This window comes from Copadichromis virginalis, linkage group LG12 (assembly GCF_057382275.1).
Source record: "Copadichromis virginalis isolate Kocher_CV1m ecotype Utaka linkage group LG12, C_Virginalis_male_GT1.1, whole genome shotgun sequence".
Taxonomy (NCBI): domain Eukaryota; kingdom Metazoa; phylum Chordata; class Actinopteri; order Cichliformes; family Cichlidae; genus Copadichromis; species Copadichromis virginalis.
The window spans coordinates 16,073,527-16,361,884 of record NC_140629.1 but is presented as its reverse complement, the minus strand read 5'-3'; the positions used below and the strand labels follow the sequence as shown (position 1 = coordinate 16,361,884).

General features: G+C 42.3%; 4 protein-coding genes across 7 annotated transcripts; 1 reads left to right on the top strand and 3 right to left on the bottom strand.

The window, feature by feature from the left end:
* Positions 1 to 39,262: 39,262 nt before the first annotated feature.
* mn1b (MN1 proto-oncogene, transcriptional regulator b) lies at positions 39,263 to 55,040 on the bottom strand. 2 transcript variants are annotated; one of them, XM_085474984.1, is made up of 3 exons: positions 54,976 to 55,040; positions 51,255 to 54,860; positions 39,263 to 40,760 (listed from the first exon to the last, which is right to left on the bottom strand). In XM_085474984.1, the coding sequence occupies exons 2-3, from the start codon at positions 54,790 to 54,792 to the stop codon at positions 40,549 to 40,551; spliced, it is 3,750 nt and encodes a 1,249-aa protein (XP_085331110.1). In that variant the 5' UTR covers positions 54,793 to 54,860; positions 54,976 to 55,040; the 3' UTR covers positions 39,263 to 40,548. The 2 variants fall into 2 exon arrangements, with proteins under 2 accessions (XP_085331110.1, XP_085331111.1); XM_085474985.1 differs by lacking the exon at positions 54,976 to 55,040 and having other exon boundaries at positions 51,255 to 54,969.
* Positions 55,041 to 60,281: 5,241 nt separating this feature from the next.
* On the bottom strand, positions 60,282 to 78,704 carry LOC146696727 (phosphatidylinositol transfer protein beta isoform). The gene is made up of 11 exons (XM_085474983.1): positions 78,641 to 78,704; positions 76,469 to 76,499; positions 75,002 to 75,147; positions 74,676 to 74,767; positions 74,546 to 74,553; positions 74,366 to 74,440; positions 74,203 to 74,286; positions 70,276 to 70,353; positions 66,979 to 67,089; positions 66,457 to 66,579; positions 60,282 to 63,338 (listed from the first exon to the last, which is right to left on the bottom strand). Exons 1-11 carry the CDS (start codon positions 78,658 to 78,660, stop codon positions 63,291 to 63,293), a joined length of 816 nt encoding a protein of 271 aa, XP_085331109.1. The 5' UTR covers positions 78,661 to 78,704; the 3' UTR covers positions 60,282 to 63,290.
* A 1,600-nt stretch (positions 78,705 to 80,304) lies between these two features.
* LOC146696726 (tetratricopeptide repeat protein 28-like) lies at positions 80,305 to 281,427 on the bottom strand. 3 transcript variants are annotated; one of them, XM_085474980.1, is made up of 25 exons: positions 281,101 to 281,427; positions 278,292 to 278,588; positions 160,256 to 160,403; positions 150,454 to 150,726; positions 148,586 to 148,716; positions 121,384 to 121,891; positions 108,749 to 109,545; positions 108,065 to 108,609; positions 106,283 to 106,806; positions 100,689 to 100,798; positions 97,455 to 97,584; positions 97,104 to 97,322; positions 95,309 to 95,468; positions 92,019 to 92,159; positions 88,574 to 88,718; positions 88,239 to 88,418; positions 87,574 to 88,118; positions 87,060 to 87,307; positions 86,825 to 86,949; positions 86,505 to 86,736; positions 84,646 to 84,722; positions 83,908 to 83,931; positions 83,055 to 83,184; positions 82,850 to 82,957; positions 80,305 to 82,669 (listed from the first exon to the last, which is right to left on the bottom strand). In XM_085474980.1, the coding sequence occupies exons 1-25, from the start codon at positions 281,128 to 281,130 to the stop codon at positions 81,057 to 81,059; spliced, it is 7,440 nt and encodes a 2,479-aa protein (XP_085331106.1). In that variant the 5' UTR covers positions 281,131 to 281,427; the 3' UTR covers positions 80,305 to 81,056. The 3 variants fall into 3 exon arrangements, with proteins under 3 accessions (XP_085331106.1, XP_085331107.1, XP_085331108.1); XM_085474981.1 differs by lacking the exon at positions 83,908 to 83,931; XM_085474982.1 differs by lacking the exons at positions 278,292 to 278,588; positions 281,101 to 281,427 and adding an exon at positions 223,023 to 223,986.
* Positions 281,428 to 282,946: 1,519 nt separating this feature from the next.
* On the top strand, positions 282,947 to 287,812 carry LOC146696725 (uncharacterized). Its single transcript, XM_085474979.1, has 6 exons — positions 282,947 to 283,194; positions 283,826 to 284,735; positions 285,004 to 285,100; positions 285,474 to 285,584; positions 286,033 to 286,199; positions 286,532 to 287,812. The coding sequence occupies exons 2-6, from the start codon at positions 283,828 to 283,830 to the stop codon at positions 286,959 to 286,961; spliced, it is 1,713 nt and encodes a 570-aa protein (XP_085331105.1). The 5' UTR covers positions 282,947 to 283,194; positions 283,826 to 283,827; the 3' UTR covers positions 286,962 to 287,812.
* The last annotated feature ends 546 nt before the right edge of the window (positions 287,813 to 288,358 follow it).

Here is a 288,358-nt window from a genome sequence, read left to right as displayed (position 1 = left end):
AAGTGGTTGAGCCTAGGGTTGATCAAAGGTTAACAGCGCTTCACCTCTAAGACAGGTCCCATTAGCAGTTATATTGGGCTAATGCCAGAGTGTGTACATTGCCTTACAAATGTGTGTGTTGGTGTGTGGAGCACGCCAAAATGAAGCTGCGTCCACACAGGGAGCGATGTGCTCACTGTGCATCACTTTGAAAGTGAAGGTTGGTCACTAGCAGACATCACAGGCTCCGGTTGCCTAGGTAACCCTCTAATGTATTCACTACCCTGTCATGTGTCAATTACCGGTATAAGGCACTCTCACTGGTAGTTGCTTCAGTCGTTCGCATTGAAGTTGAGAAAAGTTTATCTCGGGGCCTAGACAGTGTGCTTTTTAACCAGAAAATCAGTTGAAGTCGCTAAATTTCATCAATATTCTGTGGTCTCTGGCAGGCGTGTTAAATTGCTTTCTGTGTCCTTGCAGCTTTAGAGGACAATTTAGACAAAAAAGTGACTGTCAATGCATTTTATAATTACTGCAGGATCTTTACCATACAATATTAAGTGATTGTTGTGATCACACCATAGTTTGAAATTGATATTGCTTAAAAAGATTACACATTTATTTATTAAAGCTAAAAGAACAAATTTAATCTTCTGCTACATGAAAACACAATCGTTATAAAGAATATTTTAATAAAAATCATGTGTTTACTCGTTTAAAATAAGAGGAGAAGAGCTGAATAAACTAGTTACAGTTGATTGTTGATGACATCAATGTAATGGTGGTAATCACTGCAAATGTTAGCTACAGTAACTATTGTATGCAACTCTTATGGTCAAGAACAAACATTAACTGGCCACTTTATTAGGTATACCTTGCTAGTACTACGTTGCAACCTCTATCTGGTCGTTAAGCTATGACGTGACGAATCCTACTTCCGGGCCTAAAGTAGTCTGCGTTTAATATGGCTTTTGTGTTGTTAACATGTTTAAAGTTATATATTTTCTTCTATTTAATCTCAAAAAGCTCCTAAAACAGTCAGTGATCACTGTTGACCTCCCTCGGCTTTTATTACCGCTAATCATTTATTTAAGCTCAGTTTTTAAAACCTTAGGATGTAACTACAGCCCAGCCCATGCAGCAGTATATGAATGACTAACCTCGTATTGTGGATGGATTATCTCAGTTGTTCTCCTGAAGTTTGGTCCTTTTACAGCATCCCGCCATGCGATTACATTTGTTCCTGACCACCGAGAACACTCATGTTAACTTTTATCGAGTGGAAAAAAAGTTAGCTTGTTTATATTATGCTAACATAGCTGTGTCGCTAGCGGTCACGTAGCACATCCTTATATACCAGCTAGCCAAACTTCAGTAAGCCTACAAACGTCACTGCTGTTTAGTTTTCTGTCTTCATTTATGTTGTAAGTGATAACAGAGCTGTACGTTTGAATTTGTTTCCAAAACCCCGCAGTCAGGACATGCTATATTGTATTTAGATAGAAGCTAGTGAGCTAACTTCCTGCTAACTTCTAACTTCGTTAAATGTCATAAATTCCGTTTTCATGGATGCCTGGATGTTAAACTCAATTGTTACACCTGGTAGAGCAGAACGCTGATCATTTTATTAAAGATGAAAGACTTTAGACAGTTTTTCAACTCTCAGTAATGCCATAGTGATCGTTTGATATATGGACCTGCAGCGGAGTTTAGGCCCAAACACGGCTAGTGACGTCAGACTTAACGACCGGATTGTCTTCAGAGCTATCTTACTTGTACACAATAAACAAGGTGCTAGAAACATTTTTCTGAGGTTTTGGTCCACACTAACATGATAGCATGACACAGCTGCTGCACATTTGTTGGCTGCCCATTCATGATTCAAATCTCCCATATGACCACATCACAATGGTATTCTTAGATTGAAATCTGGTGGAGACCATTTTAATACAGTGAGTGTGTGGTATCCTTCTGCAAGCAGCCATCAGAAGATGAGTACACTGTGGTCAGAAAGTGATGAACATGATCAACAGCAATACAGATAAAACAGTCAGGACATTTTTCCAATCTTCTGTAGTTCAATTTTGGTGAACCAGTGCAAACTGTAGCAACTGCGATGAAGCTGAAAACCAACCCAAAAACGCTTTGAAGCAATCCCCACAGCAATTCTACTGTAGCAACCTGTACAGGTATAAATGACGGCTGCAGTGCTCCAAGCCTGACTCCCCATCACTGCCTTTGTTACCTGTTAAAGATCAGGGTCTAGCTGCTGGGCTTAAGTCTGCATATACTCAATCTGGCCTCTTCGCTAGCTTTGTGTTAGCATGCCATCTCTGCAGATGCATGCAAAGAGCCAATGCCGTGTTAGCGGTGTAATCCAATTGTTTCTGTCTTAAACGAAGTTTACACTTCACACCACCATTGGCGGTTTGTTTTGTTTTTAAAGCCCATATCCCCACTCCTCAAAAGCTATAGACCACGCCACATTTTCATCATCCTTGTAAATGAACTGCAATCAGCTGACTGCAGGTGGAAAAATCCACGTTTGACATTTTTTTTCCCTTTCCATCTGCCCATCATGGAGAAACTGAAGTACATTTGTAACGCAAGTAATGTCATAACTGCAAATTTAATGTGATTACTAGATTTAATACAGTAATGAGTAACAAGTTATTTTGCAGTGTGTTACACTCAATACTGCACACCGCTCTTGGTGACAGCACAAATCTGCATCATCTAGACCAGGGATATGAACCATAAGGCCCGGGGAACAGAATCAGCCCGGCAAAGACTTCACTCTAGTTCACTGGATGACTTTGGAAAATATGAAGTAAGGCATAAATCTGAACTTATGTTTTTATGGTTTTTCCCACAAATAAAGACCTCCCCCCATGTCATTCATTCTACACCATAGTAAATGAGGAACAGATGAACAGAAGAGAAGATCCTGTTTTTCACTATCTACAATAGACATTTCTATTAAACAAAAAAAGACCAAATGCGCATTATGATAACAGAACTATTTCTGTAATTTGAGATTTATTTCTTGTAATTTATGCCCAAAGCGTCATGCTGGCAGATTTCTTCTATTTTCTGCAGCAGCATTTCTTTATCATGCAGAACAACTGGGATGAATTTTTGAAATTGCACTTCTTATTCTTATATTAAAATATATCAGGGTTTAAATGTGTAATAAACTTCTTTACACTGACAGAAAGGGGACTTTCACTGGTCCGGGCCACTTAAGTGGGCTCACCATGTAAAATGAGTTTGGCATCCCTGATCTACATATGGGGTGCAAAGTTCTGAGTAGGACCAGCGCACAATCATATCGGTCCCTGCAGCATGAAGACAGGCTTGTGTGTCGTTAACACCCACAGACAGGCCACAGCCAGGAACTGTCAGTCAAACCCAATCAGTCTATCACTGTCTACTAACCAGCCTGCAGTCAGAGTCGCTGTGCTAAATGGCATTTTTACACATTAATGCATTTGATTACACTGAGAGATGCAGAGACTGCTATGGCAGCTACAAAACATGATGTATCCTCCCAACAACATGCAACATACCCGAAACACGCACCGCGATAATAGCCCTGCCTTTGACATTTGAAGTAACATTATTATAGGGCTCATTTGGAGCACAGAAGCCCCAGGCATGAGGCTCTGTTCATCAGGTAGGCAAGGGCAGCTGGAAACTGGGGGGGGGGGGGTCAGGTAGGGTGTTAGAGCCTCTGGGTTTTGACATTCACAGCACAACAGACAGCAGAGATGGATGCTGGGTAGTATTCCATCTATGCATGCATGACAGAGCCACTCCCTGAACACAGCCACATTCAATCCCACACATGACCTTTCAAGAAAACTGGGGTCAACTTCAGGCGTTTTATTTTATTTTATTTTATCACTGTGCTCCTTTGGCTCTACCCTGGATACGCTGGTCTTGACAGTAGGAGCAGTAGGCATGCTGTCTGGATTAATGCCAAGCTGAACACTATTACTAGGGGATCTAAAAACTGGCAACAAGCTGGGTTTTCAGATCGGGATCAAGTTAATCACCTGAATGCGGCTCCCCATGATCCATTCCCAGTCTTTAGCCTTTGGACAGAGGTGTGAATACATATGATACATTACTGTGTTGTATGGCTGCACAGGTTCTGAGAGTTCATGTGTATGCAAAAGTATGTCTTTTGTGTGTTTCCTCGTGCAGGTGCTTGTGTGTGCACGCAGGTTAGATGGGGCCCACAGGGTCAGGAGATGCTGCAGGGCTCTGCTGACGGCTGCAGGAAACCAATCAACCTTGTCTGTGTATTCCACGACCCGTCGTTTTCTTAATGACCAGCCCTGACAGGCCTGCTGCAGCCCCGGCCAAAACCTCCCCACACCGCTCAATGGATGACCGGCCCCCATCAGCAACATGCTAATGACCCAAGAAGAGGCAGAAAGGAGGCGGCAACGATAGAGGAAAGAGAGCAAAAGGAGGCATAGAGGTAGAGAAACAAAGATAAACAGAAAGATAATTAAAGGATGGGGTCACTAACAGAACAGATGTTTTCCTCTTTTATAAACAATTGAGACACAGCTGGAGGTCACAAAGGCAATGTCTACATGACCTATATAATATATGTGATAAGGAGAACTTCACTTATGAACCATTACATGTGTAACTTGGGTTTTAGCAACCCAGGAATGTTACATTACAATAAAGATCTTTTTTTTGTTGTATTGTTTGAAACCAGTATCAGTATCAAGCTCCCTGAGGGATGCAAAACAGTAAAATCATAATGCAGCACAGCCTTCTGAACTACAAGATGGCAGTGTTGTGATTTACATCTTTGATAGCATTCTTTTTTTCAATCTTACAAAGGCTAACAATATGAATGGCAAAGTAAGGGGCTCATCCATTTTATTAAACGGCTCATCACAAGAACCTGAACAAAAACAGCATTTTCTCTTTAAAGGACACGTGCAGCAGTTCAGCTGTCTTCTTGGACCATTGTGAGCTTTCACGTACCTTCACATTAGGTTTAGGCATCCAAGCACCTTGGTAAGCGTCAGGAAAAGATTATGTTTTTAGCAAAAAAATAATAATAATTTTACATTATTAAATGCATGTTAGAAAGCCATGTTATGAAGGTGCCGAGGTTTACAGAGTTAATGATGTCACTGTATCTTATAGCCCACTTAAAAGCTTGCATGATCGACCTTTTTCAGTCGACTATAGCCCAGACAAGTTTAATGGTGGTGTTCGTTCTGCAAGCAAAACTTCATTTCTTCTAAGTTGTGTGAGCCTCACATTTACAATATGTTGCCCAGAAGACATGCAATAAATACTTCTTCCATTCTAATCATGCCCAAAATGAGAATGAGTTTCAGGTTTTGTTTCACATGTAATTTCAGAACAGTTAGGATTGGATAAAAAAGAAGGTCTGTGTTCCTATCACAACATCTTACTGAGAAAGAACCAAGGTTACAGAATCTTCATTAAGGCCTGCAATTACATTGATGTAGCTGTGCTGTCATTTACAGCCATAGTCAATGCTGTATATGTTTAAGGAGTTTTATATATTTTAATTAATGTCTTTCTCAAAGCTGCCTGAATGACCGTATCACCTATTAGGATCAAAATAGGGAGCAAATTTAGAAAAGCATCTTTAATCATTGTGATCAGCACATAGCAAAGAGAAAATACATCACGTAGATGAACCTTGTTGCACTCCAGCTGTAAATGTAATTATAGCAAAGCCCAAAGTACTCACTGACATTATGCATGAACATCAAGGTCTTCACCATAATGTAACCACAGCTCATACTTTTCAAACATGTTATATTTGCCCTCGATGCACGGCCGCCTTAAAAGCTCTCTTTGCTTTGTATATTTGAATTTGTTCTGAAACAATTAACTGAATGTCACGATATGTAGAGTGCAGCATCTCTCAGACTGATTTGTTCTCAGCAAGTTTTAATCTAACACAAAACTCTGTTGTTTAAAATGCAATGCCACAATATTTACTGCACTCTGTGAGAAAAAAGTCCTTCCTTAATGTTATTAATATAAACAGAATTATTGCGCATAAAGATTTAACTGTTATCTTTTCCATTTTAGCTTTTTTGTTGCTTATTTTTTTTAAAACAAGTATTTTACTTGCTTTTATTGAGACTACCGACATAATAACACGATGAATAGTGTCCTGATATACGCTACCTCTGAACCTTCGACAGCTCCGACCCTTAACTTGATAAGCAGTTAAGCAAATGGATGGATAACTATTATTAATAAAAGCACATTGAAAGTCAATTAACTTTTAATTATTGGTTTTGCACCAAAAATTGTAAAACTTCGTAAATAGTTAATAAATACTGTTTTTCAGCCTCCAGAAACACTGACTGGATGTCCTTTCTGAAATTGTAACTGATGTTTATTGTTTTGGGGTTTGTTTGTTTTTGTCAGAATAATAGTAATATGTTTTTAAACACACAACACACTGATACACAAGCTGACAGAAGGGGTGTGGTGGCGTGACTGTGGTGTGAATTACAGTGTAAAAGACACTCTTTAGTGTCACTCTCTGTTTTGCTTTCACTCTTCATTTACTTTTGCTTTTACTGGCTTTTTGTTTTGGTTCAGACCGAATGATTTGCATACAAGCAAAAAGTACTTTTTTGTGAAAAACTGTAAATAGTTTGTTTGCATGTGTCAGTTACAGTGATTCATTTCTATGTGCCCATAATTGTCATGACGTTTCCACATTCTGATGGCGTAAGGTTAGTCTCATTACTGATGATGACTTAGACGTCAGAGAGTTAACAAACCGCCAAAGACATAAGACGAGATATAGTATGTATTATGTATTATTATAGTCCCTTATCTATGCTATAATACAATACATAATGTAATATATTTATAAAAGTATTTAATGACAAATTTCAATTGTTTCCAATGTTTTTTCACCCAGGATGACCTGACAATACCTATTTTTGCCAATTCTAATTTGACTAACAGAGTAATACCTAAACATATAGAGAGCATATATAAAGAAAAAACAACTTTTCTTCAATGCAAAATATTATTTTTTATTTACAATTTCCCCCAAACTGTAATAAGTTACAGGATCGTGTTTCACTTTAAGAACTGACAGATTCACTTCAATTAACTTCAATTTTATTTATACAGCACCAAATTACAACAGTCGTCTTTATATTGTAAGGCAGACCCTACAATAATACAACCAAGAAGACCCCAACAATCATGTGATCCCTATGACCAAGGACTTTGGTGACAGTGGGAAGGAAAAACTCCCTTTAATAGGAAGAAACCTCCAGCAAAACCAGGCTCAGGGAAGGGCAGCCATCTGCCACGACTGGTTGGGGTGAGACGAGGAGGACATGACATGCTGTGGAAGAGAGCATGTACAGGAACAGGAAAGAGGTACAAATTTAAACAAATGAGTTGCTGTACACCCACTTTTACCTGTATTTGACCTTTTCCAACAAAAGCAGGTGCAACCGATTTATAGGACAAAACATATCAGTAACATCATTTTCCAGTCTGTTTATAATCAAATAAGAGGATGTCAACCCTTGTCCCTTAATATCATTATTATAATGTACAAATTAAAAAAGAAAACACTTAAAATGCTTATTATTTATTTCAGAAGTATGTTTTATACAAACCAAGGCATTTTCCCCCTATATTGCAAAGCTATGACATCACAAGAATGTGACTAGTCAATCAGGATGTTGATCCTGGGCAAACATTATTATGATGATGTAGGAACGACACTGACACAGGGATATCAGATACATCAAGACATATTCTGATCGTACTTTTATGGATTGAAGTTGTGCTCCCTTATTATTCAACAATATTACAATAGCAAGAGGAACATAAGATTATGTCTACAAATTACTCATATTGTTAATCCAGTAATCTAACTGATGCTCTTTTAACAATCCTGCATACATTTTTTTGTTAAATGGTTTTTGCAATAGCGGTAAAACCCACCAATTATCTACCAGATAGTTCCCCCCGATCCCCAATACCAGGCATCTATTTAGCCAACCAGCATACCAACGACACTGGTGTTCATTTCTCCACTTTCCGTACCTGCTTTCTGCTGCTGTCTGGTCATTTAGGTCATTGACCTGAAATCTGATAGCAGTCAATGAGTTTACCAAATGAGATACCCAATATCTGAATCCTGCTCCAAGCACAGACACTCTCAATAAGGCTGTGTGGATTAATAGCATTAACACAGAGAGGAGGAGTAAGGGCAGCAGGGGGGAAACGGGAGAGAAGCAGCAAACTGAGGATGAAAGAAAATAAGAAAGCCTTATCTACCACTGAACGCCGAGATGTTTTTTTCCTGTTGTATGAGACACAGCTGCACATGTGATTCATCATCTGTTATTTAGAGAATGTACGGAGGCCCATAAAGCCAGATGAATTATATCTCTTGAATAAATTGCGAATATTCTGTGTTTTCTGTCTATGATAGAACTGTATTTCAATCCCTGTCATTGTGATGCTGCCAGAATCCCCTGCCAGACACAGGGAGGTTTGGGACTTTTAAGCTGTTTGTTTCATCTCAGGTATATTAACCCCAATTTTATACTACGCAGTGAGATAATCATGGTTTCAAGCTGTTCGCGTTTTCTTCACTTACCAAATCTGCACACTTTTAATCCCTGGAAACTAATTAAGATTTATATAATTATCATTTTCGCCAGTTTAGTTAAGTCACTTTGTGTTCGCCTGGATTTTTGTGCCTGTGTGTGTGTGTGTGTGTGTGTGTGTGTGTGTGTGTGTGTGTGTGTGTGTGTGTGTGTGTGTGTGTGTGTCTGTCAAGCAAAAAAAAAAGAAGAAAATGGAGAAAAGGATGTGGAAAGCAAATGTATGTATGTAAGAGGAAAAAGAATGAAGTTAGAGTGTTAGACAAGGCTTTCTTTATGTGTGTTGGGAGGCATCATGCTGCTGCAGTGCTTTGACTGGGCACTGACTGACCACCCTCCTGAACCGTTCACCACACACACACACACACACACACACACACACACACACACACACAGGAAAATATCTCACATTCCTTCCACTTCTCTGACTGCTTTACAGCCAAGCAGAGATAACAAAGGAATGGGCAGGCATTGAATACTAGCCTGCAGTGTGTGGATTTAGAAAGCACTTTTTTTTCCTTGCTGAAATTCATGGACACCAAACTTTATCTTGCCTATCCCATAAAGAGAGGTCTGACTGTTCTGCTAATGAGATGGGGTGCTCTGTTCATCTAAATAAGCAACCCGCTTGGCTCACCTGTTAATCCCACTGAAGTGAAACCTCATCCTACTGTCTCAGCAGCGTGCTGGCTCGTCCTTGTACCTGGGCCGTGTCTCATACCCTGGCCGACTCCAGCCCTACCACTCTCCCCTGGGATGCAGTTTTCTCTTTCTCTTGGGCTCAAGTTGCCAGCTCAGGTATCCTAAATTCCCTGGGTCTCTCGCTTCTTGTTTCACCTCCTGTAACAAGCCTCCTTTCCTTTTGCCATGCTCAGGTCATCTATACTATTCACCCCATGAGTGTTCATCGGAATGACAAAAAGAGATGGCTAACAGATGCACTGCTACTCATTGACTTGAATGTTTTGGTCCACTGATGCACAATCAAGATCAACGAGATGATATTGCTTGAACAAGAGACAGAAGATAGGTTTCCAGGGCCGGTTCATTACAGTGTAAGAGTAGAGCTTCACAGTCAGGTGATGTTCCAGCTGATGTCTCTCAAACCTTCAGCTGTATGTTGGCCAGAAAATAGCATGCTTCCCTACTAGAGTGGCAGGTGGAAGTATAATGTGATTCAACCATCACTTCCAAGCTGAAACTTTCTCTCTCTCTTCACACTCTACCACTCCATGACAGCTGCCTAGCCGTACACTAGTGATAATAAACTGCCAAAAGGTGTTGCTATTATCCAGTTTATGTTAGTATAAGACCAAATTTAAGTTTATAAGGTTATTAGAAATCAAAATATTGTTTTCTACCATCAGAAAAACAATTTCATATATGTCCCTGTATGGAGAATCTAAGCTACTATGACATTAAAAAACCCACAAATATACAATCGAAAATACCCATATCGCTAACAGTTTATGAATACACTTTTAAAATGATCAGAAAAACCCTTCTTTCAGCAGACAACTCGCCATACATCCCCAAGGCTGTAATCTATATCTATACCTATAATTTCAACAATTGACTCAAAGCTAACCTTTCTAACAAACAGTCAATCACTGCCAGTTCGCAGGACCTATGTTTATGCTTCCTCAATCACATATAAATGTAGCATCTGACAGCTTTAAAAGACTTCACTAGGAGGGACAGCGACATCAGCAGAAGCCAGTCCAGTGCTGGAGAAGAAGAGCCAGTCAAGGTGCAGATAACAAACACAAACATGTGATCATGTTTAATAATCATGCTTTATATTGGACGTGAAAAAGAGTTAGTGTATTACAAAAAGGGAAACAACTATTAGTGTAATGGGTCAGTGCAATATCAGGACAGTCAGGGCATGTGCAATACTGGGGTTTGTGCAATATAATTGATGTGTTTCCGTTATTGTTATCTATATTGTCCTCTGTTGTCCACTCTTCTTGTCATTGTTTCTTCTAGTATAATGTGATCACTGTTTTTGTCCTTGTCACATGACCTGTAAATAGTGTCTCTGTGTGTTTTTACTAACTTGTGTTTAACACCAACCTGCCAGAGGGTCTGCAGATGGAAATTAGTCCAAGGCTATAATCTGGCATATTTACATTTGTTAAAATGTTCATTAATATGTATTGGCCCTCTTTCTAAATAAAATAAAATAAATAAAAATAAATAAATAAAGACGAGCCATGGAAAAAGAAACAGTCCCACTTCTGCGCACTTTGGCTTCAGTGAATGCAATAATGGAAAACAAAAGTTAAACAGCCTTTTACTATAAAGGCGTCTGACTGCTACTGTCCTCTTAGAGACCTCCAAGTAGTTTTGGTGCCCATAAACTAGTCCAAAAAAGCAACTTCGGTGAAAACGAAATCTGCAAATGGACACAAATGAGACGCAAACTACAGTTTTCTGTCAAATGTCAGACATGACCATCCTACTAATGCTAGATTTGTGGAAGCGGAAACACTCTTGAGAAGGTAAGAACAACCAACCAACAGGATATGCAGTGCCTGTAATATGCTACATGGCTGTGCATGCAGCTTTTTCACCCCTAAATATCTGTAACGTTTTACACACGTGTGAACCAGTGAATAAGAAACAAAGTTAATAAAGGATTCAATGATTAGAATATTTACGACATTTTTATTTATTTTGCAGTTGAATACACTAGCTTAATCATGGATTATGTGCAAAATGGTTATAAATTAATCACCAGATTTCTCATTACCAACCTAAGTGGGAAAGTTAATTCCGAGAATGTTTTTAGGTTAAAAACGTCCTGTTAGGAACTATTGATAATAGTGTAACAGCCTCCATTCCTACCCGAGTCAACCAGCCTACCCAAATGTTTACATGTTAAGAATCCCACGATAAGGCTAACAAGAATACATATCTCATCCATTTAGTGCTCTTTCCCCATAGGGTATAGTTAATATAATTTTAGGTCTTGATTCTTAACTGTGTGTTTCAAAACAGATTTTACATTTTTGCTGTCTTCTTTTGATGCATTTAAATTACATTACATCTTATAAGCTAGATTTACATTGCACTGTTGCCCTGTCCTTTTTTAAGGACATTACCCAGAGAAACTTTATTTTATAATGCAAAAGTCTGAAACAGTCGGGCCAGACATCAAACTGACTTTGCTGTTCCTATCTTGAACACAAAGTCTGTGTTATGTCCGAGTGAACCCATGTGTGAATACAGCAGGCAACTGTCCAGAGCATTCATAGCAAGCAAGTTTGGAACTGCTCATGATGTTTCGATTATGCCTTCTGAATGCTGTAGCCCCATAATACATGAATAAAAACAGAGGAACTTCACGTGTGAACTTTGGCCTTGATTCTCAAGAAATGGTCCGAAGTTTATGTGTGAAAGCAGTCTATGCTGACGTCATGCGACACTAAATGCGGCCTAATATCCTCAGGTAAAGGTGATCGGTAATTCCAAGACTTAAAACCTGAGAAGACTGAGCCTCTTTGTTCTTGAAATGACCTGCCAGAGAAGTCAATGCAGACTTCTTCTCTTTAATACTATTAAAAACACTATTTCAATGTCATTTTAGAGTACCATTATTTTTTTTAGAGATTATGCAAAAAAAAAAAAAAAAAAAAAAAGCAACGGATGACGTGATCATTTTCTTTGCATATTAGAAACTCGTGATGAGAGGTAGACAATAATACGTTTAAAACATGGCATCCAAAGAAAATTATGTTGAGGAAATAAAGTACACACACTGTAAAATACGCAAGCATTTTCTTTGTGACCATGAAATTGACATTATTCATGACCTCGACCACGAAAGATTTGAGGAGACAGACAGAGAGGAGGAGACGCTCAGATTTGGGTGAATTTTGGTGGCATAAGAAGAAACTGGGAGGGGTTAGCATACTGGGTGGGGGCTGAGCTGTGAGACCAAGTCCACCCTTGGGAAAGGTTTCCAAGCATGGCACACCCCAGGGCAAGACAAGCAGACGGAGCCCCATAGGGTTAACGTGACAGTAACGTTGGTCGGCATCAGCCTTGCCTTCTCTCATCGCCATATCCTTGCAGAAATGCCAGACGCTTGGGTGGGGTGGGATTGTTTTTTGGGAGGCAGTGGGTGGGCAGTATGGCACTAACGTGGTCGAGTGGTAATCCCAAATGGCACATGAAAAGCCCCAGGTAGTGTCATAGAAGAGCAGTGGCGACTCTGCGCTATGAAAAGCCCGGGCTAATGTGTCAGCTGGGTGTTTCCCCAAATCAGCCTCGTACTCCACCAGGACAGCCCTCAAACGATATGGACTACTGAAGATGACATATGCTGAAGGCAGAGACTGACTATGTGTGCTTGTGTAATTTATGTCACTTCACACGCGCACAATCTTTTTCTCATAAACATCGACATGTATTCAAATGGGTGTGTGTGTGTGAATAAGCATCTGACTGCTTTTCTGTCAGAATACATCGTAGTGTATACAGTGCATATGTATAACCTGTGCGTACAGCGTGGATTCAGACTTGTGGTGGGTCCAGACATCTTTATTTAAACCTGATGTGGTTAAAGTAGCCCGTTAAGCCGCCCTTTCCGGGGCTTCTGTGGTCTAAGCTAGTGTGAAGAGGTGTGCTAATCGCTCTGCCATTTCTGTGTGCGAGGTGAGCAGGAATGTTCCCTGTAGCCCAGCAATTTGATCACAGCTGATTAGAGAACGCGCCCACTGCCCACAAGGCGAACGGGTAGACGGGAGATTAGCACTGAAAAGTACCGTATATAGGAACAGAGATTTTGTTGTTAGCTCAGAAGCAGCAAAGTATCTTAAAAGATACCTTTAAGTGGAAACCTGAGCCACACATAGAGCTTGGGTTTTGGACTGTAGAGAGGAGAAACAGCAGCTCCTTCCCCTGCTCTCCTGCTTCTCCCCTGACAGAGCCGCTGCTGCTGATCGCGCTGCCTCAGGCCTGTTGTAGCTGGATGCTGCCGTCCAAGCCTACATGTCAGTGTGAGACAGGCTCTATCTGACCTCTCTAGCGCTGGGGGTCTTCCAGCCCCAAGGAGCGGCCCCCCGCTCCATCACATCCCTTCCAATTACTGACATCCTGCCGCTTTTGAACACACAGGAATCATAGTGAAGAATAGCAGAGGTCAGACTGCAGATGGAGAGGGGTGGAAACTGCAGGGCCTAAGTAAGAGGGAAAGAAAGAGAAAAAAGGGGGAGGAAGAAGAGTGAAAAGCTATTTGTGTCATTGATGCCTCTGTAGCCCCTCCACACTTTTTTCAAGTCTTATGACTCAACCATAATCAGGAGCAACTGTTTCAACACCAAAGATGGAGGGGCGGTGAGACTTAAAAATGCCCTCCCTTTTAGTAAAAACAGAGAAAACAAAGCACATCCCCCTGTGACTCCCAAAAGAGAGCAGTTTGAGTTTATACTGTTAACAAGTTTTTTTATCCATGATTTAGTATTTAAATCTGGGAAAAACTTGAGGATTTGATTAACATGGAAAGAAAATTTACAGAGTAATAGGCAATCATGGGCTGAATGAGTGAGAGATTTAAGTAAATAAGCAGCATTGAGGGTGACAGGAGACTCACAAGCTAAGAATGATTTCAGTGCAGTGTATTTCACTGCTGAACGAACTGATGTTCTCAGGGAATGGTCCTTGGGTGGGGGCAGGGTTGAAGGCTGGTTGCATGCTTGTGCATGTGTGCATGTAGGCTGTGGCCATCATATAATAAATGGCATATGAGATTGGTTGGTGTGCCTGGCAAGGGCCCAGTGCCCTTAAACGCAAATTAGCCTTTCCAAACCCATATCCCCCTGGCACAATGAAAAATCACACACACACACACGTATGAGCACACACACTCGCAAATACAAAACCACACTCATACATGCACACTCACACATTTATTTAAAAAAAAAAACAAACACACACACACCGGTGACCTCACTCTCCCAAACTATGCTGAACACTGCCAGGCCAGAAATCCCTCTAAGGCCTCCCTTTCAGACTCTAAGCACTGTGCTGCTGAGTAGCCATATCATGGGTCAAAATGGGGTCATCACAGGCCGCTATTAGACTCCAGCAATCCCTGCATTTCAAGCATGTAAAATGAGCATCACATTTGCAGGAATACTATTTCATCAAATTAGTTTTGACGTGTTTATTGTTGTGTGGAAAGTATAAAAATAGTTTCCCTTTATTAAATAAACTTACCTCACGCTCTATGATTTTTGTTGGTATTTTAGCCCAAGCGAAGTAATTCTGCGAGCTCTCAGTGTGTGTGTGTGTGTGTGTGTGTGTGTGTGTGTGTGTGTGTGTGTGAGAGAAAGTAGAGTTTAAAGGGTGTTGAAAACTATTAGCCCGCTGCAGAGAGGCACTGTGCAGAGAATGAGTGATGAATTATTGAAGTGGCTCTTTAGTGTGAATGAAGTGTTGAAAATGTCCATTGCCACGGACCACTCCGACGTTCCTGCACAAGCCTCTCAGTTGCACTTGTTAAAATGCACGTGTTGGTTCAGATGGCTACTGTTCCACGCCTATTTCTCTGGAAACATTGAGAAAACAGCGGAAAATGGGCAGATATCGTTTTCTTGTTTCATGAATCTGAACATCCTGCTCTTCGCAAAAAATTTCACCTCTAACTGTCACTCCTCTTGCAACTTTTTCTTTTTTTTCCCCTCCTCCAACGAGCACTTCAGAATTTTCTCTTGTTATATCACATTCACTGATCAGTCTCTGTGATTCCTCTCTTTCAAGTCTTCCCCTTTTTCAAAAAGCAGTTTCCACTGGGGGTACAGCAAACAGGAATCTGAACCCAATGCGTTTTGACAGCGGGGCTGCTGCTGTATGTTACACCCCAGTAGCACCAGCGGAGGAGGCTGGCAGGGGGAGCTGCAAAAGAAGAGGAGGAGGGCTCTCAAACGCACATCACACATGAAAGTCACCGCACTCCAACCGGGTAAAATCACGGGTCCTGACGGAAAGGTAACAGCCAGCCGCAGGCACTCGGTGAGTTGCTAGGAGACAGGGAAGCACTGTATGGTCGATGGGTTGAGTGAATGGCTGGTGTATTCGCTCAGATGGAGCTCACTGACACATACAGACGTACTGACAGCATACCGCTAAGCATAAATAAATTGAAGCTTCAAATATAAAACAAGCCATGATTACTGCGCATAATTACGATATGTCAGGAAACAACCAGAATTTCACAATCCACAGTTTGCACAAAATAAAAACAGTGTTGCATTTAATTCAGTGGCACCGGTGCAACCTGGTTGCCCATATTATCCCAAACCTCTTGAAGTTGAGCACAAAGCGTTGATCAGCACTGTCCCCAGAGCTGCATGGATGCACACATACAGTTGTCTTTCATATACTAAGGTGTTTTATGGTTGTGGGTAATAAGATGGCTGCCTTTGTCTCTCCTTGACCCATTGCTGAACCTGCCATAGTTGACACCACCACAACAGAAGAGACGGGAGATGACGAGAACCAAGCAGCTACACCTTACTGTGTTCAGTCAACAAGAAAAGCTTCACTCCCGGCTCATCCAACCTCTTAATTTCAGTCTCTTCCCTTCACCAGATTTTCCTCCCCATCACGCATACATTCCTACGAGGAGAACATCCAGGGCATCATGTATGCCATGAATGTGTTTCCAGTGATTTAGGTTTCTCACTACGCGGTGAGAGATGCTCTATGGAATGAGCCAGGCTGCCCACAGATAGCCTCCCCACTGCTCCGTCCAAAACCTCCTAACTCGCCTTATCTAAAGTATTTGAAGGGGAGGACACAGGCGCCCTCTCTCCCATTATATCATTATGTAAACACAGGACTTTTCCACAGGTTGACAGACAGTATTTCATAAATCAGCAGAGAACAAGTCCACGTTGATTATAGCTTGCTTACATCATTGTGAGAAATCAATCTGTTTAATTGGTCAGCTTTTGTCAAATATATTAGATTAAGACCTGCGCGAGACCATCATACTGAAGAGTGTAAATGAATAAGCTTTCAGCTGTTAGGAGTCAGGGCTTGTTGTTATGATTTAATGTGCTTACTAAACATGTTTTTCCTCACTTGACCACACTGGGGGCTGATGAAAGAAGAAAAGATAAGGCCAAAGAGATGTAGGACCAATGCAACTCATCTTTAAAGTGGCTCATTTTATGATTGCAGTCACAATGATATTAATAATGAATTGACTCAAGTTTGGCAACACTAGCTGAAGCGCATATAAAATGATTGGGGGGGGGGGAGGGGGGAGCCATTTGATAATGCCGAGGAAGACTATCACCTGTGTTTGACACATATACCTGGCCCATTTTGCATATGATTTTTTTTTTCCCATCAAAGCAGGCTCGGTTTATCTTCCCCTTCACCGTTTCTTAGTCACGTCGACCACTTTAGCATTCATGGCAAGCCACAGCAAGGCACAAAAACAAGTGGTCTATTCAAATTAAATCAGTAATGGCATTGTCCATATTTCAGGCAGGTCATGCGTTTTTATTTATTCAAAGAATGAAGACAGGTCGGTTCCTCTCACAATTATCTCTTTTCATTTAAAGAATGAATGTGCATGTCAAGGCTTCTTTTACTCCCTTTCTTTCTATTCTAAAGTCCCCACATCCTCACTGCCCCCGCCATCACTGGGCGACAGTAGAGGTCGTTAGTGGAAGAGGGATGATGCCAAACTTGAGTGGAGTCGGGCCTTATCTCTATTCTTTACACTCTCGCTTTTGTTTCAAGGGCTTTGTTTACACACGCCCCATTAATCACCTTCTGCCTTCCCACAATCCCACAGCATTTAAAGTGGGTGCTCGTCATGGGGACAATGTGCAGCACAGGTGCCAGTGTAAATATTCTTCCTTCTCTTAAGGAAGGGAATGAAGTTCCCCAGAACTGGTCACCTTCTCCTCCCCGGTTTTGCCATTTTCTTCGCTTAACTCTGCCCTTGGCCTTGATAACTATCTCGACATCTCGCTCTCAGCTGGTGCAGGAGAGTCCCAATTGTCAAGACATTCAAGCTCTACCCAGCTGGGCACCAGTCTATTAGTGCCACCCTACACTACTTGATCCGGTCCCACCAGCTGACTGACGCTGCCCTCGTGTCTTGACAGGGAAATGTGAATGTATGCAGACTGGATGTTGTTGAGCAAACATTAATCACACCACAGGAAGCCATGGTGAGAAAGGAAGATGGACAGAGGGGAAACCACCCACCAATGGCTTCAAGGACTGCAGGGTCACCTTTGTTAAAACACTTCTCTGCACAGCGCCGTAAACCCAAATGGTATGCAGACAGCTCTTCATCTGCCTCACTGTAGGTAGGACGCCGCAACATTGTCATGTTGTGCAGCATCCTTGTCCTTTGAGGCATCTGGATGAGAAACACTGCCTCTGTCTCTGAAACGGCGTTGACGCTGATAATTTCAGTGAATGGTGAAAATAGGTGAAAACAAAAGGGGTTGTTCGCTTTCTTCTGCATGTGTTTCACTGCAAAGTATGGTTGCATTACAGCATTTAAACACTGGTCCAAGAGAGTATATGTGCGATGCATGTGTCGGAGCTTACTGAGAGTGCGCTAATGCATAGCCCTGTTTAATTGCATAGTCAATGCATTCATCATTCAGAATGCAGAGCCCGGCTAAAATGAATTATCTGGCGGGGGAGAACAAAGAGATGTACATTGAGTTTGTGCGTAATTTATTGTTGCAGAGTGAGGCGAGCAGAGAGCAAGAGAGGCTGGGAGAATTAGAGGCAAACGGGTAAGACAGAGAGACACGGAGGAGGACAGGAGGAAAGAGGAGGGGAGGGGGGAGTGGAAGGAGAAAGGCAGACACCGAAAGAAGGGGGAGGAAAGGGAAGATAGAGCAGTCTGGGGGAGGAGGAGAGAGAGGCATGGAGTGAAAGGGAGAGAGAAATGAGTAGGGGGGGAGAGGAGGTCAAAAAGAGTGGAAGAAAAAAGAAGGGAGGGCACAAGGGAGACGAGGAAGCAGAGAGATAACATAAAAACCTGAGATGGAAAAAGAGTGGAGAGATGGAGGGAAGCTTGTGTGTAGAGCAGAGATGGACCTGACACCTTCCTCCAGATTCCTAAGGGGATAAAACACAAGAAAAGTGTGTGGATGTGTGTGTCCATTTCCATATGCCTGCACAAGTGTGGAATGTGACAACAGAGGGTCTAGGAAATCTGTCATGTTGTCATGCATGTAAATGTTAAATGAGATGACAACAATACCTGAATTACATCACCCGTCTTCCATGGTCACTCTAATTGTACACACAAACAGACAATTTAGTTTTGCAAGGCTCCATCGCTCTCTGGTGAGTGCCAAGTAAATTTAGTATTGAAAAGAAAGCTTGTGGAAGCCATTGTTGTTTGAGGGGCGGGGGGGTTAAGGAAAATCTATTTCCCAATACTATCTAACTGCCGTTTTCCTCCAAAGGACTCGCATTCCTGGTACTGGCTGTTGTCCCATTGATTCCTTACCAACATCATCTGAAAATCTATGAGCATAAAGGGCAGCCCTGCAAAGTACAAAGCACATACGTGTCACGTCATGTCCTATAGGGTCACAGTGGAGGGAAACTCACTTTCATCTTCTCTTATTCTGTTGCACCGCTCTCGCTGTTCCCTTACTCTGTGTGTGAGAAAGGATAGATTCAGACAGAGGAGGAGGAGGAGAAGAAGGAAAGTAGCTGAAAAACAGAGTGAAGCTGAGGAGAGAGGTGGCGGGGGGCGGGGGGGGGGGGGGGCATATGGATTATTCTGCACAGGTTGTGACATCTCCTGATAGTGCATTATACAACAAGGAGCTAAGCAATGCATGTTCACATCCTGTTTCTGTGGGATAACTCACTCCTGGAAACCTAGCAGGGGGCTTAAAAAAAGATTATTGGCTGAGATTTGCTGATTCTTCTGTTTTTTTTTTTTAAGTGTTCTATTGTATTTTATTGTGTCTATTTATGTCCAAACATTTCCTGACAAATGACACTAATTGTTTCTCTTACAGCAGATAAAGTGTATGAGTGCTTCTTTTTTTCCTTTTTTTAAATAGACCTAAGCCCTTAGAATGTGATCACGGCATCAGTACAGCCTTCCTTGGACTGATCCATGCTGTCCTACACAGATTCAAGCAGATGGAGGCTGTGCCAAACAGCTCAGTGCTTAGACTGGGAGTAGACAACCCAGTTCCTCCTACTCCAAACACTTGCCAAGGATTTAAAATTAGACTGTGGAGAGATACACACTGTACTGTATGGTTTAGAGCTACGGCTGAGCATAACACAACCTTTTGCTAACACGGTCTTGATATAAATTCAATATTAAGTTAGGAGGAGGGCAAGAGAAGAGGGTGCAATCGGAATTCTGGAAAACTCAGCTGCCAGAAAGAGTTTCGAGGGACTTTAAAAACATTAGCATGTCAGTCAGATGTACAGCTATTGATTACCCGTGCTGCCTAATGATGATTATTTCCTGACTGCAGGCTCACTCTAAGGCATTATAGGAAAAAATATAAAGACTTATATAATATTTATGAGTTAAGCTGGTAGCAGTTGAATACCTTAGCTTTGGTTAGCTGGTCGACACAGCAGTTTCCATCTCATCTGCTACTATTGTAATAAAGGGTCTGCTAAAATGTTTGTGTATCTCATATTTGCTTAAAATTTTCCTTCAAGTCTGCCAGTGTATTGTCTAAGATTGGCACTTAACATGGAATTAACATATTTAGAATTTCTTTTTTACTGCTTGGGGGGAACCACTGACTTGTTTTACCCTTTTAGTCACACTAAAAGAGATCTCACTCCCAGAAATACACTGTTCAAAAAACTTAAAGGATCACTTTTTTAATCGGAGTACAGCATCAAGTCAAGTAGCAGAGGGGGTTGCTAGTCAGGTTCACCTGCTTTGGTGTTAATGAAATTAAGAAGAGGTGCACTAGAGGGGCAACAATGAGACAATCCCCAAAACAGGATTTGTTTTACAGGTGGGAGTCACTGACAATTTTTTCCCTTCTCATATTTTCTGACAGTTGTTTTCACTAGTTTTGCATTTGGGGAGGATCAGTGTCACTACTGGTAGCATGAGGCGATACCTGGACCCTACAGAGGTTAGGTAGTCCAACTCCTAATGCATGGCACATCAATACATGTTATTGAAGAAGATTTTCTGTGTCTCCCAGCACATCTCAAGCGCATGGAGGAGATTCCAGGAGAGAGGCAGTTACTCCAGGAGGGCCTTCTACAGGGCTGTAAGGTCTGTAACCCATCAGCAGGATTGATATCTGCTCCTTTGTGCAAGTAAGAGAAGGTTGAACACTACAGAGCTACAAAATCACCCCCAACAGGCCATTGGTGTGAATGTCTCTAACAAAACAACCAGAAACAGATTTCATGAGGGTTACCTGAGGGCCGGCATCCTCTACTGGGCCCTTTGCTCACTGTTCAGCAACATGGGGCCCGATCGGAGTTTACCACGGAGTCCCAGAATTGGCAGCTCATATTCACAGATGTGACTAGTTTAACCCTGAGCATGTGACAGACTGCCTCTAACATTGTTCAGCACGATCAGTTTAGTAGTGGGTAAGTTACCGTTATCTCGCCTCTACAGGTAACGGCTCCTTGACTGCCGGTAGGAATCGAGATGAAATCCTTGGACCCTCTGTTAGACCCCATGCTGCTGCAGTGGTTTCATGGGTTTCTCTGGCCTCATGAAGTGAGTGTATGCAAGCAGTTCCTGAGGATCAAGGAATTGATAACATTCACTTTGATTTTCATGGGGTCTTTGAATTCAGCCCTTTGTGTGTTGATAATTTCCATCAAATGATGTGGCATCCTTTAACTCCTAACACATGACCCAGTGCATATCAGTATAGATACCCAGCATGAGAGCTGATGTGTTTTCAGAGTTTCTTTAATTTTTTTTTGAGCAGCATTTTAAATTGTATTTAAGAATAGTGTGTGTCTAAGTGTCTCAGTGTAAATTTGCCCACTGTCTGTAAATTTCTGCATCTATGGTATATAACGTATTATAAGATTAAGGAAAAGACTCGCAAGTATATATAAGTGATTTTTTTCTACCATGAAAAAAAAAAAATAAGAAACAGGTCTAACCAACATCCACAAATGCTAACTTCTTCTCTTGACTCATCACTGAAGATAGAAGGCATCCATGGTGGTATGGGATTGCAGTAATGCACATGAAATGCGTAGCTTACACACACCATCATCCAGAAGCTGTCTTTCTCAAGGATGCTCATTTCATTCTTCACATTCCAGGAAGACAAACAAATCCATTCTATATTCTGCATGTACTGGAACAGTATGGCTCTGCATTCTGCAAGAGCTGGCTCCTGGTAGGTTACAACTGCCACACTTTAAAACGTTTGGTACATTATGAAATGAAAAATACAATGAACGACGGTGTGAGCTGTTTAGTTACTATCCTAATCTAATAAAGAACAGGAAAACATTTCACAACAACAGCTACAATGCCTCTACTCAGCAGTGGTTTCTGGCTTCATACTTAAAATAAGTATCTGCTTTGTTAAAAATCAAAATATTGTGAGGACCAGTCTGTTTACACAGATGAATGGGACTCATCTTCTTACCAGGGACAAAAAAAAAACCCACAAGTCCCATCAATCATTCCGTTTTAAGGTGAAGGCACGTTTTTAAGAAGCTAATTTTAGGATGGAGTTCAGGTTTACAAAGTCGCAGTTGTGGTTAATGTCAGAGTAAATCTCCAGGAAATAATCCAACTCAGTCTAATGTTCTGTGAAGTCACGGAAACATGTGTGTCTGTGTGTGTGTGATTTATGTAAATTAACCCTTTAAGATCCTTTCTGTCTCTCACAGCAGATTGCAGCGTGAGAGAAACATGAAGGGTTTACTGTAGTTTGAGGGTTGTGTCGCTTCAAATTAGGGCGCCATGTTTATGTTTAATCGAAGTAAATGGAAATACAGAAAATGTTGTAGCTGTCTTTTAATATTCTATGTGTTATATACCTGTACTTGCTAACTATAACCTAACACCATTTGGACTTTACACAGAAGAACTTTTCACACAAAAGGTTTTTTTCAAATACCCATAGACCACCCTGTTCATCACTTGATGAACAGGGTGAGAACAGGAATCAACAGTTCAGTTAATGTTCAGAGTTCATAGTCCGTCAGCAACATGAGTCACTGGAGCTGGAAGCAGTGTTACAGGTGAGGCCACATTCCCCTTTACCACCACACGGCTTCCTGCGTCTTCACCCTGGTGACTCAACTCAACTCAACAAAACTGAAACTCAAAAAAACCCATGTAAGCGCCCGTTTTCAGAATCAAATGTATATATTTTGTCGGCATAAATGTGAGGATGCGAATTCAAATGGTTCAGTATTTATTGCCTCTTGTGTCTGCAGTACATCAACGGCACTTTACTATGCTCCACATTGAAACAAGGGGTTTAACTTCAACCCAGTAAACGATTAAATGAAAGTCACTCCCACGAGTTACACGATTATAGCTAAAATGCCTCTGGATGTCTTCCAACCTTGTTAAATACTTGTTACCACCTCAAAAGTGTGAGTGATCCATTTTTACACCCCCACATAGAAGAACGTGTGATTAAATGAGTTTTGACACACCCAACATGCCTACAAAATAACTATCATACCTAATAGAATTGTTATGTTGCTCTGCCTAGCACATGGGCACAAATAAACAACGTGCAGCAAAACAAAACTGCCCCCCGGCTTAACAAAAAAAAAAAAAAAAAAGCAGGCATGGAGCCACAGCTGTGTCCCACGCGATCACATCGACCGGAGGCCTCAAAGACAACATGTCTGTGTCAAAAAAATGACAAAGTAGTGTCATATGTGGCCGCAAACCGGAATAGGGAGATATGAGAATCGCGAGTGGCGTTAAAGCGAAGAAAAGCAAGATAGAGAACAAAAAGGAGAGAGGAGGTCAGCAGGGGACATAAATACCACTGGCCCTGTCACAAGATTTTAGCCACACAACCAAGATCACACGCTGCATTTGTGCTAGATGTGTTTAGTTCGCTGCTTGTGCAGCTTACAACAATCCTGCAGTTTTTACTTGAAGAAAACTGATGTTTTCACAGAAGCTTAGATGAGAAGATGAATGGGGAGGAGAGAAAGGGGCCGGAGAGGATTGTGGGCCCAGAGGAGGAATACACAGAAAGGATGAGTCCTTTCTGAGAAGATGGGGGACAGCCAGAGCCGGGGCGCAAAAAAAAGAAGATCCTGTTTGCTGTCCCTTGATACAGTATACACACTAAATAGTCTTTGCAGCAGATTTCAGAGACAGACCCTTGTCTTTGTTCAGCTAATAGGCAGACCACTCTAAATGGGCTGTTTTTCAACCCTCTGACACAAAGACACTTTTTCATGACTCCTCAGTGCCATCGTTTTCCTGCTCTTCTTCTTCAGATATCTGGAACAGAGCGCTCTCTGTGTCTTGATGTGTAGCTCCCACAGCACAGGAGCTCTGAGCAAACTCTCACACACACTGCTCCCCACTGCCAGGCTCACATCCTTCGTGAAAACTGCACTGCGCACACAGACACAAGCCAGGAGTGAGTAACCACAGGCGCCCTCACAGCGTCCCATAGATTGAATATGTGAGCCATTAAATGACCAAAATGGTCAGTCATAATATCCAATTGCTGAAATCAACATTTTACAGCAGCCCATAAAGTTTTTGCTCATGAAAAATAGAATCAATAGTACAAAATGATCTCCCTATGACAGCCTAATATGAATTTGTACCGTTTATAGAATGGTTCCACGACTGAATCATCACTCCGTATAATCATGATGTACATCTTAACGAAGTGTGTTGCCCTTTTCCAGGATGATCTGTACATGTTGTCAGTTGCACTGTATACCCAGGAGTTGTTGTTACTTGACTACTCTGAACCCTCAGGCTGTTTGGCACCTACTGGAGGAGAACTGAGGTCATTATCTAATAACAATTTCCACTGGTGCTTTTCAATCTGTATTCCTGCATGCAAACATTAAACAGCAGCTTCAAATAAACACAAAAAAGGGGGGAAAAAAGACCAATTACATCTGTATTTTCAACCGCCACTACTACTCCTGTTAGTACTAGATCCCTATATGTCAAGTTTTGCATGTTTGTATATCTCAGTTTTAGTAGATTTTATGATCCCCAGAGTCATCAGCTATACTTACCATGTAAAAATCCAGAGTAGGTTTAATCCCTAAAGCTCGTCAGAAGTCAAAAGTTCTCCTCGTCATTCTCAAATTTCTTTACCTTTGCATTTACCCATTAAAGTTTAAAACCTTTGTCAAATTAAACAAGAGAAATACTTCTCTCTCTGTGGAAAAAAAACAACACTGTGACAAAATGACTGCTAAGATTTATTTACCATCTTTCTTTGCATCTCCTTTTTGTGAGGTAGGCATCAAATGTCACATAGGCTGTCTGTAGACTTTGATGGATCAATCTCTCTCCCACCAGCCATCCCCAGGGCTTTCATCTGCTTATCTCTGACCACTGTCTGTCTGCCTGACCGCCTCGCTGCTCATTCACACTCGGAGGCTTCCATACAGCCCTGCAGCTCTCACTCCGTACCCCCAAAATCGAGGGGGGAAAAAAAACCTCTATACATAACATAGTCAGTGATCTCAACCATTAATGGAAGTGGGTTTTAAAGGGAAACATCTCTCACTTCTCATCTTTAACCACTTTATTCTAAAAATGTACGTCTGTGTTAAATACTGCGTATGAATCATGCCTTGGTGACTTAGCAGTCGCTATTGTTGGGCCTCCTTCAAGCCCATTAATCACATGTGTAAAAGCATATAGACACCATGCTTCCCAAGTTGCAGTTGTGAAAATACTGGTCATTGCTATGATGTCATCACAGATCCCTAACCAAAATGCGCTGAGAAAAATATCCTGGAATAGCAGCAGAAGAGGTAATGTATGAGATGAACATAAACACTAGGGTTTTTCTTCTTGTTATTGCATCAGTCACCCTCCATCTGGGAATCCAACAGAACTTAAGCTAAACTTCAAATCATTATTTGTGGCATTCCTGTGATTTTAATCTGTGTTTAACAAATACTTTTCAAGTTATATGTTTTTGGTTTGGGGTTTTTTGGGCTAATTTGTTGCTGTTTTCAGCTTTACCTGTTAGAATAGAATAGAATAATCCTTTAATTGTCCCACAGGGGGAAATTTGGGTGTAACAGCAGCAAGAAAGGCACATATACAAACAAACAGTAAACAAGACACAGAACAGAAACATACACAATTTTTACATATTTGTAAAAATATGTTGAATGCAACTAGTAGGAAGCTCGAGCTTGTGGTCTGTCTCTGTCTCACACGCTTATTCAGTTTTTCCACTCTTTTTATAGATCTTCACATACAAGCTTATTTACATTAACTACAGAAGCATATTTTAAATGTGACTGCTGCTTCTGGAGGCTTTCCCACCCTCTCCAGAGGGTCTTTTCAGCCACAGGGCTGCTGTAGTGATGGGATTAAGGGAGACCTGGAGCGTGTCCATGTCTGGAGCTGAGCCGGACCATGCTCCGACGACCCACCAACCTCAGCGTTATTGTTCTGCTTCCCAGCGACCCACTCCAGGTGCCAGGCAATAGAGAAGATGCTCCAAACTTTCCCAGGAATGAGGCCTACTGACTAAAATAGTTCATTTAGCACCTTTAGCAACCTTTGCTAACCCCCGCCTCCCCCCCCCCCCAAACACAAACGCCTTCACTTCTAACACTAACTCACTGAGAATCTGAAAAGAAGACTATCATCCCAACAGAAGCAGAAGGGATGTCTTTCTTGCTCTTTCTCTCTCTTGTGTTGCTTGCTCCTTCACTCTTTTAAATCTAAATTCCTCTTTTTTCGGTCGGGTGTGGGGGGCCAATGGGAGGACAGTTGTTTTGTCTTCCTCCATTGGCTGATTTACATCTCCACAGCTTCTCTATCAAAGTGGCCATTGTCAGTTTTGACCTATGAAAATTACAGAGGACACTGGGGGCCTTTCTCCTTTGACAGGCTAGCTAGCACACAGACAAGCGTGAACACACACACACACACACACACACACACACACACACACACACACATATATAAACACATAAAGACACAGTTTAAATACACGCCCACAAGATGCACACTATCCCATTTTATTTATTTTGATTCAACACAGATGATCAGCCAATAGCTGTCCTCTCTACTGTTCTTCCCTTTCTAAACCTCCCGGGACCACAGAAACGAGGGATAGAGAGAAGGAGGAGGAGAAGAAGGGAGGGGAATCATCCAGGAATAAGGAGAGGAATCCATTTGCACACCAATTGTTTTTCCTTCTCTCTGAGCCAGGGAAAGGAGAAAGACCACCTCTTTCCCTCTGTGACCACGGTCCCTCCTTCTCCTCCTCCCTCCTTCCCTCCCTCCTCTGTGAAAGCAGCATGAATGGAGAGCCACATTCAGTGGGGATGAATGGGATGGGGTGGAAATGGGTAGGGGGTCATTCTGACCACCCCAGCCCTCCAATACCAGAGCCACATGTGCAGCATATTAGCATATGAAGCCCTGTCACTGCTGTGTCCACCTCCCAACTGACCCGATTCGTATTCGGGCACACACAAACACACACATATGCATGCACACACAAACACGTAGATCTTTTGGGTCAGGTGGATGCTGTTTTATCACCAGAAATCTCTGAGCAGTTTAGAGGGATTGTGCATCAACAGGACAGTAAACTTATGGGCAACAGGAGCAGCAGATAGTTAGCAAGACCTGTGGCAGGCAAGCGGGCCTCACACTAAAAACATAGCTAAAAAACAAAAAATGTCAAATTAGCCTCACAATAGCTATAAGAGATGACTCTTCCACCTTTCCACCATCAAAATCAATGGGGAACCCGTACAGCAATCTGGAAATCCACAAACCATTGAACTGTAGTTAAGCAAATTGGAAAAACAAGTGCAAAAAAATGTGAGAAGAGGGCCAAAGAAAATGTACCTTGGGCCCTCGCTGCACAGGGACCTTTTTTAGACTGCCTTTCCTGTTAGACTTTCCCTCATCGAGACAGTGCGTCACACGCAGGGAGTCTGCAAGCCCAGCAGATGTTAACCCTTTGCAAGCTAAACAGCAGTCTTTCCTGAAGAGCGCTCCTCGGGGCCAGTTCACACACTGTCTGCTGGGTCCGGTATGTTTGGACGGAGCCTCTTACTACTCCACTGTACTACCCTAAGGCTCTAATCTGTTTAACAGCACAGCGGATTTACATGATCATATTACAGCTTCTACCACTCCAGAGTGCATGTCCACCATTAAAAAACAAACAAACCAAAAAACAGCTCTGGTTTGCGGCCAACTGGCACATGTTGCATGTTGAGTTGTCAGAGCCTTAGACAGTTGCATGGTAATATCATAATATGAAAAATGAAAAAAAAAAAAAAAAAGCACCCCTCACCTCTGTGTTTACGGCCTCTATGTGTGTATGTGTGTGCCTGTGCTGGTAGGGGGCTAGTTATTAATCACTGCTTGAGAGCTGACATCAGGCAGCCAGTAAACGTTAATTAGGACCACCCAATGGCCGGGCCAGTGTCATTAGCTAATTGAGTTTGTTTATGTGTTTGTGTTTGTGGGGACAGAAGAAAAAGCCAAACACAAAAAAAAAAAAAAAAAAAAGAGTTAAAAGAAAAAGTCCATGGAGGGAGGAGGCAAGGGAGGGAATTTGGAAGGCTGAGAGGGGAGGAAGGAGTGAGGGAGAGATGTGGGCTTGTCTCATCCAGCGCACTGTTGTAGTGACATGTCCTTCAGCTCAATCCATAGGGAGAACTAGAAAGAAGGAGGAAGACAGGGAATATGGAGGAAGCGAAGACAGAAATACAGCCACCCCCTCCACCATCATCCCCACTCCATCCCGGGAACCTGAGGCCTCAGTCATGGCTGGAAACTTACTCCGCAGACAAGCTATGGAAAGAAAGACTTACAAAAAAAGGCACAGCAACATGATTTTCCCCACTTTTTCTCAGAATCTTTTCACATTGTGTTCTAACCCTCCAAAACCGCTGATTTCAGCAGGCTCTTTTTTTTTTCTTTTTTTTTTAAATCAAACACATGCACCCGACACACAAACATATCCGCATGTATACAGTTTGTGCACACGCACACATCAACAAGCATGAGCTCATGCACCCTCCAGCCTTTCCCCCCCATGTGTACGTTTCACACGCCACTTCTGTTGCCTCCCTTGGGTGTTTAGAGTGATGCTGTGTGTAGAGAGCAGCCAACCAAACAGCCCTGCATGGTCTCAGATGGCTTGGTGTGGCTGGCTGTGGTTATGCCTGTTGAGTTCGCCTGACCGCCACATGATGAATCACATCCCAGCTCCATCCAAAACGGCACACAGAGGCCGATACACCGGTTCCCTCACCAACACAGCTCGTAGCAGTGCAAGGCGGGAAAAACAACTGTCCTCTACCCGCTTTCTGCATGGAGATTAATTTTAACAAGCCAAGTCAGAGCTCTCAACAGCAGCAGGCTACAGAGAGAAGAAAGAAAAAAAAATCAAAATCCACCAAGGAGCAAAGGGGGGAGGAGGGAGAAAGCTGAGCCACAGCCCTCTGCTGTCAGGGTCTCTCTTCTTCCCTCTCTGTGATTTGTGCTCTTGGCCAGGTCCGATTCATGTCCCACAGATAGCTCAGCTCATGCCCCAGTAGGCTTGTTAAAGCAGTTGAATGAATGCCTACATGTAATGATTGGGCCCAAAAGCTAGGACAAAAACAACAACAAGAGAGCAAATCTAGGTGGACAGACGACAAAGTGAGACATTGCCCAGTTTGTTTTGTAACTTTCTGGTGCAGGATTTATTTTTTTTAGGCAGCTTAGCGGTCATTGAGATCATAGTTGTCTGCTGGTGAAACAGTTCCGATTTCAATTACAGTCAGTCAGTGACACAAAGGGGGAGGGGGGGGGGGGGGAGAGAGAGAAATATGAAAGAAACAATTCAATTTAAGCAAAGTATTCACTCTTCCACTGTGCTTTGGGGCACATGGCCTTTCTGTGTTAGCTAAATTTAAAGAGAAACAAAAAAAAGTCACTGTTGCAAAAAAATAAAAAAATACAATTTTCACATTTTCTGTGGAGCCTTATTTTTCCCATCTGCGATTTTAAATAAATTCCAAAGTAAATTCAAAATTTATTTTTTAAAAAAAATGTGTTTTATGTAAAGTGATTGATTTACAGCTCTACAGTAGAGCTATCATTCATTTTGAAAGGGGAATTTTATTTATCGACAGCTGCACTTCTTGATTTTTTTTTTTTTTATACACTCCTGAATTCACAGTAAATTCAGGACTGTACACAGAGTGTTCAAAATCGCATTCCACATGGTGCTGCAAGCCAATTTTACTCATGATCTGTGGAAAAACTGATTTCATTTAGAACATTAAAGGCAGACACTCCACGCATGAATCTAAACTGCACTTCTGGGGTGTGCACGTTCAGTTACATGTGTCTTATTTGAGTTTGTCTGACAGAAAGGTGCCTGTTAGTGTGTTCAGAACAGTATGTGTACTGTCTGGCTGCTAATACGTCACCAGGGATTCTGCTTAGCCAATCACCTGTGAGCTTGCACTCCTGAGTGGAGAACGGCACTCTTCCAGTGAATAGGGTGAACAGCAGAGAGGGGGGAACAAAACAAAAGAAAAGAATGAGAAAAATAACCCATTAACGAGGTAGATTGCTGTTACCATGGCATCTTGGCATGGTTAAAGAGCATGGAGCTGTAGCTTACCTGCCTCCACCCCCACTTTCCCCAGTGCTCAATCTCCCCTCCCCTCCAGCACACCTTCTACATGCCCCAAAGGAGCACTGAAGCACTCTGTGGAGCACATCCATGAGCAAAGCTTCTCAGCTAGGCAGGGGTGGAGAGACAACCACCTGCACTCTGGGATTCAGGGAAGAAACTCTAAAATTAGCCCCAGCATGGGGTGCAGGAACAGGCGAGAGGGTCGAGGAAGGGAGTGCGGAAGAAGAGGAGAGAGAATGAGGGTGGGAGGAAAAGGAGTACGATGCAGAGACATGGCAGAGAGGGTGGTGACAGCACACATCTACTGAGACGCCTCTCTGCACATTCACTAGGCTGTGGCAAATTAAATGTCTGATCTAGCACTTCATAAATATAAAGGCACACACACACCTCTCCACACACAATTATGCATGCTCATAAAACCAGCTCTCACACATCCACACATTCCTGCTCACAGGTGCTAAACACATACAATATCCACACACACACACACACACACACACACGCATCATCATTAAAGGAGTTGCTCATTGTGAGATCGGGCTGTGGCTACACTGAGGCTTAAGCTCCCCGAGTGGTCCAGTGTCAGTGGGCATCTGTGTCCCCATGTCCCACTTAGTCCCCTGCCGAGGAGCCCAACCTGCCGCTCAGTGTGGAAGAGGAGAGGGCAGATGGGTAGAGTCCGATTATAGAGTTGTCTGACCTCCCTCACAGGCAGCTCTGTGCTCTATGCCCAGGGCCAACACAGAAAGAGTGTTTGTTGTTGGTATTAGGAGCTAAACGGCTTAACGGTTAGCAGACGTGCTTCCAGAGGGTCGAGCACACAGTTTTGACTTGCTGCCAGACCCTGCGATTCAGGCATGGTTCACAAACAAAAAAAAAGTAAAGAAAAGGATATGCAGGGTTTTCTGGAGAAAGAAGAAGAACTTAACTGTAATTAAGAGACGTGAGTGTGCAGAAACTGAATCCTGTGCTTTTGCAAGAGCAACTTTCTGCATTTTGTTTTAAAGCTTACTTAGCCATTCTGTATCTTGCAGCCAACTTTGTGTAGCAACACAAGATTTTTTATTAATCATAGGCCACTGCAGCAACAAAACACAATAAAGACGGCTAAACAGTTATCCGTTATTTACTCCCACTTGCACATTCTGCTGAACTTTTGCACCTCTCTAGCTCAGAGGGGTAAAACTCCGGTGACTTCCTGCTGGACTCTCCAGTGTCTGTCTTCAGAGACACCCTCTAAAATTAACACAAAGCAACAAACACATGTTAGTGTTTCCGGCAGCTAAGCCGCTTAATTATATGTGTGCTGCATGTGTCTGTGTGTGTGTTTATTAATCTAAGTTTTGTAAATGAAAAGCACACACGGCCAGTTTTTTCTGTGGACTTCTTCTACAAGTCTATGTACAAACCATTTCTAACATAAATACACAAACTAAAAAGTAAACTGCACTCAGATTAAGTTGAAGTACTGCTAATAGATTGTGTCAACTGTGAGCACAGGCCGAGATGAAAAGGGCTACAGTAATCCCCTCTAGCCTGTTGATTTCCCTAATCTCCTGCTTTTGTTGTTGCTGGAGCACAGAGGAGGGTGTGACAGGGTCAGGGGTGAAAGTTAAGAGCCTATATGGCTAGAGGATGGGGACAGATGAGGTTTCGTGCCCCGAGACGACTCTGTGCCTTTGGCTGAAACCACTAACTTCCTTTTTAACCTCTTCACTTGTCCCACCAGAAAAGAGATAAGAGCAAACAGGGAGGCCCCGTTTAGAAACACAAACATGTTTCTGACTCCCACTGTTGGACAGCTAGCCCTGTTGCACGCCTCATCCACAAGCACACACATGCTCTCCGACTAAGCGCGCCTTCGGCTTTTTTTAAGTTTTGATCCACGCAGAAGAAAACATCTTTAAAATTCCTTCACATGGGAATTCCTCCCGCTGGCTTTCTTTTTACTTGTCTTTGTTTTTTTTCCGGTCAAAACAATTACGAACTTGTTATGGAAACAGCAGAGATAACAAGTTAAAGGTCATAGCGCTAGAAAAACTGTGACCGGTTTGAACGGTTGTACTACACGACAGAAAAATCTCCTGAATGTAGACTAACTGGAAAAGTTTGGACAAATGCAGCTCAAAAAGAAAGACGCAGAGAATGACGTCTGAGTTTACACACCTGCCAACACTCTTTTTGCCCAACATTATTTTTTTCTTTCCTTTTTTTTTTTTTTGTGGAGGTGTGAAGGTCCCTCCCTGAGGCCAAATACCTGTGGGATTATTACAGCACAGCCTGAAACACGCTCGGCCAAAAGACCTACCCACTATCTTGGTAAAAACAACATCCAAGCCGGGGCGCAGGAGAAATCCCCGGCCTTTATGTGAAAGGCGACTGGAGGAGATGAGGTTGCACTAGCATGTCTTCTCCTCTGTGACCCCAGGGGGTGATAGGTTGAGAACAGTGGCTTGCATTGTTTGCCTGTTCTACCCCACCCCAACTCCTCCACCCTGCCTTCTCTTCACCTCATACCCCACCCAGCTGAAGATCGAGTTAACTCTTGCCTGCGGTCACTCCACCTTGCAGAAACTGAATACTGTGCCGTTCTCCATTTCTCTCGCAGGCCAGCTTGTGAGAGGTTAAACTTTCAGCCCCTTTTTCCACATATGATTCATTACCACCAGAGCCTCACTGAGGAGAATAAAGGCGGTGGAAGAGACCTGTTGCACCGCAGCATGCAGATATCAATCAGCCAGCGTGCTGATACTGTGGGCTTTGAGCCCATGGGCTCCTCTGAGATCTCGTGTGCAAATGTATTCCTTAGGATCTGTGTAATTATCAGTTTGTGTGTGTCAGTGCTACAGAGTTTGCACTGGTGATAATGTACATGTGGAATTTATGAATGTGTTTGTAGAAAGGGAAGAGGTTCCTTTGTCTTTTTCCCAAAGCTAAGGGGCAGAGCAGGGGAGCAGGGCTGGCCAGTGACTCATAAATCACAAGAGAGGATAGAGAGTAACAGCTCAAATTAAGATAAAACCTCCTTAATTATCAGCTAAACAGCCTGGTGTCCCCTCTCTCCCTGGGCTATCTGTCACCCAGCAAGCAGGCCCAGTCACTGGGGGACAGGCTTTACTGCTCCTTACACACAGAGTGGAGCTGACACACACACACACACACACACACATCTGTCGTTCTCTATTTTAAAAACACACAATCTTCCTGTTTTTCACAAACACATTTAAAAAAAAGTTGTGCACCCATATCGCCATCTAGCACGCAGCTGTCAATCACAGTTTCTTGCAACACCGCATCTGTTAACCCCCCCCCACCACACACACACACTCAAATGCATATATATTGTCCTCCTCTTCTTGTCTCTTTGCTTATTCACTGCACCAATTATCATTACCCTAATGATTTCTCAATGGCCCTCAGTCCTCTCCCTCTTCAAAGGCTATCTCTACCTTGCCCTCCTCCCTCTCAATTTAGGGCCCAATGAGATGTCCTGACATCCTTGTGTGCTATCATTGGCACGCACACAAACACACACTCGCGCACACGAGCAAGCCCTGTTGCGTGCCCCAGAGGTGCGTAGCGAGACAGTAGGTGGGGAAGTTCGGCAGCACGGGTGTACTCAAAGCTGGAGAGAGTGGTTGAAGCACACTGACTCAATTTGTGCGTGCATGTCTCGGCTCACATATTTGTGTCAGAGAGGGGAAAAAAACAGAATGAGAGAGAAAAAAGAGGAGAAGAAAGAGAGAGCAGAGAGAAAAGGAGAGACCAAAGAACTCTATTTTGGCAAATTTGGTGTTTAAATGTTCTTTTTTTTCCCCCACTAACTCTTCTTCTTCTTTTCTCCCCCTTCAGTTCTCTTGGAGGCAGTGTATTGATTTTATATTAGGCCTGAGCTACCATCTGGCTGCTTTTCATTCCTCTGTTTTTACAAAGCACAGAGAGCACAGAGAAAGACAGAGAGAGAGAGTGATCGAAAGAAAGCCGGCAAAAAATTCATTATGCGTTAAATAAAGACAGTCAGAGCATGCAGAACAGTTTTTGTGTGTAAGTGCGGGACAAAGTGTGTCTGTGCTTCAACATATCAGTTTATGTCAGAGAATTATGTGTGTGATGTCTTATATACAAGCATGTGGGTAAAGAATGCAAAGCTTACTAAATGAACTGCATGGAATTTTCTGAGTTTTCTCAGGGGAAACTCTTCACACCCCCACCCATAAGTTCCTTTATCCTTTTCCTCATGGTTGTCCCTTATTGACAAAAAGAAAAAGACAAACAAATAGTACCCAAGAGAAAAATCTCAGCCCCCGAGAGCCACAAATCTTTGTCTCCCTCCATCGTTCCCATTCTTTTCCCTCCCCGTCTCTTAGGAGCTAGGTAAGCAAGCACACAGCTCTGTCTCATTGCCTCCTATCACCCATTGATTCGTTTCATCAATGTGTGATCGTCTGATGACAAATATTTAACATCCTGCCACAGTATTGATCTGAATACTCTGAGTGAAATGGGAATTGGGGATATACTTTCCCCTCAAGAGGTCAGGTTTGTGTTTGCTGTCTGTCTGCAGTTCGTTCCGCCAAAAGCACGTATTGTTTTTCATGACTTCACTGGTGTACATCGCACGGGCTGCAAAGTTCATGTGACACTGCAAAGTCGTCTGTGGGATTTCAGTTTTACATCCGTGCATATTTTACATGCTGAGAAGATCTCGTGTGGTGACAATGCTGAATAAAATACAAGATATAGCATCAGTTCAGTGAGTTCTTATCTGAAATGCAATGTTAGACTCTATGGGAGAAGGGGAAAAAAAACAGAATATGTTTGGTTTCACATAGCCTCGCTGCGTTTGAGGATGCTAGCATAAGGCTGCTGATGCTGAGTAAGTTGTCAGTAAGTGTGGCTGTAGGGTACTGAGATCCAGGACTGCTCTGTGATTAATGGTAGGGGACGCGCCCCACTAATTGTGGATCCTGACACAGGCACACGTCCCCAGACAAAGCAGGACAGGGTAGAGCAGGGTGCCATGCTCAATCACCTTCCAGTGGAAAGCTCGTGTGCTGCTCTGATGAGGGGGGGGAAATCAGTGCTAGGAAGGTCACAGGATATCTAGTGATGACAGTGAAGGAGAGTTCAGAAGAGCCTTTGGTATCTAACCAACTATAGGAAGTATAGTAATTGGAAGTATAGTCAAGGGTCTGTGTACAGCCAGGATAGGGATTTACAGAGTCGCAGAAACTTCAAGTACTAGTAATCTGTCCTTACATGCAAGTGATTACTCATTAGGTCTTACTTCATCCGCATTACATTATCCTGATTGGATCTGAAATAAATCTGCATGAGGTCTGTGTAACTAAATGCACCTGTTGCAATATGGCATCACAACAACTTTATTGCTTAACTGCATTCGGTTCTGCAAGGACTTCATCACAATGTAAAGTGTGCTACTTCTCTTTGCTTCTCTCGGCTGCACCATACGCAGGTCCAAAGTCCTTGCATTTCCCAGGAGTTAGTGTTTTTAAACATACTTCAACTCCATAATTTTACAATACAGGCAAGCTTTTTACTGGACTGACCCATGGACTCTGAAGAATAAATGAAGAATAAATGGGCCCCAAAATGCAAATGCTCTGTGCTTTTCTTCCACCTGCCGGCATCTTTTGAGAGCGAGGACAGATGGATGTCATGAATTGGCTGAAGCGAGGGACTCCAGACATTCAGCTCTATTAAGAAATCCCTTAATAGGGGGAGGGAGCCGGGCGGTTTTCATATTGTTTCTATCAGCAAAGAAGTTACTACAATGGGACAGTTCTCAGAAAGACTCATACTGTTAACATTTTTTTGAATGTTAATAGAGTTTTGAGTGCATTGGGTTATTTTTTTCCAAGCATGTGTGGGGAGTTGTATTTCCATGTGTGTGTATGCATGCATTAACATTTCTTAATTGTACCTTGGTGCCTCCACAGCTCCATGTCCTGGGTCTAAGTCATTCAGGCAGCGCCCCCCTTGGTCCCTCCTTGGCCCCCTAGGCCCCCAGGCCCCTGTGAGCTTCCCACAAAAAGTCCACAATGCTATTCAAACAATAGGCCAAGGGACAAAGAGCACATTTACACAAGTAGAGGGGTTTTTTTGAAAGCAAAAAGGCACTGTTTGGAAGATTTCCAAACTTCTCTCCCCTCCCAAAAAAAAAAAAAAAAAACCAAAAACGACCACCCCACACCCCACCTTCCAACTCCTTAGCTTTAAAAAAAAAAAAAAAAAAAAAGTTCACCATTCCAGTGATGGAGACGTGGGAGCCAAATATACTACATCCAGCCCAATCCCACCCGCCAATGCACAAGCACCCCCAATTTAGCCAAACCCCCTCTTTACAGGACAAAAGCCCTTTAGAGCCTAAGTGTATGTGAGGGCTCTGGTGGATACCATAGTGGTTTAAAGACCGTGGAGGCCTCTAAGAGACACTTCTTTTACTCTCAGTCTCCCTCCATTTCTCTTTCCTTCTCTCCCTCACTCTCTCCGTCTTTCTGACTCTCTCTCTCCCAACCAGTGAAAGGTTCAGCAAGGGGTAGGAGTTTAGAGAGAGATGGGAGGGGGAGGTGAGAGTGTAGAGGGTGCTCTTATGTCAACATTGTGGTATTTTCCCAAAGATGCATATCGCCTCTATACAAATAGGAGATGTATTTATAGGAGTACATAGAAAGCTGCGTGAGTGTGGAGTGTTTGGCCGAGCTTTCTGGCCACGGACCCCACGGCTCCATGGATGGTCTTCATGGCTAGTGAAATTGTTATTCTTTAGATGCACGTTGGCTGGGAAACACACAAGTTCTCAGGCGACCACACAGTATTCTCCCTCCCAACATGGCTGCCATGCAGAGGCGCCCATTGATGGAAAATGCCCAGTATCAAAGATCTTGACTGGAGCCAATATCCCAAGGCTTCTTTGTCGCTGTGTCACACATGGCATGTGGCTGGGCAGCTATGGTATGTTTGAGAAAACAGAGCAAGCGAGCTGCATTTCTATGCTTCTATGACACACAAAACCCAATTAACCTGTTTAGAGCTGCAATAACTGCTGGATTTAGGTCTATTACAACAACAAATTGACACAGAGGAAGATCGTGAGACTGCATGTCAGACTGTGATACAGTTTTCTCTTTGGGATGGCAAAAATAGAGTTTCAGGTAGATACCAGTTGTTTGTTATTCACAAACTGTGAGCTCAGAAAAACCTGTGAGCACAAGCCCTTGTCCTGCTATTTAAGAGGTCAGCCAAACCAGACAGGTAGGCAGGTAGCGTGTCACCACAGGAGTCTCCTGGCATGCACAGACTGCAGTGACTCTCTAGGAAATTTAGCACCTTGGTATGAGCAAACACAATGCCTAAGCATAGCCTAGATTTAGCCGACAATAAAAAGCACTTGAACCTGTTTTGATCAGTAAGCAGACACCCAGTCTATCCCTAAAAAAAGACATGCCTTTTGATTTAAGTGACTCACTCCTGTCAGCTCTATTGCATTTTACTAGTCTAACCAGTGTCATCCACGACTTTGAACCTGTTGTCCTTTTGTACAAAATGTTCTGTGAGAATAGACACGTGACACACAAAACTGCCTTATTATGAACAAATGCACTGCATGCTTGGAGAGATTAAATGCTTACAATGCGCACTCCGCGTCGCGCTAAGGCAAATAAACGTGTTGGAGTATTAAAACCAGACAATCTCCACCTTAAGTTTTATAGTGAACAGAACGATCAGCATTTATTCCCCATCTATCTCACACTCACAGTTATTCTCCCGCCCTAAACAGGCACTCCCGACTTATATGACAGTCCCTCACATAACCAGTCTCTGCTGTTTGCTAACGCTGCAGCTCTCTGTGCTTCACGCTCACAACAGGCTGTGCAATCCTACACAGCAGGCGCCAAGTACAGCAGCAAGCACAAACACACCTGAATGACACAGACAGGGTCCTGGAGGGAGCTCCACTTTGTGTGTGTGCGTATCCTAGACCGCAGTGATGAAGGTTGATCGCTGGTCCTGTTAGGTAGCATTGACGTCTCCACCTCAGAGCTGGCACACAGGGGAGTTATTGATTAGCATTAAGCATCCATGCAGATGGCCAATAAAGAGCAGGTAAGCCAAAGAGGGTCTGGGGAGTGGAAAAGGGTGTGTGTGCGTGCGTGCGTGCGCGCGCGCGCATGCTGAGGCTGCTGGAAGTAGTGAGACAGAAAATTGGAGAATAACTGATTTATTAATTTACATTTCTGTTTCAGTTATATGCCTTTTAACATTATTTGTATCAAGAACTAATTTTATTGTTTTTCTTTTTTTTTTATTGTCATCACTGCTGATTTATTAGAGATGTATTAGAGGATGGGAGCAAAGATGTCAGGGAAGTTGAGGGAATAAAATGCAACACATGTCGTAAGCAAGTATACATGAAATGAATTGTCTCGGCTTCTAAATCCACCAGGAAGCCACATTTTCCAGCATTTCTCATGCGCCTGCTTCAGGCATTAATATGACACCGGTTCCAGCACGCTTGTCAGGTGTTATGTATCAGTCCACAACTTTCCTGTCACATCTGTCGCTTGGAATATACTCTAGATTTCCCTGATCTTCAGAATACGCACACGGTATTTCACAGTATTTATTATTCATTAAATAGACAATCTGTGTTTAGCTTGTTCTTGTATTTAGTGTGTGTGTGTGTGTGTGGGGGGGGGGGGGGGGGGTTACTCTTAGAAAAAACAAACAAAATGAAAACACCAAGGCCACCTTTAACGTCATATTTATTGTTATTCAGTTACTCAATAAAACATATACAGATATATACAATATGCAGGAAAACAGACGACTGCACTTTACATATTATTAAAAAAAGGAAACAAAAAAATCAGTTTTTAAATTGCCGTCACAGTCCTCCATCTATTGTTTGAGAAATTCAAATTCAACAGAAGCTTTATTTAAAGATTACAAGATTGCCTAACACACAGCAAATTTTCTCTTATTATACATGTGCAATACCAATAATCTTTTTTTCAATTCCCTTATTTATCAATCCCTTGACCTCCATTTTTTTCCCCTTTTTTTAGTTTTCATTGGCTGAGTTGTATACAAGTGGTTGAGCTCACAAGATCTACAGAAGAGAAAAGCAGAAAAAAGTATAGAATAGAATAGAATGCGGGAAAGACATTCTCAGAAATGCAAATAATAGAGAGCTACAACAAACCTTATGATTTAGAGCAGCAAACGATAAAGGTTAAATTTCGCGTTGACAAAGAGGAACAACTTTGTGTTCACAAGGAAAATTGCTGAGTTACATTCAAGCGTAACCCCGCCTTCCTCTCGTTCTCCTTTTTAGTATTTGGGGTGTTTCTGAACCACTGGGCCATATTTAATTGTAATACAGGAGTGAAAGGCCAGGATTTTATTTTATTATTTGGGGGGGGGGAGTTTTGACTGACATATGCCGAAGTTGCCATACACATTACAAAGGCAATCTTAGCTAAGTTTAAGAACAGGTAGTAATATAAGTCATAAGACTAAACACTGGTATACAATCAAAGCCAATGACAACTTCACCTCTCTCCTTATGCTTCTCGTTTTTGCGTTCTCCTCCTTTAACATTTCTTATTTTTCTTCAACCGAGAAAAGAAAAGAAAAATAAATGATTTGAGGTTTTCCAGATGTGGGCATCGTCGAGTAGAGCCCCGTGCTGTTATTGTCCAGCAGTTTTCTTAAGTGTGACTGCATGTATCAGAAAACAAAACATGGTGTTCGAGTGTCTGTGAGCATGTGTGTGTGCGTGTGTTTGTGTGCGTGTGTTTGTGTGCGTGCACGTGTGCGTGTGTGTAGCTGTATTTGTGTTCCATTTGTGAGTGTAAATGTCTTTCTCTCCCTGAACAGGCAAGAGCGGCACACAGTCGTTCCATCCACAAATTAACATAGTCGCATCCTTATCGTGGTTAAATGTCTCTGAATCTCTCTTTCTTGATATTTTCTGATCTTCTTTAATTCGTCCTGCTGGGTCATCGTCTTCTTCTCTTCTTTTCCCCCCCTCAAGTTAGTGCCGCCACAAACGTCCCAAATCGGTTTGAGATATCAGAGTGGAGAGAGCGCCACGACGAGACGGGCCCCCCTCGGCCTTTACTGTCCCCGAGCTCGTCTGTGCAGTGGACAGACAGGCACTGCAGGTGGGTTCCTCCACTGCTCCCACCTCCTACAGCCCCAGGGGCTCCAGCTCCAGGCTTACTCTGGGTGAGCTCAGATTCTGCAGACAGACAACAACAGAGAGGAAGCGGTTAATTAAGACAGCAGAAAAATGGAAAAAACAACTTCAAGCAGTTGGCATTCTCTGATTCAGACGAACCATTTAAAGTACACACTTTTAATTAAACAAGTGTCATCTTCACATCCCACTCTAAATCTGCACTGTGAAATTAATTCAACATTATTCCACCACCCATCAATAAGACCCGAATAGGAGGATACAAGCAAAAGCTCCCCTCTCCTCGCATCCGCCTCCTGTCGCCTGATATAAACACGTGAAAACACGGGCGTACGTTAAATGTAAGCGCATATATTTTGGCTGCGACCAGGCATGCAAATGTGGAACCCTCCTAATGACCTCTGGTCAGTGGGCCAGAGAGTACCGAGACACCTGTCCTTTAGCCCCGCTTGACCCAATTTACTGGTATAATGATCATGCCCCAGCATCGACCCTGTGTCACCAATGTGTGAAGCGTCATAATAAATGGTTGCAAAAAGCCTTGTGTTCTGTTCAGTGGAAAAATTAGCCAGGAGAAGATTTTTTTATTTATTTTTTTAAATGTGGCACATCACAATTCATCAAACATATCTGCCAAGATGCAGACTGTAGCAATCAGAGAGAAAAGAGGCCAGAAATAAGGAAAAGTTGGGAAGCAGGCACATAAAAAACTAAAATAAGAGAAACACTAGCAAAGAGTTAGTGCTAGGGCTAGGTGTTATGACACAAGTGTTGCATCCTGTGTTTTGGGCTCTGCCTCCAAGCGAGCCCAGAGCAAAGAGAAAATGCGTATAAAGATGTTAAGGATCCTTCACTTAAATCAGTCCGATTAATCTCCCATCTCCTCCCCACACAAAACATACTCTGTGCGGATGGTTGAAACGGATCGGTGTGCTGCACGAAGACGAAGACCTTTGAGGTGCAGGGACAACTAGATGTCTGAGTGTAGAGACAGGTGGAAAACAGCGCTGACAAGCTGAGTTACATGCGTCAGAGAAAGGAGAGGCTGTGATAGACGACAGTCTGGGCACAGAGGCTTCAGATCACAACGCACCAGTCAGGCTAGCGCTCACCTAGGAGAAAAGAGAAGCATCGCGCCAGCCCCTTTCTCATCCCTTACCCTGTGTTCTCTTTTTGCTCATCCTCCTTTGCTTCTTAACCATGTTTTATTTTCGCTTTGCTTACCATTTCCATCTCCCTTCCTCTCTGCCCTCATAAAAGGCTTAGGCAGCAGCGATTTTATGCAGGCAGAGAGAAGGCCGAGCTAGACTAGATAAGACCATGCAGCTAGGACAACCAAGAAAGGCAGGAAGACATGCAGGCGCTCAGGCGGGCTTGCCCCCCAGCCCGTCTGGGCTGCGACCACTGGAATGGAAAAGTGGGGGGGATTTGGTGAAAGGTCAGGCAGCCAAGCCTCCCCGTTGTTCTCCATTTCATCTGCATCTCTGACTGCCGGTCTCTGTGAGCTCTTCTCTCTGTCTCCATCTCCCTCCCAAGGACTACAGACGTGGTGTAAGTGGAGGCTGAGGGTGCAGGGGGTAAGGGAGAAATGAGGATCTAGAGCGGTGTTGGTGGCGGTTGTGACAAGATCTCACATTTGCCAGAGGGTCCAGTCATACACCTCAGCACGGCTGATCCCCAACCCCCTGCCAGTATCGCCCCCCCCTCTCCACCGTAACCACTCACACTCCCTCTTCCCAGCACTGTGCCCTCCAGCACCCGCCAGCAGCTCATGCTAGCTGGGCACAGCAGGGTCCGCACCGGCCTGAATAGGCAGCCAAGCGTTCCCGTGGCTCACTGCTGACACACAGCAAACTGACAACACACGCACCCAAAAAAAAAAAACAAAAAAAAAAAAAAAAAACCCACACACACACACACCAACCGCTGCTGCCACTGCCATACTCACACAAGCCCTCAGCTGCTGCTCCACGTGCACACACATACGCCTGACTACATACGGACGTGCACGCAGAAAGACACACACACGAACCCGGCTACACACATTACTCAGCTTCGACACAAGGAAAAAGGTGGAAAATACACTAACAAAAAAATGTATGCATAGTCTAATACAACAAAATGAATATTTCCCACAAACATAAATGCATCCTTTCCATATTCTCACAGTTTATTTTACACATATACAAGCATAAGAAATGCTTTAAAAATACTACTAAACACAGGAGGAAAAAAATGGGGTGATTGCCATTTAGCATTAAAAACATATGCAAAATCCAACACACAAACACTTGACCACCACATGATCAAATATATTAGTCAGTATGAGTATTATGAGAGAGACTGTGATTTTATGGGTTGAGGGGGGTAAAAAAAAAAATCCTGACACTACATTTAAATCGCAAGCATTATCCATGCCGACGGATTTGTTCAAAAGGTGGAAACGACGGTGTGAAATTCTAAATCACACCAGACCAAATCCCAAATCACCATGACATTTTACAAGCAGGAGAATCTTTTTTTTTCTTCTACCCCCCCCCCCTCAATAAGATCTATCTTGTTAGGGTTGTTCACTGACGAAGGTAGAATTCATATCCACGGTAATATCTCAATAATAGCCAATTCATCTGAAGAGAACAAGTGCTTAGCTTCAACAAGCACGCGGGGAAAATACCTAATAAAACGGAAACGGCACAAGCAGCTGCGCCGAGCCACAAATACACCTAAATATCCTTAACCACATTACAGCCACAAAAGATTACCAAAGTGATGTGTTAAGTAGGCACTGAATTTAACGTGATGCTCTTATATCACCATATCTCTTACCCCAAGTGCAGTACATTTTTATTTGGTACCTGGTGATGATGCTCCCACACACGCACACAGACATGCAGGCACAGCAGCAGCAGGGTTGTGGAGCTGTCTCACAGACACAGCCAGAAACAATTTACAGAGATGAGTAGAGCTCGAATGCCATGAAGGCAGGGAGCACAGCGCACAGCTCTGGTTGTCTGGATGACACCAATGTGTCTGGGAGCTGACGGCCTGACACGGGTTTACATGTCATGCCGCACACACTCAACACACCCGAAGCAACGCAGGAAGATAAACAATGGCTGCTCCGAGTCTGTATCCTCCACCCATTAAATAATAAGTATTACAGCGGCAATTCATTTTTTTCACTTACTCTTAAAAATAATGACGACTGACGCACGTATTGCATGTTTTTTTTAAATTAACTGATAGAAGGAAAGAAAAATAAATAAAAATCAATGCATGCCACATATTTGAATCTACAAAAAGCCTCCATCACACACATTTCCCAGGACTCGGGATCTCATGCGGCACACGCATGTGCAACCCCCTCCCCCCCCTTTTTTGTTTTGTTTTTTTAAATCCCGAGCTCTAGACTTCCATGACGACACTTCACCTTTAACCTCACGCTCCTGAGGCCGTGACCCCATCCTCTCTGAACACAAACCAGACCAATCAGAATGCTCCACTCACTGCGAAAAAAAGAAAAAAAAACAAAACAAAAAAAAAAAACACCCAAAGGCCTCCGCTCCTATGACAGTGTTTGACATCAGGTCAGATTCCTTTAGCATAACAACTAACACTATGGTGTTGTGTGAGGAGTCTGTCTTTGTCAGCACAAAACACCCGTTACAATCCACAGAGAAAAAGCCACAGGAAAAGACGTGCAAGAGTAAAAGTTTTGCATCTCTTCAGGAGTCAGACATAACCAAAGATGAGCAGAACACTTTGCAATCTTCATTATATGGTTTCAGTGAAACCTCAGAACATGCCAAAAATGATCTGAAGCGTCTAAGCCAAATAATATCCCTAAAAACAAAGAAATATGTTGAGTCAAGCCTTAATAAAGATCAGTGGGGCTAACAAAGGTACTGTCCCAGGTATCCATGCACCGGGGGGGGGCGCCTGCAAACTCCCCCTCATCTCCACCCAACTGCCGAAGTGTGACCTTTCCCTCAGAGCAGAGAGGATATCTGCGGGGAGCAGGGGCACATTTCTCAGGCAAGGGCACAGAGGTTATTTTGGTTTGAATTTCCTCTCTGTTCTCTGGCCTGAAACATAAAGTGGGGGGGAAAAAGGAGAGAGAGAAAAACTTGCCCAGGCAGGCTCTGCCCCCAGCATTTGTTACCTTCTCACCAACAACACACCCATTGCCATCTCCTCAAACTCATACCCACACAAACGCACGCACACACGCACACCTCTGCCTCTGGCCACAAGAAGCGCTTAGTAAACCAGACACAAATCAGAACACGGGAAGTGATTTAATGCCTCTTTCATAACTCACAACCATGTCCGGGACCTGTCCAACATGTCATCCAAGTCAGTGACATATTGATCTACTTCACTGTCTCTATTTTGTTTCACAGCACAGTACTGCGTGCTTCGGTCTTTTCGGAAGGGTTCGCGCACACATGAAAACAAAGGCTACTCGAAGATGTTTCTCATGCCTTTGGTTTTTGTTTCGAGCTAAAACAATAATGTGCCTAATTTCATTTTTCACCACAACCTGCCACACACACAAAAACAAAACAAAGAAAACCCAAATCAACATGTACAGTGTAAGGAGTAAAATGTAGAATATTATACTGTTTATTTAGTATTTTTCTAATTGGTGTTAAGTAGGGACAGTTTTATGGACAGACATATTTGAAGAGCTATAGATACACAGCTACACTGGGAAAAAAAAACAAAAACTCCTACACACAGACTAGAATGAACAATGGTTGTGGTGCATGAAAGTGATGGAAAAATTGAATTATTTTCTCTTCCATAAATGCAAATGGTAGCTATTACCTCCTCACTCACCTCGTGAGCGAAACCACAGATGTTCTTTTAAGGGGAAAAAAATAAAACACACACACACACACACAAAACTTCTCTCTATCTCTCTTAGTTTCTCTTGCCCGCCATCGGTTTCTACTTCTGTCTCCCAAGAGAAACAGCTCCAGTGTCATAACTCATTTGTCAGTTCCACAATACAAATTAAACACTGCCTGACGACTACCTGTATGGCACATAACATAACCGCTCCTGGCAGCATGACAACATCTACACCTCTGGAAAAAAGAAAGTAAAAACACACACACACACACTTTTTAAAAAGCTGCACTTGACTAACAGTGAATACATGAACCCAGGACATCTTTCGGGACCTTTGTATCAAACTGATTTTTGGGGTTTGGTTTTTTTGAAATGCGTCTGTCTTCTTTGGACCCCTGTGTCGCTAAACAAGACACGTGGACATTTTTGGAGGCTTGCCACTTGCACCCACATTCAAATGCTTGGAACTCCTCCCTCTGTGCATCGCCTAGGTATAATCAGCTTTCCATTCCTTGCTGCTTCCAAGGAGAATATTTACCACATGCTGAGACAAGTTTCATTTTATTCTAACACCTTTCCCCAGGGAAAACAAAACACCGGATGCAGGTTCTATTTTGAAGAGTTGAAACTCCAGCAACGCAAAAAAAAGTCTTCGTCTTTTTCTCTCACTCTCTCTTCATCAGTCACCAGCACGTGTCTTTAATAGGCTTCCTTTGACTGTCTTGCAAAGATCCCAAGGAACATGTCACACGCAAACAGAAACTGTCTTAAATCTAGATGCTTTAAATATAAAGACGGATGCATTTCGATACTGTATACTTTACACTCAGAGTAAATACTCTTAAATGTTTTGTTAGGAATCACTGTGCACGCGCTCCAACGGGAGAGACACCTGAGATCTGAGGCTGAAGCCGTGGGCATGACACTGAGTCGAAATAAATCAAACTTTATGTCCACAGCAGGCAAATGCATATGCAAGTTGCAGTGCCAGTGCACACACACACACACACACACGCTAAAGGAGTAAAAGAAAATTTGACATTAAAATATTTTAATGCATATTGTTTGTTTGTTTTTTTATGTCCACACTACAGACACTTTTTCAAGTGTTGCCCTTTTCTTGCATTAATACATCTGTGCTGCTAAAAACTAACCGTCCTTTGCAGCTTGGATGAACCTGTCAATAACCAAGTCAGCTTGAAGTAGTCACTGGAAGATGAATTATGACTTTCGGAAAACAATATTAACAATGCTAATTGCTATGATTATCATAATGATGAAGTGCAGAAGTGTGCGGTGGATGTGTGTTGTTGGGAGAAAAAAAAAAGTCGATATAAAACACCTTGTAATGACAGGTAAAGAACACAGACTGCCCCAAGCTGTTTTTTCCCCTCCCCCCTCCACATTTCAAGCACGTGCCAATCACTTTCTTCTATTTTAGAAAAAGGAAGCACAAATTACTGGCGTGATTTGAGGAGCTGTTGTCGTACCGAAATGTCAAAGCCAGGTAGTCTCGCAGGATTGTTCTCCATGCTATCAATACAGCCTCCTTTTTTGTGCTTTAAGTACTTTCTCGTAGGTGTGATAAAGACGAAAGCTTCTTCTTTTCAAAGCTGTCAAAGTCAGAGTGACAGATTTGATCATTATTAAAGCTGTTTAAGGACTGATTACTGAGCGTGAAGAGTGAAAACTATTCTAGGAGGTCAACTGTGAAGTGTGAAAAAAAAAAACTGTGTACGGGGCAAAAAAAAAAAAAAAAAAAACAGTGAAAAGTAAAAATAAAAATAACTGAATCACTTCCTACGCCTGCTGCTCGCCTGTTATCTTGACTATGCACGACTTTCCAAATGAGCGGTCAGCTTCTGGCAAAGATATACAGAAGAGAAGGGAAGAGGAAGAGCGTAAAAAAAATGCTTTTAGAAAAAGGAGAAATAACATTAACTGACATGGGAAAGTTGATCGTGTACACCTAAAAACTTCTTCCTCCTTGCTAAACCTCCTTGAGAGTTCGGGTAAGCCGAGCAGCACACCAGACTCTGCAACTGGTATTGCTGTGCCTGGGCGAAAGACTTGCGCTGCACAACGTCACTTAGATAGGAGGCCAAGTATGGGGTCCAGTGGGGGACATTACTGCCACACGCATCACTTTAACAGGCACAAAGAGACCACAGAGATGCGAGCCGGGATGCACAGATATCAGCACTCAGAATAAAGTTCCTATAAGCACAGTTTAGCTTTTATCTGCATACTCAAGCATCCAGTAAGTTACACACTGCTTGTAAATATCAGCACTGGGGCTTATTTAAAGCATAGCAAGATATATAGCTCCTGAAATCCTCCTGAAAGACAAATACACACGACAACAGCAATTATTCTACACTTCCCTACTTTACATTTGAGTGAAATGGTGATCAAGATTGAAAAGCTTCAACTTCAAAGGAACTAAAGTGATCCTTGACCCCCAACGCTGGTCATTCTCACCTCATCAGATACAGATATCCAAAGTACACACAGCCTGCTGATTGCCCTGGTCCACTTCTCAAGGTAAATTTCTTGACACAACTGAGTAAAAACACTTTGAGCACAAAGCCTCAAGTTTCTCTAGAAATAAGCCATTTTTCATATAGAGATACATTCTCTGAAAAGATGAGCGCCAGACAACTGAACTAAATTTCAAAGCATTTTTTTCACCTTTAAAACAAGGCTTTTATCTATTACTGTTCATCATTACTGAAGTTATTGATCTGACACAAGAATAAAAAGAATCTATGCATAATTCTAAACAAATACTAAGACATGTGCTGTGTGTACATGCTGTGGTGAGGAAAGAAGTGTGGTTTTTTGGAAGGGGTCAGAGAACTATTTGACCTGCAAGGAAAAAAAATGTAACATGGCTGCACTTCTTTTTAGCCAGCATGTACGACTCACATGACAGTTATAGTTCCACAGCATAGAAATATCTTAACAAGTCATGTCATCTTTGAACATTCGTTAAAATGTCCAGATACGTCAGGAAGAATCATTTTTACTGGAATTACACAAATTAAGTTCTTTGTAATTAAAATGGTCATTTTTCTATGACCCAGTTAAATTTCGTTAAGCCTAATGGACTAAATCGCCTTGATTTATTTTACATTAGTGTCACTGGCATTATCTTGCCAGTGGCAGATTTTTGTTTACAAGGCTGAGGACTTATAACTCGACTCAGTGGTGGAGATGGATATTTTTTGCAGTGTGAAAAGCCTGTGGGATGTTATGGAACTACACTGTGGGCTATGATTTATCTTAAATTATTATGTTATTTTGCTCCCTTCTGTGTAGCCTAAGCATCAGATTCAATCTTAAAATCCCCCTCCCCCCTCTCAAATACACCTCCACCCTTTTTTCATCTTTGCTGTCTGAAGCACTCAAATGAGAAACTGTCAGGAGCCGTGATTTGTGCTAACTAGCTATCGATCGCTCCAGAGCTGCATGCCTTGTGTCCATGCAGGGAGGGCTGAAAGAGGAAAGGAGAGAAGAGGAGGAGAGGGAGGAGAGGAGAGGAGAGAGGAAGGAGAGGAGGACTATTCTGCCTTAAATTACTGATTTTTGCCTATTGAAATTTTTTTTAAATGTGCCATCAGCCCCAGAGGAATTAAAATAGTAAATGCAGCAGGATGAGTGTGGCTGACTGCTCATCATTGTTAGATTTGCTCAGTAATTATAATCAAAATGAGTTACCATTTATACATCTCTGACAACAGAAGCCTCTTTAATTATGAGGAAGCACAGGGATAGGTGAGCAGAAATGCACCAGTTTGGCTGATTGTGGATCACATTAATATGCAGCACACCGCTTGTTACAGTTACTTTATGACCGGGTGAACACAAAAAAACCTAAATGGTGAGTCAGAGTGCTTTTTAGATGTAATGCCACCACTGCTACAGCGAGACGTCCTGTGCTCAGTCTCATAAACAAGTGTGCCTGGACTCCAGAGTCCGCGCGATGCGCGTCCCCGCCCCTCTCTCTGCGCTCGCGCCGATCAGAACAAAGAGGCGTTCGAGACGCGCGAAGCCACTCGCGCAATTATATAACCTATCCATATTATTATTATATCTCAAAAGACGCAGGGGCCTTTCAGCGCAAACCCGCCACTGTTCAACCATTTAAAAGCTTGTCCGTCTGCTAACACCGACAGACGCCTCCGTACAACGCTGTGGTTTGAAATGAGCGACTAAAGAACCCACGCGAAAAGGAAAAGGGAAATAAAATGAGAATGAAGAGACAAGTAAAAAGAAGCAATAAATATAACACCAATAATTAAAGTAGCATATTATAATACACAAAGCTTGTCTTAATGATGCAGTTACGCTCCAAAAACGATGTCATTATGACTAAAGCACGTAATGACAAATCATATTGAAGCATCATAAATTTAGGTTTTTAAAATAAATGTAATTTATTAATATTATTAATTTCATTATTATTATTATCATTATCATGGCTCTAACAGCTAAATAGTATATTGGTTTGTCTGCATTTTATTTATTTAGAGCCACTAAAAATACAAAAAAATAATAATAATAAAATATTAATATTAATAATAATAATAATAATAATAAAGAAGATAAATCGCATTGTATCCATAAACCACGTCTGCAGACTGCAGTTTAAAAAACTAATTCTGTGCCTTAGAGTCAGTTTCTTTTTCCAATTTCATTCAAAAACAAAACAACCAAAATAATGTGCTGTAAATAGTAAAAATATTTATACTTTGACTGTGTGAGACAATTATTTTACATTATTCAAAAGGGACAGGGAGCAAGACGAAACAAACATTTAACAATTAAAAAAAGCATTTAACTCTTTCATCTTTTTCGCCATTTCCATTTCCCACGTAAAACAAAACTGAAAATGAATGGCATTAATATCACCATGCTGTCTAATCTCATGTCCAACAAATGTTTAAAAAAATCCTCTTTCAGCAGCTCAGTATTATCTCATGGTAATAACAAAAACAAACACGTAACAAGGCGAGGGGGGAAACCCCGCTGCGAAAACGCATATCCTCAGAAAGCTATTAATCTTACAATGTAGTTGTTCACCCTGAAAACCGAGATAAAGAGCCACAGGAAATGTTTACTTTTCTTGAGCTGTTCTTTTGAAGTGCCTCTGGACTGAAGAACCCTATAAAATACTTTGCATGAATGCAAGTTTATTTTGCTTATTGTTATTTCGGTTTATATATAGATATATACTCGCGTGTGTGTGTGTGTGTGTTGTTTTTGTTTTTTACATTTCGTACTACAGACCCAATTCAAAAAAGAAAATATTTTTTCTTTGTCTTTCTCTCTTTTCAAGACTATGAATGGCTCTACTATTAAATGTAGTATCCTCCTATAAACGTTAGACCTCTAAAACCCAAAGGCCCCAGTAAACGGAGACGCTGCTTTCTGCCTGCGCAATGTGGACAAAATGTTTTCTCTTGTAAGTGTCACCTGATTATTTTACATATTTATACTGGTGCTGTTATCACTGCATTTCAGATTTTGAAAATAAATAAATGACATTTAAGAAAGAAAATCTGTTCATTTGCATGAGCATGAGCTGCTGATGTAATGTGAGTGGCGTATGAGAGAGACTGTGACGAGGGTGAGAGAGATTAATTAAAACTTAAAGAAAGAGACTGTTTCATTTACCTTCTTTACTGCTGTTCTGGCTCTTATTTTTTTCCCAGGGTCCCGTGGCCTTGTCATCCTCTGACCCGTCCATCATAACCTTGTCACTGGGCACGTACCAGGTGGCGTGCTGCTCTGCCATGAGGGTGTCAAGGTCAATAGTGCCCATTGAGCCCTTCCCAGCATCCGGGCTGCAGCTCGCCAGCTCATTGTCTCCGTTCTGTGAGGGACAGTCGCCATTCTTTTTGCCTGTCTTCATGGCCAAGGGCTGGTCTTCAGAGATACTGAATTGCTGCCGCTGTAGCTGGATTTGGGCCTGCAGAATCTCCAGAGGATGGATTTCTTCCTGGCCAGAGGTGCTGGATGGGGTGCGTACCTGTTCCACCCCAGGAGTGCCCGGGTGGCTGACCCCACTGGCCCCTGTGCCCACACCAGCATTCAGTCCATAGGCGTCTGGCGTCGAGGTAGTATGATTGTTAATGCCCATGCCAAGGGGCTTTTGTCCATTTATCAACCCGTGGTCACTCCTCTGCATTTTGGGTGAGCCGTTGATTATAGGGCTGCGATTAGGTTTGCTGGCTGAGGCCCCTCCTGCATCTGAGCTGGAGGACACCTCATCCTCATTGCCATAGTGGGTGCTGACATCTTCAGAAAAGTCCACTCTTGGTGAGCTGCTGTCAGACTTGGCAACACTTTGAATGCCACTGTCTAAAGAAGACATAAGGTCAGCCTGGTCCCCCAACATTAGGTCACCTCCTTTCCCCCAAGAGGGCGATTGGAGTTGTTTCTCATGGGGCGTGCCCCCACCCCTCTCCCCAACGCCAGCCGAGGGGGTCTGCTGGCCTGGACTTACAACAGGGTTACTATTATCAGAGGAAAAAAAAATTCCAGGGCTCACATGTCCACTGTCTCTTTTTCTCCTCCCTCTCCCTCTCCCACTCCCTGTTGTTGCCTTCCCCTCACTGCACGGGGTAGCGTCCATGTTGTAATTTGGGGAGAGGGCACTGGCTTCCCCCTGCACCGTCTGGCTTTGACTTGCAGGCTTAGAGTTGCTATTCCCAGTGCCAGGCATCTGGCTGTTCTGGGAAGTGCTGCTCTGAAAATATTCAGGACCAGCACTGCCAGTCCCATTAGATGTGCTGCTATTAATGTCCTGCTCAGTCTGACTCAGTTTTCGCTTGCCCTCGTTTTGGTTCTTCTTGTTGAATGTTACGTTAAGATTGGGGGCCCCTAGGCTAGCGATCATGTTCTGGCAGGCTGTGGAAAGGGCCGCTAGGCAGCTCTGGCCGAAAACACTGTCTTTAGAGCTGGTTTTGCTGAAGTTCCCGAGGGACAGATTTCCAAGCTTACTAACAGACGACCGCTGGCCCGAGGGGAACTCAGACTGAGGAGGGTAGTTGCCAGGTGAGGTGCTCACCCCCTGGGGAGCACTGTGAGCCGGCCCCTGACGGTTAGCCCCCCCATAGGGAAAAGCTGGCTGTGCACCCATTGAAGGTGCAGGGAAGTCAGCTGGCCGTCTCTCTGCTGGTGCATTTGGATGTCCTGCTCCTGCTCCCGGAGACTGCATTTGTGTGAGGTTGCCCATGTTGCCACTGAACTGTGAGTGCATGCCTGGGGAATGAAGGTTCTGCACATGTCCATCTCCTGGTATTCTCATGGGCTCCTGCATGCCGATGCCCGGCCTAAACATTATCCCAGCGCCGTTCTGTTGGAGCCCCATGTCATGAGGCCCTGACTCATTACCCGCTCCACCCATACGCCGTGACATCATTTCTCCTGGTGGGTGGGACCCCTGAAACCAGGAGTTCTCCTGAGTTACATGAGGATTTTGCCCATCAATGTTGGGCATCCTGCCACTATTCTCCCTGTCAAAGCCAGGATGAGGCATGCTCCCGACTGGGCCTCCGTGAACCATTGGGCCTGGAGGTACATCGCCATGGTGACCCAACTGCTGTAGACTCGGCTGCCTCATTCTTTGCTGTTGGTTGCGAGAGGCCATCTGCTTTATCATCATAGCTGCATTCTGGCGCTGCTGCAGAGACTGCTGCTCGGGCCCTGGATGCTGCAGCGGACCTGGTCCAAAACCTTCATTCACGGGTGGGGTGAACTCTCCAGGAAGGCCAGGGTAGGCAGATGGAGAGAGGTGGTTGTCCATACCGCCACACCAGCCCTCGCCGCCATGTGCATTAGGAAAGTCAAATCTAGGCCTTTTCGCCATGTTCATATAAGGAGAGTCAAAGTGTTGGAGCCTCTGATTTGCAGGCTGTTGGGAGGGAGGAGGAGCTGGCTGTTGCATATTAAACATGGGGTCCCCATAGGGGTGCAGGCCCCTGTTTTCCAGTCTGTGAATGGGATATTCAAACTGGTTGTGTTGGCCAGGCATCATGACCCCTCCATCCAGAATGTTAGGGTTAGTAGTGCCGGGCTCAGCCTGAGGGGGTCGAGGGAGGCCAGGGGGGCATGAGTTCTGTCTGGCTATCAAGCCAGCCTGTTGTTGTTGCTGGATGAGAGGATGTCTTGGATTGACCCCAGGCTCCATTCCCACGGGCACTTTCCGGCCATTTCCAAAACGTTCAAAAAACACTCCGTGCTGAGGCTGCTGGGGCTGGGGTGGTGGCTGGTGTCCCTTAGAGATGCCCGGCATACCTGGTGTCCGTGGCATGCCAGCGTTCCCTGGGAAATTCCCACCGGGAACTGGTCTTCCTGGCCCAAAATGTGGTAACTGAGATTCTGATTCTGAAGGAGAGAATACAGGTACATCAAAATGTCCAGATGGAGGTTCACTTGGAAAGTTATATTCTAATCCCTCTACGGCTCCTTGGTTTGGCAGCCGCCGAGGTTCCAAACCATGAGACTCAGATGAAGAGGATGAGGAAGAAGGAAGACCATGAAAGGATGCTGCTCTATTAGGTGACTGGTCCAGGGGGAGACAGGGAGCAGGGACAGCGTGGTTCCCACTTGGAGGGCCATGATGCTGAAAGTCAGGCATGTTACCAGGCCGCTGCTGCGGTTGCTGTTGCTGCTGCTGGGGAAAGCCATCACCCGTCTGTCCCTCAGCAAGAGGATCAAATCCTTCTCCAAAGCCCTGCTGTGGTCCCATGCCGTTATTGTTGTTGTAGCCCATCAGCCTGCCGCCATGCAGGCATGATGACCCTGGCTCTGGCCCTCCAAAATTCCCACCGAAATGGGGGTGATGTTGGTGGGGGTGGGGTTGATGGCCGTGAGGATGTCCTTGATGAGGTTGCTGGTTGTTAAAAAATCCATGCATTGGTCCTTGCCCCTGCTGCTGCTGAAGTCCACTGCCTGCATGCATGTCTGAGTGTCCCCGCGGGTGAAAGCTACCGTACTGCTCACCATTCATGTTCATATTGAGCCCGAGCATTTGCGGCTCGCTCAGAGGGCCCATGCCGGGTTCCACGGCTCCCGGCGGGCCTCCAGCATGAAAACCGGGGCCTTTATAATGGGAGCCCATGTTCAGTCTCTGTTGGTTTATGTTTCTCTCTGACTGGCCAGGGTTTCTGCTATTAATTTGAGAACCAAACTGCTCCAGCCCAAACATACTCCCCTGCAATCAATCCCACATGACGGCCAGTTTGCCAGACATCGGCACACTGTCTATTTTTCCGTCTGTCCCCAAAAGGAAAAAAAAAAGTAAAAGAAAAAAAGATACAGAAGAACTATTCAGATATTTTTTGAATCTACTGATTATGACAATTTATCTCATTTAAATGTCAAAACTCACCAAATAGGTTCTCATTGCTGTGAATATTTATCCAACTTCTCCAAGGACGCAGAGAAGGGACAGACTGTGTCCAAATACGCACGTAAACTGTGTCCCTGTTCCCGTGTGAATGCGTGCAGCACACTAGTCTTTTTGATTAAACAAACGAATAGAAAATCCGTCTAGTAAACTTGCTACACGAGCGACCTATGACATTCCGAAGTTTTCTGCGCGCATTTCTTCGGGGCGAACATGGCACAAATACAGCTCGCTTACAAACTAAAGGGTGAGCGCAGAGGACTCGAAGCAATCAAACGGGCAATAACTGCTTCTCTCAGCTAATTCATTATTCCAATCTGATGTCAAATGTCCCAGAATGACTTTCTGAATAAGGTCCCATGCTGGAAATAAAGGTGGGGGAGAGAAAAAAGTCCAGGCTTTGAGTGAAGAAAATCTTTCTTTAAATAAATACTGCCCACCGACGTCCTTCAAAACATCAAAAACGACCAAGCAGGCATGTAGCCAAAAGTCCAGTGTGATGGACAGTCCACAAACACGACTCTCCAGCCCAGCCGCGGGTGAACCGGGGCGTCTGTTTATGCGACCTAAAGCCGGAGGAGCAGCACGGCGCGCGCTACCCGCACTCCACAACTACGGAGTGGCTTGACAGCATCCTTCACCCACTGTCGGTCATGCGCTTTGCAGCGAGGCGCAGGTCCCAAAGTCCTTTCCGTGCGTCTCGATCCTGATGCGTGCGTCCCCTCCGTTTACCGAGTTTTGTCTGGTGTGGTCTGAGTGCACTTGGGAGCGATTCACAGATACACTCGCTGTCCGCTCTACCGCTTGGCGCTGTGTGAGATCAACGAGTCCAGAGGAACCAGCAACAAGTTTTGCATTTCTACAGCCACTGCCATCCACGAGATTTCAGCCAATCACAGAGAACACGGAAAGCTTGAGGGCGGGACAAACGCTGTTAAGGTGGTCCGCAGAGTAAAAGCGATTGTAAACTCGTGCGTGTGCGTAATTTCGACTTTAAAAGTAATGTTTTGCCCCAAAAGAAAGCACAAGTGGGGATTTGCACTAGATGGGATATTGCGGCTGAAAACACAACATTAATAAAAAATAACAGAGACTTTCTGCCACACTGGCGTATACCATAAAATTATATTCTGATAAGGAATGGGAAAATGAACTGAATGAGACTGCGTGAAGTTAAATTCTACCCAATGCTGTTCTCTTTGCTCCTTTAGACCTTTCCACTCACGGTCAAATACATTTTTTTATGAATTAAACAGAGTGATCCACGCAGTATCCAGTGTGCTTTTAACAGTTTACGCTAGAGTGCAATGACAGAAAGCCTGACTGTAAAAGGATCTAGTTACACCAACTAAGGGGTTAGACGAGTAAGCAGGAGTTCACAGATTTTCTAGCCCTACATTAAAATAATAGTAATGACGACGATGATTTGAGAAGAACTGGTATGCATCCTTAGTGCGGAGCTAATAATCCGAAGGTTGGATTTGCTCTCACGTGTAATCAACTGCGTAAACATTCAAAATCTCAATCTGAAATCTATCAGGGATGATGAAACTTCCCAGTATTGAGCTCCGTAGATTGATTTATGACGCCTAGTCGGAAATACAGACAGAAATTCGATGCAAGGATAAAAAGTCAGTCAGACTAATATTATAAAGTGTCGATCCACACCTCGACGGCCAATCACACTGTCCTCATTCCACATGTTAAAAAAAATCCCCCTTAAAAGACTATCTGAACTAAATTATATGGACGGTATTGGGCCGCGGTTCCGATAATCAATACTGTTCTCTTAGTATTATAGTCTTTAAAAGGCAACATTTTTGTAAGAACAGATAAGCCTGATTTGTTTTTAAAGGTTAATTAGAGGCCTGCAACAGCCTAGGCTATCTGTGTAAGGTTAAGTAGCGCCATATCCAAAGATAAGACATAAAACTGCCAGAACAGCCCATACTCGTGTTTCGAGACAATAGTCACAGCATAACAAACAGAATATGAGCGGTTATCACCCTCATCTAATGTCCGAATAATACATTTGTAAGAAGTAGAGCATATCTGAGTATATTTCACACTGTGTTTTTGAGGCTTTTCTCAAATTTATTTCGTGTTATGTGTTATGTAATTCTGAATGTGTGTTCACGCGTGCAGCTCACATATTTGCTTATAAATGTATTTGGTTCGGGATATTTTACACCTCTTGGACACGGTACTTCTCGTGGATTTTATTTATCCAGTGCATTTGTTTTTTCTTACCAACTTACAAAAAGAACAATAAATGTTTAAAAAAGCACACACATATATATATTCCACACGACCTTCCTCCTGCATTTAATCCCGGTGTGAATAGACAAGGAAGTTTTTCTTGTCTGTGGATTCTTAAGTAACCCACAGTGAGGTTACTATAACAAAGGCAAGCGGGTATTTAGAACAAAGGGAGCGTGCTGGTAACAAAACGCACTTTTAATTCACCAAATGTGGAGTTTTTTTGGTCAGAGGAGAAAACCATATCATCTTTTCTCGACACTGTGGGAAGTGGGAGAATTTGGTGTTAATACAGCTCTATACCTTTGGGGTATCCATGAGAACTTTTACCAAACAGACACAGTGCCACCTAGCGGATGGTGTCAAAGACGGAGGAGAAGACTTGGTCAGAGTGAAGCTTTTAGATATTAGTTTTTACAAACTTGAGTGTGTAATGCTCTAAACTGCTATACCGACGTAGATTTATGCACTAATTTATTTGTCAACAGCAAATATAGTATTTTCAAATGAATTATTTCAATACTCAGAGGTATACTTTAACTGGGAAGATGGAAAGAAAATGTGCAGCTACTGTAATGTCACATGGTCATTCAGTGGAAAGTGCTGTTTTAAAAAAAAAAGTGATATTTTTAATTCTTTGTTCAGCGAGGTCAGTGTGTTGCCTCTCTTCAACAACCACAACACACAACAAATACATGATGGGATGTATATAATGTTCAAGCCTATTACAATAATGCACATGCTACATTTCTCCTCAGTGTTGTGGATCATGAAGAGGACAAGCTCTGTGTTCTGAAAAGAAATAACCAGCTCTGTATGGCGCAAACTTTGATTTAACAGAAGCAGACAGAGTGCTCAGCTTTGCACCTAGAGAAAAAAAAAGGCTGAACCTGGAAGCAGGTCAGAACAAGGCACTCAAATATACACGTGCAAATGCACTTCTTGAAGCTGGGAGAACGGAAGCTCGTGTTGCAGAGGCAGTGATGGGTAGTGGCTGTGTTCTGAGGGAGGCTTGGAGTGAGAGGGGGACGGGGAGGGATGCTAAGTTGTTCAGATGTGCTGAATGCTGTTGTGTTATTGCTGCTAATTCACGCTCGTGTTAATCGGCTGCCTCCGTATTCCAAAAGCCATCTGGATCTATCATGACAAGAATTTTAGTCATGGAACCTGAAAGTGTGAGCATCACCCTGTGCTTTAGACATTAGGATTCATGGGTTTGTTTGTTTTTTAAATGTGTAAAGACTAGACTGTATCCCAAAACCCAATTAAGAGCATTAGAAGCAAATATTCTGCAGCTCAACAGCAACAACATCAAGATATTGTTCTGTCTGACAGTAATACTAATAACTCTGTGATACAGAGCCTGCTAGTTCTGTCTACACTGTCTTCTCAAATGGAGACAGACAAGTTAAGTATGACAAACTGATGGCACGGTCTCTTTCCTCCTGAGTCCCCAGTGATGATAAATGCAGCCCAGAGCTACTGCTGCTGCTGCTGAGGCGACTTCATGACAATGGAGAGTCTACAGGCTTTCAAGCACTGTCACAATACCACTCTTTTCTACAGTGATTTAGTACTCAATTTGTCTCAATATTTTACTCAATAGGACAAGATAGCAGAAGTGGGTGCCCTTTTCTACCCTTAATTCAGAGTGTTAAGCTTTCCTCAGCTAGACATATATTACTGTGGGGGGTTGCCCAAAGAGACAGTTACTTCCCTTATTGGGGGTACAGTGTCCTGTGCAGCTCAGGCAGTGAGCAGCAGAGCATCAGTATGTCCTCTGTGGGCCTGTCATTCAGATGAGGCATCGCAGCTCCCTGGGTCAGGATGGGTTAAGCAGCATCTGTCATCCAAAAGAACCACCATTGTATTAAGGGGAGGGTGGCAACAGCCTCCTCCTCTCCCCATCCCACCCCACACGCATCGCTCGACTCCGCACCTCTCTCAGAACAACAGGAAAGACTCAGGAGAATCTCTGGGGCTAAACTTGACCCGAGCCCGGAGGATGAGGAAGCGCTCGTGACATCACTGCTAACCCGTGTAGACCAGAAATAACTTTCCTCTCCAAGAAAACCTGCAGCCACTGAGCAAATGTGGGCCCCCCCTGGGGAGGGCCACATACACAAACACGGTAGGCGTGGACCAAACTGTGAGTTTAAATCTTCACTTGTGCCACTTCCTATAAAAACAGAAGTTCTACCAGAGTGTGTTGTCTTGCGGCAGGAAACGCAGCCATGTGGTGCACAAACACTAGAGCAACTTTTTTTTCCTAGGTGTCGCAGGCCTACACGACTCATTTTGACAGATTTCAGGATACTGTGTGCTTATGCAATCAAGCGACAAGCCGCTATAACAAAGTGTTTGGAGCTGTAAACACCGAGGCTTTCTTTGGTAACGCGCCTGGATGTCCTGCTGTGTCAAGTCTCGAGCCTCTCTTCGAGATCCATTTCTTTCCTTCATCTGTTGCAGTATCTATTTAAATGACAGGGGCTCACTCATGACATGTCCCTTCATCTTCCTCGGGAGGGAGACACATGGACGGATGGATGCATGCCTACAGTAGACTACTGTGAGCTGCCACTTAACAGGAGGTGTGTGGGCGAGTCTGCCCATCTCCCCTTTTAGAAACAGCATTATTTGCTTGTTCTGTAGCAGATATAGCTGGTTTCCTTGCAGCAGGCACATGTGACTATTCCTCCACAAACAATAAAAAAAAAAAAGAAAAAAAAAAGGGCAGCTATCTCAGGCAGCAGACTGGTGGCTTTTCCTGCTCTTTAGCACAGATTCCGCTGTTTATTGTGCGACTCTCCTGACCTGCAGGTCGTAGAGAGCGCGGTCCACGCTGGAGTCACCAAAATCTGTAGGAAATTTTTGTCTTATCGGTAATCTACAGTACAGAACTGTCATTCAAAGAGCCAAAATGAAAGAAAGAGTAACATATAGCACAAATAAATAAATAAATAAATCTTTTATAGTATTTTAGCAAAGATTGTGACCATTTAAAGCTTTACAAATAAATGACAGCTCTCTCCTTTGCCCTGAGGACTGATCAAATCCCCCTCAGGCAAAACCTTTATTTTCTAGGAATCAGACAAAAACAGCACAAACTGAACTGCAAGAAACTTTGTCAAAAAAAGAAGAAAAAAAAGGAAATGTATTTATATTTAGATACAATATATAGACTTAGTAGCACAAAAAAGATGTGCAAAAAGAAAAAGGCACAATACATCATACATTCGTTACCACAACCCCTGATTTTTAAAAGCTGATCAGAACCTTTAAACACTTTTGTTAACATCATTGTTTTGAAGAATAGCAAACGACTGATTTAAGATTTTTCCTTTCCCCTCTCTCCACTGGGTTCTTGTTTTTTGTTTTTTTAAATTCATACACACATGAGGAATCATTCAAATGAACTTTGAAACACTAATTACACTGTTTGCTCAGAGACCTATGCATTCATGACCGTAACAAAGACAAAGGTGGCTCTAACACATAAAGACGATAAAAGCGAACAAGCTACATTATCTTTGCAGCCTCAAATCTTTGTCTTATTGTTAGCCTGAGAAGATTCTGTTATTGAAAACCGATGCTTCTGACAACAGTTTTCCAAATTTTCCTATATTAAATCAATATTTGCTGAACACATAAACACCATTTATTCTCTTTGGAAAAGCCAATTACCGTGGACATGGTCAGATTTGCCCTCACAGGATTGTCATTAACCAAACACACTAGAATACTTTCCTGAAAGTATTTAATCATATAATCTGCCTTGAGAAATAACGGGAAACCGATTACTAAACACAAATCCCAAATTTATGTTGGGCAATTTAAAACAGTGACACGCAACCAAAACAAACAAATATTCAAGAACATTACAAGGGAACACATGAGCAAACCACACATACTGTATACATGTAACACAAGCATAATTAATATTCAAGGCTGATGTGACACAATTCTGAAGCCTGAAGAAAAAAGAAAAGAGAGAGAGAGCTGGATGCAGAGCTGAAAAGCCAGAAAACATTAATATGGCAGCTCTTTCCAATGGCTGGTCTGAGGTAAAGATTTACATGACAAACGGTGCACGCTGGCTGTTATAGTAACAAAGTTCTGCTTGCGGGAATGGAAAGGAATTGCACTTCCACATATCAGGAAACAAAAGAATAACATACAAGTCTGCGCCCTGATAAAGCTCTTTTGTCAAGACTAGAATCAAGAATCCTAAGAAGTACCAGCTAACAGCTAATGCTAACCCTTACGAGGTGTGTGTCCACCAAAGTGTTTTTCCTGAGCACGAGTGTGTCGTGTATTTACGCTACGCAAAAAATAAAACGACAGCAGCTTGAAGTGGCACTGAGCTTCTTTTCTGTGCTCAACTTTATATAAGTTGTTTAGAGCTGTAAGAGCATATCTACAGATGACAACCAGACAACCACAGTATTGATATAAAAACAGTGCTTGGAGGAACATTTTATTTGTAAACCGGCTACCAGGCACAGTCGTGTATTTGAACCGCTTTGACATAAAATATTGTGTGGCATACTAATAGATCCTCTCACATGGGAAAAACAGAACAAAACAAAAAAGAACCCAAACCTATGTGCCTCTTAAGGGTTCAACTGGGTGCCTGACATTTTCCAAAACATTTGGTGGACACACTTTAGGGCATCAGGAAAAATGGCCAGTCAGAAATGAGAGAGGTAGCTAAAACAATGGCTGGCAGCAGAGGTTCATTAAGTGTAGTAGCTCTGATAGGTGTAAAGGCCTGGACACATAAGCAACTCTACATGGTACTGGTATCCACTAGGCACTGATAAGGCAATTGCAAATCTGTAAACACAGCTAGAATGATGCAGAGGAGGGGAGGCCTTCTGGAAACTGTCTACCTCAGAGAGCCGGAGGAGCGAGAAAGGCCTCTGGTGGTGGGTTGGGTGAGTGCAGCACAGTTTGGCTTGTGACAGAGGCTGGAGGGGTGTAGCACCATCTGTGGCTGTTTTTCAGTGCAGTTTGTTTTCCTCTAGGGACATCTTTTAGAGAGGTGAATGCTGCAATGCATGTTATGTGCGACTGTTTTCAGTATAGGGTGGGGGAGAGAGTTGTAAACATATTCAAAGTAACATCCTTTAGCTAAAAGAGCTCGCGAGGATCTGCCCCTGCTTGAGTTTCTCAAAGATCAGTCAGCACAAAGGTATCCACACCTGTGAGTGAGTGTGTGTGTGAGTGTGTATGGGTAAGAATGAATTCACATGTTTATGCTCTCTGCACACTGCATGTGTCATATGACTGAGTGCGTGTGTGGGCTTCCTGTTACCTTTGCATGTGGGAGTGAGAGTGAATACCTGTACAGACATGATTGTCAGTGTTAATAAGATGCAGTGCTTCGATAAGGTGAGGGGGGTGATGGAAGAAGGATTACAACGGGCCAAGACGCCAAGGCTGTTAGTAATCACTTAATGGAGGTTATGGCAGGAAGGAACAAGAGCATGACAAACAGTCTCCTGCCAGGGAATGCAAACCACACACTGAGCCACAGTGTGTACAGTGAAGACTGGGGAAGAGACAAAGAGAGGTCACAGAGGGCATCATTCTGTGAGGAATGGGGGGTTTTTTGGTAGGGAAAAAACAGGAGGTTGGGGGAGCTGGAAATATTTGGTCCAACACCTGCCACTGTGGAATCAAGCTGATGAATTTGCTTTTGTTTTTTTCTTTAAAAAGTAAATAGCTTTTCTTTGCATCTCTGCAGAAGACTAGGTTTCAATATCCTGATGGCCATAGCCGGCCTTTCTCTGTCCAAGATCAAAATTAACCTGAGTCTCATCAGCCAGCATCGTATCGGTGGCTATAAATCAATTCCTCACTGGATAGAATGACTATGATTGGGTTAAAGCCGGGGATCTGCTCTATTGATTGCAGGTAGCAGCGCTCCCTCCTCCACAGCGTGATTCAGTTAGGGTAAAAAAGTGGCACCAAAGGAGCCCGCTTAGCAGTCTTCACAACTGCTGTCATTGTGGGTGTGGTGTTTAAAATCCTTTTCATTCATCCGCAGCGCTGGTTCCTCGCACATCACCCTTTTTGCGAAGCTGTGGGGAAAGGGAGAGAAATAACACGCGTTAGATTTATGCAAGCTAAACACGTAAGGGAGAGTTCAGATGACGGCTTCAGGAGTCGCTGGTTACTGGGAGGGGTCGGACTTCTTTCTATTCATTAAATCTTACTTTTGGCTTTGCAAACCAGTAAAAATACATTACATTTCTTTTTGTAAACTGGAAAAAGGGCAGCTCCAAAAGTCCTTATCAAGCCTCCTGTTTGTCTTCTAGGTAGATAAAAGCATCACTTTCAAATTCTCCCACCCTGAGGCTGATGGCTTTGGAAAGTCAATTAGTGTTAGAATCTGATAGCCGAACACCTTAATGGAACAGTTCAAACCAACACTGGCTCTAAACAGAGGAATAGACAGATCTGATGAAATGGCACGAGGATTCACCCTCCCACTTCTCCATCTTTTCACCCCCCAATCCTCCCTCCCTTTCTCCTCAATCACAGCACAGACTCCTTCTCAACTGCAGAATTCCATTTGTATGTTAATGAGGAAAAAGGAGCCATCTTGAAACCCCCTCGTACACACCCCGTCCTCGCATACCTCCTCCTTCCACACCATCAGCACCCAACCACTATACTTAAAGAGTTCAGATATGACTATTAGTATACAGCTTCCTTAATGCTGGGTTTTTCCATTCACCCAGTGCTGTCTTTGTCTAGAACGTGAAGGGCAGTGACTTGTGTGTAGGCTGTTCTCACCACCACCCAAATGTGACCCTGGTAACCCCTTGAGCTTTGAGGTTCAGGCTTGTTGCCCTGCTTGCCGCAGCCGTCTTTGATTGTACCAACCTGTTTACTTACTCCGAGGGAAAACTGGAAACACATGCTCAGCTGGGCGAGATGTGCGAAGGCAAATCGCAAAAATTCTGCATGCTGGTAGTGAGCCAGGAATGTTTGAGACTGGCCCACTTTGGCCGGTCCAGCCCAGATTCCTCCCTTGTTCTCCTTGTACGGCCAAAAGCTCCCAGACTGATATTTGGAGAAGTTTCAAGAGCAAGGCAGTGGAGAGGTTTAGAGTGAATGCAAGATGCAGAAACTGAAGCCTGTGATTTAGAAGTAGACTATTTTTCTATGGGGATTAACTGGACTGCAGGAACTTCTGTGTACATATATAACTACTTGTGTTAAACTTGTATGCTAGCCTTTCAAAGGAGCTCTCAATTTGCAATAAAAGTAGGTTTTATTGCACATGAGCTATCAAATCGAACATTATAGCTCCTTCTTAAAATGAACAAAAGCAGTGGCAGCTCAGTAACCCTAAACGGCCTGGAATACCACAGAAGACAACTAAGAATGGAGGAATTTTTAAAGAAAAAGCCTGTTCACAACATCTAGCTACCTGAGGAGCACTCTTGAGGAGGTTGGCACACCACTGTCGAAGCCTATAATTAAAAAATGCCTTTATTAACATGAATATAGACAGTATGTAGTACAAAGAAGGAATAAGACTAAGATTAGCAAATCATTTGTCAGACATGGTGGAGGCAATGTTATGGCATGGGCTTCTGTGGTTGCCAGCAGAACTGGGTCACTGGGTATTTACTGATGATGTGATTACTGACAGAAGTAGCAGGATGAACACTTAAAAAACACATCTGTACTGCTGAGACTCAGTCAAACACTGTTATCCTGTGTTCAAATCGCACAAAGAGAAACATTACAAAAATGCAACTGAAGATGTTTTTGTGGTGAAGAAATGGATGCTTTTCACCAGTGTTTCCTCTTAGATGACTGCTTTTGGACCTCGAATGTGAAATGGCATGTGCACACACAAGCACAAGCACAGTGGAGTAAAGCCCTTTCTCAACACCGAAGAGCGCAGAGTGAAGTCGCACCATGCCATGAACAGCTGCAATCAGCCAAGCCGTGCTGGCTTGTTCCACTGCACCGCACAGAAAAACTAAAGTCGTCTAAAGTGAGCATCTAACGAAGCTCTGTCAACTTAAAACATGAGACAATATATTAAGACTTTTCACACATAAAAGGTTCCTGCAAGCAGACACTGTTTACTGTGAAGGTCAACCCTGAACTGGATGAGCCATTAAAATGGACAGATGGATGGAATAATAATACGAATGGTTAGGTTATATAAACTACTCCAACTTAGTGATTGGTTGTTAGAAAAATAAAGAAAATGATGCTGAAGTGTGCAAACATGGACACAGAACGTAAACTAATCCCCCAACTATAGAGACTCATGCAGAGTTACGGTTGGGGGATAAAAATACCCTGCACTTGGCAGACATTGTTACACATCACAAGCTGAGGCGAGACCATCATGCACTAGCCATGGGATACACTGGAACACAGGCGGGCTACAGATGACGGTGGAAATGTTTCGAATCATAATTAGCTATATGGCACGATGCGGCACAGCCTTGCCAGGCTAACAGAAACCCCATTAAGATGCTGCCCTACCAGTAACAACAAACAGCAGTACAAAGACCTACACTTGGCCTTGCTACTCCTCTGTAGCCTTTGTACAGAACCATTCTTACGCCTCTGGATAAAAATACAATAAAGGCAATCATAGAAATGGGATTATGAGGAAGAACAAACACTGTTCTCACAGTCATCCGTTTTGTGCTGATTACCAAACAGTTTAAGGAAGTTTAGTAACAAACAAAATGCATACATGAAAAGGAAAAAATATGACAATTGATCTTAAATGTAATATTATTGATATTGAAAATATTGATTTTAAAAAAACAAAACACTAAAAACTATGAGGTTTTGAATTCACATATATTAATAAAGGGCCTTTTACTTGTGCACTCGGTAAATAACACCAGGATCCACTCAAAGTCAGCTAGATCGCACCACTAGGGGTCAAAGACTCCACAGGGAGCCCTTAAGCCACTACATTTACTCCAGCAGTCCTCCGGCTTTATCACATTAGCACACTCTACTTCTAGTGAATGGAAGACAACAGCTGGATAACTAAAATTGGTGTTACACGGATTTTGCACAGCGAATAAGAGAAATTTAACCAAAGAAAGTGCTTAGGGTTGGGAAAGTTTTATTTTCTCTTGCACCAAATCCATCACTTACCAGACTTAAAGTTAAATTTTAACTGTGATTTTCTACTTATACACTCACCTCATCCAGTTCTCTCTGCGTTTCTGCCTCCATACGCCGTATATCATCCATATTTAGCTCCACCCACTTATCAATCCAACAGAAGAGCTGGCGATGGAAGTTTGTGAAGATCCTCTTCTCTTGCTGTGGTAGATAGCAGCAGTCTTGGTTAGGACTGGGTGATGTTTAGCATCAGTCAAGTGTTTATAAGTACATTTGAAACTTGAGAAACTCTAAATACAAATTACTCTACTGTATCCTACTGGCTTAAGTTCCATTTGACTATAGAGCCCCCAAACATTACCTCATCATGTTTGCAGTTACAGCTTGCTTATAATAATTAAGCACTAATTAAGCACTGCCCACCCAGACAGAAGAGGCACAGTATTGCATGCGCAAACTTGCAATACTCTCAATCTAAATATAACTCATGAGCCAACTGTGTAAATGAGTTTTTACGTCTTCTACTATATTTCGTTATCCTGTATTTATACATGTGTAATGCCAATAAAGTTGAATCCTAATCCCAAATATGTCACTAACCTCGTGGATGAAGTTCTCCACTTTGGTCTGCAGGCCCCACCACTTGAACTTGACTGTGACTAATTTGTAGGCACACATCCTTGGGTATTCAGGATTACTATTCAGCTCTTTCTGTTGAGAGGAACAGGGAAAAGAATCCGACTTACAACCCGTCACTATATCAGAATAACGCGCTGCAAAAACTTGACAGAAACTTTCCGATGAGAGAACAGTTGTAAAAGCAGCAGAAGGCATTATTTTTGACAAATCTAAGATTCGTTCATTAATGCATAATGCTTTGGGCATGAAGGTTGCTGAAATAATTATCAACATGAAGATGTGCTGTGCACAGATAAAAGTGCCCTAATCTACAGCACACTTTCTAAATCTATCCGCTGCTTGCACTCTGCCGCGCGCTCTGAAGAAGAGAAGAAGAAAAGAGGCTGGGTGTTGGGAGGGGGGACCACAGCAAAGTGGATAAACTCCAGATGAAGGGACCATTTCTCTGCCTCCACCCTGACAGCGACACCGTTCCCGACAGGCATGTCTTTGTGGCCACAGAAGGCAGATAAAACGGTGCTCACGAAGCGATAAGGGCGCCGCAGTGCAAATCCGGTTACATTATTAACACCTAGGACCTGCTCGCCCCCAGAACACACACACTCTCCCTCTGAGAACACCTGTTTAATTAATCACTTCATTCTGGCTCGGCATTCCAAAAAGAAAATGCCACAGACCCGCCTCAATCGCCCTCATCCCACTGCCGTTTGATGCTACGATCATGGAGAAGCGTGAGAGAAGGGAAATGAGAAACATTTCTAAATTTGCAGTGGGTTTAGAAAAGTTGTCATCGCTAAAGGAGAACTTCACATGAAACGGATTCTACATCAAAACACTTACGGTGACATTTCTTCTCTCCCTCTCTGTGCCCCACTCAAAGGAGCAGAAGTTTTCAGAAATACAAAGGGTACCGATATGCAAGCATGTGTGCATGCAGAGATAGACAAGAGTTTTATTGCTCTGAGAAGCTGGCAGAAATTGTGCCTCTGTTGTCACATAACTACTTTCTCCCCCCACCTTTTCAAAAACAGTCTTTTTCCATGTCCACAGCGGACGGGAAAGTGATCTAATTAAAAACACAAAATAAAAGTTGTGCTTCTTTATTCATACTTTTTAAAGCTGTTTGGCTGCCTTTGTTCTGCAAAAATTCTTGAAGCAGAGGAAAGTTTCCCATGGTGAACTTTGAGGGCTCCACTGCAGAATAGAAATCCTCTGTGCTCCAACAGCGAACAGGACCCGGTCGTGTGGCTCCGGGGTACGGCGGGGTTTACAGGCGAAAGCAACATAACTACTGACAAAGTTTCTCTGTGGATGAGCTACTTTTTGACTTTTTACCCCTTATCAAAATATGTCCCTCTTTATACAGAACTGCTGTTTGCCAATTTAGACTCTGAGTCCACAAACGGACACTTTACTTCCAGCTGTGGACGAAGCCTGAGTGTTCTTGCAGCTCTGTAAGTTACCTGTAAAAGACTTTTAATGCCTAGATCTCATCACATAAACCTGCTATATAAACCTGCTGCAGGCACATCCACACAAAACACAATCTTTGGCTGACCCAATATGTCCAAGCTGCACTTAGACTTTGGAGATCAAAACATTGCAGCAACTACATACAATGCACATGACTGTACAAAGTCATGAAATATAGAAGCAAAATCCATGAGAGCAAGACTACTAATCCAGGTCTTGATTAGGGATGGGTATCGTTTAGGTTTTATCCGATACCGGTGCCAAATCGGTACCTTTGAAACGGTGCCGGTGCTCAAACGGTGCTCAAACCGGTGCTTAAAGAATGGAGAACACAAAATTGGTCCAAAAACCTCTCATGTTCAGCTGGTTTTTTGTAAAAAGATAACAATGTTAGCCTTTTCTGCAGCTATGGGGCATATATGGTATCACTCTTGGCTGGAAGCAGTGCTTAATCAATGGAAAAAACACAAACTTTGTCCAAAAACCTCTCATGTTTAACTGTTTTCCACTTTTTCTTTGGTCATTTTAGCCTTTTTGGCCAGGGTGAAGGGAGCATCTGCCATCAAACAAGAAGACAGCCGCATGTAGCTATGATGAGGTTTGCTAGTTCACTTTACATGCATTAATGTAATAACGTGGTTAGCCTACTCAACGTAAATTACACACTAACAACATTAAGCTACTCACGCAGAGAAGAACGGCTGCTGCTGCATCATCATCCGTCATCATTTCTGCTACACTGGCAGGGCTAGGGGCCAGGACTCTCCTCTTCGGGTTTTTTGGGGGATATTGCTAACTCCGGGTCAGATAACAGGCAACCCACGCACAGTAGATGCGCTCGGTGTGAGGTCTCGCAGCAAGCTATCATACGGCGCATTTCTGGGCTTTTTAAAAAAACGCTATGCGTCGCCAGGTGTTTCATCGGATTTGAGGTGTTACCTCCTTTGACAGTATCACAGTATCAGCTTAAAGCACTTGTTGCAGGCTGCTGAGTTTGCATCTTTTGCTGTGAAGTACAGCCAGACTTTTGACCGCTTCGCCTTGGGCATTTTTAATCCGTAGCTCTGCATAAAAGAACGCACGTACCTGGACTTGCCTACTATCCTCGGAAACGTAAAATTATTGGCTAGAAGTGAATCACAGCTCAGGAAAAAAAGCACCGAAATGTTCGCTGCTTTTCGGTCTGGTTACTACCGTTTATGTCAGATGGCACCGGACACCGGTACCCATCCCTAGTCTTGATGGCCAGATATATACCCATTTTCCTATAACTTGGCAAATGGGTCAAATGTTTGCCTCCGTTGTTGTTGTTGTTTTTTTTAAAAGCACCCTGTGGCCTAAGGCCGTGTTCAAAACTCTTAGATGCATCGCATTTCATTTAAAAAAACGAAAGCAAGAAAGAAAGAAAAATCCACTTCTGCTGTATTTACATTGAGCATCCACACTAATTTGCCTTTTTAGGGCTCCCAGAGAGGAAACTTTTGTCAAAACTGCCAACCCCAAGAGGGCTGAAATAGTTGACACAGATATTAGCATTCATCGCCTAATTGAGTTTGATTGGTAACTACATGCTACCTTGGATTTATACCACCCAAACATGTGATCCTTTGTCAGAAGAAAGTCAAAGAAATAAGAAAGAAAAAGCCCTTATTGTCTATGTAAGCAGCCACTGTGCAGTTGAAGTCTGTATTTTATCAAATGATTATTTCTGAACTGGTGCTGAAACAGTCACATGGATGTAGACCATTTTCAGTTAAAAATATATGTAGTTTACAACAGCATTACCTTCCAGTTGGGACCAAGAGGTCCTCTCCCAGTCTTGACAGACTTGAAAATGGCAGGATCCTCATCTTCCTTGTAGTCCTACAATGAAACTTTCAGTTACTTTCATTAGTAGAATATATAGCACAGAATATTTAACAAAGCTGAGGCAAGCTTATTTATGAATACTGGTATTTGTTTCATCTTGCAACAAGAGCCAAGAAATCAGCAGGATTTTACCCCAATTTAAAAAAAAACAAAAACATAGACACCGTTTTTAAATGAAAAGATGGAAATGTGGGACAACTATTCAACGACGAGAGTAAGGGAACAAAGAGCAGAAACAGCTTAGCTACAAGAAAAGTCAGAAGAGGGCTTCTCCCTTTTCACAAATCCTTCCATCTCTGCAGATAATGTCACAAAGCAGGACTAGAACACAGCTGTGCTCACAAGTGGCTTGAAGATAAGACCGATCTGTGTATGGGGGCTCTGACACTTGTTTAATTAGGGTGAGGATGCCAGTTAACATAAGTGAATGTACTTGCATCTACCTGTTGTGTGCTGATGAGGATTTGTGCTGCTTATTTAAGTTTGTATGTCTGCAGCTCCAACTGCAAAATAACCTTTTACCCCATATACAGTATCCAATTCAAAAGGTCATGTCCTGCCAACATATTCTGGTGAACTAAGCACTTTTGCCCTTTAATTTTTTCCCCCAATGCACCAAGATCTTTTTGTATTAAAGGGTATAGTAAAATGTAGAGGGATACTGAGCACACGTGACGAGCACGAAAAACTTAACAGACCTGACTTTCTCATAAAAAAATAAAAAAAAAAATAAAAAAAAAGACAAGAGAAATAATAATACAAATAAATGAAATGGCTTTAAAATTATCAACAGCTCAAGGGCCCAGCAATTTTAAATAAATCATGATGCGCCTGAAGCTAAAAGCTACTTTTTCAGGGCTACTATCCAACAGGAGGGTGCCAAACGTGTGGAAAGAAATAAAAACGCACCACTAAAAAACACACACACAAACACACACACACACACACGCGCACACACACTCTCTAATTTGGGTGTTTTAATGCTGAGAGCTCCATCACTATAACAATACACTGTGCTGCACTAATGAGGTCTGTGAATCGATGTGCCGTGGTACGCGAAAAGAAGCCATTTCTAAAAGAGTGTGTATTAGACTGCAAGTGTGTTTACGTCGAGTGTGTGTTTGTCTAGTTCCGGCACACGCAGCACTGTGAACCTTAATTACACTAACAAACTCATCTGTGCTGGCGGTACGCCCCAGAGCCTGCAGTCATGCCCGAGGCTGAGGGCTGATAGGGCCCTCAGACACAACACACTCCTCCAGCAAGGCAAACACGTCCGCCTCGTTAACTACCCACCGCAAACAAACATGTACACACACAGAAACTAGGGCTTCTCGGCCAAATAGCCACATGTATGCTTGCACGCATACCGGCAGTCACATTGAAATGAGGCAATGTGATGTCAAATAAGAGCAATAACCTGCAACATCTTCAAATATGATTTCAGAGATTCCAAGCAGTATTCAAATCTTTAATTTATCCTCAACTGGTATGTGTACGTTTTTAAATACAAAGATCTCTCCAGTCAGCTGGCTGTATTGGGACACACTCCTGAAATCAACTATTTTTAATGCACTGTGTTATTACAGCACAGCAAACACATTTTCAAACGGTGCAAAGAAACAGACCACAAAAAACACAAGTAAACAAAACAAAACTAAGAAGTAACATAGCCCAATAAAGCAGAACAGTCAGCCAAGTACACGACAGCCCAGAGAGCAATTAATGTTCTGTGTCTTTATAAAGAAATACAAAGAGAGACTGGGGAAAAACTCACAGACAAACCAAACCAAAATAAAAAAATACCAAGGAGATGGGCTGGACCTGATGCCAACTTCAGTAAAATATTTATAAAATGGGTCAGGATTGACTAAAGGTTTATGAAGATTGCCAAAGATTCTCTTCACTTGCAATGCTCTACTTATCGTCGATGCCACGAGCACAGGCAGCTTTTTCAGCTCCATGAATGCATAATCATACCTGAAAAATCAAGTATGTTGCTGTAAGAACAACATACACAACTGTTTTGAAGCTCATGACAGCCTGTAAATAAAATCCAAATGTTGAGTTAAGTACTAAAAAATGTGCTCCAGTCTCTCTCGTGCTTTTTAAAGTGGTGCCTGGCTGACATATGACTTGGTGAGTTACAAATCTGAGATATCTGCGAATAGTTTTTTCCTCACAGACACACAAAACATCAACATACACATTAAGTAAAGTGACTCTAAACTAGTCGTAGGTCTAAATGTAAATGATTGTCTGTGGCTCTGTGTTAGCACCATGGCCCTGAAGCAATTTTTAGGAGGGAAGAAGAAGGGAAAAAAAAGGATGGATAAGCACTGTTTGTGAACCTGGAAAACTAAAAAATATATAGACACAATATCCTTATTTTTATTATCTAAAACTGAGGATATTGTATGACTACAATAGGCTTTGATAGACGCGTTTATTGTGATTCTGGATGTCTACAAGACTAAGTCAAATACTTTCAACAAGTTTTTTGTTTTTTTGGGGGTTTTTTTAACTGTAAAATCTGTAATGATTTTGCCAAACCTATTCCTGACATATGCCTGCCAAACAATAATAATTTTAAAAAACCCTAAAACTAAAAGTGAAATTAATATAAACTACACACATTTTCAAACAATAAAAACAAAATTGAAACGAGAAACACACTTTGGAAACTAAAGCTAAAGCCCAGCAAAAAAGTAGAAGAAAAAAAAAATCATTGTGAATAAACAGCTTAGCAGGAGCTAGAAGATACTGAATTCTAATCTGTCTAACAGTCATTATAATTTTCAAAATATTTTATTAGCCTCCCTGAAACTGTAGTAATAGTCAGTGAATATGCACAGACACATTAAGTGCTACTTCTTCTTTAACTAGGACATCCGGTTGATTACCAGTTTATATTAACTGAAAAAAACAAAACAAAACAGAAAAACAGATGCACACAGCTCTGCTTGTGTTAAAGCCTTGATCACATCTTGTGAGTCCACTAGGGTCCACTCAGGTCCTAGTGATCAGTTGTTTATGAGACAGAGCACAGTGTCTGCATATCTGCCAGTTTTTCCTGTCCGCTGTGGATTTACACTACAATGCACCAACTACAAGTACACCCCAAGTGGCGGACTTCAAAGAATGACTACTTGGCTGTCAGGACTTTGGCTGTCTGTGTCCGTAGCTGAGAATAATCAATGCTTAAGAGCAAGACAAAGTTGAGCAGAGAAACCACATGCTGTGACAACATGTGATTTATATGGACGGCATGATTTCTGACCAAACCAAGAGCAAATCTTTACTACATAAACTAAACCGATTTAGCCAAAAGATTGTTCCCTGAAACTCCACAGATGAAACGACCATGTGTCAGTTAGCTCGTCTGTATTGTTTTCATGAATTAAACTCTGACTCTAACAGTTTGAGAGTGCTATATAGGCAAGAGAAAGGATCGCACAAACACCGTTTATTCTGGATTTTAAATTGGACTGCAGTAATATCACACCAGAGAAACATGCAGTAAGTCATAAGTCACACAGACTGCTCAGTAGTAACAAAATGCTCTTTCAGCTACTTTCAGATATGTATGCAATTCAATAAATTGGTTAGACGAGAATAGAAAGAAAGTGCTGTTTCATTTCATCAGTGTTATTCATCTGCATCCCTATTACATAGGAAAGGCTAGATGTCGTTTTTCTCTCTCCCTGGAAAACGCATATATATTCAAATTAAATCATAAACAGAGCCATAAAACACCTGCTTACGAAACATTCTCATGACAAAGAACTGTAATAATCAAAGTTGTCCACATGAAGGCGCCATACTGTGTATGAAGCTACTTACAGCATGGGCCACTTGACTTCTGTCTGCAATGTCAATGGGCACCACCGTTACATTCTTCCACGTGGAACTGTCTAGTTTGTGCACCTGAGCAAATACAAAAAGATATGTTAGAAAATAAAACTCATGATTCATACTAGACATCCGTTTGCTTTGATGTCCTCACATTTTCTTGCGTTCCAAGGTCTGGTTTGTGCCATGTCTCAATTTTAATGAAGAAATTATCTTTCATATATTCATTCTAGAATAAAGAGAAAGAAGAAACATAATGAAGAAAAAAAAATTATGTAATTCTTTTCTTATTAACTTTAATCTTAGCTAATAAAACCCATTTAGGGTTACATACCGTCACAACTGTTCCAGGTTAAGCATGAAGGAAAAAAGGGGGGGAAGAAAGACAAGACATGTTAATTTAAAAGTGAGAAGAAGAGTTTCAAGGCAAACCTAAACTAAGTGGTGCTGGGAAGGGGACTCACTGGTTCTGCAGTAGGGGTAGGCATTCCAAGCCTTTTCATGGAAAATCAGGGCACCTTCAGGAGCTAGGAGTCTCACAAATCCTGGGACTTTACTGTAGGGTGTGGTGGAGGGTAGGAGGTACAGGTAAGAGAAAGGAAGGAGGAAGACTTATCACCTATTTTTTCTATAGCAAAGATTGCACAGTTAGCAACTGAACTGAAAATGCTTCACAGATAAGACAACACTGACACTGCCTGGTAGCACTGCACTATTACACTATAAGAAAGAATCAATGAAGCCAACAGTGGAGTTCTAAAAAACAAGAAATACAAAGGAAAGCACATACCTCTTTAGGTGGTAAATTTTGTGTGTGTACTGTCCTTTTTCTCCATCTTTTTCATATGGCTCATTCTTGAGTACCTCAATGCCCTCACCACCACCCGTCTCATTTTTACTCGCTTCAGCCACAGAAAACAGCTGCCCCACTTGATACTGCAAGACAAACATCATAATATAAAAACATGATGCTAGACAGTAGATTTAAGTACTTTTTACTGTGACATACATCTAAATCATAAACCAATTCTTTCTCTTCCTAACATTTTGAAAGTTTCCATCTAATAAAATGATATAGGCTTATTGTGAACACAGCAACGCTTTTTAACCAAACAGTAATCAATGTACATTACTCCTGAGAGCTCAAGGGCAACACAGGAAATCTAAAACTGTCAGAAAAGTAAATCAAATATTTTATATGGATGACATTTTTTTTTTAATTCATTCATTTCTCTCTTTCTTTCCCATACAGTGAAATTGTAGGAACAGAACCCAACCCATGACCTGTTTTGTAAAACTGTGCAAAAAAAAGTAACCATAAAATTCTTAAGCTCTATTATTGTCCTGCTGCCACTCTAGTGTAGGTTAGATTTCTATAACGTGCAGAGAAAACTTGCTGAAGAGCTAAATGTTTAAGCCAGCTTTTTCAGTTCTGCTGCTGTGTTCCCCAATTCCACCATCTTAAAGCTAAATTAACTTACTTATGATGTTTGAACATCAAACAGCAGAAGAAGAGAATGACTAATAATCAGCTACCATAAGTCTTGTTAACATTTCTTCCACAAAGACAAGAATTACTTTTCAAATATTTTGAATTTGGATATGCAGCACTAATTGCCAAGAGATTGTATCCCAGCAGCTGGCTGAAAGTCTGGGATTTATTACAGAAATGTCTCTAAACACAGAGAACGATTGCTGGCTCAAACAAACAACATCTGCAAAATTAAGCTTTTTCTTGGTTTTAGCAGCCAGCAGCCAAAACAACAGAAATGATACAACATTGCCATGTCTTTATTATCAGCGAGTGGAAAAGAACTGTCTTAAACAAAAGGCACATGTCAGAGACTTGCAACATTTCCTTTTGGCCACGCCACAGTGACACATTAAAGCCCAAAAAAGGAACTGAGGGTTGACTCAGTTTAAACAGTCAGACTAACTGAGGATGGACTTTTTTTCAAGCATCAATATGGGCTCGTTTACAACCACACAAACAGTACAGGCACTATAGAAAAGAAACTACATATTTGTAAGTATGAAGAAGTGCATTTCATATCCTTTAACATTATTATGACTTTTTCCTTATTTAGTTATTATTAATTTATTGTAACTTTTTATGGCTGTTAATGTCATTATTTTGTTATTGTCAACATGATTATGTGTCAACGGCATCAACAAAGAAAATATAAGCAGACTTGACAAAAAGTTAATCATTTACAACATCTTAATAGCATAACAAGCTATTAAGCCACTTACTCACCTCTTCGACACTACAGGGTAAAACCACACGGCTGCAAAAGAGAGAAACATATGATGAATAACTTTCATGAAGCACGCATTTCTCAAATCCGCTGTTTCATATTAGACAATTTCATGAGATAAACTATCATTCCACATCAATCTAAAGCAGCGACCCATATATGAGAAGGAGTATTCTTCTAGACGTATGCCGACATTTGTATTTTTAAGAGTGAGTTAGAGCACATACTAATAGGACAAAAAAAAGAAAACACTGCAGATGCATGTGGCATAAATAATACAGTAATAATACATCCTAAAACAATAAAACTGACTCTGGAGCCTGAAATGTCTCTACATCTTGGCAGTAAAGCCTGTATAGCCTTTGTTATTGAAATTATTTATAAAAAGGTTCAGTCTCTAAATATTACTCATTACCATGCCAAATCAGCATGCACATTTACTCACGCCTTATATTATTGTCTGTATTCACAATGAATGCAACATGACAATTGCCTGTCAGGTCACACAGTATGCAGAAAAGTCCAGAAGAAGCAATGAGAACATAACTACAGGGACTCCGGATTACAAAACCAGAAGAACCACGATGACACACAGAGACCTGCTCACTGCCAGGAACAGGAAGACACTCAAAGTTACTCTTCCTGAGGGAAAAATACTTCTAGAACCACCCATAGTGACATACTGCTGACATCAGCAAGATGAGAGGAACCTATTACTAGACCTGGTTGAAAAAGTTAGAGCTGAATTAAGACAAAACTTTATGGGACTACAGAAAGTTTATTTTGTTGTTGTTGTTTGTTTGTTTTTTAATAATGTGAGTTAGGTGGGGCCAGAAATACAGTGAGCTTAGCCGAAGCAGTTTAATTAAGAAGACAAAACAGATCTGAATCTATTATTCAAGATTTCTAACCATTAAAGACCATCCCTGGTCAAACAAGGCTGAACTAAATGTCATCCACCATCAGATGTTTTGTTTCAATGCTGCTAGGACTTGTAATTAGTGACGTTTAAGTTTGAAGCAAACAAAATGTGCAGGCAACATCAGAAGATGTCAAATTTATCAAACCATGTGAGCCTGAGTGCAGTGAGTGATTGTGGGGTGTTAGGAATGCGGGAACAGTCTTCCTTCACTCCTGTAGGCCAGTAAGTGGCCACATGCAATAGTGCAGGTAGTGCCAATTCAGACTTCCAGTGCTTCTTTTTGCTTACCACACAGGGACTTTCATGGAATTAGGGCGCCACAGTGCTGAGGTGCATGCTGGCAGCAATACTGTGTTATATTTAAGGAATAAGACAATGTTGTAACAAGGTTTTTACATAAGTCAAATCTAAGTCAATCCTTATTTTTAAGAATTCCCGTGCGATGCAAAACATGACCCATTCACATCCTCCATCTACCCATTTATATTCACTTTCTTTATCTCTAAAAACGTTTAAGTGTTCAGTCTTCCTGCCTTGAACCCAATTCATTTGGTAAGATGTGAAGTAAGAAGCCTGCTTACATATTCAGCCTAACCCAAGGATAGCGGTTTTACAAATGGAAACTGAAATCTTTTATGCAATTTCAAAACCCAAAAGGCTAAGGCTAACAGCTGCTAGCTTCGTCTTTACTACATGCAAAATGATTGATGCTTGAAACAGACAGGAGTGAACAAACTACCAATTCGTTAAGTAATCAAAATGTGTTATGCTGGGGTGATTAGCTGGCGCCGACAGTTTCTGAGTCAATACTGCAAAGACAGCGAGAACTTACAGCTTCCAGTTAACTTCCCCTCAGGTTAGGCAGTTAGCTAAATTAGCGTTAGCAACTCGGGTGCCAATTCGAGGCTTTGAAAAAGAAAATGTCTGCGCTTTAAAACCACATAACAAAAACCGCAGATTGAAGCGTTTAGAAGCCATCAGCTTGGCGATAACATATGAGAAACTACAGGAAACCAGCAGCTGTCAGAGAATGACAATCTGCTGTCAAAGCCGGTAGGCCAGAGACGCTCTTGGCCAATCCCATCCTCCCCTCGTGTGCCTGACGCTGACCCCGAGACAAGATGAAAAGTTTGCATCAGCGCACAGGGACTGAAAAAAACTGCCGTGAGTGCACGGATCTATACTAACCTATAGAGTGCTTTCAGAAATAATAAGAAAAGTACAGTTTAAACAGAAACCCCGCACTTACTACTCCTTGATGAGAACCATCTTAACTTCTTCCTCTCAGTAGTGCCCAGCTACCACTAACTGACGTCATGGGCTACTAAGTGAGGCGGCAGGTCCCTCCTTCTGCAGCGGTGATTTGCGGAATGACGGAGAGGTGGGCCTAACGATTGGCATCATCCAATGAAATCTCTCTTTGGTGACTTTAAACCCACCCACTGTATTTGAGGATGGATTACTTAGAATCCGTTATTCCACACTTGAACGCGTAAAAAATATATAAATATACTAAATATACTAAATATATAATATATTAATAATTTAAAAAGTTGAGCATGTGGTTCCATTAATCTATAAATCTGTAAATAATAATTACTCCATATTTAATTAAAGACGGTACAAAGACACAAACACTGAAACCGAAATGTAATTTTCTTTTGTTGTTACTGAAATAAGCAAGGTATTCCCTGAAAAAGATGACTGGATAGTAGCTTATGTTATCCCAAAACCTATATATACTGTGTAGGATTAGGTGTGCAAGTTACCCATGTCTTGTGCATCAGTCCATATTTTTCCATATTTGTTGCACCATATTTGTTTCAGGTCATCAAACAAATTGTAATATTTAACAGAGAAGTAAATATAAACTGCAGTATTTAAATGATAATTTCATTTAAAAGCTACTATACCTATCAGGCCCTGTTAATAACCAGACCTGGGTGTGACTAGTTTAACTGGACTAGCTTTCCAAAAACATAAACACAACCCAAAAAAAAACCCCCATAGAAGTTTGACAAACATACAAAAAGAAACCCCCGTAAAGGGCAAAAAGTGTCAGGGCACTGTCTGTGACCCAGTGTTTTCTAGTTCTGGACATCATGCTATTTGCTTTTGAATATTCATTGCGATTCTTAGGTTCATGGTTATTCTTTCATCATGTTTTAAGTTTGTTTCTGTTAGCCTTCAGTTCTTAGCAATCTTAGTTCTCTCTCAGTGTCTAATCTTCTTCTGTGTTTAGTCAGTCTTTGTCGCCGTGTTTACTCGTGTCTCCCCAGTCACTGTGTCAAGCTTGCGTCTGTTGTTTCCTGTCCTATTTTGATAGTCTCCTGTCCTGTATCCAATGTGTTCACTTTGTTCAATCTGATTTGTTCCTCCTGTGTTGTCCAGCTGCCTCTACTTCCCTGATCATCCTTTTGTGTATTTATTGTGTGAGTTTCCTTTTGTCCCTCGTTATATCATCTGTTCATCTAAGCTCATGTTTCTGATCTCGGTTTCCATGTTTCAGGTTTTCACATTCCAGGTATCTAGTGTTTAGTATATACCTTCCTCCAGTTTAGCATTGTTAGTTTAAGCTTAGTCCCCGTCCATCTTTCTTTTTAATTTTTTTGTACAGCCAAAAATAAACTGTTTGCTTTTCGTTAAGTCCAGTTCCGTCTCCTTAGTCTGTATTTGCGTCTGCTCTCTCTACTCCAGAGGATCTGACGTGACAAAAAGAGGGCAAATATTTTTCTCATTATATTGTTCATATTACTTTCAGCTTTAGCCATGTTATATTTGTACTATATTCAAGTAAATATAAGATTTAAATGATATGCTAATCATTTCTCTTTTTGCGACAGCCGTCCCAACTTGAACTGGAATAAGGTCTCTATAGATGTATGAAGCCACACAAAAGAATAATGTCAAGAATACAAGAAAGCAAACATGATGCTTTATTGAAACAGTTTACTGATAAATGACAGATGGTTGTCATGAAACTTTCATGTTTAATCTAAAAAAATCATGGGCTAAAAAGTCATACATGGTACTTAACACTGAATAGCAAGAGAATCCATGCTTCAGAGCAGACACTCAATTCACAAAGAAATCAGGCAAAATGCCCTTTTGATTTCAATAAAAAATATTAAATCTTTTTCTCCACTCTATCCATCTTTACATGGTACAGGTTTGTTCACTTTTTAATCATATAAAAACGCTTAATACTGATTGTGAAACACTGGAATTAATTTACAAAACATAATAATAATTATTATATTAATAACAATAACAAACAATAACAATAACCATTAAATTTAAAAACAAAACAAAAAAAAAGGAAGAAATCAGTCATAGCTGTTGCATCTTGGCCCACACGAACAGCAACGTTTTTTGGGGGAAAAAATACCAAATGGCATTTACATCTACCTGACACACAGTTACACACAAACACAGTATCAGGTCGTTGAGTTTTTTTCATTGCCATTTACAGTGTTATGGGCACAAAGACTAGACGCTCTCTAAAGCACTCATGTGCCTCTGCAGAATCAAACTCACAACCAAAGAAATCCTTCTCGCTGTCAGTCAACCTTGATGGACCAATGGCGGTCCCCAAAAAGTGCCCTACCCCTCCAGCACCCAGGATAGTAAATGATAGATAAAAGTATTGGACCGTTTTAAATGTCTCAGCATTTAGAGGAAGGGAAAAATCTTCCAGGTGACAGGAACTTGTATCCATTGCCAGCAGGTAGTCGGATAGAACGAGCACCAGGGCTACTGCTAGTGGAAATAGTAGGTGATGGGGCCACTTTTCTGGGGTTGGAACAGTGATGTCCATTGGAAGAGTTCTTGCTACCCCTATCCAGTGACTGCAGCCCCAGCTCCCGCAGCTCCAGGCTGTCTTGGGTGTCGTTAGGGGAGCAGTGGCGCGGGGAGAGGTTCAGAAGACTTAGTACATCTCTGCTGGCAGAGGCGAGAGGACCGGGTGTGCTGTGGACAGCTTTGACAGGACCTAGATGTTGCTGTTGTTGGGCCGCAGCATTAGCCCAAAAGGTCTTCAGATTGTGGATAGCTTGTACTTTTTCATCAATGACCCCTCTTCTTAGTCGATCCAAATCCGCCGTGTCAGCTGATGTAGAGCAGGCAGAGCCTGTAGAGGAGTAGGAAAGAGCAGGAGATGGAGCACTACCAGCAGGGGACTGGTGACCAGAACTGGGAGACACGTTGCTCGGGGAACGAGAGATGTGGCCACTGTACGGGGAGCTCGGGTACTTTAATTTGAACTGTGCGTGAGTGTCTGAAGTGGGTGAAGGATGGCTGCCCTCCTTTTGGGAAGACTCAGAGACCGCAGGGCTATTGTAGCCAGAGCTTATCTTCTGCAGTGAAGAAGATCGGGAGGGAGGTTTGGGTCTTGGGGAAGACTGAGCTCGACCACTAGCGCCGCTGTTAGGACGGCTGAACGCACTAGTTTCAGAAGAGCGGAATGCGCTACTCCGTGCTGAGGTTCCTCCAGCTGTCCCGGCCTCTGCACCAGCCCTCTGAAGACTACCCACAGCACGCAAATGGCTGTGAGTCTCTTCCAGAATCTTCTGGGCCAGTTCCTGAGGATCTAGAGGGACAGTTTTTTCTTCCTGAGACTTGACAGTGCTGTCCGTCTCAGTACTGGACTGGTCAGATTCTCCTGTATCTGAGCTGCTCACCTTACCGACTTTCTGAAACGGTGAGTTTGGGCTGGGCACCAGGTTTGTTTTGACGGGAGATGTTGGGGTGCTGACACTGCCCCTCGATGATACAGAAACAGTGTACCCTCTCCCCGTTCCTGTGCTGGAGCCACCGACGACACCCCTGCCTCCCCGGTGGTGGCGCTGGCTGTGGCCTGGTGGCAAAGGCAGAGAGTCACAATGACTTCCCAGGGGCTCACTGCTGATAATGGAAAAGCCCTCATATTCCTCCTCATCTCCGCGGGCTCCCGCCACTGCAGCAGCTGCTCCATGGGGAGACGAGCGGCTGCGAGGAACATGAGGGTGTTTGTGGACCGAGTAGTGTGCTGTGACCCCACCGCGCTGCCGATGAGCAAGGAAATCACAGTCTGACTTGGAAGCAAAGCTCATAGAGGAGGCTACAGAGCTAAGGCTATAAACAGAAATGGCATCAGATACTTGATTGTCCAGGCAAGGAGGAGAGAAGGGAAGGCTTGAGTATCCCATGGGCAGGGGGTTTGACACAGACTGGGCTGAAGCTAGGGACTCAAGGGAGGATGAGCTGTCCAGGCTCAAGCGTTTGGGCAGTTCTGTGGAGTCTGAACATAAAAGAAAAGAGATGATGAAAAATGTGACATGAGATAAACACAGGATAAAAACGGGCTGTTAAAAAGTGCCAATGCACAGTTCAGATTCCAGTGTACAGGGAATCAAGTTAGGAGCTCAACAACAATCAGCAAAGAATGAAAGTGCATAAGCAAAAAAATACATTTACTTACCAAAGAGTGCCAGCAGAGACTGGAGAGCAAAGTGCAAGGTGCGGCGGTTGGCTAGCTTGCCTGTCTTCAGTACTACTTCTTCTTGGCCTACCTCACATAAGTCAAACCCTGCACATGCAAAACAGGACAACAGCTGTAACTTAAATAGACATATGGTAGACAATAGGATAGGGACTTTTTTTTTTTTACATAATAGATGACTAACCAAGAGCAGCCAGAAATTCATGGCATCCTGGGAGTCTCCATAGCTGCACACTAATGGACACCTGAATGGGCAGCAGGGAGAAATCCTGTTCTTTCTCTCCTGTCTGTAGTTGGACTAGCACCTGGTGGAGCTGAAAGAGACAGGGGACAACATTACAATAAAGTAGTGGAGATGTAATTAACGGCTTAAAAGTGAACTGGGTGATCAAAGCGTTGCATCAGTAACTTAAATAACCCAAGTGAAAAAATTATACAGCTTCTTCCTTTTAATAATGATTTCATTTTCTTCTCTTTAAGTCGTCCAATTAAAACATATTCATGTATCTTGTATAAGCCTGTGTCCTAAAAAAATATGTCTGAGCCCAGTGCACGAGCAATCTTGGCAATAAAATAACTGTAGGTAAGCTGAGCTGGAAGGGTTTGGGCTTTGTAGGGTTTAACACGCGGCCCGAGAGCACACTTACGTGTTTTGTTTGGGGATTACTTTGCTTTGAACAGAGACATCTTTGTCAACTTGACGCAACTGTGCAGAAACCCCTTCTTCTCGTTCCACCCGACACGATTGAGAAAGGGTTTTTTACATCACAGATTTACCCCTGCTTCCACCCTGAAACATTCCTTTGACCTGAACCAAACCCAAGTTTTAAATCTTATATACCCCCAAATCCCTTAGATTTGACTGAAAACTAGCAAAGGAAAAACTATGAACAACACAAGACAGTAAACTTTGCATGTGGAGAGGAAAAACAACATGCATTTTCGCCAATACAAAGAGAGTTTAGCAGAACAGACAGTAAAGAGTGATTTAACAAGATAGCTATGGGATGGAGTGCTGGTAGTGAATGCACACTTACCATCGCCACCATATTTTTAACAGCCTTCAGACCACACGTTAGGAGCAGGGGAGAGAAAACAGGTGTTTAATGGCATGCACACAGGCCATTCGCAAAAAAAAAAAAAGAAAAGGAAGAAAAAGAAAAAGAGTAAAGTACAAGGATTTATGGCAACAAGAGGGTACAGCAACAAGTAACATTAGTGGTTTAACAGATTAAAGTTTATTGCTTGCAGCATATATAGATTAGATCAAGTGTTTCCACTGAGACACACACACTTACATTTTGAGGCTATGAAAATTGCCAATCACAAACTAACTTGATGACTTTAAGCATGTGACAGCCACATGTTACACGTAAACAGGGATAAACTACGTCAGTCCCAGATTAATTCTCAGGTGTTGTAAGCTTGGGGAGGAAGAGAACAGAACTCAGACTGTAGTTAAGACTTTGGGCAACTAGTTAGAATTCAGTGCTGCATTTCAATGCAGATTAAGCTCCAGCTTGAGTTGCCAGTTCATTAGAGCGTATCCAGTCCTGACATTACCAAATTACACAGTGATAAAATCACTGATATGCTTCTTCTAGCAACGCACTTATAATACAAAGGTGTGGCAAAGTTTCAAAGAAAGTGAAAGGGGACTGCTACAATGCTTTTTAACTCTAAGTAACAGGAATGGTATTTGTCATTTGAACCAAAGACCAGTGGGTACTGGGTGCAAAACTCAACAGCATTTGTTCAGAGCTGCAGGGACCTACCCGGTTGATGAGCTGCTCTCCTGCCTCTGAAGCTGTAATGAGTTTGCACAAAGCTTGCAGAGCTGGCGGTGGCAGACCTAAGGGATTGGATCAAAGGAAGTTCTTCATCATTCATTAACAAGGCACACTGGTTTAAATGGTAGTGGTAAAAAAAAGTGCTAAACATGGGGCGATACATAGATCAATGAAATGGCGCAAAGATAAATTGTGTTAAAATGTTCTGAGATTCTATCAGAGTGATGCCAGGAAGGTGTCCTGGGCCCGTATCCCTAAAGAATCTTTGTGCAAAAAGTGGCTCCTAGCGGCCAAATTCTAAGAAAATTCTCAGAGTCATGACGTTTTCTTAGAATTTCCCCTAAAAGTGACACGACAATCCCAGTTAATATAAAAGCTATTCCTCAAGATTCCTAGCGCTTAAAAGGGCTCCTAAGGCGAGATCTGCTAAGAGCAGGGAAGAGGACTTTTAGTGGCTTAGGAGTTCCCCTAAGCAGCTGCACAAAATGGCCAACAGAAGAGGCAGGAGAGATGTCCTGCAAACACTGGATGACAGGGAATTATTGAGATGCTACAGATTGGATCGTGCAGGAATCATGTTTGTGGTGGATCTCCTTAGAGATGCAATTACTTCACCAACTCGACGCCACAACGCTATTACACCGGAGACGAAAGTAATCACAACCCCGAGGTATTTGGCAACCGGGAAAATGCAACAATGCAGCAGTGATGACTTGGGTCTTCAATCACAGACACTGCTAAAAGCTGAGCCGTGTTACCCTCGTTAAGACCACACTGGACTTGTAACGTTGTGATTTCTACTTCATTAAGGACAGCCTCTTGAGATAGGCCATCTTGTTTTCAACGGGGTCCATATGGGAGTGAAAGTACAAAATATGCCAGCTAGGATATTAATATGAGCAAATAAGACACGAATCATTATTTGAACAGGGTGTAATGAGTTTAAGTTTTCACATATTTTAGATTCTAATGGCTATAACCCCTACAGCTTACTATTCATTTTCCAGATATTTTCTTGAATGTGAAATATTATTTACAATTACAGTCAGCATAAGATTAGAGTATATAATATGTTTATTGATTTGAGGGTACATCCTTTGCTCATTATCACCAAAAGCTCATTTCCATCAAACTTGTAGGATCAACCAATCACGGCTTTTGAAATGATGACTCATACCTAGCAACGGGGTCAACCACACCTCCTCACTAAGATAGGATTTTCCATCCATTCCTTGCTCAGAGTTCACTGAAAATGTTCTGGAATCACTTCTAAGCTAAAACTCCTGGCAAGGAATTTTTAGGTTAAGTTAGGAGCTCTCTGAGAGGATTCTCAGAATCTTTAGGGATACGGGCCCTGGTCTCAAACTCATCCTGCAGCACGACAACGACCTTGCAACTCCTGTTGGGGCTATAATAAGCTATGTTTAGTGACAAGCTTAACACTAAATGCTCCCAGGATTTAGAGTAATCTTCATGTGCATTTTTTAGTAAATAAATTGTGTTTTCTCATTTAATTGGATTATTTGACATCAAAATGTTATGGCAATGTTTTGGTTGTTGTTGTCATTTAAAAAACAAAATGTTGAATCAGGTAGGAATCAGTGCTGCTGTGTAACAGAAGCTTAGCATCATAATGATGGCAGCATTATAGCAAAGACAAACAATATCAAATACAAACAGTATTTAAACCTTTAACTTTATTCAATGAGAAATGTTCAATTTCCCAACATTATAAGCCAGATAAGTTGTCGTAGCACAGGGATTTGCTAGTATTTATAAATCCATAACCTTGGGCACATTGTAAACAACTTGGTTTGTTTTAAATAGCTACATTGTCTACATACCCAGCAGTGACTGTAAGGTGGTGCTGCACTGCTGAAGCCTGTCTCCTGGGTCAGCAGTGGGAAAGAAGACAGCAGCGGGGATACCGGTGCCTGCAGAGTCAAGACGGAAGCCCACAGCTGTCAGCAGAGCCTGCCAACCAGGGACACCCCCTACTTTGTTCTCCACACTCTGCTGGGATGTATACATGGAATTACGCTGGCCATTCTGTATCCTCTGAAGAGACTTTTCCACCTGCAGTGAGCACAGCAATGCACCATCAGTGTTTTTGAGCAGTGCTGACTGTGACATCTTGTAAAATAAGTAACGGTGTGTGTCTCACCAAGTGAAGTAAAACCCTCAGAGCATCGCGAGCCCGATCTGGATACTGTAGAATCTCAGCTAAAGCTTGGCCAATTAGGGAAGATGGGCTGTTAAGCTTCACATCATTGCCAATCAGCATGTATCCTGAAAAAAAGAAATAAAGTAAGAAGAGCTCAGTTTCACAGCGATCTTCTTTTAACTACTTTGTTTATTACTAATGTTGAAATAATGCATAAAGGAATTTCATCCCTGACCTGCCCAGTTGGAAGGGTGTGAGTACTGCTTGCTGCTCTGGACAGTCTTCATGGCATCTGCCAGTGCCGCACTAGCTTTGGTCCCGTTGAGAAGGGCGGAATAGAAGGCATGGACAAAAACCTTGGAGGCAGCAACTGGGACAGGCCACAAGGACACAAGTACACACTGAGCCCCAGCAGCCAGGAAAGCTCTAGTCAGTCCCACAACACCATCTGCTGTGACCTTGCTGCTGGACTCTTGGTATGACCTGCAGCCACGAAAAGACAAGGCTCAAATGTGAAAACTGTAAAACTAAAATGTCAAGCTTGAAATTTGGTATTCTACCCTGTGCTTATCAAATAAATCATGATGTACATTTTAAGTACATTTGTGTGTTTAATGAATTTCATGTCAGTCAATCAATTTTGAATTCAGATCTTCAATATGGTTAATCTCATGGTTTTTTTAATGACTTTAAATCTACATTAAAAAAAAAATCACTATTTAGTTGTATCGCTTTGCCAGTCTACCTACCCCAGCACAACCAGCTTGACGGGCAACCTCAGATCCAAAATATCTGCAGCTGTAAGCAGGAACTCCTGAAGGGGCGGGCTGTCACAGATGCTCTCCACATCACTGCTGTCATCCTGCATGTGGAGAGACTCTGGGATGGTGTAGCCACTTCCAGTGGAGCCCTTTCTGCCTCGGCCACTGCTGCCTGCTCTCCCCCCTGCACCTCTTCCCACTGTTCCCACTCCCACATTGGCGCTTGCTCCCCCAGGCACAGCCTCAGGGTTTGGGGTGAGCACCAGAGCAGCTAATTTCCAAGAAATGTGGGTGGCGAAGTGGGCGCATTCAGCCTGTGTTAGAGCACTCATGACCCTCTCCTTTGTGGCAGAAGAGCCAGCAAGGGGTTGGCATCCCAGCAGCTCAGCCACCATTAGTGCTTCCTCCTCTGCAGACGGCATAGGTCCCCACAGCCAGCGATCCATCACAGGTGAGGGAAGTCTCGGGTTACCCACCACTGCTGCCATTGAGACGCCGCCGCATGGGGCTGGTCCAGGACGCCGAGAATGAGCCTTAGAGGACACCAACAAATTTTACCTTGTAGCACAGCAAAGCTTAGGACGGATGGTGAATAGTTTGTTATAGCATTACAGATTGTAAAAACGTGACAAAGTTTAAATAAGAAGCTGTACCTTTGCACTGGTTCCAAGGCCATGAATGGAGGGCACAGCAATGAGGCTGAAACGCTCATATAAGTATTCATTAGAAGAGCTTCCTTTTAGCAGAGCAAACGGGATGAGGTACAGTTCTCCCTCAAGCACCATCACTAGTTGCCTGTGTCTGCCAACAGGCCCACTGGAGTGCATCAAGCCCTGTGAGGCAAGGATATGAAAACACTTAATCATATAAAGGAAATTCATTTTTTTCTGCTTTTCTGTTCCTCTCGAAAGCACCCTATTGTGTTTTCTTCTCTCTGTCACACAACTGCCTCAACAGACAGGCAATACCCCGCCGAAGTAGTACTTACCCCCTCCATAGGTGCGATGAGCAAATCATAAAGTGCCCGCAGTGGAGGTTTTCCAAGGTTGCTGGAGCGACGGGGCAGGGAAGAGTTGCCATCTTTGGCAGGAGACATTGTGTTGCTGAACAGGCTTGTCATACTCTGGCAACTCCTGCAGAGACACAAAACAAAGTACTGTAGTTTTCATTTTAATCCTGAAAACCTCAAGAAAGTTTCAGACACTTAAGATTCTTCATGATTTTTGAGTTAGGAGTCTTTGCTGAGACTAAACCAACTTTAAACTGTTCAAATATTTCTTTGGGCCTTTCTGGCCTTCTTGTTAATTCCAAAACGTAGTTTTGAATGTGTGTTGAGAAAGTGGATGACAAAGTCCATTTTTAATTTAATAGATAATGTGTCGCAGAGGATCATCACATTCATATATCTGCTCAAACGTAGAACAAATTTAATCCAAGAGGAGGTAGATGAGGGTAGGATATATTAATTTGTTGTTACCCCTTGGGAAGGCAAGTATAATACAAAGGCTGTTTCAATTCACTCAGTTTACCATGTCAATATGTACACCTTCACTAGATGGCAGTATTGCACTGCTTATCTAGCACTTATTGGCCTAAATAGGGGCCAGACTGGCAGAATCACCACAGAAGGAGAGCACCATTCATGCATTTTCTTCAACATTTTAAATTCAGAACATCCCATCATCTGTTAGTTTTGTTGTCTTCAATCTTTATCAACAAACCAACTCAAGATAACAGCACAATGCGTTTTGGATGCCTGTCTGCTGTGTGAAGGGAATGACAGCCCTCAGCTCACATAGAGAAAGTCAGCATACTGAGAACTGTGCTAATGGTGGCTGAGGGGCTAGAAGCCTTTTCCTTTTTCCTAGCAGGGCCAAGCTTTATAGTCACACTTGTCACTACTCCTCCATCTGTTCCACCAGCCAGAATTTCTTCCGGACCCAGCCAACAGACATCTATCCTGCCCTTCTGGTAGCCCCAGGCCACTGGCTTTCCTCCAGCCTCCCGACTCTCTGTCTCTCTCCCAGGCCTTGGCATAAGGCTCCATGGGAAAGCAAAACAATCATTTGTTAGCCTGACAAGAAGAATGAATGAGGAGACAAGGGATAAGCCAAAAGAAGGTGAGTGTCAAGTGTAAAGGGAGACAATGAAAAGAAAAGACTGGGAGCTGTAGAGAGGCTGAACGTGAAGATTGCATTCAGTGGTTGTAAGTGAAAAACGGGTCTTTAAGTGTCATCTGCGTGGTAATCAGAGATAAATAAATCATCCTCTAGTATACATTTAAAGGTGCAGTGTGTGAAATCTTACCACTAGATGTCAGTGGATTGCAGCTTGCTCTGTTTTGTTATCCATCCAAATTCAGGTGTGTAACCCTGGCTACGGTGGCTAATGTAGGATAAAGAACTCTGGATGTCGTTCATCTGTGAGTGTAGGCTGTCAATCTGCTGTTTACCTCAGCTATCAATATGCATGTCTATGTATTCTGGAAGAGGCTGTCAGACTTTGTGAATGAAGGCTGGGTCTCACTCCTGTCTCATGTCAGTGATACTGAGACGAATTGTTGATGATATCCTGAACTTAAGAGTTGATCTTTTGCCACAGTTAGCTGCTGCTAGCCAGCGTTAGGGGAACTTCATTTGAAGCGGATCCAACACTGCTGGGCTCGGACGCCTTGCAAATGAACTCAGGAAATGTGTGAGACGATATTTTTAAAGGTTTATTTTTAGGACATTCAAGCCTAACATTGGCATCTAATTACCCGGTGACAATGTTTAACTGCATGAATAAATACACACGTTTATTCAAATTTTTGTGTGTTACAGCCCTAGCTGCTGTTCAGGAGATGAAGCTTGAGATAAGGAGGAAGAGGATGAGATGAAAAGGAGGAGGAGAAAGACACTATGAGAAAGAGATGATGAAAATATACATGTACAAATGTTAAATGGTCGAATATAGTTGGAAAGAGCTATTGGTGATCTTTAAATTCAAAGTTACGTATAAGGTGTGCTGCGTATGAGGCTGGTGAAATGGCCATGGCATGACAACGTGACAGGGCAACACGGCGGCTTCAACAAACTGGCACTCGCTCCAGTTTGTGTATCTGTAACAATTAATTCGAAGTTTACGAGAACGCATGATTTTGTTAGAGCATGTAATTACACACGAATTCATGTATAACTATGAATACAATATTCTTTTTTTCTATTTAATAACCTAAAAAATAACTACTGTACCTCTAAGCTTATTATATTGGCTGTCTTTGTACTGCTGATAAAATAAACCTTGCATCATCCTTTTGGCAGAATTTTACAGAGAACTGCAAGATCATTAAACAATCTCATCAAGTTACACAACGAAGACACAAAGAGACTTTCATTATCACTTTCCCACAGTAATCCTTCCAAGCTCCGTACTGAAGACGAGATCTCAGTGCCCTGTACCTATTTGAATTTAAATGTTATTCAATTAAGGTTTCTTTTTGAAATAAACGTATCCTTTCTCTTTGTAATACATAAATATCAAAATCCTGAAGTATTCATATAAATTCATTCCATTAAATGGTAATAGCCTAAACATGTAAGGAAAAATAGCAGGAGAAAGTGAATTCAAAAAGAGCTCTTGAATAACACACAGATTATCTGACACCAAACCTCAAGATGTATGGAGGACAAAGAGGTTTTCTCAATTTTCTCTTGCTTTTGGTATTGTGACAGACGACAGGCTCCTAAGCATGATGAGCTTTATAATTCAGATTTTTTTTTTTAAAGGCCCAAAAGAATGAGGGGATTATTACCGGCAGCCCATTAAAGGGGCTTAATGAGCACCAAGACTCAATTAAAGCTGGAATTACCCTCTCATCAAAGAACAGCTCAACTGTGGACGAGGACAGGGAAATATGACCCAGACACACAAGTATGCACACACATGCACGCACATTGTCGGTATACCTTACCAATCAGCCCAATGTAAATGAATACTCTGCATAGTGTCAATAAATAACGCTGTGAACAAGCCAGTGGCGCTCTCACTAAAATCTCATAAATCTGCATAACAAACACAGACATGGCAAACATTTTAAAACCACATTCATCTCCATGTCTGCGCCTGGCAAACAGTCACACGCACATGTGACCACATTCACGCACACACAGGGCTTCCATCAGAGTAGACAGTTGATAAGGGCTTTAGCAGCTTTGGCTTTACTCAGTCTATTTAATAAGGAGGATTCACATGCTGCCTCTGCGCTGGCTAAACAATGGAGAAAAGAGTCCTTTCACAGATGAGCCACAATACCCACGAATCTCCTTACTCGAGCAGAGACTTTTAATCGTCTTCTTTGTGCAAAAGTGGGTCTAAGTAGCATTTGGTGATTAACACTGCCACTCATTAACAGCCAAGGAACACTGAGGTGATGTGCATCAAAACCCCCCTACCTGTTGAACAGGTTGTTTCTGGACACCATGCGCAGGAAGCCCGTTGGATCAGTGACGGAGTTAAGCTTGTTGTTGAGCTCCTCAAATTGTTGATCCAACAAATCTCCCGCCTCACTCTCAGTCTCACTGCTCGAGCACCCTCTGAAAGAGAGAAAGAGATGGAGTGAGAGGCATCCAAGGCCACAGAAATGTTGCCAAGAGAAAAAAAAGCACAGCAGACAATACACTCTTATATTGTTTCGCTGCGGATAAATCAAGTACTCACAGAAACACACACACACAGACACTTCTGACCTGCCAAAAAACACACACCGTTCAACCCTCACACACTTGGCCTCTTTTTTTCAGCCTGGATCCAACAGCCTGATTGTAATCCTTTCAATATAATGCCAGTAATGCTGATCCAGTCGCGGGGGTGTCATCCCCCCCCCAATCACTAGCTCGCAACCACTCTCTCATCTCGCCCTTCATGCGTGAACCTCTCCTTTGATATCATGCAACTCTTAGAGTATCTCACAGCAGCTGTATGAACTTCTTGGAACCACCATGGGATCTCTGATTGCCTTGCGCACCTACCACTGCAATTCTTAAAGCCACAGTACGTGGCTCACACTGAGATTCGCTCTCCGGGAATGTACATGGTAACAGACCTATTCAGACTGGATTTTCAAAAAGATGGAGAGATTCCACATGTTAATACGCAGATTTCGACTATCACAAAAGCCGTGTCTTCCGCTCTCTTTATTATCCTGTCTTTCACACACATATGCTCCTCTCCATTTTTCTCCATCCCATTCATTCTGTAGACACTCATTTCAGAGTGCTGCCTCCCTTTCTCTGCACTCTGGAGACTGAATGGGCTGGTAAGTGGGGCCATATGGTGCCCATCCAGGCGCAGTGGTGTGTATGCAACTTCCCATTGGAGAAGTAAATGAGCTGGTAATGGGGCAGGAGGGCCAGACTGCTAGGGGTGGAAGAGACTGGCACTGGGTGGAGCAGCTGGTCACTATGGATCAAACTCCAACTAGAGAAACATGGCACACGTCAAGTGCAGTGTAGCTCCAAGGATGTCAATGGGTGATTTGAACTTTTGATACATCTCAGAACACTTCACGTGCCCTACACATATGACTACATCCCCTGTTGTGTGTTAGATCTCTATTCACTACCAGCCTCTTATTTGACTTTTGGCTCACTGATTTTAGCGTCTCCTCTGAACCTTCCTCCCCATTCTTCCTTAAGGTTACAGTAACCGCCTTCTCTTTTCCTTGGGTTGTCAGACTGGCTGTGTGTTAGGTGGATTCAACACCTCGAGCTATATCAAGAGCCATTATTCCATCTCATTTATTCCCACTGGGGGGGAGAGCAAAGCCCTTTAAGCTTGGTCGTTACTGAAATGAACTGGTGCGATCTTTGTTTTTAAATCAGCACACTGTTAGAAGATCACCTGCAAATCTCTCTCCGCAGCTCTTGTGAGGCCTGTTCAACACCATCAATTCATCCTGTGCATTTCTGGCTACTTTTAGTTTTTTAATCTATCAGTAACAGAGTACCAGTCATCACCTCAGTTATAAGGAATAATACTCACAGGCTCAATATAAGCAATCTCAAATGTCAGCAAATTCCTAGAGGGACGTGACGGGAATGTGCAAAGAAGCTTCCCTCTAGTTTTCCATCAAGTCAGTTATGATAGTTTCAGCAAACTCCCTCCAGGAATTTGCTGACATTTGTGACTCCTTATATTGATGCTATTAATATAATTTTCTACACTAAAGCGATAAAGTAAGATTGCTGAAATGATTGTAATTGATCTCAGGGAATGTTCCAAAAAGTGGTAAAACTACAGGGACAAACATCTTTGCACCCAAAAAATACTCTCCACAACAAAGTGCAGGGATACACAAGGTAAAAAAAAAAAATCCCAGCATTTTACCACATATAAAACACTGGGTCATGACCACATGGCAATTAACATGTAATGCACCAGAACAAGCATAAGTAGGTTATAAAGATTCCCCTCAGCAGTCTAAATCAGGCCTTAGCAGAAGAAGGGTTGTTTTATTGTGAGTGTGTGTGTAAAAGAGTGTGATGCTTCCTGTGATGACAGACATCCACTACCTCCTTAAAAAAACGAACACACCAGCTGAGGGTGGGTGAAGACGCAAGTAACGTACTAACAAAAACTAACAATAATAACATAAAAAGCAGGTTTTATGCGTGTTTCTCTCTGAAAACAGCGTGGCAATTCAGATAACTGAGAGGCGGAAGAAGAATGAAAATGTTTTGATATAAGGCTGAACTCTTGTGACAGACATTGCTGGCGGCTGCGTGTGGTCCTGAGGACTGAAGTGGAGGATTTATTACAAACTCATCCACCGTATAAATCTGAAATATGTGTTTAACAACTCACCTGTCCCACGCGTAAAAGAGCAGAAGAAATTATTTAGCACCAGTTCCCGAGCCATCTGTGTGTTAATAACGTTAATAATACTGCGCCGTGTGCGTAAATGCACACATTGCTCTTGACTTTTTTTCTGCAGGCTGTCAGGCTTTAGGTATTTAATAAAGTCATTATTAGATATAGTAACATTCATACATTAATCTAATATGTCAACACAGTTCCGTAAATAGCTTTGTTTTCACAGACATTTCAATAAGGCATGTAAAAGCTGTGAAAGCACACAGCCTGAAACACTGCAAACCCCATCAGCTCAGTGCAGAAATTACCGTGGCTGTTCATAAAAGAAGACACACCCTTGCATGAATCTAGTACCTGAATTCTCCTTCTCCATCTAACACTCTACATTAAGCTCAGTTTAGTTTAATACCAGTATTATTGAGGACAACATGCAGGACGAGGACTGAATGTAGAGCTACGGGACAGAGCCAAAGTTTTGGCACTGGACTCACAGCTTTGAGCCATCCACCCGTGCCAATTATGCACTTGTTCTGATAACTTCTCCCCCTCTCATTACAAATAAATGAAGACTGCTAGCGGCAACTATCTCAACAACATCGGGTGCAAAATAAGACATGCTTTTTTTTCCAGCATGACATGCAACACAATTTGCACAATTTGCAGTATGTCGACTTGGTAAATCAGCTTTGTGCAATTCATTTACTTGATCTACCTAAAATGTGGCTCTGTTTAAGGGAAACTAAAACAAATACATGTGCGACGAGTGTACGCTAAGCCATAATCAACAAAGTGAGTTATTAAAGAGGGAAAAGGAAGTGACACAGATTATGAGCTAACTAAATAGAGTTTTCATTTCATTGTTACACCTCACCTGCTATAATAAGACTCTACCCCCAGAGCCTCACGGGCACTGGCGATGTGCTGCTCCAACGAGGAGCCACTGACCACTCCGCCGACACCTCCCTCTTGGAATTCCGACCCCCCTTCGGCTACGCCCTCGCCCAGGTACACCTCATGAAACTTCAGGATGCCTGTGGAGAGAGTGAGAGAGAGAAAGGAGGGGAGTGTAAATATGACTGGCTGCTTTCAGGTGGTTATGAAGTGTAATGACAAAACAAATGAAAGTGGCTATTTTCCACCCTCTCTCTTTCCTTTTTTTTTTTTTTTTAATATGTTCCTATTACTCGCTCTCGACGGTGGCAATATTGGATTATTTCAACTGAGAGCTGTGGGTGAGGGCACGTGCAGCAGTGCATCTGCGGAGCAAAATGAATAAAACAAATATTGTTCAATAAAAGATAAGAGTAGGCTGCCCGTGCCATCTGGTGCCTGCCGCGAGAGCTCGGCTAAGTTTCAAGCAGGTGGGGAAGAGCACATCGGGCGAATACGGCTGTTTGTGTGTGTCTGGTTTGTGGGTGTGTCAGTGTGTTTCACCATTTCGTATTAAATGTGTTTAAATAGACGGGTAAAGTGATTCCGGTGAATATGCACGTGCATGCTAATTCAGGCCAGAATGTACACTAGTGGAGTAATTACAGCATGACATTAGGAGCCCCATTCATTGACTGCAGACTCTTTAGAGCTGGACATGTTTGTGTACCAGCTGGATGCCAGGGAATGCCAGGAAGTGACAGACAGGCGATTAGTGAGCAAGTGGCTCCCTCTTAGCCTGGGGCAATATTCGATGCTTTGAAGATGTACTCCGGTCCCTGTAGTGTTCCTCCCCTCCTTATGACTAGTGCTTGGAGGTCAAGTTCATCTGGTTGCCTGGGAGCTGGATTTGATCAAATGTTCAGGCTCTTGTGCCTTGGAACATGGGTCACGGCTCTCATTTCCTTTCTTCACACGAGAGTCAAAGCAAAGCCAGCAGTAGGGCAGCCACAGCAGTCGGGCGACATGCACCGTAGCTTATTCTTTGTACAACTGGAATTTTACAAGGCAAACAAAAGGGGCTGCGCTAGCATCAGCGCTACTCAGAGTGTAAACAAAAGAGAGAAAGATTTAGGAGTGTATAAAGAAGTGCCAGGACAAAGCAATATCAAGAAAACGGATGAAAACAAAAGCAAACATGAAACATAAAAGCAGGGAAGACTTTTGCTGTTGACACGTGTGAAGATGACGCCACTGGTGTTTTGGCTGTGTCGTTATCGGTGACACAATCAATTAGCATAGTTCACAGGCAGATGCCTTCTGGGGGTGAAAAGCGAGGCAGGGGGGCAAATCCTAGCAGTGGAGTGGCAGGTGGCACTGTTGCTCAGTGTTAAAGCTGGCCTTCCTACCCCTGCAGTGCAAAACAAGCCTCTAGCCTCTGGGCTTTTTATGTGCTTTAATTTGAACAAGCAAGCGTGAGCATGGGGCTGCTTTTGCTTTAAACCAAGTAGCTTCTGTACAGACAGAATAATTTCATATTATTGATCGCCTTTGCACAAATCGTGCCACTTCAACATTTCTAAGCCATTTTTTAATAGTCATTTTCTGTGCTTTTGCCACATTTCAGGTTATTAAAGTAAAAAAACCCCAAAATGTTGCATTGGAAGTACACACACTTAAATGTTTTGAATAAAAGAACAAAGTAAAACAAAGAGATTCAGGAGAGCAGTAGTCAGACAGACATGATGGGATTTCAGCAACTCATTAAAAAGTTTTCAGCTAGAGTCCAAACCTACCTGCTCCTGGAGCCAGCAGCCAGCTGTACAGGTAACCAGCAGCCATAGAAAAATAAAGCACCAAAGCCCTCTGGCTGTTCACGGTATCCAAGATGTGCTCCACTGTTACCGGCGTGTATGGATCCGACTCCTGCTGGCCCGTCTGCCTCTCCACCAAGAGATCAGCAAAGGCTCTTGTACGACCCCTCTCTGCCACTGCCAGGGCCTCATCGTGGTGCCCTGCGGAGTTCAGAGGTCAGCTTTGATTAGCGGATGAAGTCTAAAATCATTCAGGTGCACACAGAGGCAAAAGCAAAAACAAGTCATAACAGCGTGCAGTACTGAGAGTGTGAGTAAAGTGTGTTGACGTACCGAGGCTGACAAGGACCCTTTGGAGAGCCTGGTAGCAGGAGGTTTGCAGGTCAAACAGAGAAAGCTTGTAATCTGTGCTGTGTTGGGCTTCGTGGCGGATGGTCTCAAACAGCGCTGATGCTCGGTAAAGCTAAGGATAAATAACGGCAGCAATGCGTTCAGACATTCCTGGATTGCTCATTTACCAGACAAGAATAGTGTACAAAAACATAACAAGAAATAGTCATCGGCACCGTCAACGATGACCCCGAAACAGCAAGGCGTTGCATCAAAATACCTTTTCTGGAAAATAAGTTAAAATGAATAAACTGTGTTTAAAAAAAGGAAGGCAGTTGGGATTCTATGAGAAAGACAAGTTGGTTAAATATGTCTGCATCTTACTAAATTGGGCATGATTAGGCCTTAGAGGATAGAAAATGAACATGGCCACTAGATGGTAGCATTCCACCTCACAGGTTATCACTGATCAGCCTCCTTTCTTCTTTTCTCTCTCACAGCAGAATAAAGTACTGTAATGTAGCTTGATGAATAACCATTAAACACAGGTAAACCTCTCCTCAGCTCTCATTTGCCCAGAAAGGGCTGCGAGCAGCTAAACCATTACCCTGAGCATCTTAGACAAACACGGTTCAGGAAAATAAATGCTTTGTGAATTCAATAGGCCCGTCTGTGTTGTTGGATCTTTCAATTCAGGGCCAGACACCGGATTGAAAGAAGAAGGCGAGACAATGAAAAGGTGGGGCGGCAAGGACTGTTGCACACTGGCCAAGCAGAACCGGCCAAGAGTGCTGATTCATGGGAGCCTTTTATTGATTTCCTATTTCTGCACCTATATAGCAGCCCTGTAGAATAACTGGGACTGCTATAGAGTGACTCTCCAGGAGTCTGGGGCCAGCAGAGAGGGTAAAACACTCTTGCTGCTCGACCATAGTACACGCAAGACAAAGAGCTCTGCAGTGGAAAAAGGATTGTTGGTATGGATTAAATGGATTTTATCAACCCTGTGGCTTTGACAAGAGGAAGGAAAGGGAGAAAGTGTGTGTGGATTCCTGGTGAGTACATAGGCATAGAATCTAGCTCGTCAGGCATATCCCAAGGTCAAAGAGGAAAGTGTGTCAGAGGGAGTGTAGGGGGGAGAGTAGAGAATCTGTGAGTTCTGCTGCATTAGTCCTAGTAGAAGGAGCTGCTAGTCTCAGGCTGATTTTGCTGATAGGGCTGTGGGCTGATTGCTGCAGTGCTAGTTTCATCTGTTAGGCCTGCAGATATCCCTTTAAGAGTGTAACTAATTTCTCACAGCGCCTTTCCTCTGTCTTCACCCCTACTGGCACAGATGAAGGGGGGGGGGGGGGGGGGGGGGCACTGCATCTATAGTGTCTTTTTTGCCGCGACACAGGTGCAGTAAAATCTGCGGCATTCTCAGGCCGCTACCTATTCAGATAGCGCTCACTTGTTTTACTGACACACTAACATGGCTTTTATCTGACATGTTAAGTGAATGTCAGTGTCACACTGTATCAGTAAACGTGAGCAGACTTGAATGCACACATACCTCGAATGATTTTTCTAAAATAAAATCCCCGGGGAGCTCTCATCCCCCTGCGGAAGATGGTATCAGAGGTAAAGGCTTAATCGACTGTAGACCGCTGATTTTTTTATTATTTTTTTTAAGCAGGCACAAATGTATCGATTCACGTTTGCCGAGATATGAATGCTTCTTAGCGAGAGCAAGCACTGTTCAAATACCTGATTAGAATCAGGACACGTCAATCTGTGTGCCAGTACGAGCACCGGGATCACAGCTAGGGTGCTAAAATACAATTCGGTGCGCAGATAGAGAGAAATGAGGAACATGAGGTCAAGTACTCTTAATCTACACCTATGAACGCTTTATAAATTTAAATACAAGCCTTTAAAATAGCAGTATAAAGTGGGTCAGAGTGTTTACCAAGGTCAGCTGTAGCGACAGGCCAGCTCATGAATAATCATTTCATCTATACTCTGAGGACAACAGCGTCCTTTCCAACCACCAAGTCACTGCAAGAGCTACAAGCTGACAGGCAGAAAAACATTCAACATAGCTGTGGTGTACTGTATGTATGCAAACGACTGGATTGCAGTTAATTGCAACAAGGACAACACAATGTTAGCATGGACTATTAGGGTCTTGAAGGTGAAGCATTAAGCTGGAAAGCAAACATGCAGTGGAAAATATGTTGCATTGGCTTGTTAGAATAATATTTTGCTTTAATTGAACACAAATTCCTCAATATGAGTCACAAGCACTCAGCCCCTGCTCTAGCCATCACCTTGGTTCATCTTTCATTCTCAGCTCTTGTTACAGATAATTGCAAACAGACAAAAATACTTTTTTGAAAAAGTATGATGCAGGGCCGACGGAAAAACAAAAGCTATCTGGGTCGAATAAATGCAAGTTGTGCGCGTGTGTCATAACAAAAAAAAAAAAGGGAAAGAAAAAAAAAGAGTCTTGGACTAGATTTTAAAAATGAAAGCAGCTAAAAAACATCCCCACAGACGCACGTGACAGCCACCGCTGCTGACTGACTGTTCACAAACTTGCATGTGGATACACAAGCCAAAGAAAGGGGGAAGAAAAGTATATATATATGTATATATATACTTTTTTATATATGTATATATCAACTAGTGAGCTGTGGTGTGTGGACAGACTGCAAAGAGAGATGTTAAGGGGATATTCCATGCTTGCTAGGTGGGCAGTGGGCTGAAGAGGAGTGAATGTGTGTGTGATGCAGAGGCTTGGGGGATCCTGAGACCATGCACGCAGATACAAAAAAATATTCACTCATCTGTCGCCTGTCTGCTGAGATGACAGCATTTACCAGCTCAACAGACTCCATAGCATACTGCCAGCACCAATGCTCTAACTCTACAGCCACCTCGCCTTCTTTTCTTTCCTCCTGTTGTTCTCTCTCTCCTCATGGCTCTTTTTTTTTTTTTTTTACCTCGAAGGCATTGCTGAAAACGTATATTTCCCCATGTGTTTAAGACAAGTACTTCCACCTCTCATTTCTAATCCTTGCCAACCTCAAAGCCGACAGATGTGGGCTTACTGGCGGTCAGCCTTAACTACCAGAGGTCGAAGGAGCCCAGATGGAAGGGAGAGGAGAGAGGAGGTGAAGTGAGGAGAGAAGGAAATGAGAGGTCTGAGTCAAGGTGATCCATAACCAGAAGAGGAGCGAGCAGGAGATGCTTTACCTGATGTTGGGCCTCCTCCAGATTCCCACTGGCCCACAGAGAAAGCCCAAGACGATGGCGGATCTTCGCCTCGTCCTCACGTCGAGCAAGCTGCTCCGCAAGCCGCAGGCCTGTCAGAAGGCAAGGAGAAGGGAGCAGATGAGAGGGAGAGGAGGGTAAAAATTATTCAGAGCAGACAGACTCTTAGGTATCTTTCAGAGGAACAGATGTAAGCATAGCGTGGTACTGATGTTCTGACAGCGAACAGGTTTGGATATTTGGCCTCAGTTGTAAGATGCTGCTTGCACTGGGGCTAAAACACACACACATGTTTTGGCCATAACGGGAGATTCTTAGAGCACTAATGGGTCTGCATAGTAATCAATGCTCAGGATTGACTGGCTGAGCAAACACAAACACGCCGCATCACTAGGACATCTCCAAATATTTGCAAACACACTGATGAGCTAATAACAGACAACGTGCAAACACACAGAGTTGACTTTGTGATATTTGTTTGAGAGACCTTCAGAGTTGTTCGGGAGCCAGCAGAGGTATGAATGTGCACGTGCACGTGTGCTCGTTCGCTAAATGTGCCCGTGTCAGATCATCTGGTTTGTTTTTCACTTCCAATTTCTCAGGCACTCGTCACATCTTAGCATGTGTCCTCAGCCTGCCTGCCGAGCACTTGGTTCAGCCCAATTACTGAGATGAAAATGCCACTCCTCAGAGGACAATAATGAAAAAAAAAACACACACACAGTCGCTGGGTCACACATCATCCACAAGGTACAAAATACACAGCAAGCATTCTGCTGTTTGCAACAGGCCACCGCACATGCACAGTCTCACTTTACACGAGCTCCGTATTTGCAAGTCTACTCTCTCCACCCCGCTCGTGTGATACAGGGGTCTAGACGTGCTTTTGGTCAGGGGGGAGGAGAAAATGGGCTTTTTTTCTTCATTCCTGGAAAACGGTCTGTGGCTGAACCAGATAAGCCAAGAACAGAGAGCGTGACCTGAAAAAGCCAGCCTATTCCGCAAGACCAGCACACCACAGAACCATAGACTTCATGGCTCCTCCATGGCCACGCTAGCCGGCAGCCTTTGAAGCCTGCAACAGTCTCCCCTCTCTCTCTGTATCCTTATCTTTCTACACACCCTCCCTCTGTCTGACTGCCTGCCCTCTCCCCCCAATGCATCTGCTGTGCTACTCTCTCCCTCTACCTCCTATTCATTTTCTCATCTCTGTGCCTCTGTCTCGGAGCGCCCCCCCTCCAAACTCTCTACCTGTTTCATCTTCACTGTGGTGGTAGTGCTTGCAGGGACTCTGCACTGCTTAGGGCTCATTAGGCGCTGAAGTAAGAGAGAGGAAACAGATCTAAATTATCCTTTTCATTCTCTGACAGCCTCACCCCTCACTCATCTCAACTCCAGCTCTGAGTCTTTCATGTCTCCCCCACTCAAACACGCACAAATGTGCACGCACACACATACCTTTCTTTCTCTGAGCTGCTCTGTGATAGTTTTTTTTTATGATCAAACCTGAATGTCAACCAACCTATGTTTTCTTTATTCTCTAGCTGACAGTGAAATAATACATGTGAATTATGACTCATGCCGATCTCTGTCTTTTCCCTCCACTCCGCTGCCATCCTCTTTCTTCCTCTCTGCTCCTCCTTCCCTCCCTAACTCTCTCATTCCCTCTGTTCTCCCGCTCTGTATCATTCAGTGTCTGTCACTGTCACCGTGCGTGCCTTTGGTGCACCCCGCAGGCACAGGCACGTAGCAGCGGCTGACATGAGGATGTGGCCGTGGCTGGCTGCACCCTGAAGAGCAACTAGAGAACACTTTAAAGGCTGCTTGACAGCTGGGTGAGAGATCCTCTGCAGCCCCTGAGGCCCACGCACCTCTGCCTTCAAACAAGCTTTACATGCAGACTCCACATTCACATCTCACGCACTGCATAGCCGCAAGTGCACTGTGCTGCAAATAAACATCCCGACACGCATGCATGTGACACACACACACAAAAAAAGGCCCTTTGATCATGGCCGCATGTGGAACGGTGGACAGTATGTTTGATATTATTAAAAAATTTGAGATTAAGCACACTTTTTCAGGCAATCTCCCCCAGGGACACTGCTCTGATAGTGTTGCACTATATTGTACAAATAAAAACTGCAAAGAGTAGTTTAGTACTGGATGAAAAAGGAGAAGTAGAAAGAGAGGGTCCAGAGCCTCACTTCTCTCTCATCTCAGCGCAGCTGGCCAGTGCCATGGAGTTATTTGTGAATATCAGGAACAGAAATCGCCAAAGAGATGCTGCAAAGATTAGCAGGGAGGGATCGCTGAAGTTATATCCAACGCACCGATATGCTGCTAGGACGGGGCATAAATCACACAAGCACATTTTGGGGAGAAGAAAGACAATAGTTACAATACTGACAGCACATATACTCTGTATGTATTCCGTAGAAATAAATAATTAATCAGACTATTGCTATATATGTCTGTTTGCACCATATCTCCTCATTAAGGGGTGGGCCAATCTGAGTGAAATGTTGCACCAACATCATCCCACATGCAGCGATCATCGCCTGTTAGTGGGTGGGATATTTAAGGAAGCAAGTAAGAATTAAGTAAGGATCACAACATCTCCAAAACTGCAGCTCTTATGGGGTGTTCCCAGCATGCATTGGTCAGCATCTATCAAAACTGGGCAAAGGAAGGAACAGCAGTGAACCAGCGACGGGGTCACGGCGACCAAGGCTCAGTTATGAAAATCAGGACCCAATGCTGCCCCGTGTGATGGGATCCAACAGATGAGATATTGTAGTTCAAATGCTAAAAAATTTAATGCTGGTTCTGATAGAAAGGTGTCAGAATACACAGAACATCGTAGTTTGTTACATCTGAGGCATAGCGGTCTACAGGAGTCAATGCCTTGATAGGTCAGGGCTGTCTGGGCAGCAAAAGGGGGGCCAACACAATATTAGGCAGGTGCTTATAATGTTACGCCTGATCGGTGTAAATATATAGGCATTTATATATAAAAAATATAAAGCAATTACTATGAAGATACCAGTTTGAGATTAAATAATAAGACTACGAGGAAATTTAGATCAACAGCCAAGACACAAAGTGTATTACAAATGGGATCTTAAATTACTGACCAAAAGAAATCAGTACATGTACTCTGCTCATCAAAATATAAATATAACAGTGCACATGTTTTGGTGAATATCACCTGCCATAACAAAATGAAAGTGTTTTATATAAACATCAAACCCAAGGTTAACAGGTTAGGTTTTCTTTGTCTTTAAAACTGAACAGGTTTCTATGTAGCTTGCAAAGAAAACCAGTAATTATATATTAGATTTTTACATTTATATATTATTCTGTAGTTAGGTGTTTATAAACAACCAACATTTTCTCATATAACGTGTAACAAAGATGCATAAGAAATGCTAATGATGAAAAGAGTCTTTGTGTAATTTATCATAATTTATGATTTATAGAAAACAAAGCTGGGCTTTATTGTGACGTTTACACAGACATTTGTAGTTAATGTCAAAGATTTTAAGCCAAAGTAGAATAATATGGAGATTAAAACTAAAATAAAGAATATCTGTAGCTCCTTAAGCCACCAGCTCAGCACTCAGCACAACTAACTGCAACCAACATTTAATATTAATGGCATAAAATATTAGCACCAAAAATATGAGACACATGATGATAACTGGTCGAGAGTTGTGCAGAGATCCATATCATCCAGCTCTATTTAGTTTTAAATGCTTCTTGACAAGCCCTCAACAGCCTAACAGCATGAACACGCTTTAAGGGAATTTCTAAGTTGGTCCTGTCCTAGAAAAAATTCACGTGTCACAAAACTCGTTTTCCACGGTGAAGGCCGAAACGAAAATGCTTATCTGATGTTTAGTTGTGTATCTGACCTATGATCAAGACCCCATCTTGATCAAAGATGAGTTTTTCATATGATTTTGTCTTCCTATAAATGTTTTGCGTCCAACATTCGCCACAAATATTATTAATTAGAGTGTAGCTTATGAAATGTTTTGTGCAGAATACATATAAATACACTTGCAAATTAAATGATGTAAACACAAGAGGCTTCCAGTACATTTCCAACAAATAACTGCCCTTGAAGGTTAATATTGTTATCCCTTTAGTTTGCTTAATAAGCGATTCTATAAGTCAGGCATGGAATATCTCCATTAGTCGCTACAATGACTGCATTGATTTAATGACACTATTGATTGCATCAATCGTTGGAAAGTGCATCTCGGTGTGTAATGATTCTTTGTTTAACATTTAGAAAGTCCTGCACAATGCTCTGTAATATTACAGTGCAAGAAGAAGAAAAAAAACCCCAAAGCTTGTTATCGGGCAGCCTTATCTTTGCATAATGTACTGCACAACAAAGTATAATCATCTGACACGCAGACACATACAGATACACGAGCAGTGGTTTGGAGGTCACATGCTGTCGACGATATCTGCTAGTTTGGAGCTGCTTTTCCTTTTCCCTCTTACTAATTAATCTTTTTTGGAAACAGAAACAAAACATAAGCAGTGCAGCATGAAGATAAAAAAAACTAGAAGTGGAAGCAGAAAAAACAGAAAAACTAAATGGGGGAAAAAAAAAACCATGCCAACTTTTTGGTCTGGGCAGGTTGGCCAGAAATAATTGGCTGTCAAGGCAGCACTGTTCTTTTTCACAGCCAGACCAAGGAGCAATACAAGGACAGTGCGCGGGACAGTAAGAGGACGGTGTGGAGACAGAATGGCCTGTCGCCTTTGTTTCCATTAAAGCTCAACGAGCAGGCCTGCAGAGGGTGTAGGAAAAGTGAACTCGAATACAGCCGGCAAAGGAGAGATAGAGGAGATTTATTCTTGCTCCCCTGCATTCCGCTCACTCCAGAGCAGAATATACAAATGTCCTCTTACACAAACTCCAGCTTCATTGATTCAAACAGGGTCTGGGTTGTGACACGGTGGGTGGTGCCTGTCAGTGGGCACGGGCAAGTCTGGCGCTTTCCCATCCATGAAAGATGCAACTTATCACATCCTCAGGAGCGAACACTTTGAGCGGTGCCACTGACATAATGAATTTCTGAGAGGCCAAGCTGCAGTTTTTTATTTCGCCATAATCTGCGGGGCACAATGAAGCGTTAAGAGGCAGGAGTATGACAGCTACGGTGTGAAAAGATTCTTTTGCAGCTTGCTGCAAAGAACCCTCTGAGAAGGTAGATACAGAGGTGTGAAAAACAGCTAGGGGTGCACGGGAAAAATGCCTTGGCATGCATTCTGATAGGTTTGCATAGACATACACACAAATGCTGGTATACATATACAGCTCAGAAGACAACACAGACGCATAATACACACACAAAATTCCCTAGTGCACTTATAACACATAAGCACACACACACACTCACACACATATACATGCACACAGCCTAATAAAAATGTGGCAAAGGCTTAGCAACAAATAGGCTCTGCATTTCCTATTCATTAATTCACAAACTCTAAGCCTATCAGCTCAGACAACAAAGGCAATCCTCTCTCCTGTTCCCCCCTGACTCACTCACCTTCCTGCAGGTACATGACAGCTTGTGAGTAGTTTTGCAGTGCGTGGTGTGTTCTCCCCAAGCTGCCATAGGCCAGTGTCTTGGCAGCCAAGTCATTAGTCTGAGCAGCCACACTTAGGTGCTGTTCTTGGAACACGACCGCCCGCTCGTAGTTTCCTAGCGACTCATAGGTAAGGCCCAGGTTGCCATAGGCGCGGGCCTGGCGTGTGGTGCTGCCCGCTTCCTCTGCGATCTCCAGGTCACTTTGGTGGCACCGCAGGGCCGTTTCGTACTCTCCCATGGCTTGATATACAGTCCCCAAACCACAACTGGCGTCACCCTCCAGTAGTCTGTCCTGGGTGTCACGGGCGATGGCCAGCTGACGCTCCAGACAGGAGATGGCCTGCTCGTAATTGCCCAGCTGGCTGTGGAGCGCGCCCAGTTCACCGTAGGCCTGAGCCTTGCCTCCACACTCGCCCAACTCATGAGCCACCACTAGCCGTTTCTCAAAACACACAAGTGCCTGTTGTAAATTTCCCATAGCCCTGCAGATCAAGACAAAAAACAGCGATTGTTAGTGTGAAGCAGATTAGAAGTGAGATACGTGATGTAACCTAGCAAGAAAATTTGGAAGAATATGTCACTGACAGATTCAGTTAAAGCTGAAACAATCCCAAAATGCCTTTCAAGTTCACAACACTCAAAATCAAAAATCTATTTATAGCACTTTGTTTTATCTCATATCATTCTCTTACCAGAGAACTATTAGAACGCATCGTGCAGCACACATTGCAGGAAGACTTTCATTTGCAAAGTGCCAGATAATTTCAGTATTGGAGTCAATGAAATATAGATTTTTGCCTTTCATTTCAGTGCTGAAAGCTGCTGATGTCGACAGACTAAAGAGCGTGTGAAAGTATTCCTATATGAGGAATATTTGAGGCATGATATGATATTTCAAGTGCAGACTATTTTGCAGTAGAACACGGTTAACCGTGTAAGATAGGCCACCTGCTCCCATCCTCTTGAGTACGTATTGACAGAGTGGAAATCATCCCATGTGAACATTTTATTCGCCTTCGCAGCCTTCAAACAGACTTTTATCACATTCTCAGGAACAGCAACAATTGCTGGCTGCTGGTTCAAATGGTGCATTAAAAGAATAAAAGCCTTTGGCTTAATTAATCTTGTGTGATAATGTATTTGCCTGACTAAGAGCCGCTGGAAGATGAGAAGGGTTTATGTGTGATGTCTATTATTCCCTTCTGAACTCATGCATGGCTAATACTGCTGTGTGTGATTGCTGCCGTGCCATGCTGATGACGCACAATAAGAAGAAAATCATCTCTGAAATGAGGATTTCGGCGAGCCTTCTCGTGTTTTATTTTGCAGTGTAGTCTCCCAGGTTGCTATCAGCTCTTTGAGGCATGAGGAGAAATAGAACGGCGAAGAGACACAAGATGTAAGAGGTTGTCTTGAAATAACTGTGCATCCCTCCGTTTCAGACATCTGTGTGCCAAAGCCACTTTGCATACAGATAAGGCCAGGGCCGCTAGGCTGCTGCTACTGAGACGGCTAGCGCCACATCCAAGTGCTGTTCACTACAGCGAGGCGTCTCTAAACTATGGTGGTCCATAATTGTGAGAGCAAGGAGACAAATTATATGCAAAGTACTGTCATTAGTACTTAAAACTGAGCCGATACAAGTATCTGTTGCCGTAACAGCAAGAGGATATTAATGCTGAAAAACAGTGTTTCTGATAATATCAAAAAAGTACATTTGAAACAAATTCCTAGATTCACCTGTGTCCATTGCCTAAGCCTCTATAGGCTTTCTCCTGGTCCTGCATGCGGTTGAGGCTCTGAGCCACTGACAGATACTGGTCATAGTATTTGATGGCTTCCTCGAAGTCTCCAAGAGCCTCGTAACAGTCTCCCAGATTACCATAGGCCCTGCCCCGGTCCATTACTGCTTCGTTTCCACTCAGCTGCTGTAAAGTGGCCAGCTGTTGTTCAAGGTAGCCAATAGCCTCCTCCATCACCCCTACATTCATTTTCGTGATGCCCATGTTTCCATACACCTGAGCCTCCACAACAGGATCCTTCAGCCTCCGACCGAGTTCTAACTGCTCTTCGTAGCTCTTGAAAGCCATCGCGTACTTCCCGAGGGCCATGTAGACAGCAGCCAGATGACCATGGGCTTTGCACTCTCCTGACACATCACCGAGCTCTTGGTACACTTCCAGCTCCTGGGTATGGTAGCCCAAGGCTTTGTCATATTTCTGTACAAGTCTATAGGTGGCCCCGAGGGCAGCATACGCACAGGCCTCCATCCTACGCTCCTTAACCTGAAACAAGAAAGAATTTCACTATATTGGCATAAAGGACATAACAGAATAATTATAAATGAATAAATAAACAAAATAAACATTTTCATTTTAATAAGAAGAATTGTTCTAGAACAATATGTGTTATGTGGGGCCACACCTGGTGAGCTAATGCCAGTTGCTGCTCATAAAACTGAATGGCCCCGGCCACATCCTTTTTACAAACAAATATGTCCCCCAGGTTCCCCAGAGCTCTGAAGCGAGCCTGTGCATTGTTCAGGGACTGGGCCAGAGACAGCAGGTACTTCTGACACTCCTCTGCCTTAGTGAAGTCTCCTAGAGCCTTGAAAGCCAAACCAAGGTTACAGTATGCCTTGGCCTGGCTCAGTTTGTCATGTAGATCCTTGGCCAGAGCTAGGTCCTGCTCATAGTATTTGACAGCATCCTGGTAGTTGCCCAAGCAGTAGTGGGCATAACCCAGATTGTGACAAACTTTCCCTTCGCTCTCCATATCTTGGAGGTCAGGAGACAACCGGAGGTACTGCTCATAGTATGGTACAGCCTGAGGAAACTCTCCTCGAGAGCAATGGAAGTTGCCGAGGTTTCCCAGAGCCCGCGCCTCACTCTGGACATCTCTGAGCTCACGAGCTATGTTGAGATGGTTCTGATAATGCTGCAGAGCACGGTCGTGAGCACCCAGAGCTTGGTAAGCCACAGCCAGGTTGCCATGGGTGGAGGCCTGTGAGGCTCGGTCGTTGACCTCCATGGAGATCTGCAGCTCCTGACGGTGGTAGCGAACAGCCTGGTCAAAGGCTCCCAGGGCGTTGTAGGCATTACCCATGTTGCCATAAGCCCGGCCCTGAGCAGCATAGTCATTTAGCTCCTGAGCAATGGCCAGGTGTGTTTTGTGGAGTTTCAGTGCGGTCTCATAGTCTCCCTTCATCTGGTGGATGATGCCTGTGGAGAGAGGGGGAGAAAGCAAAAGGATGAAGTTAAAGACCCATTTAGGGGAAAATTGTAATTGAGTAAAATTCGAGTGCCTCGTCAGCTCTTCGTGTACAAAACAAGTCATTTGGTTGTTAAAATAGGCTCTCCGAGCCATCTGTTCTCTGCTTACACAACACACTCTCCCACAGAATTATGGTCATTAAAATGTAGTGCAATCAAATAAGAGTTATTATAACACTAAAATAGAATCTTTTGAATGTTTAAGCTGTCTTTGATGATCGTGTCTTACAGGGATTTTACCAAAATCAACAACTTTTCCACAGGGTTGAAAATAGCTACGAGTGAACGAGAAAGAAAGACAGGGGAAGTAAAAGTGCGGGGGAGTGTGAATAGCAGATGGAAAGCTCAGCAAACAACTTTAGAAAAAAAATTTGATAAGTGTGGAGAAACAATAAATAATGGAGAACCCAATCTATTGAGCATATTATCACAGATAAAATACCATCCTCTGAAAAATAATAGCTTTACCCCACAGCCAGGCAGCTATCTGGCACACAGACACACACACGCACACACACAGACACAGGCACACACACATCCAAACAAATGCACACCCACACCTTTGTACTCATACAAAATGACAAATACACAGCAGAGAGTAAAGAGCCGTAGTGGCAAATCGACCATTCTTCTCCTCCTTTCCTTTGAGCTTTTAAGACTCACTGCTAATCTGTATGGTTCCTCGTTTGCTTTGTCACCTAGCCTTCAATGATAATAATGGCAATGATAGAATTAAAGTAAACTGAAATTGTAGACAGGGTGGCTGCGGGATGGAGACGAAGAAAACAGCTGCAAGGCAAATAATTCAGTCTTTCATCTACCATACCGCCTGACCATCACGGCTCTGCTGCATCAGCACAGAGACTAATGGGCCAGTAGGATGGGGGTTCAGCCGCTGATGGGACACAAGGGATGGAAACAGTTCTGGAGCCAGAGTGGGTGGGAACTGGGGATGGAGAGGGGCTCTGTGGCTTGTGGTGAGTGTGTGATGGTGCCGCTGGGATTAGTTACCACCATGTGTGTTTTCCCATTCATTTCATCCGAAACCTGCCACATTATGAGCCCGAACATAGGCTACGTAAACAGTGGGATTGAAACTAAACAGAAGGCTCAAACGACTGCAGAAGTTACACAGTAGATGTGGAAACGCATTCTGATGCTGGCTGAGTCAAAAAGCAGCACATCTGGCTGATGCCAACGGAAAAAAGCTTTGGTGTCGTTGCAGTGTGAGTCATTGGACTGCACACCGGTTTGACACATCGCAAGTTTTGTCTATGTATACATACGCATACCCACAGTGCATGCATACTTCAGAAAATGTTGCAAGACATTTACATGGTCCAATACACACCAATATTTCAGTCTCAATTAAGTGTAAAATAGGAGACAAATTAAAATACTAAACCTGCCTGAATTGGATGTTTTAAAATTAGACAGAAAATAAATCCACCAGCCTTTCCTGCAAATAATTTAGATTTATTTGGGGAAAACATAATTAAAGATCCCCTGCCTGCTTAATTCAGACCGTGATTCAGCATGCGGCACACACCCAGCGACAAATCAAACCTGATATGTCGTTCTTTGCCTGCTTGTGTTCTCGGGTGTAAGTGATACAACCTGAACTGACCTTCTAATCATCAGGTCACGGCCCTGAGGAATTGGTATGCTAGGCATGCCACACAGCAGAACCCAAACAGAAACAGCGCTGCCAAATGGGAAAGGAAGGATTCAGAATCCAAATGATGACTTTCATAATGAGTCAAATGCATGTTGCTGTATATACTGCGCGAATAAGAATAAATATGGGGCTTTTAAGTTTGACAAACTTCCAAGTGCTCCCATTCCTTAGAGTCTTTTCTCAGAGTGAAAGCATGTTAAGATTCACAGCAGGCTAGTTGGAAGAGTACGGATAGTTGTAACCACAAAGTCACTCCCAAGGTTATGCTTTCCCCAGTGGAGGCTGATCTTATAATGCCTACTGATGTATTACCAGCAAACATGTTCCATGCTGCAGGCTAAAAATGGATCCAGGGCTCGCTGACGGATGCAGGGGTAAAGGAGGCAGGAGACTGGACAGAGGCTGGGGGAGTATGGCTAGGTTTATGGCTGGACTTGGAAGATGCAGCCAAAATTGCCATAAGCCTCAGGCTATGCCTGGAACCACACTTGAAGCAAGAAAATATATTCTCTGCCCCCCCATATGGTAAGAGGATTATGAGGCCCTCTGGGAATAGTATCCAGCATAGCAGTAAATAAAACCATACCAGATATGATGGTAAATACTGCTGCAACACAAAATTTGGGACTTAGTACAACGAGGTTTAGCGGATGAGGCCATCGTTGCATACTGTCCAAATCAAAACATCATTCTTACCCCTCAATTTAACGTCTGATTTTACTGCAAGTCTGTGAAGCACACTAAATGCACTTTAGTAAAATGTATTAAAAATATGGTTCAATTATTGTTCTTTTACACAGCTTTAGAAAAAAAATACAGTGGAAAAAAACCCAGGATAAAGCAGACACTATGCAATCCAAATACTTTTATACAGAGCCCTATCCATCCCCCCATGACCAAAGACATTAAAAGCATGACAATGTGTTGTCACTTTTCATTACACAGCTGGCTGTACATAGAGGGATATGCTGCAGTGATGACTTTGAGGGATGGTGTCATGTTCTGAGTAAGTCACTGTGTCATTCTTCGAGGAGCTAGGAAGGTCCGGAGCGCTGCTGCCTGCAGTCAGCTAAGAGGATTTTACAAACAATGCTGCTGCTGCCACTGGGCTGATACCAGGAAAAGAGGTGACCAGTCTGTGTCCAAAAAACAGAAATAACTGGGGTTCTATATTTTTATTTCAGAATGAGGTCAATATTTTAGGTTACATGATGGAGAAAACCAGGACACAATCGTAGAATAGTGTCTCTCTTTAATATTTCGGTCTTTGGTTTCCGCTTCAACCAAGAACTATTTGAGAGATACGATAATGAGTTTGGACAGTATTTACAACACATTCTACAGTACCACAGCTGCCATAAATAGCTGAATAAAAAGCTGAATATATTTTAGTTTCTAGGGAACCAATTGTGAAATTCTGGACCAATAAAAGCTTAGTTTGGCTGTTCCCTTATTCACCAGGGGTCACCATAGCAGACAGAGGTGCATATTTTTCAACCAGATACCCTTCCTGACCCGCAACTCCTGGGATTTGCATCTCACCCCAGTCTTGAATCGGGGATCTTTTGCATATTAGGTGAATGTGTTAACCACTATCCTATGGACCAATACAGATACCTATTCAATACCATGAATTAATTAATCATTTAAATAAGAATAACAATAATAATTAAACAAATTCAACTTTACTTTCTTCTTGCTCTTCATCACAGTATTCTTTAGCACTGATGTGGCACCACAGTCAACAAGGCCAATATACTTTTGGACGTGCTAAGTGCACAACACTGCTACTTTCTGACAGCCGTCCTTGTCAGCTGGATGTGTGCTACGTCTTTAACTTTATCTGCACTCATGTACTCAAGAGTTATTGACTTTAGTTTCTAAGCTGAGCAGCCTTGATTGCCATCTGGCTGCCTGCTTGGTATCTGTATTACTACTGCATTGTTTTGTGGGAAATTAGCACAGCACAGAGCCTTGTGCATACTGTAAATGCAGTATAAAAAAACAAGCAAATAAAAGATGCACTACTATTTTAAACTACTTGATGCTGTTAGTATAGAATTTCCAAAAACAACCAGCCATTTAAGAAGGCAAAAGAGGATAAAACATCAGTAATCATTCTTTTCTTAAAGAGGCCCTAGTTCTAATTTCATTCATATTTTAAGCCATTCTTTAAATGATAAGTCAGTTCTTCCCCACACAGGATACAGTGTAATTATAGATGGCTAATGAGAGTCTCTCTGCTAACACATTTTTCAACTTTAGGGATCTCTTATGAAGTTAAAAGAAATATTGCACTGAAACAGCATTATTTATAGCCGCCGTCTGAGTATGACACTCATACAGAGGATGTGAAACTTCCAAAGATGATACAGATGACTGTATGATAATAGCAACGGTGCAGGCAGCCCACATATCAAGTGTATGGAAATTAAAGGGTGGATGAAGGATGAAATGCTACATTATATGAAGCATTTTAAAAGAGTTGCACAATACACAATAGCATTGTAATGATCTGTTGGGGGAAGCAGTGAGCTGAAGCAGACATCAGATCCTCCTGGGATCTGCAGGAAGGGGTGGAGCTTGGGGGGGGTTGGACTTAAGGTATTTAATCCTCACCCGCAGACACAGACATCTCCTACAGTCTGACTGACAGAGGCCCAGGAAGGACACGATGTGGATAGATGGCTGCGTGCTTAGAGGGCGGGTGGCCTGCCAACAACAACATGCAGACAGAGCGCTGTGCTGTGCTGCGCAGCTCAGCCACTTGCCTGTGGCTGAGCTGCGCTCCTTTGTGCTCCAATTGACCCCAACTGACCCCAACCCCTATTTCAGCTCACTAAACCAAGTACTCTGTACTCTCTGTACTATACACGACTGACACCTGACTCATCCTGCCTCTTAACCAACAATGTTCAGTCTCAATCATCTGATCTTTTTCGGTTGCACTGCAAAATCTCCCGTCTGTTTAGGAATAGGTCACATTTCATGCTGAATTTGCACATGTGCTGCAAAAAAGGGCACAGTCGTTCGAGGCAGAGCAATGCTACAGCTCTTTTGTTTCATTTATTGGCTCCACGGTGAGTCAAGTACTAATTCTGCATGGTGAGCTATACTTCAGTGTAAGAACAAGGATCATGAAAGTGTTTCACGAGGCCTTTCGTCCGGTTTCTGGCTCGGTATTTGGTCATGAGATTAATGGGGCCATGCTAAGGGGAGACAGAGAGCATCTGCTGCTTTTTGGAACAAAACAGAAAAGTGGGGCCAGGCTAGAAAGACACTCTCTTTCAAAAACCTCTCCAAGAGAGTAACGTAAGCCTGACATCATAATAGGCCCATCACCACTTGACCTCTTCTCCAACCACTGTTCCTTTTACTCCTTTTTCTCCTCACTTACTTGCAGGCCTGCTAACATTTACTTAAGGCATTTACCTGGCCATTAGTGGAGAGTTTAAAAGTGTCACAGGACTTAGATAAATTCACTTTTAAACATTTGCTTGGCTCCTTCACAGCCCTATTCTTGCAATGTGCATTCATTCATCCTGTTTGGCCAATTAGGCCCACTAAATTCCTCTGTAAATTCAGTCCTCTCTTGCTCCCGCCGCTTCCTGGTCAGACTTCTAATATATCCACAGTTACCACTTTTTCCAAAGGCTTAGGTACAAAAGTGAATAATCCGCATGTATCGGTGCTCCAGGCAAGTCTGGTCCCTGTCTGTGCTTTGCTCCAGTTATGGGCAGCACTCGAAAAGTACTGGATTCATGTCCACACAACCACAATATTATGATGCTGACGAGGAAGATGAGAGAGCATTCGGTAAAATCATTTCACAACGAGCAACATCTTTTTCTCTTCTCTTTTTAAATAAAATCTGCTAATTAGTTGTTTATTCTTCCTGTTTATGGCACTTACTCAAAAGGTTACATCAATTTAACTCCTTCCATAATTGGGTGCCAATGAGCTCCTAATCTCAGGGTCAGCATCAATTTATTTCAACCAACAACTACGAGCGCTTAAAATACCAAGTCCGCTGCCGGTGCTACTGACACATGCAATCCATTCTCAAATGACTTGCAAAAGGGAAAAAGCTAAAAAGCACTAAAAGTGCAGACAGTCTTTATTACAGCAACTTCAGAAACTCTTTCGTTATACAAGTTATGTTTTGTTTTTCTGAAGCAAGTGACAAGATCTAAATACAGAGCACAGCAGTACACACTGTCTGATTCCGTGTTGTTTTGCGAACTCCTCTCTCTGTTGTTTTCCTCTTTCTGTTTTTGCGAACATCAGCAGAAAGCTCTCCCTGAGGATGCACAATAAAAGGAAAGAAGGGGGAAAAAAATGCTTAATTAGGAGTTTCACGTCCAGCCTTTCCAGCTTGAAGGAGCCAACGTTTCCAGTGACTCCTTTGCGTCATAATGGTCAAAGGAGCAGGGTGACTAAAGAAAAGCAAGCAGCAAAATGCCGAGCTAAGAAAGCACAAACACTTCCAAACAAACTTATTTGAAGTCTCTTTGAAGTGAAATGCACAGGAGTGGGTGGGTGGGCAGGGGGAATAATACAATTTACATTCTGTTTCATGAATACCACAAATGTGAAGTACATGGGGTCCCCCTCCGCCTCATTCCTCTCTGAGATATTAAATATTGCTGACTAGGGGGTAAGTTGGCCAATTAATGAATAATAAATGGGGCAGGAATGCAACATTTTCATATCCTTTATAGGTCAGAGTGTGCTGAGCCAGGGCTGCTGGTACCGCCGGGCATCGCGGTTAGATATTAAAGCACAGCAATCTCTATACAACTGTACCTCAGAGCCATGTCAACTGCTGCCGCTCCACCCACACTACACGCAACATTAACGACGAGCTGAGAGGGCATAATAAAAGTTTGCGCGTTCCTCTTTCTGCAACTTCTGCCCATCCCTCTCACGATGTTTTTTTCCGCTTTTATCACTGCTCGTTAATCTTCACTCGATCATCCACTCCCTCTTTGTGCACAGCGTAAAGGCAGTATTTCTTTTTTCTTTTCTTTTTTTTTTGAAGTCTGAGACAGCATCCTGTTAGTTTTAGTTAGGGTTGCCAACCGTCCCTTAAAATACGGAATCGTCCCGTATTTAGAAACAAAAGTACACGTCCCGTATTGAGCTAATAAGGGACGCACTTTGTCCCGTAATACAGTGAGAATCAAAAGTAGTCTATAAATGTTTATGGAATTAACGCTTTGTTTGAAAACATAATTCCCAGCCCCTCTCCTGCTTTGTGACCAATGAGCTGACAGCACACTTATGACAATTCGAGTATGACAATTCAGATTACCGCTCATCTCATTGGTCGAGGAAAGGTCGCTTGCGGAGAAAATACCGGAAGACAACAGATGACCACAACAAGAAGCATGGCCAACAGGGGAACAAACGCCGACTCTGCGGTGCAAGTCTCGGATGACAGTACACCTAAAGCTGGGCAAACACTGTGCGATTTTTTCAGTCACGTTATTCAGCTCCTGCTCAAACTGCACGATTGACTCGCAGTTGGTAGGTCACGATGCAGGTCTCACACTATACCGCCCGATGCTCTGATGCGACCTGAGTGCTCACACTGTGCCTCCATAACATGAAGGTTATAACAGAAAATCTGTCGCTCGCTCTCTCTGTCTTTCACTCACACAGACACACCACCACCATCAACTTTGCTAAATTGCTAATGAAAAACATGACCAGGCAGCTGTGATTGAGCAGCAGTGTAAATCCAACTATTTTCACGGTTGTTGTGGTCGTGATAATTTTGTGATGCCACATCGAAAAGGCTCGGATGAGCTTTCCAAAGTTCTACAAGTTGTGCCTCCATCGCTTGTGTCCAGATCACACGCTGCACAGCCGTGCTGCGCCGTCTTTTTCACCAACGTTTACGTTTGCGCGCGAGCAGTGTGAGCGCCTGTGGTGAGAACCTCACGAGCGATTGATGATCGGGAGCTGGTCGTGAGGTGTTAATCACTTCTCTTTACCCCACGTATACTACACGACGCACGATGAAGGCCAAAATCGGTCCGATCACTCAAAAATCGGCTCAAAATGGGCCAAAAATCGCACAGTGTGAGCCCAGCATTAGAGCAGCAATGTTTGTTCCCCTCAGAGAAAGGGAAGAATGGGAAAAGGAAAACACCTGGCTGGAAAACGTTAATATGGGCATGTGCAGTGAATATCAGCGCTATGTGGCCAGAAGTGTGATAATATAATTTATTTTGTGTAATAAACAACTGCAAGGATAGATGATTACAACAAATTGATGACTAATACATAAAAGTAATACATAGATGAATAATGATGATGAGTTATGATGCGTAATCATGGGAACAAGCGGGTTTACAAACAGGAGCAGCTGATTAGCGTTAGAAAAGCTGAAATAATACCTCAACTGAAGCCAATTGTACTAAATGCACTAAATGTGCACTGTTACAAGAATATTTTTCTTTCTATTGTTTTCTATTATTTTAAGTTAAGCAGGACAGAGTGCTTTTAAAGAAAGATTTACTTATATTCTCAAAAGTTAAGCATGACAGGCTTCTGTTTAAGAAAGAGACCTGTTTTACTGTGTTAATGTTGTCATTTTGAGCTAAAAATAAATGGCTAAATGATCATTTGTTTCACATGTGTTCATATCACAAAGAATAGAATACACATCTACTTAAATCAACTTCAAGTCAAATGGTTAAAAAAAATAATTTCACACACAAAAAAAGAGCTAGAAAATTCACCACACTGGGAAGGGTGAAGACAACTGGGTCGCCCGGCCCTGGCCACGAGGTGTCCCTTATTTATTTTTCAGGGAGTTGGCAACCCTAGTTTTAGTCCATATCTTCTTGTGCTACATAAGCAGGCTCGCGGGCACCGATGACGGGGAAAAACAATGCACGGCGCAGTGGCGCAAACAAAAACAACAACAATGGGGCAATTACGGACTGATGCTTCACAACCTCCACTTCATTCTCTGTTATCTTCATTATTCAGCTCCTCTTGAATCAGCTATTAAAGGTAATTAAGCGATTCATCAAGTCAGTTTCAATTACTGGGAGCTTGACAGCTGCAGATTACAATCAGTAGGGGTGAGCGGAGAGATGGGGAGACCGAGAGAGGGAGGCATCAAAAAGTGAAGAGAGAGAGAGAAAACAGACAACAAGTGCTAACCGATCAGGCACCACGGAGATGGGCAACAAGCTCTCCTGGGTGTCGAGTGCTAATGTATCCACATGCCGGTCCAGGCATGTCCAGGCACCTGTCCACAAAGCAACAGGCTTCATAGTTACCACGCACTCACTTAGCTTTTGCTCCGTCACCAGCTGGCGGTCTTTGATACCACATCAGCTACACTATCATTACTCTGTCATGGACTGGAAGAACTGTAATGTTAATAATGAATAAAACTGCTCTTGCCATCATAACAGCAATCACACTACAGACAGGAATAAATCTGCTGCCTAACATACAGTGCCCACTCGTAATAAAGCTCACATGTAGCATCATAAAACGTCCTCACAGGCACCCCTAATTTATGGGAACCGGTTACCAGCTTGCTTTTTTTTTTTTTTTTTTAAGTCAGGTGTGTGTTGGAGCTAAGAGCAAGACAGAACGTGCAGCCATTAGGCTGGTCAAAGGACAGCTTCAATTTATGTTTGGCTGATTAACCCTGCACTCTGCTTGCACAATTTTGCGCATTAGGTTCAGGAATAATTTATCTGGAAGGAACTATTATGCCTCTTAGTTGTCCATTAGAGTCGGGTTTACTACGGTCTTGATGGCTATCATAAGTCATCCGGCACAGGTTGTAATTGCTGGACTAAATACAGAAGAATTGCCCCTATCATAGACTGCTCATCGGGTGTTGAAAATCCAAAAGGGCACCTTTATCCCCAAGCTTCCCTTCATCATTATATCAGCACACTCCGCAAGGTTACTTTCTAATAATTTTAGCAGGATTTAAATGTGAAACACTGGATTGTAATTACATTTTTAAGATCCGGCTCAATCAAATATTACATTTTCTCCCACCTAACTTCTATATCTATCTCACATTCACATTTCAATGGAAGATGTGATTAAGTCTGAACCATTCTGAAGGTGAGAGCAGAGCAAATTTATGTCAGGGAATTTCCCATTAAGAATTACATACTTGCATGGGGGTCTATTTACTTTCTGACAGTCTCCAAGTAGAAATGACAGCTGATTTTAACATGCACCATCCTCCTTGCTCTCAGTGTAGACTCCTTGCACTTCACTTGCCTTATATCACATTATCTGCTGTGCACTGTCCACTTGAGACATTCATTTATGAATTAAATATATAATTCTGCAAGCAACGTTCCACAAAATAGTAATGATAAAGTAACACCACAGCATATTTTCAGTGTATAATATACTGCTTGGCTTTATGAGTCGTAAATATTCAGTAAAACAATAATAAATAAGCAGCGCATTTAAAGAAGACAAAGGAATGCAGCCTGCAACATAGCCAAAAGCCTAAGACGAGGCTCTCAAACTCATAATCAGCCTAAAACAATGCAAAGAGCAGTCATTAAACACTCATATTCCATCTCTTTAGTCTCCTCCATTGTTCTGTATTAATTCAAAAAACGCCTTAAACCAAGAAAGCTTGGTTTACAGCAGCTACGTGTAAATATAGAGTAACTGAAATGTTATCTACTTCCAGTCTACAAGATTTCTTGCTATCAAACTACCAGATGCTTCCTCATTTTGGAGGATGTGCTTTGAAATAGATCTGTCATTGAGCTCCTGAACAGGATGGCATTTGAAGTGAGGGATCGCACCATATGGTGACTGACGGTTTTTAGAGAAGAAGTAAAAACATTCAAACAAAAACCAACAACAACATAAAAGTTTACCTCAACTTCTGACAATGCAAAGCAATATGTCCAATAAAGTACAAGTATTCGAAGTCTTGGTAGAAAATTTGAAATCAAACCTGAGCCCCAGTTTTACATCTTTCTAGATTGAAATTAATTGTAGGGACAAACACGTATGTGGAATAGTTCTAGTGCTGAACAAGAACACTAACCAGCAACTGCAAAAGAGCTGCAATGCCATTCCACATGGCAATTATCCACGTAAAAGTGATTGTTTTTGCCACTAACTACTTTCAAGTGTGTGACAACACATAGAACAGATGCATGTAACTGAAGTCTCAAAAAGTCTTACAGGAGGTGACTTGATGGAGGATGTGTGTGAAATAGTTGTGTTAAGTGACAAATGCGTGAAAACACTGGGCATCGCAAACTGTCGTGTTAGCAGTGACCATTTTGACACGTGATCACAACTTCCACTCAGACAAGAGAATTCATCCTTAAATAAGGTGCATTTTCCTGAAGGGAAAGGGTTTTATAAGAACAGAGAAACTTACAGATGTAAGTTATTTTGTTGATCAAACTTCCACCGAGCAAGTGAGTATTAAGGGTTTAATGGATTAAATGGTTTGTCTGCAAAATGTCAGTAAATATTGGAAGCTGTCAACTGTAATTGCTCAAAGTTGAACATAAATTAATCAGATTTTTTGTTTTTTATTCTCCAAAACACAACAAGACACAATCTATAATCAGACAAAGAAAAGCTTGTTTATCTCCTGTTGATTAACTAATCAATTTATTAACTAATCCTTAGAGCTCTAAAGGAGCAGCATGATTATACAGTTTACCTCGTGGTTGTCAACACAGAGGATAACATGATTGCTGCTGCTGTAAGAGCATAAAAACACATAAACCACCGAGGGCTGTCTGTATGTCTTATGGATGAACTGCTTAAACAGTGCGATCAGTTAACAACCAGCTGACCCAGTACATCAGTTCAAACGCAGCCTCCTGATTGTGAATGCAACACAGCTTTTGGTCTCCAAGCATAAGACGTCACTTCTTATAGTTACAGTATTATCTTTCTTTCTTCTTGTTAGACTCTACTATGGATTCAGATTTAGATTAATTAGAGATAAATGTATAGATATAGGAATATGTATTTGTTCATCATTCTGTGTGTTACAATTGTGAGAAATTGCCTAACAGTATTGAAGACCACAGTGTACATTACACAACATCCAACCTAAACTTACATACCTAAATTGGAAGAGGCCCTTCCTTCTGCAGCCCTGTCCTTCAAGCCCTCGGCTATAGCCAGCTGCTGCTCGTGGTACTGCTTGGCCCTCTCCAGATCCTGCATACAGCGGGCAGCATGACCCAGTCCTGCGTAGGCTCTCATCTCGATGGACTTCTCCTCCAGCTCTTGCGCGAGCTCCAGAACGTGAGTATGGTAGGACATGGCCTTGTCAAAGTTGCGGTGATAGTGGTAAGCACTGCCCAGGTTACTATAGGCCCGGGCCTCCTCACGTTTATTTTCCAGGGCCTTGGCGATGCTCAGGTGCTGCTCGTGACACTGGACAGCATTATCAAAGTCTCCCATGGCAATGTAGACGGCTCCCATGTTTCCCAGCTCGCGAGCCTCAGACAGTTGATCTTTGGACTGCTTGGCCAGAAGGACACACTGCTTGTGGCTGGCTAGGGCATTCGGGTAGTCCCCTATGGCTGTATATACATGGCCCAAGCTGCTCAGTGCCATTGAGGCCGCCTAGAGAAAAAGGAGAAAGGCAGATACTGAAATAAACAGCAAGATACTAAAATCTATGCAAATGTAAAGAAAACACAAAAACAATTAATTACACCCACATTTGAGCAACAGTGAGTTTTTGTTTTTTGCTTCTACTTCAGACATTCCCCACCCACACCAATATGTCCCTTTACCCAGATGTACTGTAGATCAAATGAGAAAAAGAAAGGAAAGAAGGAAAATCTAAACTCCCCAAATCTCATAGGAGGCTTAGTGCTCAGAGACTGAACAACAAACAAAACCTGATTTGATTTTGTCTTTGGCTGAGCGAGGAGGGGGGTAAAGTGTGATGCAGATCAGCGCAGCAGCAGGCTTGTTTTAAAGCCGCCAGTTTGCCCACTGCAATCACGCTTCGTGGCGCGCCACCACCAACGGAACAAAGACACTGCTAATCAGGAGGGAGAGAATGGGTGTTTTAGCTTCACACCAGAGCTGCGGGCGGCCAACTGACTGACTGCTTTCAAGCTCTCACGCGCTAAAAACACGGAGAACAGAAATAGACTCCAGGCGTTGCCATTTAGTCAGTCTTTCCATTTTTATAACCAACGTCCATCTGTGAAAATGAAATTACAGAAAACACTGGTTATACCTGCAAAATAGGAGGCATTTCAGTATATAAATATAGAGATTTCTAAAAGTAGATTTTTGACCCCCTATATGGCACATTCACTGCAAGCTTATTAGCTGTTTATATGGAGGATAAACAGCTGGGAATTAGGGTCAGTTGTCTTTGTGTGAACAGATGTTCAATTACTCATGCAGGGGCATCTAATAAAGCATCTCCTTCCTGAGGTCCCACTCTGCATCCACCAGCCAGGAAGAGGGTTGGAGGGAGGCCAGAGGAAAGGACAGACATCCTGACAGTTAAGGCCACATTAGAGCCCATCCTGGCCTGCGTGCAGCCTCAGCAACAGAAATGACCTGGATCATAACATACCCAGAAAGTCAAAACTGGAAAATTAAAAGTTACAGTTATAGCAAAGGCTGAACTACCCAATGTAGTCGTGAGAAAAGGCAAGGGACCTCCGTGAATTCAATTCGCTTTAACCATTTCCATATTGCTTAACAAATACAAATACGGATGCGATTTAAAGAACTGGAGAGCAGGAGATGGGGTTTTTTGTTTTCTTTTTTTTGCATCGTTCCAGCACCACTTAATGAAAATATTGAGCGCTCTGAATAAATATAAAAGCGAAGAAGATTGCTGAGAAAAAAAAATCAATACAATCGGACACTCTTGAAAATGCTTATAAAGACAAACATTTTTCTCTGAATCTTTCACACATTCTTTTTTTAATGCACCAATCCAGCGCTATTGTTCCGTCATTTCACATAGCTGCTGATGCCTGGAATCAATTACCTGCTGACATAAGGACTTCCAGCAGTTTGCTCAAGTTTAAAGACTCGACAAGGCATTATACAAGCCCAGGGAGGCAATTATCCCTCCGTCACAACTGTTGCTGTTTCATGTTCCCAGATAGCCTATCTAGAGCTGCTCAATTACATGTGCCTTTTGAAGCTTCCCTCCATCTCTCCGATTCAAACTTCAACTCTTCTGAGCAGAAAAACAGAGAGGATTCCTCATTTCTGTCTGTCTTCAACCGGGCGCAGTGGGAGACGGGGGAGAGAAAACGGGGAGTGGGAGGGGGGCACAATCATTCTCCAGTTGAGATGAGTTGCTCTTGTGATCAGTGTCCCTCTAAAGTGAGACTGCAACGCTGCATTTTCTCCTCAGATGGAAGCCAAGATAGGCAGATAATGAGGAGCCAGCCTTCCCAGTTACAGAGGATACACAGCGTTTGGCTCGGTGTTTTTGGACAGTGCTTGGGACCATATGAATCTTTCTCACTTCTGACTGCAGTCCTCCCCAACACTGCTCATTCTGACTCCCCGCTAGTTACAAAAAATAACACTCAGTCGGGGAAGAGGAATAATGCTGCGTAATTTCTGCCAAATTGACTTCATTCTAATTTGAGTCCATTTCTTTTCTGCACTTATCTTTCCTCCCTCCACATTCTTACGCTCGTCTCCCCCGCTCCGCTCAATTCGTCTGGAGAGTCAGATCTGATTGTGTTTACAGAGTCCAGCCCTTCTCCGGATGTGTGCTGATTTGATTAATCCCAACGCCGTCCATTATAAACTGTTGATAAACCACTGGCTCTTATCAGCAAACACATTTTGCACCAAAGGTCTGCTAATGAAAGGTAAACTAGTTCTGCCGGGGAGAGAGGAGGGAACGAGAGGGATATAGAGGACGGGCTGAGATGACATGTTAATCAGAAATGCTTGGCTCCGTTTTTTCCCCTGACAGGGACAGTAGTTTAGGATTTCTTGCTGGTTTTTCTCTCTTTGACTCCACAACTAAGTATGTTTATATTTTGTAGCACATAAGAGAAATGGCTGCTTTCATAGAACATGCTAGAAGTAATGCATTATACTTTACATAATTAGCCCCTTATGTCATGCAGCGAGGCTGCTTTTGATCACTGGCCTTGGTGGTATGCACGTTGTGTGACTCTGAGCCCCTGGTGTGTGTTTTATTTCTTACACTGGAACAGACGAGTGCTGCCCACCACTTCACTGCAGCACTGAGCTGTGTGGTTATGCCTCGCCTTGCAGCTGTGGGACTATGGCTCTTTGAACATCCTCCTTTTTTTCACTTTGGACCTATGAGGTCTGATATACTTTAAACAACCAAGGCTATCATCACACACTGGCAGAGCTTATAGGACAAGCCTGGTTGCCATGGAGATCTAAATAGTTGGATTATGGCTGGCCTTGTAGAGAGACTCCCACTACTATTCGTATAAACATAGGTGTGGGACCTCCTTCTGTGCGAACAAAAATAGGCAAACAAATACAAGGGCGAGTGTACAAACAAGCATCCACTGCTCTGCCCTTTGCTTCTTCAGCTGAACCTGGTGGCTGTATCTGTGTCTGGTCAGAGACACGCTTCTTCACAGGTTTGAGCTAAAGAAGAAATCACAAAGGTCTGAAGGCTAAACTTGCTATATTGGCTTAAACATAAGTGCACATAGCATAAAAGTGATAGAATTAGAGGTCAGTAAGGTGTAAGATGTTAAAGTTTACCCTCTGTCCAAAAGGCATGTGCTGCAGCAGGGCAGAGTAGCTCCTATTTTAGTAAAGTCTTATTAATGGTATTATACGGAAGAGGCGAGGAGTAATCAGAAGAAGAAAAGTAGTCCAATATGCCCATTTAAAAAGCCCAATGTTACGTATTTAAATGACACATTTGAGTGCTTGCCATTCATTATATGTGTAAAACACAAGTCAACTTTATTTATATAGCACCAAACAACGACTTGTTAGAGAGGGAACCCCAACAATCAGACAACGGCAGCGACAGCGGGAAGGAAAAACTCCCTTTTAACAGGAAAGAATGTCCAGCCATCTGCAGTGACCGGTTGGGTGTGAGGGAAGGGAGACAGAACAAGAGATACACAAGCTAAATAAACAAATATTCATTTTAAAGAAGCTCAAACCAGCAAAAATCTGTGTCAGCTGTGTTTGATAAAAGCTACCATGTATCGAGTATACGCCATCATTAACTTCCTGGGTTAACCCAGGCATGAAACAAGCATCTGAAGTGATACCAGTCACTTCAAAAAGGTGACTAGTGTGACTGAGAACATTTCCAACACCACACGCTCGCACCTCAATGTATCCTCCTGCAAAACGCATGCACACAGGAACAGCTGTCTAATTAAAAGGCAGTGCAGAGGGAAGGTGAGGAGGACCATGCACCAGTGTTTCCCTTAACGAGCTGGGCTCAGGCAGCAACAGGAGCCTGGCTGGCAGGGAACAGAACCACACACTGGAGGGAGCGGGGGGGTGCAGGGAAGAGCAGAGTGGGAGGAGGAGGAGGAGGAATGGGGCCTGATAAAAGGCTATGGAAGAGATTGTGTTTGAAGGATGAGAGAAGAGAATGCTGGAGACGTCCCCAGGGCGAGGATGTCTTTAGATCTGAATTCACCTGCAGAGATGCATTTTGACAAAAAAGAAAACATCTCAACAGTAATAAACGGAACAGACCAGTCACAGATGCTCTCAAAGGAACTTGAACGAGGCTTTTTAAAGTTGAGCGTTCTTGTCTATGCATGCAAAAAAATAAACGAAACAAAACAACAACGAAAAACAAAAACACATATATGCATGTATGAAAAAACAAGAGAGAAAAAGGGGGGAACATAAAGGAGGCACGCTGGCGACGTCACTCTGGAGGACTGGGGGTGGGGATTTGTATGATAAAATATTCATCTGGTTTTATGGGTGTATATTCCATTCTCTTTCCTCGCTCGGTGTTTGCACACAGATATGGATCCTATGGGAGCCACCATTAGATCAGCCAAATGACTGCCTCTCTGCCATAGCAGAACCTTCTGTTTTTTTAAGCAGGCAAATGCTCTGCTTTGCCAAGCGAGGGCAGGTACAGCTGTGCCTGATTGCTCGCTTTCACACACGCATTTGTGAGCTTACACAAACAGACACACACACACACATATCGAACGCACACAAGTCCACGGTGGCTGATAAACTCGCTGCATTCCAAGCTCAATTCAACGTTGCATCTTCGGAGCCAAATTTCAGCCCCGTTTCTATTTTCCTTTCCAACTTTGAAAATAACATTCATAAAAGTCATAACTCTGTTGCTTCCAGAATTGCAAATCAATGAAAGACGGGCCGTATCATCAACTGCGCCTTTGTGGGAATGTTATTTGTTTTTGTCTGAGAAGAAAAGAAATACAGATATAATTTTGGTGGCTGCCAATTACGTTAATCAATCACCAGAGCTGATTTGATCTATTCAGACTGAAGAGATACCAGCGGAGCCACTTGTTTTTCTCTGACCTGTGTAACCTCCAGCGTGCAGATGAATGACGCCAGAGGTAGGAAGGTTAATAATTCCTTTAGCCTTCAATGGACATGTGCACAAAGGATTGATTGTCACTAAAGGTCAAGCAGTGGGCACTCATTACAGCTACTGTGCTGCCTGTCAGACTGACTACTGCAGTCACACAGAGCTGCACACTCACTGCAAACATATAGACACAAAATAACGTGTATCATTAGCTAACGATAACGACATGGCAAGCCACATTTTTACTATCTCACTATCTCACAACCTAACGCACAAATATTCCGCATGTATCCCTGAGCTCTGTGTCTTCTGTCATGTTTGCGCATCTGTGCGTGTGTGTGTGTGTGTACTTCTGTGCTTAGCCACATTTTTGCAACGGTGTTCTGGAACATGCTTCTACTCATATCCACTCGTTTGTTTGAGGCTATAGCCTGTGAGTTGGTGGCAAACAGGCAGCTGAGAGGGAGGAACACTAGAGGCACAGAGTAAAATTGAACCTGACAGTCTCCATTGGTGTTGGTGGAAAATTTGACTGTTCCCTTTAAGTGGTGTGGGGGTTTGATATTTCAAGCTCCCTCTCTCTGACAATATGCTAGACAAAACAAGGCTTACAGAAATGGCCAAATGTTAAGTGAGGAAAAGAAAGAGAGGGCAGCACGGTAACTGAGCTTCCCAGCCCCCCACCCTCAGCAGTCCCCTACCTCAGAGTGCCCGTCCCCTGTGACAGGATGTCAGCATTGTTCAAATGCAAAAACAGCCCTCCTGCCTGCTGATATAAACACATGAATCTAAAGTCTGGTTGAGGAGGAAATTGAAGAGGTGGCACACAGGGGAAGTGGGGCACTGTGAATGAATCTTAATGTACTCTAAATCAGAGCAAAGCCTTGAAGGGTTGCACGACACTGCTGTTTATTTCTGTGCTAAAGTCAAATCTCCACAGGCATAGCTGTGTGTGATGCCTGCTGCTGTAGGGAATCAATTCTTGAGAGACCTTGTGGTGACAGAAGGGGAAATCACAGTGGTGTTTCAAAGTCATCTGAGAGCAGGGGGGGCTTGAGGTAAACATCAAGGTTTGCAAAGCCTCAAGCAAAAGGACACAGAACAGAGAAATGCACGGTGCTTTGAAGAGCGGAAAACACCTTCTTTAAACTCTAATAATACTGAAGGTAATTGAAAATGACTACTCTAAGTTAATCCAAAGGTACTGCAGGTGGGATAAGCTACTGGGGTGGCTGCTGACATGATTTTATCGATCCACGTGTCATTATCAATTCTGTTTATAGGTCCCTCTCTTTATCCGTTTGCTATCGATTGATTCCTGATCAATTTTATGCGCAAGAAAAAGACAGACCCACAATAGTTTTCAGCATCACGGCAACTTGTCTTTATTATCTCCGGAAGGTGAAAACAATGTCAAAAAAGGCTTGCATGTGTGCAAAACCTCCAGTGCCCTGAGTTTCATGTCATTCAAACACTGATAAAAGAAACTGCAAAAGCAACACAACAGTCTAAAGTTAGATTAAAAGGGGTGTGCCATGTCATCATATAACACTGGTTTCAAAGTCTATCCATTAAAAGCTAATTAGCTGCCGTTACGGTTTCCTGCTGCGGCTGAGGACATGGTGCCAAATATAGCGTAGCTTGTAGGCCTCCACTTCGCATCTGTTAGCATTCAGCAGGATACCAGGCAGTCAATCCAAGGACGCACAAGTCATGGGTTATTCAAGGGCATTTCAGAAGCCTAAAGATGGGAAGTGGTGTGTCTCTGTTAGTCTGCACAGCTGGACAAGTCAGGCCTGGCATTTCGAACTACACAGCTCAATCTTTTTAATGGTGCACAAGAAAATTTGGTGTGCTTGTGAGGAGAGGAGAGAAGGACCCGGATCAATATGAGCTGGCCAGAGTTGGTGCTTGGAGCACACTGACACAAAGAATGAAATGAAGAGTGACAACCAAACGTCCAGACTATCACCACCTCACAGTTCTCTTTTAGAGGGGAGATAGGCGCTCCTGCACTGCTCTCCTCTAATCCACTAACACTAACACCTAATGGGTTTAGACCACATCGGATTTCTGTGAAACAGAACTTGACTTCTATCAAGTTTTTTTTTGTTTTTAAAGTAGCATTCTCACAATCTAGATCAATGCTGAAAATAGTAAAGAGAAGAAAGGGGTATTAAAAAGTAAAGATGCACTGGCAGTGCACATCTTTAAGTTTCCTTCCTCTGTCTTCTCAGTAAATCAGCAGCAATGAAACAGAGTTTGCTGCTTTCTGCTTAACAGAAAGTGATCCCAGATCAGAAGGATCACATTTCCTGGGTTATTATTTTTGTTATGATTATTATTATTAGTAGTAATATTGATTATATCTGTTCTAAGGACATTTTTATTTCTGACCATTATTGTGTCTTTTTTAATATGTCTTTTTATGAGCCTATGTCTCCTGTTCATCGGACAGTTATTTCCCGCACTTTAGACTCCTCCACAGCACAGAAGTTCTCTGATGTTTTTAATTTAACATTATCCCCACAAAACGATGTTGATTTTTCTATAGATCTATTCAATTATCATTGTCTTTCGATCTTAGATGAAATCTGTCCGATTAAAATGAGACCTGTGCCTGTTTCCAAGTCTGTACCCTGGTTAAATGACAACATTCGTCTTCTAAAACGTAATTGTCGTAAAACTGAGCGGTTATGGAGGAAAACACACTTAAATGTTCATCTCCTTTATTTAAAGGATCTTTTAGCCTCATTTAACAATGCTATTAGAGTTGCGAGGGCTGCTTACTTTTCTCAGTTGGTTGCAAGGAGCAGAGGTAATCCTAAAGTTTTATTTGATACTATTACTAATATTATTACTCCTGCTCCACCTGCTGCTATTATTTCTTCTGTTGAAGATTGTGAAACTTTTCTTGCTTTCTTTTTAGAAAAAATTAGCAACATAAGGAAAAATGGGTGATGGGTGAGGATTCCATTAGGGGGAAATTAGGAAACTCAAGACTAGGAGTGGCAATAATGGCTGATATTAGACCTCTAAATCATCTGGCTCTCAAACCAATCCTGTCTGCCCCTGTTTCCCCGCTTCTTCCTCACTCTCCCGCTTGCTCATGTCTTTGAGACCTTGTCAGATTGAAAGAGCTAGATCAGTCAGCTTGTTCTCTGCAGACTTTTGGCCCAGCAGTTGATAAATCAAGCCATTTTCTCTCATGGCACCAAAACACACACAGAAAGGAGGACACGCTATCTGACTTTTCCTGACTGGGGAGACTTCTTTTATCAGTTATACAGAGAGGCTCTGCAGAGGGCCTCAAGGCTACGTGAATGTCCATTTGAGCGCATGTTTTCACATAAGCATATGTTTTGTATGCACGTAAATATGTAGTGATGAACAAAACACCAAGTAGACAGACATCATACAATATCAGACCTTTGGCTATGCAGTGTTTCACAGTGGCAGAATTGATACTTTCAGCTCTGTTTACAGCTAATTTATTTTCTCTTACTGATGGAAAAAATTGATAGTGAAAATGTGTGTGAGAGCAAAACAGGAAGAGAAAAGAGGATTATACTCATACAGCCAGAGACCTACCTAGAATGAAGAAAATAATTTGACCTGATCCTCCCACCGGCAGCCTTGCTACACTGTATTATTTAATAATGCTCCCTATGCTGTTTCATCAGACAGACAAAGTTAACATAGCAAAGTTGGCACAATTACTGTGAGACCACTTTCTTTCTTTAAGGATTTCTTTAACAGTTTTAATTACGCTGTGGTTGCAACAGCAGATTAGCAACATTGTCCAAGTAGGAACCCTGATTGTGAAACTTTTCTTGCTTTCTTTTTTAGAAAAAATTAGCAACATAAGGAAAAACCTGTCTTTTTCAGCGTCTGCGCTGTCTGTTCCCACGCCAGCTCGGCCTGTTGTTTTAGAAGGTTTTTCACCCGTTTCACTACCAGAGCTGGGAAAAATAGTTAGTGCAACAAAATTATCCTCTTGCTCTCTTGATTTTTTACCTGCATCATTATTTAAAAATGTCTTTTACTCTACTGGTCCCTGTATTCTTACTATAATTAATACCTCCTTGGCCTCGGGCATAGTCCCTGCCTATTTTAAAACTGCTGTTATACATCCCTTGTTAAAAAAGCCTATGCTGGACCCATCTCTCACTAGCAATTATAGACCGATCTCAAAAATTCCGTTAATTGCTAAGATTCTAGAGAAGATCGTGGCTAAGCAGCTTACAGCAGTTTTAGATAAATATAGTATTTTCGACAAATTTCAGTCTGGCTTTCGTAAAGTTCATTCCACTGAAACAGCCCTTCTTAGAGTTTCTAATGACATTTTGTTACAAAGCGATGCAGGTAAATGTTCTGTTCTCTTAATGTTGGATCTTACGTCGGCCTTTGATACTGTTGACCACTATATTTTACTTAACAGGCTGAAACACTGGGTCGGTGTCTCTGGGACTGCATTGAAATGGTTCTCCTCGTATCTCTCTGAACGATATTCTTCTGTGGCAGTTTCTAAGTATAGATCATCTTCTGCGTCCCTGTCTTTTGGTGTGCCACAAGGCTCTGTGCTAGGGCCATTACTGTTTTTAGTTTATTTACTCCCTCTTCAGCACATTTTGAGCCCTTTTGAGGATATTTGTTACCATTGTTATGCAGACGATATCCAACTCTATATATCTTTTAAACCGGAAGAGGCTTCTAAGCTGCGGCTTTTAAATGTGTGCTTGGAAACCATTAAAGGCTGGATGGCTGAAAACTTCCTCCAACTAAATGAAAGTAAAACCGAAGTCCTCTTATGTGCCCCAGATAGACATATACCCAGTATAATAAATGCTCTTGGTCCTCTTTCAACGTTTGTAAAACCATCTGTCAGGAACTTAGGGATTATCCTTGATCCTGCTCTTACGTTAGATAGTCATGTTAAATCTCTTGTTCGGTCTTGCTTTTATCATTTAAGAAATATTTCTAAATTGAGCTCTATTATATCCTATACCGAACTGGAGATTGTTATTCATGCTTTTATCTCTTCACGACTGGACTATTGCAATTCCCTGTTTACTTGTTTAAATAAAGGTTCTTTGGAGCGTCTGCAGATCGTTCAGAATGCTGCAGCAAGACTTTTGACGAAAGCTTCTAAATTTTCACATATAACACCGTTGCTTATGCAGTTACATTGGCTTCCTGTTGAATTTAGAGTCCAGTTTAAGATTTTGGTTTTAACTTTTAAGGCTCTTCAACAACAAGCACCACCATATATTATTGAACTTTTACAGCCCTATGCCCCTAGTAGGTCTCTGAGGTCGAGTAGTCAGGGCCTACTTGTCATTCAGTATACGAGACTGAAAACTAGGGGTGATAGAGCTTTTGCTACTGTGGCCGCCAGACTGTGGAATTCCCTTCCTCAGGACTTACGATCCGCTGATTCATTGATTACTTTTAAAAAACAGCTAAAAACACATCTTTTTAAAACTGCCTTTTGCTAACTTTGTTTGTATTTTGTCTTTTTAATCTGTTATATCTTGTAAAGCACTTTGTAATCTCTATCTAGAAATATGCTATATAAATAAAATTTTACTTACTTACTTACTTACTTACTAATCGTATTATGAGCGGACTAGTTAAATGACTGCTTAGAGGTACACTTGACAGACAGAACACAATATCAAATTTCTATTAAAATATTTAAATCTACACAAATAAGTCTTTTTTCATTAACAGTGGGGCAAATGAATGTTTGAAAGACCAAACAAAACATTGCTTTTTGGCCCCTTTTATCTCACTAATCATACTGTCATCAACCCTGTTTCCACAAGAAACAACAAAATACTGCTGTCAACAAAAAAAGCTCTGATAAACCCACCGCACAATATCTGCACAGCAGGAAGAGTAAAATTGGCATGAGCTGATGAAATACCTGCTGGTGAAAATCTAGCAGCTAATGAGCCACATATTTTTAAGGAACTGGTGGTGACCATGAAAGAGAGAATGAATAATGATTTTTCAGGTAGCCATAAATGCCAACGTTGGTCTGTGTCCGCTGGTCCTATAAATACTCTATGCAGTCCTGTGAAAAAAACAGTACAGCTTTACTACTTCCATAGCAATTAAAAGGAACGGGGGTAAGGAACAGTTAGGTGCTGCAAGTGATTACATGATCATCTGCAAGTGTAAGCAACTCTATAAAAGCAGAGGTTCTGAAAGGTTGCTAATTGGAGCATTCAGGTGTGTGTTAAAATAATCCCACAATCTTCCCAGGAGTGGATGTCCCATCAAATTCCCCCAAAGTTCCACAAACAATGTTCAAAGAAACTGCAAAAAACCCAAGAGCTACATCTCAGACTCTACAGGCCTCAGTCGTCCTGTTAAATAACAGACAAGACAATATAATGACAAATGAAAACCACACACAGCGCATTAGCACAAACACCTCATACCAACTGTCGAGCATGGTGGTGGAGGGGTGCTCATTTGACATTTCTTTGCAGCCACAGGACCTGGTAGTCACTGAGTCAAATATGAACTCTGTATACCAAAATATAAATCTGAAAATATAAATCTGAAAAATGGCTGAAAAAGAAAAGAATCAAGGTTTTGCAATGGCCCAGGCAAAGTCCAGACCTCAAACTGGCAGAAATGCTGCAGTTGGACTGTAAGAGAGCTGTACATAAATGAATGGCCACAAAACTCAATGAGCTGAAGCAACACTGTAAAGAAGTGTGAGCCAAAATTCCTCCACAATGATGTGAGAGGCTGATAAGGTCATACAGAAAAGGATCACTTCAACTTTTTGCTGCTAAAGGTGGTTCGAGAAGCTATTAAATCATGTGGTGTACTTTCACAGGACTGTAGAGAGTCTTGTTATGTTTTTCACATAACTATATAAACATTTGGGGTATTTCTGGGTATTTTTTTAGGTATTGGACGTATTATTTTCATGAAAAAAAAAAAGATCTGACTTTTGTTTTCTTGCTTGTTATGCCCTGGAGAAGGTGAACTCAAATGTAAATTTTAAGCTGATTAGATTACATCACTAATGCATCACTAATGAACATTGGAGTCCGTCTTGGGGAACAATGTGCAGTGGTACATGATGCCAGCTGCTCCTCTCCAAAAGCAGCTAAACATGCAGTTTCAGTCCTCTGTACAAACAAGGAATGCCACATAATAATAAAATCAAATGCTCCCATCAAGAAAATCTCTCACCTCTCGTGTGCAAGTTAAATTGCTAGCTAAATCGTGCTTAATGCTGACTCTTGTCATCATGCTTTGCAGTATTAGGAAAATAAATCAGCAAAGACATGCAGCTGAGTGAGTGAAAAGGCCTTGTTCTACCTCCAGCCAGGCACACAAACCATTTAAATCTCTTCCTCCCTCTGTGCTTTTATTCCCCAAATGTAATTACAAGCCTGGTGGTGGTGGCTACTGTGGCCTAGGCAGTCTGCAGAACACGGCATCAACACCAGCACTTTGCGGGATCAAAAGACGGGGCTATCCCTCCAAAGCACTTTCGCACCTCACTGCTCCATAGAAAGTGGCTCCTCCGAGCGACACCAGACTAACCCCATGCTTTCAGCACCACTGGGTGCTTTGCTTCAGCCGCAGGTGGACAGAACTGGTCTTCCTGATAAAGACTAAAAGGAGGATTTCAGCACTGGGCTGTATTACACATTCATAAAAAACATTACCCACATATGCACACAAATACACGTAGACTCAAAACCACGCATGTGCACACTACCTCCCACTGTGACAGAGATTTAAGACAATGAGGATGGTAAGCTCCCTTAGTGCAACATGATGGAAACCAAATCCCAGAAACATTCCATTCTCCGTCCCATTTGAGATGTGTGCACCTCCTGGGGTGACGCTGTTCCTGTTTTAAATGTGTGCGACTCCGCGAGTGAAGGCAGAACAATCAAAACCAAATTGCCTAATTAGTTTTCTTGAGTTGGAAAATTCCCCAAGATGAGCATTACTGACGGCATTCATTTGCAGGTAATGCGGACAACTAAGAACAAGGCTGACTACAAAAAAAACAAAACAAAACACAATGGCAGATGAGAGATCAGCGGCATTCCAGGTTTAGCACTGGGATGTGGTGCAGAGGACACAGGAAGGGACATTCCAGAAATAATCGCCGCTTTTAAAGGCATGTTTTGTTGGTGACGCTGGGCTACCTGCCAGTGGTGCCTTCAGCTGTGAGCACGTGCCATGGGACTCTGATTGACAGAGAGGGTAAATAGTTGCTAGCGGGGGCCCTGATTGTATCTTTCGCCTGTGGCAGAACAGGAGCCAGAGTAGAAGGGTGATTGGCTTTTGTTACAGCCCTTCAGCCACGAATTAGGCTGGCATCTCAGCCAAGCATCGCACACACACACACAAGTAACCCCCCCCCCCCCCCTCTTGTAAATAAATAAACAAAATAATAGAAAAAAGCACATCTATTTCTTCTTCTTTAGCACAGGCGTTCCTAGAAAAATAAAAGAAATCACATCACATTTTGGTGAAAAACACACTGAAGGAATTTAAGGGAAAAGCGGGTGCTCGGGGAATAAGGAGGCAGAGCTAGAAAGAGAGAGAGCAGAGAGGCGAATATGTTTACCAAACACTCTGCAGGGACTGGGTTGAAATTTGAAGGCCTGATTTTTTTCTGGAATGCCTCTTGTGTTCAGGTCACGCAATGTAAGAAGGGGGATTCGCCAACGTAGGAGGAAGACTCCACTAAACTCCCTAAGCACGAGTCGATTTCTACTTCCATTAGTCATGGGCAGGAATGATTGAGGGGGGCACACGCCAGTGTGGCTTGAAACAAAGTGGATTTTTGTCCACGTTCGATTGCCCACTTCACACTGGAGTGACGGAGCAATCACAGGCCACTTCTGCACTGCCATTTAGCAACAGGATGGAGGCTTCACAGCCATAACATATGCCTTACTGCTGCTTAATAAAGGCAAGTTCCCTGCTTTAGAAGACGAGAAGAAGAGAGCCACAAGGGGACGGAAATGAAAAAGGAGGGGTGGAAAGGAGGATGGAGTTAGAGCTACAGCTGAGCCAACACCAACAACTATTACATGACTCATCTCACATCTGCAACAACAAATGGCCAAATGAAGGTGGACTGTACTCAGTCTTACACCAGCCTACTGAGCAATATATCCAATAGACACACAGGAGAATAAATAAGACTAGATTCTTTAAGTAACACTTCCTGTGTGTTGTATTGCTGTGTAACCTTTGAATTTTCTTACTGTATAAGATCTTGGCATAATGACACACCAGCCGGCACATACATTTTTTTTGTGCAGTGTCCACAGTTCTGACACTACATCAGCACACACAGTCTATATACAGTATATGGCATCCAATAAACAAGTGAAGTACACACTAGAGACAAGCCCATAGAAAGCTTATCATCTCTGGGAACATGGGATTCCTGCACAGTCCGGGTTACAACCATAAAGTGATTTCTCTTGTGCATCTCATCTGAGCTCCAGGCATACATGTGCAAACACACAAACTGCACACACATACAAAGACAACACTGAAAAAGGTCCCTTTTGTCTGCTCAACACTGATGAAAAGCTACCCACTGCGAACTTCAATCACATTCGAAAATGAGTTGGAGACATGCTGTAACCCCGACAGCGTCATTAAGCCTGTCAGTCAGTCCCGCAGAGTGAAGGGAGGGTGGGGAAAACAGCCAACGGCCTTCTTCAGTGTGGTGTGTAGCCCCGAACGAGACCCGGAGGTACCAAGAGCCCCTCCTGTGCTGGATCTATGTCTGGCACTGGCATAATGAAGCTATATGATTATGGATTCTTCATTGTATGTCCATAAACCCCCAAATGCCAAACACCCAGACAAAGAAATCATGCATATTTTTAATGGTGTTCATGGTAAATGATAATACACACTATCATGAGAAATGATAGCTAAACCCCATCAAATACATGTTCCCACGCATTAGAGCCCATGTGGTGCACACACACACAAACACGCAGTCAGAGAAACACACACTGCATAGAGCAAGATAAGCCTCCGTGTGCTGTCAGAGGCTAGTGTGTGATTGGCCTCCGCGGAGCTACTGCTTCTCTCATCATTAACTCTTCAGAGGATCACGCAACTCTAATCACGCTAAGCCTCTCCGAATGGCGATGAAGTCAAAAACGTGCCCGTGCACATATTCACAAACACCCAGCTCACACATATGCATGCGGGCAAATGCTTTCACCGCAATCACAAAACAGAGCGCACACAAACAGCTGTGTGCAGTCTGTAAAAGCAAGTCTGGTATCAAAAACAATATGAACCAATTATGGCCAATTTGCAGGAGAAATATCAAAAACTAAAATTCCCTTTTCCAGTCAAGGATGTAATTTCCTCCGAGTATGGGAACAATATGTGCACCTCACTGTTCAACGGCCTGTTTTTGTTACTCAGTTTTTACATTTTGCATTTAATTAAATAGGTAAATTACTACTACTTTAAGTTGTGTTAGCTCATTAATAATGCAGGACGGTTAAACAGTACTTTATTTACTATGAAATCAAAACTTACTGCTCTGTCCACCGTAATTAAATCTCAGGATAAATGGTCCATCAGTGTACTTGTGTGCGTCTGCATGTCTGATGAGAGCCAATCCAACCTGAGATGGACACACCTGGTCAGAAGCAAAAGCCAACTAACTCTACCGACAGCACCAGCAATAGCAACTTAGTTCTGAGTAAGGAAGCAATAAAATGAACCAGACGACTGTTTACCTCTGAGACTTCTACTGAATATGCTACACTTCAAGAGATTTTTCCAAAACTGATGTGTAGCCAGCTAATTCCTGACTTGACTGTTATTTAGAGACCAAACCACGTGTGCTGCAAGGTCAAGTATAAGCAGAACCCAGAGGGCTTCATCCCCTCCTAAGATGGAGTACTTTCATTTCACGCACTTGGGGCATCGTATTTTCTCTCCATTTTATTGCTCTCTCTGATGGCTTTCCACAAAGACACAATCCACCTCCTCATACAGAAACCGGGGCTCCCGTCCAAGAAAGCCTCTGGAAGGTCTGGATACCGTGCCACAAGGACAAGAACGCTGACACTGCTGTAAGTCGGGACAAAAGCTAAAGATAAGAGTGGTGAGAGACAAAGCGACAAAGAGAACAAATCTCAGCGTATAGGAGTTGTGCGGAAGCTTGCGCCAAACCAAACTGAGGAGCTATAATCCCCCGTCTTTGGCGTGATGTCAGGGAGTCATGCAAAAAGACCATTTCCTCACTGTGCAAATATGCCGCCTCCTACATCCCTGTGTGTGCAGCAGCTATATATAATGTAAACATCAAATGCTTGTAGCTGCACTGACCTCTCTGACTCCCACGGGAGACCTCTTGTTCACGTGTAGCACAGAAACCATTTGGAAAACACACATGGACTTGTCCAAAACTCTGAATTTCACCTTATCTCTAAGGACAAACTCATCCTTTTTACAGATGGCTGAATAGCGACGTCCTATTTTTGGCTTTACTCTTTAAATACAGGAGAAAAGGAAAACACAGAGGGGAGGGAGCATTTCTTTCCAACGCAACCTGTTTCAGTGAAAGAAGAAAGGGAAACTTTTTACAGCCACAGGATTAAAACATGGATAATATTGTAAAGTTCCTCCTTGTGCTACCAAAACAGGTCTGACCCATAACGGTGCTGACACAGGACCTCTTGCTGTATCCTATAGTGTCACCAGTGGATCCTTTGAGTTGTTGGGTGGGGCTTCAGAGGTTCTGGTGTGTTTCAGCACAGCCAGAGGATGATGCTCATTCACATTGTTGTCTTGGCAGTTTGGATGCTGGGTCAGTGTGTCAGGGTCTTTGTGTTGTTCATCAAACCATTCCAGAGCAGCTTGAGCATCATAGTCTCACTGGGAGAGGCCACTGCCTTCAGGAACTGCCATAGAGGAGTGGTGGTGGTGGTGGTGGAGGGGTTGTAGAGTGTTTAGGTGATTGATACATGTCAAAGTATTGTTCGGATGAGTTTCCAAGCAGAATATTGCCTTTTAACAAAATCCCCTGTTCAACTTACTTGTCAGTGGCCTTATAGATTATTAGAGATTTATAACAGTAAAATGAAATATAGAAACTCGTGTATTTATTTCATGCCATGAGGGTTCTGTCAACTTTTTGGCTGATGACAGCAGGCACTTGGTTATATTTATAAATGGCCAATCATTTTCACAGTCGCACTGACTAATCAAGGGCTAGTAATCGCTCCAGTGGGTTTAGCTGGGCCACTGCCCAGAAGAGATTGTTGGTCTACACCACTGACTGTGCCTAACCTCGAGCCTCTACCGCTAATGACCAATTAGCATGTATCCTTTTCTGCATATTGACGCAAGGCAAATGGTATCAGCTCAGAATGCCTGTTAAAGGGGCTGAAAACAAGCACCGCCAACAGAATCGTATGCATCAAATGTCCGCTCCAGAGGACATCTTCTAAATGCAAACGTGCACAGATCTGTTGATCTGCCAGTGTGTAGGTAGAGGGTGGCTGTGGAGGGAGTTTCCTTGGATTTGTAGCTCTCCCTTGTCACAACAATGTCTTTTTACCCCAGGGCTGCTGACATGATTCATGAGCCAGACTTGATGTGGTGTTGGTGTGCAGGCCAGATAAAACTAATATAGGTTTCTGTGCTGGAGTGTGCTTTACAAGTTACTGTAGCTAAGCAGCCATTTCACACTGCTGAGCTAGAAATAGGTCTTACTGTAGCTAAATCAACCCAGCCCACCCATCACCAACCTTCAATGCAGACGGTATTACACAGCGCACACATAATTTTACACACACGTTCAATAAAGACACACACACACACACATATTCCTGCTCTGCTTCTCTCCTTTTCCCCCTTTCCTCACTCTCTGTGTTTCTTTATTCCTTTCATAGCTACTTTCAGTGGACCTCCACCTGTCCTTTTGCCCCCACCCTTTTCCAAGTACCTCTCTTTCCTTTGCTCCTTCTCCTTCATTAAAATGGACTTCCTAAAGCCTCCATTCGTCTTGCTGACAGCTCCACTATCGATTGGGCCGGAGAAAGGGATGCAGTTCCAGAGCTTTAAATGGCTCTCTGGCCAGCCTGGATGAGGGCTGGGCTGGACTAGGGCCAGGTTTAAGTGGGAGGTCTGTCCAGAATCTAGAGCGTGACACATTTCTGGTCACCGGTGAAGAACACTAAGATTGACCCGATGGCATTTATCCGAATTTACATGAGAATGACTCACCGAATGTGTAATAAGGATTACACCGATGTGACGAGATAATGAATTAATCCCTGACTAAAAGACAACACATTATCCAGGCTGCCTGGACCACTTGAAATCTCCCCAGAAAGCAAGCACTACAGTGGGAGTATTCAAAATATTGGTAAGGAGAGCTAGGAGTTTTTCTGTTGGGTACTCCAGCATCCAATTTATTTCAATCAAAGCCATGTAGATTAATGGTGCACTGGCTGGCACCTTTAATCAGGCTTCATCCCTTATTGTTACACATTTTCTAAGGGAAGATGAGTTGGCACCTTCCATCTTCATCCCTCTTGCCGTGCGACATCAAATCTCTCTGCACAGATTAATGAGCGGACATTTGATTTTCCCAATGATTAAAATTTCTACGGCGTACTCAGTGTCCTGAGGCGCAGCGGAAACTGCAAGGAGCACGATGGATTGTCTCCGGAGTGTCTGACGATCGCTATCTGCGTATGTCAGTGATGATCATAAAGTGCATCACAACAGCATGTCAGGAAACACTGCTTATTTGTTATTTAATCACTCGCCACTGATTGGAGCAGCAAGGGATGAAAAGATAGACAAGGTTTGTTGTTTAAGACAAATTGCTCAACTTCCCAATTCTGCGAAGTTCAATCCACACAAGGAACTATAGAGTTTAAGTCTTGTTAGAGTAGCATTAGAGACAGGGATTGTGATGCTTCTGCATTGATTCTTTAACCAGTAAATCAAAGAGACCATGCAACATCCAGATTTGCTGTCAATTTAAAAAAGCCAAGCCCATGATAGCAAATAATCCTGCAACACTGCACTGTCTCTGCTCTTTCTAAAGGCAATGCTCACAGAGAATATAGCGATATGGTGTGTGATTCTATAAAAGCAGACATAGAGAAGGAAAGAAAATTACACGAAGATGGGGGGAAATGGAAGAGAAGAAACGAAAAGAAGTGGAGGTGATGTGGAAGGGTAGAGGAAAGGAGAAATGGAGCACGGGGCACTGAGGAAGGAAAGAGGGAGGAGGCGGCAGGGAGCACTAGTCGATATAACGGCAGTCATTCATCTCTCTGACAGCCTTCCAAATGCTCCACTGGGGGAGACACAACACTGCGTCACCTCGAATGCAGCAAATGCACAGTACAAATACACACGCCTGCATACGTGTGCATACATACACATGGTGATGATGCCTGGACTCTGGTGTGCATGAAAGTCCATGTTCTGGGTCAGTAGTGTGTTAGGGGACAAATCAGTACACACACCATAATACTGGAACAGTATAAAGGTGGAAACCATCATTCCCCCCCCCCCCCCCAATCTTATATTGTGCTTCATGTTTGTTTGCACACTGAAAAGCTCCAAGACTAACATGCACATGAACAGGACATGACACACTTACATCACACTAGAATATGGGAGCACAGATGTGTGCTGAAAATAAAGCACACACACACGCAATCCTTGTACCTCGGCTCTGGTCACGGCCCATTGGCTGATGCCTGCCGTCCATCTCTCATGATTCATGGCTAAGCGAGCGGCTGCAGAGCAGTTCTAAACCAGTGGGCCGAGGAGAGCCTGTGTGTCATTAAGGCAAAGCGAGCTGGACATGCTGCACTACAGCCAGCTCTGTGCCTCAGCACAGCACAGCAGGAGGTGAGGAAGCAAATACTTCTGTGCAAGGTAGTATTGCTCATAGTGGTTTTAATATCAACAGTTGAGTGCCCTCACAAAGCCACCTTTCCCTGTGAAGCGTGCACTGTAAGAAACAGGTGTGTTGTCTTTTATTTAGTTAGACAGCAATCTCTTCCTGCCCCCACCCAGCATTTCTGCTAAATTAACCCCTCTAATCATCCCCAAATCCTTTTTAATCAACAAAGCAGTGAAGGTTACAGAAAAAAGACAAGGGTGCCAAGCTGCCCCCCTCCCCTTCCATCCTCTATTAGCGTGGGCCCCAAGACGAGTGGTGGAGGCACACGTCCATACACTAATGACTCCTTAATGATCCCCTCCTCTGCTGGAGTGCTGACAAACACTGACAAACCCAGACCCTGACAAGAGGAACACCCACACTTAGTCCTCTGCCTCACCCCTTATTTAGAGGCTCATCTCTCAGCCCTCAGCCTCATTATACCAGCTAGGGTCCAGCAGGATCCATACAGCCCCAAACAAGCAGCAAGATAAACACCCATGACGAAACAGTCCGTGTCACTTTCAGCGTGAGGGGCAAATTCCTTGCAGCAGATGGCGTGAAAGGGAAGGAGAGCTTAGATGAACAAAGCCAGAATTAAAAGGAGAATGGTGGTGGAAGATGAAGTAGTAGTGTGGGGGCCTATGGAAAAAAAGGACAAAAAAAAAACATTGTTTGTATCCTTCTCTGATTGTGATTTCCATTTCAGTTTGGGGTTGGGGGAGTCAGCAGTGGAGACTCTTTTTAACATCACACAAAACATAATTATCGAGTGCACCACTGCCAGCCCGCCTCAGTTTCTCCTAAATACTCACAGCCCAAATTAGGGGTTACCTCCTTCTAGTTAAACCTACTATTTAAGATGAAAACGTCACAGACAAACAGAAGAGGCGGCAAACAGGAGTATTGAGAGGAAAGACCTAGTTTAACAGCTTTGTTTCACAATGACAGAGAGAGCCTTTGTTAAATATGGTTACTGGCAGGCCTTGGAAAAAGCCAGGTGTGGAAACTGGGACAAAACAAAAGTTGGAAACGACACAGACACAGCTACAAAGACTAGCAAGTTAGCTTATGTTTTATCTGTTCTGCATATATCTGACAGCTTAAATTCTGCTTAAGGTTATTTCCAAAAAGCAGTGAGCTAAAGAAAAACACTAACTTCACGCTAGCCAATGACCTCACTGGTTTGGACTGCAGCTCCTGTTCCCATTCGTGGATGACAGAGCATTTATTCTTTGAGCCTTTACCCCGCCTCTGCTGTCTTTTCTGTTTTGTTTGCTCTTTTCCAGTTCTTCATCATTTCAGATTCATAACGATGAGCTATTATTGCCACACTGGTCAGCCGAAAGCAGGGATCTAACAGGATGCCTGACTTTTCTGCTGAACTGTGCCATAAAGAGCCACAACAGAGATTTTCCACTGTTATTAGAAGATGAAAAGACATCCTAGGCCTGGCGTCTTTACTGACATTACAGAATCCAGGTACTGTACTGCCTCTTGAGTTATAGACAAGCCTCATATGGGATCCCTGTTTTCTGTCTGTCGCTGCTCCTTCATCACAGACAGGAAACTGTGCACCATGTTGCAGAGAACAGTAGCTACTGTGGCACAGCTTTGATTTATGTCTACTACTGTCAGTTGTGTTATTAGTACCACTATTAGCACACATACGCGATGAGGTATATGTTACCTTGTCACAAACGTTAAGCCATATAACCTCTTTACGTGATTACGAGTTTACCCATGTTCATAACAACTTATTGAATTTTTGCATGCAGTAGCTATAACTTCTGTTTGTTAGACTACTCATCAGAGTTATAGAACCATGGTAACAATGCTACTGCAGCATTCTCCAAAAAAGATATTTTATTTCAAGGCAAAAATAAAAGTGAACAAGTATAACTTGTCATGGTTCGGCTGCGTGGCAGGCGGGAGGAGGACCCAATCGCAAGATTCACAAACACGGGGATGAACTCAAAAGCAGCTTTATTGCTGACAGGCAGAACATAGGAAATACAGAACTCAACTAAACTGGGAATCAATAAACTAACACTCGTAGGGAGACACGGGGAAATCCACACAGCAATGAGGGAGACTACGACACTGACAAAGAGAAACACAGGGCTTAAATACACAGAGGGATAACGAGGGAATGAGACACAGAAGGAGGGCACAGCTGGGAGAAATCAGGACTGGACGAGACAGAGACGCAAAACTAGAAACACTCACATGAGGCATGGACCTTCAAAGTAAAACAGGAAGTATCACACAGAGACGCGAACTAGACACAGTGGAGACAGCAACTAAGAAACAGAGACAAACCATAAGGCAGAGGTCTAAGAACCAAAATACACAGAGGGAAATACTCAGCTTTGAACACAAGAGACTAGACTAGAGGGAGTAACAAAAGACCAACCATGAGAACATAATGCACAATGCAGGGTGACAGAAAACAAGAAACTCAAACATGCAAAGACACACCATAAACAGAACAGAGGGGGCACAGAGAGACATGAAGGGCAGGGGAGACTTAACATGGGTTGAAACACAAGGGGGAACTAATAAGCAAATCAACATAGGAGGCCTAATGAGCTAAACATACTATAAACATCAAAATGAACTAAAACTCAAAACACTGGGTCCTAAGACCCAGGATCGTGACATAACTGTAATGAAAATGATGAGTTATTAATTCCTCATTGTACAAAGAACCAATAAGGCTAAGAATAGTAACCATTAAAGTCCACTTTTAGCTCCCCCCCTGTACCATATCTGGCTACATTTGATTTTTTGAGTTGTTTGACTTCTCCTAATGATATCACCACATGCTCAGATGTCAGTAATTAACTTAATGAGTGCAATCTTACTATAATCTGTATCCATAACGACTTAAGAATGCAATGTTTTGGATATAACCCTTGTACTCTGATTAGCTTGGGCGAGCATCCCACTATGGGAACCTTTCTGTGAGCCCTAATTAGCAGCTCAAATACACCAGCCATGACTGACTGGCACTTGTGACACCAATGCAGGAAAAGTTGGGATTCCCCTACTATATATTAAGCTGACTAACAGTCAGTTCCTTGTTTCTATAGCAAAGACACTGGCTATTAGATTTTCACTACCTAACTATCCATAAGTTTTATTTATATAGCATTCATTTGAAATCTTTCTACGGGGAAAATACTGATTCCTGGATTATCTCCAGTTACACTTGATAGAGGAGGGTCCTCATCCTAAAAAGAGCCTGCATTAAGGCTTGGGTGCACTGGGGTCAGTGACCCAATCCTTAAGTGGACATCTTACTTAAAAACACTAGAGGACAGGCCCAGCATGCAGCTATGCATGTTATTTGAGAGAAACTCCCTTTAAGTGTGTGGACAAGGTTGTCAGGTCCCTGGTGGAATGTTCACACAGGCCATCAGGACACTAAAGACTTCCTCTACAATACACTATTTTTTATTTAGTAGAAATAATTCTGTATAGACACAAGTTATCCCATGTGTGGTTTTGACAAAAGAAACAAAACAAAATCCACAGTGCACAGACTGGACACTGACGACTATGTGAACAACAGTGAGAAAGAGGAAAGGGCAGCGAGCTGCATGTGTAAACACAAGCTTATGCTTTCTGTGAAAAATGCAGGATTAGGCTGCATGCTGACCTTGATTTTCCTGAGGGTAACTGCGTGTATGTTTGATACACGGAAAGTACATGAATCTCCGCTATGTGCTGAGCTGTTGCCTTAGCCTTCTCAAAAAAGGTCCTGCAAAAATGACAGCAAACGTCCCACAGAGCACTGAAAAGGACAGGTTTTGATTCTTAGCACCAGCCCAAAAACACATACCAATTACTTTTATAAAGCATCCTAGTTAATGACGCTCTGTTATTGATACTTAGAGGTAGAGTAAGTAGTTGTTACAGGGTATTTAACAGGAAAAAATAATATTCTATTCATAAATAAGCATTGAAAAGTGTGTAATTATATCTGCCAACAAATTGATGCTTTCTCAAAAATTTAGAACTAATACATTAAAAATACATAGCAGTGGTGGAACCGCAGTGTTGCCCAGCAAACTTGTATTCGTGGACTGAGATGGAAATTGCTGTTTTACCTAATCGGGTTTTATGTATGTAGCTATAGACCAGCCATACAGAGAGAACACCTTATGAGTTACTTTGAATTTAAAAATCACAAAAAGCACTGTCAGACATTTGTACTTGTATATTTTCATGATCGTTTCTCATGATGTCGTTCTCTTGCACTTCTTCATCTGCCTCCTCCACCACTGCTCTCTCTCATCCCTAATTACCACCTCATCTTCCTCATCTTCACCTCAGCCTCATCTCCTGAATTGAAGTTTATTTATTTCCAATATTGCCGCAATTACTTATTGTCAGCAGACTAGACCAGTGACCCTCCCATCTCCAAACAGCTGACAACTCGCTGGCTAAACAACAACAATAACTGGTTATAAGCAAACAGCATACCAGCTAACATCAGGTCTGAGTGTCCTAAAAATCACACATTTTCACATCGTATGAGAGTTTATACACTAAACTCATGATTTAGTCATAACTAACTAATGGCTTATGGACACTATCAGGCCTTGCTAGAAAGCTTATGCAGCTTGTGAAAGTCACTATTTTCCCAGGCCAGCAGCACTGATACCTGCTGAAAGGCTTCCCTAATACCTTTAGCACAGATGCTGATAGGTTTCCGTGATGAAGAAGAAGAGGTTTCTGAGTAGAGTTGTGTTAGTCTAATATATAGGAGGAGTCATTCCTGACATAGCTATCACTAATGCCAACTAATCAGGGCCGGTATAATCGGATTTGGGCTTCTGATGTCACCCAGGACCAGTTCCCATGGTGAGACAGAAAACAAATACTATGGAAAAGAAAAACCTCCAGGAGCTGCAATGACCTGAATTTGATTTTGAATATAAGAGTGCTATCAAACGTAGGAAAAAGAAGATATAAACACATGCATGTCCATATTAGATCCAAGCATTTTAGCTTCATGATTAAAACCTTAGGCTTAACGCAATCAAAACCCACATCCAACATTAACTCAGTTCCATTGTCCGCAACATTTTTTTTCCTAAATGAACCATTTCACCAGATGATTTCATTATTGTCTCCAGGAAATTTACTAAACAATTCAAGTTGTTACAAGTCACCAATGGCACAAATTCCCAATGTTCCCTGAGAATCTATGCATCATCTCCTGCTTGAGGGCCTTCATAACACCCTTAGACTGCAGGCCAGACACTGGAAATCCAGGCAGCAACAACATCCTTCCTCGGGCCTCTAGGAAGTGACCTCAGCTTCAGAAAGGCCAGATAAAAAAATCCACATCAGGAACAAAAACACCAGGCTGACTGTAATGAGCTCTCCACTCGGCTCCAGTGTGTTCTGAGGGAGACCAGGTGGTGTGACACACATATGACTCTGATTAAGGGGCCTTTAGATGAACAAGAGGACAAGGGGGGCAAGTAGGGCTGGCTGTGCAGGGGGCAATCGAGACCTTGCGCATATGAGGCAACGATTAATGCTGTTCAATGACCTCCAATAGACCCAAAGATGTTCCTGCAGACATGAGTGGTCAGTTTCCCACTTGTGTTTCACATATAGAAGCACTGTTTCTGCACTGTTTTCTTTTAAGAAGCGACAGTGAAGTGACAGCACAGGCCTTAGTGGCAGATAGTCTGATATACTTCTCTGCAGTCTTTAGATGTCACTACAAACTCTGGCCAGAAGAACTATCTCATGTCTATATCTCATATAATCAAAACATTTCTTTTTAGCAGAACAGTCAAATAGCTGAGAGCAGTCAACGCCTTACATGTGTTGCCTGTATCCCTCACTAACATCAAATAACAGAGAGGTTTCACTCTGGCGTCTGTAGGCTTATAATCTGACTTGTGCTCTGCACATGTCCTCAGAATGTGAGAGTGAAAGATGTCAAGGGCACCTCTGGCCTCATTTTCAACAGTTAGTTTCATCCTGGCGCATTGTGCCACGTCTGGCTGGACCGTTTAAATGTCTCCCGATATCAGGCAGCATAAACAAGCAGGCCTGCCTGTTGGGAAGGATAAGGAATGAAGGGGAAACAGAGGCCATTCTTCTGCATGTGCGACAGGAATTGTGTTGGAACAAGCACCTGTCAACCCCCACCAATGACCGCAGAGAGAGGGAGAGAGAAGCAGATGACAGAGCAAGGAGAGAAAGAGGGCACCAATTGAAAGAAAAGTGGATCAGTCTGTCCAACTTTTTTCCTCCCTCTCCTTCATGTTCTTCTCTCCTTCCAACTCCTCCTTTGTCTCGCTGCCTCAAACAACTTAATCTCTCTAAATTACATTCCAAAGCAGGCATATGCTCCAAAGTCCCAGACTTACTGCTTCACAAACCAGATACACATCTACATAATATCTGCATAAATACTTTGCATTGATAATAAGGAGAAACAGCTGCCAAGGCTATCCTACTGCCCTTTATTACAACTTCCTCATTCTTCGTCCTCCGCCATCACCTTCACTTGTTCTCTACATTAACTTGACGCCAGTTTTTTCTTTTTTTTAAATAGACAAAGCGGAGCAGCATCTCTGTGACCTTCAGCCTCCACCTTCAAGTACCCTCTAAAAGACAGAGCTGAAGAATGCTAGGCACAGCACAATTTCACACCTACAACATGATAAGAGACTCAGGGAGAGAGAGAAAGGGAAAGAATGGTAGTAACATCAATTTATCGCCCTCTGAGATGACAGCTATTCCGCTCTATCCGTTTCAAGACTGCTGCAATTTGTGCGTTTCTTACCTCTCTGTCCTTTAACTTCATGGCCAGAACCAGCTGGTTGCGATGGTTGGTCAGCGCTTCACGGTAGTTCCCCTTGGAGAAGAATGCCGAGCCCAGATTCCCGTGAGCACGGCATTCCCCTGTTTGGTCACCTGAAGAGGGAAAACCACAAGGGATGAGAATGAAATTTCAAGAGTTAACAAATAAAATTTACAGTAAAGCTCGGAGGATTGCAAACCAGTCGGTGATTATTTCACATCATTCCACTGTCACTGTCAAACAGGGACGTGATGAACCACATCTATGCCACTGACATGCCATTACACCCTTAAAAGGGAAAGTGCCGTTATAACCCGTTATAAGTTCTCCACAGTAGAGTGCCTTTTCTGACAGCTGGTAGTGTTGATCTCAATGCTCCAGAGGGTGAAAGGGGAAAGCCTTATTATTTCTTCCTGACAGAGAGGCCCCACAGACAGGGCCAAAGTAAAGCACAAGTCTCTGTGCTCTACCTGAGAACCACAGCTCCTTATCTGCAGCTGTGCTGCCCAGTCATGTGTCAAACTGTGTGGGGGTAAAAAGAGTGGAGCCAGTCTGTGCTACTCCCTGTTTTCATTTTTTCTATCTTCCCTTCAGAAGTTTTTTCCTTTTCCTTTCCTGTCTTTCTCACCTTTTCATATGTTAATCCCAAACGGGCAAATCCATACTTACTGCAGGCATTATTTATTTTTGAGCAAACAAAATAGAAAATTCCCAGCAGCGACTGGAATTTGACCATTTTAGTGGAATATATTCAGATGGAAAGATACACAAAAGAGACAAAAAAGAAATAAACTTCACTGGAAGGTCACACTAACAACTTTTATACTAGAACTCATCACGATACACAAGAATTAGTCTAAAATATTTGCTACATTGAACATGTACAGACTACTTTGTAGAGTGCACGTGCCTGTTATGCGTTACCGGGCAAAACAAGCTCTTCAGTTTTTTGTTTTGTTCTGAACCTCGAATTTTTGAACTGTGTTTGTGTGACATGGGTAAGTTAAATGGACTGGTACTTATACAGCGCCTTCCTTCTCAGCTGAGTACTTAAAGTGCTTTCTACTGCAAGTCTTATTCACCCAATCACACACACATTCATACGACGCTTTTATCTTTGCCTGAGCACTTTCTAACATTCGCACACACGCGCACACACGCTCCGATGGATGCATCAAGAGCAACTCAGGTATGAAAGTAAGCAGAGACGCAGTACATGAGTTATGTAAGGCTGGAGTTGAGGACAAGAATGCGTTTTGATTAGGGCTAGCATTAGCATGCTGTAATGCTTACAGTGATAATCTATGTGGCTAAACATACTGACAAGGTGATCGCTAACAGCCAAAGCTTAATGCTCAAACACTGTTCAGACTGTCCTCGTGCTTACATCTACTTTAAGCACAAAATATACTGCGGCTAATGGGATCATTTTATTTGGTCACAAACTAAAGAAACAAACAAATTAGATCAAATCTTTCGTAATTTCACAATGGCACAAATAACAAAGTTAGAAGATTACATAAAACCACAGTGTTCATTCTCATTAATAACCACCCAACAGCTGCTGACTGATTGACAGACACTGTCATCACCAGTCCAAAATACTGTATGATGACTGATCACAAAGATTTCACTCATTTATTAGCTGTTTACATAATTTAACAAGAAAAAATGACAAAGGGCTTATGAGGATCTGAGCATTTTCTCTCTATTATTTATAGTTCAAGATTGTTTCATTTTAAACAATAGGGCACAATAATGAAATGCCACACTCTGGGAACTTTTGTGTCTAAGCAATCTATATTAACCTATATTATCTGCATCCAGTCACCCCGAGTCAGGGGTCTTACCTAAGGTTTTGGCCACTTCCAAGTCCTGCTGCATGTAGCTCGTGCTCTTCTCTGTGTTGCCCAGGGACCAGTGAGCGCTGCTGAGGGCAGAGAAGACGGAGCCGCGTAGCTTGAGGCTGCATGTGCCAATCTTCAGTGCGGCTTCTAGCACCACAACAGAGGCCGTGTGGTGGCATGCTGTCAGCAGCTCCTGGCCGATCACAGAAACCACCACAAATGGACTTTTGTCCAGCTTCATCTTTTGCAGCTGCTGATAGGTGGGCTCGAGAGACTCTGTGCAGGAGAGACACAAGCAAGCCAAGATTAGAAACAGACTACAGATTATTCCAATGGAGAAACTTGTTCTGACACTCTGATGGGCACCGATATCTGACACTGACTGCAATAACTGTTACGTGTTTAACGTCTCCGACAAAGGTGACTGTTGTCTGAATTTAGATTCTACTTTTCCTCCAGTAACAGTTGTGTTTTGTCTGCCTCAGTAAGCATAGCCTGCAGCCTGACTGACTGCTTTCACTGACAATTTAACAATAACCCAATATACGAGCCATTTTTCTGTTCTTCCACTCTGACTGGAGTGATCAGAGGCAATTTCCAACAGTTCTGTGTAGAAATAGCAACAGTTTAGACCACTGGGGGCAACTGTCTTTACAAACCACAGAGCAAAACCAAATTTGTGCCTTTTCCTTCAGCTAGTACGGATATTTGAGGGAATTTAAGGGAATGGCGCACGATGAGTAGGTTTTGAGACAGTTTTAAAAGTGATGGGGAAACGACTGCAGCTGAAGCACAGCAACAGCATCGGTGGAGAAATGCAGAGCAAAGGAGATGCAGAAAGGTGACCTCCGAAGAGGCTGAAAATACACACAATGACATAAATCAATGGTGGGCCACGTGGGATTCGGGATTCAAAGGCCCCTCCAGACTTGCCAAGTCCTCCGGCAGATATGAGCATCAAACCACATGAAGGGTGAGTAAGGGAGGCTTACCCAGTTATCTATTTTTTCTGCCGTCTACTGATGCATTAGCGTTCTTCTGTTAAGTACGCATTTGAATTCATCAGAGTAAATTCACACGGCCCTGTATTTGCAAATGTCCCGAGGAGAATTGCTACTAATCAGGGCAAAGCGCTTCACAGAAGTCCGTGCCTGTACAAACGGGTACGCGTGACCAGATGTGTAGTCTACAATTCGTCGTAACTCAGTCTGAGAAACATCCACAGATGCTAATTCACCTAGACACACACACACGCACAATATGAGATGCATCCTCACACAAGCACTCAAAAGCATAACTGATGATGCTCTTTCAAGAGCGTCGCTTCTGTTCCAGGACTTGGCAGAGTGTCGTGCTTATGGAGACAGTGCGTGCATATAATATCCATTCATAGCTTGTAATTGCTGTCGGAGTGACATCAAGAGCTGACTCATAAATCAAACACTGAGAGAATGCTTTTTTAAAAAGGTGTCATGGTTGCTGCATTCATTCGTTAAACAGGTAGTTATGACAACATCTGACTGGATTGTTTCACACACATACACGGGCTTACAAACAAACGCTTAAGAGAATAGAGTCGTGGGCCAATAGAGTGCTGTGAAAAAAGGGCTGAGAAAGACCCCGTTCTGATTTCTGATTTTTTTGCATATTTGTCACAAGTAATTGTTTCAGATGATGACATTAGTTTTATTATTGTACAGATAACAATTGTAATTTTTTTTTAAAAATGCAGTTTTTAGATGATTATTTCATTGGTTAGGTAAAACGCCTATCTAATAACGGGTTGTGCCACCCCTGGCAGCAAGAACGGAGGTCAAGTGTTTGCAATGACTGGTGATTCTTTAAGTGTGGATTTTGAATAGACCACTCCAAAACCTGCATTTTGTTCATTTTGAGCCATTCAGAGGTGGACTTGCTGGTGTGTTTTGGATCATTGTCCTGTCACAGAACCAAGGTCTGCTGGAGTTTCAGGGCACAAATCGATGACATTTTCCTTCAGGATTTTCTGGGAGAGAGCAGAATTCACTGTTAGAGCAAGTCGTCCAGGTCCTGAAGCAGCAAAGCAGCCCCAGACCATCACACTACCACCACCATGTTTGTTGGTGTGATGCTCTTTTTATGAAATGCTATTTTAGTGGGCTCGCCACTCACGAGAAGGTTCACCGCTGCTCCTCGTCTCACTGTCTCAAAGCCTTAGAAATAGCTTGTGTAACCTTATCCAGACTGTTTCTTTAGATCTGGGCATGATGTGTGTCATTTTGAGATCATTTAGTCTACTTCACTTTGTCAGACAGATTCTATTAAACAGATTTCTTAATCGAACAGGTCTGGCAGGTCTGGTGTGACAAGTCGAATTAAACTCAGCTTTCCAAAAAATGAAAAGAATGAAACCATAATTTAAGAACTGTATTTTTTATTTACCCAGGTGATCTTTACCCGATATTAAAATTTGTTTGATGATCTGAAACATGTACATGTGACATATGCATATGCAATAAAATAAGAAGTCAGGAAGAGGGTGAATATTTTTTCCACAATACTGTATATGAAGCAAGAATAACAGCCCTCGTGTCGCAGAAAACATCTAACAGAACATCATAACGTTGTACCTCTTTCTCGCCTTTTGCCTTTTAATATTGCTTTTGCAGCCAGAGCCATACGTTCCTTTAGTGACTGGATATGTGCAGAGCATGACTGCATACAGTATCACTAATGCACCATAGTCTGCCTTCCATTTCATGTGAATAAAGATATAAGGCATGCACTCTCCCTCCTGCATTAGGCACACGTGTCATCAGCGGGACTGGTGAAGCTATAAAATACTCTTTTTAATTTTTAATCCCTCGATTTCATGGAAATTGCCTCTGCGATACAATATCACTCGATAAGATTATCTTTACCATCCTCTCCCTTTGAAATTAATGTAAATGTTTGCTGCCAGCTGGATTTCATTTGTGATTATGACGAGTTAAATACAAGTCGTGGAAGAAATCTCATTAAAAGACTAAAAGTAAAATATTTTACCTGCACTGTCAATGCCACCCAGCGCTTTGTTCGTTAGGCAAAAACGCCCCCTGTGAAGAGTTGTGTTTCTTTTTTTCCAGCAGTGTATTCGGTTTGGAATCAAATATTTTGGCTGCTTTACTTTCTTTGAAATTAACACAGCAATGTGTTAACTCGCTGTGGTTTATCGGTCAACAATGCAGTTTTTACCCCTAAAAAATAAACTATATTAACAACTTCTGGTAGGAACAGTTCATTGTCTGACTTGATCATTCACTGAATCTGTTGAGAAAAAGAAAAATGCAGAATAAAACTAACTAATCCTCTCAGCAACAAAAAAAATTATTATAAATACATAAAAATCCTCCTTCCTTGCTCTCTCCAGGGAGGTCAGCTTGCTAGGCTGCAGTGGTTTCCAACCTTTTCCCTCTTAGTACCCACACAGCCTTGTCAGATAAACTGAAAGAATAGCATTCCCTTTTAATACCTTTCATGTTCAGAAGAGTAATTTCAAAACTGTATTTGGACAGCTTTCAGCTTACCATTTCTAATTTATTGCTTCATAGTTTTTTTTCAACAGACCATCACTACTGGCACACTACTTTACCCATAAGTCACTACTTTTGGATACTATTTTGTTTAACATCTCTTCATTTCTTTATGCTCCGAGATCAATTTCACCCACATACCTTTCACTTATTTCCTGTTTCTTTAAGAGGAATGTCATTATAAAAAATATAAGAAATGTATACATAAAAAAGGGCGACTTTTAAAGATTAGAGACCAAAGTAAGACCAAGATATTCAAACTACTTTATAATGTTAAGCTCCTCCCCTTGTAGGAAGACGTTAAAATGCACCACATGACCACGCGTCAGTGCCTATATAAGAATTAAAGATGCTTCTTGGAATTAATGATACTGAATTAATCATACTGCCCACTTCATGTTGTGGTCTTCTTCTGTTAATACTTTAGTAATGTTAGTCGTGTCAAACAATGTGATTTTTGTACTTATGAAGGTTGTTTTTTTCCAGAAAATATTAAAAAAATATTAGTTTTTAGGTACAAATTTGCAATTTATTCTGTTCATTTTGTCAGATTTCTTTTAACTTCCATTTCTCAAACAACCTTAAGTTATCTAAGCAAATTTGCTCTAGCCTTTTGTATGGTCCGTATTACTTTGTTCATTATAAAGACTATTTTTGGTCACTCTGTAAGACCAAATTTCAGTGATTTTCTAAGCAGCCTGTCCGTATTTTTCATTAGTTTCCCATATTAACTATGCAGCCAGAGCAGGGTATTCACTTTCCTTTTGAGTCCTCGCACTACTGAACGATGCAATCACATTATTTTTTTAAGCGTTCATATATCACATCCACTATCTGTGTCTTCATCTGTGGAGATTTCACTCCAATCAGTCCCTTTTATTTTGCTGCTGGCTCTTTGGGACTGCTTCATAATTAAATGTGGCTCTGAGCGATTTTTTGGTTTAAATGAATTTTTAAAAAGTTGTTTTGGAAACTTTCATGAGAAAAAGATAGCATTACTGTCTGACACCTCAGTCAAACGACAGCTGTCTTAACATGCTTTTATCTTCCTCATTCAATGGTTAGGTCATTCATTTAACTAACACTTAAACTGCTAGCTGTACTTGAACCAAAAATATTTACAACTTTTTCTATCTATTATTATTTTTAAGATGATGCCCATGGTATAAAATCAAGTGTACTTTGCATTAGCAGGTATTCTGCTTAGTTGCCTTAAGACACACAGTGCCCAGAAACTCTAGTTAAATGAAAATCTTTTAATAGCAGCCTGGGTCAATAGCTGCCACACCATGTCCTTCATGGTTCAACTGGACTGAGCTTCAAGTGAAAAACCTTTTTTAGTTAGCATGTGTGTAAAATAACCCAATGATTAACAATTAAGAACTAATGGATCCTTAAGATTCTCTCTGGCCCTCGAAGAAAACAAACAAGACACAGAATGAGAACAGGAAGAACAGCAGGAATATTCTCCACGGGACCGAAACACAATAATAACACACTATTTCCCCTCAGTTTAATAAAGTATTCTGATTCTGATGACATTAGCGAAAACATAAGAGGCTGCGTTGTCACTGCTCATGCCACTCAGTGCAGGGCTCGCAAAATTGCTAGCCCGACGTCCCGGGGCTAGCGATTTTTCCAGTCGGGCTACCAAAATCCATCTCAGCTCTGCCCGTCGGGCTATCATAGGAAGGAAAGATATGTCAATGCTTTTGCATTCTTTCGCAAATGTAGCTGAGTAATTATGTCATCGATGAGCCACCGTCAATATGTGACACATTGAAATCGCGTTTGAGTTTGCGCTTGTTTTTTGCTTTCACTTTCACTTTGCGATCGCGCGAACTGTGTGTAGAGAGCAGCAGCACTGATTGGTGAGTCACAGATTAATTGCGCACCAATTCCTCTGGCATCGTCTTATCAATCGTTAGTTTACTATCAAACATGACAAGTGAAATCTCCTGCAGCAAGCTTAAACATGTGATAGATGTTGATTGCGCAGAGAATTGCTGATCGTTATGTAAGTATGTGTAAAAGCAGATGGAGTTACGCAGGTATTTTAGTTCTGCAGAGCCAAACAAGACAGGTCAGGGTGAAGAAGGGGCAGCCAAAGAAAAGCCTACCACAAATCGGAAAAGTTATGACAAATCAGACTATGAGGCAAAAGGAAAGCGCAGCTTTTTTGGTTTCATGGACAAAAGAATTTATGTGGCTGGAATATGATGAGCTAAATAACATAATGTTCTGCCGGGTGTGTTGTGAGTTTCCCTTGATTTCTGAGTCGACAAGCGCCTTTGTTACTGGGACCAGTCATTTTAAGAAAGACCCCATCAGAACCCATGAGAAATGTAAGAAATGTATCATTGCTCAGTCTGCAGTATCTTTCCCAGAACAAACACCAATTGCAAAAAACATACTAAAAACAGACCAAGCATAACAAGAAGTCCTGAAAAAGCTGTTTAGAACAGCGTACTATGTTGCAAAGAGTGAACTACCATTGGCAAGATTTAGCAGTCTTTGCAAACTTCAAAAAGCAAATGTACTAGATCTTGGTTCCACTTGCTTCTTACTGAACACTGATTCATGTTCTACACAGTTCTTGCAAGTTCATAGAAATTTCTGTTCAATTAGAACCAAATATTTGAGTTGATGATTGTAATTTGTTGTTGTAATTTGTGTTTTAAATATTTTTAGATTGATGTTTTGTTTCCTTTACAATATTATACTTAAATGTATAAAATTGTCCTCTTTTTTTATTCGGGCTACTTAAATTTATTTTGGGCTACCAAAAACTGAAGAGTGCCTGCCCGAAGGGCTACCAGGGATTTTGAAATTTTGCGAGCCCTGCAGTGATATAGGTGGACAATGTTGATGTTATAGGAAAAAACGACAGGAGATTCTAAACTGCACGTGTGCAGCAAGCCTTTGTTGGGTTGAACTGTACATAAAACAGTATCGTTTATCAAAAGACAAACGCCTTTATTCAGTTCTCTTTGGTCCCTTCTTCTTGTCTCATTCAGGGATTTGTTTATTTTGAATAAATGTTATCGGCTGGATCTCTTCACCCAGTGGCAAACCATAAACCTAACAGTGATCTGAGCAGTCTGAAAATAAGTTTGTTGAGACGACAGCGGTAAGATAAATGACCGAGCTAAGTGAGCGCTGCAGTCACAGCTAGATATAATCAACTGTTTCTTGTCATCAGCTGCATGGTTTATATGCTGATGAGGAAAAAAATGTATCCAGTTTTCACCAAAGACATTTGTACTAGAGATGGCACGATACCACTTTTTTATGTCCGATACCGATACCGATATCATAAATTTGGATATCTGCCGATACCAATATGAATCCGATATAGTGTTTTTTAATCAACAAAACTGTTTTTTAAATATCTTGCTGCATTTTGTATAAGTTCATACTCAAGTTTAAAACAACAACTACACTAAAGCTATTCTGTTATACCTGTATGCAAAAAAAAATGTTTCATAGTTCAGCAATACTGATCAATCTAATAAACTTAAGCCTACACCATCCTCCCTATTCTGGTATTTTAAAGAGTACTTAGCGTAAATATTGAGCAACCTAACTAATAGGGTTCCAACTCCCAGCAACAACAAAAATAAATAAATAAAAAATAGGGAACCACCCCTCACGCTCCACCTCATGATGCTTAATCGACGTAATCAACCTTAATTTAATGCAGTGTGAAAAAAAAAATGCACAGAAATCAATTATTTTTCAAGAAATATTAAATAGATTCAACATCTTTCTTCAACAAAATTGCAGACTGCACAGATGGTACCTTCCCAAAGGATAAAGTGCTATAGCTTACTAGGGTATATATATTAGACTTAATAGTCACTATATACAGTAATTGACTTCTATTCATTTTACATCAAATTAAAACTTTGGGTGTAAGATAATTATTTATTAAAAGCTCGACATTTTAAATGAGAATAAGAAAGAAAACTATGTCTTTGTGCCCCCTTTTCCCTGTTAATGCCCTATCGGCCCCCCTGGCTAAACTTTGCTAGATCCGCCCCTGCACAGTTACCAGCGTCAGCTACGTAGAAAAAGATCCTGGTGTAGAAAGTAATATTAAATACATTCTAACAATAGCTGATCAAGCTTAAACGTGCTGCTGTTGTTCAGCCGCTGGTTTCCTCTTTCTGGTGCAAAGTGGGCCAAAAGCAAACCAGAGAGACGGACTCGCGACAGAAAAGCCAATCAGCTGATCGTTAAGCAGTTTCATGATTGAAGTAGCAGCAGGAGAGGCAGTCGCTCCATATATCGCTTGTTAAGCTTAACGCAGGAATGCTTTACAAACATTCAGAGATGGACTTACACACTTGCTTTACTTCTCTCGGGATAACTTTGTCAGAGATGAAATGCCGGGTTGCTAGCGAAGCTCCACATGCTATCCAGACCACGACAGGTCCCGCATGCCACAGCCGCTCTATCACGTGATGCATACTGCTCCGACGTGCTAACTTTCTGAGGTGAGTTACGGCGTGTTGCAAGTTTTGTGAGGTGCTTTCGTGATATTTAATGGATCGGATTACATTTTTTATTTTTCTCCGATATCCGATCCAGTAATTTAGGTCAGTATCGGACCGATACCGATACGTGATATCGGATCGGTCCATCTCTAATTTGTACTACGATAAATTTGAGCCAACCTAAAGACTTTTCATAGTTATAACAACGTTGTTACCACCAAAGGCAAGCCAGCAAGAAACCTATTACAATGATTATATAATTAGGCTTTTACACAACTAACAAGCAATATTTTGATAAGTACTTTGATAAATGCTTCTTTAAAGTGTTTAAAGTGGTTTTGATAAATATAATTTGGCGTTAATTAGTTCCAATTAAAATGGCAGCAGAGGTAACGAACTCTGGATCCTGAATTACTGCACGGCTATTAAACGTGGCAGACAGAAACATGGCACTTTCTGCTTGAAGGAGAGAAAGCAATGCTCGCCTACCTTTCTTTCACTTATCAGGGGACTTTGGCTGAGTAACACTAATTATCCTCCCTGTTTGCTGGCGTAACATTGATTATCGTCCCCTTGTGCCAGGAGTCCCTCTGAGAGGATCATTGCTCTTAATCCTTTGACCTAACTACCTCTCCTCAACACACCTTGGATTAGGTCCTCTGGTGGTTGCCTGGCACTCTGGGAAATAGGGTAAACAATTAAGAGATTAAGTGGCTTGGGCTAAATGTTGGTCTACCCCTACTAAGAGGACCCATTCTGGTCCATAATGCTGAGGTCTGGGCTCACACCCAAAGCCTTTTTTTGTTTTGGTTCCAATGGCAGGCTTATATGCTCACTGTCGTTAAGATGGACTTTCCATTCTTTTCTCTCTTTGCAATATTTTTTGTCGCATTTGCACAAGAATATTCAGAGGAGCACGGTATTCAATCACGGAAATGCTGATTCCTCACTGAACAAAGGCCTTCTGAGCTACTGATCCACTGCACAGTGCAGTAATTTTTGGATTATAAAAACAAGGCCACATTTATTCAGAGGCACGGCATCAGAGGAGTTTGGCAAGGAGGTGATGACAAAGCGAGACTGCAGGATGACTCACAGTCTACGCTGGCAATCTGTGCCATCTAGATCTGAAGCATATTAAATTCTCCGCAGTGGTCATCTAAAGTAAAACTGGTGCCAGGTTTGTTTGAGGCTCATTAGGCTGGCCCATACGGATTACTCATGGACAATCAGGTCGCTGCAGTTGTTTGATACAACAGATAACAGTGCGCAACAAAAAAAGACCACATTTTAGTGACAATCTTGGCCTGAATACGCTACTTATAAATCCACTCAGCTTTAAGAAGAAAAAGGCTTACACAGGGGCAGACACAGACAATGGCATTAGTGCTGGATGCTCATTAAGATAACAGGCTATCAATGTGTGTCAGCCTGACTGACAGTAAGATATGCTGAAGCTGCAGGCGTCATTCCTTAGAATCCGAAGGTAAGTGCTTGACACCACCAGTCGCTCACAAAGACAGGAAGATGGGCAGATAGAGAGATGGCCTGCCCACAAAACAGGTACAAAACTGACAGGTAAAGTCACCTCAACGCATTTATTGACTGAGCGAGGATTATCTCCGAGACAGGCTTTTAGGCTGCTGTAGGACAGAAATGTGACTAAGGTGAAGCAGAAAAAGAGTGACACACACACACGAAGACCTGCTGACACGCGCGCACAGAGTGCACGTGTTCACCTGCCACATTTCTCACCTCGTAAGGGCGACTTCATGGCGGCTTCTACCATGCCCACCAGTAGCTGTAGGCTCTTGGGGTCTTGGGCCAGCCCCGAGGCGAAGGCGGCCAGCGCGTCGGCATGGCGTCCAAGGTACTGAAGGGCAACACCCTGTCGGAAGTATGCCTGCAGAGAGAAGGAGGTAAAAGAGCTATCAGTGCTCAAGTCTTCTGCCACAGCATGGGGCTTTATTCAAACACATTACCAGACACACTCATTTCACGCCATTAGCATTTTTTCCACATGAGCAGTTTTCTGAACATGGCACCTCTCTCCTTTGTATTCCCATAATAGAGTGATCACTGGCTTTTTTTGTACTTGTTAATTGGATTATAAGTTTTACATAAATGCACATGTTACACTCTGGCTGGCTGCCTTCTCAGGAGCAACGATTGTTTTTCTATTCAATTTTTTTTTTTGCTCTCTGTCTCCTTGATGTGGGAGTAAACTGCACAAGTCGAGCGCTGGGATTTCTCTGGCTGTTAGAAAAAAAAAGTGATGGGAAAGAGAGAGGGGAATGAGACAGAACTACTTACTCAAGTCTGCCTGTCGTTTAGAAAATAACACCCATAAATACTTCAGATTACTTATTCTCTTTGACAGTACACACTTGTAAAAGAGTAACCCAACTGCCCAGTCTGTTTTTGCTATACTTTTTTTTTTTTTAAACTTCAGATATGTATTTGCGTAATGTTTTGGACACATGGAAGAGCCTTCAAAGAGACAGAACTCAAACAGATTTGTCATCCAGTCATTTATTCATAGAGCTGGGAAAGTCACATTGTTGGAAGCATAATAAATCAGTACCATGAGGCAGATACTGCATGCAACTTGTAACATATTGTATCTTTCTGTTAGAGACTAATTCTTTTTTTTTTTTTTGGAACATTGTGCACACTGAAACCTAAAACAGACGCTGTCTCTGCGATCCAAAGCCCCAACAATAAGTGTGCTTTCCCCCCCCCGCATGTCTGTTTGGAATCACTAGCTGCAGAGAGATCTTTCATCCAGGCAAGTAACTCAGTATGTTTGTGTCTAAGGCCCGATCAGACAGAAATCCTACTGAGTTGTTAAACCTGACTCTGGTCCAGTCTTACAACACCAGCAAAGAGAGATGAAACTACGTTGCGCTCATTATTCACAATCCAAACCGATAAATCCCCTTCAGGAGAAAGCAAAGTGTCTCCCAGAATAGTCATATATGGGCTCGTGTCGCACATTTACAGCTACAAAGCAATAAGAGATAAGAGTCCCAAAGTCTCCCTTACGCTGGTGTGTTTTTTGTGCGCTGGCTCGTGTGTGAGGGGTAGCAGCAGCGGTCCAGGCTACCATCTGGCTAACTTCTCGCGCGGTAGGCAGCAACTCCACTCATAGCTTCCAAAAGTGACACAAGGGCTAATTTGCCATTAGCATCTAAGAGGCCTTTTCATTAGCCTTCCCAAGCTTCTCTGTTAGCACGACTAGCAAGTGAGAAAAGCAGAGAGGATTAGGGAAAATGAGACATGACATCGAATTTACAGAGACCAGTAATTAATTTCGCTTCCGTCCGAGACCCCCCGCTGACTACCAATCTCTCTCCAGACCTGCTGCCCCCCACTTCAACATTTCCGCCGCCCCTCACTTGCATCACATCTCCAATGAAAATGACGACGACAGAGATTAAATTCAAAGCATTAACCTTTGTTCTAACACTGTTATTATATGAGTGGAGCACGGTTCAGGGAATCCGCTCAATATTAATTGCATCTAGCAGCAGTGGAGTTTGGGCAGGATGCACTGGCTAGAATTGAGAGACCCCACAAACGTTTTGCCCAAGGGAACAAAAGACATTTAAAAGCACTTCTCCCTTTGATTAGATTTAGCCTACAATATGACTGCTCTCCCTTTCATTCTCTTAAGCGCCGTACCCTGACCGAGACGACCGGGGAAAGAAGATGAAGGGAAAAAGATGTATTTAAAAGGAAGGTTTGAGTCAAACCAAAAAAAAAAACGTCCTCTTCTTTAATCACTTCATTGTAGCTTCTCTCGTCCTACATAAGGTTGAAAGACTAGACCGGCTAGAAAATACATTGAAATACTGGAAAACAGAAGCACAACACTGAATGCATCACTGCAAAAGTGACAGAATCGATGTGCCATACAGCCTTATAAGATTTCTTCTTCCATTAGTCTCCCATGGGCTTCAAAATACACCATATGGCTGCACAAAGACATAAATGTCACATAACCTCAGCCTCGGCATAATCCAACAAGTCAATTCAACCAAGTACCGCTGTTAAAACAGAGGGCTCCACTGAATTTACATTGCAGTGGCTGAATACTAATTAGGGACAATGGTGATCGTGATACTGATGAGAGCTCAAGATAAACCGAAACTGACGTACAAGTAAAAGACTGAATAGCACGCAGCAAAATCAAATAGTGCTGCAGAGATAATGTCGTCAGGTTAGCGATGCTGTTAGCACGGATTGAAGCATTTTGGGTGAAGTAAAAACAAGATGTTTACCCCTACACATTTTTATTTGAATCCACGCTTAAAAGGATCTTTTCTAAAAACACAGCAGCATCTGCTCAGAGCTGTTGCTACAGTGATTAGCACAGCCTCTGTAGCTCTTAGCCAGACAAGAGAAATAAACAGAGGTACGGTACAGGGAGCATTACAAAGAAGGAGGCAGCATCGCAGATTTGCTGTGACCTGTCAATGTACAACATTGTATGCACAACTGAGTGTCAGCGTCTCATCTTTCAGCCAACAAACAGCTCCCTAAACAGGAAAGAAAGAGAGTCACTCCTGCCAAGTTCCCATGCAGCACATGCCCTCCTGAAACGTGACACATCTGTTTGGCATCTTTTTACAACATGACATCGACAAACCAAGACTTCGAATAATGTGTTTTGCCAGAAATTCAATCCGGGGTGAATTATTGAACCTTCTTGCATGTTCGGGTCTTGTACTTAATGCAGCAATGTGCTGATACCACAGAAGAGTGGATAGAGAGGGGAAGGTTTGTCGTTCGTACCCGTGGGTGAATTCTGAGAGGGCTTATGTGCATGTGTGCAAATGCGTGATTACGTGTGAGTGTGTGTGTGAGAGCAAAAGAGAGAGCCTACAAAACACATATGAATAAGAGACAGGGTAAAAGATTTTCTTCTTTCTCGAATATTTTAATATTTCATGAATCCTTGTTTGATGTAGTTTTAAATATTCATGCTTTTATGCTTAGGAGGAAGAGGGAAATGATGCAAAAAATCACCGCAATACACTGTGCTAGACACTGTGGGGAACCAACATTCCCTGTGCATATACACAAATAAGCTCACGCACACCGCTGAATACGCTCTTTCGCTCTAACAAGCCACTTACAATGAAACATGGACAATATTCTTCAAGTGACAGCTCTGTTGTTCACAATAAGGCTCACAGTCAGAGCAAGTGAACAGAAAGTTGACAAGATTAAGACTGTGAATTCGGCGCAACACCAGCTGTTGGAGGCTCTTTTTCTATTAGGAGATTAATGTCTCAGCATATGTCCTTGCCCCCTTCTTAGGCTGTACACTCTAACCCCAGAGGTGTCCTCAGTCCCTGGGAACATGTCTGTGTTTCCACTTGTCGAGCTTTCCTCAAGATCTCGGGGTTAAAGAAAAAAATCTAGTGAAAACATATATACGACTACCAAATGGATCAGAACACCGAGCAACAATTCAATTCAATTCAATTCAATTATATTTATATAGCGCCAAATCACAACAAAAGTTGCCTCAAGGCGCTTCATGGATACAGAGAAAAAAACAACAACAATCATATGACCCCCTATGAGCAAGCACTTTGGCGACAGTGGGAAGGAAAAACTCCCTTTTAACAGGAAGAAACCTCCAGCAGAACCAGGCTCAGGGAGGGGCGGCCATCTGCTGCGACCGGTTGGGGTGAGAGAAGGAAGACAAGATAAAAGACATGTTGTGGAAGAGAGACAGAGGTTAATAACAGATATGATTCAATGCAGAGAGGTCTATTAACACATAGGTGACTGGAAAGGAAAAACTCAATGCATCATGGGAGACGTAGGCTAGACGTAGGGCAGCCTACGTCTATTGCAGCATAACTAAGGGAGGATTCAGGGTCACCTGGTCCAGCCCTAACTATATGCTTTAGCAAAAAGGAAAGTTTTAAGCCTAATCTTAAAAGTAGAGATAGTGTCTGTCTCCCGAATCCAAACTGGAAGCTGGTCCCACAGAAGAGGGGCCTGAAAACTGAAGGCTCTGCCTCCCATTCTACTTTTAAATACTCTAGGAACAACAAGTATTTATTTATTTATTTATTTATTTTATTTATTTATTTATTTATTGTCATTGTCAAGAACAATGAAATTGCGTTTGGGGCTTCCATACAACCCAAAAAAAAAAGAAGAAAATAATAAATACCCCTTAAAACCCAAGTGTACATATTTAACCCAGTGTGACTCCAATGCAATAAGACAATCCTTAGCAATAATGTTCGTAGAAATTCAGACAAAGACCTGAGAAACATGACAAAATACAACAATGCAACCCATTCAATATTATTGTACTGTGAGATATGATATCAGATATGATAGTTATCTATTTAAGAAAGAGGGGGGGGGGGGGCAGGAGGGGGAAGAGAATAAAGATATGATGCACCAATGCAGACCAGTTCATTGCTATTAAGAAGTTGGATATGGTTATTGTCCGTGAGAGGGGGGCAGAGAGTTCAGGAGCCTCACAGCCTGTGGATACAGGCTGTTGGCCAGTCTGGATGTTCTGGCCTGTATAGACCTGTACCTTCTCCCTGAGGGCAGCAGATGGAAAAGGTGGCACGCAGGGTGATGTTGGTCCCGCAGGATACTGTGCACCCTCCTCAGACAGCGAGTGGGGAAGATATTACTGATCTCTGGCAGACTTGTTCCAATAATTCTGCCAGCTTCTTTCACCACCCGCTGGAGTGCTTGCTGATCGGCCTTGGTGCAGCTGGGGAACCACACTAGAAATCCATACGTCAGAACGCTGCTGATGGCACAGTTGTAGAAGTTCAACATCAGAGATCTGGGAATGTGTGCGCTCCGCAGTCTCCTCAGGTAGTAGAGGCGCTGTTGGGCCTTCCGTACAACTAAGGTGATATGGTTGCCCCAGGACAGGTCCTCGGTCACAGTTACCCCCAAGAATTTAAAACTGCTCACCCTCTCCACCGCCTCACTGCCAATGAAGTAGGCCTGCAGAGCGAGAGCGAAGTGCTCTAATAGGGTGATATGGTACTACAAGGTCATTAAGATAAGATGGGGCCTGATTATTTAAGACCTTGTATGTGAGGAGCAGGATTTTGAATTCAATTCTGGATTTAACAGGAAGCCAATGAAGGGAAGCCAAAACAGGAGAAATATGCTCTCTCTTTCTAGTCCCTGTCAGGACTCTTGCTGCAGCATTTTGGATTAGCTGAAGGCTTTTCAGTGAGTTTTTTGGACATCCTGATAATAATGAATTACAGTAGTCCAGCCTGGAAGTAATAAATGCATGAACTAGTTTTTCAGCGTCACTCTGAGACAGGATATTTCTAATTTTAGAGATGTTGCACAAATGGAAGAAAGCATTCTTACATAATTGTCTAATATGTGCGTTGAAGGACATATCCTGGTCAAAAATGACTCCAAGGTTCCTCACAGCGTTACTGGAGGCCAAGGTAATGCCATCCAGAGTAAGAATCTGGTTAGATACCATATTTCTAAGATTTTCAGGGCCGAGTACAATAACCTCAGTTTTATCTGAATTAAGAAGCAGAAAGTTAGCAGCCATCCAGGTCTTTATGTCTTCAAGACATTCCTGCAGTTTAACAACTTGGTGTGTGTTACCTGGCTTCATGGATAGATAGAGCTGCGTGTCATCTGCATAGCAGTGAAAATTTATGCTATGTCTTTTAATGATGCTGCCGAGGGGAAGCATGTATAATGTAAACAGAATTGGTCCTAGCACTGAACCCTGTGGAACTCCATAATTAACCTCAGTGTGTGAAGAGGACTCTCCATTTACATGTACAAATTGGAGTCTATTAGATAGATATGATTCAAACCACTGCAGCACAGTACCTGTAATACCTACAGCATGTTCTAATCGCTCTAATAGGATATTATGGTCAACAGTATCGAATGCTGCACTGAGGTCTAGCAGGACAAGCACAGAGATGAGTCCACTGTCAGAGGCCATAAGAAGCCATAAGAAGATCATTTGTAACCTACAGTTACAACAGTAATATGATTTGGTAAACGAAGTTTCACTCTGTGTGTATGCAGTCAGCGCTGTTCCTGATATAAGCACTTGTACAGAATTTCTTATAGCGCCGTTTGAAAACCAAATAACCAGACTTTGTATAATTTTCTGAAGAGCTCTTGAGTAATAGTTCTCCAAGATTTTTGAAGGTCTTTCAAAGTTTTGGACATTTGGCTGCTTTTTCGCTTATTTTCAGTCCAGACTTTGTATCTGACCATTTTTGGAGGAATGTTTTTTTTTGTTTTGTTTGTTTCTTAAGCCACTCAACACTGACCTATGAATCATTCAAGTTTAAAAAAAAGCACCTAACTCAAAGGAGGAACCACTGTTGTGTGCACACCAACAGACATTTTTTACTAGCAGCTAGTCAAAAGACACAATTTATTCCCATTTTTTTAGTCGAATCTATGAAAAATGACAAAGATAATACAATTTGGCAGGCATAAAATAGTGTTTTTGCACCAACAAGGTGATTCCCAAAGAGTTATTGGCTGAAAACCTTGCACATCTTTGGATGCTGTGCTGTATGTCCTTAAAAAATTGAGAAAACTGGACGTGAAGTGAAGGACAAAAGAGAAAGTGGTAGTCCAAAAAACAATCCACAGCAGATGAATAGCATCTGAAAGTCGTGTCCTTAAGAAATAGGGGGAAAAATTCAGCAAAAACCTCACAAAGGACCTGAGAGATGCATTTGGCACTTAAGCAAAGTGTGTGACTGGCAACCGTTTCATTTTTCAGCATGACAGCGATCCCAAACACACTGATGATGTTGTAAAAGCATACCTGGATAGAAAACCAGTCTGTAGCACTCGGACCTCAACATTATTAAAGCAGTGTGGGATCATCCTGACAGAGAACAGAACAAAAGGCAGCAAACATCAAAGTGCTTGTGAATGTCCTTCAAGAAGCCCGGAGAACTATTCCTGAAGACTACTTCAAGAAATGACAAGAAATCTGTGTTGAAGAATAAAGGTGGCCACAAGAAATGCTGACTTCCAAGCTAATTAGAATTGCACAAACTCTGTTTTTGTCTTATAATTTCATTAAATATAAAGCTGTAACCATTTTGCAGTATTTGTGTATCTGCACGTGTGTCCACGTACAGTTTCTTTTCTCAAATTGCAGTGTGAGATGCATGTAGTAGTTCTAAGACAAAATGCACCCAGACAACAGGCCTGATCCCAAATCTGTCATTTTCAGAATGGAATCAAATAGCATAGGTAATTTGCACCAAGGGCACTGGAGCTGGAAACACGCCCATGTGTTCAGGTTTTTTTTAACTAACAGCTGAAGCAGTTCTCTCCCTCACATTCAGAGGCGTAAAATCTCACGCACACTGATGTCTCTCTAAACAAGTAGCCTAGCTCCTCACACACAATGCAGACGGCCTGTCACCGAACAGATGGCTACAGCTGTGCTCCGGTAGCCCAAGGCCTTGTGTAGCTTGCTGTCCTGATCGGTGATCAGCAATAATAGAGATGCACTCAAATGTGGAAATCAATAGAAGCCGCATAAGCTCCGTTTAGATCGTGCCACACCCTTCAGTGCTGTACTGTGTTTGGGATACGCCTGCTGCAGATGGATTCTGATCACCCACAGGGCGAGTGGTGCCAAAGCTACGACTCTGAACTGAACCCCCGCTGGTGACATAATGGAACCCAAATCAGTCCATCAAACAGGGACAGCAGGCTGCAAACACACTGCAGGCACACACGCATATACACAAACACAAACTGAGAAAAAATACATCAATATCTCGAGAAGAAAATCGCCCATCTGTCTCCAATAAACGTGTATTACTTGAAATCAGCTTTCCACACCGGCCAGGACGCTGGGATTAGATTAACACTAATAGCGTGACAGGAACAAAGGCATTGCTGCTTTTCTTTCCTCTCTGTCTTTGCTCTTTAACTATAGGTGTTGTTGCCTGGTTGCCAGTGTGGCCCAGAAATGTCATGTGTCGACCAGGGTTTAAGACATGTGCCTGCGCCATCCCTTGCACATCTCCGCCACTACACTTTCAAGGTGACACAGTCGACTCGGCGGGTACACAAAATGTCAGCTGCTTAATTTAATATCCAGGGATAACTGTCGGCTATGACAAATTAGCTGGGAGAACAGTTGAAAAAGTGAAATGGAATGATTGCAGCTTTGGGCCCACTGCCCTTCAAGCTGACAAGCTGAAAGCCACAGAAGAAGCACAATGGAGCCTCTGCTTAATTAAATCTATTTCTGAAGCCAAAACTGCGAGCTTCTATCCATCTGCCGTGACTCCTCGCAGGTAGACACCCCCCAGTCCCCCATGGTTGAAGAGGTCCGATGATCCCCAGGAGGACCAGTGGGGGCGTTACACCCATTGCCCTGGGTCAAACATAAACCTTTGGCCCCGGGGTCACAGGGATGGAATCATGACGCAGCTGCCTGTCTATTACTGTCTCCCCAATCTAATAAAGCCAAACCCTAAAACGGCAAAACATCCCTGACCTGCATCGATCGATCTGTGTTTATCTGTCCGTTTGCGTTCTGTTTGCGAGGAGAAAAAAAAGCAGTGACAGACTCATTTTTCCCCTCACACTGGATGAAAGATGTCTTCAATAATCCAGCCAATCAATGAAAAAATGTTGCTTTTACAGGATTTTGTTTTGCCTTACGTGCTGACTTTGAGGGCTTTTGTAGAATACTCCCGGTTAACTGTACAGTGACATTTTTGTTAACAAGCTAAGCCACATCAAAGGTGCATGTTAAGCACCTATGCAAGTCAAATTGAGACACCTCGCAATCTGCATGTAGGTAGACACAGTAAAATATTTATGATCCATTGATGCATTCCTCCCTAAAGGCGTTGTACACTCTGGTGATTGCTGTACTATCCAAAGCCCCTAATTAGCCCATTAGATTAGATGGCTTTAATGAGAGCAAATTAAACAGATCATTCTATGTAGAGCTGGCAATTAAAGGGTAAATGTTTCATTATTCAGTGAGTGGCGACAATGAAACTCAGGTATACTCCAGGTTGCCTGGCAGGGATTTCAGTGTGAGAGACAGTGTAGGAGTCTCTCATGGCTGCAAGGAATCGATTAGCCGGCTCACATCAAACTGGCAGGCAGCGTAGGACTCCAGATTGGAAAAGGTCATAGTCAGGTATGCGGAATTAATGCTGAGTATTCTGTATTCACTGAGTCTTGCATTATCTGGTTAGGGGGATGGTTTAACGCTTTCTAAAAACAATTATCAAAAGACAAAGAGAACCTTCAATAAAAAAGGTCAGGCCTTGTAACCGGTGGAGTGTCATATGGCGTACATCTATTGTGACAGTCGGAGTGAAACAGAAGGGAAAGACTGATATTGCTCATTTATCACAAACAGATGAAACAGCACAATAGTGGCAAGCTGTTGGGTCGGGCAGTGACACGCTGTCACAATGCACTGTTTGGCAGAGGAAATTCAAGTTTCTCTCTGCTACGTGCACGTCCACCATAACTGACGGCCTCACAGAGGAAACAAACCGATGGAAAGTGTTAAAACACCAGATAAAAATATAAAAAATCACTCTCTCCCCGTAGCTCATTCCAAGCATGTTAATTCCAATGTTAGAAAAGCCACGTCACACTCTGCCGCCGTGATTTATAGTCCGGTTTGTCACATGGATGCAGCTAGCATAGTTGCATTCCTATTAGCATCTTAAGAGTGTTTAGATGTAAGGCTGCAAGGGTCAGGGTGTTAAACAGATTTCCGTGCCCCTCTCAACTAGATCCTTGGCTCGGCTCTGCCTGAGCACTGCACACGATCCCAACAGCCACAGGGGCTGACTAGCAATTAAAGTGGGCATTAATTACTTAAAGGAGCTTTAATCAATCAAGGCCAGATGGTGAACCTGAAAAAAAGAGAGCAAACTCAAGGCTGCATAAGTGCCCTCTGTGCCGACTAGGCTAAAGGTGGTCATAAAAGACTATATTAGAAAGGCCTGCTTTTTATAGACCTCACATTTTTCAAGTGAAACAGTCCATCGAGCAACGAGCGGCAATCTCCACTGGACATTTTAAGTGTTTACCGCCATTATTAAGTCTTTTTCAGTCTTTTTTTAAAGTGTAACAGATCATCCCAATTATTCAATACAAATTTGTGTGTTTGATAATTTCTTTACAATGCAAATTTAATAAGAGTCCTAATCGCCTGTGCCCCTGATGTGCTTTACCCCACAGTCATAATAGAAGAGGCTACTTGGCCCCGGCTCTGTGCTCTTCTGGCCTGAGGCACCGTGTCCTCCATCTTAATTTGTACTCCTTTAATTGGCTCTGACACTAACCTCAAGCATGGCTGAAAAATACCCTCTTCTAAGTAAACACAAAAGAAGGGACAAGTGTTCCCAACATGAGAAATCAAGCGTCTTCATTACTCGCTGGAAGCTGCGCCCAACTGAGCCTCTTGCGAGAACTCTCTAAAGCATGACAGTATAAGCTGTTTTAATATCTCACATGTTGCTTCCATCTCCCCCGATTTATTGAATTTATAGCAGGACTCGAGATGTACTGTGGCAAAAATGAAGGGAAAAAAACTATTCGGAAAATATTTAGTCTGTGCGAAATGAAAACTTGAAAGTGGCATTTGCAGAGTGCGAAAAATAAGCTGCCAAGTCAAAATAGTTTTTTGGAGCCCGAGGTGCTTTTTTTTCTTGGTTATCGCTGAAGATCCCAGAGAGAGGAAGAGTCCACCAAGTCATTACCCTCTTACACTGTCACACACTAGGCACAGCTCCTTGCCAGTGTCGGCACTTGGGTTGGGTTCATTAAGTTGCTCTGGCCTTAGTGGGAAGTTGCTTCATCAAACAAGAGTCAGCAGCCCAGGCTGCCATCTGACAGTGTGCTTCTCCAGAGCTGCCCTACAATACTTCAAAAGACTCACAGTCAGCCTTTATGGAGAGCTCTAATGAAAAGCATGGCATGAGCCCCACTGCTTTTGATTCTGCTAGTGAGAAGTCATACATGATTGAGTAAAGGCAAGCTGAATCACAGATAAATCACTGAGGGGTTGATAAGACTGGACAAAGAAGAGGGAAGCGTTTGAAAAGACAATGAGAATGGAGCACAAAACAGTTTTATATACACGACAGTGGACGAGGGCTCGAAAAGGAGGTAAAGGTCTGCACATCAAGGAGACACACTGATGCCCCCTTGTTATTCTTCCCTCGTCTACTGTACATGACTGCTGCCATCCAGGCTATCAGAGCTGTTTATTGTGAATGACCTATTTCTCCTTCCCATCTCCCAGTGCAGCAGCAGCATCACTATACTGGGGTATTGTGGATACAGCGCCACTGCTTCACCATACCCATGCACAAAGGGAAGTCCCCAGCGATTATCAGATAAATGCACTTTAATTCACAACACATGCAGAGGTTTATATATAGACGGGCTAATTCCCCCTCGGCCACACTGCAATATGAACTCCACGGAGCGCCAATTTAAGTGTGTGATGAGTCCCACGCGGACAAGGTCCTCTACTTATCATATATATGACATGCTCCGGCACATTGCTGGGCCAGAGAAAATATGAAAAGCTGGAGAGAGAAAAAAAATCAGGATTATGAGTGGACCAGTGTGGACTTTTTCATTATTAATGAGGAGACAATGAAGTAGGTTTCAGGGCGGCTTTTTTGTGACGAGATATTTGTCACTCCTAAATGTAGCTGAGCTCCACAGTAGCATAATTTTCACAGGATATTTGTCACACTAAGAGAAGCAAAAAAGTCCAAAAGATGCAGAGAGCCGCACATCGCAGCTAATGCACATTATAGCAGCAAGTGCTTCCAATTTTACTCTGAAATCCTGACAGTCGACTCCCAATAGAGGGCTAATTGGCAGACTCCTACTGAAAGGAGGTATCAGCCTCTGATAACGCTGAGTAGTCCTGTAGCACATCTGCGCAATCTTTGTGTTAGCTCATTAAACAGGTTCCCTCAGCGTTCTTTGGCCATCACCATGCATCATTAATTGTGCCCGCCTGCTAATAACGTTTGCTGCGTTTCCCTCACTTTGATAGCTTTCGCTATGCGTGCTGTGACACTCTGCGGCCTGTCCGGCAAAACAAAGATGAAGTGAACAGGTTGCATTACAACCTGTTGACTGTGTATATGCTAAAAAAAAAAAACAGACAGTGTATATGTTCACTGGAAGTCCTTTGGCAGCTCCTCTGAACATCAAATTAATCCGCTTCCAGAAACAAGAAAACACGCATGCATGCTCACGCAAACACACCCCTGCAAAGAAGGCCAAATAAAAACACTTGCTCAGAACTCTGAGTCATACTGTGGGTGCCAACAATCAACATGGCTCACCGCACACAGCTGGCTGCAGCAAGGGAATGTATTAATTTTCTCATTTAGAAACAAATATATACTACAAATAGATTAATGGTGTTTGATCAGCTTGGCGGAGCAATGCCAATTAGCATGCATAGATGGAAAGAAGCACTGTGCTTTATTATTACTTTATCATTATTATTATAAGTGCTGACCTAAAAGCAGGGTAGCTACTAAAAATATGACTTAAACAAATGTCACAGCTTTATACAAAAGCATTATAGCTCCCAAGAAGGTGTTACAAGGGAAAACAGTTCAGAAACAAAGGAAAATTTAAAAGAAGGAAAAGAAACACGGGGGGAGAGGATCGTTAGCACCATGGGAGCTAGGAGAGTAGGCCCACGAGTGTGGAAAATTGAGGCTATGGTTAGCTTAGGACCAGCGAGAGTTGAAAAGTGGACCTCTTTTCATACTACACGGAGTTTGGCAATTACTGGTGACAGCAGTTCGCACCAAGATGGGGAAAAAAATTGATCCAGACAAGCAAGACTTAGTTTGCTTTGTTAAAAGTAATTAATCACTGCGGCCACAGAGGAGGGTTAGGTGCCTTGAGTGCTGCACAGTTCTGCTCAGCGTGTCTGACTGCGCAGCCATATGTGAATTTAACTACACATTCTGCACACATGTCCGAAAGTGAGTGAAAAAGGACAGGGAAGGGTTTTAAGGAGAACTTTCAAGAGAAAGAAGGGAAAAAAACAGACCGATGGAGGAACGAGGCTGGGAAAGAAGAAACATGCGCACGCTGCACCCATTTATTCACATGCATGCACTCGAGGGGACCTATAGTGCAATCCATCATAAAAGTCTTATCCACACCCACTGAGAAAACCCCCCAAAAACCTACAGTAACAGGGAGCTGCGGGATAAGCAGGTTATATCTGGAAAAATACAGATAATCCTTTCACCTTCAATTCACTGTAAGTGAAATGAATGCTCATCTTCTGCCGCAGGTAAGTTGACATGAAATAAACATCATTTGCTGGGTTTCTCCCTCGAAAAGAAAACAACATTTGATCCACGTCTTTAGAACCACTTTAGCATCCGTAATTTTGTTTTTTATTGCTTATGCTCACAGTTTTTAATTGAAAGACAAATCCAGCAGCGGTCTTGTTTTTATCGCATTAGACACCCTCCTCCTACTTTGTGATTACAGTGATCCTAGAGATGAATCACTGCAGACGCTCTTATTGCCTCTTGTAATTTCCTGTTACCTTTCTCCTGCTGGACTACTGTCAGTCCAAATACACCATAATTATAATTAGTTCAATTGCGCGCATTTTTGAGCTCGTCGAAAACACAAAAGCAAAGAGAGAGAGAGGGGGAAAAAAGCTAAAACTGAACACATGCCGGGCATACTGTAAATCCCATTAGATAACACACGCTGCCCTCAAGCTCTCAGTGCTGTGAACCACACTCACTCCTGCCCACCCTCCACTCTGCAGTGATAACAGCAGCAGGAGCCCAGAGCCACAAAGACACAACCCTGATCAATAACAGAGCACATACACACACTCACAGAGGAGTCCAGTGATCTCATAGTAGCTGGGGGTCTTAGGGGAATGGGCGTCACTGGGCAATGGGAAAATTGGATGTGAAATCGTGAGTGGAGCTGGGAAGAAAAAAGACAGATGGGTAGGGCACAAGAATGCCATGGGTGCTCTCCAGTGTCATATTTCTATCCAAAAGCTAGAGAGTTAGAAGGAGCAGCAGCTGCAGCAGCAGCAGGGAAATGGCCATGTGTTAAGAAAGGGCTCACCGAAGTGTTGGCTGTGCAGCCGCGGGCCTGGACTCTAATAGAAACAGAAGCCAGAGACCCTTCCATGTCAGCGCCTCGGCTGAGCTGAATACTAAATCCTCCTCTTGTGGTAATGATCACCCCAAGCAAGAAGCAGGTCTGAAGCAGCCGTTTGCAAATGAACATCAGGAAACCTGTAAATTCAAATTAGCAAATGGTCTGTACCAGCAGCTCTGTTGTGTAACACCTAGAGGACACAGTTTGACCAACAAGGGCAATCATCCTCTGGTTTTGTGGTTTCCCCACATTGCACTTCTAGCCTCACTGTATTAATGCAACAGTTTGCCTCATCAGCAGCCCATGGGGTCGGGTTGGGGGTCTTAAGAAATAGATGCAGCGTGATAAATGGCAAAAAGAAGCCGAATCCCCTCCCATATAGTAGGGGTGTATGAATTACCTATCAGGCTGGCCAGGGAGCGATGACCCCAGTGGACGTAGCCAACCCTGCCACCATAAATTACTAAGCCACTAGTCCCTGCTCGAGACCTTGCTATAACTCACACACACACACGCACACACAAACACCCACACACCCTCTGGACCTCCTCCTTAAATGGACCTCTACTCTCATAACTTATTATTAGATGGCACAATGTGAGAGTAGTGCTCTATTACTTAATGACAATACTAACATTGGAGCCTATTATATCATGCTTACTGAGGTAATTACAAGAGATGCACCAATGTGAATTTTTCAGTCCCAGTATTGTTACAGATAATTTGGCTTTGGGTAACAGCCGATAGCGAGTACTGTGCGGACTGAAAGTCATTATTTTATGTGTAAGGCGACAATAGTAGCCCCTTGCACACATACACAAAATGATATAATGATTTATATCATATTACTCCTCTCATTTGCTCTCTGTTTCACCGTGTGCGCTCTTCCCCACCCACACAGAGAGGAGCAGAGGAGATGGGAAGGTGAAGTCACTGTGATTTTGTTCAAATTCACCCGACGACTGTTCAACTTAAAACCAAATGGGGTGAAAAAAGAAAGAGGAGGAAAGAGAGAGACACACAAGCTAAAAGGCAGTGCACCATGAAGCTTCCTTTCCCCCTCATATCTTTTATCTCGACACTGAAATCGCAGCTATTTTATACAATTACTCACTGACTTCAGAAACATCATCTTTTTAACTGGGGATTTCCTTGAACTCTAAATATAATAAAACTGAAATGAGAAATTCAAAGATACATTTTGTAAAGGAAAGACGGCCTGTATTTATATCACAAGACATAATAAAGGCATCATTGCGGAGAGATACCGGATCCAGCTATTAGTGTCAGTATCAAGTGCAACACTAGCTATTGCAACAGATAGCTTCCAAGCTATCAGGTCAGACAGCACTTTTGAAACCTATACTGGTCTTCATATACCAGCACACCACCCAAACACACAGTTTCATGTGCTGTATGTATCCTCTTTTCTGTAAACTATGCTCCTGCTCTACGTGCTGGGAAAATGTAACTACTGCAGTTTTCTAACACTATCCTCCCTGAATCATTTATCATGTTGTGGCATTAAGATAACATCCTGCACTAACTCATCTTCTAGTGCTATTCTATGAATAAACTTCCTAATATCAGTCAGCGATGGCTCATTATGCTGGCTTATCATGTTGGGCCTCTTTTAAAGTGTTTTCTCTCTTGGGTTAGAAAAAAAAGTGTGCTAGTGTGCTTTTTTTTTGGTGCTGCTGGATTAAGCATCCTGTTTTAAACATTTTTCTGCCGCTTTTTTCCCCAGAGCCAGCAGAGATGAAGAGAGCTTTGGAGTGTTCAGAGAGAATTTCATTCAACCTGTAGTGCTTCATGTTCCCTTAAGGGAGTTCCCTTTTCTCTATGAGGGGTCTGAAGCTAAACAACCCCGAGGAGAGGTCCAGGGAGCCACTCATCTACTGTACAAACATGGGAAGCACAGAGATGGTGGAGCAGAAGGCTGTTTACAAGACTAACCAAGCAGATAAATAACCCGTGATCACTGTGAGAGATTCTCTAAGATAAATAGCGCACGACACCAGGTTAAAACTGTGACACACAGATGATTAGTGGAACATTACTTTTAGGTTTTATGTTACTTTTACTCAAGAATGAAGAAAACAAAAAGTTCAAGTGTATGAAAAACAATTTTAAAAAACTAGATCACCGTCAGGGCCAATTCTCTGATCAAAATCATAACCGCTGCATGCGTGCCGACATGCTTCAGTATTTGAAAGTACATCAAACACAGAAAAATGTTTATTAAAGATCTTATTAGAGAATTCGGAGTTTTGCAAAAGGCCCTGTTAATAATATTTTCCTGCTATGTCACTGGAAATCGACCATCGTGAGGCTTTTCAAAGGCCCAAGGTCCTTATTAGTTAGTCTGCATTCTTTTGCAGTAGCTGCTGAGGGAAAAGAATAATTTCCTGGATCTAATACTTTATAGTGCTCTGTACAAAAATTTCATTCGGTCCTGCTGATGGACAAACAAATGACAATTAAAACACAAGTTCTTTGGAAGGGACAGCAAATGTAGGATTGCACTGATCCTGACAGTGATTAGAAGCTGCTGCTTTTTCACTGGTCAGCCCAGTGTTTCCCACAAAAACATTCATTTGGCAGACCTTTACTTTACTTTGCAAGAAATATTAACACCCAAATATAGTTGGTAAAGCTTTTATTTTTGTTATCTGTTTGAAAGGAACACTACTTCTAATGGTTTTATTGCTGGACTCTTGAGGCTGCTAACCAGACAAGTCTAGCCCTTCACCTGTTTTTTCCAACCTACATCACTATTAGCTCGGTCACTATTAAAGCAGTTTTCTTGACCTCATTTACTTTAGACCAACTCCAACTCCACAACTGGAAGGGCTGGCAACAACACCCCTCATTCTGCTCTGGAAATCTGCTCGAGGGCCAGTCTTAATCAGAGCCTACAGCAAGTGCAGAGCTGGTTCTGCTGCTACATCCAGCTCATCGAGGCTGCAGAGCAGAACAAGGACTACAAGCCACAGTCAAAGACGGTGGAGTTGCAGTGCTTCAACATGTCACACACCTGCAATAACATTTGCGCACTGGAGAACCTTATGAACAGTATTAGCTAACTAATTTAAATAAGCTTATATGCATGCAATGTTTTGAAAACATATGCACTGACCCATAAGGCCACTAAAAGAGCCTAAATCTGTGGGAAAAACTGCAGCCATTCACCAATCATGGCTAAAATGTAGCGTGCTGTGCAGAAGCTTGATGCACACCTTTCTAAAGATCTCCCTGATATAGACCACAATAACTGTGATTCTTATCAACATGCCTGGTAGCAATATGCTGGGTAATCAACAGAAACACAACATATTGACTTGTGCAAGAAATGTCTCCTGTGAAACAAACATGAAGGGCCATAATTGTGAGTGGGCTAACTCATATCACTGCTCCGTATAGCTAGATAGTGCCAGTTATCTGCCAGTGTAGCATCTGTTATTTCCTTTTGCTCTACCAATCTGTGTGTAACTCAATCAGTTCTGAAGTCTTTGCTCTTTTTTTGGATGCAGTAATGTCAGATAAACTGAAACATTCGTTGCACATTCATTAGCTCCAACTCTGACAACAGCTCAGCTGGCATTGTTTCAAAGAAAAAAAAAAGATGCTGCAGCAATCCCAGACAAGTTGGATAAAATGGGTTATACAGCAATTAATTTCAGTTGGATTTTATTTGCACAAAAAAGCTTCACACTAACCTGTGGTACGATTTTGAGGTTTGTTTGAGTGAGAGTAATGAAAAGGTCCACTAATTGGGTGCAGATTTGGGGAAGAAAGGTAAAAAGAATGAACACATCTGGCATTTTTATGAAAGAAATTACTGTTCGTAGAAAAAGAAAATGAAGACCGGCTGAAATCAAATAAGACAAACTAAAAAAAAAAAAGAATAATAACAAATCAGACATGAGAATATTTTAAGAAAATTGCAACTGATGCATCTCTAAAATGATTTAAATGTTTTACATCTGTTAAACAGAAAGTATAAAGAAAAAATGTAGGAATGGTATAAAAGTTTAAACTATACAGCTGCTGAAAAGACACTAAGATATAAAAAGTCTCTGTGTGTGTGCGTGAGTGTGTTAGTGTGCATGTCTGCAATACCCTTCCATGACTGAGTCATCTTATTAAACCCGTTGCCTGGAGAGACCAGAGTAATTACTCAGTCCTTCACAACACCTTTTGGACTTTGGGCCATGCAGATTCAATGTGCTGCTCCAAATGTCACACACCTTAGTTGGCAATTAAGCAGCTCTCTCCCACAGTGGCAGTTTTAATGGGCTTCTTCCACTAAAAATAAAAGCTGTGAGATATACTCATATCACATTACAAGAAAAGGAGGGTTGTGGTGATCCATAACATGTATTTTCTATATAATTTGCAGGTGAGTTAACAGGTCATATTGAGCTTGGAAATGGTGATAATGAAAACATTTAGTAGGAGATGCAGGCCACCATTTGCGTTTTTCAGTTTGTGTTTTCTGCTTTCTAGAGCAACAAATTTGCTTTTAATTGGTGTCCTACATTTCATCCAAATCATTTCCTGCAACATAGCCTGCAATTTGCCAAAAAATATTAGGTTTAATTTGGATTTAAATCAGGCTTTTAATTTAGATTGTTAGTATTTCACAGGTCTTATAAAGCCTTAATCCCATGTCTTCAATTGAAGATGTTTCGCAGCTTGTATGCTTATAAATGGCGTTTATACTAGTTAAGGCACTGCTTAAAATTCACACCCCTGCTCTGCATATCTGTCACCAGTACAGAAACATTAGGTGATAATTGCCTACAACGAATGAAAACACAAGGTCAGAGAGCAGCTGCACTTAATGCAAACACCAGACAGAGCAAAGTTTGACACCACATTCCTGTCAAGGCTCATTCAGTAACACCGAGCCACATCCACTTTCTCTATCAAGACTCTTCACCCCAGTGTCACTCGGCAACGTGCAACTCCAATTAATAGACCAGTGTCTATGCAAGCGTGTCACAATGGCAGCTGCCTTACCCCCTCCTTCTTTCTGGGCACGGCTACAACGGGTGCTCAGTGTTTATGTCACCTCTTAATTGCATTTTTCCCCACGGTAGAGGTATGGCTTTGTGCAGACGCCCCGAGGAAGAAAAAGAAGGTCAGGCTGCCAATTTGGAGCTGGCAGGTCGAGAGTAGCGGCAGCACTTAGTTTCGCTTGAGAAGAGAACGGAGGGCTGCTGCTCATCTATGGAAACCAGGACAAACAAAAGAGATAAGTGAAGGGGAAAGGAAGACAAATTCCCCTCCTGTCTTTGCTGTCTTGGGGTTCTGGCAGAGTGACATTGGGCTTACGGAGAAGCCCCACACAGCTCAGCTACCTGTGATTGAACAGGGACAACGTGGAACAGAAGGGAGGGATTTTTAGGAGGGTATTTTAATGTCCTGAACCACTGAGAATATGCAAAGCAAACACACCAGAACATCTCTAATATACATATAATTGCACCAAGGGTTTCACAGAGGGATGCCCAACTTTCTCCAAGTATGAAAACAATTTAGTAATTAAACTGAGTAACCACCTGTAAATGCTTCTATAAAGTACCAAAATCATAAATTCTTACACTGACTTTACCATGAGTCTATAAAATATAAAATACACAAAGACTTTAAGCCACTTAAACATCAAATAGCTCAGCGTTTAATCATATAAGCACTTTCTAACATGATGTTGTAGCGCCCTAAGACATTTTGATCTATTGCTGGTAAATAAGGTTAAACTGTTTATTTGCAGAGGAAAGGAATGACCCAAAAAAGCAAAAAAGTACTTCTGCCGTACCCACCGTGAGTGAAACCAATATGTGCTGAGTTGAAGCCGCAGAACCCTGGACTTTCCATTTCTTTCCATTTTTAGATAATTTCCATAAGCCATCTCAATGTGGCAAGGGGATGAGGGGAGAGGTCAGGAGTGAGAATGAAAGGATAATGGACAAATGTAGTTAAGAGGTAGCTGGTTTGGGAGATTAAGGCCAACAGTTTATCTTTCTAACTGCCAGTGCAGCCAGTTTAAGCCATACAAAAAGTAGCACTCAGAACAATCACACAAAATAAAGAAAAATTGTTTGCCTGCGATGACAAATTAGATTAAGTGAAAGCAAAGCTTGCGGAATGAAAAGGAAAAAACAGGGACCGGGCCTTTGTGGAAGAGAGGGATTCAGACATTCAAAGGCAGAGTCTATTTTGAAAAAGCGGGCAGTATAATCTCTATAGATCCCCCTCTTTGCATTCCAGTGTGTCTGGGTCAGCGTGTCAGTTTGTCTGCTGCTGTCTGTCTGTCCCAATCCAGAGTGTCACTGAACCAAGTCAGGAGGACATGGCAGCTCTGGTCAGGAGTTCATCATGGGTCACCAATTGGGGCCAACCCAAGGGACACCAGGAATGTTTACAGAGAGGGATCTTTTTTTGTCAACAGTCAGTCACCAGGGTTTGCTCTTTGAAAGTGCAAATTCATGTGCACCATGAGGAGGCTGCAGACCAACTGCCAGTTGATGTAATTAAACCATCAAATGTTTTCAATGTTTGCCAAACCTAATGTTTCATTGAGTCTTAGTCAGCAAAGATTTGATTGGTCATTTGACTGTAGGAAAAAAAAACTCCAGAGGAAGTGGAAATGTCATGTTAGAAGGCAAAGCAATGATCAGGACCTAGTTTTACTTTTGACTGTTCTTTCAAACAAACAAAAAAATGTAATGATTCCTATAACCTTGAAGAGATTCATACATAAACATAAGCAGTGTCTACATAGCCAAAGAGATCTAGTTTTGGCTCATCTGATCAAACGATGCACTTTCAGTCTCACAAATCTTTCCCTAGGTTGTCCTTAGCATACCTGGCATCTTTTCTGCAGAAGTGGAGTGTTTCCTGGTCTGCATCCTCGCAGTCCGTTCCTCTGCAGGTTTTTCATGATTGTCTTCTTTGAGACTACAATTCCCAACTTTGCTAATTCATTCACTGGAGTCTTGGCAGTTGTTCTGAAGTCTTTGGACACGTCTATCGCTAGTTTTATTTCCAGAGTCTTTTTTTTTTTTGACACTTTTTATTTGTTTAGGAACATTTTTATGCAACAAGATAAAAGAAAAAAGAAAAAACAGAAACAGTATGAGGTCATGGGAAGATAACATACACCTGTACATACATCTGCACATCCACACATACATACGTCAACAAGTCTGCATTGCTAATTCTATGCATCAAAGGGTGCTGCCACAAGCTGTAAAGTCCAGCCATTTTCTCCACCGTCTCCTTCCCAAATCTCCCTGCAGTCGCAGAGTGAAAGTCATACATTCCATCAATTTGACGTCTTCCACTATAGAGGTAAAAAGTGTTACAGTGGGAGGATCTCTACAGAGCCAGCGTTTTGTTATGGCCTTCTTCGCAGAAGCCAAGAGAACTTTCAGAAGGTAAACATCATCTGCAACTAAATCGTCTGTAAAATACCCCAGATACAATGAGGTAAATGTACAAGACACGTGGAATCCCAACACCTCTGTAATTATCTTTATAACTTCCGTCCAGAAGGGTCGTATGAGTGGGCAGGACCAGAATATATGACCGTAATCAGCCATGACTTCCCCACAATTCCTCCAGCAAAACGCAGGTGTAGCACTGAATTTAGACTTCTGTTTAGGCGTTATGAAATAGCGTATAATGTTCTTCCAGCAGAAGTCCCGCCACATGTTGGAGTTAGTCGTGGTAAACTGTGTCTCCCAGATCCGTGCCCACCCATCTTCTGTAATCACAATGTCCATTTCTTTTTCCCATTTCTGCTTTATGTAAATCGTTGAGTGCCCTTTGAGCTTAGTCAGACATTTATACAGTTTACTTATCAAGGCTCTGTTACTCCCAGAGTCATAAGCATCAATGAAAATATTAACAATCGAGAAGTCTCCACGGACACAGCTCTTCAGTCTTTTGCCAATATAGTCACGGAGTTGCAAGTATCGAAAAAAGTCTTGTTTCCCGAGATCGTAAGTCTTGCATAGGGTATCAAAAGCCATAATTTTAGATTTTGCAATAACCAAACACCCAGCAGTGATTCCATGCCACACCCATTGTTTAAATCTACTATCGTGGGAAGCAGGTAGAAAATCAGGGTCATACGCTGGCCACCTCAGAAGTTTTATCTCTTCCTGGAGTTGCGCCTGCTTGACCACTCCCCTCCATATTTTTAATGTAAAAGTGACCCAGTGGCTGGGCGTCAAGGTATCGTCCAAATCAGAAGCCGCGTGACCAAGTCTAGACTGGATTGGCGTGTCTGAGAGAGACATCTCAATAGTCTTCCACCTCGCACAAAAAGATGGATTACACCAACACACCAAGGACCTCAGCTGAGCAGATAAGTAGTAATTCCTTAATGAAGGTAGAGCCAAGCCCCCTTTGTCTTTCGGCAACTGCAAAGTAGAGAACTTCACCCGTGGTCTTTTGTTAAGCCAAATGAATCTCGAAATCTGCTTATTCCATTCCCTGAATTGCTTCTCTGGAATTTGAATAGGTAAAGCAAGAAAAAGATAGAGTAGTTTGGGGAGAATATTCATTTTAATTATCTGTATCCTGTTGCCAAGGTCGAGAGGGAGCAAGGCCCAAATGTTGAGATCGCTATATATTTCTCTATTAATACGACTGTAATTAATATCGTACAGTTGTGTCAGATCTCTAGGCAGAAACACTCCCAAATATTTGATAGCAGTTGCCTCCCAATTAAACTTGAATTTTGCCAGTAGTGTCTGGTCCGGAGAAAAATTAAATGACAGAACTTGAGTTTTTTTGACATTAAGGACATACCCTGAATACAGGCCATATGTTTCCAACATCCCCATTAATACTGGTATACCTGAGCTGGGATCCATGATTGTCACCAAGACATCATCTGCATATAAACACACCTTGTACTCGTCCCCTCCTATTACAATCCCTTTCAACGATGTTTCCTGACGTATAGCCTGGGCTAGAGGTTCGATAAACAAGTTGAAGAGGTAGGGGCTTGCTGGACACCCCTGTCTACATCCTCGTTCTAAAAAAATAGTATCGGCGAGGCTACCGTTAATTTTTATTCTGGCAGTAGGGAGAGAATAAAGAGCTTGGAAACATCTTATAAACTCGCTACAGAAACCAAATCTTTTCATCACTAGGAAGAGGAAGTCCCAATTCACTGAATCATATGCTTTTTCAGCATCTAAGCTAAGAATAATTGAGCTTTTTTTCTTATTATTAATGTGTTCGATGATGTGTAAAGCTCGTCTAATATTATCGTGGGTTTGTCTATTTTTCAAGAAACCCGTTTGGTCTTCATCAATCAAAGAAGGCATTACAGCATCCATTCTTCGCACCAAAATAGTTGTGTATAGTTTATAGTCTGAGTTCAGGACACTTATAGGCCTATAAGATTTGCAGTTTAGTCTATCCTGTCCCCCCTTTGGCAAAACCGATATGAAGGCCTCCTTCCAAGAGGGAGGTACCAGACCTCCTTTCAAAATGTAGTTAAAACTAGTTTCCAACAGGGGAAGAAGGCTTTCCCTCATGGTTTTGTACCATTCGGCAGGGAGCCCGTCGGTACCTGGTGATTTATTGGATTTAAGGCTGGAGATAGCTTTAATTATTTCTTCCCGAGATATTAAGGACGTTAACTTACTATTTGCTTCTCGACCAATCGTAGGCAGGTCTAAGGAATTCAAAAAGTCAGTCATCTTATTTACATCACCCTGAGTAGATTGACTATATAAGGATTTGTAATACTTTTCAAACGCTTTTTGAATTTTATCCAGGTCAGTTACAACATTGTTACCAACCGGGTCTCTAATCTTATAAATATTATTTTCAGCTTGCTGTTTTCTAATCCGCCACGCCAACTGCTTCGCCGCCTTAGGCCCCGCCTCATAATACCTCTGTTTCATGAACCTTATGTTTTTCTCTACTTCTTCGCTCAATATCTTATCTATCTCCTGCTTAATCTGTCTGATCTGGTGGGTTACTGTAGTATTTTTATCCTTTAGACCTGACTGTTCCAAGGCCATTAATCTATTCTGCAGTTGTAACAATTCTTGTGACTTTTTCTTTTTAATCATGGTCGACCACGCAATTATTTTACCTCTGAGGACAGCTTTGGCTGCATCCCATACAATACTGTGATTTGTCTCTCCATTATCATTGTCCTGCAGGTACAAGTTAAGATCGGCTGTCATTTGTTTCACAAAAGCGGGGTCATTTAACATACCGGTATTTAGTCTCCACAAAGTTGTCTTCCGTGTCCCGTCCAAATGTAACGTTATATAAAGTCCACTGTGGTCAGAGACATCTCTTGGACCTATTCTGCAATCTTTTATCCTGTGTAAATCCCTATTAAACATAAAACAGTAATCTATCCTCGAATACACTGAGTGTTGAGCAGAGTAAAAAGTGAATCCTGACGCTGACCCATGGATAGATCGCCACACGTCAATAAGCCCTAATTCCGTTAACATTCCTTTAACCCGTTTCCCTCCAGACGTGCTTTTCCTGTCCCTATTATTTGAGTCTAATCTGGGATTTAACAGTAAATTAAAATCTCCTGCACAAATAAGAGTTCCCACCGTTTCCTTAGAGATCAAATCAAATATCTTCTTAAAGAAGCTTGCGTTGCTTCCTGGGGGTGCATAGACATTTAATAGTGTGACCGTCTTATTCTCTATTCTACCTTTTACTAAAACAAACCGACCTTCCTTATCACTTATAGTAGATATATGTTCAAATTTTATTTTATTTGAGATAAGGATAGCTACTCCTCGTTTTTTCCCGGCCCTATACGATGAATAAAATGTATGTCTGAAACCCATCTTTTTTAATTTCTCATGTTCTGCATTATCTAGATGAGTTTCTTGCCAATATGCCAAGTCTACTGTCTCCTTTTTCAATTTGGCAATTAATTTGCTTCTTTTAATAGGGCTATTCAGGCCATTTACATTTAGTGACAGCATTTTATAGAAATTATAAGCCATCAAGTGGATATGTGGAATACAACATAATCAACCCAGACCTCAGAACATCACAACCAGAACTCACTGAACAGCAAACACACAAAACATTAACAGGAGCTTCCAATACAAAGGATATACAGTGGGGCAAAAAAGTATTTAGTCAGCCACCGATTGTGCAAGTTCCCCCACTTAAAATGATGACAGAGGTCAGTAATTTGCACCAGAGGTACACTTCAACTGTGAGAGACAGAATGTGAAAAAAAAATCCATGAATCCACATGGTAGGATTTGTAAAGAATTTATTCGTAAATTAGGGTGGAAAATAAGTATTTGGTCACCTCAAACAAGGAAAATCTATGGCTCTCACAGATCTGTAACGTCTTCAGTAAGAAGCTTTTCTGTCCCCCACTCGTTACCTGTATGAATGGCACCTGTTTGAACTCATCATCTGTATAAAAGACACCTGTCCACAGCCTCAAACAGTCAGACTCCAAACTCCGCCATGGCCAAGACCAAAGAGCTTTCGAAGGACACCAGGAAAAGTATTGTAGACCTGCACCAGACTGGGAAGAGTGAATCTACAATAGGCAAGCAGCTTGGTGTGAAAAAATCAACTGTGGGAGCAATCATCAGAAAATGGAAGACATACAAGACCACTGATAATCTCCCTCGATCTGGGGCTCCACGCAAGATCTCATCCCGTGGGGTCAAAATGATCATGAGAACGGTGAGCAAAGATCCCAGAACCACACGGGGGGACCTGGTGAATGACCTGCAGAGAGCTGGGACCAAAGTAACAAAGGTCACCATCAGTAACACACTACAACGGCAGGGAATCAAATCCCGCAGTGCCAGACGTGTTCCGCTGCTGAAGCCAGTGCATGTCCAGGCCCGTCTGAAGTTTGCCAGAGAGCACATGGATGATACAGCAGAGGATTGGGAGAATGTCATGTGGTCAGATGAAACCAAAGTAGAACATTTTGGTATAAACTCAACTCGTCGTGTTTGGAGGAAGAAGAATACGGAGTTGCATCCCAAGAACACCATACCTACTGTGAAGCATGGGGGTGGAAACATCATGCTATGGGGCTGTTTTTCTGCCAAGGGGACAGGACGACTGATCCGTGTTAAGGACAGAATGAATGGGGCCATGTATCGTGAGATTTTGAGCCAAAACCTCCTTCCATCAGTGAGAACTTTGAAGATGAAACGAGGCTGGGTCTTCCAACATGACAATGATCCAGAACACACCGCCCGGGCAACAAAGGAGTGGCTCCGTAAGAAGCATTTGAAAGTCCTGGAGTGGCCTAGCCAGTCTCCAGACCTCAACCCCATAGAAAATCTGTGGCGGGAGTTGAAAGTCCGTGTTGCTCGGCGACAGCCCCAAAACATCACTGCTCTCGAGAAGATCTGCATGGAGGAATGGGCCAAAATACCAGCTACTGTGTGTGCAAACCTGGTATAGACCTATAGTGAATGTTTGACCTCTGTTATTGCCAACAAAGGTTATGTTACAAAGTATATAGTTGTATTTTTGTTATTGACCAAATACTTATTTTCCACCCTGATTTACGAATAAATTCTTTACAAATCCTACCATGTGGAGTCATGGATTTTTTTTTCACATTCTGTCTCTCACAGTTGAAGTGTACCTCTGGTGCAAATTACTGACCTCTGTCATCATTTTAGGTGGGGGACCTTGCACAATCGGTGGCTGACTAAATACTTTTTTGCCCCACTGTAACAGTATCCTTTGACATTGAGGGGACTGGCCACAGGGTGGGGCCCCTCATCCGACAAGAGGGGAGTGACCGACAAAAAAGCCAAAAAAGGGCAAAAAATAAACGAAACAGTCTCTTATCGCTACTAGACATAACGTGGTGGTTCTCTAACCATGTCCGTAGGCACCAACCTAAAGAAATATGAATTCTGAAGGATACGAAAGTCAGTGTTCCTGCGGTTAGATTATCAAAACTCTACCGCCAGCTATCTCACCGTTGTCCCGCCATCAGCTGTTCACTCGTCTGCTGACACTTTTTCTTGCTCCCTCCGGAATGCTTGGAGTTTTTCCCGCACGTGCTGCTGGAAGCCGCCCCCGCAGTGTGCTGTCTGCGTTTCCCAAGGAAGTAGCTGCTTTATCGTGTCCTCTGTCATCCTGTTGGTTTGGTTCCCCAAGGTGATCTTACCCACGGCTATTCCCCGCTTTCTTAAATCCTCGGCAGCTTGGCTCGCGGTATTATATAGGACATTGCCTGACGCATAAAACACTCGCATCTTACTTAGTGGTGTCTGGAAACGGATCCCGTTGTCCTTCAAAGCCTTCTTAACTGGGATATATTCCCGTCTCCTTTTCTGCACTTCCAGAGAGTAGTCATGATCGAAATACACCCGTTTGTTTTGGATATGTACCCCTTTGTTCCACGCCGTGCGGAGAATCTCTTCTTTAACAGAGAACCGGAGGAAGCGCACTATTATTGAGCGTGGTGGGGCGTTCGGGGGTGGTTTCGGTCCCAACGCGCGGTGTGCGCGCTCAATGCCGAGAGCACGGTCCGGGCCGAAATCTTCGCCTAGGTGTTCTTTGATCAGATTTTCAACAAAGGTAGTCACCGGCGAGCCCTCCGAGTTTTCCGGTACGCCGTAGATCCGGATGTTCTTGCGTCTAGCGCGGCCCTCCATATCGGACACCTTTTCCTGAAGCGCCCGTTGATTTTCCAACAGCTGCACAAGTGTATCCCTAACACCAATGTCCCAGCGTTCCGAGTCAGCCATGTTGTCCTCGACGTGCTTTAGCCGACCAGTCATCTCCTCCACCTGATCCGCCATCTCGTGTAATCTTTGATTCAATTCCTTAGAGAGTTCGGCCATTTGCTTCTTTACATCCTCCCGAAATTCCGTACCGAATGCTTTGAAGTCACTCTTCAATTCGGTACGCAATGTAGCCATTTCGGCCACCAGTACGCTACTCACAGCATCCCGAAGCCAACCCAGACCTTCACCTCGGTCGCCATCTTGTCCCGATGCGAGGCTTGCCTCACTAGCCGCGGCGTCCTTCTCCATTTCACAGTCAAGAATGTTTCGTAGCCCGTATCCTCCCTTTTTAGATTTATCCCCACTCATTCTTGAGTCGAAAAATGGCAATGTAGCCCTAATACAGCTCTCGAGTCCGGGGAAACACACGGTTGGTGCCGGAGGTCACTCTCTTTCCGGCCATGCGGTGCTACGAGCCACCGGAAGTCCACCTATTTCCAGAGTCTTTGAAATCTTTTGCTTCCTACCACTGCTAGGCATATTCTGTATTGTGGGGCTCTCTTTGAATTTCTTAATGATACTTCTCAATCCAGCTCTTGATTCTTTGAAACCCTGTGATAACTGTGTACAACCATCTCCTGCTTTGTGAGCGTGCATTTCTTACATGAATGCACAACACCTTTGCTGAAGTTTTAGTACTGTGTGTAAATTGGAAGATAACCCTGAGTTTTAAATTGATTTTACAGGCTGTGAGCTATAGCTTAATAAAAGGTCAGTTTTTCAAGGGACTAATAACATAGAAAATTCTGCTCTTGTATGTAAATAGAAATAATTTATGTTTTGTGTTTAGAAATGGGCAGCACGGTGGCACGGTGGTTCGCACTGTTGCCGCACAGCAAGAAGGTCCTGAGTTCAATTCCACCATCAGGCCGGGGTCTTTCTGTGTGGAGTTTGCATGTTCTCCCCGTGTTTGCGTGGGTTCCCTCCGGGTACTCCGGCTTCCTCCCACCGTCCAAAGACATGCAGCTTTCGGGGATAGGTTAATTGGATAATCCAAATTGTCACTAGGTGTGAATGTGCGAATGAATGTGAGTGTGAATGGTTGTCTGTCCCTGTGTGTTGGCCCTGCGACAGACTGGCAACCTGTCCAGGGTGTACCCCGCCTCTCGCCCTATGACAGCTGGGATAGGCTCCAGCGCCCCCCGCGACCCTGAAAAGGATAAGCGGAAGCGAATGGATGGATGGATGTTTAGAAATGTTATGCTGAAAATCCTTTACTCCACTAAGAAAGCACAGAAAATTTTGGCTTGAAATCGGGGACAAATCATTTTGTCCTCGTCTATAGAAAAATCATTGGTCAAAGGCAACAGTAGTGGGTATATTGCAGTATATCATGCTCTCTAGTGCATAAGAGTGAAGGGTGGAGGAAAGAGGTAAAGGGTGAGAAGGTTAGGTCACCCATGAAGAACACACCCATCACTCTAGTGGTGACCCATTTGACCTAGATAATACACCTCCTCAACCACCACACATACAGGCGTAGTTATACAACAGCAGGTGTTGCCACAGCTTCTGCAGCTGTGTCTGCCTGTCAGTCATAAAAAAGCATTTGCGGACTGCAGACACTGAAGAGTGAGTAGTTTCTGACACCCTGGTCAATTACAGAGGTATATTTATCACAGCCTCCAGACAAACCTCACGCATAAAGACTCAATCCAAGTGCTACACCATGTCTATTATCTCCTAGCAGCAGATGTGAAAATAGCTATTGCAGGCTATTCAGCCTCATGGTCCAAAATCCTTCATATGCCCATGACCCAACACCGCTCTCATGACCGCAGCCATTACTGTGAATCACCCTAAACACCCGGCTTTCAACTGGGCTGAAAACTGAAGGAGCTTTTGAACATCATACTGCATGCTGAAAGAGAGCCTCTGTGCTGGCCCTAGGGGGCCCAGAGGCTTGGCCTCGCTCTCATGTTTTTCAATACACAACCGCTGACACAAATGAAAATAGATTGCATTTCTGGAAAGAAAAAAAAATTGCTGAAAAGAAAAGGCCAAGACAGTAAAAGGGTAAAAGATTTCAATGTCCCAGAGGACCCAAGAAAGACATCTGAGGTAATTTCTCCACAAATATACAAGTTATTAACACAAAATGAATAAATGTCTTTTCCTGTCTCGCTCTCTTAGGCGCTCCCTCCTCTCATGTATTTCATTCTGGATTGCAGTGAATCCCTTTAAGAAGTGCCCATTTTGATGATGCTGACTCTTCCTGGTCTCTGGGGAGCAATTACAGCTGCCCTGTCAAACACTACACCGCTCCAAAGGACCAGTTCATCGCTTGAGGGCCCTTTTCATACCCTTTGAAAACTCCAATTTCAACCCCTGTGAAAGTTGGTACACACCAACCCTTGAACTCTAATGAACACAGTCCAAGACAAGACCAGGACAATAATGAAAATAGCATCCTAGTCGACGGTGAGATCCACCTCTATACATCAAACTATCAACTCCTAGCACAACCCCAAACCCCTCAATATCCCTTCAGGCACATCTTTCCAAGACAAGCTCCATCGTTTTTTTTATACTCCCTGGTGATAAAATCCTTATTAATGGAGGGAATCCAATTCTCTTTTCAAGGCAGACCTTCAGGTCCCCAGTAGGCCATCCACATCTGAGAAGATGTTAGCCATCAATGATGACTCTATTAATTCAACTTCTTGGCCAGGGGGTGAAGCAGCACAGCGGGGTGGTAGACGACAATCCAAGTGCTCCTCATCATCGACTCTTTTTTTGTAGTTTGATATTAATTAATCACCTCCAGAGGTCAAGTTGGCACAACAGCAAAAGGGTCCATACTGAGCCTTTCTAACACCACAGCTTCCTGAAGGAGGTGAGAGATGACAAATGTAAAGCAACACAGCCTCCATGCTAATGACAGTGTAAGCAGGTGGCAGCCTCTGAGACCTGAACCCTTGGCCAATTAGGTACACCCACAGATGGGACCGCAATTTCTAACTGGTTGCATGAATATCGCATCAGCCTTACCTGTCTGCTGCATGTCGTTAGGCGAGATTGGCGTGTGGGCCTTCGCCTGTGCAGTTCAGGAGTTTGTGTGACAGCCTGCGTGATAACACACAGCTTTTCCCACCATCCTTCCAGAGTCTATCACACTACTTTTTTTTGCAGCGCTGTTGTGATGGAGCTAATTATCAGGGCTGAAGATAGACCAGGGTGGATAATGTAAATGTCAGTAGCATGAGGGAGAGGCTAGGAGCTCTGCTTTGAATCTTGCTTCACTGATCAAAGGCATGCAGAGAAAGGAGCAGAGAGCCATGGCCAGTTATAATAATCTAAATAATTTGCAACTATTTCATGATATGTGAAAGCTAAAAAAAACCAACCAAAAAACAAGACACTGATCTTCATGATACTTTCCATTTGAAGTCGGAATTTTCAACGGGAACGCCCCCTCAAGTCAGACTCTGAGCTGGGAATGTCAGAGAAGCCCCACCAACCCAGACTTAACAATGGCAAAGTGCACGTAAACAGTAGTAAAACGTTAAAACGTGTAATCTGTACAGACACTGCTCTGCATCTATGACACGCTAAATGAGCCACACACGGAGCCCTCACCAGGCTCTATCCATGAACGTGCTGCAGTGTTTTTAAGTGCAAAAAAAGTCCTGCATTGCACAGAACTGCTAGTGGATGCGCATTGCTAAGGAGCAAAACCAGGCAAAACAATACCTAATTTTCCTTGCTTTTTCCGACTTTACTACTGTAACTTGCTCACCTCGAGAGTGACATCACTCCCAGCTCTGACATCTGACTCCCGAGGCAACTGGAAAGCATCATCTACCTTAATTAGTTTCAGTTTAGCTTTGAAGACACCCTGCTGCTAATATGGCGCCCTTATAGTCACGTGTCAAGCTGCAAATATTAAATGAAAAAAACAAACAAAATAATGACATAGAGATAATGTGAATAGGCATGTCACGTAATATCAGCACAATCTATGTTTGTCTTGTTAATATTCCCCCTTTTCTCCAGCTTTGTAAATGAAACAATCAATTTCTATATCAACAGACGTCTCGTACAAAGCCAAAGCCGTTTTTAATGACAACCTAATGCTTTTTTAAGTGCACGCACTGCAATTTACTAACCATGTTACAGCAGCTTTACAGCAACACGAAACCAGCTGGCACACATCACAGTAGACCCTCGCCTCAGCATGATGGAGAACTTGTGTCTCTTTTTTGTTCCTGTTTTTCTTTTTGGGAGGGGGGGGGGGGGGTGTCTTAGAGAATATGAACAGGCTAAGAGCAGATTTATAAAGTGTGAATGTGGGGGGTGAGTAAATGTAGCCCGCTCTGCTGTGTGTTTCAATCAGATTGAGCGGGTGCAAGTGCAGCACATTATTCTCCCCTGCTCTGCATAGCGCTGTGCTAGGCTATGTCCTCCTGCTGTATTACGGTGATGTATGACCCAAACGTTGCGCTGCGCCACACCACACCGCACACACTCCTAACACACTGTTTCAAACACCCTCTGCGGCTTTTTCATTCCACCTGTCAAACAGTTATTCATCTCTGCCTTTCTCCTCTCTCTCGGTCCCTCCCTCCCTCACACTTGCTTATCTTTTCACCCACCCCTACATCTCTCTGCCTTACTGTATCCATCACTTTGCTTGGACTTTATGAGCATTCTTATGGCTTTGTTTTCCTCAAAAAGAACACAATATTGCAGATAACTTATTGTGAATGATGCACATACTGTGCATTATTACACCACATTCTGGCTGCACGCACGCCAGACGAGGCTTTACTGTTAGGAGCAGAGTGAGTGACATAAATGCGCAATTTAAATAGGATCAAAGCGCTGAGGGTGTTCATCACATTTGTTCACTTTGCGTGGGGTTCTCTGGCAGCGAAGTGACGACTCGTTCCATCAGCGCAATTTGATTGTATGACAACCAGTGGAAGATAAAGAGGGAATAAAAGAGCTTATTAAGGGCCACAAAGTAAATGTGCACAACAACTTGTCAGCTCAGTCCAGCGTAGTAAGAGATCTGAGGCTTGCTAAGAGTCGGTGGGAAAGAGGTGCAAAGGTTAGGAAATGTAATCTGAGAAAGATAATTAAGGTTTTTATCAGTGAGGCTAATTTATCTCAACGGTATTTAGAGAGGACTGAAAGGAGGGAGGCTGCTTGAGGGAGAAGCAGAAAGAAAAAGGCTGTCAAACCTATTCCCACCAACTGCAGCTGCTTTCATTATCTATGGCTGTTAGCTACAGAGACACTTAATTAGGCGGTAGGTTGTGTGCTATTGCTCTGTCAGCATCTATTATTCTTTATTTATGCTATCACTGAAACGCAAAAAAGATAAGAGGTCATGGTTGCTTTTGTGCTAAAGACATTTCTGACTTCTGCTTACATCTATGTGGAAAAACATACATCCCAAGTAAATGATTTCAATCCTGTTACAAAGCATGAATATGGGTGTAAATACATTGTAGTTTGAGAGGTGGAATCCCGTGTTCAAAAATGCTTCCCATACATATATAAAAAAAAGAATTTAGAAAAGGTTTTCCCCCTAAAATTCCACTAAACCTGCCACAGTGAGAGTCTCCTGCTGAGAACCTTTGATCATGTCTGTTTGAGTGCAGGCAGGTGCTTCGGGCATCCGGTGTACGTGAGCTAAGACCTCTCCCCTGGACTCAACTAAACACAGAGCTCAGCCAAACCTAGAGCTAGGGCTGCTCGATTATGGCAAAAATGATAATCACGATTATTTTCACTGAAATTGAGATCACGATTATTTGACGATATTTATTTAACCCTTTAAGACCTACTATAGAACCAAGTCCACCAGAGCTTATATTATTTTTTTTACATGCTGTAGTGCCATTTGTGGGAGCATTTCAAGTTGCTATACATCAATACAACTGTTATAGCCCATATTTTAATAATATGTATGCATTAAGTGCATAGTAATTACATAAATTGCAAAAAAGTGCAATAAACTACAAAAAAAATTGAAAATCGCTTTTGTTTTGTTTACATATATTTCTACTTGGAGAAATTTAAGAGGCTTATCCCTCAAAACTTTAAATACAATAAAGTTGCAAAAAATAGTTTCCCACCACAGGAAATTTATTTTGAGTGTCTTCATAGTTTTATTTTGGAGATACAGCAATTTTTATATACTGCAGGAAAAACAAAAAACAATCCTATGATGCAAATTTGCAAAGAAAACAGCATGTGCATCATTTCACTGTGGGAAGTGTTACGAACAGCTGATAGGAACGGCAAAGCGTGTTTCTGGAATATTATGTTTTTGTTCCTGCAAGCGCTTTTTATGCAATTTTTGCAAAGCTATATGTGGAACGAAACCGTGACCGAGGACAAGCTGATGGCATCAGATGTAAGTACAACTCCTCCGGTTTCATATGCAAAACAAATTATTGCGCTAGCTTACACGGTTCAGGTTCTACAGGGATTTAACAATAGTTACGCAAAACGGAGCGTGCTGCTCTGACCGGCTTTAAAGGGTTAACAATGACTTAAAAAAAATTATATAAAATAGTGTGCAACACCACTGAAGTTTTTTTTTTTAACTCTCTTTTCAACCAACGGCAGTCACTCTCCAAATAACTTCTGCTTAGCTTTCCGAGCTTCCCTCGGGTCCTCTTAATCAGCGGTCTCCAACCTTTTTTGCGCCACGGACCGGTTTATGCCCGACAATATTTTCACGGACCGGCCTTTAAGGTGTCGCGGATAAATGAGGGAGGGGCTAATAATCGGCTCAGTCATTTTTAATGATCGTTGAAAGCCCAGATCGTAATCGTGATTAAAATTCGATTAATTGAGCAGCCCTACCTAGAGCTCGGGTGCAGCCTTACGTACAACACCCAGGTCACAAGTTCCAGATTTTTAATCACAAAGTGGAACTGATTCAATTCATTTGGTCTGCGAGCAGATACGGAGCCATTATGTCCTATTAACAGCGTGCGGAGGTGGAGCCACACCTGAGTGCACTGGAAATGGGCAGAGTGCTCAGCTGTGGAGGAGCAAGGGGAGGGAGCGGGGAGCTCCTATTTAAAAACGTGGGGGCTAAACTTGATTAATCCATAAACTGATTTACTACGTCTGATAATGTGCTGGTAACACATCCACACGGGGACTTCTATGATTATATCAGTTATGGTTCATGGCCATCTAAGATAAGGTTAAGCTTGGGGCTCAGAGGAGGGAAAGCCCGTAATTGATTTAGCATTAAGGTAATACCATGCTATGATTTCTACCAAGGTAGCCTATACAAAGTGTGACATGTAGTTTGAGGACACCTGGCACTGGACAGCTAGCTAATGGCCTGATTTCCTTTAACAAGTTAGAAGTCCATTTTCCACTGACTGAACAAAATCATGACTGTGTCTCGTGCTCTTCTAAAATTTCCAATTTAAGTGGATTTTTCATTCTTGCTTCCAATCATTATGTGTCTTGTACTGGGCTTTGGTGCAGGCCTTCATTCATTCTCTCTCTGAAACAAGACAGACCTCCTTGAAAGCCTACTAGGAGTAACCTTTGAAGCTCTTGTCTTGGTTTCTCTCATATCAGGCCTGCTTATAGAACAAATGGAAGACACCAAACTGAAGAAGAGTAGAGACTGATCACCTTTGGAATCAAAGTTGTGTTTTGCCACTGAAACAACACACAGCAGAAGGCACAAAATTCGCTTTGAAGGCAAACATTTCTGGTTTGCATCACACTTTCCACACTTTCAGTACTGCTTAGTGAGTATCAGATGAGTGATTGCAGGCAACTGTAGCAAGGACTGCTTGACTTGGACTGGGACAGCCAGGATTAATTGAAATCAGTAGGACATGCAATACTTTTCCTTAGGTGGCTTCCTGGTTGGCAGGCAGTGACTCACTGGTCTCCAAGCCTGTGTGATTGGGGCTTAAATCTCTTAATCTTTGTTGCAACGTAACTTCTAGAAGACAGTACATCTTTCTTTTGGTGTTAGACTTATTTAAAAAGGCACACATTTCTGGATTTTATATTTGAGTCACTGAATACAGTGAACTAAAAACAGCTATTAAGAAAATTAAGTATAAAATCTAATACAAAGCTGCTAGCACATTACAGGTACTCCCATGGAAAAAGAAGCAACGACTGGATATACTACGTGACAGCGTGCCTGATGTCAGACAGAACTGTCTATTTATTCCGTTTCTTTCCCATCTTTCGTCTGGTATTACCTCCACACGGATTCCCTCTTCCTCAAGCAACAGCACACAGCTTGACAACCCCGTTAGTCTCACCAATGCAAGCGATTGGTTAATCGTTAGTCTTCAAGCAGCGACCATTCGACAACCTTTTTTTTTCATGAATCTGAAAAACTGGTCTTTCATATCTCGATACAAAACAAATCAGTCAACTTGGGGAAGTGGACAGATTCAAAGGTCTGGAACCGGGCGGGAGTGACGGATATAACTGAGAAGAAAGAAGAAAAAGTGTGAGCAGATAGATGGAGCAGTATGTGCTGGCTGATCTGAGAGCTCCATACAGAAGTATATGGACACCATTAGACCTTGAGTGGAGATGGTACAGGAATCCACGCTTTAGCTTTGCGGCCATGGACAGATCGTCACGATGGAATTTCTGGAATGTCTAACCAAAGCTTTGGAAAGCTCGAGGGATAGTGAAATTATACACCCCCCCTACGAGCTCCGAAAGCCTGCAAGTTGTTACTGACAGCTCATAAGAATGCAACTTATGCATCTGTTTACTAACACAAGTACTTTGTTCTAAACTCCAACAGGGTCACGTTCCTCTACCAAGTCAGCTTCAATTCGCCATCAAGGTAAATGCTGTGTGAAAATGTTCCCACACACTGGCGCAGCATGACAGGAGCTGGTTCGAGTTTTCCGCACTGATCAAAGAGAGTTGAGAGTGGAGTCTCATCTGCTCCAACACACACTTGATTTGTAGGGCTTCATGGTTCACAGCGCCCCACATGCTGACGTCAGAGAAGATCAACACATGGAGCAGGGGACTTGTAAAAACAACACAGGCATTACGTCAACGGCTACAGAGCAGAAGCACACCCTATAAAACCCTCGCATATTTACCTGCAAAACCAGGGGATTCTGTTGCATTGCAAGTGAGGCACTGGGATGGACTCAAAGGTGTTCCCGTCAACTTTTAATTTTCAGGACTCTTGGAATTCAATTGTTTCAAAAACAAAGAAGAAAACGAAAAGAAAAACAGGGGGTCTGCGTGAACAACTAATAATTACAAGTTGTGAGATGAGAAGAGAGAACAAAGAAAACAAAAACACATCTTTGAGCGTGAAAGGCTGTTTACCCACCATCACCATCACCACCTACCACCCCTTTGGGCCTCCCTCTCAGACACGTGTCATTAATCATTCTTTCTCTCTGGCTTGATTGATGCTCCCTCTCCCAACACAGCCATGCGTCACTAATCATTTCATATGAGACTACACGCAAAAGTGGGAAAATTGACTAACCATTAAGAAACCATTTATTGCCAAAGGACGATATTAACTGCCTAACATTGACTGGTGCTTACATTTAAAGTTCAGCCTCGTCAATGGCCAACGCAATAAGAGTATTGACTTGAAGTCTGCTCATTTAGCAGAGGCATACAGAAATATCTCAATCTATTTAATTTAGGAACTTTCTGTCAGCTACAGTTGCTGTTGTGCTGCTGTGAAGGAGGTAGATCCATATGAGCCGTCCACTGCTGATGAATGTATTTTTTCCACTTTGTTTTGTTGCTCGCACTATTCCGCGCTTGGTCAAAACTGGCAGCCATAATGTGCACCCTCTAACACTAAGACAGCACGCTGGCTTTCCAGTAGAGTTGCTGAATGTGTGTGTGTGTAAGAACGATAAGCTCAGACTGGGGGAATCCTGGGAAGGCTACGAGGCATTTTGTGAGTAATCTGACCCAAAGGGCAGGCTTAGGCCAAGCAATGAAGTAAAGGACAATGAGCCAGAGCAGTCGAGAAACTCATACACAGCGGCTGCCCCCAAATGACTTTAGACACGCTTCTATCCGCAGAAACAGATTATTGCTGTTTATCCTCTTTTCATTCGCAATTTTTACATGTGTGCATCGGCGTCGTCGGCTTGATAATGGCAGTTCTCCACACCTCCTTCTCAGCTATCGGCAGTCCAGGCGCTCCGATGTGTGCTTAAAAAAAAAAATCAATTGCTAAAGCTGTGAGATGAGAATGTAATACTGAATACATTTTGTGTTTCTCCCTCTAATCTTCTCCCTCAACATGTCAGGCAAATTTTGCTGCCTCTGCCAAATCTAATATAACTCCCCCTTCTCCCTACAATGCGTGCATACGCGCACACACACACACACACACACACACACACACACACACCGACACACACAAACAACTCCAACACACAAACAGGAGGGCAGACTGGAAGTAGGGAGAGATGGTGGTAATCACAGCCAAGAGAAAATGAAATATGTATGAAAATACCACGTCAAAGGAAGAAGCGCATTCTTCCCCTCCAGAGGATAGACCATGCATGTCATCTGGATGCTGCCTGTCTCGGGGCCTCTGTGTTTCCGCTCTTCAAACTCATTCACCGAGATCTGAATTACTTGCACTGAAAGATAACACTTGCACACAATGCGTTCAGGGTTCAACCACACGCCGCCCTGCTCCCCCGCACCGTGTGCATCGTAGGTAAGTCCTCTCCGCCTCTTCCCATCACATTTCCCAATCCTGTGGCTTATCACTTCTCCCCTTGAAACACCTACACTTTCCAGTTTTAACAAAATCTGCAGTTCGACTGCGGTTGGTAATTTATGCAGCGATTTATCCCACCACATCTTGTGACCACCTGTGAGGACGAGATAGCATTCTTGGTACTATTAAGCCAGTGCAATTACCAGCCAGGTGGTCTCCAGTTCAGTCAGCATCTTAACAGACAGCAGACCTTCACCATGTGATAACTGTGGAGGTTGATATTATAAGGAGGTCTGTTGGAGTCCTAACCAATGGTATAAGAGCTGTGCGTCAGAGAAATGCAAACGCAGCCATGTAGCTTGAGTGTTTTAGACAGGATAAGGGAGAATAGGGGAACAACACTGAGGAAAATCATCAAAGCATGAAGTCTGCCCATGTTGCAGATGGCTCAGGAGAGGCAGGAGTGTGTCGTCGTCTTTCTAATGACAGCCAGTTTAATTGAAAATCCACTTCTTTGTCTGACAGTAAACAATCCAGTGCAGAGAAGCCGATGCACTATTCCCTGGCTCAGTAGTTAGCAGTGAAAAACTGAGACAAGAAACTGAAAGGCTAAGAGACTGGAGAAAAGAGAAATGGAGCGGGAGGAATAAAGAGAAAGCAAAGAGAAGGAGAGTATTAAAGGAAGGCACAGATATGGATGGTGTAAGAGTGAATTAAAGATCGGACTGAGATAAAGAGGCAAAACGATGTGAGGGAGGGAGAAAGACGGGGGGAGAAATTGAAAGAATGGCTGAAGAAAAAGGGGAGGGGATGGAAAGCAGAGTGAAATCCAAGCTCAGCAGTCTTCCTCGGGCTCAATTTCCAGGACATGATTAGTTTGGAATGATGACACGTAATGGGTGGAGTGCAAAAAAAAAAAAAAAAAAAAAAAAGCTCTGCTTCCTTTACTGTCCAATCTCTTTTTCTCCCAAAGAAGCATTTGCCTGGTACAGAAGGTTGCTCTGATACTTAAAAGCTCTGGAGACGAATAGTTTTCAGTCTTCTTTTGTTCCACAACTGTCATGCTCTAAAACTGCTACAAAAACAACCCACTAAGCATCTGACAGCATCTTGTACTGCAAAGCACATCTTGGAGTCATAGCAAAGTTGTTCTAACTTCCTAATTATTAACTTAAAAGCTGGTCTTAAAAAAGTGCCAACCATCTGCTTATATGGAGCCCACACAGGCATTCAGCTTCTCAAGCATCCTATTTGTTAGCTGAAATTGATTTGTATGGACCTCGAAGAGCAATAATCACGCCTTTCTGGCTTTTAACCTCTCGAAGACTCATTTGTTAGCATTGTACACAATAACAATGGAGCTTGTTACTGTAAAGGACAGACGTTAGTTCTTGCATACATATACTGCCTTCACCGGGAAAAGGGATTGCATACTGTATTTGCTTAATGGGCTTTTTAACGAGGCAGCTGAAGCTCGGGTATACAATAACTGCAGAGGGTCATAACTCAATCCCCAGACCCTCTGCATGCAGAAGTGCCATTGGGCAAGGCGTTCACAGTTAGTTCACAAGTCAGTTCAGTGCCTTGCATAGCAGCATGGCTGCCATTAGTCTGTTATATAAAACCACCAAGGTTACAAAGTGCTATTAAAGTGCAGACCATTTACTATTTAATGGGAAAAAAATGAAAGGGAAAAAATGTTGTCATAACTTTTGGATGAGTTGTGCATTCTTCTGGTTCAGAATGTTGCCTTAAATGCACGCTGTATCAATTTTCAAAGGAAGAATGTTGAGAGGAATAGATATACGAGAAACAATGAAGAGAGAAAAAGAAGGATTGGGCCATTTCTGCAGGGAATGTGATGACTGGCTGACACAAACACAAGCAGTGCCTAGCAAAACACTGTAACCAGCCCCTTGCAGAGAGCTTAGGACTATGAAAAACCACAAGAGGCCAGAGAAGAAAGGGGAAACAAAAAGCATGAATATATCAGGAAGAATGCTAATTGACCCCAAAACACTTGCAATAGGTTTTAAATTCCTGAGCTCCCCTCATATCCCCGCTCCTCCTCTCACTGTACTTGCCTTCCTCAACTTATAATCTCCTGCTTTTCCTTTCCTTTTATGTTCAAGTCATATCCCTTTCATCACTCTAGCAGTGCGGCACAAATCTATGTCCAAAGTTTTTTTTCCGCTGCCTTTCACAGTATCCTAGTATCAGTGAGCAACTGAATAACAGTTTCTAAATTTCCACCTTTGCTTTATATCTCCTTAACCTCATATAGACTGCTCCCTCCCCAACTCCCTGCTGCTAATGCAGAGTCCCAGACAGGGTGTCCTGGCCTGGCTCTACCCTAGTGGGCAACAACCTGGTCTCAGCCCTGAATAACAGATTGACTCCGTCTGTGCTAGCACCCTGGTGGCTAATGCAAATACAAGTCCATCTGGTAATTCTAATCCATCCAAACTCAACCGATGCACAGGCACAGACACACATATACGTGGGCATATGTGTTAGTCCCGAAGGATGGGATCACATCCTATCTGACGGAGCACTATACCGTAAATGTGATTAATTGATACCATCATCATTGTTATAAAGCCTTTGTGCACCCTATCACCTGATGATCAATGAAGATAAATTGCCGGTTGCTTTAGCAGAATCTCTAAACATATTCTTGCTTCCCCCCCCCCCCCCCCCCCCCGCCCCCCCCAGGGTAGGTACACGCACTGCAATATCCTCTGAGAGAACAGCATCCACAGAATTTAAACTGCATCATGGATGAGGAACCAAGCGCACATGTACAGGTAGATAGACAACCACGCACGTATCAGCCACCGCTGTAATGAATGTGAAAAAGAAAAGCATCCACACATGCACGCACACAGAGCCCGAGGTAAAACATGAAAAGAGACTGAGTTTAAATGTAAACATGGGGGGGAGGATCACTAGAACTCAGTGGTTTGGGGGTGCAAGGAGATTAGCTGCTGTTAAACAGAACAGATACATGTACTAAATATGCTGCAGAGTTGTTAGGCTAATCGCACTCATCCAAGGGATTAGCCCGTATACTTATGTTAGGGGAACCCTAAGCAAGCCAGCACTGTAAACACATTAGTGAGCAAATTACAGAGTCACAGACAGGAGAAGCAGTGTCACCAAAATAAGAATAAAATCACCGTCTCTGCAAATAAGAACGCAGAAAAGCAGGAGGGAATGAGTCCCACTGCAGCCTGGCATATGAATGTAGGCCAAGTGTGTATGTGTGGACGAGCATTTGCATGTCTAAGCGTTGTTATTTGCATCTTTCTGTGTTGGTGCTTAGGTATATGCAAAGCAGCACACCCTGCATGAGCACAAGTGCAGCAAGTGTGAGCGTGAGCGGCAGAGAGTAGTCAGTGTGCCGAGCCCCTGACTTTGCACATCTCACGCATGCCGGATGAGTTCTTTCTGCATAATCTCATTTAAACCCCCTTCACACACCATAATTCAATTCTCTCTTCTAGACAATGACCATGTCATCTTAATCTGGCAGGTAGATTATACAGCATCCCACACAAGACTGCTAATGCCGAGGAAACGGCTCGGGCTATTGTACGTTCCTTCAAGGTTGGACGAGCTGCTATAGATTGCTTTAGAGGATTGCTTCTGCCACTCATGTTTTCCACCACTGGTTTTCTTGCTTTTAATCTCAAGAAGTTTTTCCCCCTCTTTCACCATCTGGGATTCCTGATTGTGTTTTCCATGGGTTTGATTGGTTAAACTTCAATAGCCCCAATGGCACGCTACTCATACCCTGCTCATCTGTTTACATATTCCTCTGAATACTCATCAGTTATCTCGAACAAGAACCACCAATGTGTGGCCCTGTCATCACAGGAAGGCGCCTTGTTCTAACCCTTCAACATTACACAATAACACTGACCAAAAGGCAGACCTGTCGTAAACATCTGCAGGTGCTAAGGCACAGATTCGCGAGAGGCACCGAGCTCGCATGGCTCATTTCTAGCTTTCGAGCTACAGCGCTTATGAGACACAAGTGGGTAATTGAGCCAAAACAAAACCAGCTAATAATCTGAAATTCTACAAATCCTGTGGGATAGTGAATCAGATATAATTAGAAATTTTAATTACTGTCAGTAATCAGCTACAACATTTAGACGGCATGGAGTGGCAGGTGTGAGCACACTGGTTGTCCTGCGGTGAGGACCTGATGCCGCCCAATCAAGTCCCCCCAACCTGCTAAATCGGATTAGGACTAAACCATTCAGCCATAACAGGGCCTTTAAGACCTTCCTTGATACCTTAACCACTTATCCTACCTTGATTCACCCAACAAGGTTTCCTAAAGACTAAGCAGAGCATCACTGCTTGTCTTGAGGGGAAATTCTAAGAAAATAAAGCCAACTTAGTGGTGACTAATAAATAGAGAAATTAAATGATGATCATCCAGAGTGTAAACCAAACAGACCTGCAGGCACAGTGTAAACGCTGGAGCCGAAGCCTCAGGATCACAGAATCACTAATGAACTGTGATTTGGGGCAGTGTTATTAGAAATGCACAACAGCACTACAATAGCCTGTGATTTTACCCTCCAGGCCTCCTCCAGCTAATGAAAAGCAGAGACACAACAACATTCCTCAGATGATGGGTACAATAAACAGATACCAACACAAACACAAGAGCCACACAATGAAAACAGCATTACAGTCCGACCGCAAACCCCTGGAATATTGTAAAGAATAGACAGCGTGCAAAGACAGTCATGAAATTTTGCTTACTCTGAGCACGACCACAACAAGTCTCACTGTAAATTATTAGGTTAGAGTTCCCTTTTAACTCTGCGTATTTAAGTCACATCTGCCCGGTGGCTGTTACATTGCAAGCCCAGTTTGACTGGTATTATGCTGCATTGAGTCTCTCCAAAGCCAGGCCACCACCGCTGAAGAAGAGACTGCAAGAGCACATGCTAAACTGTGATCCAAGCATCTACGTTCATCATGTGGCATTGCTGAGCTCAGGCAGCAATCACATCAGTACAGTTTCCTTTTATCCTCTGAGCATTTGTCCCTTCTGAAGAGATCTGACTGTAAAGCAGAAGGTTTCTCCTGCCTCCGGGCTGTTCCTGTGGAGGTCCTCTCCTCCTCTGATCAATCCCCTGTGTCCCTTTGTGGCTCATCCAACACACCAGCCAAGCAGACAGGCTCAGTCAGACCTGCTTTTAGCTTACTTTTGTCTTTTTCTGTTGACCAGAGGGAATGCTCTCCAGCTGGACTAAGTTTGCCTCTCTGCTCTTTATCTCCCTAGTTGCAGACTGCAGTTGTTTTTGGGTGACACATTACTGGATTGTCCTTGCCTTGTGAATATGGATGTGTATGCTGGGGAGAACGCCAGGGTGCTCGGTACACTGTAACCTCTGAAGAATGCATCATCTCCTCTCCACAGAATACATCTCTGTGTTCATTTCTCTATTGTGAGCATCTCAGAACAATGCAGCCAGTGTGAGCCAGCAGTGTAAAGTGGTCTGTGGTGCGAGCAGGTGTCTCCTGACTTGATCCCAGGGGTCCCTTGTCGAGATACTCTTCTGATACCCTAGCACATCTTACTGCTTTGAGGATGTGGTGAGCAGAAGCCAAGCTGGACAAACTGAAAGGGCTCTAAAGATCACGTTTTAAACACAGTAAGCGATCTGGTTTTCCAGATGCTGTGGGGTGATGGAGGGTAGGTTTGCACAGCGTAGTTCATAGACAGATATTGGGACATCTCTTCATTTGGTTACATTTGCTACTTAAAATCTATTCATTACACGTAGCAGTAATTTTTACTCCTTAATTGCGCTGAGATTGTAAACCAAACTAATAACTGTCACTTTACAAGTCACAATAAAAGCTAATCTGTGTATTGCTATATAGCAAGATAGTGGAAGACTACTGTTATCTTCACCGAAAAAGCATAAAGGCACTTGATAAACCAAGGAAAGCCATAAAACTATAAATGGATTTTAATAAATTCAGAATTGATTTGTTCATAGACTGATCCGTTTCCGTCAGCTACTGGGAAAAAAAATAAGGCTGCTTTGCCAATCTTTTCCGCTTTAACTGTGGACAAAGATGTCAGATAAATGGATCGAGCCATTTTGTGTGTGAGCGGCTGCTTTTAAGATATTCATCCAAGTTTGTCTTTGTACTTGTACCCTGCTGGGTTTTCCAGTTGGAAACTGAAACCTTAATTTCTATCCTTTGGAAGACTTACTGCAGTCAGAAACACTTTTGTTTTTTGTTAACGTGTGCTCTGTTTCAGTGTTTTAAAATCACATTTTCTGTGATCCATCAAGTTAAACTGAAAAGAAAATCATGGCTCACACTTACATGGATACATCCAAATAAGGTTTGTATGCCATCCAGGTTTTAACCTTGTCAGGTGTCCCGTATTCAAAAGGACAAAGCAGGCTTTTCAAAAAGAAGCAGGGTTGTGCTATTGAAAGGAAAAGCTTCTCTATATGAGAGGAAGGTCATGGATAAATATAACCTCACCTCTCACTGCCCATTCTGTGTCTACCACCTAGTGATGGGATTTCCGGCTCTTTTTAGAGAGCCGGCTCTTTCGGCTCCGAACCGGCTCTTCAGGTTGTTTTGTTGCTTGAATTAATTTATTATTAACAATAATATAAAATTATGCACAAAAGGAATTACTAATGTAAAAAAAGTGGTTTTATTTATATATGTTTATATATAAATATATGCGGTGGCCCCTTGAGACAAAGCACATGCAAACTCCAAAACACATTTCTAGCGTTAACTGAACTTCTAAAGCAGAGCTACCTAGATCACTTAAATTACACAATTGAAAGCATGTGTGTATTGTTTGTATATTTATACACAAGCACTCATATATATTCAAATAATTTTAAAAAAAAGTTCATTTACCTGTTACTACCACACACCAAATCTGGTCGTTGGTACTTGCTGGCTTGTGTAGCCACTAGGTAACAAAAGCTCAACACTGCGCCCAGCATCCTGGAGCACTTCTGTTGTCTTTTGTACGTGTTTTGGAGTTTTTACGTGTTTTGGAGTTTTTACGTGTTTTGGAGTTTGTACATGCTTCGGAGTTCGTACGTGATTTGAAGTTTGTATGTGCTTTGTCTGTAGGGGCACCATAAATAGACATTTATTTATTCACTCCACATAAAATGTAATAAAAAAAAAAAAAAATCACAGTTCAACTTTTAACGATTTAAATTTTCAGCTTTTTCCTTTTACAAATTTAAAGTGAAACAACACAAAACACTGCAAACCACAACACAATTAAATATAAACTAAAATATGAAAACAAAAAGAAGATGCACATTCTCTGTCATATGGGCCTGCATGAATAAACTTTCTGAATCCTTTATCATCCGCAACTGAAAATAGTTGTGGATGACTACTATACCTTTCTAATGTGACGTTGTTGTCCCTGGCTCTTTCTCTGTCTCTCCCTCCCGCTCTGTTCCTGTGCTACTGAGTGTAACTACTCCCTCCCCCCTCATCCCAGTGTAAAGTACAAGGCTCGCATGCGGAGTGAAGCGGAAAAAAAGTGCGAGAGAGAGGGTGAGAGAAAGAAAAAAAAACCATGGATCCAGCTCTAAGAGTCGTTTCGTTCGCGACCGACACATCACTACTGGCACCACAGTTGAGGTCCCAGCTGCACCGTATCCACAACCAAATAGAAAACTGGCACTCAGTTATGTTCCCACACTTCACACTGTGAACAAGGTCCCTTACCACCTAGCAATGTCAAAGGCACCATTCAGACACCCCTAAATATTTAATCAGGACAAGTAGAAGGCAATATTCTACATCCACAAGCATTAAACATTTAATACCCGGCTGACATGATATCTAGTCAGCCGAGACTAGACAAGAGAAGCGAGCAACGGAGAGCTGCAGGCACTTATTCCTTCCTAGTTAAAATACACAAAGAAAAAAAGAAGAAAAAAGAGAGAGAGAGAGAAAATGACACTGTGCCAAACACTGGTCAAAGTTAAGGAACAGACACACCCACGGAGAGGCGTAATAAACCACACACAAACCTGTGAAGTTGAATTTCTGCACAAACATATATCATGCGTGAGAGGTGAAGCAGGGAGGAGGCTCGCGAATCCCATCAGTCATGGCTTTAGACTGAGGTTAAAAGCAGAGGCGGCCAGCTACTGCCAGCACACACAAACCAACCAAGGACAGCGGGAAGGGGGAAGTCTGAGGGCAATACACGGAGCACAGCAATATATGACATCACAAATCTGCACTGGGCTTGATTTGTCTTGATTTGTCGATACGACGCGCAGCCCATCCTTCCAAGTAAACAACATCCTGTGGGATATTACACATCCGTTTTCTGGTCTTCCTTTTTATGCTGCTGCGTACGTGAACAAAGCTGTATGTGTAACACTTTTGTGGCTCTGGAGAGAGAGGCGCAAAATCTGACTCAACATCCTCTGTGAATTTTCTCGGGCTTCACATTGTTGCTGATGCTTGTTTCGCCAAAGACTCCTTAAAATTAGATTTGGAATCTAAAGGCGGCGCGCGCCTGCTTAAAGAAAGAAAACTGAAATTGAAATTGCTGGCATAACATATCGGAAACGCAAATCTAATGGATGGCAGTCAAGGTGTACGCTTTTTGTTTTTTCAAAGAAAAAGAAAAAATATATGTATGTCTCTTACTGCCGCTTTCATTTCTTAAATCCTTTTTTCATTCTGGCATTTGGAGCTCCAGAAGGTCAAACGTGTCCACACATCTGACCTTCTGTACACAACTGTCTGCATAAGACAAAATACATCAGACACTTAGACTGAGATGAGCAGAGACCCTGAATCTTTGCAGTGAATGCAAAGTTGTCCTGTATATATAACCAAGTGACTGAATTATTAGGTCCCTAATTCTATAAACGAATATAGAGTCTTCAGTGTCTGGAGAAAGGTGACGTGTGTGGTCCAAGCCAATAGTATCAAGTGGAGAGCATACAGTGTACACCATGCATTCAGACAAACACACACACAGGATACAGATGCAGATACTGGAGGTGACCCAGCGCAGTGACAGGGTGGGACGTGACTTGATTAAGAATGGGGAGGTAAGAGTGATAAAGTAGCACCTAAATCCACCCACATCCTGTGACCCTGCAATAAGTCAAACACCAACGACAGGCACACACAACATAAATAACCCTGTCTGAAGTCAGCTTGGAGTGGCCCTCCCTCTCCTCAGGTTCAGAGTCATTGTTTGACTAAACCTGAGACAGAAAGAAAAAGTTTTCTTTAGGGAGAACAAACACCAAGTGGACGTAACCCCCCCCCCTCATACCAACTAACAAGTCGCTTAAAGGTGGCTAAATCCAACTTTCAGCTCTCCCGAGTCACATGCACACAGGCTGAGGAAAACATAAATAGCTCGCACACCAAATTCTCCAACGCTTACTTGTGTTAATTCATGCAATCACACCCAAACACATCATGCGGGGTTAATAGAGCAGGTGTCCACTGCAGAGCGCTCTCCGCATCCTTGGCTCCCGAGCCAATATTCTGGGGCTAATTTGAATAAAAAAAATCTGCAAACATTTGCTGGACGATTCAGGCTAATGTTCAATCTGCTGCTCTTTGACACAGTGCCACCACGCATCTCATTTCCATTCCTGAAGCCTTACCACCAACCTGCCAGCGCTGCAGAGTCATGTGGTGGAAACGGAGCGGGAGGGAGGGGAAACTGAGGGATGGGGAAAAGGGGATGACATGTTTTTATTTATGTAGACAACAACTCTTCGGCATTCAGCTAGAAAAATAATGGGAACGGCACACGTAAATGTATCTAGCGGAATATCATCAAGGTTAAGGAAGAAAACAGAATTCTGATACTAACACAAAAAGCACACATATTTGAGGAAACTGCATGAAACTGCAGGGAGTGTCTTAAAGTTTGGGGTTAATACTACTCATAGGTGCTGGTATTCTAAGGATGCTCTACAAGGAATGCACACATATACTATGGATCCATCTAGGTTAATATATATTTGCCTTACACACACACACACACACACACACACGCACAAAATTCCTAACCACCATAAAACAATAAAAAGTGAACGATAGAGAGGAAAACCGACAACAGCGAGACAGTCTCGTTTAGAAAAGTAAAAAAATGAGGGGAGAGGATGGGGGCAGGAAAACATGCTCATGTGATGATATACTGATTTTCTTTTATGCATAGCAAAAGTTTCCACTCAATTTCCTCCTCTTATTTTGGCACCATCCCGAAGATAATATCTCTCTGTGTCTCTTTTCAGTTTCAAAGGGATGATGAGGGTTGCATAAAATTAGCTACTCGATAGGGAGACCGTGACCAGGAGCAACGTGGAGGACCTTGTTTCCAAAGAGTCTCGACACACTCGGCTCAACCCCCCATATCCCCGAGTAACAACTCGAGATCAGATAGAAAAGGGAGAAGCCTGTTTAAAATAGCACCCCACAGACACTCTTCTACATTTTTGAACAGCAGTGAAAAAAGAAAAGAAAATATATAGGGCATAAAATCACAAGCTTAAATTTTCTACACCAAAACCTAACAAAGCACTGAGAGTGTATATTATGGATGTATATTGTTTGTTTTTGCCAAAAGGAAGCAGAAGCTCTTGTCAAAAAACCAAAGAGGTGAATCTGTCATCTCACACGCTTCATGCACTGAAAAATAGACAGGTCCGAGCCTTAAATGCTTCATCTACTTTCTGGTATCCCAGTCCAATTACACTCGTCCCACCAAGCCCTTTCTTTCCACAGCCTCACGGGCTGTCAGATTCTGATATGGAGGGCGTTGCAATATTGAAGGTCGGTCAGTTCGCACACTTAACCTCATTTCCCCACCACTCTGCTCTGCCTCTCCCAGAAGAGCTTTTTTGATTGGTGTCCATTTGAAAAGCGGGCTTTGGGTTTGACGGCTGCGGTGCGGAGGGTGGTGGTGGTGGTGGTAGGGGAGGGGGCGAGATCAGAGCAGCCTCAGCACAGCCTGAGAAAGGAGCTTTTTCGGAGCGCGACTCCTGACTGTAGCCTGCTATAATGGTTTTCAATTAACCAAGGGAAAAGACTGAGTACTAATCTGGGCTAGCACAGGAGAACCATTCATGCAATATTCATGTACACAAACTAATGAAAGCCCAGATTAGCCTACATATTTACATGGGGTCGGGAGCTACGACGTCCACACATTAAAGGAGTGCGATGCCAAGAGGAGAGAAAGAAAAAGATGAGAACTGTACACTGGGAAACAGACTCGGAAAAAGAGGAGATAATGAAGTGAAGAGAGGAGATCAAGAAAGAAAGGAATCAAGAGGGAAAAAAATGGGCGGGGGTCAACGGGACATGAGGAAGACCTTGAAAGAAAGGGAAATAGAATCACGAGATAAAGGGGTGAAGAAAAGCTAGAGGAGGTACGACTCCTCTAAAGGAGATTAAGGATCATCTGCATTTTGTCCTTTCATCTGCTTTTGCCGTAATCATCCCTCTCTAAAAGGCAGGCACCAGCCCCCACCCCACCCTAGCCCCACACACACATACACAGACACACACACACACACACACACACACAGAATGACACCAATCTGAATGAGTGATCTTGACAAATTGGGCTGCTTGAGTAAAAGAGGGTGCTCTTTTGACTGAGGAGAGGGCTGCAGACAGACAGCGGGGCAGGACAAAGATATAACTGTAATTGGCTGCTACGCTCTCCTTCCCCTAATCTACCGCCATGGAAAGTAGGTGGACTGGAGAGCCGACATCCAAAAAAACCCTCCAAACCAATCATTTCAATAACGTTTCAAATGCATTATTGAAACGTGCATCAGAACAATATGAGAAATTCATTTGCGAGCCTTAGTAGGTCACAAAAGACTTAAAAGACTTCAAAGCTGGATTAATGTGTGACTGGACATAGCAATTCCACACTGGCTAACTTCTTACCAAGCATTAACGCTGTATGTCAAACAAGGAGCTAATCGTGGGTTTAGTTTGAAAATATCCTTTGACCTTTTGTAGAGGTCCCAGAATTAATTTTATGCTCCACAGATATCTAATTTTATGCTCTTACGGACTTATACATTTGCAGAATAATGGAAATGTCCTGATATTTTTCTTCACTTAGGGAGCCAGTGAGCCCAGTCCACTGAGGAAAGGGGGGAAAAAGTTTGGCATTAAAGCGCCTGCTTCTGGTTTATACTGCAGCCAGTGTATAAGATGCTTGTGTACAAAAGCTGATGACTCTACAATGAAACGAAACACAGTAAGAGCCAAATTTCTGGCTGATTGGAGAAAATCTCAGATTCTCTTGTTTCCAGAACCCGGGGAGACTAATGAATTCACACTTTTATCAATGTGCTGGGCTAGCAGGTTCTCCCAAACCCACCCCCCTTCACTTTCTTCTACCTGCCTCAACTTTCAGTAATGAAATGTGAGAAATGGGCCAATTTACAGCTGAGGGCTGTTTCTTCCTAAGAGACAGAGACATAAAGATAGAGTACAGAGGATATGCAGAGGTAGATGAGGGGGTTTGGATTTAGACAGAGAGAGAAAAGGCAGGGAAAAAAGAAGAAGTTGCGAGACAGGAAAGCAAGATGTTGGCGCTAATATGAGTGTCATCTCTGAGGGAAGACAGAAGTGCTTGAATTGCATTTTTGGCCTTTAACTTCTCTTATACAAAAAGAGACTGGAGCTGAGGAGCGGCTCTTGATCTTTCCAATCAGCTACCACGAGAAGAGCTGCTCAGATATTCAACAAGCAGAAACAAAAGAGCACGTCAGCGCGGAGAAGTTCGCTATGCTCAAAAAGTTTGACAGTAAGATGCAAAGAAGCTGGAGAGGAGTCGGCAGAACAAAGGCAGCGGAAAGAGGGACGAGGTCCTCCACCATCTGTTCGTAATTACGTTTGAAGTCCACGCTGCAGCCGAAACGCTTTTAAAGTCCAACATTTTCCTATAGAGCAACGCAACAGCGCCTAATCACGATGCTTCTCCTTTAAAAACAAAGAGCGTGACGCCATCTGTGTTGAGCTGGTCACATGTGTTGTTGCTTACAGACAACAGGACAACGCACACAAGTGTTAGTTGTCTGAAGCCACATGTAGAAGCTATGTAGTACAAACTTCATTTCGAATTCACCGAGTGCCGACACACCCACAGCACGTTTGACAGACGTGATGGCAGTTTGGGGGCAGAGCTAAGCAGAGCACAATCCACAAACAAAGCTTTCTGATTGCTGTGACATCACATCTGTTAACTCCTCAAATACCGCTTTGAGACGATGAGCCCAGGATGAGATGGGTGGGTGTGTGGCTAGATGAATGGGAGGAGCCCCCCCCCACACACACACACAACACACACCCTCCCTTTGGGACCAGTTACATTTTCATTTGATAGAAACTGGAAAACCACCATCTGTAATTAGATTACACATAGATAGACGGAATCAGGAATAAAAATCCTTGGTTAATTAACTCAAACCATATTCTAATCAGGTTTTATACCCCACCCCCAACAACCCTCCAATCTGAATCTTTTCACAAATCCCCCGGGGACTCACCATCACACATGCCAAGAAGAGAGAGGCACTCAAACAAGATCATCATTTGACACTAATTTCCCAAACAGGAAAGCACTTAAAGATGCAGCCTGATTGTGATAACTAAGCATGTGCATCAAGAGCTAATGAGGAAAAAAAAAAAAGAAGTAGTTACAGAATGTGCACAGTCCTATAAAAAGTATAAAGAGATCTCTCTGCCTCGTGTTGTTGTGTGCAAGTTTTCCGACGTGAGCGTTTCCTGCGCCGGGGCGACAGTTTCTGTCATTGCAGGAAACGAGGGCGGAAAATTAAATGAGCCTCTCTTTATGGGAACGAGGACAAGTGGCTGTGATAACAGTCAAAGAGGTGCCTCAGAAGGAGTGTTGCCCGCCACATTCACATCTCCATTATCTGTCAACCTGCCAGTCCATCTGTCGGTTTGCCACACAGTGCTCCGAGGACTGACAAACTCCATTCACGCGAAAACACGTGTCGGGTGCGATGCGAGGTGAGGAAAAGCGGCACCTTAAATGCCGCACAGAAGTCTTGCAGTTTTACTATTGTTTAACTTTCCAATTATGACTTGTGTGCTAGAAATAAAGAACTGAAGTATTTTATCAAAGCTGTCACGTAGAGAGTCGGCAGACTGACAGCTCATTCACGCAGCCATTACATTTGTCTCTCACTTTGATTAGAAATACATTTTAAATGTCAAGTCAGTTTTTCTTCCAGAACAAAGCACAGCATGAACAACAAAAAACAAAAAAACAGAGAGAACACCACCGAAACAAGACGAGTAGGAAATTAGAGATGTCGCGCTTCAATACCGAGATATCCAGCGCATTCTTCAGAAAACAGCTATAAATCCATATTTACTGTTTTCGAAAATGTGCTTTCTTGATTAACTGGGCCATGTTTTGCCCAAAGACATCTACACACCATGAGATTCGGTCCTTCTGTGCTGATTAAGGCCGTGAAAGCTGTAATTTAATCAGCAACAGGGACAATCCAACTTATTAAATTAGATTTTTACCACAGTGCTAAAAGGCGCGCTTCGCAACACCAACTGGCTGAAAAACACTCGACACTGTCAACAGATTTGCAGCGAACAGGATTTGACCAAATCTAAATTGTTCCTCTGGGACCGAGACCGCGTTGACACATGGAGGGCTGCTTTAATTTCTAAACACCTGCTCACTCTCTACTTAGACTGCAAAATAAATCCAGCACAGAGCATTTTCTCTACTCCAACAAACAACCATGCTCTGCCATTTCGCTGAGAGTGGTACACAGCCAACCAATCTCCCCCGAGTGTGCCATGAATGTGTGTGTGTGTGTGTGCATCAGAAGAGCCACCATCACAGCAGCCTGCACCTGCTCTGCCTGAGGCCCGACTCTGTTAGCTATAGGAGTAGCAGCACGATGCAGATATGGAGGAAGGAGAGGATGGAGTGGCAGAAAGCTTGGGGAAATAGATCTGTCGGTGTAAATGTCAACAGCTCAGCTCAAACCAAGTATAGTTAAGCTGTATTGCAGTTGAGAACCTAATATGAATTATTATGAGTTTGGAGCTGTTGAACTAGCTGCGGTGCTATAAATAATACAATGTCTTAGTTATGTGGAAGAAAACACTTCACGGTAGGAAGTTTGTGTGCAGGTTCTGCTGTATCCTTCCACAGATCTGCTTAGAGCAGGCAGCCTGGTGAGGCCTGCTGCTGCTGCTGGTCAGAGCCTGATGGACACATGCAGTCATATTCACTGACAAGACTCAGGCATGGATAATTTCACATGTCCAAATGCCAGCCAGCATAGCTATGTTACAATGATGTCCCCAGGGCACACACGGTTGTAAAACGTGCACAGCCCAGCGGCAACAAATGAGAAGTATTCAGCGTCTGTAAAATCGAAAACAGCACGCACATTCATTACACCGCTCAACATTTTGACTCAGCAACTTACAAGCTGAGCTCCATACAGCTGAACTTTTCTGTGCTGCTAAAGACAGTATTTTAGCCTCATTCCTGAAGAGGACTGCCGTCTACTTTGTGTAACTGACGATTTTTCATAGGAAGACACAGAGTGAGTGGGAGGGAGGGTCTCTCCCGATATGTAAATTGGGAGGGTAATTTCACACATGAACCATTACACCAACTGTTGTGTGCCAAGTTACATTCTTTTGTTCCGGTGACTGATCATGTATGTTTTCTGAAGCACTCAGTGAAGCAGCTGGAATGAGTGTGCATACCATTTTTGGTATTTTTTATTGCAGAACACAGAGCAGCGCTACTATACGTGTTCCCGTTCTGCATCATTTCATCATGGAGGACACCCAAACAGGTGGCAAGAAAAGGCAGAAAACACACTTCACTCAGCTATAAATTAAAACACTGCTTAAAATAATGTAACGTCACACTGCAGACATTGTGTCCAGTCAGCCCCTGTAGCAGTGCTCAGCCTTGTACAATATATTTAAACAGCTAAGAAGCTGCTGATGCTTGAGATTTCACAGCGGTAACTGGAGCACTCTCCAGACTGCTGAACAATGCCGCTCTATTGTGGCCTCTGACCTCAGCCGCAGGAATATAGATCAGCGGAGAGAAGTGGAGGAGGGGAATAACAGGGTGCAGGAGGAAACGGCGAAGGCAAAACGATTCGCTATCTGATGGATTATAATATCGCATGGTTTGCATCAATCATGTCCTATCTGACACGAGGATATCGCTCACTTGTCAAGACGACATTTTTCCAAGAGACATCAAGACAAATACCAAAAAAAAAGGAGTCGCAAACGCATCGGGATTCACGAGTTGACACGCACATATTCATTTACAGATGTATCATTTTTAAGCGGTGATATATTACAGCTGGAAGTGCTAAGGTCACTGAAATGTAAGCTACATTTTTTTATTACGCAGAAAAAAGTATCATACACTTTTTTTGTTTCTGGATCACAGGTGTGGACAGAGAGAGGCCAAGGTGAGACGATGGGACATGCGAACGCTGCCTTGTGCTGTAAGCGGCTGCATCTCTATTAGACTGCAACAGAAACCCAACTTAAATATATAAAATCTATGAGGTATGAGATCATTTGAGAAGAAGAAGCATCGGGGTTTGTTCTGTAGTCCTCATTACTGACTCCATCTCATCGGGCCTGTCAGTCACCACCTGTCTGTCTGCCTTGTTAAAGAAACTGGAATCATGAATCTCCCTTAGGAGACAAGCCCGCTGAGGATATGGCAGTGCTCTTGGCCCACATATCTTAGCAGCTCCAAACATATGGCTGACATAAATATCCCAGTATAAGCCTCATATAAATATATCCAAACTTACAAGAGGGAGTAGCAACTAAAGCGAGCCTTGGGAAGCGGAGACAGAAAAGGCTCAATGGGTCGTGCTCGGTGCCATTTCTCGTTCCTTTCTGTGGGATTTTACAGCCAGCAATAAAAGCCTTTCTTTGCTACCCTCGCCATATCCTATGTGGCAAGAAAAGCAAGGAGAGGCAGGGCCAGCTAGACCAGATTGATGGTGAGGGGAACTAAAACAATCTGCTCTGGGTTTGGTTGTTTCTGTGACCCCTGGAGAAACACTCTGCTGAGGCTGTTGGTGTGTGTGTCTGCTACACAGTCTGACTACAAAAACAGTGCACAGCACCTATTTCTTTCTGACTTTAGAGGCGAGAGGGGCTCAGGCTAATCTCGTTTGCTTCTCTCTTACACTATGTGCCATCTGTCCAAGTGGGCAGTGATCATGAAGATGCGGGGGTTAATTAAGTTATGCTCTTTTTTTCACACTCAATAATCATCAATAATCTCCACAAGGACAAGACGCTGACCACTCAGGAGGCTGTCAATCCATGGAATGGAACGGCAAGTCCAGGCTTAAGGGCAACAGCTAAGCCACGGACACACTCCTGGAAAATTGAGCCTTCAAAGAAGGGCTTATGAATTCCATCTCTGACAATAGAAGAGATGGAATTAGCGAGAGTTAGGGGCATCAGTATGAGACAGGGTGGTATTAGTGGTGCTCTTCACACGTCTCCATGCAGGCTGGATCACAGGCCCCCTTTGGAACACACTAGATGCGATTGTGTGTCACAACACACAGACTGCATTGGTTGGAGACAGCTGCAGGGCCTGGAGACAGGACCCACTGGAAAGCGTCCAGTGTGGAGTTATAAAGGAATGTAGAGACTGTGGTTTTGGCAGCTGCGCTCTGATAAATGTTGTGAAACAGAGAAAAGTATTCATGTTTTAAGGCCATATGCTGAAGCGATGTGGCTCCAGTGCCATTGACAGCCCTTATTCAAAACATGTTTCACCCAGATTATGTCTAAAGTGCTGGCTCTCATCAACATGCACGACTGAGCACATAATACAGAAGCTTAACTGATGAAAAGACTGAAAAGAAAAGAGCTTAAGTCCTACACATGACTGTTCCACCTCACAGAAAAAGAAAATGTGTTCCATCAAGTTAGGGCCGCCTTATTCCCCGCGGAGGCACCCAGAGACAGGCACCTTCTGAGCCCCAAGAGCAGCTGACCACACCTCTGGAACAATGACCTCAATAAACTCAAACATGGGTCCATTTGCTCAAACACAATCACTGGAGGGAGAAGGAATGGTGTAGCAAATCAGAAATGAGTGCTCTGAGGCTCAGAGGAAAACATTACAAATGGACTGTTCTACACATAAATCAATTCTTGTATTTACCACTTGCTATCCAAAAATCCATCTCAACACTCACAGTGGAATGTGCAGGTCCCAGGAATGAGGATTAATGAGAGCAGGATGGCCCAGTCACCATTGTCTCTCCTGCTGTATTTTGACAGCACACTCCCAGGAGTGCCTTACCAGCAAATGCCTGCAGACCACTGCGTCACAGTACGAGAAAGAGGATGCCTAGCATTCCAGGAAGCTTTTCTTTCTGTCCTCCATCTCTGTCCAGCCCTCCCAGCGGGAGGCAGAGGAATGGGATTAACGGAGCAAGTGCGGCACATAAATGTCACCGGCATTGCTGAGTCGTTGTTCCCCACGCTGCAGCCCTCCTAACTTGACCCAATACCCCGACCCCATCCTATCTTTCCGCTCCCCAGGGGGGGACGGGGCAGCAGGCTGGCCACGTAGCCACATCCAGTTCCGCTTGGTGAGCTGGGCCTTAAATACAGCGCAACATCAGGAACAGCAGGTGCTATCACTCCCTATCATTAATTATACCTGCTGCATCACTCTAGGGCCTCTCACTCCTCAACTCCACATCTCCAAATCACCATCTCTTACACCCTCTTATTCTTAGCCTGTCCCCATTTTCTCTCCTTCAAATCCAAACCACCTAAAAATGCCATCAAGCGCTACAGCAATCCCATTTCTTCTCTGCAATATCCACCCAGCGCTCTGCTTATTTCCTACAGAGCCTACAATCTAGACCCCCATTCATTTGTTCCCTGATGTATTTCAATCTTTGTCCAGCAATCCCGCGTCCTCCCAAGTGAGTCCTCCCTCCAGTGACAGCTACGCTGGCTTTCTTCGCTCATCAGATATCTGTCTTCCAACGGTGTTTTCACATTTTCATGGGTGTTTCCTGCTTTTAATGTATTCCAAAACTGCTGTGCTGCTGCCAGCCATGAGACGTCACATGGACTGATGGAGAACTGGGAGGAGGAGATAGCCCTTTCCCCTCCACCAGTGAGCTCATAAATAATACCAAATCAAAGAGGAAAAGCAGCATGAGAAAATCCTGGAGGTAAAAAGTCAATGAACATGGCCAGAGATGTACGAGCACGCCTGCTGATGGTAAAAGTCAGATTTGAAGTGAGTCTTGCCACAGAAATATGAGCATCCTGTCCATCTCAGGTGAGAAGGGCTTATGTCAACTGTGTAGAACCCACAGAAACATCTGGCACCTCCACAAAAACAACCAGTAACTTCCTTTGGACTTGGTCACACTGCCACAAGATATTATGTGAACTTTAAATGCAGGGGCTGGCTTTTTAAGACCACCAACAGGTTGTGAGCCATTCTGCCCAAGAAAACACGGAGTGACCGTGACTTGAAAACACATTTGGCAGCAAAGAAAGGAGAGTGCAGTGTTTTTCAGCAAAAGAAAATCATGGGTAAGGAAAAGAACTTAGTTTTCCTGCCAAGTCCATAATTAATGTCCAAAGCTCTTTGGAGTTGTGTGCACAAACATATGGAGACACCGAAAAACAGCTTTTTTTGATATCCACTGTCTTAAAAGCAACACTCCCACAGGCTCTTCATTGTCTGGGTGTGACTTGGTGCCTTAAAAGTGCCAGTGCAGGCACATTGCCATCTCTTAGCTGACTTCCTGAGTTACCTTTCCCTACAGGACAGGCACAGACGACATTCCTTAATGCTTACTTCCCTGTATGAAACCCACCCTGTACAGCTACTGCTGTAAAGCCACAAAAATCCACACAGCATTTTTTACACTTGCAAACACAAAACACAAGTAGTTCTTCAAAGACCAACAAAAAATAAGCCATCTCTGTGGAAAATAATGATTATCACTACTAGAGATGGACCGATCCGATATTACGTATCGGTATCGGTCCGATACTGACCTAAATTACTGGATCGGATATCGGAGAAAAATAAAAAATGTAATCCGATCCATTAAATATCACGAAAGCACCTCACAAAACTTGCAACACACCGTAACTCGCCTCAGAACGTCGGAGCAGTATGCATCACGTGATAGAGCAGCTGTCGGTGGTCTGGATAGCATTTGGAGCTTCGCTAGCAACCTGGCATTTCATCTCCGACAAAGTTATCCCCGAGAGAAGTAAAGCAAGTGTGTAAGTCCATCTCTGAATGTTTGTAAAGCATTCCCACGTTAAGCTTAACGAGCGACTGCCTCTCGCTCTCCGGCTGCTACTTCAATCATGAAACTGCTAATGATCAGCTGATCGGCTTTTCTGTCGTGAGTCTCTCTTGTTTGTTTTTGGTCCACTTTGCGCCAGAAAGAGGAAACCAGCGGCTGAACAACAGCAGCACGTTTAAGCTTGATAAGCTGTTGTTACAATTTATTTAATATTACTTTCTACACCAGGATCTTTTTCTACGTAGCTGACGGCTGGTAACTGTGCAGGGGCGGATCTAGCAAAGTTTAGCCAGGGGGGCCGATAGGGCATTAACTGGGAAAAGGGGGCACAAAGACATACTTTTCTTTCTTATTCTCATTTAAAATGTCTAGCTTTTAATAAATAATTATCTGACACACAAAGTTTTAATTTGATGTAAAATGAATAGAAGTCAATTACTGTATATAGTGACTATTAAGTCTAATATATATACCCTAGTAAGCTATAGTACATTTTCCTTTGGGAAGGTACCATCTGTGCAGTCTGCAATTTTGTTGAAGAAAGATGTTGAATCTATTTAATATTTCTTGAAAAATAATTGATTTCTGTGCATTTTTTTTCACACTGCATCAAATTAAGGTTGATTACGTTGATTAAGCATCATGAGGTGGAGCGTGAGGGGTGGTTCCCTATTTTTTATTTATTTATTTTTGTTGTTGCTGGGAGTTGGAACCCTATTAGTTAGGTTGCTTAATATTTACGCTAAGTACTCTTTAAAATACCAGAATAGGGAGGATGGTGTAGGTCTAAGTTTATTAGATTGATCAGTATTGCTGAACTATGAAATATTTTTTTTGTATACAGGTATAACAGAATAGCTTTAGTGTAGTTGTTGTTTTAAACTTGAGTATGAACTTGCAGACTTGCAAAATGCAGCAAGATATTTTAAAAAACAGTTTTGTTGATTAAAAAACACTATATCGGATTCATATCGGTATCGGCAGATATCCAAATTTATGATATCGGTATCGGTATCGGACATAAAAAAGTGGTATCGTGCCATCTCTAATCACTACATACACCTTTACTGAACCAGTCTTGGAAATAAAAGTCTAAAGCAGCCTTTAGTCATATGCCTTCCCATCCACGTTTTAAGCTTGTATAACATGGACTTTCTTAATCAACTCAGTTGTTCAAACCAAGTCTGTCAAATCAAAAGTTAATCTCACAATCCCCCTGAATGAAAGCATTTTCACGCTCCTTTCTTTCCACAACAGACAACCCGCTCTGACGGCAACATTTCCTCTCTCTGCTCAACATTCCAGATTAAGAATTTTGACTCATTACTATTAGGAGGAGGTGGATGGGACTCTCAACCTGAATCAATATGACTCTCCCACACTTACATTGATTGCTCACGCTCTACAAGTGTAGCAAAGAGACAGAAAGAGAAGCTGATAAACACAAGAGGAGGGGACCTCAAGGACTGTTTGTGAAATTAGTTTGTGTGCACTTTCTCAAGTGAGCATTGGATTCAAAAGAAATTGCTTTCTCCACAATATGGAGCACAATGGCTGCTTTCTATTCCAGTAAACTGCATTTTTTTTTTTTTTGCACTACCTAGGTTGGAGGACATCTTTGGCAGCCTACCAGAGTTCAGGGTGAACAGACAATGTCAGACACACAAAAACACACACGCTATTTGCATGGCAATTCAAAATATTGAACACTGCTCTTTGGGTCTGCGTTTTCTGCTCTAAGTGCTTTGTGCTCATCCATATGCATCTTGCATCCTATACAACCAACAGGTTAATTAATCAACATCAGGCGAAACCGAGTAACCATTTTGCTCTTTGAAATGAATCCCCAAAATGAGCGCTCTGGTGCAACTCACCTCACTGAAATCCACGAAAAATAATCTACATATGACAGAGAGTGTATCTTTATGGTGTTTTCAAGTTGAGTACACATGACTGAAGGGCTGGGGGTAGGAATCAGTTCCTGCAGCGTGGAAAGGCTTTTAGTCCTCAAAGGGGGGGAACCTAACGGATGATTCTGGCAGACATACTGCACAGCTGTAGAAATCATTAGGACGTGCTCGCAATTTATTTTCTGTGTTGATAATTCAACATTAAGGAGCTTGGGTTTTATAATTTGCTTTCATCTCATCTTTCAGGAAGAGATTAGCCACATTAATGACACTTGATGGAGAACAAACAACACAGAGATCTAATTTAGGAAACAGCACTGAAGACCTACAACCAGTGCTAGTGGTAGTGGTTACACTGTTAATTTACCAGTGCCCCGAATAGCCACAAAGACAGATCATCATCAAGTTGCAGCTGAGCAGGGGAAAAAAGATCTGGGCCAGGAGGAAAAATCCTGCAAGTGTTTATGCTGCTGTCGAACAAAGTCTTCTGAATGATCCAAAACAGCTGACAAATGAAGGAAAGGACTTACTCATCCTTTCATTTTTTCTCTCTCCTTTGAATCCAGACCAGAGTAAAGCTGCTTCTGTAAAGGGAAAAACTGTTTCTTGTCAGACAAGTGCCCCCTGCTGGTAAAAATCCTAATCTTAGGCATTTTTGTGCTACTATTTTTTTTTCCTTTTTTTCTCCCTTTTTTTCTTTACAGACCCCAGATGATTTTCAGATATTTTCCATGCTGTAATACCCCACGGCTATGAAAACTGAGCAGTGATAGAAAGCAATAACAATACAACCTTGAGAGTAAATGTATATCTGATCATGGAAACAAGAAACCTGGACACATGTTTTAGTAATCCTAAAGAGAAAATAAAATGCTAAAAGAGGCATTAAAGAAGTGGTGCTGGTTTATTCTGAAACTTTTAGCAGAACGTTTCCTCTCTTTTTCCACCCACTTTTAAACCTGACGAGATTATTTTTCATTTTGACACTTGATTGGGCGATTTATATTCCCACAACTCCCGAGGTTCACTGCCCAACGCATTAATCACTGATGTCTTGATTAGTCCAGATCAGGAACGCAGGGCTGTCGGATGTTGTAAAGAGGTACGGGGCATACACGACAGCAGTATGTGGGTTAACATGTTCTTCGTCAGTGCATAACACATTTTATTCCCTGGCATGTGCACTAGTAATGTGAAATTAAATTACATGTTATAATTAACATGTGATTACTGTACTCGGAATCATTAAAACGGATTTTCTGTGGCAGAAAATATCCATAAAGATCGAAGTGTAACGGAACAGAAACTTGCTCGTCCTTATAAACTCTGCTTTGGCTACAGTTTAATATAGTTTAGTGCACAACGTTAATGTGATTACTACTATAGGTGTAGCCGATCATTTGTAGTAAGCGAACAGGCAGAGCGGCAGTCTGTGGCCGAGCCCCTCTGCCCAACTTGTGATCTACTAGAGAAACGTTATCATCAAAATATCTCAGAAACACTCACCTTCTTCCGGGGCTGCCATTTCATCATATTTGTAAATCAAAATGGAACAGCATTAAGATATTATATGAGAAAGGAATGTAGATTCAAAGAAATCCAGAGCGCAAGTCATGCTGCCTCTCGACTTCCCTCGATTTTGCAGCAGATTTTCTCCAAGGAGCTATGCATGATGGTGTGCGAGTCTCAGCTTTGCGGCAATTTCGGGGTAGACAGCACAGTCAACAGAAATCACACAACGGTTAAATCCACAACTGAAGCTCGGAGGATAAATCAGAGACACATTGTGTCAACTGACACTGTTTGCGTGAAAGGTTCCTGTGCGTAAATCCAAAGTAGGAGTCCGTAATGAACCCGGTCCCTCTTCACTCGGCACGCAAGATCAGCGCCACCGGGACCAATCGGGATCTTGTTTCAGGAAGATTTATTCTTAAAGTTTTTTCTTTAAAAGAAGAAGAAGAAGGAGAAGTCTTCCCTATAATTAGGTTACAAATTTTAGTCCAGCGCGGTGCGAATAAACTGTGTCCAATCTGTCCTAGTCGATGCGGAGCAGACCACAGGGAAGCGAAATGACTACCAAAATGCAGAAACACTCATCACAAGTGGTCAAATCCCATTTTCCAGCGGCCGAAACACACTTTTTGGAAGTATTCGTAGAGAAATAGTCACACAGAGGTCGGTGGAGACGGCGCGACAGGCAAGGATTACTTTTATGAGAAGGGGGGTTCAAGCACCAAAAAAAATCCCTGGAATTTCTGCAGCTGGAAGGATATCCTGGTTCACGCAACAGCAAAAAAAGAAAAAAAGAAAAGAAAAACTGGACTACAGCTTTCTGATGACTTCCTTCCCTGCGCTCCTCCAGCCTCACAGTTTAGAGACTTGTAGCAGTGGAGCTGAGCGGTCGTAAGGTAGCAGGGTCATAGCGCCGCCGTTCAAAGACTTGCCAAAAAGTACGCTTTACATTTACGCACTTAGATGGTGCTGCCACCCAGACAGGAGGCGGGCTGTGGATTGGTGCGTCGCTCAAGGACACATCCCTAGATCCTAAATCCTCGAGCAGTCTCTCTAACCACGTGCCAATTGCTGTGGCAGCCCAACAAGACAGGGTTTTGTGATTTTCAGGAAATGTCCTTGTGTCCGTTTAAGTTGTTGGTATAGACCTCACACTCCAACAAACAATAGTCACAGAGAAGATGATTAAAGCTGTTCAGTTCAGTATGAATCTAAAGAATATGTGATTATTTTTCTCCGAAAATCTCCTATAGCGTGACCACGTCCCTACAAAATAAATGAATCTGGGATACTTTACCAAAGCCAAGAGGTGGGTGTATCTGACATCAAAAACAAACTTAAATGTTTGGCATCAGCCACTACTTTTTATATGAATCCAATTTTACAAATTCTTAGATACATAAATAGAAGCTAAAGTTTGTTTTGTAGTCTTTTGCGATAGCCTTTGCACATTGGTGTATTCCCTTTACTGTGGACCGTTTTTTTCAGCTGCTCATCTGTCTGGTAATCATCTTTGCTCGCAGCAGCAATGCATCCATCGCTTTCTCTCTCACATTTTCTGTGACGCTGCGTTCACTTTTGTAAACAACAGACATTCAAAATGTTGGATAGTGTTTAAATATGTGGGATAATTGGACTGGTAATGCTGTGCACCCCCACATAAAGAGGGATGGCTGTTGACCTTAGGCCGCTAAAAAATTTAAGTGTCCAACCTCACACAAAGAAGTGAATCTGTTAGCAGGTCATCACAGTATAAACGGGTGTGAATAAGCTCAAAAAATTCAAATAACACTGCACAGTGCTGCTGCATGAGCTTGCTACCTTGATCATTCTCAATAGAAGCTACTGTCCTTGATTATTTTGAATATTTTCATGGCAAGAAGAGACTGAATTCACACATAAAGGGTACAGTTTACAAAGGACAGAGAGTCTTGGACACTGGAGACAGCTAGAGCCCTGTTTCTATACACTTTACGTGTTTCTTCCTGCTGAGAGGAACTGTCACATGCAATAAACTGTGCAATATGTTACTGCACATCAGGGATCTGACATTGCAAAATATTATTGGTGAGCACGGTTTAAAAATACCTGCTTCTTTTAAATTAAGAACAGAGGAAATGATAACAAACAACACACTGGAATCACCGTCAGAGACACACTGAAGAAGAATGACTATCAGCAGGCGATGAGTTGAATTATCAGTGTCTCGTTCTGCCACTGGCCTTTTACCCGTTTCTAATCTTCTAATCTGTGATTCAGTTTTATAAAATTCTATGATTAAAAGTGCTCTTTCAACAATAGTGTCATGAGGGGCTCAAAACCTTTACAACAGTTCCGGTATTCATTTATAATGAATATTGCTTTTGTTGCCTGATAATAAAAGAGGAACAACAAAAAAACCTTAAAAATAAACATCAGAAATACCCAGAATTTTTCAATCAGTGCACCACCGCTGTCATCAGAAAAACATAACTAATGATGCTGAACCCAGCTCCTGCAGCAAAAACATAGACTACTCATCACCAGATACATGATTGAGCACTAAGTGAGTAACAATAAAAGCCCCTCTCTCTATTTTCAGAAATGAGCTCAAATAAGGGGAAAGCTGGATTAAAGAAATGGTCAATATTGAAGTGCAGGTGAAACCAGTTTAACCAGTAGGCTTGTGATTTAAATTGGTTTAGGTAATTGACTCTATGGAGCTGTGAGTTTGTCAATAAACTAGTGAGTCTTCAGGGTCAGCTGGGTCCGCAGTGCACCTAGGGGTCACCAAGATAACAAAAGGCAGCAGGAGGAGGGGCGAAGCTGACATATGGCCCGATGGACAAACTCCTGCTGCGCAAAATGAGTCCGTGAAACACTCGGATGAACATAAACACTGTCACTGCATCCGCATCCGCAGCTGGCACTGTGATCAAAGCACACATTTGTAGTCAAGACAGGTGGGAGTTATGTGTGCCTGTATTATACAGCGTCTATATTTTTCCCTAGCTTGTATTCCCATGGCCACAAATGACTCCTGTTGGGTCTGTGCAGCACACCACACGAATAAGATACTATTTACACTTGTGCTCTCTTTCATCCACACACGCACGCTCACACATTAAAGCCCCACTTTCTAAAGCAGGTTTACACAGGAGATTGTTTCATAAAAGGCCTTTTTGATGACCAATCAAAGGCCAGCTCAGCGCGCTGTTCAGCAACAGCCTGTCATCTGGCATCTCCATACAGAAGCAGGCTCCCTGTGCGTGCCTCTGCTTTCCCAATCACAGCCGCACAGGAAATCAGACTCCAGCCTTCAGAGGGAAACAACCAACCCCCGCCACCCAACTCTCCCCCCTCTTTCATTTTCCACAACTTGGAGCTGTTTAAAAGTTTGCGCTTCCTTTTCTTGTTCTTGCCAATAACGCCCTCAAAAATGTCTCCGCTGTATGTTTTGTTCAGAGGGTTGGTGAGTTAGGCTCGTCTGCTGGCGTTGGACAACTGCATTACAATAAAACTAATTCAAGTAAGGCGCAAAGGTCTGTCGCTCTACTACTACAGACGTTTGCACTGCTGTGATACAACGCTGTGGGCCAATGTCGTCACTGAGGATTGCGAAGGCAAAATGTTTAGAGAGGCGCCACTTCAGGGATGTCATTGCATCACTTAATCATAAAATGTTTCTAGTAAAATGCCTCATAGCTGCTAAACCTTTCCACAAGCCACACATTTTATTTGGTCAAACTCTTGGTTCAGATCTGACATAGCCCGATCGGGTGCAATCAACACCCAGGCAGCCTTGTTCAGACGCTTTATGTCCCAAACTGACCTCAGCTTGCACAGGTGCATTTAAAACTATTTCTTAAAAGTGAAATGTGACTATTAACTGTACATGTAAGTCATTCTACTGAGCTGAGCTCACAGCATTCCCCGTCTTATTTGCTAGATGCCTTATACTTCATAGCTGGAAGAACGCTCTTCCGCAACTTCATAACTGGGTGGAGGAAGAATCATCCCATCATAAATCTGAACTGCTTAAACACACTCTCTGAGGCTCCACCCAAAAGTATTATTAGAGCTGGCAACCTGTCTGTCGCACTTTGCGACTGAATAGAAGGAGAACTGAAAAGGTATTTAACACACGACTGAAGAATAGTCATCCAAAAGCTCTTCCAAATGTCTGAGTGTAATTTATCCCAGCACTCACTCTGAAGTCCCAACATCAGAGTGTCGCTGAGCACCGTCCGTCCCCTCTCTGAAAAAACAGCATCCTTTTAATTTTAGGGGCTGAGGTTTTAAACCAGTAAAGTACACACACTAACACACACACAAACACAAGGATGTGTAATGTCTAACATCCCCTGTACAGATTATATTTACAGGTTAACGTAACAGTACAAACATGGCAGTCACCGCACTGTTCGGTAGCTATAAAGTGTCAACGCTTCATGTTGGAAAACGGCAGAACAGACATTTGGTAAACCTCGCAGGCATTCGAGATTCATAAAGCAAAAAGTCTTGAAAGCTCATTTGTTCCAGCATCGAAATTTAAAACATAAGAATATAATTTACGCTATTTGACGGATTGCTTCCACTGCGCGACATGGCAGACGGATGAATCTGTTTTGAAATGCTTAACAACATTAGAACAATGAAAGTGTTAAACAGCAATGACACCCACCACTCTGCTGTGCCATACATCACTGAAAACAAATAACCCTCATCAGCATTTACTCATTCACCTCTTTTACACAGCTGTATTCTTAGATGATGTTGTGTCAGAATGGAGCCTGCTGTGGACTCTGTGAGATGGCTGTTCATGTGTGTGTGTGAGAGTGCGTGCATGCATGTGTCTTAGTTTGAGCTTGGTGTTGATTAAGTGTCTGGAGCCTGAGGGGGGATAATGAGAGCTTCTAATTAATGAGCCTGTGCATATCTCAGAGTCACAGGGTCCTATCTGCAGAGAGCAACTCATACACACAACCACACACACACACACACACACACACACGTATAGATATATACATGCACGCATACACAGAAACACACCTCAGTGCACTGTGGGGATTTATCCCTGCGCTTCACAGTATTTTCTCCAGGGAAGCCCAGCTGGGAGTGTGTCACTCTGGCTGCTGTCCCTGATAAGTGTCCTCTAATAGGGATGGATGGGGGTTATGGAGCCCCCGCTATGAGAAGGTCACATGCATTGACCACCCAATGTGCCCCCAAGCTAAGGCTGATGTCACAGACCCTGAAAACCATCCCAAATCTTATTTGTTTGCTGGGTCTTCGTGTCACATCCCGACCAACACCACTGAGTCTTTGTAGAAGAACCAATTTACATGAAGTCAGACTACAGTGAGGAACAGGGAAAATATTTGCTCACCAGTGCGAGAAAACTAGGCTGAATCCTTGTGTTGGCAGCTGCATCATTATAGCAAATGCAATTACCAGTTTGTCTGAGTGGGAACGTGCTTCACCTTCTTAGACTTAAAGATATTTTCCAGTATAAGAAGAGAGCATATATGTATCACAGAGACACATATAACTGTCTTCCTACAAAAACATATAAGAACATCACTTGTTCCAGTTCAGTGACAAAGACACAGAGCAAAATAAAACACAACAAAGAGACACTGTTATCTTTATTTAACTAACCCCGGCACATTAACACTACAGTTTTTATCATTATGTGTGCTAACCAAGCAGGTTATATGTTCAGATTATGATCCCATTTATCAAACAACATGTTTTTTGTCTAACTGATACATTATTTGTAACACTGATACAGATACCAATGATTGGTGATGCAAAAATCCGATATTCTGATACACAAGCTGCACATAAAACATAAAGAGAAGATGTGTTAATTGACATTAGATTACTTGTTCACACTGTGCTCCGATCACCTGATTGTTGTGTTTCTACAGTTTGATTTCTTTGCATGTTTGAATTGGATGGGATGTTATCGACATCTGGTGAGAATTTCATGTCAATAGCACCTTTAGAAATATATTTAGAAATTGGTTAGATGTTCAGTACTTATTTTACCCGCTATAGCTAATATCAGCCAATAATCCCAAAAGGTTGATTCTGTTCATCTGGACGTAGAGATTTCAGTGGGAGAAACGTTTCGTCACTCACCCAAAGTGACTTCTTCAGTCTCAGCTGATTGCAGGTTTCCCCAGCCCTATAAACAGTACATTTGCACAATAACTGAAGTTATACCACTGAATGAAAAATGGGCTGTGAGGTTGGGGAAACCTGCAATCAGCTGAGACTGAAGAAGTCACTTTGGGTGAATGACGAAATGTTTCTCCTACTGAAATCTCTACGTCCAGATGAACAGAATCAACCTTTTGGGATTTACTTACCTGGATGATTGAGTGTGTATCGAGACATCAGCTACCAATGTAATTTAGGTTTTACCGCTAACATGATGGCAAAACCCATTTCTTCTACCATAAGCTTAGCAACACTTTGCATTTTTTTGAAAGTTCAGGTCCACAAATCTCATTCCATTTTTGGCTCATGTGCTTGAAACTGTGACATGTCTTGATAAACCTGCCAATGAGTAAGAAGTAAAAACGAGTATCAGTGCTAAACAATAAAACGGTGAAAGAAAAAGAGAAAGAAATCTGTGGTTTGAGTTATAATCACGAGTCAAATGTGTCAGCCAGTGTGCGTATTGCAGTTAATTTGCAACTTGTGAGTTGAAGCCATAAAACATCTCTCCAACGTAGAACATCCATGCATCTATTCATAAATAATTTAACAGAGGCCTCTGGGGTGTTTTAACCATGTCCTGATGTACCCAAAAGCCCATGTTATTTCCACAAAGGAAACATAAACACTCTTATCTGTAGTCTACACAGCATGTGATTATACAATTAAAAGCTCTTTTTCTTTTTGAAACATTCTAGAGTTTAATCAGCGATTCCTCACAGTCTTAATGTGTGATAAAGACACAATTATAATCTTTTTATTCTCCTTAAGTCCCATCTACTAATTTTCTCATCTTCCTTTTCCGTCTTCCAATCACACTAATGAAGAAGGGCTTGTTTATCCCCCGAAGTCCCTCGGCAGTGCATTTCTGTTCCGACTTTATGCAAAGAGAGAGACCTTTGCTTTGGAGATGTGTTTAATAATTCAGTGGTCTTGGACACGGATGAAACGGGCTCCAGCATATTGTTTCAATCAGACCGGCAGTTAAATAAGCACTGGGGTTTGACGTCTGTGGCGGGATCAATAATAACAGTGTTGCCACACACTCCAACGCATGAGACCGAGATCCTGTGTGGTCCCCCTCAGTCTATACACTAAACTTAGAGATGGAACAGGACAATGCATTCGAATGTGTTTGTGTCTATCTGCTTCCACGAATACAGATATACACACACATAAAAACACACGAAACCATGCTGTGGCCGGACCCACCCATCTCTACTCCCTCATTTAGAAAAGCCCCAAAACCAAAAGTATGCCTCTCTTTTTCAATTACCTTTCTTCCCACCATCACTACCACACCAAATCCATCTAAAATTTCCCAGTCTCTTTTTCCTTTCTCTCTCATATCGAATGTATCCATGTGTTACCGTCACACTCCTACACATGCACACACACACAAAGTCATACCACAGTCTGGTAATCATACCATGCACATTAAAGCATTAAAGCTACAATTTATGACTGATGATCTCTTGAGCAGACTACAATTAATTGAAACTAACTGTGAAAATATTTGACTACTTATAAAATCCTGGGTTTGGTTACTCAAAGTTGTTAAAGGCAAATTCATGAAAGCCAGACAAGAGACTGTGATTTGCTTTAACAAAGTATTTTTCCCTCAATAATTATACCATAATACCTTCATACTTAAGGCCTATTATGCCAATGACAGCTCTTCCTGCCCTCACTAATCTAATCCTGCGAGAGCACATCAGTTGAGAATGAACTCTTTTGAAGCGAGGAGATTTAAAAATAATACAGTGGACTCAGTAAAAAGTCCTTACGTATGCAGAGTGGCAATCGGTAGAAACACAGTTGGGGTGTTGAGTACAGTAGATGCTTTAGCGTGACGCTTCCTGTCCCATCGAGCGCACGTAGCTCGTGATCACTGCTGTGAAGAGATTAGGCCAGTCTACTCCTTAATCACTCTGACTTGAGATGAAAGGGGTTAAAGTCGGATTAGGATTAATGTGTCTTGGTAGAACAGGTGATAATCCTTTAAATTAGCCATGTAGCACAGGCGGGCCTCTTTTTCATCTCAACACCTGACTTACGGGTTGAAATATAGAGAGCTCAGATACAGGAAAGTAGTGCTGTTGTTGCCCTGATTAGTTGTCTTCCTTCACCCTGACCACTCAGATAGCAGGCAGTGCTCTAATGCATCAGCAAGATGACTTCATTTGCATGCAGGCGATGTTTTTCGAGTGTGGCTGAGTCAAACAGCTGTGCTCTCTGCTTCCTTTGAGACGAGGGTTATGTAAAGCGCACTTTTATGATTCGACATCCTTTATTAACAGGTGGCTAACAGGATATCCTCGGGCAAGGTACGGCAAACGCTTTGAGAGAAGTACGGCAACCTGGTGCTATTGATACGCATCATGTAGCGGCTCGGTAACTGATCTAGCGGAATAGGGAAGTCGCAGGGGGGGTTTGACTCCACTCCAAGGACAGAAATGCTCCAGTCCATTCCTATCAGACTCTTCACACATGCTGCCTCTCACCCCCATCAGCTTCCTCCCCTGCTGTCAATCCTCCTTGTCTTCTGTTTGACTTTTCTACTCCAATCATCTTCATCCCACTCCAGCTCAAGCTCCTGTCAGCTAAGAGTCTGCAAGAAAAGAGTCCCGGGAAAAATACACCTGGGACAAAATGACTCTAAGTCAACTCTAAGGCTGTAACACAAAACCCAGGACTGTCCATACACCTGTCAAAAGATGGCTAATTAGCATTTTTGGGCCAGGAGTAGCAGTGGTGCTGAAACTGCTCCCCACAGAGCTGCTGTCTGCTACCACAGCTACCAGTTTGGCCAGTGGGTCTGCTCCAGTCCCAGCCATCTGGCTAGCCTGCTAACATCCGATCCCTCTCTCCGACTGGTCAGCCGAAGAAACAAACACAACCTTAAATAAGGTCAGGACGCGCTAAAGTAGCCCAGAAGAGCGAGAGCAGTGGATTAAAACTGAGGAGGGACGGGATGTGACAGATAAACTAATTGTTGAGAGCTAAAGTAAGAGAGGAACCGTAAGACAGAGAGGACACTCCTTCCTTTAAGCGACCACCCTCTGTGAGGCTCAGTGACTGATGAATCCGCCTGTCTGTGTTTCCACACTGTATGTGTGTGTGTGTGTGTGTGTGTGTGGGCGCGCGTGTGTGTAGGAGAGAGAGTACAGCATGTAAGCATGCGTGCACGCATGAATACAATCTCGCGTTTCTCAAACAGATCATGACAGCTCACAGCCGGAAGGAAAGCTACATTTCACCCACAATTCAGCAGTGATTCGTAGATCCACAGCGGGACGTCCGGGATAGATGGTTATTTGGAAGGTCATTAGAACTGCGGTTGATAACGCACAGAAGAAAGGTTTCCACTCAAGTATGAAACCTGTGAAATATTTACATTCATATTACCGTGACGCTGTAAAGAATATGATTGCACTTTATTTCTTGATGTAAGATGCGGGGGAAAAAATGGTGAATCACACGCCCTGCTGAGCTTTTCCATCCCAGCACGATATCAGACTCTTTATTTTGAATCCCAGCTCTGCAGTTCACCTGCTTAGTGTCGGAAAGCCTTAGGCAGACAAAAATATTTCAATTTGGGGCAGGTTGATAAGTTAAACATGTTTCTTAGCCTGATGACGGTGATGTAAATAAATAGGCTTGATGTGCAGGATGTCCTCTGGTGTAATCTGTGCAACAAATAACAGGCTTTAAAAAAAAAAGAATGGTTTTAAATCCACTGGAGGTTCAACAATGCAAACAAATCTGTATCTGAATGCATAAAAGTGCCATCTGCTTTAATACTCTCGCTAATCTAATTGGGCAGATTTTAAAAAGTTAAAAGTTTTAAAGGTAAAGGCTTTGCCTTTGCAAAGAACACACCGCTGATACACTCACCTGATACAGTGTAAGTGAATGCAAATTTAAGTGAGAATCCACCGTGCAGCAGAGAGCAAGCAGTGCAAACATCAGCAGTTTTGAGAGTAGGTTACTCTCTTTCTCTGACCCTCATTCTTTCTTGACTCTCAGTCTCTCCATCTCTGTCTCGCACTCTTCTTCCCCCTCCGTGGTCCGGCCAGGACTTCTCTGTCCTTCATCCTCATTCTATTTCATGCCTCGTCCTTCTCTTGCTCAGTCCTCATCCATCACCACTCGCACCCTGCACTTCGCACTACCTCCCCACCCCCACCCTTTCAGTACACAGCTTGGCCAGATACAGATGCAGCCTTCAGTTAGCCTCAGCGCTGACACACTCCTCTGTGACTCATCACTTCATCTGACTCGATTTAGCATTCATCACATCACAACATCTCTATCACCGTCCAGCTACCGGCTGAAACGCACTGGAAAAACAGAGGCCTGTTTTTGCCAGATCAAAATCTGTGTTGTAATAATCCAATATTACGATGCTGTTATGATGATGCTTCTAGTGAAAAAGGCTCATTTTCTGGATTTATTCTTAGTTGAATTCAATCATTTCATGAGCCTGGACATGACTCATGATAAAGAGCTACTCAGAGTGGTAGAGTTAAATGGTGGTTATAAACCAGCCCTTTGTCACTCTCAGTGCATCAACCATTTTATCAAAGCTGCTGGCGTCTCCAAATTAAACACAAGGTGACCTTTGGCCTGTCATTTCCAGCTTGTTGCTAATGGATGTTTGTAAAGAACCCCTTACATCACACTTAGATCATGTTTAACTCACCGGATTGTAAAAGGCAAAACGTTATTAAGAGGTTTACCTTTTCAACGCTAAGTCTAATCCTAAGCAAACGCAAATTTAAATAATATTTCAAAATTTGCACTTATGGATGATTGCAAAGGAGTGATGCATGACATTTACACAACTCTAAGTAAACATCATTTTCAGGTTCAATGTTCTATTTCAAACCACAGTCAATCCTAACTGTAAGCAAATAGTCTTTAGTGACCAAAACTGAAACACAAAATTATCTAAAAGGCGACTTTACCACACCCACTGAACCTAACCATGAAAGTAAAACAAAAGAGGGGTATGAGAGAAAAATACACAAATCAGCAAATGTAAACACAGCAAAACAAAGTTCAGAATGTTTTGAACAGTTTCCAAACCACAGTTCCCTGGCTGACACTCTCCTGACTCACTCCACCACCTCCTCTCCGCCCGCCTGATGGTGGCTAGTTATCTCTTGGCATATAACAATGTGTCAAGGCCCAGCTGCCAAAGGACACCTTGTACAGAATTTGGAGATGGCAGCAGTGCTGACAGAACAGTAGTACTTCACACTCTGGGATAAACTTGATGGAAAATGGGAGGATGAATGGACACAAGAGAGGTAAACCATTGGTTCAGTGTGCTTGGAACAAGCTAGTGTGTAAGCTGTGTTGCCCAGTCGTAACACTAGAGCCACAATCTCTGACCAGGAAACAGATATAATGGATCAGTACTGACCTGTACAGATATATCAATATCAGCATGTAAGTCTTGTGAAAAAGGAGTTTTATCAGGACTCTGTGCAGTGCTGCAAAAACTAAGCACACAATTACTGTTTTCATACTGATTAACAGGATAAGTAGCTGCCAGGTGCTGCTAGTCACATGCATTTTATTAACTGATCGTCAGTGAGTGTGATCACCTCTATAAAAGCAGAAGTTTTGATGTTTTCTGGAGCATTTTAGCATGTTAAATGTTGAATTTCACAACAGTACGATTAGAAACAAGCATAAGTTGTTTGGAAGGAGAAAACCTTTTCTCTCCAAAAAGAACACAGTGATATTTTGGGAGGCAATATTGTATCGACACAGAGACACTAAATAATTTATTAAAGAAATAAAAATACTCTGGAAATACTGTAAACAAGAGGGCCCCTCTCATGCACCCCGATCCTGAGATACTGCTAGCTGAGCCAACACACTTAGCTTGTCAAAACTATCTCTTAATTCAGAGGCCTTTTTTGCTCAGTCACACAAATACAAACAGGGCAACGACCTCTTTGCATCTACAAAAAAAAAGGAAAAAAAAGAAAGGTGGCTCAGAGCTTGAGTGTGTTTTAGCTTTTGATTGCAAGGAGTCTGAGCAGGTCAACCTTTCAGATCCCAAACACAGGAGCAAATCGACAACAGACTAAAACACAAAAGAATTGAGGTGTTGCAGCGGCCCACTTAAAGTTCAGATCTCAACCTGATTGAAATGCTGTGTTGAGACCTTAAGAGAGCTGTGGATAAACAAATGCTTGCAAAACCGAAGCAATGTTGCAAAGAGTGCGCCAAAATTCCTCAACAATGACGTGAGACACTGATAAAGTCAAATGTGAAGTTATTGAAGCTATAGCTGGTGCTACAAACTACATGGTAAAGCCCTGTGAGAAGTTATTTCACAGGACTGTGCGTGTTAGCCGATGTGCACTGATACCAAATTTTTTTCTTATAGAGCATAATTTAGAAACGATGTCACTACATTGTGCGTCCAGCAGAGCAGATTTCACTCCACTGTTTCTATCAAGCAGACTATTTATAACAGCTGGCCACGGTTTTGTAGAGTCAAGTAGAGTCTTTAGAGTCAGATGCTAAAACTTTTCTTTTCAACGCATCTAACACACTGTACAGTATGTTTTTGCATATATACATACAGATATGTATGTATAGAATCAATAATCACACTATTATTCACTAAATCACAAATGCATTGGCCCCAAAGACACAATATCACTGTACCTGAGGCAGCCTGAACTGATCTTTAAGAAATGTGGCTTCTGGATTCCTTCAAACCAAACAATATAAGCCTCTTCTTTAAAGCACAGGGGTTTTAAAGGGGCTCAGATTTTGGATCCTGTTAAACCATCCAACAGAGTGGTTCAAACACAGTGAAGACCTGCTGCTTTGTCCTGTCCCCCTCACCACCAACCAGTCGTGCCAGATGGCTGCCCCTCCCTGAGTTTGGTTCTACCAGAGGGTTTTTCCTGTTAAAAGGGAGTTTTTCCTTCCCACTGTCGTTTGATTGTTGTGGTTTACCACAATTACCTTATAATACAAAGACCCTTGAGGCAACTGTTGTTGTGATTTGGTGCTATATAAATAAAATTGAATTGAGAAGAATTTTGTGATCCCTTTTTACAGCCACAATGTTTAATTCTAACATCCATGCTGTGAAGTAATAGCATTGTTTCTGTACAATTTTTTAAATTGAAATCAAAAGGCCTTTATGCCTGTATATTCCTGTTTAAACATCTGGAGCAGCACTTCTGTCCAGCAAACAGCTTTAAATAACTGCAGTGTTTGAAATATAACAACGACTTCCATTTTGGGTCAGTCTTAGGGTTTACAGGTGCCAGAAAACATGAATGCCAAAAGCATGAATGCCAAAAGCCCAGTAGACTTCTGCCCTTCCCAGCTAAGTAGGCCTAGCATGAGAACCGTTGGATGTGGTTGAAGAAAAAGACCAGGAGATGATGTAATGTTGGGAAAAGCTGTGTTTTGAGAGTCCCAACTGCATCTTCCCACACTCCAGCACCTCTCAAATGGGCTGGGCATCCCTCAAAACTCCCCCCGAAGAGCACAACAGATGTGTGGATGCTCTGTGTGCATCAATCACCCATTGTCTTTCATCACACTCACTCCACACGGTGTGTGGTCCATGTGGAGATAAGCAAAATGACATCACGCAACAGAGCAAACAAGTACAATCTCATACTTTGTAAATTACATGTGTGCCAAATATAGTAAGAACAATTGCACAATAACAGGCACAATTATAAAACAACTAAGATTTTTCAAGTTGTAAAAAGGTTTTAGGACCTTTCTGGACACCACTTAGATCTACTAATCGATTTAAGTATTATCAACCACACTGCCTTGATAAAGCTACCAACTGCACAACAGTGTATAAATCTCTGTCTGGGCTTCATTACACACTCAAAATACACACTAAATTAGTCTGTATTATCAGTGGATTATGTGCTCATTAAAGTTGACACGAAATTTATTAACACTCAGGGATAAAAATCAAAGGTATGATAACTGGTGCTACAGAAATGTTCATTTTCACCTCCCACTTAGGAAGAGTGCTCCACAACAGGCTGTGAAGAAGTGGTGCTTGAGGCACGATTACTACAGTAAACGGCGCTCCACAAGAAGTGGATTTAGGAATAAAGAAAAGGGGATTTTCTCATCAGCCGCATTCGCCATTCAGGCATTTCTGTTAAGTTGGCTCTATCAGAAACCCTCTGAACCGGAGAGAAATGCGAGCTGAATAGAGGCAGAAAGGTGGGGAAGCCGATGCTTTCACACCGACATTCAAGCTGTCTGTCACACGCGCGCACACACTGATATCTGAGAATGCAAACTCGCACCTTACACCTCTCAAATCTGACAAGTGAATCCTGGCTGTAAAAGCTTTCAGTGTTAAGTGTTCGGTCTTCATCTCGCTGTAGCGATTAGCTGCTACTGAGGCATAAAGGGCTGCTTCTGAGCATGAAAGTTGTGACTGCCTGAACGACTTTGTGGAAATCGTCTTGACATCCCGGACATGACAGCACTGACACAGGGGGCTGAAGGCAGTAAGAATGTTCAGAGCTGTTTAAAGGAGAAAAAAAATACTTTCTGGTGGTGCTCAGAGCGGATGATTAACACATTCACAGAGTTGTGACTGTTGGACACCTGGGAGCCGTTATGCCAGGTTATACTCCCGCGCAAAGGTGGATACACTGTATGTACCATTATGTGTGAAGTTTGGTTTGGATACACCAGAGGTAGAGTTGCACTGGAGGCATCTTTTTATGCAGATCCTCCTCAAAAGAGGATCACTGGCTTTGCAGCACTATCAAGCCATCCAGATGGTATACAGGGCAGCTCTGACAGTCCAGAACAAGCTCTCCAGTCGCTCTGCCAACCCCAAATCTCACTGACCTAAATCTGCTTGTCTCAAGCAGAGAAGTGAGCTGAAGAGTGGACACCTCCAAATTTCACATTTTTAAACAACGTATAATTAACTCTTGCAGCCTGAAACGTGTCTGCATGAAAACACAGACAGGCAGACAGACAGATCCAGATATTGCGTGAACAATACCATTTCATGACTAGTGTTATTGCATTGGTAGTATTTTTAACTGATTCCTCAAAGACACAGGCAAATATTTATCTTTAATATTTTTTAGGATGTTAAGTTTCAAACTATTTCCCGCAGCACATTCATTCCTTACATCATCACCCTTCTCCATGCTGTGTGAGAGGAGCAACGTGCATGCAAAATATTAAAAGAGGCTGCCTTTTAATGTTTTATTGGCACATACTGAGTCCTGGAATCAGTGAAACTAACATAAATAAGTTAAAGTATGTGCAAAACCCTAGAGGTGAAATGGAATAAACGAAAAGCATTTTTGCGCACAAATTACTTTGTCAGAAGTTTTTTATCCCATGCAGACTTTGGATTTTATGTAAAGCAGGACCCTGCCAACAGTTGACCGACTGTGCTGTAACAAAACTAGAAAATGCAAAAGATGATGTCAAGTTGCTACTTTATAACAAAGACTTAACATTTCTTTGTCCTGGAAAGAGTGTCTCAAAGTCAGCCAATAAAGCCATCACTGTCTATTTTCTGCAAGGTAAATTAAGATTTCTTAGATTGATTTGCTGGCTAAACCTAAATCAGCCATAAACTTCAGGTCCATTATGTGTAGGACGTTAATTCAGTTTTTAACCTTCCTGCCTTCTTGGGACCTTTTTGTGCCACTGCTATGTGTTAAATGGCTGCCATTTCCACTGTGTTCAGTGGAATATAACCAAACTTGCCACAGGATAGTTTTTACCTGTCAATGTTAATATTCCAGTGTGAATTCCTTAAATCAGCCTAAAATGGCTGAGCAGCAGAAATCCCCACACCCATCACCCTGGGGACCATTTTCTGCCCATTGACTTCCATTATAAACGCTATTTTTCAACCCCAAATTATCATCATATGATTTTATTTTTTCTTCTTTTCTTGGATGTCAATGAAGACTCAGGGCCTTGAAGTTTTAATTTTTAAATTGCAAAAAAAATGCAAAAAAAAAAAATGGCAGGTCAAAATGTATGTTGGTGCCAATCTTTGGTCCATCTAAAGGCCTACTTATAATGACAATCACATATTACTTCAACTGGTTTTTTGTGGAAATATTTAGTTTCGTTTTTTGGTTTTTGGGGCTTATAACACAGGGCGCTCATGTAATAACACTGGGATTTGAAGGGTTAAAACAACGAAAATATAATTAAAACTTTACATGAATATTTCAGGGAGAAGTAGTTTTACAAGGTTGGCTAATTTAAAGTGGAATAAAATATGGATATATGGTCTTTTTATGGCGTGGCTGAGAATGGTCCCTAGGGTGATGGGTGTGAGTTTTTTAAAGGATGGCAGGAGGGTTAAACAGACTTGCTTCCTTCTGTAAGACTAATAAATGAACAGCATGTTGATTTGACAAATGTAGATACAAATTATAATGTGCCAAGGTCTGAAAATACTACAAATGGCCCAGTCAAGGAGAGTGCAGCGCGAACCTGTCAAGATATATTAGAAGCCTCCATCTTACCAGCACTGCCATCTGACAAACGCATGCCTGGCATGGCGCCCAGAGGAGAAGGAAAGACAACAGATGCCATCCAAAGCACACCATCCCTCCTCTACGAGCCTATCGAGGATACATTTTTAAAGAAAATGCACCCTAAGAGGAGACACCCAAACATGACTTCCCAAGTTTTGGCTTAGTCCTAGCTCTACATACACTTAATTTACACAACGAATGTTTAGGATCTTTTCACCAATATCAGAAGATGTGATTTAGTATTTTTTTGTCACCTACCTCCTCCTCATCATCAGAGCCAAAAGAAGGTTTCTAAGAGCATTATTAGGAGCTACTACAAGGCAACTTCAAAGGAGTATTTCAGCACAGTTTGGTGGGTGGAGACTGTGTAAATTAAACCTCATGGCGTGGTTGTTAGGCTGCCCCACAAAGTTCAAAAGGTAAAAACATACTTGTGCATGCTCCTGTGACTTTGTGAGTTTGGTCTAATGTTTGACAAACTGAAGAGGCAAACGGTCAATCAGAGAATGCGCGAGAACTTAAAGAAATCTCTCGATTGTTATGTTGCACACCAAATTAAATGGCTCTTTATGATGCTCTCATTGTCCATCCAAAGTGTTCTGTCTTGCAACAAAAACAATCATGATGGTATGCCAGCTCTAGCACCTCCACCACAAAATAGGCAGATTTCGAGTACAAAACACAGACGTCATCCTGGCTGCCGAAAATCATTTAACACCCCCCCACCCACTGAAATATAGAGTACTCTCAAATTGGAAATAGTGAGGAACTGAACATCTTCATTCAGCTGCAGCAATCCTGTGCAAATTAAGAGAGCCAATGTGCAATTACTACCCCAATAGCCAGTTCAATAGTCACAGTCGCACAGCCCTGGCTGTCACTTCTCAACAGAAGCCGTGTACGGACATCTGCAAAGACAGGGCAGATGAAGCAGGAGGGTCATTTTTTAAAAGCCCTGCGGGCTAACATGAGGCAGTTAATACATACTGAGAGATGAAAACCACCACTGGAGAAACCTTATCGATGTGTTTGACAGTAGCATCTGGGCTGATATTGACTGATTATTGATCGAAGCCCCTTTCCCACAGACATTCAAAGCATTGCTTCAAAACGCACACAAAGGAGGAAAAACATAAGGTGTAATTGCACCTCAAAAGGACACAGTCTCCAAAGCCAACACAATGCAAATAGAGGAATTGATTATCAAGGAGGCATACTGTGCAAATGAATGTAGTGCAGCTACAGCCGTGGTGGTTTTAACACAAGATCACCGCGATCAGTGCTGCCCGTCAGCTAACCCAGCAACAAAACCCTTGCAAGACAGATGGAGATACTGTGTAGTAGGCACTGTAGTACAAATAAAGTGCTTTTTCAGCGGATGGTGGAAAGCACACACACACAGTGCCTCCTGCTGGGTAGCAGCTGAAACCCCCTCCCTGATGTACCAGCCTCACAGAGCACAGAGAGAGAGAGGCTGAGCTACCCTGGGACAAACATGCCTTTCGCTGTGTAATTGATATCACTATTCACGTTTGCATCTTTTCTGCAGGTTAATGCAGAGGAGAAAATGTAGTGCAGCTACTGCAGGCGTTACCCTATATATCTCCTTTGCTGTGCATCACTCAATCTTGTCCCCTTCCTCAACGTCGGGACCCCCGACACGCGTACACTGCCACGTTCACGCCGTGCTGTCAGTACGCTCACTGCTCACCTCTGAGCCACGAGGTTTTTTCTCCAAACAGGAGACCGAAGCTCACCAAATGGCGCGTGAAATAAAATAGTGACACACGCCCCAATGAAAGCTAATAAGACATCACATTACAGAGATGAGAAACTATATCATTACCATGGCAACTGTGAGGCGCGCACAGCCAGAGGGCTGGCTGGGTGACAAGAAAAGAAAGGGTGGAGGAGAAAAGGATGGAGCAAGGCAAACGGGGGGGAAAAGAGATTTGTTAAAAATAAAAAAAAAGTATGAATGAGGCAGAGGAATATTGACAGAGTCTGCTTCTCCTCAGTGTTTAAAAGACGGCATTAGCAGACTCTGTCACATGATATTGCTCCAGTTCACCATTTCTCCTTGACGCTGTCAGTGCTAACCCTCTAATTAGTGCAGAGCATAATTCCACTATAAACCACTGCTATTTTCAAGCAACTTCCTGATGAGTGGCAGGATTAATTGTTGTGCTGGGCTCATATGACTCCCTCAGTGAAGCTCTCACTGGACCAGAAGCAAGGACTACATGTGCGAGCAAATGTCACAGTGAGGGAGAAAAGCGACACATCCTTTACATCTCATCTTTTTAGTAATTGGACCGCGTTCATGAGCCGATGACACATTAAAAAACCCCATCTGTGTTCCAACATTTGCTTCATTCATTATCTTATTCAAATGTGTCAAGAATAGTCTTTTAAAGAGCGCGCTGAGCAAGATTCTGGGGTGCTGAAACTGCAGTAATGTAGCGTAATTTCGTGCATGGTGCCCGTGAAGAAACGCCGACTGAGCGTCTGTGAAATCCCAGCCTTTCAGTGGCAGCTGCAAGCAGCCTGAGCGAGCGAAGGGGCTGCAGTGTGGACTGCGTAATTTTGAGCATCTGGAGCAGCAGGCAGTGCAACGCTACCTACAACACACTAGAACAGAGCGCCACTGCCAAACCGCCACCATGTTTATTTTTAAACCAGCTGGTAAAGGAACAGGGGGGTGGATAAGGTAGCCAAGTCATTCACCGGCTTAACAATAAGTGGAAAAGGGGAGGAAGGTGAGAATCAGTGTGAAATGAACAAGTGAAAGAGGGTGGGGGAAAAAAGGCTGAGGGTGAGGCTGGCTGCAAACACCCCAACATCCTTGCATCCAGTTCCAGGAAGCCAAAAACAATTGGGAGACTTTGAGATAGAGGAGGAAATAAAAGAAAGCCACAGATGAGGTGCACAGAGCGGATGCAGAGTACAGCACAGTGAAACTGAAAGAGTAAAAGGGAAATGTGAATAATTCATCAGCGTAATACAGTTTAATGACTTATCAAATTGCTGTAGCAAAAGACTCAGGGGCAAAGAGGCTGATATATTACATCACTGACCACTCAAAATCACAGCGTTGGATAGTAAAAAAAAAAGAAAAGAAAATCCAAAGCACAGTTATTATTTAATTCACTGATATCATAAATAATTAAGCAGACTTTCTGGTGCCACATCGCTCTAGGGCGGCAGCACCACAGGGGCACCGCATGACACTTTACCCTCTGTGAGAGAGATGCAAAGCGCCGGCATTTAAAGTCGTTAACATGACAGACGGATGGATACGGAGGGGCCGGCAGGCGTGCGAGACGTCTGTCTCCGTGCGCTGCATTACCCCACGTCAACAGTCTCTCAGGCTAAAACAAATATGAGGCAGATGCAAATGAAGAAAAATGCTAAAAGGACTTGAGATAGGCAGCGCACCGTTTGATGCAAAGGAGTGTAATATATATGCAAAAATAAATAAATAACTAAAAATGTTTACGGTGCAGATAATGAATTTCAGATGAGGTCAGATTGTGTTAGTGTGAAGTGCTTTATTGGCAGAGTAATGAAATTCAATTAAGAATATGAATGGCACCAATGCAGAGAAATGTCATTCTGTATTGTGACAAACATCAGCGTGAATGTTCAGTCATTAGTTTTATTCTGCAGATAACGCTTGATTAATTCGCCTGTAATAACTGGGACGTTTCCTCGGAGATTCCATATGACTGAACACAAAGTCTGAATTTCTAAAAGTTCAAGCTGCACAAAAGGAATTTTAAAGAATAATAAATGTATAAATGTTTGCAGGATTACTTAAAAATAATAATATTCCTGTATCGTTGTACGGTCACAACTTAAGGAAAGAGGTTAATCCAAGCATCAAGTGGCGTGTAACTGTAAGAAAAAGGTCCTCGTGATCTTCTCGCCACATACGCTGGAGTGTAAAGCTATTGCTGAAACAATTTTCACATTGCATCATCAAGTGAGCAAAATTGCCCATGCTGATATGAGCCGCAGAGAATAGCTGTACTGTACACTTCTCTCAGTGGCTCTAAATTAAATTCCTTGTTTGCATCAGCTTTTTGATCATCCTGCTCAGCATGTTGCCATCTACTCCTGCGTGCATGTGCTTCCAGGAAAACAAGACATAGGTTTAGGATACAATACAAGATACCATGGAAGAAATCTTTAGGAGCATTCTGCTACAAGATATCAGCTATTATTGTACAGTCACATTAGAGAGAAAAACCTCCTTGCAACGAGGGAAAAATTAGTGGTTGCTTTGTGATTTATTTATTTTTTCTCCAAAAGTAATTTAGAAACCCAGACCGATTGCCAACACGTTGCTATCCCTCTGACTTTGTGTCAGTGACTGCACCGGGTTTACTTGCAATAGGGGACTCAACTCAACTGTTTACCAACTGGTTGGATTCTGCTTATATTCCTGAATGAACGGTGGGGAACTACGGCATTTTGTAGTTACATTATTCACCGTTGAGGAATTTCTGAATGGGTGGGATGCTGACTGTAAGTCATTAATGTGAATTTATTTGTGCATGCAGACAACAACAGATTTTTTGATTGCACATTTATCACAGTTATTCATATATTATCATGAAAAGATTGTGTGTAATTGAAAACTTGACCTCCTTCAATTAGAAAGTGATAGTAGACAGACTCCATCTTTTTGCCATATTATCGCTGTTACTTGGCAGCTGATTGCGAGTGGTCGCAGACTTGGTCTCCGTCTTTGAGGCAACCACTTCGAGCTCACTACATATGATTGCAGTAATTTTGGTTGTGCCACAGTCTCCAACCAGTTTTCCCTCGTGTTACTTTAGGATAAATATCTTCACAGCAAATCCTCAACTTACAGGAAAGCTGCCTCTTCTTGGGGAGAAGCTTGGGTTTGGGAGGATGACAACTACTTTTAAGAATAGACTTAAAGCTTTCCCTTCCCACGATGCACTTGTTTCTCCTTCACTCACCTCCAGTATTAATTTCAATTTCAATTTTTATCACCATTTTGACAACAACAAAAACAAGATGATAACTACATAAAAACTAACGCACAAGGAAAAAATAACTCTGACAAAATGTAATGATACTTTTGTCAATTAATAAAAACAAGATGAGAATAGTCTGAGGAAATGAAACCCAATCAGAGTTAATTAGGTGGTTTGGAAAGGTGGGACCAAGTGATGAGCCAGTAAGAAGTAGTTTCCTTTTACAGTAAGTTTACACATTCGATCTGCACAGCACAGCTTTTATTTGGGAAACAGTACAACTGGCTTCCATGCTCCAAGAGAAGACGAGACATATGGAGACATCTCGCATTTGATGTCAAGGAAATAAGATGTTTTGTTAACAGCGTGGAGAAACTCTTTACCGGTAAAAGCATGACAAACGTTTACACTTTATCTTTTAGTCAACTCAATCAACTTTAGATTTAGTCTACAATTATCTTTTGATATTTAATAAGCTGACACTACACAAAATCTAAAAGAATTTAGATGCTTAAATTGTGACTAAAACTGAATCTAAATTTGCTGTCAAAATTAGCACTGCTCACCTCTTTCAGCTCCCCATGTGTTTAAACACCAATCAGGAGTTATTATCACTGCCTCTCGTCCACATCATATTTTTTGTCCGTCCCGTTATTCCTGCTCACAGCACAGGGCTGCCCCTCCCTAAGCTTGGTTCTGCCGGTGGTTTCTTCCAGTTAAAAGGAGTTTTTCCTTCCCACTATCGCTAAGTGCTTGCTTGTAGGGGGTCACCTGAGTGTTGGGGTTTTCTCTGTATTATTGTAGGGACTTTTCCTTACAATATAAAGCGCCCTGAGGTGACTGTTGTTGTGATTTGTCACTATATAAATTAAATTGAATTGAAAATTGCCAGCCATTCAAAAAATCAGTTTTTAAACATTTGCAACCTTCTAAAACAGCCAAACAAATCACACAAAATGATGTGGTCTCAGTATGACTTCCATACAGTATATATACTGTGTGAAAGCAAAGAAAAGCGTCTGGACTTCTTTAAGTTGCTTGAAGACGTTTCACCTCTCATCCGAGAAGCTTCTTCAGTTCTAAGGTCAAATGGTGGGGAGTCCCAGATTTAAACCTAGTGGGAGTATCCCCCCGCAGAGGGACAAAAGGACCCCCTGACCCCCTTTGTCCCTCAGCGGGGGGACTACGATGACCTGGATGACTGAGAACCTTCACAGACATAATACTGTGTCAAAGTACACAGTCCTCTGTCATAGATGCATTCACTATGGCATAACACAAAAGAAGCAATCACAGTAACAGAAAACTTCAAACATGATTTATAAGAGTGTGCAAATGAATTTTACTGTGCTGCTTTCCAGCTTCCAGCTGCAGCGCATCACTACGGCATCTGAGCACTTTACTTTAAAATATTTTAATGCTAATGCCCTTTAAAAGAACCTTAATGAAATATATTGTGCTACAAGATTTATTCTCTAAAAAACTGTGTGAATGTTGTTGCTTAAAGGGAAGTCAGATCATCAGGTCCTCATTTTAGTTCTCAGGTCAGGTGCGCTTTAGAGTTTGTTGTAAATAAACAAAGTGCCTGTTTACATTCAGAGTTACTCACCAAAATGCTTTTTGTATATCCTCGAGACCCTGAATTTGCGTTCTTCCGCTTACAATGAATCATTTACACAGACAATTTCTTTGAAACCCACATGTTTACTTGTAAGCGGTCTTCACTAGCTCACTGCTGAATGGTCACCACCTGTAGATCAATGGGAAAATGTCAAATGACTATCAGGAAGCTATTCCACTGTGTTTGTGTACATGCACATATTAGAGCAAACACCGTGTGGGCTCTCACAGAAAACGCCGCCCATTGTGCTACCAGTGGGCAAAAACACAGCAGAGTTTAAGTCGAAGTGTGTGAAACTGGCCCGTGTGACCTAAACTCAAGAGCAGATTCGAATTAGACGGAGCCAAATCCCAGAAATCTGCATCATTTTGAATAGTAAAAACCATGCACACGTGCAGGTTTATATGCATGCAGATAGGAATCCTGCAACTGAGAGCTTTAAGTTAAAAACTTCAAGATGGGCTTCCAGGAAAAAAAAGGTCCCGCACTTCATCAATAATTCATGCGCTCGGTTATTTACTTTAGCCGGGTTGCAAGCTCCAGTTCATTTTTCCTACAGAAATGTATTAGGCTGTGTGTAAGAGGCGGGAAAAGGAGGTAAAAGCGTAGGGGAAAGTGCAAGGTGAATAAGAATAAGATACTGACCATTTCTAAGACAAAATACTGCATTTTATCATTCGGGGGGTTCAGTGAAGCACCGATTCTGCTAAGCAGACTCCAGCTGTGTATGTGCTCCTACCCTGGATCCAAGCAAGGCTTTACAATAACACGCTATTTTCTGATGTATGTACCATAAAATTATGAGGTCCTTACATCATAATACGATGAGTGATGTTACTGCCCAGAAGTCACATTACGTGTCTTTTGTGGCGAGAGAAAGATGTGACACGGAGAGAAGCATCGACGGTATATTTATGAGGCGGGTAAGAGAGTGAGCAGCGTGTAGGTGAGCCAGCAGCCTGAGATCGAGGAGAAAAAGCTTTTTTAAACACTTGACTGGAGCCGAGAGTATTCTGCCATGTTTAAGGGTCATCTCAACCAGACCCCTGTTTTGTACGGGTGTCATCACTCTCCATTTCACACAGCCTGTCATCCCTTGGCATGCTGTGACTCTATGTTTGAACAACGTGCGGCCCCGTGATCCGAGCGGCTGAGCGTGATGTTCTCGTGCATGGCCGAATATACAGAAAGTCAGAGAATTAAATGTATGAGTAGTCACTGGGCTCCCTTTCAGTGCTGGCATAAGGCAAGATGATTCACGCCAGTAGTGTCAGGAACAAAGCAATTTTCTTCTTGGCCTGCACTCTGGATAAAGTGACACAGCTTGGGAAGTATTTATTCTGTGTCATTTTGGCTCCGAATACAGCATCGGATTTTACCTATGCTTTCAATAACAAAGACCACATCTCATCAAGTCATGGGACAGAGCATCTATTCAGAAGGACTTTCTATGTTAATGAAAGACAAAGCAAAAGGCCAAGACTGCTGAATCCATGGCATTTAGGCTAACGTGGATCATATATGCCTACTTTATGTGAACAGAAATTTTAAAAAGGGCAATGTCACTATCATTTTATTCAAATTTAGAGAGTTTTCTAGTCTTTTTTTTTTTAAAAACCCAGCTCATTTCTCTTCAAGTGGATCAGCAGAAAATGGACCAAGCTGATGTTACTTTTATGTGATGAATGCATTTGGAAGAAGACTCAGTTCTTAATTGGGACTCAAACAAGTTGGAAATCAGAGAAAAGCTTTCAGGTTCTGCAGTTCGCTGTATTTTTCATTCCATATCAAAGACAGCACACATGTGGAGAAGTGTTGCAGTTTCTTTCCCAGACCAAAACTACTCCCAATGCAGCATTTGTGCTCTTCTTACTAGTGGCCACACAGTTCTGTCTATTTTTGAGCCAATAGCATGTTATCTGTCACACGAAAGTTTTCAGATCTAGAATTCAATGGCAAAAGGTGAAGCAAACTCAGAGCCCGTTGTGCTCACAATTCACAGGGTAAGTGGACCATGACGCAGGCTGGAACTGGAATCACCTCTGTGGCAGTAAAGCTCTTAATTTACCAACTTCATGCTCAAACACTCACTGGTGCATTTTAGCATCAGCACTGAAAAAAAGCAGACTGTAATGAAAAGCTACATAAAATTTTAGATGGGTGTTAGTTGAACATTTGATAACAGAATTATCTCATGACTGTGGTTCAGGAGATAGAGTGGGTTGTCCACCTACCAGAAGGCCAGTGGCTCAATCCCCAGCTCCTCCAGTCCGCGTAGCATCCTGAATTTCCCCCAAGGCATCCATCAAAGGGTGAGTGCATCCATGATAGAAAAGCCTTTAAAGGCATAGAATAAAGCGTGCGCGCGTGTGTGTGTGTAAGCTATGAAAGTGCCAGTCTCTTTACCAATTCACATTAAGGCGCAATGATTTGGAAGAACCCTTTTCAATGAGATAAGTCAGTTGAGGAAATGCAGGCACGTGAAACTGGAATCACAAACCAGCTCCATTTGGAACCAAACTGTCCATTTCAGTGGAGGTAAACGCCTCCAGGCTTATTAATTCCTTTCATCAATGCTGGCATTGTTTTTCTGACAGTTCCACATTGCAAAACAATTACACCAAAAAAGAAAATGAAACAGCTGAGCAGATCCTAACAATCTCTGGAGGGCCTACGTTTTTCCTCCTTCTTGATCCGGAATCAATAAAGAAGAAGATCTATAAGCAGAATCAATAATGGCACTCATATAAAAAAAATCTTATCAATATCCATCACATGCAGGGACCAAGAAATACCACCTCTTGGCCTCCTTTTCTTGAAGATGTGCCCAGCTTAATTTACTGGGAAGAAACACCAGCTTAGATCTGAGGGTACACTGGGTGAACGCCAAGAGGAACTGGAGGGCGGTGATGGCAGAAAAGAATATCTGGTTGCTCTTATGCTCCCGCTGATCCATGTGAACCAAATCCAGGATAAGTGATGTGAAAATGAATGGATGGATGTTGTGCCATTCATGAAATGTGTACTGTTTGTAGACAGAGGAGAGCCACCCAGAGCAACAAACAGCCAGGACTGACTTTAAGAGAACAAGAATGAAGAGAAAGGGACTTCTGTCACGCCGAGCTGCTGTGATCTAATCCTCGACGGCGAGGACCTGTGCTCCACAGATAACCTGCACTGACACTACATACCTCACTGCTGGCCGTAGACTGATTTCTGTCCGCCCTCCAAATAAATACGTAAGTGAAGAGCAAAACGAATCGGCTCTGGGCTTTCTAAGCGAAAGCATGCTGAGTAAATTAATACACGATTAGAAGGTGAATGGCTGTGACCAAACAGCAGGTATGTTGCATTAAAAGTTCTGCGCAGTCCGTGTCTATGACCTAATGCTCCTTAACTACCATTCCTCCACTGTGAGGAACTTCATTATGACTGGAAACAATTAGTGGGAGCAACGTATGTAATGGGCTCTCAGCTTCCAACGGCACAGTCAATAGCCTGGAAATGGAAACTCTGCTCTAATCACTAATGAGAAAATTGTGGAGGGGCAAGAGGGAGGGAGAGCATCACTGGGGAGTGGGGATAAGATGAAAAAGCAGCAAGACACTAGCGCTGGGCGCACGATAAAGGTAGTCTAATGTTAGACTATGAAATAAGAGCTCAATCTCGCTTTCATCGTCATCAACATGGATCCTAAATCATAAGCAGATTTACAGTTTATCAGAAAGATAATCAGTTGACTTATTGCTCTGTAGCTGATACATTTACTGCCTGTTTTGTAATTGACCCAAGCCTGGGAAAGGGTGTCACAGAAATCACACTGGCAATCAGCACAGTAATGGATTAGGCCAACTGCATATCAATAACAGGGACCGGCTCCTAGCAGCCAGAAGGAGCAGCCAAAAAGAAACAAGAGGGAACGCTTCATAAAGCCCACTCAGCACCTGTGGTAGGGGCTACAAAAAGCTAGAGCTAATGTGTGCAGTTCACAGGAATTCCTCCGTGTTTCTGTTTTAATGATAGTCTAAACTCTATTTCCCTCCCTCTCATCTCGACAGAAATCAATGTTAAGGAAACGCTCAAGTTTCCACACAGCAATAGCAATTTCTGCCCAGACGGCTACACAGCAAAGAGGTGTTTTATGGTGGTAATGCCATTGCACCACAGGCCATGATTGGAAATTTAATAAGCAGGCCTGGGAAATAGCCCTGTGCTCTTTCGGGCTCCCTGTACCTTTCTCGTCGTCTCTCAGCTACAAGGTTTATAAAAACCAGAAGCCTCTACACCAGTAAATTAAACTCTCTGCTTGTGGGACACAAGCTGAAGAAGAAAAAAAAAACAGCTCCTTTGAAATCAATGCAATCATTGAGGTTTTTTATGAGCTCAATACATTTATACCACTGTGAAATGCTATGAAAATAAATGGCGGGTCTTCGATTTGGTTCATTTGCACGGTGCTTGCAGAGATGTTATTCGCATTGGTCTTGACTCCCATATACCTTCACATCCTGTTTCACTAGCAATACGATAGTGAATTATTGATGTTAGCACCATGCCTCCCTTCCTCCCCTCCCAAGTCCCTTCCACGCCAGCCCTCTGCAAGGATCTCCGAGCTTGACTGAGTCTCCCAGGAGCACTCACTGCACACAATTCCAGTGACAATATCCAATAAAGCGAGACAGGGGGAGGGGTGAGATGCACCCTGACATTTAAATCAATTGCTTTCTTTCAACAACTCTATGATTCTTAATCCATCTTTATTACTATCCTCACTGCAATATCTAAAGCAACATACAGGTTTCTATCATGACTGGGAGAAACACCAACAAATGAATGAATTTCTCAATATCTGTCCTGGTATTTGAGCACATCTGGCAGAAATTGGCACCCTGACATTAATAGAGCTTAATGCGGTAATGCTCCTTGTGTTGAAATTCAAACAGAGCTCCAGCTCGGAGTGCCAGTTGTTTGTAAATGTCTCACACCGAGATCTCTATCTGCATACACCGTGTTTAACAGTGTGTGCAAAGAAAAGGCACAGATGTGTGTGAATTCCCAAGGTCTCTGAATGCATGTTTTATCACTCGCAAGCCTCAGAGAGGTTGTGGAGGTGGGGGGGCTGCCACCTTGAGCAGAAAGAAGCCGTATCGGCTGCATTGTGTGGAAAATCTACAATATAATATAATATGCATCAGCAGGGATGATGAGACAGAGTACCGGGCTGTGGTCGACTCCTTTGTCACGTGGTGTGAGCAGAATCATCTGCAGCTCAACGTGGCAAAGACCAAGGAACTGATCGTGGACTTCAGGAAGACCAGGAAACACTTGACCCCTGTTTCAATCCAGGGGGTCAGTGTTGACATTGTGGAGGACTATAAATACCTTGGAGTACACATTGACAATAAACTGGACTGGGCTAAAAACACCACAGCACTTTACAGGAAGGGCCAGAGTCGTCTCTATTTTTTGAGGCGACTGAGGTCCTTCAACATCTGCCGGAAAATGCTGAGGATTTTCTATGAGTCTGTTGTGGCCAGTGCGATCCTCTATGCTGTTGCATGCTGGGGGAGCAGGCTGAGGGTCGCAGATGCCAACAGACTTAATAAACTGATCCGTAAGGCCAGCAATGTTGTGGGGATGGAGCTGGACTCCCTCAAGGTGGTGTCGGAGAGGCGGATGCTGTCCAAGATAAAGACAATGTTGGATAACACCTCCCACCCACTCCATGACATGTTGGTCAGTCACAGGAGCACGTTCAGTGAGAGACTGAGATTACCGAAAAGCACCACTGAACGACACAGGAAATCATTCCTGCCTGTGGCCATCTCCCTGTACAACGCATCCACTTAACACACTGTTTGCTGCTACAGCTACACATGTTTCTTTTCCAAATATTTATTTATAAGTGACTTATGTATGTATGTATGTATATATATGTATATATTGTACTATTCTTAGTTAGCGTATTGTCTGTCTTGTCTTAATGTTGGTTTAAAATGGAGCACTGTAACAAAAAATAATTTCCCCCAGGGATCAATAAAGTATTCTGATTCTGATTCTGATATAACCTGTGTGATTTATGCCAAGTATTCAACAAATGTTCGCATTTCTTCAGTTAGTTAAAAAGAGATATTACTGGACACCACTGCAGGCCGGAAATCTATCCACTGGAGTTTAGTGTCTGTATTTAACTCCAGCAGTTTTACTGTGGATTACTGACAGATCCACTAATCCCACCACATCACTCAACATAATACAGGTCTGATCTTTCACGTTAAAAAAAGGATCACTCAACACTGAGAGGCGATAGACTGTATATCCTACTCATAGCCTAGCTTGGGGCTAATCAATGCACATAACGCATATCAGTGTTAGGAATATGTTTATTTTGTGAGGCATTTCCCGCTTGTGTTTTTGTCTGGTCCCTGTTATAAATACACAACAGGCCTAGGCTTAATCTATCTATTGTGCTGATTGGCAATGTAATATCTATCTCGGCTCAGGCCACTTATAATGCAGGCGGTAAATGTACGTTATTCATAAGGAGAGAGCGAGACGTGTAAAAAGTCAGACAGCTCTTGATTTGAGGGCTCTTACTAAAATGTCTGACTTGCTCTCGTTTTAGCAACTCAGCAATATCCTATTCTGTGGTCTACTCAAGCCATCTCAAACCCTCAATGATAGGTATCAAAAGCCTGTGCAAACAGCTTAATCTGATTTCCAGTGTTACTGAAATACGACCAAGAGTCAGGCTACACGATGTATGTAAATCATGTCAGTGAGTAACAAAGAGTCCAAACCAAAATCCCTATCTATAGCTGGTTTAATTCATTATTCATACGTCTCTTTTTATGACATTGTTAGCCGAGGCCAGCAAACAAAAGATAGCCAGCACGAGCACAGAAATAACTCATGTCTGTGCTTTAATATTTAAACAAGTGGAGACAAATAGGTCTCCAGTGTGAAAACCAGTACGCCACATTAAGTAGTCTGCCTAAACAAAAAAAAGGTTTAAAGTGGATGTGTTTCATTAATGGTTAAGTATCGGCTGATTTATGCTGACATGTCTTGTCTGGGATGTATTGACATCTATTCCCAGATTGTCTTCTTCCTGTATAGCCTCACAGGCAACCAAGCACTTAGTGTAAATTACTTAGGTAAATAATATATTGATCCTAAATATAAAAAAAATGCACCAAATTAAGTAACACAAGACTACACTTTTTAAAAAAAAAGGAGGGGGAGAAACGGCAAAGTTGGTAAAATCTCAGATGAAAATTACCTTCATGAAAAACCTTGCTCAGCAGAGCACAAAATTTAATCCTGTGCTTGAATCTCTGCAGCAAAACACGGCATGCTATGTTTTCTGAAGTATGGGGAAACGCCTAGAGCACATCACAGGCAAGGCACAGAAGCTACTTATCATTAAAACAGGTAAGAAAAAAGAACAAATGTAAAGGCTTTATGTGCGCAAACCCCTCGGCTGTCACGGAAACACAATACCAGCCTCAGCTGGGGGAGCCAAAATTAATAAATGGCTCATAGCTACAGCGGGAGGGCTTAGCGCCGCAGTGACAGTCCCCAAAAGTGAGACAAAGAGAGGCGGAAGGTAAGATAAAGGAAGAGCAGAAAGGCACTAAAATGTCTGCAGCACATTAATTGTTCATGAGAAGGTGCATACAGGCAAACAAAGCAGTGATGAATGGTCTCATTTGTACAATGAGAGAGGCTCCGCCCAGCTTGTATGCTATCAAGCTCCAGCCCCCTCTTTACTCACTTCGGGCTTATGCAAATACAGACCTCCATTAGCTGAGTTAACAGGTAACTGCTTGAAAGCGACCCCCATTGACCAGCGCGCGACACCCAGGTGATGGATAGCTCACTGAGTCGGTGTCACTCGGGGCAGAGGGAGGTGACTTTATCCCTCAGAAATATATGATAAACAATCAAGATCTTAAATTGTGCAAACACTTCGATTTATCTCTGACTTCTCCGGTCTCACCTTCTCACGCAGAATTACACAAATGTGAGCAAGAGCACAAACATAACCGATATCCTCTTATAGGCACACAGGCAGGAAGTATGATTAGATCATGAAACATTGATGATCGTGCCCTTGTCTCAACCCCCGCCCCAAACAAGTGCTCAAAAAAAACCAATGACTATTTAGGGAAAATTAGAGCCTCATAATAGTCCAGACATAGTGGTTCTGCACCTGACATGACAACCTTAATAAGAAGAAATAAGACAAATACAGAGAGCTATTCAGTGGGAAAAGCATTCCCTGTGAGAGCTCTGACTGAAGTGACTCACTGGTTAAATAATGAGAACAGGAGGTGTTGGAGACTAAACATGTGAAAAAGCATTGAAAAATGATGCAAAGTTAAAAGAGCCACAACTATGGTATTTTTTAAATTCTGTTAGTCATTTCTACAGTGTAAAAAAAAAAGAAAAGGTAAGTGAGCGTCCAGCTGCGGCAGTGATGACCACACCTCTCAGCGGGTGTCTTCTAAAAAGGCTGCTGCCACAGTGAAAACTGAGTGATCAGCCATGTCCTTGTCCTACTTCTGCCTCGAGATCTCCTGCCAGATCTACTGATTAAAGTGCTTTAACAGATAAATATGTTTAATTATGTACTAGAATGCACTCTCACTTGAATAAACAGAAAATAGTTTAATCCAGACAGGATAGAAATGAGGTTCAAACAACAGCCAAAAATATGAGAAAGCTTATGATCCCCAAGCATCTGTTTGCACGGTCATCTTTCATTACATGCCGCTTCACTGCCATGACTGGGTGCTGGTTGGTTTTGCGATGGAGCTTGCATCTTTGTGAGCTGATGTCACCAAGGGTCAGACTGACACCTGTGTTGTGAATAATGCATTGCAATTTTTAAAAAAAAAGGCCTTCTTTAAAAATAAATAAAAAGGCCACCGAGGGATATGCCAGAATGAAAATGCCACAGAGGTCCTAATTAGTGAGACCCCTCTATGCCTGTAGCCCCCCCAAACCAACAACAGCGCCCACACCGCGGGGATCAGACATGGAACATGTATCACTGTTCCCACTAAGGACTGAGTTGTGCAATCTCTGTCATTAAAAATGTGAGTAACATCACCGTGACTCTAATAGGCCTTATGCACCCCAGCTCCATATAGTTAAATATGCAAACAGACTCACAAGGTTCATAAAAGCCCAAAGAAAATGTGGTTTACTGCGAATTATGGCAGCACCAAGATTCATTTACCTGTTTATTTGTTATGGGGGAAATTACCTCAGTGGTCATCTGCACCTCCAGCTGTTCCCCAGAATACTTTCGAATGCCCCGAGACTGAACGGGTTTACTGTGAGCACGATGACAGCTTGTTATCCTGCCATAAACAAATCTCAGGTGCACACTGCATAGGCAAAGAGTAAACATTAATACAAAAGTCAGTCGTAAAACAAGCACAACTCTACAGGGGTGTCATGCCAGCCTGCAATTTGGAAGTCAGCAAATACTGCACACACTTAAACAAGATGTCTAGTAAACTCGATTTCTCTTAAAATATTGTTTTCTGTGCTGCCACGCTCCCTCTAAATGTGATATAGTGGATATTATGTGTGCATAAACCAGAACAAGGAACGGTCTAATTTGGCTCACATTTCAGCGGTGTCGTGGAAGAGTGATATCTCTATATTTAAACTTTGATGGTTAGTTCCATCTTTGTAATAATGTGTCGTCTGAAAAAATGTGTACCATCACCCTGTCCCACCTGTACGTGTCACATCCAATCCTTCTCAATCTCCTGCAACACGGGATGTGGGGCGATGTTTCTCTGTGAGTGACAGCAACACAGCGTTGAGACGCTGTAATCCCAGTCCAGTTCTCACCTTAGTCCCTTGAGGATTTCTGGACTCTAAGCCTGGTTCTAAAAGGCACACATCCACCCTTTCACACATACGGACACACAAAAAAAATTACATCCCTCCTCATCTACGCCTTTATCACCAGCCTTGACCCTTCACCTTAACTCCAAAGTGAGACTCGTTATTAGTCTGTCACATCTAATAAAGCCTACCTTATATAAGACAATGAAACCCACCTTTCCTTCTTCCTGTGGAAGAATCAGAGCAGAGGTCGAGACAGCTGTATTAGACACTTTTTGCCATATCATAGCCCCATCAAGGTGCTATTAGCCAGCCAGTAACTACAGAAGGTCTAACTATACTGGGTCGTAAATTCCCCAAATACAGGAAATATCAAATACAGTTTTTTGTTTGTTTGTTTCTAGTCTTGCAACCTATGATAAGAAAGAGAAATTATAGAAATTAAGAGGTGCAAAGACACCCAAATAACCCCATGAAATTCCAAAATGCCCCTAGATACTGTGATAATTGGAAAAATGTTCTAATAATCACTTCTCCAACTTTTGTCTTCATTCACTTGATTTCATTTCAGTGTCCATGTCAAACACACACACTTGCAGTGTTTTTCACACTGTGTTTTTAACTGTGCATGTGTTCTACTATGTAAATATGACACCTGGCAGGAGAGCTGCTAGTAGAGCAAGATCAAATAAACTGATCTTCTTTGGCAGAAATAACCACAACCGGTAACAGATCTGAAGATCTCACAGTGAAAACATAGCACAAACAAATTGTTTGAGAGCAGCTTTAAGCCAGTTGGGGCACCGTTCTGTTGACACAGAGGCCCACGGTCGGTGCAGTTGAAGGACTGCAGCATCTGAATGAGAAATCCGAGGCTACCTTTGCAGGGTTTTAATATTGTGTGACCCGCTGACTTTCTGCAAGCTCATGTCTAACCAGCCGACATTAAGCCAGTGCTTCATAATGCAGCATTAAGTTGATTACATTATCCCCTCAACCAGAACCAGTCCCAAATATTGAGGATCACACATTGACAGGTGGTGATTATTTAATCAGGGCTCATTTCAACATTTTAAATTTTATGCTTTTTTGGGTTTTTTGACATTTCCCACATTGCTCTAAAGAACATCACAAATACAATTTGTGACTTAGTCAGAAATTTGGCCCAAAGCAGTAACATCACAGTGACATAAATATTAAAAAAGGATGAGCAGATCTCAAATATCTAAAATGCCCATGTCACATAAAGGTGTTGCTTTGATGAGGCTTTGAAATATACGACACAGAATACAAGTGTAAAGTCCGTCCATGTATGAACCAATGCGGTCGTCACCCATCACTTTGTAGCTGGTGGCTTGTTGCTAGTGAACGTTCCAGGCTGTGATTGCATAGAAAACCCCTCTAATGTGTTTTCCACCCCCATAAAGTGACAGTTGAGCAGCAGCATCCTCAGAGCTCACCTCAAAGTTGAGAAAAGTTAAACTCGGAACAATTCCCATTCATGTCAATAACAGTTATTGTGCTTGTCATCGCTACAAATCACTGATTTCATGGTCATTTCATGGTCTCCTGTCGCTCTATTGCTGATATTCACTTCCTATGCGGATGCCCTTCAAGAATCTGTGAGGCTAAACTAAGCATACACTTATACTCAGCGATGCTTTGAGCTACAACACTAGCAATGAAATGTGCTCAAAAAAGTTTATAATGTTTGTCATGTTCACCGCGTTTGTTAACAGAAATTAACAAGGTTTCCTCACCTCCCCAACTGGTCTCTGCGGATAGTCACCTTGCCTGAGGTATCTTCCTTTTAAAAAAGGAGATTTTTCTCACCGCAGTTGCCAGATGGCTGCTCCTAGGGGATTGTTAGGTTTGTCTTTGTTATAGGGTCTTTACCTTTCAATATAAAGTGCCTTTAAATGACTATTGTGATTATAAAAATAAAAGTTGAATCGAATTCTCCGTCCATCCCCCACCCTTCTTCCACCACCACAAAACAAATAAAAAATTTATTGGATTGAACTTGAAACTCAGTTTGTTACTGCCATGTCTGCTCAGCATTCGTACACACACACACATACACACACACACACACACACACACACACACACACACACACACACCCCCACAGATTACATTTCGCCTGTCATGCTGGAACCATCTCTGTGAAATGGCACCAAATGGTCCAGGGTATTGACCATAACCGAGCAGAAGAGATAAAGATGAGAAACGGCAGAGCAATCAAACGATGAGTTACAATTCATCAAGGGAGTAGATAAACAATGATTGGAATGAGAGGAATGCAACGGCAGCCTTTATCCCTGTTACTGAAAGAATTGGCAGCAAACTGGGCATCTTTAGCTGCAGCAAAGCACTAAAATGCAATTACAGCATCAATTTTCTATCAAACTATCACAAAGACATTCACAATGCTCTATCCTGACAAGCAGCCCTGAAAATACTGTTGGTTAAATATGCCAAAAAAACTCCACAGAATCCTGAGATGGAGAAACATCCAAACAGATTCAATGTTTCAAATCCAGAATACGGTCGTTCTTGTAATGTAGACGTTCACAGTTGTAGGAAGCCCAGGGAATTCTCCCAGTACATTAACACTTCCTGTCAGAGTTCTTTGTGGAGTGAATGGCAATCAAATGAAAGGGGACACACTCTCAACATGACCTCTAGGGAATTATTGTGTGTGTGTGTGTGTAAGTGTTTAAGCCTTGAAATGCTCTGTCTTGTCTACAGGATGGAGGGCACATAGGCAAAACCTTTTTTGATACATATTAATACTCTATGAGTCCAACCATTATAAGACATAATTCAATCAAAATCATAGTGTTATAAAAATCCCAAGGATAAATATTTTGGAATATATAAATCCATAATATCCAGTGAACAGTAGTTCCCTACGTTTATGACTTGTAGAGTCCAGCTGTCAGGGTTGTGTTGACCTCTGCAAAGCCATCAGCCTTTAATTAGCGAAACGTGCCTATTTATTAATTAAACATGTCAGGCAAAAGAGAATTTAATTCCCCTGAAACGCAGCACCATCACATACTGTACATATTGTTTTTAATTATGCTTTGCTTTAAAATCAACAGAGCCAAGGACTCACGGAAGAATTACTTTATTTTCCACTACCCTGACAGCCCACAGCGCGCGCACACAGCACACACACACACACACACACACACACACACACACAGTTTAATGTAGAAAAAAAGAAGCTACACTGAAAATGCATAAGAGGACATGGTGTACATACAGGGTTAGCTTTAACTCAAGAAGTTTAACAAACATATGGACATTTTTATACACAGTACCCAATTTTTTAAAGACTTGAAATAAACTGAACAGACTAACATCATTTTAAATATAAGGACTGGTTTTAATACTTGAATGAAAATCCTTTGGGATCAATAAGTGCCTTTAGCCCAGAACCCACTGACATCACCGCATGCTGTGTTTGTCATGTTTAGGCTGTGTGCAGGCAGGAATCGGACCAAACTCACGGGAAACAGGACTCAACTCAAAATACAGCTTTATTGCTGACGGAAAACAAAGGCGATACAAATTAACATGAAACTACACTGGGAAGTTGTAAAGGCACTGACTCATGAGGAAACACACGGAGGGGCACATAGTCATGAGGGAGAACGCGACACAGAGCTGAGGGAGACGCAGACATAAATACACAGAAGGTTAACGAGGAAAGTGGGAGCACACGGGGAACACAGCTGACATGGATAATCATAACGAGACAGGGCAGGAGTGAACACAACATGACGCATACTGACGACAGACTGTCAAAGTAAAACAGGAAGTACAGACAGGAGGAGAGAGAGCACAGACAACGGGCTGGGGAAAACATGGAATAAAACACGAGGGGAAAGGAGGGCTCACAGATACACAGAGGGGCACACAGGGGTAATCAAATAAGGAACATCTTAACAGAACAACCGAGGAACCAAGGCATAAATAAAGAACAAAATACAAAACACACGAATACTAAGAATGCTGGGCCAACCTGGCCCAGGACCATGACACTGTTCCCTCAGTTGAAAAGCTCTGATTGGTCCTTTACTGCAGCTGCCTTCAGTTACTGCTTGTGTGGGTGCTTCTGTATTCAGTTTTCTATTTAATATCTAAAAAGTATGCTCTATTGGTTTAATAGCAACTGACTGACTTTTGAAGAACATCTTATTTCACTGCCTTGAGAAACCCTTGAGTTACTTTTCTGCAGTATTCTTTGGCTGATCTGTTTTACAGCTTTGGGCTGAATCTGAGCAGATTAGCTGAAGCTCAATCTGTTCTGAAGAAGACTAATCTGGCCTTCCATGTCTCAAGTGTAAGCGGTGGTTCGTACCTTGTTGTAAACCCTCTGTGTTTCCATTCATGAAGGCATCTCTTGATTGTACTGTATACCCTGATAATGACTCACCTTCCTCTTTACCTATGATGTTGTTTTTCTGAAGTAACAGTTAAGATGCACTGACATCTGTTTGGACCTCATATTTCAAATTACAGTAAAACGCTTTAAAATACAAATTGAGCACTTTGAATATACTTTATATGCCATTTGTTAAACGAACTATAAAACTGGCTATAATTCTTAAACGGTTAATACATTTTTTGCACTCCAATTGCATATTGACTTTCCATGGTGGTGTACAGAGGCAACAAATTATGGACCTAATTCATAAAATATATTTTCTTACACTTAAACACCACCATTGTTGTAATATAGCAGCATATGCTTCACGGTTTCTAGTTTCAGGCTTGTTATTTAGTGTTTCAATAACGACATGCTACCTAGTACAGAAATATTCAGAGGAACAGCCAGCAACAATTTCTGCTTTTCAACTGATGAAAAGGATTTTTACAGAGTGCAGCTTGATCAGCAAAGAAAGGCAGCAAATATTATGTTGGAAATAGCTCAAAGAGTGCATGTAGAGTGGAAAATGCACTTAAAGAGAAACAGGAACTCTAGACCAGTATAGTTTCTCATGAAAAATTGGAAAGTTGGGACAAAGTGTCTTGTAAGAATAAAAATAAATAAATGCGAAACCACTTGTAGGAAAATGGCAAAATCGGTTGAGACACTTTAAAGGATAGAGGAAAAGGGGGACTATTTGAAAAATCAATCTCAGAGGAGTAATGTGATTATTGATGGTGTCCCTGAGGAAAAGGTGGAAATTGGGATGTCACACGTAAAAGTACATGAAATAATAAGAAATAAATTGGGACTGGCAAGAAGGATAAAGGAGGCTTTGATGAAAGCAGTCTCAGACAGATTAGTCATAAAACTACTCTGCAACACAGACGATAAAAAACAAAGACAGAAAATACTCAAAGGGAAGTGCAGGCACATTAATACAGAGTAATTTGACCTCATCATGAAGAAAAGGATGGACACTGAGGTATGGCAAACTGATCAAACCATCAAACAGTTCCTAAACTATGCATGTCTGACTTTATGACAGGAGCTTTTTTAAATAATAGCATTTTGCACATTTTGCACTCCTGAACACAGGCTCGGTAATTGCACACGTCGACATCTCTAAGATAAGGAGCAATGTACGTGACTTGATTAATTTGGGGATTGCCAATATCATTTATATTTGGGTTGTATCTGAGAATAATTTATAGTACTGCGAAAAGGTCCTCAGTCACCCTTCATTTCTTTGTATTTTGCTTCTGCTTTTTACTATTAGTAAGCTACAAAACACAGATTGGTTCCCATTTTTATAGTTGAATGTTTGAAAAAAGCCAAAGATAGCACAGTTTGACAGGCATAATATAGCATTTTGGCACCAACGAGAGGATTCCCTAAAAGCTATTACCCAAAACCTTTTCTTATCTCAGCACGTGTGCACTGTGTCCTTAAAAAAATTGAGGAAACTGGAAATTAGAAAGTGGCAGTAGGGCTAAAAAAACAAAAAAGATGTACAGCTGATTAACAGTATCTGAATGTGTAGAGAGGAGAGGGGTACAACAGTGAGTGTCTGCAGCCATCTGTACATCACTATGGAGGCTCTGTCATGGTTTGGGACTGCATTTCACTGCATGCATTAAAGATCTTGTCAAAAATTGATATAATTATGAACGCAGAAAAGTACAGTCAGATTTTGATCCACTATGCATTATCACCTGGAAAGCACCTCCATGTTTCAGTATGACTGTCTTCCCAAACACACTGCTAATGTACTAAATCATAGCTGGGTAGAAAAACTCACAATAAAACATTACGATTCATGGATTGGCTTCCCCAGAGCTGCAGGCAAAAACAACCACCATCTAAAGAAGAAGTTTTGAATGTCCTTCAAGAAACCTGGGAAACTACTTCTGAAGATTACTTAAAATTATGACTCTTTACTGAAAGAGTTCGAGCTGTGCTGAAGAATAAAAGTGGTCATAACAAATATTGACTTTTAAGCATGTTAGAATTATGCAAATTATCCTCCTATTGCCCATTTTCCAAGCAAAATGTAAAAGAATGAGGGGTGGCTTAGGACTTTTGGACATTACTGTAGATTAATACTTTCCAGAACTAGGATTTGTTAATTGATGGTTTTTCCTTCTTTGGAATGAGCAATTTCCACAAAAGCCATGTCAAAAAAACGAAAACAAAAGCACTGTTTAACACTGAATGATGTAGAAGCCCTGTGGGTTTAAATGCATTTAGCCCTCCACGAACTAGGAGTGCTGCTTATGTCGCTGTTGGAAATCTCCTGATGCTGATGTTGCTCAGCTATGTGAAATGAATATCACTCTGATGTTAGTGGTGACTACTAACTGCATAGTGAGTAACTGTGTGTATAAACAGCTAGCTGGATAGACAGATATGAAGTGAACACACTCGTATACTTCCTATATTAATGCAGGTAACCCAATTTAAACTAATGTAACTAATGTTAACCATGTAACCTGTAATCCACTAAACATCAGGTGTGGACTCCAGAGACATTAGATGACTGCTGTGACGTTAGCTAACGGAGTCTTTGAAAAAAATAAGACACCAAGTTATGAAGGCATGATAAATGAACACATCCCAACCATTTGTTGACCCAGTTTGCCTGAAATTAAAAATGAAATGTTTCCACAAACAAACCCAAATGGTGTAATAGTGTTTAATGACAGACTTTGAAATGGTGAAATCCCACGTGGCACTGAATGGATGTGCTGTGCTATAAGTGTTGCTCGGGGAAAGCGAGCCGTGGTGGTGCAAATATGCAATTACACGAAGCACGCAGATGAAATCGAAAGGAGACTGCATCATAAATAAAACATCCCGATGCCGAGTCTAAATGAGTAATTTATTCTATTTATGATGAATGAAAACTGTGGAAGTAATTAGAAATATCCTTATCGTCTTTACATGTATATTTAATTATGTGCATGTGTATCTGTAAGCAAATTCTGGAAAGGCTGGGCACAGGCCACGATAACATGGGATAAATATAGTACATTTACATTGTGGTGCGCTCACTGAACATAAGCGTTGCTTATTATGAGTCTTCATAATGGCTCATGCATCACCGCTGGCAGACACGACTAACAGATGTGAGCGCTGTAACGCTCTCTTCTTGGTCTCTCGTGTGATGTTAAATTCTGGTACTTGAAGCATTATATTCTGTGTTTACATTTCTCCACGTTATCGAGTAAAAAGTAAAAACTTCCTCTGAGTGTTTTGACTTTTGCAGCTACAAATGCGACCATGACACAGAGAAAAGAGGTCATTTCCGAGCTTTGTTGACAAACTTCCCCATCAGTTTCCTGTTTTCAGCTCATTGTTAGACACGAGTTTCCCAAGGACCGTGTGCACTCTGAAGGTTCTGACCTCATTTCCAATGGGTCGCTTCACACACACACACACACACACTTTGACACAACAGAAGAGAGAATTTCATGGCTGATTCAACGGCCTCCGCACTGTATTTTATCAAAGAGAAGTTCACAATGTTTAGCACAATGAGAGCGGTGACGTTGCTGCGTGGCAGAAAAATGCAAAAGCTGACGAAACAGTCACATGTAAAATTCCTGTTTTCACATTCGCAAAGCTATTTTGGTCAAAAGACGAATGGAGGACAGAAGAGAACTAAAAACGCGTCACAATTAAAGTGACTGATTGGCCCCTCGTCTGGCGTAAAATGGAGAAAACACTATGTTGCAAAGACCTCATTGGCTGCACCTATTTCCAGTGAGCTTCATTAACTGGAGGACACCAACAGCCAGCGTTCAAAGCATCTGATTGATCATACCATTTAAGTAACTACAGAGAAATGTACCGCTCTAATTATATCTGTGCGGAGGTCTTTGCAGCTACAAAGTCTCGAACAAGCGAATCATGTTTCTTTAATAATATTGTTTTTACAGCTTTCAGATTGGCTTTCACAAACTTACATCATTTAACCAACATAGCTAGGTGCCAAGCGCTAATTAGGTAGCATTAATCAATAATAAACAGACATGCTGGAGCTGTGCAGACCAGAATTATCATGGTAGCAATTCTCCAAGGTTAACCTGACACATTCTTTCCTGCAGTCTTTTATGTAAGACAGTAAACTTGCGAATAATAGGAGTTTTGGAGAGGATGGCACAGGACTGAAGTACTCACATGCTTACAGCCTCAATAAACCAATAATAATAATCATAATAATAAAGTTTGGGAAAGACTGGGTGCAATTTTGATTAAATTTAGGGTGGAGGGTCACATGAATGATGCGCTGCTGCTTTGGGTGGACATGATCGTCCTCCGCTTTTCTTTGGAAAATGGTTTCTTTGAAACTACATGTTTTTTAAGTACAGTAACATCAGTTTAACATCACATTTACTGACTGACAATCTATTGTTTGTTGCTGAATCACCACCTGCTCCAACGGTTCCCAGCGGGGAACTAATAATAGCTGCTAGATAATTCAGTGGTACTCCCTTGGTAGTGATGCTTAACCTTTCATTACATTCATAACATAAGCTTTCTGTGTGATGAGTTTGACAGGAGAAGCTTTAACACAATCTGTTATTATGTCTTTGCACACACGCAGGTGCAACTTTTTAACTCCAAAAAGTGAGTTTAAACTAAATGGTTAAGAAAATGAACAGCTGGATAAATGAATGGATACAAATGATTCATCTAGCTTTAAATACCATCATATAAAGTGATATACAAATATCTTTATGTGAACTCATACTTACCTTATTTTTACAAGGTAATTTTCAGTGTTAATCATAACCGGCTCTTTATTTACCTCTAACAGAGCCATTTTTTTCCCCCTATCTGAACACCCAGGGAATGGCCAGGATGAGCAGGAGAATGCTTCAGAGCTGCCCTCCTGTTTAATGGGAATATGGATTTTGCCATTAAGGGTTGCCTTTTAGCATTTTACTTAACACACCAACATCTGAGGCAGAGGATTTTTTTGAAACAAAGAAAAAAAACTGCCAACAGAGCCAACCAGACCAAATGAAATGGCTGACAGAAGTCTATATTTGGTTGCGCATGGCGACTAACCAGTCATTAGTGATGAGGCTTGGATGCATTCATTATGGTTAAGGAAGTGTTGTGACTCAGTAGTCTAACCATCCAATAAACTCCAATAAAAAGCTCAAATGAGAGCTTGCTTTAGCTGTTTCTGCATCTTTCTTGATGCCGGCTACACATAAAACAAATGTTCTCCAAAGCTAGCATCTGGATTTGTTGAACTTGCTTGTTTAACTAGCAGAAAATGGCAAAGCCATCATTTATTTCAGTTCCTGCAACAAGAGAAGTGTTGTAACATGACTGACTGATAAACAGATCGATAAATAAACAAACCAGAAATAAATTTTGACTTGCAGTTAACTGATACATTAATTAACAAATCAACTCTAACTCACTGTGTGTGTATTGTCTAATCTAGACAAGTCTCATTCCTTTTGCGTTGCCTCTGTGACAGACTTTGTTTCATGCAAATACATATCTCTACGCTCAAATGATCAACAAAAGCTTGTTTCTGCAGCGTAAGTGGTACTTCCCATTTGCATATGTATCACTACGTAAACAGGTGCATACAACAGCAACTCCAATTCAGCGCTTGTTTTTGCATTTGAATGGGTTAACAAAAAAGGGCTTCAAACATGATCTTACAGACTATGCAAAAGGCATGATTGTGGATCTGAGGAGGGCAGGGTTTGAGGACTGCAAAGATTGTAGAGCTTGGTGCTCTGCTGAAAGCAGCAATCTCAAAGATGTACAATGAAAAGAGCAGAATATGAGACCCTGCAAAACATTTTCTTTGTGGGAAAAAGACTCGTGGCAGATGAATGCAGCAGACATCATGTGGTTCTGGCAGCAAGTATTGTCAGAATCATAACATCAGGTTGGGTTATTGCAACCAAGTACACAATGCATCGCACTGTTGGTATTCAGTGGATGCTGTAAGCTGCAGACAGGATTCAGTGCGGACTTAGAAACATCAGGTGTTTGGTCATTCCACAGGATCAAATATCTCCATCCATGCCCTTCACTCTTCTAGAATTGTCACTGGTTCATATACAGTATGAGTGGTCTAAAGTACACTCAGGTGAAATGTTGGCGATCCAACCACCACAATGCTCGGATATCAACCTCCATGATTAGAGAAGAGAGAAAAGCCATGACTGCTACAAGTTTATCCCCCACAGTGTGTGACATCCTTGAAATATGGGACATTATAAGCTGTGAGTGTGTATGACAGCTCCCCGGTCTGAAGTGAATAACACAGTATTGTCTGCTCTTAGATCCCGATCAATGCTGTCGCCATGTCAGGGATCATTTATCAAAGTGGCATGTGTTAATGCATGTGTTATCCTGCAGATATAACGCACCTTAAACTAAGAGGAAAAGGTTCTGGAAAAACCTGTAAACAAGCTAATGAGGGAAGAATAAACAACAATTCCCTTAAAGACTCCCGTACTGTGTCTCTTGTCCCTTCTGAGATCAAAGATCAGCATTGTTTTTAAAATATCACATTAACATTTTGTCTTGTATACAGAAAAAACTCGAACATATGACTGATAAAAGGAACAGCTTTGAGACGTCTGTGAGATTCGTCAGAGACCTCAGACAAACACTAAAAAATGAGTTGGAAACACTTTTTATTACCATTCATTAACCAGAACAATACGCGTTAAAGTACAGCAGGCTGACCAACTCAAGCTGCAGACGAGACATGCGCAGCCCATTTTTAAGCATGCTTATCCATTAATGTGATGGCTGACTTGTGCCATTTTGAAAATACTACGGAAATGTTATAGGTCTGACCTGGTAAGATTACACTAGGATATGAAGTCGGCACAAGCAGATGCCGTCAGATTGAAAGAAAAACAGTGCAGCATCAGCATCAGTGCCAAAGACGTTTCACTTCTGAACAAAGACTGATATTTTTCCAGACAGCGAAACAGCAACACGTGTGCCTTTTTCTTTAAACAAAGCCTCTGGTTGAATACTAAAATTATGGCTTTTACACAGGAGTCACTTGTCAGATTTGTACACAGAAATACACCAACTGCACTCCATGTTTCCTCTTTTTAGCTAATACTTCTCCCCAGACGTTTCCATTTTTTCGCCGCTGCTGTTGTTGTTTCCCTGTCAAACTCATTATGAGTAGAATGAATTAGAGGGTATCTAGATAAGACACAACAGTGCACACACTCAAACGGCTAATTGCAATAACCTGGCACAAATGAGTAATTTAGCTGCCTAAAAGCAAGCCCTGAGATCTAGAAGGAGCACTTTAGATGAACGAATTAGGCTGAAGGCCATTACACGCCAAGATATTTGGACAGAAAAAGAAGCTTCATCTTTCATTGGGCTGGATTTGAATATTAAACAGTCGCGCCTACCGTCTCGTGGCAAAATCTGCGATCACCGCGGAAGCAGGTTAACATAATCTTGTGCCTGCTGAACTCTTTGTTCCAAACTTTCATTGTTTATTAGAAATTATCTGTCATTAATCATAAACAACATGCCAGTTAAGTCAGTAATTGCAGAAAAATTGTGACCACGCAACTCTTAATGGGCAACATTAGGTCATACTTAAACTGAAGGCTGATTAGATTTCATGTCGCAGTTCCAGATGAGCAATGCAAACAAATAGGACTTTGTTTTTTAGCGATACATTAAGTGATTGCTTCTTAATGAAACGGTGACAGATGTGAAGAGACATATTGCTTTTGTATTAGCTGGCATTTTACAGCGCTGTATTGTGCAGAGTAATGCTGCCTGTTCCTATTTGCAATAACGAGGAGGGATGCCTTTTTTTATTTTTAACTCTCCCACTTAATATAAAGATGCCTTTTGCAGTTGTGACCGATAGAAACGCCGAGGAGAGACGCTCATCTCGTAAAAGCATCGCCTCCCCGGCTGCTGTTCGCCAGTCGCTGTTATCCATCAGTGAGAAAACTGGGAACTATTTACAGACATCTTTTAAGCCCGCAGGGGTGAGTGGGAGATACAATTTGAGTGGAGCATTTCTCAAATAATATTCAGAATGCATTTGGGTGCCTTATTTCAGCAAGTGTAAACAATAATGCAATTCCCTATGGTTTTTGTAATTACAGGTATATAAAAAAAGAAACATTATATTACATTAAAGTGTTCCTAAAGTTTTCCGTTTCTTATTAGAATAAGAAACAGCAAGCTAACTGGATAATGGCAAAGTTTCTGCAATAAACTGAACAGAGAAGTCTTTCAGGACAAGTCTGACACACACCTAAATGTACACATGATTCATTACTTTCATGTAAGCACTATTTTGGTGCTGACTTTCTCACACCACTGCAGTACGTCTTTCCAAAAAGGCCAGTCTGCCACCTGAGAACAACATTAGTGGCACCTTTATCCCTGCCCATTTATTTCACTGGGAGGAAACAGGGCGTATGACTCATGGAAGGACGTTACATCACGAAAAGGTGCTCCATGAAACAGACCGCAGGCTAGACGAGGATTCATTTCCACTAGGATGTAAGTACAACCCAAACCCAGGCAGTGTACTATAACACAATGCTTTAGTGATGTTATGCATGAGCAGAAAGACGGTTTTTTTTCTTCTTTTTTCTGCTGGATCTGACACAAGAGAAAAAAAACGAGTGTTTCAGTCACCTAAAGTTCAGAAGTGAAGGCAAGAGGACCAGGAAGCCTCTCAGCTCTGCTATTCATCTTGCCATGCTTATGCGGTGTAATGGGCTGCTTGCAGGTTGCTCTCTGCTCTACCCCATTTCCCCAATGGGAGCGCTTCCTCCCTGCAGCAGAGACAGGCTGAGCTAATTCTGGAGACATCCAGGTCTTGAGGCCTGAGCCTTGCTTAGCTTCCAAGTAGGAGGGGCCAGCGTACTACAATATGCAGCTGCTTATGAGACGAATCCCTGCGAGAAAAAAAAAAGAGCATCCGTGCAACCCTAGGGGTTGTGCGCCAGGAGCAGGGTGCAATTGTTTTTCTCATTTCCTCAGTGTTGTAAAGCTGATCCACTATCAGGTGCAGACTGGTATGCCACGAGCATGGCAACGAGCTGGTTTTCTCTGGCTCTTTTGACATTTCTTCCCATGTAATAGCAGGCGAAAAGCTATTAAGCTGGTAATCAATTTGTGCATTCGGAGGTGAAAAAGCATTCTGAGGGCGCAGAAAATCTTTAACATGATTGAAAGTTTCTTATTTGAGGAGCTTACCTAGGCTGACATGCTGTATTTCCTTTGGGACAAAGAAACCGCTGCTTTTAATTTTCAAATAGCTTATCTGCAAAATGGTTAACGACAAAGAAAGATTTTTGTTAAACTAAAACACACACTGTGGCCAGCAAAGAGAAGACCAGCTACATGAATTCTACTCCCACAGAGGTCGATTATTTTCTTCATAGTGTTACATCCTCACTGCGTACGACTCTGTGGCCTTCTAAAGAAACAAGACAAATCAGCCGTGCTTGACTCAATAGTATAAATGAGCATCTTAAAGAAGATAACACGTAGGCTGAAGAGGAAATGGCATTGCACTCATTTAGAAGAGCTTCCTTTGGCCTGGAAAAAATGTTCATTACTCTATAAAAATGAAGTCCTGTATAAAGCTGTGTATCAAAGGTGGCTGGAATTAAACCATTACTTTAAACGGTCTTACTTGATCCAGCTGTATTAACTAATCATTGAATAATTTCTAACCTTCCTTTTATCTCAAGAATTCTTGAAAGAGTAGCAGTAAAGCAGCTAACTGATCATCTGAGGAGGCATCGTTTATTTGAAGATTTCAGAGCGCATCGCAGTACAAAAACAGTGTAAGGAAAGGTTACAAATGATCTGCTTAAGGCCTCAAACGGTGGACTCATCCTTCTTCTTGTGTTGCTAGACCTCAGTGCAGCATTAAATACTGTCGACCGCAGTATTTTATTACAGAGGTTAGAGGATGCTGTTGTTCATATTGTTCATGTAAATGGGGAGTCTTCTTCACACACTAAAGTTAGTTATGGCGTTCCACAGGGTTCTGTGCTGGGACATTATACATTATACATTATACAAGCTTCCCTTAGGAATTATTATTAGAAAACACTGCATACATTTCCATTACTATGCAGATGACACCCAGCTTTATTTATTTATTAAGCAAGATGAGTTAATTAAAACTGCAGGCATGTGTTGTAAAGACCTGGATTACCTATAATTTACCTCTAAATCCAGTCAAAACTGAGGTTACAGTCCTAGAAATGTATTTAAATGGCACTACCTAGGTCTCCAGTAAAACTGTGAGGAATCTTTGACTCATTCTTGATTAGGATATGTCCTTCAGCATGCACATGATATGTAGGACTCCTTTCATTCATTTACCCAATAGCTCTAAAATTAGGAACATCCTGTCTCAGAGTGATGCTGAAAATGAAAAAGGAGGTCATGCATTTATTGGGGTGTTTTTCCTGACATTGTAGGGTCTTTACTTTACAATATAAACCATACTGAGGCAACTATTGTTGTGAATTTCTGTTATATAAATAAAACTGAGTTGAATTAAAAGCTCTGAGCAAATCCAAAAGAATAAAACCCACAGAGAGTACACTCGAAATTTGTGAAAATGACATTTCTGTAAAGCAGTTAGTAGGTGCTGATGGTGTGTCGATAGGGCCCGGCAGATTATCATCAGAGTGAAATCAGCTCCCAGCTCTGACTCATCTCTGCCCCCTGGACAGTGTGGAGACAGGCAGCTGTGGGGTGAGAGGGAGGTCATCATCACCCACATATCAAACTAAATTACATCACCCTGAAAAGCTCCACTGAAAACTGAAAGCCTGCCTTTGTGAACTTTGCAAGTTCCAGCGATAATGATATATAGTGTACAGATCCTGTGGTTAGTATAAAGAACACACACGAGATATGCTAAATTTCCTCCTTTTTTTTTTTTAAACAGCTGGTGTTTCTTTAAAGCAGATTAAATTTTACTAAACACTACAATTTGGTGTGGAGCCTGGGTGGCAGAGAGGAAAACCACTTGGCCACCATCACGGCAACCCAGCTAAGCAGGATTTGGAAAGACTCTGACAAACTGTAAATTTAAAAAAAAAAAAAAGGGGGGGGGGGGGGGGGGGAGGAAAAAGCTGCTAAACAGAACATCAACTATCAAATAAGCATATGAGCAAGCCTGGATATATCTTCTATCACTCATATTACAGATCTAATTTACGTGTCGTGACAAAGCTGCAGACGGAGGATGTGAGCTGGTTCTAACAGGATGTGCTCGATGTTTATGCGTTCAATTTTGAGCGAGTTGTCAGCCTGAAAGAGGAGAATGAGATTTGGGATGCAAGTAGCATCCATCAGATTCATAACAATGTCGTAGCTCAAGCAAATTTTGTTGCATGCTTACTAAATAGTAGCTCATGGGAAAGAAGATGGGCTGACTTGAGAAAGAAGCATCTTTTTGTAAAATGAGTAGCAATGAAGCAACAGTGTTGTGGATACCACGTAAGAGGGAGCAACACAAGTAAGTAAGTACAAGTTCCAGCTCATCTGCGTAAAGAATGACACAGCTGCCAAGGACGTGCTGCTGAAATTAAAACAGCCGACATGTGTGTGTGTGTTTGTGTGTGTGGTCACTTTCCCTCCATCACGGTGCATATGTGCTGTACTGCTTAGCCGCAGCGGCCTTCTAAAGGAAAAAGTCAGAATTTAACTGCTCCCGCTTATTTCACAGATTTTCCAGACAAATAATTTCAGGTTTGTGCCCACTAGCGCCAACCCTCTGTCCGTCCCGGCCTCCCTGGCCTATAATTATATGCCATTCATTTGATTTGTTCATTAGGTCAACCCTCGGCTGGGTAGAAGCGAAACGGAACCCTCTTATTAGTGGTTCATAGCGCTACTCTCTCCATGGTAAGTGGAAAATAAGAGTGGGAGAGAGGAAGCTGGCTGGAAGATTTCTCTTTTTCCCTTTTTTGTAACCTGATTGCACCTCCTGATGATGAGAGGCAGCGGGGAAATTGCGCATACTGTGATACAATTGAAGATTACCAACGCCTATTCCAAAAAAACAACAAAAAAAAAAAAACAACACAACAGTGGCATGAAGTCATAAAACCTCTAACACGCTCATTCGAACTTTTTCTAACATTTTTGGACATTTTTCCTGACTTTTCAGTAGATATGAAATTCCTCCTTCATTCTTACCCCGTATTCAATTATAAATGTCGGAGCTCTTTCTGCAACCTCTGAAAATTCGCACTAATTAAATCAAACAGTTACAATCATGAAGTGTGCCTCGTCACTGCAGCGGGATCTTCTAACAGATATGCTGCTTTAGATGAGATCATCTGCCCCATGTTTCTCTATAACTCAATAATCTGACAACATGGTGCACAGTATAATGAGTCTCTGCTGTCTATTGGTATTCTCAGGACTAACTAGAGGCATTCATATCGTATAATTATTTATTCATAACTTTGGGAAGGTATGCAGGTTGATGTCCTCTGTTTCTTCAAATCAAACCAGCTCACGCTAACCATAAATATGCATCAAAGGATATTTTTAATATTAATTCACACACAGCGTGGCATCCGAGTGAAGATCAGAATTTAGCATTTATTTTTACATTTCATTCTTCTACTTACATTTTGCAGGCAGTTTGTGGGGTGATCCAGTACAGTATATGAGCAAACTCACCTGTGCAATACACTTATATTAATTATCTTAAAATAACGGCATATCCTAATTGCATTTTTAGGTTTTTGATATTTTAAAGTATTGATCAAAGGTCTTGAGTGAACCCTCATTTCTTTATATTTTGATTCCAAGGAGCCCGACTTTTCTATGATTTTATTCTTCGGGCTTTCTAAAGATCTTTCATCTTTTCTCGGGACGTTGGCTTCTTTACATATTGACTCATTTTCGGTTCAGTCCCTGTAGCCGACCCTTATCAGAGGCATGTTTTTGTCGTTGTTTATGAATCATTTAAGCATTAAAAATGCATCTAACTCAGGGGGTGAAAAGTGTTGTGTTTACACATAACAACAACAACAACAGCAACTTAGCAAAGGATCAATTTTAATTTGAATCTTTGGGCATTTTGTTACTAGCAGCATGTTGCAAAAAAACATCGTTTGTTCATATTTTTATTTGTTGAATCTTTGAAAAAAGCCAAAGATAACACAGTTTGACAGGAATAAATACTATTTTGCACCAAGATGGTTCTCAAAGAGCCCAAAACTTACATTCAGTGTCCTTCAAGAAGCCTGGAGATGACTACAAGACAAATAACACAAAAGTTTGCCTAAGAGACTTCAGGCTGTGTTGAAGAATAAAGGTGGTCATAGCAAATACAGATTTTCAAGGTCTTTATAATTGCACCAAGTCTGTTTTTCTCTTATATACTGCATTTCCATGCTTGTTTGTCCATGTTTTAATAACTAAGAATCCATACAGATACACGCAGCCAAAGATGCCAGTTTTGTTTATGATGTTCTTGTTGTTTATTTCCCTGTTTGCACCAGAGAAGCTCCATCATAGAAAATAATTGAACAGCTTTAACAACTTTCAGCTCTTCTTCACACAGTCTTTGAACATTTAACAAGTCCAAAATTGATGTGGCACAACAGATAAACACCGGCCACTGGCATGAGCGAATCTCATCTTATCAGTCAAAACAAGGCGGGTTCCGATGCCTGGCCAATAAATCGGCAACTGATCCTGAGCTGATGGTGTATCATTAACTTTTTTTAAGGCATGTATCCATGAACCTAAATGCTTTAACCAAATAAGCATTTACAGCTAAGGAAAAAGTCACCGAAAATATTATATTCCATCCTACAGAGGGCAGTGCCAAATCTCATGCAGAGCCATTCGACAGCAGAGAAATGTCACTCAAAGCCACAATCACCAACATTATGATAGTGCTGACAAACCAGTCATTTCCACTGAAACCAGAAGGCCATCCAAAAACTCCTTGTTGACATAATTCAGTGTGGATAACACGCAAACTGACTGATTGAGTCATCCAGCCAGTGAGACCCCAAAAAGGCTACTGAGCAGAACGGCATTCAAATGTAGACAAACTGAGTTTCTTTAATGAATCCACGCATACCATATTGTAATCTTCCTGCACTATGACAAAAACCTTCTCTGCTCTTCAAACATAGACTCACACATTATTTCAAAAGACTTTTGCCAGCTTACAGAAGCTTTAGTCCATTAATCAGCATGAAAATAACAGCACCAGTAACCAAGATGCAATTAAATCCACATTACAGGTGGTGTGAATGAAAGCACAAAGAAAAGCACGAGAGCTGTGACAACTCTCCCCGTGATATCAAAAGCTAGTTTCTTTATTCTGTACACACACCGAGATTAGATGAGAGCTGCTTTAACGGACAGTCATACCAACAGGGAAGCATTACACCCCAGTGGTTTTCATCCACATGAAAAGTAGAGCACCGCTGAGAGTGGCAAAAGATGAGGTCTTCAAATCATACGCACACACACACAATGCCTTTCTTCCTGTGACAGCAAACTCCCGTGTCATCACCCAACGCCGCAGGAAACAGAAGCTTTATGCTCCATCAGGGTGTCAGCATCCACTCCTTACGCATTTACTGGATATGGTGCTGCTGTAATTAAAGTCCCCTTTCAGCACTCCACACACCATGACCTTTTCCATTGCAAACACTCATTGTCTCAGTTAAACCCAAGGCCTCTCTATTGGGACATAAATGGACATTTTAAGCTGCTGAAGAAGAAAAATGGATTGAAATAAATGTGTTTTAAAAAAAAAAAAAAAGAAGAAGTGTGGCAGCCTTGTGTGAAAAATGAGGCTTGATGGTTTTTCACCACCATTATGAGTGGGTGTAATCTGCAACTTTGGCAATAAAGATTTGAAGAGACGGAATACCCATGACAAGTGCCATCATAACCTGTAATCAGAAGATATGCAAATGATAGAGATGTTTCCCCTGATACTTCGGTGCCAGTTGTCTTCTGGGTCCCCAGGAACTCTCCTGTCAGCGCTCAAGTAGGAGAATAGGAGTGATGACAGAAAGGCCTGTTTGTTTAACATGTCACTGGAACAGCAGTGCTGAGAGGGGGAGAGCAGATGGAGGAGAAGAGCAGCAACGGATTTCCATCTAGAAAAGAGCATTGTCCTCTCAGTCGCGAAAAGACACTTGAGGCGCAGAAAAGGATCACAAAACGCTCACTGCGAGCAGATGCCGAAAGGTTTGCCATCTTACGGTGATGCCACACACTCGGCGTGTCGATCAAAAAGTTTGCAAGACTATCATTCCCTTTGTTCTTCCATATCAATAATGCACAGCAAAAGACACGCCATTGTACGCCGCAGTTTCCCTCCATCACTGGCTGCAGATTAAAAATGTGCGCAGACACAACGCGTGAGCCCCGTGTCTACGAAATGGCACCCTATTTTGTTCTCATTTAAGCTTTTTATATTCAGTAAGAGGGAGAGGTACAAAGGGCCTAAAGCTGTCTTGGGCCATTAAACCCCACATTTTCTTTCTTCTTTCAGAATGTGTTTTCTGGCAGTTACAGCAAGGAAAGCTGACAGATTAGACAGGGAGCTCCTTCACAGGCTGGCTGTGGGCTTCAGGAGGGTGGGCTGCAGCGCGGGGCTCGGGGCAGCAAAACCACGCCTGTCACCGTTTGATGGGCCAGTGCAGAAGTGCAGTCATAGGGAGGTATGATTGATGATATTATGTACTCACACAGGATCTGAATGCCAGCACACTCCTGTGATTTAATCCCTGTTCTTTCATCAAACATCGAGCCACAGCAGATAGACTGCACTCCACCAAGCCCTTCTTTCCCAGAGGCCAACACCATGAGTGTCAAGGCAGATATTACGAATCTTTTCTTTGAATCATGAGTTGTAATTTGTACAACTATTCATTCATAATCAGCAGAGTGGATTAAAAAAACGTGAGTAAAAGAGGCTAAATTCTTTTTTAATGTATCAAAACATCAACCTATACATTTTTCATGCAGGAAAGTTTGCTTTCACAAATGCTCTACCTTAATCTTTTATTAAACACACTAATTCAGAGGACAGAAAAAAAGCATCAAGGAAATTAAAGTGGCTGCTGTTTTGTTCTGCACATAAAAAAAACCCCTTGAAAATCTATTTCGGTTTGACGAGACTGCCCCCTAGTGGTGAGTCGAGAGATTTAATTTCTGCAAAGCAATATTGTGTAATTTTTAATACATTGACATAAATCCCTTTGTTTCCTGTTGCAAACTAAGACACAGGGGTCAAATTATACATCAACATCACGATGAACAAAAGCCCGGGCACGAGAGTGAAAACTGTCAAATGGCAGTAAATCCAGGCTGAGCAGAGCTACACAGATTAAGCGAACCATCCCCCAAGTCAGACCACAAAGAGTTCATTGTACTTGGATAGCGTGTAAAAAGGAGGCGAACGATTTTGGCAGTGATTTTCAATTATAGTTTGGTCTCAAAGGCCTCAGAGGTTCTGTGAAATTTCTCCCACTGTACGAGATGCAAGAGAGAAAAGTGACACCATAAAGTCAAGACTACTGTTACAGAAATTTATAATATCAAGTGAAATATATCGGACTAGCCGGAGCACACGATCACAACAACAGAAGTATAAAAAGCTACAGTAAACAATAGGTGTGTTTAAGGCTGTACTCAAAGTCCACAGACAATGGGACAGGACGCACACGTTACCGACATAATAAGAAGTGACAGTGTCAGCTCTCACTGCAATGACACACTTTCACAGAGGAGGAAACCTACCTGAGCAAACGAAGACGCACAACCTCAGATCAAAGAAGAGGTGGCCGCTGATGCATCATTGGTAGCGACAAATTATCATCAATACCACTCTACCACATTATCATCAATCTCTCGCTGGAGAGACAAAAGTATCTCTGCGTGCTAAATCACGAAATCGATGCATTTCTATCACTGAGAGGAATTGGTCTGCTAGTGATCTCTGTGGCTGAGTAATGTGAAATCTATAGCAGGTTAGTCCACGTGGCTTGGACAAGATCAAAGACAAGACCCCAGAAAAGTTTGTATTGATCAGAAGCCACAAGGTTGAAACTGAAGGAGTGGAAACGTGATGGGGATTTGATACACTTTAAACTAAAGATAAATGATCTCATTTATGTGAGCAAAGACAGCAATGCAATGAAAATATAACTATGTGGCTACTTCATTACCAGCTGCGCTGAAAAAGCTGCCTCTGCTGCCAGCAGTTTTTATAAAAAGATGTTTTTTAAGAAGCACATTTGGCACGTGACACATTTCAATCTGTGCCGCTTAGATAACCCAGTTTAGATTTAACCTTTGACATTCGTGGCGATGACACTCTATTTGTGCGCTAGTCAATGATTTCTATTAAAAAACATAAAATGGGAGATGTAGCGTGAACAGTTGTTTAGTTCACTTCTTATGTTGTTTTATTTTGCAATAAATAAAATTAAAAAAGCCCCTCGTTCTGAGAATCCACAGCTTTTTAGGCTGTTGAGGTGCACTTACCTTTGGCCACTTGGGATTAAGCTCACAAGCTTTCTCAGCATCTTCCAGAGCTGCTTGGTGTTGGCCCAATTTGAGAAAAGCCGCTGAACGGTTACTGTACAGGATGCAGTTCTGTGAGTCGACCTGCAGTGCATCACTGTACAAATGAACGGCTGCCTGAAAGTCACCTCGCTGACACGCCTCATTGCTCTGCTGCACTTTCTCCATGAACTCAGCTTTGCTCAGACCGTACCTGGCCCCGTCGTCTCCAACGCACCGGATAGGTCTGCCCGCTGTCCGAGAACCGAAGATTGAAAACTGGAGAAAAGGACAGGGAGCAGCCGGAGAGCTTTGATCAGTCTGACTGAAAAAAAACCTCACAACACACAACACTTAACCAAGAGGAATTCCATTAAGCAGAGACCTCGGTGAGTGTTTTTCCAAGGCCGATATTTTAAGCTGTCATAGTCGGAAAAACACAAGTGAAGCAAATTTCATTAATGATGGCTCAGTTCCATTAAGTGTCCTGCAAGGCCACGACAGTGAGCCAACACGCACACTAAAAGGACCTTGGAAGTGGCTCATTTAAATGGAACACAGTCATTTTTATTGTGATCAATTACACCTGTGCTTTTGCTTCTGCAACATGCCAAAAATGTCTGCTGCCCACTGCTACCACTGCAGCACTGAGAACATGCACCTGAAGCACAAGGGACCGTTAATGAATGAAATGAATATGAAGCAGGGTGTTTTTGAAAGAGTGCATGACCCAGAGTCTATGCCAAACTCCTGTGTGCCAAAATAAAATGCATGTGCTGTGGTATTTGAGCTCAATAAGCCCTTTTCACGGCAGATATTTTGACGTGTCACATCAGGACACGGGTGCAATTTAGAACATTACTGCCAGCTGAATTGCAAGTGAGGCTCGGAGCCTCATTTTTGTGCATGCTAGCTTAGCGATATGGCCTCTGGAGAAACTGCTGTCTGTGATTCTTCCTGCTGTGTCATGTGTTGCGAGGTTGTGATCCTGGTAGTATGTAAATAGTGCAGCTTCAACTCTTGCAGATGTGTTGCTGCAATATGACTCAAGTCAAAAGTTGACACAGCATGAGGGCCAAAGTAAAACACTTTATAAGGCATCTGTTGTTTTTACAGTTTAAATAAAGGTTGCATAAAACAATCAGAGCTGTGCAAAACCATTGCAGACAACATTTTCTGTCTTTAGCTGCAAACTTTAATTATTTCTGCACATGTGTTAACTTTAAATGAAAGCACAGTTTGTCATGATGTCACTCATTACCAAGTAACCTTTTATCTTCAACTTCCCAGAGTCCACAGCTGTTCTTCTTGCACACTTTTTTATTACAGCGTTACACATAGCGGTTTAAAGAACAACATCACTGTGACGTTCAGCCTAATAAAGACGTCTTCACTGCACTGCAAAATTTCCTACCACAGCAAATATAATATATGTGTTAGTGCAAGGCTTTCTCCCTGTCCCTCTTTATTTTCCACTCTTGCACTAAAACAGCAGGAAGACCAACTGTACTGACTCAGATCTTACTAACTGCAACAAACCGGTAAGCATCTGATTGATTACAGTAAGTAGGAGAGCGTCGTGTCCGTTTAACAGGGACGGCTGGCTGAGTATTACTGAATCATGAAATTCATCTCGGGCTGCCTGGCTTTTGGGCTTGCTTCCATTATACCTCTTTCTCACCACACCTCCTCGGACTGAATTCTGGGATAGGGCTGGCTTGGTAATTACTTCCAGAGGCCCAGGGAGTAGAAGCAGCAGAAAAAAAAGAGTGCTTCTATGACAACCGTTAAATAACCTTTTGTATCACATGACAACAGAGAAAAGATCATGGTTTTATATGTGTGTGTGTGTGGGGGGGGCATCTCGTTTTTCTATTGCACCTCTAAGAGCAAATTCAGCACCTGAGGTTTGATAAATCCGTGTACGGTAAACCTCTGGAGGTTTTTAAAGATTTTTTCTTCTTCTTTGTCTTTCTTTTTGTGTGTGTGTATATAAATACATTTAAACCATAGCTCACCTTTCAGAAACACACAAACAGGCTGAGTTTGTGACATCTGCAACACAACCAACACTATCGCCAAGCCTGACATTCAAAGGTTTGCTCCCAAAGGAGAGGCAGGAGAGGCATCTATTATGGATTAGTGCTTCCAAGGCCCAAGAGAATGCAGGTTTTGACAGAAAAGTCCGCTCTCTGCTGTCTAATCTGCTACAACATACAGAGGGGGGGCTGCCCACTGCATGTGGGCAGCACTGGGCAGGAAGGGTGGAGAGTGAGAGATAATGAAAGCCTACATCAATACAGAGGACACCCTAACAACGTAATCATAAGGAGACAGAGATAGGGAAAGCAACTTATCTCTCCTACTGTAATGTAGTCCAGACTGCAGGATGGTCACAGTTCTCCTGGAGGAACTGTGTGGATTTGCTCTCGTTAATACACAGAAACTCTCTGCCACTGTAAAGTCTTCTGTTCGTGCAAAAACGAAATAAATGTGCTCCAAGTTAATGTTGGAATCGAGCGATATTCAAATCAGATTTACGCTGGTTATTATGTGCACTGGGACAGCCCACACATCCAGTGTGCAGAACAGTGCTGTATGCATGACTGGAAAATCGATAGAGGTCTTTTACGAGGTTTTCACAGAATGGTCATTTGGTATTTCCTGTCCAGGACGCGGAGTAAAAAAGTAATCCGGGGGCAATAAAATACCAACAAGTTGGAAAATGACAGCTGGCATGACAGCCTACGAAAGAGTCGTTTTAGGTTTTTTTTTAATACATATAATTTACCTTTTCTTTCAGAGTCGCTTGCTTCTCCATCCCGTTTGCCTGCGACGGGTTATCGCTCTCATCCCATCACACTCTTTGTTGACTTTGTGACTGTTTACGCAACGAGAACTCTTCCAAGCGTCGCCAAAAAAGTCCACGTTGCAGCGAAAGAGTTGACAAAGTGCGAGGAAAGGCTGAAAAACGGAGCTGTGTGGCTGTTCAGGAGAAACTTTTTTTCTCAAGGAAAGTGCGCCATGTTGTCAAATCTTTTCCTTTTTTCTTTTTTTTTCTTGTCTTTTTTCCCCCTGTTGCCATAGCGGATTTTCTGAGCGCTGCTGCGCACAGAGAGGCAGGGAGATCTGCAGGAGACGGGGGAAGAAAAATCCAGATAATAATGTGTTACTTGGGACATTTTTAGGGGGGCATTTACATAGTAGAACTAAAATCAAATGTGTCGGGTTTTTTTTTTTTTTTTTTTTTTTTTTTTTGGTGAGGCCGGTAAAGTTCTGCTGTAGACCGGGGAGGGTAAATATGCATTCACCTTGTGCAGTCACCAGAGGCACTCCCTTCAGGTCATATTGTTGGGACTTCCGTGTAGGGCCACGTGGATTGGGAAATCGGTTTGAACTGTTTATTTGCCATTTGACTGTTGGGGTTATGCTGACATGTAAATAATGTAATAATAGACAGTGAGGCGCTGATCAGATAATGCCATTAAAAAGCCAACAAAAATATAACCATTACTGCATGCGAGGCCTACCTAGGTTAACCCCTATAACCCTGTATCTGAACCCACTCAGTCACAACTCAATAAACTATAACCACAAATAAAAATGTTTCTTAACACTCAATAATACAGCTGTAGCTAGTCATTTTAAAAGCAACACCCCTATATCAGGTCAGACACAATCAGGTGGCGAAGCTGGGTTTACCTGTGTAACAATACTATTCCCTGTTTTCCAGAGATGGCGTTGATGATGAAGTTCACACAGTTTTTGTTTGCAATCATCAAATATCGATTTTTGTTTATTGGATGCATGAATCCAAAAGCCTTGCAGATGAAGTTGTAACACATTTTTCTAATACTTGTTTTAGTATCAGTGCAGTGTAGCATTGAGATATTATGTTACATTTTTAAATCTAGGGCTTGAAATTATTATATGAACATATGGGTAAATTTTCACTTATTAGTGTGGACTATGAGGAAATAAATATAAAGCTTTGACGTTGCACTCTTCACATGAGCAAATTAACTTAACAATCGCATCACGAAGGCTACTTTTTAGATTCTTTTTTTTCCAATCAGATCTGTGGCTTAGATATATTCTCATAAAGACTGAAACTAAAATAGGACTTTTAAGTAATTAATTCATTATGTGCAATTCCTCACCAACAGATGGTGTAACAATCCTTCACAGAGAAGCTTTAGGCCTTTAAAAAGTTTTTAATCCTTTTCACTCAAAAAGAAATATTCGTGTTAGCTGTTGTAAAAACTACCATTGCTGTGTTGTCCTAACTAAACATTTTTGCATTCTTGATTTCTTAAAAGCTTGGAGTTTGAATCTTGCTCAGTTTTGAGTATAAATTAAAAGTTGCAGTAAGGTGAAAAAGTGTTGAGCTACCCATTTCTTTATCGTTTGCTAAGAAAATAGGAAATAAATGGAGCGATTTATTGAAACATTGAAAAAAAGACATGGAGATGCAGTATATAAGGTATAAAGAGACTTTTTACAATTGTAGCGCACTTGGTAATCAATATTTGGTATGCCCACATTTATTCTCTAACATAACTCTCTTAGACAAGCTTGAGTAATCTAAAATAGTTCTTCATGCTGTTTTTACTACACTGGCAGTGTGTTTGGCAGGACGATCTGATTTCCTCGTGTCAGCATTGTTCCCACATCATCATAATTAATGTTGTTCCAGGTTCAACATTGCAAGTGACCAATCACCTTCTTGTGACGTCATTCCTTTGCGACTTCGAAATACCCGCCTTCGAGTATTTCGAAATACAAGTGAAGAAGCGAAAAACCGCCGCCTGTCCGCCGAATTTGAAGTCAATTCGCCTGTCCGCCGAATTTGAAGTCAATTTAGGATACTTTCCTTTAATAAACGGTAAGCATTATACATATGTTCCTCACTTGGCTTGCTGTTTGTTTGCTAGCGATAGGCTACTTGACGACAGCATTAGCTAACCAGTGTTCTCTAGACCAGCGTTCCCCAACTTTTTGGGTGTTTCGTGGCCCGGGGGTTGGGTCAGGCAAAATTGCAGTAGCTCCCCTGATCATTTTACAAACATAAGTGAAGAGAATCTGGACTAAAAGGCCTAGACTTATGGTTGTGTGCTGAATCTATGAATCAAACTATCACCTGGAAACATAATTAACTGGTCCATAGCTGTGAAACTGGACATGAGTTCTTGATTCTATGGAGATTAACAGTAATCCAGAAATTTACAAATTTGTCCTGGTACATCGCGTAGATGTTGTCCCTGGGACATCGCGTAAATGTTGTCCCTGGGACATCGCGTAAATGTTGTCCCTGGGACATCATGTTAAAGTTGCCAGAGACATACCATATGAAAGTTTAGCTTCTTTTAGCCCCTGTTTGTTTTATATTATTTTATATATATATATTTTTTTTAATATTATATTTAATATTTACATTGTATTGCAAAAAACCCCACAACAAGTTAAAATGAATTAATGAATATTGACTAATTAAACCTTCGTTATTTTTCCACCAGAAATGGACGACATAATTAGAAGAAGTGTTCTGAATGACGAAAAAAAAAGAACTGGAAAAGACACACAACTTTGTGTGCATGTGTCACAATGCCAGGAGGACCCATTCAGTGTTGTGTTAGAAAAATTGAACTCATTAACCCTTCATGGACATTATAAATGTTTAAATGTTGCCTCAGGTAAAGACAGGAAAAGAGACTATTACAAATTCAACTGCATCAGAGCTGGGGAAAAAAGTCGAAACAGCTACAGAGCAGTGGGCTGTAAGGCCTATGTTTCATTTAAAGTACTCAAATGTTGGAAAGACCACACAGTCATCGTGCAGCGTACATATGATAAGCATGATGGGCATGATCCTTCGGACCCAAAAGACGCACATTTCAACAATATTTCCAGTGATTTGAGGAGGAAGATTGAGGAACTGCTTTCCCTTGGAACTAAGCCAGCCATCATACTAACCGAATGTCATAAATGGGCCAAAGAACATGGACACAGAGATCTTCACAACAGAGAGCATTTTGTCACACCACGTGACATTGACAGTGTTAGAACCTGCATGATGAGGAAGAAGCACTTTAACTGTGGAGACAGTCAAAGTGTACATACCTTACTTAATGGAAAACATCAAGAACATGTTCTCTTCTATCAACCATACACATCTGACCAAGAACTAATGATTGTTTTGCAGACACCTGTAATGAAATCAAACATGGAGAACTATGCAAAACAGTTAGTATTTGTTGACACCACGCACTGCGTTAACCAGTATTCATTTCCCTTATTCACACTTGTTGTAAGAGATGATCATGGGCATGGAGTCCCTGTGGCCTATGCTATTGTCAGCAACGAAAGTCAGAAAACCCTGGAAACTGTTCTTGGAATAGTTTGTGAGCATTTCCCAACTTCCCCGAGGTAAATAATACATTGACAGCTATTGATTTTGAAATAATTCCTTTTCAAAAAAGTTATAACATGCCAGAATCTAATGCTATAGCTGCAGCATGGGCTGCAAAAAACTTTCCTTTCCAGTTGTTAAAGTTATTCCTATAGGCTGTATGCAGTATTTTATATATCTACTTGTGAGTTGAAATGTTTAATTTGGCATTGAAGTGGTGCTTTGAGATAGCAAAAACATTTTCATACTGTTTAATCTCATTTAGTGTTTTCTTTTTTTCTGTAGAGCATTTATGGTTGACAAAGACTTTGCGGAAATAAATGCTTTGCAGAAGGTTTTTCCAGAGTCAGCTATCCTTCTATGCTGGTACCATGTCTTGCAGGTAAACCACATTGTTTTCTTTTCACGTTGTCTAAGATGCACCTGAAACACATTTTTACAACAGGGTCCTGTTGTCATGATTTGCCTCATTGTGATATTCACCTACTCAGGTTAATGAATATAAAGGGATAAAATGTTGAGTGACTATGTCCATCCATTTAAGACCACAGTGCACTCATCTTCTGGTGGCTGCTTCCCAAAGCTCTTTTTGACATTTAAAAATATGTTTGCCTGGTTGATTTCTGTAATGCACAGGTCCTCTTGTCCAGTGAGTGACAAAGTTATTTTTGGACGTCAGCTTTCTTTTATGCTTTTTGTACAGCTGCTCCTCTGTCTCTCTCTCCAGATTAACTTTTTTTCTCTTACATTCACAGGCTGTTAATCGATGGCTTTCAAAATCAGAGTCCGGGGTCCATGGGCTTTCTAACACCCAAAAGAGAAATGAAATCATTTCTTTCTTTTGTAAGCTGAAAGCTTGCACATCTGTAAGTGTAATTTGTCTATTTCACATTTTGATTTCTTGATTACACTAAGAGCATAATAACTTTCAGTTGCTAAAAAAAGTTACAGAGAGATACAAAATAGATTTTTGAAACAATTTCTAAAACTGGCTTCTTATCTTGCTTATCAAAACAAGTACTTAAGCTGTGCAGACCATCATTGTGTCACCCACTGTGCAGTAGAACTTGTGAGTGGGATTCTTTCACAGACAGATGCTGAAACCAAATATGCTTATAGGTTTAGTGTTCCTTCTTAGCCATTGTAAGGGAAGAAATAATTGCTTCTTAATACAAAAACACGACACATTATTAATAACTTAAAATTCTTAATGTTATTCAATAAAAGGAAAAGGGCTTCAATACATAATATTAAAGATTTCAATAGGTCTGTTAAATGGATTGAAATATATTCTGTTGCATCCAATTCTCTTAGGAGGACGACTTTAAAGCCACATCAGCAGAGTTCTGCCAGACATTTAAGCAATACCCTTTGGTGTGCCAGTATTTTCAGAAGCACTGGGAAGGCATTGGCCACATGTGGTGTGACTACGGCCGTCGCTTCAGTCACACTCGTTCTGAAACAAACAATGTGATTGAAAGGTATGATTTATTATTTTGACCTCATTCAATTGTATTGCTGAAAAAAAGATATTATGCTTTAATCCAAGAGGCTAAACTGAGTAGGTTCGTCATGTCATTGCCAGAACAGGTTTTAGGCAAATCCTTTAAATTCTAGCAGCGTTTTTTATGTTATCACAACAAAAAACAGAGTAGGTGGATTTGCCTAAATCAGCTAAATCGGCACAGAGCATTCCTTTATAAAAGACGTGTGCAATAGGTATTCCAATTTTTAAAAAAATAATACAGTCTTGATTAAAACTTTAAATTCCTTCAATTACAGTTACTAATCATTTCAAATAACTGTTTTTCAGATTTTTCCACCGCCTGAAATACCAGTTTTTATCTGGCTACAAGAATAGGCGTCTGGATGATCTGATTGAAGTGCTCCTAGGGAAGGCCGACGACTACTTCTCAGTCATAAAAACCCTGCAAGATGTGGGCCGCATGAAAAACAGGTTTGCTGACACCTTGTCTCAAGTTTCAGACTCTGCTTCAAGACTGATGGAAAGTGGTTGGGCTCTTAAAATTACAGTCAAGAACAGCCATGGAGTTAATGCATATCAAGTCCCATCTGAGTCAAGAGAAGACATGGTGTATGATGTCTGCCCTGTTGAGTCCTACTGCAACTGTACATATGGCTTACGAGGACTTCTTTGCAAGCATCTAGTGTTACATGGAAACAGACATTTCTACCTTGGCAAGAATTGCAGTGAAAGAAAGGCATTACTTTGTACACTGTGAGGACTTGAAAGTGATAAAAATGCCAAGTTTGTTTGGAAATCTGTGTTTTTTTGCATCGGCTGAAACACTTCAGTGCACTTGTTGTACGTTCTCTCACTATAACACATGTGCTTGCCTGAAGGTGGCTTGTAGCCATTTTAAAAAAATGAAAAACTCTCTGAAAAGTCCTCTATCAACTTTGAATGACACTCCTGTAGTTGAAAGCACAGACAAAAAATGCACAGAAGATGCAGTTGGAAAACTAGATGCTGTTTTAGACACAGTTAAACAGTGGGCATTCATTCCAGAGGGTATTACTCCAATGATAGATGAACTGCATACAAATGTCTTAAAAACAAAACAAGTAGGCAAAAGTATATGCCAGTACGAAATAAAGACGACAGAGAATGCACGCAAAATTAGGCCATTGTATTCTAGCAAGAAACGTTCGGCCAGCATCGACATTCCAACAGTCTGTGAAAATGAATGTGAACAGTCGATAACCACTGAAAGAGAGACATCCTCTGGAGAAAATGAAAACCTTTTGGAATACAAAACAAAAAAGAGAAGAGTTAAAGCTAAGTATATGCATAAGTAGACTTTTGTGTGACATTTCAAAGGGACTGCATCCATTACTTCTGTTTATTGAAACCTAAAGCTGAATAGCTGTCTTAACTTTCTGCCAAGGAACAGTTGAAAAGAAATTGTTTGGTCTCTCAAGCAGTTGTTATTTATGTGTGTTATTCATTACTTTGGCTTGGTTGCTGTTTTTGATACAAATTCATCTGTGCCCATTGTAATATTTTCATATGTTACTATTTTTATATTGCTATGCATTATAAATAAAGGATTACTTATTACTATTAAAGGTCTGCATTTGTAATTGTTGGTATTATTTATAAAATATGCGCTCTTAAGTTTTTTGCTCCATAAAACGATACCTGTCACTTTTTGGACATAGAGTATCAGCTGTTGAGAACCCCCGGCTCATACAAAATAGAAGTAAAAGGTTTCAACATCCAGCCTTTTTATGATTAAATACAAAGTGTAATAACAGAGTTATTGGGGTGTGATTTTGTTAATAGTTAGTCTTAAGTATAAGTTTAATAGTAATGAGTAAGAAAATATAGCCAGAATAATGGAATGAGACTAACACCTGACCTCACACTGAGATTTGGTATGAAGTGGCATGTTTGTGCTAATGCTGACATTGGGGCTCAGAGTTCCTCTGTGTGTATATATTTGTGAACGTTAACTTGGCTAATGTCCAAGGGTTTGACTGCTTTCCTGTTGGATTGTATCACAAAGAACAGGGATAAGAGCACCAGTGGCCATGCACACCCTCATCTCTCTCCTTCACCCGATCATTAGTGTTGGAAACCGGCATTAGCTCAGAGTAGATTAGACTTCAGTATAGT

Coding starts and splice junctions, on each gene's coding strand:
- mn1b (XM_085474984.1), bottom strand. CDS start 54,792: ATGTTTGGGCTGGAGCAGTTTGGTTCTCAAATTAATAGCAGAAACCCT. Junction 40,761..51,254: donor CCAGAACAGCAGTAAAGAAG/GTAAATGAAACA, acceptor GTCTGTCTGCAG/AATCTGAGCTCACCCAGAGT.
- LOC146696727 (XM_085474983.1), bottom strand. CDS start 78,660: ATGGTTCTCATCAAGGAGTA. Junction 67,090..70,275: donor CTCTTGGTCCCAACTGGAAG/GTAATGCTGTTG, acceptor TCCTCTCAACAG/AAAGAGCTGAATAGTAATCC. Junction 63,339..66,456: donor CGCAGAGAGAACTGGATGAG/GTGAGTGTATAA, acceptor CTTTCCCCACAG/CTTCGCAAAAAGGGTGATGT.
- LOC146696726 (XM_085474980.1), bottom strand. CDS start 281,130: ATGGAGAAGCAAGCGACTCTGAAAGAAAAG. Junction 88,119..88,238: donor GCCTTGGAACCAGTGCAAAG/GTACAGCTTCTT, acceptor GTGTCCTCTAAG/GCTCATTCTCGGCGTCCTGG. Junction 83,185..83,907: donor TTAAAAATATGGTGGCGATG/GTAAGTGTGCAT, acceptor TGTCTCTTTCAG/CTCCACCAGGTGCTAGTCCA.
- LOC146696725 (XM_085474979.1), top strand. CDS start 283,828: ATGGACGACATAATTAGAAGAAGTGTTCTGAATGACGAAAAAAAAAGA. Junction 284,736..285,003: donor CATTTCCCAACTTCCCCGAG/GTAAATAATACA, acceptor TTTTTTCTGTAG/AGCATTTATGGTTGACAAAG. Junction 285,585..286,032: donor AGCTGAAAGCTTGCACATCT/GTAAGTGTAATT, acceptor CAATTCTCTTAG/GAGGACGACTTTAAAGCCAC.